Source organism: Thalassophryne amazonica, chromosome 8 (genome assembly GCF_902500255.1).
Source record: "Thalassophryne amazonica chromosome 8, fThaAma1.1, whole genome shotgun sequence".
Lineage (NCBI taxonomy): Eukaryota > Metazoa > Chordata > Actinopteri > Batrachoidiformes > Batrachoididae > Thalassophryne > Thalassophryne amazonica.
Window position 1 is genome coordinate 853723 of NC_047110.1, and position 238403 is coordinate 1092125.

At 42.9% G+C, this 238403-nt stretch overlaps 3 protein-coding genes and 2 long non-coding RNA genes across 5 annotated transcripts; 4 read left to right on the forward strand and 1 right to left on the reverse strand.

Moving 5' to 3' along the window:
- Positions 1-817: 817 nt before the first annotated feature.
- Positions 818-36653, forward strand: chmp1a (charged multivesicular body protein 1A). The gene is made up of 7 exons (XM_034175662.1): positions 818-957; positions 6721-6740; positions 6850-6927; positions 24295-24441; positions 24528-24656; positions 31477-31670; positions 35953-36653. Exons 1-7 carry the CDS (start codon positions 951-953, stop codon positions 35972-35974), a joined length of 597 nt encoding a protein of 198 aa, XP_034031553.1. The 5' UTR covers positions 818-950; the 3' UTR covers positions 35975-36653.
- A 4985-nt stretch (positions 36654-41638) lies between these two features.
- slc10a3 (solute carrier family 10 member 3) lies at positions 41639-45272 on the forward strand. The gene has a single exon (XM_034175661.1). It carries the CDS (start codon positions 41913-41915, stop codon positions 43296-43298), a length of 1386 nt encoding a protein of 461 aa, XP_034031552.1. The 5' UTR covers positions 41639-41912; the 3' UTR covers positions 43299-45272.
- A 20107-nt stretch (positions 45273-65379) lies between these two features.
- LOC117515193 lies at positions 65380-94302 on the forward strand. The gene is made up of 3 exons (XR_004562100.1): positions 65380-65595; positions 81380-81492; positions 94250-94302. It is a non-coding gene; the product is annotated as an uncharacterized LOC117515193 (long non-coding RNA).
- A 5589-nt stretch (positions 94303-99891) lies between these two features.
- Positions 99892-213936, forward strand: LOC117515192 (Fanconi anemia group A protein). The gene is made up of 39 exons (XM_034175663.1): positions 99892-100020; positions 100688-100783; positions 101175-101248; positions 102564-102673; positions 102756-102866; positions 103019-103082; positions 109269-109381; positions 109604-109680; positions 127944-128085; positions 128320-128453; positions 134299-134409; positions 135835-135930; positions 139703-139765; positions 143688-143764; positions 143928-143988; positions 145702-145751; positions 147208-147272; positions 163111-163209; positions 163831-163964; positions 164052-164122; positions 168719-168818; positions 169190-169377; positions 173140-173230; positions 176436-176621; positions 176709-176782; positions 179891-180019; positions 180503-180572; positions 180660-180811; positions 180885-180990; positions 181083-181142; positions 186289-186393; positions 187351-187466; positions 191517-191673; positions 200958-201020; positions 210535-210628; positions 211520-211595; positions 213371-213521; positions 213594-213692; positions 213769-213936. Exons 1-39 carry the CDS (start codon positions 99940-99942, stop codon positions 213850-213852), a joined length of 3930 nt encoding a protein of 1309 aa, XP_034031554.1. The 5' UTR covers positions 99892-99939; the 3' UTR covers positions 213853-213936.
- LOC117515194 lies at positions 194069-206459 on the reverse strand. Its single transcript, XR_004562101.1, has 4 exons — positions 206447-206459; positions 204948-204957; positions 197633-197637; positions 194069-194222 (listed from the first exon to the last, which is right to left on the reverse strand). It is a non-coding gene; the product is annotated as an uncharacterized LOC117515194 (long non-coding RNA).
- Positions 213937-238403: the final 24467 nt, after the last annotated feature.

Genomic DNA, 238403 nt, shown 5'->3' on the forward strand with positions numbered 1-238403 from the left:
ACAACTCAAGTGAATTTTCATTAATGCGGCAAAAGGAAGAGTGCATTTGTGCGCATTTCCATCCACTTGTTATGCGCTTTAGTTTGACAATTTTTTGGAACCGCGTGGTGTCTGTATTTGACAACGTAAGGCTGCACCACATCGCAAAATTAAATGACCTGGAACTTTATTTTCCTGGCCTCGAAAAAAATGTTAATTTTTGTGAAGCAAAAAAATCCACACAGTCTAAGTGCTCCCATGCAAAATAAAAATAAAAAAATCAGTAAAATAAAATATTTTATTAGGGGTGTCTAATAAAAGTTTTTATTTATTTATTTAGATTTTTTTGCTTTAATTTTGTCTCACCTTGATCCAACACGCTACTTTACACATCTTGGATGTGTGTCTTTTTGATTCATCTTTGTAACAAAACCAGGTGAGCGAAGCAGAGAAAATTAGTGGTGTGTGTGTGTGTGTGTGTGTGTGTGTGTGTGTGAGTGAGAGAGAGAGAGAAATTCAAATGAACAATCCAAACTTGTATCTTTATTAAATTATAAAATTAATTTAAACATTTATCTATGTGCCATCTTTGTTAAAGAGCATAAGACAAAGTCTTTCAGCATGAAAGTACGTATTTTTAATGTGTGACAGCGTCCTGTATCGTAACTGAATCTCTGCTGTTTCTAACAAACCAAACCGTAGTTGGAGACACACCTTCCTCAGTACAAATAAATGCACTGGGGGCGCAATAGGGACCCCTCCAAGATGGTGGCCACACTGATGCAGCGGCAGTCCATGAGGCGTCTACGTATATAATGTGTATGGGCGGAGCAGGCGGAGCCGAGCGTCTGAGGTCACGTGTCTGTCTGTGGACACGGAAATGCTTCGTCAGTTGCAGTGATCAATCAAAACAATCTCAAAGTGATTTTTTTTCCCCCTTCCTCATTATCTTGAGCTGCATTAGCATCGTCATGGACGGTATGTAGCCTTTAAACACACCGACTCACAGCTCTTTTCACCGTGTCAGTAAAATTAGCTTCCAGGACCGACGACTCGTCCGACCGTACGCCGAGTTTACAGACGAACCTGTCAAGTGGCTTAGAGTCGGTAGAAATTCAAATGACTTAAAACCAGCAAAACTGGAATACAAGATTAATCTAAACAGAACTTTGGTGGCGGCATCAAGCGCTCGCGGTCCACAAAGCTAACAAAAATATACTAATACAGAAAATATAAATGGGGGAAAAAACAGCAAGCCACGAAGAATATGGTAAATGCAACGATTCGAAATCAAGTAGTAATTTTAATAAAGAGAAAAACAATTAACACTGACCACCGCTGACAAATGAGGGGTTTGTGCTGTGCGCATGCGCACTAAGACGTTTGGACAGTCAGGATGAAGGTAGGATTTATGTAAACTTATGAGCACATCTATCTATCTAAATATATTATACACACACACAAATAATTAATGTTTTTGAGTTGAATGGTATGAATATTTAATGAGGTGAAAGATGGTGCCATTCAATGAGGCGAGGCAAAGTTTAATGGAACATTACATCTTTCACTGAATTAAATATTTGTTCCATTGAAAGAATGAAAAAAACATTCATTATTTGTTTCATATAATGGCTAAAATAGGTCCTTGTAATTTGTCATTTTATTAATTTATAAACAGTGGAAAAAGGACTTACATTTTGGTGTTCAGTCAAACATGAACTTTAAATTGGAGTCCAAAATTGCGATGATGTAGTCCGTGTTGCCGTGCACTGACTTTGTGTAGTTCCTCAGTCCAGAGAAAAATCACATCAACAATTTGTCCAGCTTTTCATCCAAACAGCTCTTCATGTCTCCAGATGTCTTACAGAATAGTGTATTTGTTTTTGTGTGTGTGTGTGTTAGGAGAATTATCAGCGTCAGTTAGCTCCTTCAAATCGTCGTCAGTCAGCAAAACAAACTCCACGCTGCCCCCGGTAGCACCAAAATTTCACGCTAAAAAAGAACTATTGCACGGTCAATGAAACACAACTGCAAATGGTATGAAAAATCCATGTCACGTGACATACAACCCACCAATCAAATGACAAGGATCCACTCAGCCGTTATGTAAATTATAATAGCCAAGTGGCCGCTGTATGGCTTCATTCACACAATATCTGACATTTGCTGTTTGGTATGCTTATGTATTTTAGGTCAGTGATAAATGCTGTGAAAACAGAAAGTTGATAGGACAAATATTTTTGAAGAAATTAGCAATTTTAGCTAAACAATAAACAATGGATGTGCTGCAATGCACCATGGGAGTTTGGGGTTTTAAATGTTATTGTGTTTCATGTTAGTTTAACAGTGTGTTGTTAGTGTTATTGATTATTGTGATTTTGTAGTTCATTTGGTTTAGTCACTTAAGTTATATTGCTGTTACCATGAATGAGTTCAGTCTCATGTTGCTGACAGCATGAGTGAAATGTATACTGTTTGATCTCTCTGTGTTTCAAATTAGAAGCACCTGCATGCAGTAAAGACCAACAGCTGTGCGTGTGTGTGTGTGTGTGTGTGCGCACGCGTGCGCACCTGCAACTTCGATCAAGGACAAACAGAGCACAGCTGACATTTGCTGTTTGGTGTGCTTATGTATTTTGGGTCAAGGATGAACACCGCTAAAATGGAACACCGATAGTTTAAGGCACAAATATTAGCTAACATTGCTAATTACATTACATGGAGAAATGTGGCGGGGGCAGTGGTAGACACAGTTCTGCTAATCCGCTAACTGATAATTATGTAAGCTAATGTTTTCATTATCGGATTAGCTTTTCAAATAACCTTGAAAACCAACAGTGGATTAATTATCTTCCGATAAATTTAAATAAATTTTAGACCGCTAACCTATTTTTGTAGGCGTGGTGAACAAAGCTTAACAGTTACAAACATTTATGAAGTTCAAAATCAAAGATTTGAGTACCTACCTGTTAAATGCTTTGTAGTAGATGTGCAGTTCTATCCTCTGCAAACAGAGGAGAGCTGGTTCCAGGGGAAACTGCTCTGACCTCTGCAGACAAAGGAGAACTGGTCACAGAAAAGAAAAGCTCATTTCTTTTGACCCCATATGGATGTGCCGGCAATATCGCCATCATCAGATGGTTGTCAAATCAACTTTTTGGCTTTGCAAATGGCTTTTTTTTGTTGTTGTTGTTTTACAAATAAAAAATGGCATATTTTATAAAAGCACATTTATATGTAAACACCAACACACACACCTCACATTAACGTGTTGGTTTTTACATAGAATGAATGAGTCATCCAATCAGTGTTAGCGGAGGCTCATTTACCCATAATCCCTTTAGCATCTGTCTGTGTTTGTTACAAAACTTCAGAATTAGTGCATTATTTAAAATGAAAAGAGATATGTACAAATTGTAGATTTGTACAAATGACAGAATTGACATTAATGGAGTTATTCTGTCTGTATTAATTTTATTTACACTTCAAAACTATAAGTCAGCACTGCTTTATTTTCCAAGACCTCCGCCTCACGGCGACACTGTTATTGCGCAGAGAGTTGAGCTTCGCTGCTCCTCTCAACTGCTTCTCTGCTACAAGTTATGTAGTAAACAGGAGCTTCCAGCAGGGGGCAGGGCACTCAAAGACAGAAGTGCTGACTCATTGTTTGGGTCTGTGGTCTCCTTTGACGGTACCAGAAGCGATTCAGCTTGTTAGTTGCAAGTGTGCCGGAGACAATACTGGAAGTTATCGTTTCGCTATAGCTTCCGATAATTTTTTTTGTGTGGTTTATCGGTTTAGCCTCATAAAAGATAACTTTTCAGTTAGCTGATTATCTGTTATCAAAGCTAACTTTTTGGTTAGCTGTGCCCACCACTGGGCGGGGGGATATGAACCGGGAACCTGCTGCACCAAAACCAAGTGCACTAACCTCTTGGTCACCACCCCTGCTATTCATATATATATATATAGACTTTTATTCATTTGCACTTTAACATAACAGAATCGTCATTCATAATCACCCACAGGCCTTGAGTCCAAAAATTAGATATTAATAAGCAGAAATAGGTCCAAGCTGGGTATTCATAAAACAATAAGGACTCCACTGTGATTCTAAGTCTTGCTTATTAGCTTAGCTATCTCGGGGCTAGACATTGACCACCTTTTTACCACTGGCACACAGGGCCAGCAGCTTTGAGAAGTTACTGGCCCCACCAAAATTCTACTAGCCCAGACGTACATGGGTGATGTGAACTATAGCTGCTGAAACTTTTGAATTTTGACGCAATTTTGTGCGTTCTGGTGCATTCTAAGGCTGAAATTAATGAACACTAAGACTGCACAAAATTGCCATTGGTTTACAGCTTTTTTGCATTTCAGTTTTTGTTTGAACATGTTTATCTTTGAACTTACTTTGTATGTAACTTTTTGTGTTACTTATTTCTATGTTATTTGTTGTTGAGCATATCAAATACACTTGAGCAGAATAACATTAAAAGTGTAAAATTGTTTTACTATTTAACCTGTTTGTTTAAAATTTTAATGATTTTTTTAAGTTGGAACTGACCTTACATGCACTTACTAATTTAAGTTATTTTACGTTTTAATTACCATTTAAGTGTTGTGAATGAATTTTTAAGTTGGAACTGACCTTTTTCTTGGCTGGTGACCGGGTGTGGGTGGTTGTAATTTAAACATATTAGAGTTTCATTCATTCAAAGCGTATATGTTGTTCTGTTTGAATTTAAAGATGCTCACGAAAATTGCAGAAGATCGGCAACGGAAAAGACCAAATGTACGCTCTACTTCTTCTTTTGAATTTATTGGTTGTTTGCAAACCAACACAGTGCAATACTGCCACCAACTGTTTGGGTGTGGAGCATTAATGGATTCTGACATTTGTTATATGCATTAATAAGGAATTGTGGAGCTCAGGGAGGGGAGGAAAAAAGTGGGAGAAATTACACTGAACTGTATTCTCTTCAGTAACCTGTTCAATGCACGCTCCACGCATCGACAGCATACATTTCTTTGACCTGAAATATCGTTTCCTCAGCGGAGCGTGCATGAGACTGTGGAAGCGTGGTGCGAGACAAAACCAAACATTGTGGACTCACTGAAGTTGATGACACAGAGATTTGAAGACATTTGACTTTGCCGCTGGAAAAAATGGTAAAGTAAATAGAATTTTGTGAATATTTGTAGTGGCCCAAGCGGGTCATCATTTTATCAATTGTAGTAGCCCAAACATGGGCCAAATCACCGCTGGACCAGGAGGGCTAAGGGTAATGTTTGCCCTGCATCTTATCATCCAAAGAATTAGTTTAAACTTGATGTTGAATAAAAAGAAAATGCATATTTAAGCTTGAGCTGTGATTAATGGGGAAGTCAGCTGGTGGCCTGACTGGCCTCTGATTGTCACATCCTGCTTCCATGTAGTAATGGCACGACAGATCAAACATGGCCTCTTTTACCATTCCACGCTTTCTGTTTTGATATCAGCAAGAAACACCTTTCAATACATGCACGCATTAGTAGGAAGGACCTTTCCATCAGAGCTTTGTGACATCATATAGTGAAAATGTTCAGGGAAAAAAATGGAAAATTTTGGCGCAGATACCCCCCACAGAGGCTCAAGACCACGTAATCTGTGTGTTCTGGACAGTTTATGGGAAACGAAGCCCAAAATGTGAATTCTGCAGATACAGTACAGCACTACAGCAAACGTTTGTGTATGCATGGGAGGAATTTCTACCACACATACAAAGTTTGATTGTGGCAGCACAAGAACAAACCCAAAGTACCAGATCCATAGAGGCAGGAGTCTACCACAGCCAACAGGACCCAAGCTGCAGGCTGTGCAAATGTGCCACCAGAGACAGTCCAGCACATACGTAGTAGGATGCAAGATGCAAGCTGGGACAGCGAACACTGAGAGGCACAACCGAGAGTCTGGAATTATGTACAGGAATATCTGTGCCACGTACAGATTAGAAGTCCCCGAGTCCTGATGGAAGATGCCACCAAAGGTGGTTGAGAACGACAGGGCTCAGGTCCTGTGGCACTTCAAATTCCAAACAGACAAGCAGCTGCTGGCCAACCAACCAGACATAGTGGTGGCTGACAAGGCAAAAAAAATCCACAGTTGTGATTGTTGTCAATTCCAGCTGACAGCAACATCAGAAAGAAGGAGCACAACAAAATCAATAAGTACCCAGGGCTGAAGGAGCAGCTGGAGCAGATGGTGAAGGTAAAGTCTAAAGTGGTCCCAGTGGTAAAAGGAGCACTTGGAGCTGTAAGAGTGGCTTCAGAAGATTCCAGGAACAGCATCAGAGGTCTCTGTGCAGAAACGTGCAGCCCTGTAAGATACGGTCCAGAGCCCTCAAACTCTCAGGCCTCTGAGAGGACCCGAGCTTAAGGAGCACACACACACACACACACACACACTTTCCCCCTGCCACTTCAGTGCATCATGTCCCGGGCTTACATTCTTTTTTTTTTTAGACTGATGGTGGTACATGCTGGTCCATGTTTGTTCACCTTGCCTCAGAGAAGTTGAGGTTCTCTGACTGATCAGTTGAATGTGGCCCCAAAACCCCACAAGTCAGGTCTGAATGTGAAAGTGTTTTTCAGAATAAGAATGTCAGCGTTGAAGCATTGATCAAGCTCTCTTGATCACTGGTGTTAAAGGAACAGTTTTAATCTCCATTCCAATTAATCTGTCTCTTTTTGTCTTCTCAGAAACAATCTTCCAGCTGAAGGTCTGTATCTGACATATAATTTATTCCATCTCAGCCACATGAAACCTCTCACAGGTGAGTCTTCTTTTTGCCATACCTGTGCATTTTTTTTTCCCTGTGTGGTTTGTAGTTTACTTCCAAGCAGCTCGAGAGACTGTCCAAGAAGGCGGAGAAGGACGCTGACAAGGAGCGGGCCAAAGTTAAGAAGGTGAGCTGACCACACAGATCATTTACTCTTGTGTCTTCACAAATGCATTACATTCAGATTCCCTATATGTGTTTGTTTGTATTTGGGGTAAGATGATCCAATCAAAGCTCGAGCAATTTTTCTCAGCCATGTAGGGACTGACTCGAGTGCTGCAGTCATTGATCAAGCACAGAAATTCAGTTGCCCTGTCTACATTCACGACAGTGAGTTATGGTGATTATTCACCATGCTGGTCAATTTTTAACAAAAGAAGACATTCTGCATTGTATTTTAATTTTAGCTTAAACTGTGGCTGCATCAGAATATCTTGTGTGCAGTTCTGGTTCTTTCCTGGGTGTCGCATACAGCCACACAGAGAAGTGATACCTCAAAATTTTGACATCATACCAGCAATGTTCAATCATTAACACCTTTTACTGGACTTTGTATGACTGTAAGGTATCACACAGAGAAAAACTTTTTTTTAAAACCTTTTCTTCTGCTTCCTCATCCTTCAGCTGCTCCCATTAGGGGGCGCCACAGCAGATCAATCGTTTCCATCTCACCCTGTCCTCTGTATCTTCCTCTGTCTCACCAACCACCTGCATGTCCTCCCTCAACACATCCATAAACCTCCTCTTTGGCCTCCCTCTTCTCGTCCTGCCTGGTGGCTCCATCCTCAGCATCTTTCTCCCTATATACCCTGGGTCCCTTCTCTGTACATGTACAAACCATCTCAGTCTCACCTCTCTGACTTTCTCTCCAAACCATCCTACCTGAGCTGTCCCTCTGATATGTTCATTACTAATCCTGTCCATCCTCATCACTCCCAAAGAGAATCGCAACATCTTCAGCTCTGCCACCTCCAGCTCTGCCTCCTGTCTTTTTGTTAGTGCCACTGTCTCTAAGCCATCCAACATAGCTGGTCTCACTACTGTTTTGTAAACTTTCTCCTTCACTCTTGCAGATATTCTTGTATCTCAAATCACTCCTGCCACCTTTCTCCACCCACTCCACCCTGCCTGCACTTTCTTCTTCACCTCTCTACACTCTCTATTACTTTGGACAGTTGACCCCAAATATTTAAACTCATCTTCTTTCACCACTTCTACTCCTTGTTAACTGCACTATTCCACTGGGCTCCCTCTCATTCAAACACATGGAGTCAGACTTGCTCCTACGGACTTTCGTTCACCTTCTCTCCAGAGCATATCTCCACCTCTCCAGGCGAGACCCAACCTGCTCTCTCTACTCTCACTACAGATTACAATGTCATCTGCAAACTTCATAGTCCATGGAGACTCCTGTCTGTTCTCATCAGTCAACCTGTCCGTTACCATTGTGAACAAGAAAGGACTCAGAGCTGATCCTTGGTGTAATCCCACCTCCACCTTGAATGAGTCTGTCATTCCTACTGTGCATCTCACTGCTGTCACAGCATCCTTGTGAATATCCTGCACCACCCTCACATACTTCCACTCCAGACTTCCTCAACAATACCACAACTCTTCTCTTGGCACCATGTCATAAGCTTTCTTTGAATCTTCAAACACACAGTGTAACTCCTTCTGGCCACCTCTACCTTCTCCATCAGTATTCTTATAGCAAATATTGCATCGTAGTGCTCATTCTTGGCATGAAACCATCTTGCTGCTCATAGATCTTCACCTGTTTTTTTAAGAATAGCTTTGACTACTCTTTCCCATAACTTCATGCTGTGGCTGATTAACTTTATGCCTCTGTAGTTACTGTAGCTCTGCACATCACCCTTGTTCTTAAAAATAGGAACCAGCACACTTCATCTCCACTCCTCAGGCATCCTTTCACTTTCCAAGATTTTATTAAATAATCTGGTTAGAAACTCCACTGGCAATGCTCCTAGACATGTCCATGCCTCCATTGGAATGTCATCTGGACCAGCTGCCTTTCCACTCTTCATCCTCTTCATAGCAGCCCACACTTTGTCCTTACTGATCTCTTCCACTGCCTGATTTATTTCATTCATTTCATTTAAAAGAAAAACAAAAAAAAACAAAAAACAAACAAAAAACAGAAAAGCAGAAATAAAGCATCTCCATTACCAGAATGAAAAGGAGCAGAGAGAAGAACAAGTCTTATATTTTCTGCCCCTTTTTACAATACAATCTTTCAATATCCAGTGTCATTTTTCAACATTATTTAACAGATTGTATTTCTTTAACTTGTCACATACCACTGACTTATTTCATAATTATGACCATTATTAAATAGATTACATCAGTGACAGGTTACATTTTTAACTTAAAACATTTTATACATTATTAACAAATTACATTTTTTTTAACTTCCTTACAGCCCACTAACTTATTTTATAGTTTCATACTTACTTAATACATCTAGTTTAATATGTTTTTAAAATAATTTAAGCGACCTTAATTCTTTAATTTCTTTGTTGAGATTGTTCCATAATTTTACATTTACTGCAATACTCCGTTCTTTTACTCTGGTTCTGTATCTTGGTTTTCTAAAGACTTCTATTCCTTTCAGTTTATAACTACTTACTCTTTTCTCAAACATATTTTGAATGTTTGTTGGTAAAGTATTTTTATTTGCTTGGTACATTGTTTGTAATATTTTCAAATCGACCAAATCACGAAATTTAAGTACCCTGTACTTAATGAACAATGGATTAGATGGATCTCTAAAACCACTGTTGCTAATCACCCTTAAAGCCCTTTTCTGCAGAATAAACAAAGGTTGTATATAAGTTGTATATGTTGATCCCCAGATTTCTACACAATAAGTTAAATATGGGAAAATCAATGAATTGTACAATGTTAATAAACCATAACTATTTAATGAATATTTTACTTTATGCAAAACAGCAATGGCTTTCGCTATTTTTCCTTTTATGTAATTTATGTGTGACTTCCATGTAAGATCTTCATCAATTATGACTCCTAAAAATTTCATTTCTTTTACCCTTTGTATATCCATTCCATCTATTTGTAATGACATGTTTTTTTTTTTTGCTCTGTCATTAAACAATATGAAATTTGTCTTATTAATATTTAGTGACAGTCTGTTTATATCAAACCAATGCTTAACCTTTTCCAATTCTGTTTTTATCACTTGTGCTACTTCCTGTATATCTGATCCAGAGTAAAACAGCGTTGTATCATCAGCAAATAAAATGCTACCAAGCACATTAGATACATTCACAAAATCATTGATATACAAAATAAACAGTTTGGGTCCAAGTACTGATCCTTGTGGTACTCCATAAGCAATATTACACAATTCTGATTTGATATTATTTATCTGAACAAACTGTTTTCTGTTTTCTAAGTAGCTTTTTACCCACTGATGTGCAATCCCTCTTATTCCATATTGTTGTAACTTGTGAAGCAATCTTGAGTGGTCAATAACATCAAAATCTTTTTTCAAGTCAATAAAAATACTTACAAAATAATCCTTATTTTCTATTGTTGTTGATATTTTCTCTATTAATTCCATAATTGCCATAGCTGTCGAATGTTTTGTTCTGAATCCATACTGAGCATTATTTAAAATATGATGTTTCTCAGTGAATTTATCCAACCTTGTCACAAAAACGTTTTCCATAATTTTAGAAAACTGTGGAAGCAATGATACTGGCCTGTAATTAGAGAATTTATGTTTGTCTCCATTTTTATATAATGGGACTACCTTGGCAATTTTCATTTCATCTGGAAAAATCCCTGTTGACAGAGACAGATTGCAAATATAAGTAAATGGTTCAATAACAGTTTCTGTTATACTTTTTACAGTCATCATGTCTAAATTTTCATGGTCAGTTGATCTTTTGCTTACACAGTTTTTTACAATATTTCTTATTTCATCTTTTTCCACATTGTCCAGGAAAATACTATTGACCGTATTTACAAGTGTATGTAATGTATCTTCAACTATTGGTTTATTTCCCACCAGACTTGATCCTACATTTGAAAAATAATCATTAAACCCATTTGCCACTTCTTTTATGTCATATATCGCTTTATTTTCTTTGACAAAGTAATTTGGAAAAGTTGCTTTCGCTCCATCACTTTCAATCACACTTTTTATAATTCCCCATGTTGCCCTCATATTATCTTTACTCTTATTTAATTGTTCACTATAATAATCTTTTTTTTTGTTTCCTAATTATTGTCAATAGTTTATTTTTATATTTTTTGTATCTGTGTTCTGTTTCCTTTGTTTGCATTTTTAAAAAGCACCTGTATAAATAGTTTTTCTTTGCACAAGCATTTTTTATTCCCTTTGTCAGCCATGGTTTATTTACTCTTTTCTTACTAATTTCTATTAATTTACAGTTTTTATTATATGATTTCATCAATATTTTCATAAATGAGTTATATGCTACATTAACATCACTGACATAAACTTCTTCCCAATTTTGATTTTTAAGATCATATTTTAATGCCTCTAAGGCTTTTACTGACTTATCTCTTTTAAAGTTTATAACAGTTTTTTTCTTGTACCTATTTTTATATTTAAATATTGAAAAGACTGGTAAATGATCACTAACATCTGTCATCAAGATCCCATTCCTGATAATTTCATCTGTTCTATTTGTAAATATATTGTCGATTACCGTTGCACTTTGCGATGTGATTCTGGTTGGTTTTGTTATCAAGTGGAATAACCCCAAACTATACATTGAATTCACAAAATCACTTATTCTTTGGCAACTGGAGCTCTCTATGTTAATGTTAAAGTCTCCACATATAAAAAGCGTTTTGTTTTTAATTTGATGGAATAGCTCTATTATTCTATCTGTAAATTTCACAACACAAGTGTCTGGTGCTCTGTATACACAACTGATTAAAATATTTTTAGATGTTTCATGTACAAGTTCCACTGTTACAATTTCTATGATGTCATCCACAGTTGTCATTTCTTCTACAATTGTACATATCAGATCTGCCTTTATGTACAGAGCAACACCACCGCCCCTTTTATCTCTTCTGTTCACAAAATACAGCTCATATCCCTCTATTTGAACATCAGTCATGAGATCATCATTAAGCCAAGATTCAGTGATTGCAACAATATTAAATTTATTTTTAAACTGATTTAAATAATCTTTTATTTGCGACATTTTACAATACAAGCTTCGACTGTTTATATGTAAGAGTGACAGGGTATCTTCTGCAATTTTTTCACTATTTAGCTGTTCTACCGTATAATACTCGCAACCAATCGTTTTTAAGTCAAATATACTTTCATCAATATTAGTGTCTATGTCATATATTTTATCATCTGTTTCCATGTTTGATCAGATTTTTTTTTTTGTTGGTCCAATTACCAACAGACGTCATATTTGATTGTCTATTCAGGTCTGTATTTTGTAAGGTCCTCCATGTTTTTGATTTGTATACCGACATCATCCAGCCTTTTCTTTCTCTCATTTTCTTCATTCATTAGCTCCTCAAAATATTCCCCTCCACCTTCTCAACACATTCTTCTCACTTGTCAGCACATTACCATCTGCATCTTTTACCACCCTAACCTGCTGCACATCCTTTTCAGCTCTGTCCCTTTGTCTGGCCAATCAGTACAAGTCCTTTTCTCCTTCCTTACTGTTCAACTTCTTGTACAGCTCACAATATGCCTTTTCCTTTGCTTTTGCCACTTCTCTTTTTGCCTTATGCTGCATCTCCTTTTACTCCTCTCTACTTTCTTCATCTCTCTGACGATCTCAACTCTTTTTTGCCTTCTTCTTTCTCCTTATGCTTTCCTGGACATCTTCTTTCCATCACTAAGTCTTCTTGCCTTCCTTCCTCTGTCCAGATGTCACACCCATTACCTGCCTGTCTGTCTCCGTCACCACATCTGCAGTACTTTTTCAGTTGTCCAAAACGTCTTCCCCTCCATCCAGTGTCTCTCTCACCTGCTCACAGAAGTTTACACAACAGTCTTCCTCCTTCAGTTTCCACCATCTGATCCTTCCCACTGTAGCCAAGTGCTTGCTCACAGGGGGTCGTTTTGACCGTTGGGGTTTTACATAATTATTGTATGGCCTTGCCTTGCAATATAAAGCGCCTTGGGGCAACTGTTTGTTGTGATTTGGCGCTATATAAAAAAAATTGATTGATTGAATTGATTGTTGAGCTCTCACTCTCTTCTTCACCTCTAAAGTCAAACCACCATCCTATGCTGTCTAGCTACACTCTCTCCTGCCACCACCTGACAGTCTCTAATTTCTTTTAGTTTGCATCTCCTACACAGAATGCAGTCTACCTGTATGGACCTTCCTCCACTCTTATATCTCACCCTGTGCTCCTCCCTTTTCTTAAAGTAGGTATTCACCACAGCCATTTCCATCCTTTTTGCAAAATCAACTACCATCTGTCATTCCACATTCCTGTCCTTGATACCATATCTACCCATTACTTCCTCATCACCTCTGTTCCCTTCACCAACATGCCTAGTGAACCACCTCATCTAACTCATTCCAGAAATCTTTCTCTGTCATCTTGCAACCTACCTGTGGGGCATATGCACTGATGATATTCATCATCACTCCTTCAATTTACAACTTCACACTCTTCACCCTGTCAGACACTCGCTTAACCTCCAACACACTCTTCTTTTAAAATGACCCCAACACCATTTCTCTTCCTGTCCACACCATGATACAACTTGAACCCCCTCCCCCATGATCCTGCTCTTACTTCCCTTCCACTTGGTCTCTTGCACACACAATATGTCTACCTTTCTCCTGTCCATCATATCAGCCAGCTCTCTCCCTTTACCAGTCATACTGCATTCAAAGTCCTGACTCTCACTTCCACCCTTTTAGTTTTCCTCTTCTTGCTGTCTCTGGGCATGTTTTCTTCTTCTTCGCCTAGCAGTAGCCCAATTTCTACCAGCACCCTGTTGGGTAATAGCAGTTGTTGATAATCTTTGGCTTGACCAATCTGGTATGAAATTCGATTTGTACTCTGCATGGTTATGATGGCTTGTTAAATGCCGGATGCCCTTCCTGAGACAACCGTGCTTATTTTTTGGCTTGGGATCAATGCAGCCAGTGCATTTAGAGTGTACACTGCATCATGAAAGTATTCACAGCGCTTCACTTTCTCCACATATTTTTCTGTTACAACCTTATTCCAAACTGGATGAAATATTTTTTTCCTCAAAATTCTACACACAATACTCCATAATGCCATTATTGATTCCGCTTATCCATCCGATTCCTTATCGATTCCCTTATCAATACCTCCTGTGAATTTTCTGTGTATTATAGTAGGCTTTACAGGTTTTCTGTGTGTTCAACAACATTTTATTGAGTATTAAAGTAAATAAATATACACACACACATTTTTCATATCATCCAAACTTTTCTGATTTGGATGATATGAAAACCAAACAAAAAGAACAATTTTAAAATATATACACAGTTGAACTGTATATAGAAAAGCTTTGTAAGCTGTGTTATCTTTATTCATTCATTTTAAAGGTCAAACTTATTTGTGGAAGACAGGACAAAAATGGCTCTTTTGACAGTAAAGGTTGCAGACCACTGACCCAGACTGACTCCAAATATTAGTAAATTAAGTACTTTTATTTATTTATTTATTTTGGTGGTTTTCATGGCATTTTAGAAACGCTCTCTGACTTTAAAATGGTACATGTACTCAGGGCAGGTCTGCTGTCTGGTGTTCAGTCACTCACCCAACAACGGCATAGTTTATGTGTACATAAACATAAATGCCATTTTGTTCTTTTACGTTTGTACGTTTCAGCATTCTAAAGAGCTAACTTCTTGGAGAGAGGGGTGGGGGAGGGACAGAGAGAGAGAGAATAAAAACTTTTTCAGAATCTACATAGATGCAAAGTTTAGGGGTACAGAAAGAAGCAATGTGTAAGCAACAGGGGGTTTAGACAAACACATGCAGTGAGTTGGAATGAGTCGAGTCAGGCACAGGACAGGTACAAATTCATGAAAAGCACTAGAATGCATCTTTTAGGGTCTCTTTTTCCAAAATTTCATGGGGGAGCGCTAATTGTTTTATTTCTGTTCATGTCCAGAGATCAAGGATCCAGTGACTAATTTCATATTTATTTACTTTAAGACTCAATAAAATGTTGACATAGAAAACCTGTAAAGCCTGCTTTTAGTACACAGAAAATTCACAGGAGGTATTGATAAGCGGAATCGATAATGGCATCGATATTGATCAAATCAATACCCATCCCTCCCGATAAAACACTCTCAAAAACAACGGCCACTCTGAAGGACTGATAAGGGAATCATTAAGCAAAAAGGCTATTGATGGCGGTGGATTGAATCATTTCTTAACGATACTCGAAAAGAACTGGTTCTCAATACCTAACCCAAGAAGTATTCACAACCTTTGTCATGATGCTCAAAATTGAACTCAGGTGCCTCCTGTTTCCACTGATCCTTGAGATGTTTCTACAGCTTAATTGGAGCCCACCTGGGATAAATTCAGTTGATTGGATATCAAATCAATTTTATTTATATAGCGCCAAATCACAACAAACAGTTGCCCCAAGGCGCTTTATATTGTAAGGCAAAAGCCATACAATAATTACGGAAAAACCCCAACGGTCAAAACGACCCCCTGTGAGCAAGCACTTGGCGACAGTGGGAAGGAAAAACTCCATTTTAACAGGAAGAAACCTCCAGCAGAACCAGGCTCAGGGAGGGGCAGTCTTCTGCTGGGACTGGTTGGGGCTGAGGGAGAGAACCAGGAAAAAGACATGCTGTGGAAGAGAGCAGAGATCAATCACTAATGATTAAATGCAGAGTGGTGCATACAGAGCAAAAAGAGAAAGAAACACTCAGTGCATCATGGGAACCCCCCAGCAGTCTAAGTCTAAAGCAGCATAACTAAGGGATGGTTCAGGGTCACCTGATCCAGCCCTAACTATAAGCTTTACCAAAAAGGAAAGTTTTAAGCCTAATCTTAAAAGTAGAGAGGGTGTCTGTCTCCCTGATCCGAATTGGGAGCTGGTTCCACAGGAGAGGAGCCTGAAAGCTGAAGGCTCTGCCTCCCATTCTACCCTTACAAACCCTAGGAACTACAAGTAAGCCTGCAGTCTGAGAGCAAAGTGCTCTATTGGGGTGATATGGTACTATGAGGTCCCTAAGATAAGATGGGACTTGATTATTCAAAACCTTATAAGTAAGAAGAAGAATTTTAAATTCTATTCTAGAATTAACAGGAAGCCAATGAAGAGAGGCCAATATGGGTGAGATATTGCGCAAATGCAAAAAAGCAGTCCTACATATTTGTTTAATATGCGCATTGATTGACATATCCTGACATATCCCCTATAACTCAGCCACATGGGGTGTGCAGCCAGTACATTCTGAGTGCCGGTCCCAAGCCCGGATAAATGAGGAGGGTTGCATCCGGCGTAAAACAAGCCAACCCAACTATGCAGACTCAGAATCGAATTCCCATACCGGATCGGCCGCGGCCTGGGTTAACAATGTCCGCCACCGGTGCTATTGCCCAACAGGGTGCCGGTGGAAATTGGGCTACTGCTGGGCGAAGACGACGAAGAAGAGGAGGAAAACGTTGCCACGAACAGCAGGAGAAGAAGAAAACTAGAAGGGTGGAAATGAGAGTGGGGACTTTGAATGTTGGTAGTATGACTGGTAAAGGGAGAGAGCTGGCTGATATGATGGAGAGGAGAAAGGTAGACATATTGTGTGTGCAAGAGACCAAGTGGAAGGGAAGTAAGAGCAGGCGCATCAGCGGTGGGTACAAGTTGTTGTACCATGGTGAGGACAGGAAGAGAAATGGTGTTGGGGTCATTTTAAAGGAAGAGTATGTTAAAAGTGTGTTGGAGGTTAAGCGAGTGTCTGACAGGGTGATGAGTGTGAAGTTGGAAATTGAAGGGGTGATGATGAATATCATCAGTGCATATGCCCCACAGGTAGGTTGTGAGATGAAGGAGAAAGAAGATTTCTGGAGTGTGTTAGAGGAGGTGGTGGAGAGTGAGCCCAAGCATGAAAGAGTGGTGATAGGAGCAGACTTCAATGGGCATGTTGGTGAAGGGAACAGAGGTGATGAGGAAGTAATGGGTAGATATGGTATCAAGGATAGGAATGGGGAAGGACAGATGGTAGTTGATTTTGCAAAAAGGATGGAAATAACTGTGGTGAATACCTACTTTAAGAAAAGGGAGGAGCACAGGGTAACATATAAGAGTGGAGGAAGGTGCACACAGGTGGACTACATTCTTTATAGGAGATGCAAGCTAAAAGAAATCACAGACTGTAAGGTGGTAGCAGGAGAGAGTGTCACTAGACAGCATAGGATGGTTGTTTGTAGGATGACTTTAGAGGTAAAGAAGAAGAAGAGAGTGAGAACTCAACAAAGGATCAGATGGTGGAAGCTGAAGGAGGAAGACTGTTGTGTGAAATTTAGCGAGCAGGTGAGAGAAGCACTAGTTGGAGGGGAAGCAATTTTGGACAACTGGAAAAGTACTGCAGATGTGGTGAGGGAGACAGCTAGGGCAGTACTGGGTATGACATCTGGACAGTGGAAGGAAGACAAGGAGACTTGGTGGTGGAATGAAGAGGTCCAGGAAAGCATAAGGAGAAAGAGTTTGGCGAAAAAGTTTTAGGATAGTCGGAGAGATGAAGAAAGTAGACAGGAGTACAAGGAGATGCGGCGTAAGGCGAGAAGAGAAGTGGCAAAAGCAAAGGAAAAGGCATATTGCGAGCTGTACAAGAAGTTGAATAGTAAGGAAGGAGAAAAGGACTTGTACCGATTGGCCAGGCAAAGGGACAGAGCTGGAAAGGATGTGCAGCAGGTTAGGGTGGTAAAAGATGCACATGATAATGTGCTGACAAGTGAGGAGTGTGTGCTGAGAAGGTGGAGGGAATATTTTGAAGAGTTGATGAATAAAGAAAATGAGCGAGAGAAAAGGCTGGATTATGTGGTGAGAGTAAATCAGGAAGTAAAAGAGATTAGCAAGGACGAAGTGAGGGCTGCTACGAAGAGGATGAAGAGTGGAAAGGCAGTTGGTCCAGATGACATTCCAATGGAGGCATGGAAATGTCTAGGAGAGATGGCAGTAGAGTTTCTAACCAGATTGTTTAATAAAATCTTGGAAAGTGAGAGGATGCCTGAGGAGTGGAGACGAAGTGTGCTGGTTCCTATTTTCAAGAACAAGGGTGATGTGCAGAGCTGCAGTAACTACAGAGGCATAAAGCTGATCAGCCACGGCATGAAGTTATGGGAAAGAGTAGTAGAAGCTAGGCTTAGAAAACAGGTGAAGATCTATGAGCAGCAATATGGTTTCATGCCGAGAAAGAGCACTACAGATGCAATGTTTGCTCTGAGAATACTGTTGGAAAAGTACAGAGAAGGACAGAAAGTTACATTGTGTGTTTGTGGACTTAGAAAAAGCTTATGATAGGGTGCCAAGAGAAGAGTTGTGGCATTGTATGAGGAAGTCTGGAGTGGCAGAGAAGTACGTTAGGGTAGTGCAGGACATGTACAAGAATAGTGTGACAGCGGTGAGATGCGCAGTCGGAATAACACTCATTCAAGGTGGAGGTGGGATTACACCAAGGATCAGCTCTGAGTCCTTTCTTGTTTGCAGTGGTGATGGACAGGTTGACAGATGAGATCAGACAGGAGTCCCCATGGACTATGATGTTTGCAGATGACATTGTGATCTGTAGTGAGAGTAGAGAGCAAGTTGAGTCTAGTCTGGAGAAGTGGAGATATGCTTTGGAGAGAAGGGGAATGAAAGTCAGTAGAAGCAAGACTGAGTACATGTGTGTGAAAGAGAGGGAGCCCAGTGGAATTGTGCAGTTACAAGGAGTAGAAGTGGTGAAAGTAGATGAGTTTAAATATTTGGGGTCAACTGTTCAAAGTAATGGAGAGTGTGGTAGAGAGGTGAAGAAGAGAGTGCAGGCAGGGTGGAGTGGGTGGAGAAAGGTGGCAGGAGTGATTTGTGACCGAAGAATATCAGCAAGAGTGAAGGGGAAAGTTTACAAAACAGTAGTGAGACCAGCTATGTTGTATGGTTTAGAGACAGTGGCACTAACAAAAAGACAGGAGGCAGAGCTGGAGGTGGCAGAGCTGAAGATGTTGATATTCTCTTTGGGAGTGACAAGAATGGACAAGATTAGGAATGAACATATCAGAGGGACAGCTCAGGTGGGACGGTTTGGAGACAAAGTCAGAGGCGAGATTGAGATGGTTTGGACATGTGCAGAGGAGGGACCCAGGGTATATAGGGAGAAGGATGCTGAGGATGGAGCCACCAGGCAGGAGGAGAAGAGGGAGACCAAAGAGGAGGTTCATGGATGTGCTGAGAGAGGACATGCAGGTGGTTGGTGTGACAGAGGAAGCTACAGAGGACAGGGTGAGATGGAAACGATTGATCTGCTGTGTTGACCCCTAACAGGAACAGCCGAAAGACAAAGAAGAAGAAGAAGATTGACATATCCTGATCAAAAATGACTCCAAGGTTTCTCACAGTATTACTAGAGGTCAGGGTAATGCCATCCAGAGTAAGGATCTGGTTAGGCACCATGTTTCTAAGATTTGTGGGGCCAAGTACAATAACTTCAGTTTTATCTGAGTTTAAAAGCAGGAAATTAGAGGTCATCCATGTCTTTGTCTGTAAGACAATCCTGCAGTTTAGCTAATTGATGTGTGTCCTCTGGCTTCATGGATAGATAAAGCTGGATATCATCTGCGTAACAATGAAAATTTAAGCAATGCTGTCTAATAATACTGCCTAAGGGAAACATGTATAAAGTGAATAAAATTGGTCCTAGCACAGAATCTTGTGGAACTCCATAATTAACCTTAGTCTGTGAAGAAGATTCCCCATTTACATGAACAAATTGTAATCTATTAGATAAATATGATTCAAACCACCGCAGCGCAATGCCTTTAATACCTATGGCATGCTCTAATCTCTGTAATAAAATTTTATGGTCAACAGTATCAAAAGCAGCACTGAGGTCTAACAGAACAAGCACAGAGATGAGTCCACTGTCTGAGGCCATAAGAAGATCATTTGTAACCTTCACTAATGCTGTTTCTGTACTATGATGAATTCTAAAACCTGACTGAAACTCTTCAAATAGACCCTTCCTCTGCAGATGATCAGTTAGCTGTTTTACAACTACCCTTTCAAGAATTTTTGAGAGAAAAGGAAGGTTGGAGATTGGCCTATAATTAGCTAAGATAGCTGGGTCAAGTGATGGCTTTTTAAGTAATGGTTTAATTACTGCCACCTTAAAAGCCTGTGGTACATAGCCAACTAATAAAGATAGATTGATCATATTTAAGATCGAAGCATTAATTAATGGTAGGGCTTCCTTGAGCAGCCTGGTAGGAATGGGGTCTAATAGACATGTTGATGGTTTGGAGGAAGTAACTAATGAAAATAACTCAGACAGAACAATCTGAGAGAAAGAGTCTAACCAAATACCGGCATCACTGAAAGCAGCCAAAGATAACGATATGTCTTTGGGATGGTTATGACTAATTTTTTCTCTAATAGTTAAAATTTTATTAGCAAAGAAAGTCATGAAGTCATTACTAGTTAAAGTTAAAGGAATACTCGGCTCAATAGAGCTCTGACTCTTTGTCAGCCTGGCTACAGTGCTGAAAAGAAACCTGGGGTTCTTATTTTCTTCAATTAGTGATGAGTAGTAAGATGTCCTAGCTTTACGGAGGGCTTTTTTATAGAGCAACAGACTCTTTTTCCAGGCTAAGTGAAGATCTTCTAAATTAGTGAGACGCCATTTCCTCTCCAACGTACGGGTTATCTGCTTTAAGCTGCGAGTTTGTGAGTTATACTACGGAGTCAGGCACTTCTGATTTAAGGCTCTCTTTTTCAGAGGAGCTACAGCATCCAAAGTCCTCTTCAGTGAGGATGCAAAACTATTGACGAGATAATCTATCTCACTCACAGAGTTTAGGTAGCTACTCTGCACTGTGTTGGTATATGGCATTAGAGAACATAAAGAAGGAATCATATCCTTAAACCTAGTTACAGCGCTTTCTGAAAGACTTCTAGTGTAATGAAACTTGTTCCCCACTGCTGGGTAGTCCATCAGAGTAAATGTAAATCTTATTAAGAAATGATCAGACAGAAGGGGGTTTTCAGGGAATACTGTTAAGTCTTCAATTTCCATACCATAAGTCAGAACAAGATCTAAGATATAATTAAAGTGGTGGGTGGACTCATTTACACTTTGAGCAAAGCCACTTGAGTCTAACAGTAGATTAAATGCAGTGTTGAGGCTGTCATTCTCAGCATCTGTGTGGATGTTAAAATCGCCCACTATAATTATCTTATCTGAACTAAGCATTAAGTCAGACAAAAGGTCCGAAAATTCACAGAGAAACTCACAGTAACGACCAGGTGGACAATAGATAACAACAAATAAAACTGGTTTTTGGGACTTCCAATTTGGATGGACAAGACTAAGAGTCAAGCTTTCAAATGAATTAAAGCTCTGTCTGGGTTTTTGATTAATTAATAAGCTGGAATGGAAGATTGCTGCTAATCCTCCGCCTCGGCCCATGCTACGAGCGTTCTGGCAGTTAGTGTGACTCGGGAGTGTTGACTCATTTAAACTAACATATTCATCCTGCTGTAACCAGGTTTCTGTAAGGCAGAATAAATCAATATGTTGATCAATTATTATATAATTTACTAACAGGGACTTAGAAGAGAGAGACCTAATGTTTAATAGACCGCATTTAACTGTTTTAGTCTGTGGTGCAGTTGAAGGTGCTATATTATATTTTCTTTTTGAATTTTTATGCTTAAATAGATTTTTACTGGTTATTGGTGGTCTGGGAGCAGGCACCGTCTCTACGGGGATGGGGTAATGAGGGGATGGCAGGGGGAGAGAAGCTGCAGAGAGGTGTGCAAGACTACAACTCTGCTTCCTGGTCCCAACCCTGGATAGTCACAGTTTGGAGGATTTAAGAAAATTGGCCAGATTTCTAGAAATGAGAGCTGCTCCATCCAAAGTGGGATGGATGCCGTCTCTCCTAACAAGACCAGGTTTTCCCCAGAAGCTTTACCAATTATCTATGAAGCCCACCTCATTTTTTGGACACCACTCAGACAGCCAGCAATTCAAGGAGAACATGTGGCTAAACATGTCACTCCCGGTCCGTTTGGGGAGGGGCCCAGAGAAAACTACAGAGTCCGACATTGTTTTTGCAAAGTTACACACCGATTCAATGTTAATTTTAGTGACCTCCGATTGGCGTAACCTGGTGTCATTACTGCCGACGTGAATTACAATCTTACCAAATTTACGCTTAGCCTTAGCCAGCAGTTTCAAATTTCCTTCAATGTCGCCTGCTCTGGCCCCCGGAAGACAATTGACTATGGTTGATGGTGTCACTAACTTCACATTTCTCAAAACAGAGTCGCCAATAACCAGAGTTTGATCCTCGGCGGGTGTGTCGCCGAGTGGGGGAAAAACGGTTAGAAATGTGAACGGGTTGGCGGTGTACAGGGGGCTTCTGTTTAGGGCTATGCTTCCTCCTCACAGTCACCCAGTCGGCCTGCTTTCCCGGCTGCTCGGGATCTGCTGGAGGGGAACTAACGGCGGCTATGCTACCTTGGTCTGCACCAACTACAGGGGCCTGGCTAGCTGTAGAATTTTCCACGGTGTGGAGCCCAGTCTCCAGTTCGCCCAGCCTGGCCTCCAAAGCTACGAATAAGATACACTTATTACAAGTACCATTACTGCTAAAGGAGGCCGCGGAATAACTAAACATTTCACACCCAGAGCAGAAAAGTGCGGGAGAGACAGGAGAAGCCGCCATGCTAAACCGGCTAAGAGCTAGTAGCTGCGCTAAGCTAACGGATTCCTAAAAACACACAAAGTGAATAATGTGTAAATAATTTAGAGGTGATTCAGCAGAGGGAGTGCTTTAGTTAAGGCACGTGAAGATTACACCGTGAAACAAATCGTTATCTAGATCAATCTAACTGTGCAGATTAAACAGCTAACAGATACAGCAAAACACCGCTGTGCTCCGGAACAGGAAGTGATACAATACCACAGTGAGAGCCAACCCCCAGTAGAGGCAAGCAAGAGTCAGCCAGATATGTTTTGGAAAGACACACACCTGTCTACATATAAGGTCCCACAGTTGACAGTCAGAGCACAAACCAAGCATGAAGTCAAAGGATTTGCCTGTAGACCTCTGAGACAGGATTGTCTGGAGACACAAATCTGTGGAAGGGTACAGAAATATTTCTGCTGCTTTGAAGGTCCCAATGAGCACAGTGACCTCCATCATCTGTAAATGGGTGAAGTTCAGATCCACCAGGACTCTTCCTAGAGCTGGCCGCCCGTCTAAACTGATTGATCGGGGGAGAAGGACCTTAGTCAGGAAGGTGACCAAGAACCCGATGGTTACTCTGTCAGAGCTCCAGCATTCCTCTGTGGAGAGAGGAGAACCTTCTAGAAGGACAACCATCTCTGGAGCAATCCACCACTCAGGCCTGTATGGTAGAGTGTCCAGACGGAAGCCACTCCTTAGTAAAAGACACATGGCAGCCTGCCTGGGGTTTGACAAAATGCACCTGAAGGACTCTCAGTCCAGGAGAAACAAAATTCTCTGGTCTGATGAGACAAAGATTGAAGTCTTTGGAGGAAACCAGGCACCATCCCTACAGTGAAGCATGGTGGTGGCAACATCATGCTGTGGGGATGTTTTTCAGCAACAGGAACTAGGAGACTAGTCAGGATTGAGGGAAAGATTAATGCAGCAATGTACAGAGACATCCTGGATGAAAACCTGCTCCAGAGCGCTCTTGACCTCCGACTGGAGTGACGGTTCACCTTTCAGCAGGATAATGACCCTAAACACACAGCCAAGATATCAAACGAGTGGTTTCAGGACAACTCTGTGAATGTCCTTGAGTGGTCCAGCCAGAGCCCTGACCTGAATCTGACTGAACATCTCTAGAGAGATCTGAAAATGGCTGTGCACCGACGCTCCCCATCCAACCTGATGGAGCTTGAGAGGTGCTGCAAAGAGGAATGGACCAAACTGCCCAAAGATTGGTGCACCAAGCTTGAGGAATCATATTCAAGAAGTCTTGAGCCTGGAATTGCTGCCAAAGGTGCATCAACAAAGTATTAAGCAAACAGTGTGAATACTTATGGACACGATTCTTAGTTAGTTTCTTAGGGTTTTTTTGTTTGTTTGTTTTTATAAATTTGCAAAAATTAAAAAAAACTTCATGTTGTCATTATGGGGGGGGATTTGGTCCATGTAATTTTTTGTTTGATGTTCTAGAGATGTTTCTGCATTGAAACAGTGTAAAGGTTGAGATGTTGTTTTGCTACCACTGTCTCTGTGTGGTCACCAGGCGCTCCAGCAGAAAAACACAGAAACTGCTCGCGTTTATGCAGAGAACGCCATTCGGAAGAAGAACGAGAGTCTTAACTGGCTGCGTTTGTCATGTCGTGTGGATGCTGTGGCCTCAAAAGTCCAGACTGCTGTCACCATGAAGGGAGTGAGTTTCTGCTGTACCACAACAGGCTGTTGCCATGTCAACAGCATGCGATGTCATCTGACAGAAATGTTTCTCTTTTTAATCAGGTGACCAAAAACATGGCCCAGGTGACCAAGGCCCTGGACAAAGCTCTGGGCTCCATGGACCTCCAGAAGGTCTCTGCAATCATGGACAAGTTTGAAGGCCAGGTCCAGAACCTTGATGTCCATACCTCAGTGAGTACCTGCTGACTGTGATTTTGGAAATGTAGATGTTGCAGAGGTTTTAGTGATAATTGCCATGTTTAAGATGGGGTCTGACCTTTCAGTGGTACAAGGAATTGTGCAAAAAGTAAGGCAGAGGAGATGTACAAATGAAAGGCAAGATGAATAAAAGAGAATAAAAGTTGCCAAATGTTACATACAGGATGTAAACAGTTGTGCACATAGCTGGTGCTCATGCATGCTTAAAATAAATGATACATAGCAGAAACTGTCATCATCGCTTACCTCCTGAGAAGTGCTTCCCTCCATGTTCTGCTGTATGTCCTTTATTTTTAGCATGCACAAGCACCATGAGCACCAGTTATATGCATCCCTGGATATAAATAATATACACAGTAGGGGTAGACTGATTTTCGGCCGGGTCAGTTATCGCCACCGATATTCAATATTTTTGCAAATATCTGTATTGGCCATTTATACTGGCAGTGCATCATGTAGTGACTCACTACATGATGGTCTGCAAAAACAAACTGTCATATCGGCCAGTATAAATGGCCTATATATGTGCAGATGATAATTCTGCTGACAAGTGAGGTGTGAGTGTGCGGAGAAGGTGGAGGGAATATTTTGAGGAGCTGATCAATGAAGAAAATGAGAGAGAGAAAAGGCTGGATGATGTGGAGAGATTAAATCAGGCAGTGGACGAGATTAGTAAGGATGAAGTGAGGGCAGCTATGAAGAGTGAAAAGGCAGTTGGTCCAGATGACATTCCAGTGGAGGCATGGCAATGGAGTTTCTAACCAGATTGTTTAATAAAATCTTGGAAAGTGATAAGATGCCTGAGGAGTGGAGAAGAAGTGTGCTGGTTTCTACAACCCCAATTCCAATGAAGTTGGGGCATTGTGTGAAATGTAAATAAAAACAGAATGCAATGATTTGCAAATCCTCTTCAACTTGTATTCAATTGAATACACCACAAAGACAAGATATTTAATGTTTAAACTGATAAACTTTATTGTTTTTATGCAAATATTTGCTCATTTTGAAATGGATGTCTGCAACACATTTCAAAAAAGTTGGGACAGGGGCAACAAAAGACTAGGGAAGTTGATGAGTGTTCAAAGAACACCTGTTTGGAACATTCCACAGATGAACAGGTTAATTGGAAACAGGTGAGTGTCATGATTGGGTATAAAAGCAGCCTCCCCAAAAGGCGCAGCCCTTCACAAACAAAGATGGGGTGAGGATCACCACTTTGTGAACAACTGCATGAAAAAATAGTCCAACAGTTTAAGAACAATGTTTCTCAACATTCAGCTGCAAGGAATTTTGACATTCCATCATCTACAGTCTGTGAAATGGTTAATTCTGTATCAGAATCCACATCAGTACTTTTGTATGGTATTTTAAATTCACCCATTTCGGCATCATCATCGGTACGCAACTTTCTCCCGCTCTCAACTAACAGTGCCATCTGCATAGCAGTGCGCGGCTGGTCAGGGCGTGGAGTAATGCATCCAAATGTGTAACGGTCAAATATTTTGCCACTGTTATCCCAATATTATACAGTCTGAAATCTCACACGATTGACCAATCAGATTTGTGAAAAAAAATGTAATTGGATTAAAATGAGAGATTAATAATTTCCAGCACAGTTGGCCCAAGAGTGGCCCACTGGTGCTTAAATAATTTTGTTGGTATTGTTGAATACGCAGGTTGTGCTTTTTAGCGATGTTACAAGTTTCATCAGCATGCCTAGTGAGATACTATCAAATTCTGTAAATCTAGGTAATACCTCAGTAATGGTGCCCACCTCAATAGCAGGGTGTAGTGGCTGGGTTAAGGCATGCTGGGATATGTTTAACCTAATGTCTTCTATTTTTTTCTTGAAGTAATCTAAAAAATCTTGTGCTGTAAAAGGAGAGCGACTTACAGGTGGTTGTCCATGAATGTGTTGCCACCGTGTGGAACAAGAACTTTAAATTATGCTTGTTTTTCTTGATCAAATCAGATTAATAGGTCCACTTTGTAGCCAGTAGTGCATGTTTATAGTCTAAGCATAAGAAAATGCAGGCATCAGACTAAAAGCATAAGAGAAGTGCACCATTTCCATTCTAGACCTCTTGCCTTTTGCTTGAGGCCACGCAAGTAATTATGGAACTAAGGTGACTGTGTTTTTGGGGGGCATGGTTTTAATATACAGTGAGGAAAATAAGTATTTGAACACCCTGCTGTTTTGCAAGTTCTCCCACTTATAAATCATGGAGGGGTCTGAAATTTTCATCTTAGGTGCATGTCCACTGTGAGAGACATAATCAAAAAAAAAAAAAAAAAAAATCCGGAAATCACGATGTATGATTTTTTTTTTTTAATAATTTATTTGTATGTTACTGCTGCAAATAAGTATTTGATCACCTACCAACCAGCAAAGACACCTGTTCACACACTCAATCAATCACACTCCAACCTGTCCACCATAGCCAAGACCAAAGAGCTGTCTAAGGACACCAGGGACAAAAATGTAGACCTGCACAAGGCTGGGATGGACTACAGGACAACAGGCACGCAGCTTGGTAGAAGACAACAACTGTTATGATTATTTATTAGAGAGTGGAAGAAACACAAGATGACTGTCAGTCTCCCTCGGTCTGGGATTCCATGCAAGATCTCACTTTGTGGGGTAAGGATGATTCTGAGAAAGCTCAGAACTACACAGGAGGACCTGGTCAATGACCTGAAGAGAGCTGGGACCACAGTCACAAAGATTACATTAGTAACACATGATGCTGTCATGGTTTAAAATCCTGCAGGGCAGCAAGGTTCCCCTGCTCAAGCCGGCACATGTCCAGACCCGTTTGAAGTTCACCAGTGACCATCTGGATGATCCAGAGGAGGCATGGGAGAAGGTCATGTGGTGAGATGAGACCAGAATAGAGCTTTTTGGAATCAACTCCACTTACCATGTTTAGAGGCTGAGACCAACCCCAAGAAAACCATCCCAACTGTGAAGCATGGGGGTGGAAACATCATACTCTGGGGGTGCTCTTCTGCAAAGGGGACAGGACGACTGCACAATATTGAAGGGAGGATGGATGGGGTCATGTATTGCGAGATTTTGGCAAACAACCTCCTTCCCTCAGTAAGAGCATTGAAGATGGGTCATGGCTGGGTCTTCCAGCATGACAATGACCCCAAACACACAGCCATGGGAAGTAAGGAGGGGCTCCGTAAGAAGCATTTCAAGGTCCTGGAGTGGCCTGGCCAGTCTCCAGACCTGAACCCAATAGAAAATCTTTGGAGGGAGCTGAAACTCCAAACCTGAAAGATCTAGAGAAGATCTGTATGGAGGAGTGGACCATATGGATGATATGACTTAAAATTTATATCACGATATAAATTGAATCCCTTTACGGTAACGCAATATATCACAATATAAACTTAAGTGTAAAAGTTATAATGGAAGTAGGTCTGAAACGATTAGTCAAGTAACTCGAATAATTCGATTACAAAAAATGTTCGAGGCAAATTCTGTGCCTTGAAGCTTTGTTTAATGTTGTAGTACATATGCCAGGCCTGTGTGTGGCGCTGCAATGTCCCCAGAAAAAAAAAACAGAAGACTAAAGCATAACAGCTAATCAAATTAGCAACGATAGCTGCCGCTTTCCAATGCGATACCCAGAGAAAGAGGGTCTACGCTGATCATCTGAAATAGACTTACTGTGCATTTAAAGCAAAGCAGAGTGTTTGTCTGTTTTTAAAAAAACACACGGTCCGCTCGACATGGGGAGTGATTATTGACACGGCAGCTGGCCTGCTGTCTCTGTCTGCCCGGTGTGAGGGGCTGTCAGACCGGGCGAGTCACAGCTCCGTCCCCGGCTACACTGACAAACAGCAGAAGTCCACTCTTTCTTCTGTGTTTCTATCAGACTCACTGGACAACACGCAACACTTCACAAACATGGTAACTTAAATTAAATTTAAAAAACTGACTGCAAAGCTTGCAGCTGAAATGCATCTGCTGAATTGCAGAGAAAGGGATAAAAAATTCACGCAGGGACCCAGTCCACCAACCTTTGTTTAAAAAAAAAAAAAAAAAAAAAGGCCACATTCCATCACTATTTCAGCAAAATGTCAACACTTTGGTGCGGCGACGTTGTACCATTGCTTAAAAATGTTTAAAAACGTAAAAGTACTTTTTATCCAATTACTCAATTAATCGATAGAATACTCGATTACTAAAATAATTGATAGCTGCAGCCCTAAATGGAAGTGTTTTTGAATGGGTCATATAGTCCCTTTGTAAAGCTTAATTGATTAAAATAAATAAGTAAAAAAACAACAGGAAAAAACAAATATAAATAATTTTGAGCACCTGATTCTCTGAGTTGTGTTTTTGTACATTGAAATGATCTCATGTCGCCATGCCTGCTTCTGTCCAGCAGGAGGCAATGTTAGTTTGTCTGCTTTTGGTGGCGTTTTGTCCAGAAAGACCTCAGAGACACCGCCACGTGGGTTGATGATTCTGATTGGCTTATATCATGGGGTTCCACCAGTGATAGAGCTGAAGGCGTGGTTTTTTTTTTTCTGCTCTCCTGGGTGAGATGGAGCTCAGCGCAGTTGAATGAGGAAATGTGAGGCTGTTTACTGAAACTTTCTGCAAATACGCTGACCAAATATGACCATACAATTCACAAAATAAAACACTGCGGAAATTATTAATCATAATTTAGGTTATAGGAGGCCTGTTCACATAATTTAAAAAATCACATAAAGCTTGAAGTGTGCACTTTTAAAACACACTGACACAGAGACTGAGTCTGGTGAATTCGCAGCTGCACAAAGGATTCTGGGACAACTATAATGATCAATAATTGGCCAGATATTCTGTTAATTGTAAAGTTTCATGCTAGTTCTTGTGGGGACCTTTAGCTCAGGTTTTGGGGGCTGGATACAAACTGTCATGTGGCTTGGTGTGTGCCCTGGTCAAGGATGTCATTACTTGCTAATTCCTTTGACACTTGAATTATGTTGTTCTTTGTTGTTTATTATAACCACCAGCGAGTCTCAGACGTGTGTCGCATCGCATGTACCCAAAGCGTCTTTTCCACAAATGGCTAATGTAAAAAAAAAACAGATGGAGGGCAGGTTTGACTCCTGCAGTGGCGGTCTGGCAGATATTTCATGTTTTTGTGGTCAACTATATGTCATTCAATGCGCATATTAAACAAATATGTAGGACTGCTTTTTTTGCATTTACGCAATATCTCTAAAATTAGAAAGGTCTTGTCTCAGAGTGATGCTGAAAAACTAATTCATGCATTTATTTCCTCTAGGCTGGACTATTGTAATTCATTATTATCAGGTTGTCCTAAAAGTTCCCTGAAAAGCCTTCAGTTAATTCAAAATGCTGCAGCTAGAGTACTGACAGGGACTAGAAGGAGAGAGCATATTTCATCCATATTGGCCTCTCTTCATTGGCTTCCTGTTAATTCTAGAATAGAATTTAAAATTCTTCTTCTTACTTATAAGGTTTTGAATAATCAGGTCCCATCTTATCTTAGGGACCTCATAGTACCATATCACCCCAATAGAGCGCTTCGCTCTCAGACTGCAGGCTTACTTGTAGTTCCTAGGGTTTGTAAGAGTAGAATGGGAGGCAGAGCCTTCAGCTTTCAGGCTCCTCTCCTGTGGAACCAGCTCCCAATTCAGATCAGGGAGACAGACACCCTCTCTACTTTTAAGATTAGGCTTAAAACTTTCCTTTTTGCTAAAGCTTATAGTTAGGGCTGGATCAGGTGACCCTGAACCATCCCTTAGTTATGCTGCTATAGACTTAGACTGCTGGGGGGTTCCCATGATGCACTGAGTGTTTCTTTCTCTTTTTGCTCTGTATGCACCACTCTGCATTTAATCATTAGTGATTGATCTCTGCTCCCCTCCACAGCATGTCTTTTTCCTGGTTCTCTCCCTCAGCCCCAACCAGTTCCAGCAGAAGACTGCCCCTCCCTGAGCCTGGTTCTGCTGGAGGTTTCTTCCTGTTAAAAGGGAGTTTTTCCTTCCCACTGTCGCCAAGTGCTTGCTCACAGGGGGTCGTTTTGACCGTTGTTTTTTACATAATTATTGTATGGCCTTGCCTTACAATATAAAGTTCCTTGGGGCAACTGTTTGTTGTGATTTGGCGCTATATAAATAAAATTGAAATTGAAACTTAATGTAATTTGTTGGGGGGGGGGGCTGATCCAGATGAAGTACTGTGTGCTTCTACATCTTTTGCATTCTCAGAAACAAATATTTGCCCCCCTTCTTTTTCTGGATCAGGGTAGAAACTTCCCAATTGTCCCCTGTAATACACATTCATTCCTGCGTTTCAGGCCTGAAATACACTCCAAAAAAAGTTGGGCGTGAGGCAATTTATTCTCAATATGACTCTCAATATAATAATCACTTTTACAGGCAGTTTTCTTGAGACAAGTCAGGGGATGAACACATGAACATTTCCAGGTCACTGAATGTGTCTGTGACTTTATTTTCATGAGTCATGAAGTCGTACACACGGTGTGGTGCTGTGAGTCTGTGTTCAGACGTCCAGACAGCTCTTCATCGTCCAACTTCTTCTGATTTGGGGTTCTATAAAAATGGTTGGACATTTGAAGTTTGAGTTTCTGTTGAGCTACTGGCTGTGAAAATCATTCTTCAAAATGTTGGGTGCCTGAAACACTTTTTTGGGGCATTTCTTTTTTTGGGAATAAGCTGTAGTGCAGCAAAGGGAGCGCGGCCGGGGGGGAAGTTCATGTTGAGTCTTACTTGATCTGCCTCCGTTGTCCAACATCAGGTCATGGAGGACTCCATGAGCTCAGCTATGACGCTGACCACTCCCCAGAACCAGGTGGATGACCTGATCCAGCAGATAGCTGAGGAAAGCGGCCTGGAAGTCATGGACCAGCTCAGCCAGCTGCCTGCAGGAGCCACCTCCATTGGTGCAGAGAGCTCGCGGAGCCAGGAGAAGGAGGAGCAGCTGTCCCGAAGGTGAGGACCCTCCTCAGCACTGGGTGTCCCACATGCTTGTGGGTCTTTGAGGACCTGTGGGTCTGACACACTACAGGTCCATACAGTAGGTTTGTCTGAAAACCTATAAAGTCAGACATGTAAGATAACATGTAACCATTTCTCAAAGTGTGGGGCACCATGGGCGGCCCATGAGAGATCATTAAAAATACATACATTTTTAAAACATCCTTGATTTCCTGTTTACTAATGAAGTTTAAAATGACCCAAAAATTGATTATTTTTAAAATGTAATCAAACAAAGCCATGAGATTGAGATTTTTATTCTTCATTCGGGGATTAAAGTTCCCCGTCGCCGTGACAGATTTCCACCAGTTGGACTCGAGAATGGTCATATTATCAGATCAGTGCAGAAAAGTGGGAACGGGCTTTTAAGTCTGCACAATTAACAGTAATAATGCCAGACTGTGCGATTAGAATTGAAAAATCACTTTATTTCCACAAACCATAAAGTTTAACCCAGAAATGTGAACTCTGTTTTTCCAGTGGATAAACTGGGAAGCAAGTAGGAGTTCAACATTTGTGTTTCTGTAGTCATAAATTCCACTGGAGGGTATTTGAGTGTGGGTGGTCCTTACTGGCATTTTTGGAAAAGTGGAGACTGAAGCTGGTAGAAAGAAGGAGGGTCTGGCAACGCCAAAATGTAGCCATGAAGCCAACAAACATCACCGGAGTTAGTGACCAACCTTCAGGGCATTAAAGCAAGGTTTTATTGACGGAAGGCAAAATACAACTCCTGAATCCAGCAAAAATGGATTCAAAGTAGTGAATGAGTGTGAAAGAAAAGTGACTTTTCACAGAACACACTGATTTTAACTACCTTGACATGTTGCTAATAATGTTCAGTAATTAAAATTGAACTTGTGTATTGTGTGTGTGTAATTGTCACACAGTTTATGTTGACATTGCCGTAGTTTTTGTTGATGGATGAGGTCTGCCTGGAGGCACGGAGAACATCTCCACAAGTTAATCATTAGACCCCATAAAAAAACAAACATTAGTTTATCATCCTTGACATCAGAATAAAGGAGGGTGGATTTTTTTTATTATTATTTTTTATTTTTTTGTCTTAGAAACAGAACAAACAATACAGTCAAATTTTGAAGTTGGAAAATGAAACTTCCCCTTGTAATATGAATTAACATGTTTATGGCGCTCAGTTCATTTCATTCTGGAGGACGAGGAAAAACTCATCTGGCAACTTGTACTGAGCGTACAAGCTGCCTCCATTGTGCAGCGTGCCACATGCATACTGGCTGTAGATATCACTCCTGGTCACCACGGGTGGGGGGGACACTCGCCCTGTACCATGGCGTTAGCTTCTTGGCCTTATCAATAAACTGTATCACAATAAACAGCATCGTCCTCGTGTGTGTGGTTGTCAGTGACAAGTGGTAACTTCCGGGTCCAACTCGGTAAACTCCGGCCATCTTTGTCCCCACCACCAAGCCAGCGTGCCAGCTTTTGCACCAGCTATACCGCTGTTAATGAAATTCACAAACAAACAAGTGATGTGGGCTGATTTCTGCATGCAGGTGGTGATGATGATATATATATATTTTTTGTAATGGGACCTTAAAGGATGTGTATGGTGGTAGGGCTGCTTGGACTTCTGCCACCACAACCTGAATTAATGGCAGAAAATGAATGAATGAATTTGCTGTGTTTTAAATAGAAGTTGACCATAAGGTCAGGGGCACAACTCTGAGTTGATTTCTGGCCGTCAGCTTATCTTATTTTCACCTAAAGTTAACTTCTCAAATGAATAAACGTTCCAGACCCTGCCACACATTTGACCAGCTTTTGTTGCCATCTAGTGGCTGATGTCAGCATTAAAAAAAGCATTTATTAGAATTGAGTTAGAATTGTTTTTTGTTTTTTTTGGCAGGCAGAGTTTTGCTGGAAGGACAGAATTCCTCCTGACAAGCACAACTTACAGTTGTGAATAAGCAGTAAATGTATAAATGTCAGTAGTAATTAGAGCTGATAGCATTAATAAATATAGTATGAAACAGTCATAAGAACAGAGGTGCAAATCTTTAAAGGCTTAAATGAGACCGTCATCAGCACCATTCCCACACAGTGTAACAACTGTGGGCACATGTACCCAACTGGTCATGAAAATCTGGCATGTAGTGGATATTTCGGGTGTACAGCAAAATAATAAATAAATTTTATAAAATAATCTCAACTCACCAAAAAATCTTATAATTGCTAGTATGCATCTGTGTGTCTGTCCATCATGCTTAGGTTTCTAAACTACTTTTTAGTGGTCGTTGGGGCGATCTGCTCAAACCTTCCGCTGGGGGCAGAACAGTGCGTACTTCATTATCATCAGGATTGACCTGCAACCCTAAAGGTTATGTCTGAAATAACCCACTGTTCCCATTGCATGTAGTGAAGCGGATAACTGTAGCAGTCGTTTATTTCTGGAAACGAGCACAAAATTTGGCAGAAATACTCCTTAGACATTACTCTTGAAAAAACAGCAACAAAAAAAAAAAACAATTGGCCACTTGAATTTTCAATATGCAGTCAGGGACTGGTCAGTTAAAGAATAACACAGGGGTCAAAATTAAAAGATGCTCCAATCATATTAAAAACTATACCACATTATTTATTTGACCACAAAGATTCCAAAAGGTATAGTTTGGACAATCTGTGACTGAATGTTATGAAGTTATGGGGTAAAAACAGCAAAAAGATAGTCAATTTCAGTTTGTACAGGGGTCAAAGTTCAAATTGCCATAATTTTGGTAAATTGTGGTACAAATTATTGGTTAATAGGGTTTTAAAAAGGAATAGTTTGCATCATGTGTCATGCTTAGTTATCATGTTACACGGAAACATATGTCACATGTCACAGAATCCAATGGACGTCGACCTTGTTGGACCTTCAACACGGTCCTAACTATTCCATTTACTCCTATTCTCACAAACGTGCCTCTCAGTGCATTTATTGGACATGTCCAGAATACACTTTGTGACTAATCTTCAGCCTGTGCACCATAGGACCATGAATTGGAATGCTGTAACAGGTCTGTTCTTCTCCTTCTTAAGGTGCCTTGACACTTGCATGAATTTGATCCGCGCACCGGCACGCGGATCACCAGTGAGTAAACTCGTAAACTGCACGGCTTCGTGCAAGTGCGCAAAGAAAATTTTTAGATGTTCAAAATCTGTCGGGCATTAATTATGCAAACTTCACGTGAACATTGCACCAACATTTAAAACTATTGTGAGTGCATGTCACTGTGTCAGCACATCACAGCGCAGCTCATCTGAACAATTTGATGAGATGTTAAATCTATCATAAACATACTTTTACAGATACTCATGAGAAGGAATGAACATGCAACTGTTTTACCAAGCCATTACAACTGGCGTGCCCAACCACTCCATTGTGGGTCGATCACATGAAGAAATAAAAAAAATCTGGAGTCATTGAGAGGATTAAGAGCTGCTGTAATGGACTGATGCAGAAGGTGGCTGCAATGCACCAATAAGGATGCTGGCTGCCGTTAAATGCCGAAGAAGAGCGACCCCTTTTTTTTTTTTTTTTTTTTTTTTTTTCTCTCTCAAAAAAGTGATTGCTGAGAAATCTAGTGACTTTTCCTGGTGTTATTAGACACTTTTGGATACTGATGTGAAAACATATATTTTTTTCCTCAATGAGCAGCGAGTGTTGACGCCCCAAATTTCAGAGGAGACCAACCGCCTCCTCCACTTGCACGGAAAAGGAACCAGACAGCCAGCAGGGAGTTAAAACATAAACAAAAGGAAAAAACTACACGAAAACCAAGTGACTCCGCCAGAGTGTCTCTTTTGGTTCAGTTTTGTTAGTTCAAAGTCCAAGAATCAACAGAAGAAAGTTAATTTATATATCGAAGCATATGTAGGTTGTTTTTTTTTTTTACTCACTTTTTGTCCTTCTCACAGTGTTATTCCTCTTTCCTACAGCGTCAATAATGAGTGCCTGCAAATTCTTTATTGATACTGTAGTAAACCACATGCCGACCTGAAAGGTCTGGAGAAGAAAAGAAAAATAAACAGAAAATTTAACAGAATGAAAGAGATGTGCAAATTAAGGGGGTGTCACTGTGACAAGGGGCGGAACTTCCTCACTTTCAGAAGTGTGAAAACAGGATGGAAATGGAAGTCGCCCCTCCCACAGTAAAGTCCCACCTACTTATTTTATTTATTTGGTGTACTGTACCTTTAAGACCATTTTCTTCTCTTCCAGGTTGGCTGCTTTGAGGCATTGAGAGCAGCTGCAGTAACCATGACGACAGGAGCCACGGCGACGGGAGCTGTTTTTTTTTATTGAACTGTTGCTGCAGCTCATCCCCAGCTTCACCTTCCTGTTGTGTCTTTTACTTCCTGTTGTTTTTTTTGTTTTGTTTTTTTTAAATAAAGCTCTTGGACATGTTTGCTGTAAGCCACTGACAAAACAGGGGTGTGATAATCAGATCAGGTTGTGGGCTGATGGTTCTGTGGGCGGAGCCTGTTTCAGTCCAGGCGTTAGGGCTTCACTGCGTGCACACACTATCCTCAGATTTTCTTCTTTTGTAAATTGTTTCCTACTTTAGGTTTTGTGGATGCTGTTTTGTTTTTGTTTATCTTCGTTTGCCTTATTTGGTGGTGTCGCAGCGTCCTGTCTGTACTGTCTGACAACCAGCTGAAGCTGAACGTCATCGCCAGACCGTCACTTACTGCTGATGAGACCACGCCTCCAAACGAGAGAAGCCAAAACAGCGCCATCACTCCCAGTGGCTGCTTTCAGTACTGCATGAGCTCCGCCTCCTCCAGGTCAGTCAGGGACATGCTAGAACTCTCAACTCTGAAGAGGGGTGGAGCTTAGGTGATGACCCTGTTTGACAAAATGTTATGGACAGATTTATGAAGACTGTCGGGAGACGTCAAATAAACTTTGGTTGCGGTTCAGCTTGACTTCTAATTTTGATGTTTGTTTATTATTCAACAGTTGTTTTATGACATCATAAAGGTGAGTCAGGAAGAGTTCTGACACTGCCCTCGGCTGGTTTGTTAACAAAGTTGTGTCATGCACTCAGACTGCAAAAAGTATTTGTCCCCATGGGAGCAGGTGCTGGCATCGCATGTCACCGCAGGCTCCTCGCCATGGAACCACTGTGGAGTCACTCCAGCACCTGGATGGCAACCACCCAGACAGACAGCTGGTTGCTCCCAAGCAGTGAGCATCAGATGTCCAACATAATAGTCGAACCTCTGATTGAAGAGGAACAACCAACCTGCTCTTCACTCTCACAAGGACCCTGCAGGGTGCCTGGGAGGATGACCATCCAGTCTACATGCGTTTTGTGGACTTGGAGAAGGTGTATGATTGGATACCCTTGGAGTTACTGTGGGAGGTGCTGCGGGAGTATGGAGCGAGGGGGGTCCCTTTTCAGGGCCATCCAATCTCCTTACAAAGTGAGAGCTGTGTTTGGGTTTTTGGCAGTAAGCCGGACTTGTTTCCAGTGGGGGTCGGCCTCCGCCAGGGCTGCGCCTTGTCACCAATCCTGTTTGTGATATTCATGGACAGGATATCGAGGTGTAGTCAAGGGGAGGAGGGTTTCCAGTTTGGTGGGCTCAGGGTCTCATCACTGCTTTTTGCAGATGATGTGGTCCTGTTAGCTTCATCGGCTGGTGACCTCAAACACTCACTGGATCAGTTCACAGGCAAGTGTGAAGCGGCTGGAATGAGGATCAGCGCCTCTAAATCTGAGGTCATGGTTCTCAGCAGGAAACAAATGGAATTAGGTCTTACCCCAAGTGAAGGAGTTCATGTACCTCGGGGTCTTGTTCACCAGTGAGGGGACAATGGAACGTGAGATTGGCCGGAGAATCGGCGCAGCGGGCGGTATTGCATTTGCTCTACGGCACTGTTGTGACGAAAAGGGAGCTAAGCCAAAAGGTGAAGCTCTTGATCTACTGGTCAATCTTCATTCCTATGGTCATGAGTCTTGGGTCATGACTGAAAGAACTAGATCGTGGGTACAAGCGCCCGAAATGGGCTTCCTTAGGAGGGTGGCTGGTGTCTCCCATAGAGATGAGGTGAGAAGTTCGGTCATCCGTGGGACCTTGGAGTAGAGTTGCTGCTCCTTCACATTGAAAGGAGCCAGCTGAGGTGGTTCGGGCAACTGGTAAGGATGCCTCCTGGGAAAGGGTTCCAGGCACGTCCATCTGGGAGGAGACCCCGGGGAAGAGCCAGGACTAGGTGGACAGATTATATCTCCACACTGGCCTGGGAACTCCTCGGGATCCCGGGGTCAGAGGTGGTCAGTGTGACCCGGGAAACGGAAGTCTGGGGTCCTCTGCTGGAGCTGTTGCCCCGCGACCCGATCCAGAATAAGCGGTTGAAAATGAGTGAGTGTCCAACATGAAGCCACCTGGAAGAGAAAAAAAGTTCTTTGACTGGGTGCTTGAGGCTGGCACCAGAAATAATAATGTCCTTTATTTGTCATTGAATATACAACCCCTGGCAAAAATTATGGAATCACCGGCCTCAGAGGATGTTCATTCAGTTGTTTTTGTAGAAAAAAGCAGATCACAGACATGACACAAAACTAAAGTCATTTCAAATGGCAACTTTCTGGCTTTAAGAAACACTATAAGAAATCAGGAAAAAAAAATTGTGGCAGTCAGTAACGGTTACTTTTTTAGACCAAGCAGAGGGAAAAAAAATATGGAATCACTCAATTCTGAGGAAAAAATTATGGAATCACCCTGTAAATTTCCATCCCCAAAACTAACACCTGCATCAAATCAGATCTGCTCGTTAGTCTGCATCTAAAAAGGAGTGATCACACCTTGGAGAGCTGTTGCACCAAGTGGACTGACATGAATCATGGCTCCAACACGAGAGATGTCAATTGAAACAAAGGAGAGGATTATCAAACTCTTAAAAGAGGGTAAATCATCACGCAATGTTGCAAAAGATGTTGGTTGTTCACAGTCAGCTGTGTCTAAACTCTGGACCAAATACAAACAACATGGGAAGGTTGTTAAAGGCAAACATACTGGTAGACCAAGGAAGACATCAAAGCGTCAAGACAGAAAATTTAAAGCAATATGTCTCAAAAATCGAAAATGCACAACAAAACAAATGAGGAACGAATGGGAGGAAACTGGAGTCAACGTCTGTGACCGAACTGTAAGAAACTGCCTAAAGGAAATGGGATTTACATACAGAAAAGCTAAGCGAAAGCCATCATTAACACCTAAACAGAAAAAAACAAGGTTACAATGGGCTAAGGAAAAGCAATCGTGGACTGTGGATGACTGGATGAAAGTCATATTCAGTGATGAATCTCAAATCTGCATTGGGCAAGGCGATGATGCTGGAACTTTTGTTTGGTGCCGTTCCAATGAGATTTAAAAGGTGACTGCCTGAAGAGAACATGTAAATTTCCACAGTCATTGATGATATGGGGCTGCATGTCAGGTAAAGGCACTGGGGAGATGGCTGTCATTACATCATCAATAAATGCACAAGTTTACGCTGATATTTTGGACACTTTTCTTATCCCAGCAATTGAAAGGATGTTTGGGGATGATGAAAACATTTTTCAAGATGATAATGCATCTTGCCATAGAGCAAAAACTGTGAAAACATTCCTTGCAAAAAGACACATAGGGTCAATGTCATGGCCTGCAAATAGTCCGGATCTTAATCCAATTGAAAATCTTTGGTGGAAGTTAAAGAAAATGGTCCATGACAAGGCTCCAACCTGCAAAGCTGATCTGGCAACAGCAATCAGAGAAAGTTGGAGCCAGATTGATGAAGAGTACTGTTTGTCACTCATTAAGTCCATGCCTCAGAGACTGCAAGCTGTTAGAAAAGCCAGAGGTGGTGCAACAAAATACTAGTGATGTGTTGGAGCGTTCTTTTGTTTTTCATGATTCCATATTTTTTTCCTCAGAATTGAGTGATTCCATATTTTTTTCCCTCTGCTTGGTCTAAAAAAGTAACAGTTACTGACTGCCACAATTTTTTTTCCTGATTTCTTATAGTGTTTCTTAAAGCCATAAAGTTGCCATTTGAAATGACTTTAGTTTTGTGTCATGTCTGTGATCTGCTTTTTTTCTACAAAATTAAACAACTGAATGAACATCCTCCGAGGCCGGTGATTCCATAATTTTTGCCAGGGGTTGTACATACAAGGTTTGTCCTCTGCATTTAACCATCCTAATTACAGTTAGACACAATCCAACCACTAGGAGCAGTGAGCAGCCACAGTCCAGGGACCAAGTCCAGATGTAGAGATGCTGCCTCAGTCAGGAACAGAAAGGAAAGGAGCGGGTTCTCATAGCAGTCCATGTTAAAATGTCCAACTTCAGAGCAGAACTAAACATATTTACAGCCTGGTACAAAATGTGGTTTTGGTCTCTATACATAGTTTACTTATCCATGGCCAGTGTTGCCACAGTTACTAGAAAAATTACTTTTTACAGTTACTTCATTACCAGTTGCTGACAACTTTTTAAGATTGAGTACTCCGCAAAGTAACTATTAGTTACTTTCAATTCAATTTACTGAACTTAATAGAGCACCAAATCACGACTGTCACCTCAAGGCGCTTCACAGAAAAGAACAAATTAAACCAAAAGATCAAAGAGTGTAATTAAAAGATTAAAGGCATAATAAAAAAAGTAAAGACGATAAAAAGCATAGTAAAACAATATGTTAATCATGTAAAATAGAAAACAAATGTCTTCAATCGTGACTTAAAAGTCTCAACAGAGCCCAACTGCCTCACTAACGCAGGGAGATCATTCCACGGGACAGGGGCACGATAAGAGAAGGCTCTATTTCCCGCAGACTTTTTAATTCACCCTAGGGACACAAAGTAAGCCTGCGTCCTGTGAACGCAAAGCCCGGGCCGGTACGTAGGGTTTAAGTAGAAGAAGAATAAAGAAGAAACAAATGCATGAATCCGGGTCTCAGCATCAGCCATAGACAGGATGGGACAAATCTACACTATATTTTGCAGGTGGAAGAAAGCAGTTCTCATAATATCTCTAAGGTGGAGGTCAAAGGACAATGTAGGCTCAAAAATCACCCCAAGGTTCCTCACTTTGTCAGTGTGATGTATGACACACGAGCCGAGGCTAAGTGTTAACTGGTTAAATTGATGCCGATGTCTCACTGGACCAAGAACCATCATTTCAGTCTGATCAGAGTTTAAAAGTAGGAAGTTACTCGACATCCAACTTCTCACTGATACAAGGCAATCTTCTAAGGATTTTATGTGTGAGTGAGATTACCAGCAATTATGGGCATGTTTGCGGAGTACTCAGTCTTAAAAATAATCAAGTTAGATCACTAGTTACCGTATTAGTGACACGGTTTATTAGTTACAAGTTGTTGGCAGCTCCAAATGAAGTAACTGCATAAAGTAACTATAAAGGTAACTAATACCAAGCAACTGTGGCAACAATGTTTATGACATTTTTAAAAAGTCAGCAAATTTAAATGTCACACTCTTAAGACTTAATAATAATAATCTCGGAACATAGTGTCTGATAAATATAAAAATATATTATATATTAATATTATATTAAAATATTATATAAATATATATAGCATGAGGTGCAGACGTGTTTAAGCTCCTCCCACCAGAGCAGGTGGTGCAGAGGTTATGTGTTTGTCTTGTGAACAGATGGTGTTTGGTTCTTTGGTCCATGCCTGTCTGACTCTGCAGTGTCGGTGGCTGTGATTGGACACTTTACTCTCTGCTTCATTTGGGAACACAGACTTTTTTAAGAGCACAGTGAAATACAGAGCAGATTTTTGTCCTTCTGTCGTGATTTGTTTTTCCTTTTATCGTTTTAAATGCCTTCTTTAAATGAGGGGTGTATTTGTTGTGACCCTGGCTGAGGTTTTCACTCTGAGTGCTCTTTTTGTTCGATTCCGGAAGATGACTCGATTTGGCTGCTTGTTTCCGCACACGGATCTGGCAACACGGCGCAGTGAGCGGGTTTGGTCGTTTCGCTTCGCAGACAGAAGAAAGAGTTCCGAGCGAGCGGCGCTGCCATGGTTCCGGGTTCCTTCTGCCTGGACCAGGGACACGGCAGACCGGGACCACGGCTGATCGGAGCGTAGAGAGCAGCGAGGTTCGGGATGCGGAGCCGGCGGCCGAGCTGCGGAGCCTGACCGGCGGCCCGCGCGGCCTCGGGACCATGAGGACCCTGCTGACCGTCTGCCTCCTCCTTCTTCTTGTGGGGCCGGCGGGGGCCGCCGCAAACCGAACCACCGGTACCGAGCCGACCACCCGAAGCAGCGGAACCTTCATTCGAATCGGGGACGGATCTTCGCAGCAGTTTGACTTCCCGGAAAAGACCGACGGCGTGATCGTCGCCAGCAGCCGGTACCGGAGCGCCGCCAGCATCCGGAAGGGCCGCCGGAGCTGCACGCAGACGGTGCGGGTCTGGTCCCTGGACCCGGACGTCCTGACCATCCTGAACGTCACGGACGGCGGCCACGTGGGCCCCGCCCGGACTTACGTCATCAGCATCCGGTCCGGGGTCCCAGGCACGGCTCGGCTGCACATCCAGCTGCTGGATCTGGATAAGGACTCTGCTCCGGTTGTGATCGAGGAGAGGACAGACTACTCCATCCGGGTGAGTCCTGGGACCGAGGACCCGTCCGGGGGGTCGGGCCGGGCCGGCGGCCTGGCCCACTTCTCGGAGCACCCGGTGCTGTTTGCCTTGCTGCCCCTCATCTTCCTCAACAAGTGTGCCTTCGGCTGCAAGGTGGAGGTGGAGGTCCTGCGCGGCCTCCTGCGGAGCCCCGTGCCCCTGCTGCTCGGGGTCACCGCTCAGTTCCTGGTCATGCCGCTCTACGCCTACAGCGTGTCTCGGCTGGCCTCGCTGCACAGGACGCTGTCCCTGGGCCTGGTCATCACCTGCTCGGCGCCGGGCGGGGGCGGCGGCTACCTGTACAGCCTGCTGCTGGGGGGCGACGTCACCTTGGCCATCTCCATGACCCTGGTGTCCACGGTGGTGGCGGCGGCGGCCATGCCTCTGTCGTCGGCGCTGTATGGACGCCTGCTGGGCGTGCACGCCGCCCTGCACGTGCCCTTTGTCAAGATCCTCGGCACCCTCCTCTTCATCGCCATCCCCATCTCTCTGGGCATGCTGGTTAAGCTCCGCCTCCCGGGCCTCACCCGGGTCTTGCTGGCGCTCATACGACCCATCAGCCTCGTGCTCATCGTGGGGGGCGTTTTCATGGCCTACCAGATGGGCGCGTCCATCCTGGCCGACGTGAGGCCGCCCATCGTGGCGGTCGGGGTGTCGGTCCCCGCCCTGGGGCTGATGGTGGGCGGGGCGCTGGCCCGGCTGACTGGACTGGCGGCGCCGCAGAGGAAGACTGTCAGCATCGAGGTGGGCGTCCAGAACAGCCTGCTGGCGCTCGCCGTCATGCAGCTGTCCTTCCAGCGTGCCGAGGCCGACTTCGCGTCACAGGCCCCCTTCATTGTGGCGCTGAGCGGTACGTCGGAGATGCTGCTGGTCGTCCTGGGCCACGTGGCGCTGCGGCGGCTGTGCGGCAGTGGCGGCGACACCTGAGCGGAACCACACGGATCAACCTGTGCAGATGACGGAGGACGGGCTGCGTCTTAAGGAAACCAAAGGCCTTTTTCCTGTCCGAGACATTTCCACCTTCTTTTTCACTTTGTCCTTTTTCAAATGTGTCAGCTACTTCCTGTTTAAAAAAAAAACAAACCTGCCAGATATTTTTCTACCAGGAAAAATGTTTACAAACACTCCACGTGTCTTAGCGGCAGCATTCAGGGGTCAACGTTTTTCTCTTTGCTTTTTCAAACTCATTGATTATTTTTCTGCATCTTTGAATCCTTGTACTTGAATATTCTATAATTAAAAAAAAAAGTCAATAAAAAGATGAATCAAGGCAAACGGGATTCCTCCTTACAGTGAGGTGACAGGAAGTTCCCCTACGGACAAAAAGCACCCTAACCCACCAGAATATCTGACAGGAACCGTGCGAGTCCTCCGAGGACTTAGGAAACGTGCTCTGATGCTTCCTTAGTTAGATGTGATCAAGACCATAGAGATTAATAGACCAGAGTGGACATTGTGCCGCAGAAATGTCTGTAGGGGGCGCTCCTGTCTGAATTTTTGGCACTATTTAATATTGGGATGTTTTTCTGTTAAACAGAAACACGTTTATTGGAGGTAAACAGCAGGTGGCGCTAAGTTCACCGCTAAAAAAAATAATTTGGCGCAATTCGGTTGCAGCTGAAAATGAGCAAGAAAATCACTGTTCGAGTAAACGCGCATGTTTGATTTATTTCTATTTATTTAATATTTAATCCCAAGTATATTTTTTCCAGGTGAAAACTGGAAGAATGAGCTTAAAATTGATTTTATTTAGGTTAAAAAACATGGAAGCAGCTGAAGATGAAAGATTCGTGTCTGTGCCTGATGTGACATAAAACAGTAAATGTAATTCAGTTTTAATGTAATCAACTCCAACCATCGCCAGTCTAAACGCTGTTTACACACACACACAGTTATTTAAACAGGCTGATGAACTCCAACAAGGCGGTTGACGGACTGAAAGCTGCTCTTCACAGGACGATGCAGATGAATAAATGAATGACAAAGTGAAATTGCTGTGTAGGAGGGAGGAGCCTGAGAGGAACTCGAGGCTTATTGGAGGAAACCGGTTGTGGGACACGGTTACCATGGTGCTGAGGTTTCTGAAGCGGGCTCGGTTCCCCTTCCTCCTTGGGTTTGATTAACTTCCCTTTCTGAAGGTTTCACAGAGTTTCCCTCATTTCAAACAAAACAAACTGAGTTTTCACGAAGCTGAAGCGGTCAGTTGTGTCTCTGCAGAGTGAGGCTGCGACAGACGGCCTGCCGCCCTCAGCCTGGTCCGTGGCTGGGGCCATAAAAACTGAAATAATTAATATTTATGTGACACTTTTCACCCGTAAATACAAAGTGCCTCCTTCAAACTCTTAAGTCTTTTGGGTAAATGGCGGCTGAATGAATGTCTGTCTGTGGTTTGGATACTTGTAGTATTTGTGACAGCCACCAGGTGGCAGGTTTTACGTAATAAATGTTTCTGACGGGCGTTGCGGATCTTGGCGTTTGTTGTCGTTGGGTCACAAACTGGTGACGATCCTTCTTCGGAGACGGCGGACGGAAATCCAGCAGGAAGGAGCTCAGTGTGCGCGACGTGACTCCGTCTGCAGCAGAAACACAGTTTGTTCTGCTCGCATGTGAAAACCCGCTTACATCCTGCAAAGTGCTCCGTCCACACAAGTTCCAGGATTTAATTAGCATTTTTGTATTCATAAACAATGTTTATTTGACCTAATTAAATAAATACATATTTTGCTTATTTTTCGAAAGTATGATGAATTAAGGTTTGGGATTATCTTCATGAGAAGCATTTTTAAATCTGTTTTGGTTTTTTAAAAAAGTCATAATGGCACTAATTTTGTCTAATGTGAAAAGAAATTAAAAGCTAAAAAAATGTATTTATTGCTTGAATAAAATCATTGTTGATGAACTAAATGACCTTTATTAATCAATTATTTAAAAGAACACAGAGAGAGAGAGATTTGTACGCTGGTGATCAAGTTGGACCTGCGGTCAGTTAAAACCCGCCGCTTCTACTGATCGAATTGTAAAAGTCACTCCAATCATCTGCATATTTATCACCATAAAGTGACTTTAATTAAAGCTTAACAATTGTCTGAATTTAAGAAAAACACAATTAACTGCAACACAATAAAACCTTTCAGCAAATATGTTGTGTAGATTTGTACCAGAAATTATTTTTCAACCGTGACACAAAATGTCAAGAACATGTAAACATATTTACAGCCTGCTACAAAATCTGGTTTTCTATGACAAAATTCATGTGCTACAAGAACAAAAGAACAATAAGATAAAAATCATATTTACCCAACATATTGACAAGAGGACACACACACATTCTTGGCGTGTGTGTGTGTGTGTGTGTGGGGGGGGGGGGGGGGGTAACTCTTACCAAGTGATATCATCTGATCCTGATTATTTCCTCTCAAAAAAACACAATCTGGTGCAGTTTTGAAAGATGGCACACTGACAACCAGACCTTGACCTTGACCGTGACCTTTGGTCTGAATCACAAGTATCAGGAAAACATTTGTTGTTCTGCAGCCAGAACACTTTCCCAATATTTGTATTTGAATTTGGACTTAAGACAGTTTTTGATGTTGATTTGCTTGGTTTTTGATTTGGTTTTTAAATATGAATACGAAGTTAGAACTAAACATCTGAACTAAAAATCAGTTTTAGAACTGTTTAAAGCACAAAAAATTCATTTTGAACCTGTTTTAAATGTTTTTAAAAGGTGGGCGTAGATGTTTTTTATAACATTGTTTGAACAGAAAAATGCTCACTGGGAGCTGGGGAGGCTTATAGACACGCCCCTTTATGATAATTGGTCCCGAGAGCCGCCTGTGACGAGCCTTATAGACACACCCCTTTATGATAATTAACCCTGAGAGTCATATGTGACATACTGGAGGATTATAGACACACCCCTTTATGATAATTAACCCTGAGAGTCATATGTGACATACTGGAGGATTATAGACACACCCCTTTATGATAATTAACCCTGAGAGTCATATGTGACATACTGGAGGATTATAGACACACCCCTTTATGACAATTAACCCTGAGAGTCATATGTGACATACTGGAGGATTATAGACACACCCCTTTATGATCATTAACCCTGAGAGTCATATGTGACATACTGGAGGATTATAGACACACCCCTTTATGACAATTAACCCTGAGAGTCATATGTGACATACTGGAGGATTATAGACACGCCCCTTTATGATAATTGGTCCCGAGAGCCGCCTGTGACGAGCCTTATAGACACACCCCTTTATGATAATTAACCCTGAGAGTCATATGTGACATACTGGAGGATTATAGACACACCCCTTTATGACAATTAACCCTGAGAGTCATATGTGACATACTGGAGGATTATAGACACACCCCTTTATGATAATTAACCCTGAGAGTCATATGTGACATACTGGAGGATTATAGACACACCCCTTTATGATAATTAACCCTGAGAGTCATATGTGACATACTGGAGGATTATAGACACACCCCTTTATGACAATTAACCCTGAGAGTCATATGTGACATACTGGAGGATTATAGACACACCCCTTTATGATAATTAACCCTGAGAGTCATATGTGACATACTGGAGGATTATAGACACACCCCTTTATGACAATTAACCCTGAGAGTCATATGTGACATACTGGAGGATTATAGACACACCCCTTTATGACAATTAACCCTGAGAGTCATATGTGACATACTGGAGGATTATAGACACACCCCTTTATGACAATTAACCCTGAGAGTCATATGTGACATACTGGAGGATTATAGACACACCCCTTTATGATAATTAACCCTGAGAGTCATATGTGACATACTGGAGGATTATAGACACACCCCTTTATGACAATTAACCCTGAGAGTCATATGTGACATACTGGAGGATTATAGACACACCCCTTTATGACAATTAACCCTGAGAGTCATATGTGACATACTGGAGGATTATAGACACACCCCTTTATGACAATTAACCCTGAGAGTCATATGTGACATACTGGAGGATTATAGACACACCCCTTTATGATAATTAACCCTGAGAGTCATATGTGACATACTGGAGGATTATAGACACACCCCTTTATGACAATTAACCCTGAGAGTCATATGTGACATACTGGAGGATTATAGACACACCCCTTTATGACAATTAACCCTGAGAGTCATATGTGACATACTGGAGGATTATAGACACACCCCTTTATGACAATTAACCCTGAGAGTCATATGTGACATACTGGAGGATTATAGACACACCCCTTTATGATCATTAACCCTGAGAGTCATATGTGACATACTGGAGGATTATAGACACACCCCTTTATGATCATTAACCCTGAGAGTCATATGTGACATACTGGAGGATTATAGACACACCCCTTTATGACAATTAACCCTGAGAGTCATATGTGACATACTGGAGGATTATAGACACACCCCTTTATGACAATTAACCCTGAGAGTCATATGTGACATACTGGAGGATTATAGACACACCCCTTTATGACAATTAACCCTGAGAGTCATATGTGACATACTGGAGGATTATAGACACACCCCTTTATGATCATTAACCCTGAGAGTCATATGTGACATACTGGAGGATTTGTTGTGTGTGGGCCGCTGAAGAGGAGGTACTGCTGGCCCATCACCACCAGAGGGCGCCCTGCCTGGAGTGCGGGCTCCAGGCACCAGAGGGCGCCGCCGCCTGATGAGAGCAGCCAGGGTGACAGCTGTCACCCATTACTGGACACAGCTGACTTCACTCAGTACGGAGGTATATCAGCAGGACAGCGTCTCCACCTCAGTGCCGAGATATCACCTTGAGTTTCAGGTAATCACCTCTGCAACATATATCTGTGTTCAGATAAGTACTCACCTTTCCTGCTTCAGTGTGACAAGAGGTGGAGGCGGCTTTGCCCCTCTCATCTACCGGGTGCGGTCGCATCCCACCCTGTGTGTTTGTGTTCTTTCCCGCCAGCAGTACCGGATCCGACGAGCGGAGGCAGTGGCCACCTGGGAATTCGGGACTTGGCGGTTCCAGTACTTCTGGGTTTCGGTGGCAGAGGAGATCTGGGTGGTTCCGGTTCAACTAGGACGGACGTCTCCTACCTTCGGGCCTGCCCACAAGACACCAGCAGATTTCGGCTTACATCTCCAAATTGCTAATTGTTGTATCAGTTGTGCTATTTTCACAACAGTAAAACTTGTTCTTACTTTTCTCCATTGTCCGTTCATTGCGCCCCCTGTTGTGGGTCCGTGTACCTACACTTTCACAACAGGATTATAGACACACCCCTTTATGACAATTAACCCTGAGAGTCATATGTGACATACTGGAGGATTATAGACACACCCCTTTATGATCATTAACCCTGAGAGCCATATGTGACATACTGGAGGATTATAGACACACCCCTTTATGATCATTAACCCTGAGAGCCATATGTGACATACTGGAGGATTATAGACACACCCCTTTATGATCATTAACCCTGAGAGTCATATGTGACATACTGGAGGATTATAGACACACCCCTTTATGATCATTAACCCTGAGAGTCATATGTGACATACTGGAGGATTATAGACACACCCCTTTATGACAATTAACCCTGAGAGTCATATGTGACATACTGGAGGATTATAGACACACCCCTTTATGATAATTAACCCTGAGAGTCATATGTGACATACTGGAGGATTATAGACACACCCCTTTATGATCATTAACCCTGAGAGCCATATGTGACATACTGGAGGATTATAGACACACCCCTTTATGACAATTAACCCTGAGAGTCATATGTGACATACTGGAGGATTATAGACACACCCCTTTATGATCATTAACCCTGAGAGTCATATGTGACATACTGGAGGATTATAGACACACCCCTTTATGATCATTAACCCTGAGAGCCATATGTGACATACTGGAGGATTATAGACACACCCCTTTATGATCATTAACCCTGAGAGTCATATGTGACATACTGGAGGATTATAGACACACCCCTTTATGATCATTAACCCTGAGAGCCATATGTGACATACTGGAGGATTATAGACACACCCCTTTATGACAATTAACCCTGAGAGTCATATGTGACATACTGGAGGATTATAGACACACCCCTTTATGACAATTAACCCTGAGAGTCATATGTGACATACTGGAGGATTATAGACACACCCCTTTATGATAATTAACCCTGAGAGTCATATGTGACATACTGGAGGATTATAGACACACCCCTTTATGACAATTAACCCTGAGAGTCATATGTGACATACTGGAGGATTATAGACACACCCCTTTATGACAATTAACCCTGAGAGTCATATGTGACATACTGGAGGATTATAGACACACCCCTTTATGACAATTAACCCTGAGAGTCATATGTGACATACTGGAGGATTATAGACACACCCCTTTATGATCATTAACCCTGAGAGTCATATGTGACATACTGGAGGATTATAGACACACCCCTTTATGATCATTAACCCTGAGAGTCATATGTGACATACTGGAGGATTATAGACACACCCCTTTATGATCATTAACCCTGAGAGTCATATGTGACATACTGGAGGATTATAGACACACCCCTTTATGATAATTAACCCTGAGAGTCATATGTGACATACTGGAGGATTATAGACACACCCCTTTATGATCATTAACCCTGAGAGTCATATGTGACATACTGGAGGATTATAGACACACCCCTTTATGATAATTAACCCTGAGAGTCATATGTGACATACTGGAGGATTATAGACACACCCCTTTATGATCATTAACCCTGAGAGTCATATGTGACATACTGGAGGATTATAGACACACCCCTTTATGATCATTAACCCTGAGAGTCATATGTGACATACTGGAGGATTATAGACACACCCCTTTATGATCATTAACCCTGAGAGTCATATGTGACATACTGGAGGATTATAGACACACCCCTTTATGACAGTTAACCCTGAGAGTCATATGTGACATACTGGAGGATTATAGACACACCCCTTTATGACAATTAACCCTGAGAGTCATATGTGACATACTGGAGGATTATAGACACACCCCTTTATGACAGTTAACCCTGAGAGTCATATGTGACATACTGGAGGATTATAGACACACCCCTTTATGATCATTAACCCTGAGAGTCATATGTGACATACTGGAGGATTATAGACACACCCCTTTATGATCATTAACCCTGAGAGTCATATGTGACATACTGGAGGATTATAGACACACCCCTTTATGACAGTTAACCCTGAGAGTCATATGTGACATACTGGAGGATTATAGACACACCCCTTTATGACAGTTAACCCTGAGAGTCATATGTGACATACTGGAGGATTATAGACACACCCCTTTATGATCATTAACCCTGAGAGTCATATGTGACATACTGGAGGATTATAGACACACCCCTTTATGACAATTAACCCTGAGAGTCATATGTGACATACTGGAGGATTATAGACACACCCCTTTATGACAATTAACCCTGAGAGTCATATGTGACATACTGAAGGATTATAGACACACCCCTTTATGACAGTTAACCCTGAGAGCCATATGTGACATACTGGAGGATTATAGACACACCCCTTTATGACAATTAACCCTGAGAGTCATATGTGACATACTGAAGGATTATAGACACACCCCTTTATGACAGTTAACCCTGAGAGTCATATGTGACATACTGGAGGATTATAGACACACCCCTTTATGACAATTAACCCTGAGAGTCATATGTGACATACTGGAGGATTATAGACACACCCCTTTATGACAATTAACCCTGAGAGTCATATGTGACATACTGGAGGATTATAGACACACCCCTTTATGACAGTTAACCCTGAGAGTCATATGTGACATACTGGAGGATTATAGACACACCCCTTTATGATAATTAACCCTGAGAGTCATATGTGACATACTGGAGGATTATAGACACACCCCTTTATGACAATTAACCCTGAGAGTCATATGTGACATACTGGAGGATTATAGACACACCCCTTTATGATCATTAACCCTGAGAGTCATATGTGACATACTGGAGGATTATAGACACACCCCTTTATGATCATTAACCCTGAGAGTCATATGTGACATACTGGAGGATTATAGACACACCCCTTTATGATAATTAACCCTGAGAGTCATATGTGACATACTGGAGGATTATAGACACACCCCTTTATGACAGTTAACCCTGAGAGTCATATGTGACATACTGGAGGATTATAGACACACCCCTTTATGACAATTAACCTTGAGAGTCATGTGTGACATACTGGAGGATTATAGACACACCCCTTTATGACAATTAACCCTGAGAGTCATGTGTGACATACTGGAGGATTATAGACACACCCCTTTATGACAATTAACCCTGAGAGTCATATGTGACATACTGGAGGATTATAGACACACCCCTTTATGACAGTTAACCCTGAGAGTCATATGTGACATACTGGAGGATTATAGACACACCCCTTTATGACAATTAACCCTGAGAGTCATGTGTGACATACTGGAGGATTATAGACACACCCCTTTATGACAATTAACCCTGAGAGTCATATGTGACATACTGGAGGATTATAGACACACCCCTTTATGATCATTAACCCTGAGAGTCATATGTGACATACTGGAGGATTATAGACACACCCCTTTATGACAGTTAACCCTGAGAGTCATATGTGACATACTGGAGGATTATAGACACACCCCTTTATGATCATTAACCCTGAGAGTCATATGTGACATACTGAAGGATTATAGACACACCCCTTTATGACAATTAACCCTGAGAGTCATGTGTGACATACTGGAGGATTATAGACACACCCCTTTATGACAATTAACCCTGAGAGTCATATGTGACATACTGGAGGATTATAGACACACCCCTTTATGATCATTAACCCTGAGAGTCATATGTGACATACTGGAGGATTATAGACACACCCCTTTATGATCATTAACCCTGAGAGTCATATGTGACATACTGGAGGATTATAGACACACCCCTTTATGATCATTAACCCTGAGAGTCATATGTGACATACTGAAGGATTATAGACACACCCCTTTATGACAATTAACCCTGAGAGTCATGTGTGACATACTGGAGGATTATAGACACACCCCTTTATGACAATTAACCCTGAGAGTCATATGTGACATACTGGAGGATTATAGACACACCCCTTTATGACAATTAACCCTGAGAGTCATATGTGACATACTGGAGGATTATAGACACACCCCTTTATGATCATTAACCCTGAGAGCCATATGTGACATACTGGAGGATTATAGACACACCCCTTTATGACAATTAACCCTGAGAGTCATATGTGACATACTGGAGGATTATAGACACACCCCTTTATGATCATTAACCCTGAGAGTCATATGTGACATACTGGAGGATTATAGACACACCCCTTTATGATCATTAACCCTGAGAGTCATATGTGACATACTGGAGGATTATAGACACACCCCTTTATGATCATTAACCCTGAGAGCCATATGTGACATACTGGAGGATTATAGACACACCCCTTTATGACAATTAACCCTGAGAGTCATATGTGACATACTGGAGGATTATAGACACACCCCTTTATGATCATTAACCCTGAGAGTCATATGTGACATACTGGAGGATTATAGACACACCCCTTTATGATCATTAACCCTGAGAGCCATATGTGACATACTGGAGGATTATAGACACACCCCTTTATGATCATTAACCCTGAGAGCCATATGTGACATACTGGAGGATTATAGACACACCCCTTTATGACAATTAACCCTGAGAGTCATATGTGACATACTGGAGGATTATAGACACACCCCTTTATGATCATTAACCCTGAGAGCCATATGTGACATACTGGAGGATTATAGACACACCCCTTTATGATCATTAACCCTGAGAGTCATATGTGACATACTGGAGGATTATAGACACACCCCTTTATGACAATTAACCCTGAGAGTCATATGTGACATACTGGAGGATTATAGACACACCCCTTTATGACAATTAACCCTGAGAGTCATATGTGACATACTGGAGGATTATAGACACACCCCTTTATGATCATTAACCCTGAGAGTCATATGTGACATACTGGAGGATTATAGACACACCCCTTTATGATCATTAACCCTGAGAGCCATATGTGACATACTGGAGGATTATAGACACACCCCTTTATGATCATTAACCCTGAGAGCCATATGTGACATACTGGAGGATTATAGACACACCCCTTTATGATCATTAACCCTGAGAGTCATATGTGACATACTGGAGGATTATAGACACACCCCTTTATGATCATTAACCCTGAGAGCCATATGTGACATACTGGAGGATTATAGACACACCCCTTTATGATCATTAACCCTGAGAGTCATATGTGACATACTGGAGGATTATAGACACACCCCTTTATGACAATTAACCTTGAGAGTCATGTGTGACATACTGGAGGATTATAGACACACCCCTTTATGACAATTAACCCTGAGAGTCATGTGTGACATACTGGAGGATTATAGACACACCCCTTTATGACAATTAACCCTGAGAGTCATATGTGACATACTGGAGGATTATAGACACACCCCTTTATGACAGTTAACCCTGAGAGTCATATGTGACATACTGGAGGATTATAGACACACCCCTTTATGACAATTAACCCTGAGAGTCATGTGTGACATACTGGAGGATTATAGACACACCCCTTTATGACAATTAACCCTGAGAGTCATATGTGACATACTGGAGGATTATAGACACACCCCTTTATGATCATTAACCCTGAGAGTCATATGTGACATACTGGAGGATTATAGACACACCCCTTTATGACAGTTAACCCTGAGAGTCATATGTGACATACTGGAGGATTATAGACACACCCCTTTATGATCATTAACCCTGAGAGTCATATGTGACATACTGAAGGATTATAGACACACCCCTTTATGACAATTAACCCTGAGAGTCATGTGTGACATACTGGAGGATTATAGACACACCCCTTTATGACAATTAACCCTGAGAGTCATATGTGACATACTGGAGGATTATAGACACACCCCTTTATGATCATTAACCCTGAGAGTCATATGTGACATACTGGAGGATTATAGACACACCCCTTTATGATCATTAACCCTGAGAGTCATATGTGACATACTGGAGGATTATAGACACACCCCTTTATGATCATTAACCCTGAGAGTCATATGTGACATACTGAAGGATTATAGACACACCCCTTTATGACAATTAACCCTGAGAGTCATGTGTGACATACTGGAGGATTATAGACACACCCCTTTATGACAATTAACCCTGAGAGTCATATGTGACATACTGGAGGATTATAGACACACCCCTTTATGACAATTAACCCTGAGAGTCATATGTGACATACTGGAGGATTATAGACACACCCCTTTATGATCATTAACCCTGAGAGCCATATGTGACATACTGGAGGATTATAGACACACCCCTTTATGACAATTAACCCTGAGAGTCATATGTGACATACTGGAGGATTATAGACACACCCCTTTATGATCATTAACCCTGAGAGTCATATGTGACATACTGGAGGATTATAGACACACCCCTTTATGATCATTAACCCTGAGAGTCATATGTGACATACTGGAGGATTATAGACACACCCCTTTATGATCATTAACCCTGAGAGCCATATGTGACATACTGGAGGATTATAGACACACCCCTTTATGACAATTAACCCTGAGAGTCATATGTGACATACTGGAGGATTATAGACACACCCCTTTATGATCATTAACCCTGAGAGTCATATGTGACATACTGGAGGATTATAGACACACCCCTTTATGATCATTAACCCTGAGAGCCATATGTGACATACTGGAGGATTATAGACACACCCCTTTATGATCATTAACCCTGAGAGCCATATGTGACATACTGGAGGATTATAGACACACCCCTTTATGACAATTAACCCTGAGAGTCATATGTGACATACTGGAGGATTATAGACACACCCCTTTATGATCATTAACCCTGAGAGCCATATGTGACATACTGGAGGATTATAGACACACCCCTTTATGATCATTAACCCTGAGAGTCATATGTGACATACTGGAGGATTATAGACACACCCCTTTATGACAATTAACCCTGAGAGTCATATGTGACATACTGGAGGATTATAGACACACCCCTTTATGACAATTAACCCTGAGAGTCATATGTGACATACTGGAGGATTATAGACACACCCCTTTATGATCATTAACCCTGAGAGTCATATGTGACATACTGGAGGATTATAGACACACCCCTTTATGATCATTAACCCTGAGAGCCATATGTGACATACTGGAGGATTATAGACACACCCCTTTATGATCATTAACCCTGAGAGCCATATGTGACATACTGGAGGATTACAGACACACCCCTTTATGATCATTAACCCTGAGAGTCATATGTGACATACTGGAGGATTATAGACACACCCCTTTATGATCATTAACCCTGAGAGCCATATGTGACATACTGGAGGATTATAGACACACCCCTTTATGATCATTAACCCTGAGAGTCATATGTGACATACTGGAGGATTATAGACACACCCCTTTATGACAATTAACCCTGAGAGTCATATGTGACATACTGGAGGATTATAGACACACCCCTTTATGACAATTAACCCTGAGAGTCATATGTGACATACTGGAGGATTATAGACACACCCCTTTATGACAATTAACCCTGAGAGTCATATGTGACATACTGGAGGATTATAGACACACCCCTTTATGACAATTAACCCTGAGAGTCATATGTGACATACTGGAGGATTATAGACACACCCCTTTATGACAGTTAACCCTGAGAGTCATATGTGACATACTGGAGGATTATAGACACACCCCTTTATGATCATTAACCCTGAGAGTCATATGTGACATACTGGAGGATTATAGACACACCCCTTTATGACAGTTAACCCTGAGAGTCATATGTGACATACTGGAGGATTATAGACACACCCCTTTATGATCATTAACCCTGAGAGTCATATGTGACATACTGGAGGATTATAGACACACCCCTTTATGACAGTTAACCCTGAGAGTCATATGTGACATACTGGAGGATTATAGACACACCCCTTTATGATCATTAACCCTGAGAGTCATATGTGACATACTGGAGGATTATAGACACACCCCTTTATGATCATTAACCCTGAGAGTCATATGTGACATACTGGAGGATTATAGACACACCCCTTTATGACAATTAACCCTGAGAGTCATATGTGACATACTGGAGGATTATAGACACACCCCTTTATGACAGTTAACCCTGAGAGTCATATGTGACATACTGGAGGATTATAGACACACCCCTTTATGATCATTAACCCTGAGAGTCATATGTGACATACTGGAGGATTATAGACACACCCCTTTATGATCATTAACCCTGAGAGTCATATGTGACATACTGGAGGATTATAGACACACCCCTTTATGATCATTAACCCTGAGAGTCATATGTGACATACTGGAGGATTATAGACACACCCCTTTATGATCATTAACCCTGAGAGTCATATGTGACATACTGGAGGATTATAGACACACCCCTTTATGACAGTTAACCCTGAGAGTCATATGTGACATACTGGAGGATTATAGACACACCCCTTTATGATAATTAACCCTGAGAGTCATATGTGACATACTGGAGGATTATAGACACACCCCTTTATGACAGTTAACCCTGAGAGTCATATGTGACATACTGGAGGATTATAGACACACCCCTTTATGACAATTAACCTTGAGAGTCATGTGTGACATACTGGAGGATTATAGACACACCCCTTTATGATCATTAACCCTGAGAGTCATATGTGACATACTGGAGGATTATAGACACACCCCTTTATGATCATTAACCCTGAGAGTCATATGTGACATACTGGAGGATTATAGACACACCCCTTTATGATAATTAACCCTGAGAGTCATATGTGACATACTGGAGGATTATAGACACACCCCTTTATGATCATTAACCCTGAGAGTCATATGTGACATACTGGAGGATTATAGACACACCCCTTTATGATAATTAACCCTGAGAGTCATATGTGACATACTGGAGGATTATAGACACACCCCTTTATGACAATTAACCCTGAGAGCCATATGTGACATACTGGAGGATTATAGACACACCCCTTTATGATCATTAACCCTGAGAGTCATATGTGACATACTGGAGGATTATAGACACACCCCTTTATGACAATTAACCCTGAGAGTCATATGTGACATACTGGAGGATTATAGACACACCCCTTTATGATAATTAACCCTGAGAGTCATATGTGACATACTGGAGGATTATAGACACACCCCTTTATGATCATTAACCCTGAGAGTAATATGTGACATACTGGAGGATTATAGACACACCCCTTTATGATCATTAACCCTGAGAGTCATATGTGACATACTGGAGGATTATAGACACACCCCTTTATGATCATTAACCCTGAGAGTCATATGTGACATACTGGAGGATTATAGACACACCCCTTTATGACAGTTAACCCTGAGAGTCATATGTGACATACTGGAGGATTATAGACACACCCCTTTATGATAATTAACCCTGAGAGTCATATGTGACATACTGGAGGATTATAGACACACCCCTTTATGACAGTTAACCCTGAGAGTCATATGTGACATACTGGAGGATTATAGACACACCCCTTTATGATAATTAACCCTGAGAGTCATATGTGACATACTGGAGGATTATAGACACACCCCTTTATGACAGTTAACCCTGAGAGTCATATGTGACATACTGGAGGATTATAGACACACCCCTTTATGACAATTAACCTTGAGAGTCATGTGTGACATACTGGAGGATTATAGACACACCCCTTTATGATCATTAACCTTGAGAGTCATGTGTGACATACTGGAGGATTATAGACACACCCCTTTATGATAATTAACCCTGAGAGTCATATGTGACATACTGGAGGATTATAGACACACCCCTTTATGACAATTAACCCTGAGAGCCATATGTGACATACTGGAGGATTATAGACACACCCCTTTATGATCATTAACCCTGAGAGTCATATGTGACATACTGGAGGATTATAGACACACCCCTTTATGACAATTAACCCTGAGAGTCATATGTGACATACTGGAGGATTATAGACACACCCCTTTATGATAATTAACCCTGAGAGTCATATGTGACATACTGGAGGATTATAGACACACCCCTTTATGATCATTAACCCTGAGAGTCATATGTGACATACTGGAGGATTATAGACACACCCCTTTATGATCATTAACCCTGAGAGTCATATGTGACATACTGGAGGATTATAGACACACCCCTTTATGATCATTAACCCTGAGAGTCATATGTGACATACTGGAGGATTATAGACACACCCCTTTATGACAGTTAACCCTGAGAGTCATATGTGACATACTGGAGGATTATAGACACACCCCTTTATGATAATTAACCCTGAGAGTCATATGTGACATACTGGAGGATTATAGACACACCCCTTTATGACAGTTAACCCTGAGAGTCATATGTGACATACTGGAGGATTATAGACACACCCCTTTATGACAATTAACCTTGAGAGTCATGTGTGACATACTGGAGGATTATAGACACACCCCTTTATGATCATTAACCCTGAGAGTCATATGTGACATACTGGAGGATTATAGACACACCCCTTTATGATCATTAACCCTGAGAGTCATATGTGACATACTGGAGGATTATAGACACACCCCTTTATGATAATTAACCCTGAGAGTCATATGTGACATACTGGAGGATTATAGACACACCCCTTTATGATCATTAACCCTGAGAGTCATATGTGACATACTGGAGGATTATAGACACACCCCTTTATGATAATTAACCCTGAGAGTCATATGTGACATACTGGAGGATTATAGACACACCCCTTTATGACAATTAACCCTGAGAGCCATATGTGACATACTGGAGGATTATAGACACACCCCTTTATGATCATTAACCCTGAGAGTCATATGTGACATACTGGAGGATTATAGACACACCCCTTTATGACAATTAACCCTGAGAGTCATATGTGACATACTGGAGGATTATAGACACACCCCTTTATGATAATTAACCCTGAGAGTCATATGTGACATACTGGAGGATTATAGACACACCCCTTTATGATCATTAACCCTGAGAGTCATATGTGATATACTGGAGGATTATAGACACACCCCTTTATGATAATTAACCCTGAGAGTCATATGTGACATACTGGAGGATTATAGACACACCCCTTTATGACAATTAACCTTGAGAGTCATATGTGACATACTGGAGGATTATAGACACACCCCTTTATGATCATTAACCCTGAGAGTCATATGTGACATACTGGAGGATTATAGACACACCCCTTTATGACAATTAACCCTGAGAGCCATAAGTGACATACTGGAGGCTTATAGACACGCCCCTTTATGATAATTATTCGGAGAGCCGTCTGTGACGATAATGGTGACTTATAGACACGCCCCTTTATGATAATTAACCCTGAGAGCCGTCTGTGAGGATACAAGAGACACACCCCTTTATGATAATTAACCCTGAGAGCCATATGTGACATACTGGAGGCTTATAGACACACCCCTTTATGATAATTATTCGGAGAGCCGTCTGTGACGATACGAGGCTTATAGACACGCCCCTTTATGATAATTTGCCCTGAGTGCCATCTGTGACATACGCCATCTGTAATTCGCCTGTGAGCACGCCTTGTGGAAGGAGTGGTCCAGCCCCCTTGTCGGAATTCCTTTGTCTAACAACTTGCTGAGAGACTGGCGCTGTGCTTGATCAAAATTTTTTCAAAAACTGTGAGGCACATCCAAGTGGACACCATTCGAGAAATTCAGCTGGTTTTCAGTGAAAATTTTAACGGCTGATGAGAGATTTTGGATTGTTTCTATTGCTTTAAGGACTTCCCACGGAGCGGGACATCGCACAGCGCTCCGAGGCGACGTCGTCATCCTGTTTCAAGCTGAAAACCTCCAAATTTAAGCCTCTGTTGACCCAGGACATCATGAGAGAACAGAGAACTTTCAGAAGAGGTCGAAATCAGCAGTTTATCCGGACATTCCACTGTTAAAGGAGAATTTTTTAATGAAAGACGTGCGGACGGATTGGCGCATTGGCTCGCAGCCGGCGCGGCGCGCCCGCCACAGGAAAAACACCTCCGTGTTGATAACCATTTGTAAAATCCAGGCGGCTTTTGGTGGCTTTCAGTTGAGTGAGTATCTGAGAAATTGTTTAACAGCAGCGCATGTTCCAACTTGTCCTTAAGGTTTCCAATGGAGGTGTTTTACCTGTGGCAGGCGCGCCGCGCTGGCTGCAAGCCGACGTGCCAATCCGTCCACACGTCTTTCATTAAAAAAATCTCCTTTAACAGTGGTCCGACGAGGGGGCTGGACCACTCCTTCCACAAGGCGTGCTCACAGGTGAATGATGTCACCGACAGGCGTGAAAAAACTCTTGCATGCCCACGAGGGTTCATGCTTGGCTGATGTAATCACACGTGATTCAAATCCATATGGTTTTAAAAAAAATAATAAGGTCGGATACTTTTCTCACAGACCTCGTATAAGAACATACACAAATGAGATTAATTTCTCTAATCTTCTCTGATATACTGAACACTCCAACACCCTGTGGAGTTTTCAGATTTCTTTCAACTTGGTCCAGAAATTACTGAATAACTTTAGTTTTTCCCTGGCTGGTGTTGCTGTTTCATTTTATGTATTTTAATTAAAATTTTGGCAGAGAAGCGCTGTGTAAAAGCAGAGCTGCAGGTGGGTTAAGAGCAGCCTCATTATATAAACACTCTAATCCTCTTTTGTTAAATAGCAGCTGTACAAATGTGGGACTGAGTTTGAATAAACATAACAGTAACAGCACGGAAAATGCAGATTTATCCTGAAACTCTCTTCATGGGTGCAATTTGGTGGGGATAGGGGGGACATGTCCCCCCCACCTTTTCAACCGGGGGGGGCAGAATATGGTATGTCCCCCCACCTTCTGACATATATGTGTGTACTTGAAACATACTGTGTCAGTCTTATGTGCAAAACCATGTCAGAATAGTATCTTTGTTTCTGCAAGTTTGTATTTTTAGCAGCATTGACTTGTTTACACTTGTTTCTTGTTTGTCACATTCTGAATTTTCTGGGACTGTATTTGCCCAGATTTGAAACCAAAAATAGTTGCCTCTAGGGACTAGTGTCTACACATAACTATCAATGGACCATATGCTAATTTACTAAATTCTGAAAGTTAGAAAAGGAAATCAGAAAAGCTATCTGGGACCTCAGAAAGCCCATCTGCAATTATTGCTTTATCTCCAAAATCAGTCTATGCAAGTGAAATTATGTTCAGTATGAGTGTTGTTATTAGTGACACTTTGAAAATTTAATTCATGATAAGTAATTTATCTTAAACTTATGATCTGTTGTTTTTTCAAACTTATGCAAAAACAAATCTTGAGGAAAAAATACAGTATGTGATAGTTAATAATTATTAAGAGCCTGTTCGTTCATATTTATAAATACATTTTACCACATTGCAGTTGTTTTTTTTAATGAAAGCTCAACCTATCATTCTTTTTGAGTTCTACACATGTGGTGATACCTTATTTACACCAGGATGTTAATAAAATCAGTGCTGGCTATTCTCAGAATAAAGTACTTATATCCACAGTTTCAAGTTGCATAAGTCAAATGGTGACCACTTTATGGTCTTCACAAAACATTAAAATTACTGTTCTGGATGCTCAGAATGCATCTGAGCTTATCTAGAAACCGTTGGCTTCTGGGGCCTAAAGCGGCCCCCAGAACCCGGCCTATGGGCTTCGGCCCTGCGGGCCTCACACTTTGTCCCCCCCAATTTCTAGTTCTAAATTGCGCCCTTGACTCTCTTAAAAACATTGATCATGTTCACACTGATTTCTATTCATGTCTGGTTGTCAGATGCTAACCATGATGGCGGAGCTCTGGCAGCGGCCAGCAAATGAGTGGATCAGTCCGGACCTCCTTCTAGTGAGTAATAGTGCAGTAGATAACTGAAACAATCGTGCAAATACTGATAGAAGCAACAGATTAAGCACAAATACTCCTTAGGCATGAACTCTTTTGAAAAATCGATTGGCCACTTGAATTTTCAATAGGCAGCCAGGTAGGGGTCAGTTGAAGATTTACACAGGGGTCAAAATTAAAAGATGCTCAAATTATATTGAAAACTATACTCTAATATTTGTCTGGTCATAAATATTTCAAAAAGGTATAGTTTGGACAATCTATGATGGAATGTTATGGAGTAAAAACAGCAAGAATGGTGACAAAGGTCAAGTTCAGTTTGTACAAGTTAAAACTGGGGGTGATCTCTCTGAAGCTGTTGATGTCATTAATGGAACTCCACAAGGGTCAGTTATTAGTCCTGTTCTCTTCAACATAATGATCAATGATATATTTTTGAAAGTGCCAACTCACTTTGGGAAGTCTCAGTTTCAATCAATCAATCAATTTTTTTATATAGCGCCAAATCACAACAAACAGTTGCCCCAAGGCGCTTTATATTGTAAGGCAAGGCCATACAATAATTATGTAAAACCCCAACGATCAAAACGACCCCCTGTGAGCAAGCACTTGGCTACAGTGGGAAGGAAAAACTCCCTTTTAACAGGAAGAAACCTCCAGCAGAACCAGGCTCAGGGAGGGGCAGTCTTCTGCTGGGACTGGTTGGGGCTGAGGGAGAGAACCAGGAAAAAGACATGCTGTGGAGGGGAGCAGAGATCAATCACTAATGATTAAATGCAGAGTGGTGCATACAGAGCAAAAAGAGAAAGAAACAGTGCATCATGGGAACCCCCCAGCAGTCTACGTCTATAGCAGCATAACTAAGGGATGGTTCAGGGTCACCTGATCCAGCCCTAACTATAAGCCTTAGCGAAAAGGAAAGTTTTAAGCCTAATCTTAAAAGTAGAGAGGGTATCTGTCTCCCTGATCTGAATTGGGAGCTGGTTCCACAGGAGAGGAGCCTGAAAGCTGAAGGCTCTGCCTCCCATTCTACTCTTACAAACCCTAGGAACTACAAGTAAGCCTGCAGTCTGAGAGCGAAGCGCTCTATTGGGGTGATATGGTACTATGAGGTCCCTAAGATAAGATGGGACCTGATTATTCAAAACCTTATAAGTAAGAAGAAGAATTTTAAATTCTATTCTAGAATTAACAGGAAGCCAATGAAGAGAGGCCAATATGGATGAGATATGCTCTCTCCTTCTAGTCCCCGTCAGTACTCTAGCTGCAGCATTTTGAATTAACTGAAGGCTTTTCAGGGAACTTTTAGGACAACCTGATAATAATGAATTACAATAGTCCAGCCTAGAGGAAATAAATGCATCAATTAGTTTTTCAGCATCACTCTGAGACAAGACCTTTCTGATTTTAGAGATATTGCGATGATGGAGCTCTCTGGAAGAGGGGGAGAAATGTGCAGGTTCTTTTCTGTCAAATGCAAAAGGCTCTGGATCAGGTTGTTCAGTGTGCAAATGACTGGGGTTTTAGAATTTCCTCTGCCAAAAGTAAATTTATGATCCTTGGGAATAAAAGGAAAATACCTGCATTAAATCTTCTGTTGTACGATTGCCCTGTAGAAAGAGTCAATGTATTTAAGTTCCTCCGACTGTGGGTGGATGAAAGGCTTACATGGAAAGGTCATATAGGAAAACTTGTGGATACGTGTGAAAAGGTGATTGTTATTTGTAGTCTGGCTGGGAGTGACTGGGGCGCTGATAGAGGCGCTGTACGTTGGACCGTGTTCAGGCTAAGACTTTGACCCTTCAAAATGATTCGTATTCCAGCTTTACTTATCAAAATGGGGGAAACATCTTTGGACATCAGGAGTAAAAAAACTGGGGCTTCATTACTGGGCTAAGCTATGTGGCACTAGCAATAGCTCTGCCTCAAAGTGCCTTTTAGATAGTTCTTGGGAGTTTTCAGGTAATGGAAAGAAGACAAATTTTTTGCATCATATAAAGCAGTTGGCGGGGGGATTTTGGGTTGGAGCATGGCAACGTGGCTGGGTCTTTGTGGTCCCCTGTCCCACCTTGGTTTCTCCCTGAGCCTGAGGTTCTGCTGTCTCTCCTTGAGGAAGGTTGAAATAGTCATCGTAAAGATGTGAGGATGCTTTTGCATGAATTTAGCGGATCCATTAAAATATTCACTGATGGCTCAAAAGATCCTGTTTCTGTGAAAACTGGAATTGGGGGTTTTTGTTGCAGATGAGAAACTTTCTTTCAGTGCAAATGGGTTAGGGACAGTGCTTTAGCATATGCAATGAAAGGCTTCAGGATCATTGGCAGCATGAGTGGGACCAGGAGCAGAAAGACGTCATTATTTTTCTTTGCAACCAACGGTAAAGCGAAAAGTGGTGTACAGCCTCCCGGAATTTCAGAAGAAGGAAAAGGAGAAGAAGAAGAGGAAGACGAAGAAGAAAAGTCTGTAAGCTTTGTTTGTTGTTATAAAAAAGAAGAAAAAAAGACTCCATTTGTGCTACACACACAAACCGTGGGAGGCGATAATGCACCGTGTCGGATTGTAAACCGCCAATGAACTCGACAGAAGAAGAAGAATAAGGTTTGCCTGATTGGCTACAGTGTGGTCAGATGGACCAATCAGAGGGAAGAGCGCGAGGCGAGGAAAAGGAAGGCGAAGATTTTTCTGACATTTCGGACATAAACATTATAATGTGTATAGTTTCGGACTCAAACAGAATTATAAGGTTATTTTCCGCACGAAATGTATCAACGTTCTGACAGTGTGTTAGTTTAACAGTAGGTGGCGTTGTTGCCGGTTTGTTTGTCAGCAGCATGACGTCCTGTGATTCAGCATCTCAGAAAAGGACTCTGTCCAACCTTTTTGGTGAGTTAACAGCCGGATCTGCTTAAAATGTGCAGTTTGTCGACTGGACCCCCCCTTAAAAATACCTGAGTAGCCGTGGCCGCCGCCATATTGTGTAGGTACAAACGCGATGTGACCGCTGGGAACCCGATTCGTTCTGCGCATGTGTGCACTGCTACAATATGTTTTGTTTTAGTCGTTATTAAATAGATTAGGTTTATATTATTAAGTAAATACCCGCTTTGCTTATTTTTGTAGAGTATGTCTAAAATATGACACTAATATCACAGATGGCATTTTTCTTTACAAAATTTCATATTTCACCTGTTTGGGTTAAAGGTCAAAAGTCTGATTTTGTCATAAGCTGATATAATGTTTGCATTTCGCCAATGAAATTATTGAAAAACTAAATTACATTAGTTGCCGACTTTTACATTTATGGTAAAGTTTAATATGCATTGAATCATTTAATTTCTGTCATATTTAAGTAGACCAATGCATTTATGAGTATTTTAAAAGTCACACAAATCAGCCGTATGTATTTTTAAGGATATATATATATATATATATATATATATATATATATATATATGTGGAAAAAGATCTTTGAGTTCATCTCATACAAAATGGGTGCAAAACCAAAAGTGTTGCGTTTATGTTTTTGTTGAGTGTATATATAAAAGGATAAAGTATGACTTAAATATCTGAATTTAAGATAAAAAAAATTAAGTGCAATAGAATAAAAGCTAACCTTATGAGAAACTTTTTTGCAATTAAAGGACATGTCGCAACAAAATCATAACAATTTAGATTTAGGCTGTTAGTGAGCATCCGATGACCCACCAGGATTAGTTTGTGCACTCCTGTGACCGGTTTCAAAGTATACGGCATTCGCAACAAACAGCTACGGAGATGTCTGAAAACAAAGTACTCGTGTTTCCGGTAAGTGACGTCGCAACTAGAAACGTCCCAGCATGCACTTCAATGGAATGTAGCTGATAACGTTAAGAGCTGAGGCACAGATTAATTCCAAAGTTGACATAAGTGTGATGTCGTGTTATGACAACTTGTTTTTAAGTGATAACTGTTCATTTTGCTGCAGCCACGGTAAAAGCTGCAGCTCCAAGTAGGTTGATGTGCACCTGCAGCAACGAGTCATAAATGCAGCCTGCCAGTAACTATCTCTGCTCAAGGATCAGTTTTCTGCACCATTAATTATGAGAGTTGTTATCAATACAATCTAAAATAAAATACATCTGCTGCCAGGGGAAACGAGCATCTTGTCGCGTGCACACACACACACACACACACACACACACACACACACACACACACAGCAAACTTTGCGGCACACATACACACATTCCAGCTCCAAATTTACACTCTCTCAAAGTTAAAAAAAAAATAGCAATCTAGCCACAAAACACAAAAGGGGTGAAATGCTGAACATGCCAGACTCACTGTCGTGTTGTGGATTAATTTCCAAATGTAAACTTCATGCGATCAAAGAAGCACATGCACACGTGAGATTGCTGCGGCTGCAGCTCTGCTTCTCTCTCGATCGTGGCACGTAAAATAACGTCCATGAACCCCTGGAAATAATGTATTCTGACTTTTTACAATGTATCAAATCCATCTCCGTGTCCAAGCAGTCTCTTAAAAACAGTGTCAGATGTCCTGAAGTCCATGTACACAGCTTCAGTAACCAGCATCCACACAAACAGCGCATCACCACACTTTAGGCTCCAAAATCCAACACTCTGAAAATGTTAAGAGTTTCAGGGTGCATGTCGTCTCCTCTCTGTAAATCCGAGCCATCATTTTCAAACAGCAGCTCAGAAGCTTTGTTTTCAGATGTAGCAGGTTCGTGTGGGATGTTTGTTTTGCTAATAAGGAAGCCACACACTGAAAAATGCAGAGAATTGCTGTGTGAAACGTTATCCGGAAATGCACCTGCTAACGTGCAGAGTGAGAGGAATAAAATACATCAGAGATCACTAATTATGAGCACGTGTGCAGAGACACTTACAATCATGTGTACTTATATGTTGTCTTACTAACTGGGATGTTAAAAAACGTGAGACATGTCCTTTAACATTTTAGATTTGTAAGAGTATGACGAAAATTAAGGAATTTTTCAACCATCACAAACAAAAATCTCTAAGTACAACATTAAGAGCCAATTTTTTTAAGGATCAGGCTGGCCATAATTCAGGCCGACTCGGATTTCAATGAAACATGGCCCAGAGGTGGAACCTACTAAGAAACGAAACCCAAACGGTGACCTTGCCAGATGTCATCAAAGTTCAAGGCAAAAATGTGCAAAAACTGATATTTCATTTCCCATCTTTCAAGTGGTGGAACATTCAGCTCCATCATGTTCCCAAGCCAGTTTAACTACCAAATGACTTATGGAGGCAAACTCTTTCATCTTGCATACATATCATGTAAATGGGGAATCTTCTTCACAGACTAAAGTTAATTATGGAGTTCCTCAAGGTTCTGTGCTAGGACCAATTTTATTCACTTTATACATGCTTCCCTTAGGCAGTATTATTAGACGGTATTGCTTAAATTTTTATTGTTACGCAGATGATACCCAGCTTTATCTATCCATGAAGCCAGAGGACACACACCAATTAGCTAAACTGCAGGATTGTCTTACAGACATAAAGACATGGATGACCTCTAATTTCCTGCTTTTAAACTCAGATAAAACTGAAGTTATTGTACTTGGCCCCACAAATCTTAGAAGCATGGTGTCTAACCAGATCGTTACTCTGGATGGCATTTCCCTGATCTCTAGTAATACTGTGAGAAATCTTGGAGTCATTTTTGATCAGGATATGTCATTCAAAGCGCATATTAAACAAATATGTAGGACTGCCTTTTTGCATTTGCGCAATATCTCTAAAATCAGAAAGGTCTTGTCTCAGAGTGATGCTGAAAAACTAATTCATGCATTTATTTCCTCTAGGCTGGACTATTGTAATTCATTATTATCAGGTTGTCCTAAAAGATCCCTAAAAAGCCTTCAGTTGGTTCAGAATGCTGCAGCTAGAGTACTGACGGGGACTAGCAGGAGAGAGCATATCTCACCCGTGTTGGCCTCTCTTCATTGGCTTCCTGTTAATTCTAGAATAGAATTTAAAATTCTTCTTCTTACTTATAAGGTTTTGAATAATCAGGTCCCATCTTATCTTAGGGACCTCGTAGTACCATATTACCCCATTAGAGCGCTTCGCTCTCAGACTGCAGGCTTACTTGTAGTTCCTAGGGTTTGTAAGAGTAGAATGGGAGGCAGAGCCTTCAGCTTTCAGGCTCCTCTCCTGTGGAACCAGCTCCCAATTCAGATCAGGGAGACAGATACCCTCTCTACTTTTAAGATTAGGCTTAAAACTTTCCTTTTCGCTAAGGCTTATAGTTAGGGCTGGATCAGGTGACCCTGGACCATCCCTTGGTTATGCTGCTTTAGACGTAGACTGTGGGGGGGTTCCCATGATGCACTGTTTCTTTCTCTTTTTGCTCCGTATGCATCACTCTGCATTTAATCATTAGTGATCGATCTCTGCCCCCCTTCACAGCATGTCTTTTTCCTGGTTCTTTCCCTCAGCCCCAACCAGTCTCAGCAGAAGACTGCCCCTCCCTGAGCCTGGTTCTGCTGGAGGTTTCTTCCTGTTAAAAGGGAGTTTTTCCTTCCCACTGTAGCCAAGTGCTTGCTCATAGGGGGTCGTTTTGACCGTTGGGGTTTTTCATAATTATTGTATGGCCTTGCCTTACAGTATGGAGCGCCTTGGGGCAACTGTTTGTTGTGATTTGGCGCTATATAAGAAAAAAAGTTGAGTTGAAGTTGATTAGGTTGGGGGATCAATGGCACTGAATATAGGGAGCGCTCAAAATCTGGTCATTTTGCAAAATTCGCTGTATTTAAAGGCCCATAACCCTCTGTGCCATCAAGACCAACCAGAATTCAATGTTATCGACAAATATAGGCCCTACTCTATCAAACGCAACTTAAAAAAACATTGGGGTCTTGATGGCACTGGCCACCAGGGAGCGCCAAAGTACTCGATTTGCCCAATTTTGAGGAAGTTTTAGCGCCACCTGGTGGCCTGCATCAATGGCCTTTTTTAAACAAAATTTTCAGGAGTGGTTAAACCAACATCTATACTTTATAGAACAGTTTGCAGAATTTTGGGGACTCCTCTTATACTGGTTTGATGCCCCTTTTTAATCAGGTCATTGAACACATGCTTGCTAACCCAATTACATGAATTACCACATGAATGCATGTATGATCTGATGATATTTTATTTTGATACTTCTTCCCTTATGTAGTCAATCCAGTACATGTGTATTGGTATCAGCTGCTATGGCAACAAGCTTGTGAACATGTCCTGTTCATTAGAACATAAGAATTTTCCTGAAGTTATTTTTCCCATACCTAAATCCTCGAGTCTGCCAAGTGAAAAGGCAAAGTGAGGCACATCCAAGTAAGTCATGCATGAACTCTTGTACTGCAGATGACGCAGATCGAGAGACAAATGTCCGACCAATGACCTAATTTTAAAGGGGTATCAAATGAATATAAGAGGAGTCCCCAAAATTCTGCCAACTGTTACATAAAGTAGAGATGTTGGCTTGAATCACACCCTAATGTAAACCTGCCTGAACTTTTAAAAATGCTGGCTCTTAAAATGACTCGTGTTTGTTTGTTTATTCTAGAATTAACAGGAAGCCAATGAAGAGAGGCCAATATGGATGAGATATGCTCTCTCCTTCTAGTCCCTGTCAGTACTCTAGCTGCAGCATTTTGAATTAACTGAAGGCTTTTCAGGGAACTTTTAGGACAACCTGGTAATAATGAATTACAATAGTCCAGCCTAGAGGAAATAAATGCATGAATTAGTTTTTCAGCATCACTCTGAGACAAGACCTTTCTGATTTTAGAGATATTGCGCAAATGCAAAAAAGCAGTCCTACATATTTGTTTAATATGCGCTTTGAATGACATATCCTGATCAAAAATGACTCCAAGATTTCTCACAGTATTACTAGAGGTCAGGGTAATGCCATCCAGAGTAAGGATCTGGTTAGACACCATGTTTCTAAGATTTGTGGGGCCAAGTACAATAACTTCAGTTTTATCTGAGTTTAAAAGCAGGAAATTAGAGGTCATCCATGTCTTTATGACTGTAAGACAATCCTGCAGTTTAGCTAATTGGTGTGTGTCCTCTGGCTTCATGGATAGATAAAGCTGGGTATCATCTGCGTAACAATGAAAATTTAAGCAATGCAAAGTGAATAAAATTGGTTCTAGCACAGAACCTTGTGGAACTCCATAACTAACCTTAGTCTGTGACGAAGACTCCCCATTTACATGAACAAATTGTAATCTATTAGATAAATATGATTCAAACCACCGCAGCGCAGTGCCTTTAATACCTATGGCATGCTCTAATCTCTGTAATAAAATTTTATGGTCAATAGTATCAAAAGCAGCACTGAGGTCTAACAGGACAAGCACAGAGATGAGTCCACTGTCTGAGGCCATAAGAAGATCATTTGTAACCTTCACTAATGCTGTTTCTGTTTCTGTAATAAGGAGTGATATCACCAAATTCACTCCACACATCAGTGGGGTCCTGCTGATTATACTACAGAGCTCAGTTTGGGAAAATGCCATTATGAAAAACTTTGCAGAATTTTTTAGTTTTTAAATTTTTTGTGTAGTGACACAAAATTCACTGCACACAACAGTGGTGTCCTGTTGATTATACTACAGCAATCAGTTTGGGAAAAAGTAATTTCGGGTCCATACCCCTCCCAGTCCACCAGATACTGAAACCCCCGGCCCTTACGACGGACGTCCAGGAGCCGACGCACGGTCCATGCTGGCTCCCCGTCGATGATCCGGGCAGGAGGCGGTGCAGGGCCAGGGGTGCAGAGTGGTGAGGTGTGATGAGGTTTGAGACGTAACACATGGAAAACCGGGTGGATCCGCAGTGAAGCTGGCAGCTTTAGCTTCACTGCGGCCGGACTGAGGACTTTGAGGATAGGAAATGGTCCAATAAACCTGTCCTTGAGTTTCTGTGATTCCACTTGAAGTGGGATGTCCTTTGTCGACAACCACACCTCCTGCCCGGGCTGGTATGTAGGGGCCGGGGAACGCCGGCGGTCTGCATGGGCCTTGGCCCTCGTCCGGGCCTTCAACAGGGCAGAACGGGCAGTCCGCCACACCCGGCGGCACCTCCTGAGGTGGGCCTGGACCGAGGGCACACCGACCTCCCCCTCCACGAGTGGGAACAATGGGGGCTGGTACCCCAAACACACCTCAAACGGGGAGAGGCCGGTGGCAGACGACACTTGGCTGTTGTGGGCATACTCGATCCAGGCCAGATGGTTGCTCCAGGCCGTCGGGTGCGCGGAGGTCACGCAGCGGAGGGCTGCTCCAGCTCCTGGTTAGCCCGCTCTGCCTGTCCGTTTGTCTGAGGGTGATACCCGGACGAGAGACTCACGGTGGCCCCCAGTTCCCTGCAGAAACTCCTCCAGACTTGGGAAGAGAACTGAGGACCACGATCCGAGACGATGTCCGCTGGTATCCCATGCAGACGCACGACGTGGTGGACCAGGAGGTCTGCCGTCTCCTGGGCCGTCGGGAGCTTCGGGAGGGCCACGAAGTGGGTCGCCTTGGAGAACCGGTCCACTATCGTGAGGATGGTGGTGTTGCCCTGGGACGGCGGGAGGCCTGTGATAAAATCCAGGCCGATGTGGGACCAGGGGCGGTGAGGCACGGGTAGGGGCTGGAGGAGTCCCGAAGTCCTCTTGTGGTCGGCCTTGCCCCTGGCACAGGTGGTACAGGCCTGGACGTAATCCCGGACGTCGGCCTCCATAGACGCCCACCAGAAGCGCTGCTGGACCACTGCCATGGTTCTGCGCACCCCAGGATGACAGGAGAGCTTGGAACCATGACAGAAGTCCAAAACCGCAGCTCTGGCCTCTGGTGGGACGTACAATTTGTTCCTCAGGCTGGTCCCCGGGTCCGGGTTCCGTGTCAGGGCCTCCCGGACAGTCTTCTCCACGTCCCAGGTGAGGGTGGCCACGACAGTGGACTCGGGGATGATGGTCTCTGTTGGGTCCGACAACTCGGCCTTGGCTTCCTCTTCGTGCACCCGGGACAGGGCATCCGATCGTTGGTTCTTCGTCCCGGGGCGGTATGTAATCTGGAAGTCAAAGCGCCCGAAGAACAGTGACCAGCGGGCTTGCCTGGGGTTCATCCGCTTGGCGGTCTGGATGTACTCCAGGTTCCGATGGTCCGTGAAAACCGTGAAGGGCACCGTCGCTCCCTCCAACAGGTGTCTCCACTCTTCAAGAGCCTCCTTCACCGCCATGAGTTCCCGATTGCCGACATCATAATTCCTCTCAGCTGGGGTCAACCTGCGGGACAAATAGGTACAAGGGTGGAGAACCTTATCGGACTCCCTGCTCTGGGACAGCACGGCTCCTATCCCTGAGTCAGAGGCATCCACTTCAACTATGAACTGGCGATTAGGATCAGGCTGTACCAGAACTGGTGCAGACAAGAACCGGCGTTTCAACTCCCTAAACGCGGCTTCGCACCGATCCTACCAGGTGAAGGGGACTTTAGTGGAGGTCAGGGCAGTCAGGGGGCTCGCTACCTGACTGTAACCCTTAATGAACCTTCTGTAGAAATTCGCAAAACCGAGGAACTGTTGCAGCTTCCTACGGCTTGTTGGTTGGGGCCAATCTCTCACCGCCGCATCCTTGGCCGGATCATGGGCGACGGAGTTGGAGGAGATGATGAACCCAAGGAAGGACAAAGAAGTACGGTGGAACTCGCACTTCTTGCCCTTCACAAACAGCCGGTTCTCCAATAACCGCTGCAGGACCTGACGTACATGCTGGACATGAGTCTCAGGGTCCGGAGAAAAGATGAGTATATCGTCTAGATATACGAAGACAAACCGGTGCAGGAAGTCCCGCAAGACGTCATTAACCAATGCTTGGAACGTCGCGGGGGCGTTAGTGAGGCCGAACGGCATGACCAGGTACTCAAAGTGACCCAAGGGGGTGTTAAATGCCGTCTTCCACTCGTCTCCCTTCCGAATCCGAACCAGGTGGTACGAATTCCTAAGATCTAGTTTGGTGAATACTTGGGCTCCATGCAGGGGCGTGAACACCGACTCCAACAGAGGTAATGGGTATCGATTACGAACCGTAATCTCGTTCAGCCCTCTGTAATCGATGCATGGACGGAGTCCACCGTCCTTCTTACCCACAAAAAAGAAACCTGCACCCATCGGAGAGGTGGAGTTCCGGATCAACCCGGCAGCTAAGGAGTCCCGGATGTAGGTCTCCATTGATTCTCGTTCCGGACGTGAGAGGTTGTACAGCCTGCTGGACGGGTACTCAGCGCCCGGGATCAAATCGATGGCGCAATCGTACGGTCGGTGCGGGGGAAGAGTGAGTGCCAGATCTTTGCTGAAGATGTCAGCAAGATCATGGTACTCCTCCGGCACCGCCGTCAGATTGGGGGGGACTTTGACCTCCTCATTAGCTGTCACACCGGGTGGAACCGAGGAGCCTAAACATTTCCGGTGGCAGGTTTCGCTCCACTGCGTCACAACCCCAGACGGCCAATCAATCCGGGGATTGTGCTTCACCATCCATGGAAACCCTGAAATCACTCGGGAGGTAGAAGGTGTTACATAAAACACGATCTCCTCCCTGTGATTCCCAGACACAACCAATGTCACGGGCTGTGTCTGGTGTGTGATTAATGGAAGAAGGGTGCCATCTAGTGCCCGTACCTTCAAAGGTGAAGGCAGAGCCACCAGAGGGAGACCTACTTCCTTTGCCCATCTGCTGTCCAGCAGATTCCCTTCCGACCTCGTGTCTACTAGTGCTGGGGCGTGAAAGGTTAAATTCTCACTTAGGATCGTTACTGGGATTCGTGCAGATTTACTGAGTTTCCCCGTGTGGGTATTGTGACCCACCCTTAGTCCAGTTTCTAAGGACGGGTGCTGCTGTTTTGACCGTTTGGGGCAGTTTTTCTGCGTGTGCTCAGTTGAGCTGCAGAGAAAACACTCCCCACGGACCAGCCTCCTCTGTCTCTGATCTGATCGCCTTTTGGCCCTGCTCGTCTCCATAGCAACGGCAGCAGGGGGAGCTGTCATCACGTGGAGTGCCCTGGCTGTGGAGCGTGGGGAAGACGGCTCCCTTTCGGACCCGGGAGGAAGATGGACGGCTTGTGCCTGACCACGCCCTTCGTCTCGCTCCCGTCGGTGTTCTGTTAATCGGTTGTCCAACCGTATAACCAGGTCGATAAGCCTGTCTAAATCCCGTGGCTCTTCCTTCGTCACCAGGTGCTCCTTAAGGACCAGAGACAGTCCGTTTACAAAGGCGGCGTGGAGCGCAACAGCATTCCAGCCGGCTCGCGCTGCCGCAATGTGGAAGTCAACTGCATACTTAGCTGCGCTCCGGCACCCCTGTCTTATCGACAGCAGCACGCTTGAAGCGGTCTCGCCTCTATGAGGGTGGTCGAACACTTGTCTGAACTCCCTCACAAACCCAGCGTATGACGTTAGGAGCCGTGAATTCTGCTCCCAGAGCGCTGTAGCCCAGGCGCGTGCCTCTCTCGAAGCAAATTTATAACGTAAGCCACCCGGCTAGCGTCTGACGCATACATGACGGGACGCTGTGAAAAGATGAGTGAGCACTGCATTAAGAAGTCCGTGCACGTCTCGACACAGCCTCCGTACGGCTCCGGAGGGCTTATGTATGCTTCAGTCGACGGTGGGGGGGTTCGTTGAACGACCAGCGGAATGTCTGTTTCAGGCCTCCGGTCAGCAGGGGGAGGTGCTGCAGCAGCGCACTGAGCCTGCGCTTCCACCCGGGCGGTGAGAGCCTCCATCCTCCGATTGAGAATCACATTCCGCTCGGTGATTAAGTCCAACCGAGCAGTGAAAGCGGTTAAGATTTGCTGCAGCTCACCTAACATGCCTCCTGCTGACGCCTGTTCACCTCGCTCTTCCAGTGGCTGTTCAAGCGATGGTTGATGCCCCTCGGGATCCATGACGCTGGCCGAGAAATCCTGTTGGGAAGGTGTCGTGACACGGACCTACAACAGGGGGCGTTAATGAACGGACAATGGATAAGCCAAAAGTAACAATTTAATGTTGTGAATCGCACAACGAAATACAGACAATAACAATAATGTGGATTGTCAATTATACACAAGGTGACGTGTGGGCAGGCTCGAAGATAGAAGACGTCTGGCGAGAGAAGAGCCGGATCCCACACAGCTTCCACCACCAACGGATCTGAAGAACACCGGAGCCGCCAAGCCCTGCGCCCCAGGTGGCCACTGTCTTCAGCAGTCAGACCCGGTACTGCTGGTAGAAAACAGAAACAGTTAATGGTGGGTGTGTGAATACACACCCAGCAATCGTGTAAAGCTTAGTTCCTCTGGGAGGGAGAACCTCCACCTCCAGACACAGAATCACCCGTGCAGCTCCTGTCAGTCACTCTCCCTGGAAGGAGTGTGAGGCGAAGACGTCGCAAGTCACACTATCCGCCAATCCAGTTACAGACCGAGTCCACAGGATAAACGGCTGCACACAGAACAATGTTTAAACACTCAGAAAATCACAGCAGAGAAAGATTACCTGGAACGGTAGCTGATTTCTCGGCGAGGAGGAGGAGTTGCAGTCCGGCTTATATGGTGATGAGTTGAACGAGTGACAGCTGGTGCTGATAAGTGACAGCTGTCACTCCCAGCGGCTCCTACGCCCTCTCGTGCTTGAAGCCCGCACTCCAAGCAGGGCGCCATCTGGTGGTAGTGGGCCAGCAGTACCTCCTCTTCAGCGGCCCACACAACATTTTTGATTGTTTATATTTTCAGTAGCATCAAAGTCATAAGATGTGGTGTCACCAAAACTCACTTTGGGGAAAAAGTAATTTAAAACATTTTTGGAGAATTTTTTATTGTTTATATTTTTCAATAGTATCAAAGTCATAATATGTAGTAACACAAAATTTACTGCACACAACAGGGGTGTCCTGCTGATTATACTACAACACTCACTTTGGAAAAAAGTTGTTTAAAAAAAATTTGGAGAATTTTTTATTGTTAAATTTTCAATAGCATCAAAATCATAAGGGGTAGTGACACAAAATTCACTGCAGACAACAGCCATGTCCTGTTGATTATACTACAGCACTCAGTTTGGGAAAAAGTCATTTAAAAAAAATTTTGAGAATTTTTTATTGTTTATATTTTCAATAGCATCAAAGTCATAAGGTGTCGTGACACAAAATTTACTGCACACAACAGGGGTGTCCTGCAGATTATACTACAACACTCACTTTGGGAGAAAAGTCATTTAAAAAAAAAAATTGGAGAATTTTTGATTGTTTATATTTTCAATAGCATCAAAGTCATAAGGTGTAGTGACACAAAATTCACTGCACACAACAGCCATGTCCTGTTGATTATACTACAAGACTCAGTTTGGGGAAAAAGTCATTTTAAAAAAATTTTGGAGAATTTTTTATTGTTTAAATTTTCAATAGCATCAAAATCATAAGGTGTAGTGACACAAAATTTACTGCAATCAACAGGACACAGCTGCTGTGTGCAGTAAATTTTGTGTTACTACACCTTATGACTTTGATACTATTGAATATTTAAAAAATGAAAAATCCCCCAAAATGTTTTTAAAATGACTTTTCCCAAAGTGAGTGTTGCAGTATAATCTGCAGGACACCACTGTTGTGTACAGTAAATTTTGTGTCACTACACCTTATGACTTTGATGCTATTGAAAATTGAATCAATAAAAAATTCTCCAAAATTTTTAAAGTTACTTTTTTTCCAACCTGAGTGTTGTCGTATAATCAGCAGGACACCACTGTTGTGTGTAGTAAATTTTGTGTTACTACACCTTATGACTTTGATACTATTGAAAATTGAATAAATGAAAAATCCCCCCAATTTTTTTTAAATGACTTTTTCCAAAAGTGAGTGTTGTAGTATAATCAGCAGGACACCACTGTTGTGTACAGTGAATTTGGTGACACCACATATTATGACATTGATGCTATTGAAAATTTAAACAATGAAAAATTCTCCAAATTTTTTTAAATTACTTTTTTCAAAGCGAATTCTGTTGTATAATCAGCAGGACACCACTGTTGTGTGCAGTTAATTTTGTGTCACTACACCTTATGACTTTGATGCTATTGAAAATTTAAACAATAAAAAATTCTCCAAAATTTTTTAAAATGACTTTTTCCAAACTGTGTGCTGTAGTATAATCTACAGGACATGGCTGTTGTGTGCAGTGAATTTGGTAACACCACATCATATGACTTTGATGCTATTGAAAATATAAACAATCAAAAATTCTCCAAATATTTTTTAAAATGACTTATTCCCAAATTGAGTCCTGTAGTATAATCAACAGGACACGGCTGTTGTGTGCAGTGAATTTTGTGTCACTACACCTTATGAATTTGAGGCTATTGAAAATTTAACGATCAAAAACTCTCCAAAATTTTATAAAGTTACTTTTTTCCAAACTGAGTGCTGTAGTATAATCAGCAGGACACCACTGTTGTCTGCAGTAAATGTTGTCACTACACCTTATGATTTTGATGCTACTGAAAATTTAAACAATAAAAAATTCTCCAAATTTTTTTTAAAATGACTTTTTCCCAATGTGAGTGTTGTAGTATAATCTGCAGGACACCCCTGTTGTGTGCAGTAAATTTTGTGTCACTACACCTTATGACTTTGATGCTATGGAAAATTTAATCAATAAAAAATTCTCCAGAATTTTTTTAAATTACTTTTTTCCAAATTGAGCCCTGTAGTATAATCAACACGACACTGCTGTTGTGTGCAGTGAATTTGGTGACACTACATCTTGTGACTTTGATGCTGCTGAAATATAAACAATCAAAAATTCTCCAAAATGTTTTAAAATTACTTTTTTCCAAACTGAGTGCTGTAGTATAATCTACAGGACATGGCTGTTTTGTGCAGTGAATCTGGTGACACCACATCTTGTGACTTTGATGCTATTGAAAATTTAAAAAATAAAAAATTCTGCAAAGTTTTTCATAATGGCATTTTCCCAAACTGAGCTCTGTAGTACAACCCCTGGCAATAATTATGGAATCACCGGCCTCGGAGCATGTTCATTCAGTTGTTTAATTTTGTAGAAAAAAATCAGATCACAGACATGACACAAAACTAAAGTAATTTCAAATGGCAACTTTCTGGCTTTAAGAAACACTATAAGAAATCAGGAAAAAAAATTGTGGTAGTCAGTAACGGTTACTTTTTTAGACCAAGCAGAGGGAAAAAAAATATGGACTCACTCAATTCTGAGGAATAAATTATGGAATCACCCTGTAAATTTTCATCCCCAAAACTAACACCTGCATCAGATCAGATCTGCTCCTTAGTCTGCATCTAAAAAGGAGTGATCACACCTTGGAGAGCTGTTGCACCAAGTGGACTGACATGAATCATGGCTCCAACACAAGAGATGTCAATTGAAACAAAGGAGAGGATTATCAAACTCTTAAAAGAGGGTAAATCATCACACACTGTTGCAAAAGATGTTGGTTGTTCACAGTCAGTTGTGTCTAAACTCTGGACCAAATACAAACAACATGGGAAGGTTGTTAAAGGCAAACATACTGGTAGACCAAGGAAGACATCAAAGCGTCAAGACAGAAAACTTAAAGCAATATGTCTCAAAAATCGAAAATGCACAACAAAACAAATGAGGAACGAATGGGAGGAAACTGGAGTCAACGTCTGTGACCGAACTGTAAGAAACCGCCTAAAGGAAATGGGATTTACATACAGAAAAGCTAAACGAAAGCCATCATTAACACCTAAACAGAAAAAAACAAGGTTACAATGGGCTAAAGAAAAGCAATCGTGGACTGTGGATGACTGCATGAAAGTCATATTCAGTGATGAATCTCGAATCTGCATTGGGCAAGGCGATGATGCTGCAACTTTTGTTTGGTGCTGTTCCAATGAGATTTATAAAGATGACTGCCTGAAGAGAACATGTAAATTTCCACAGTCATTGATGATATGGGGCTGCATGTCAGGTAAAGGCACTGGGGAGATGGCTGTCATTACATCATCAATAAATGCACAAGTTTACGTTGATATTTTGGACACTTTTCTTATCCCATCAATTGAAAGGATGTTTGGGGATGATGAAATCATTTTTCAAGATGATAATGCATCTTGCCATAGAGCAAAAACTGTGAAAACATTCCTTGCAAAAAGACACATAGGGTCAATGTCATGGCCTGCAAATAGTCCGGATCTTAATCCAATTGAAAATCTTTGGTGGAAGTTGAAGAAAATGGTCCATGACAAGGCTACAACCTGCAAAGCTGATCTGGCAACAGCAGTCAGAGAAAGTTGGAGCCAGATTGATGAAGAGTACTGTTTGTCACTCATTAAGTCCATGCCTCAGAGACTGCAAGCTGTTATAAAAGCCAGAGGTGGTGCAACAAAATACTAGTGATGTGTTGGAGCGTTCTTTTGTTTTTCATGATTCCATAATTTTTTCCTCAGAATTGAGTGATTCCATATTTTTTCCCTCTGCTTGGTCTAAAAAGTAACTGTTACTGACTGCCACAATGGTTTTTTGCTGATTTCTTATAGTGTTTCTTAAAGCCAGAAAGTTGCCATTTGAAATGACTTTAGTTTTATGTCATGTCTGTGATCTGCTTTTTTTCTACAAAATTAAACAACTGAATGAACATCCTCCGAGGCCGGTGATTCCATAATTTTTGCCAGGGGTTGTACAATCAGTAGGACCCCACTGTTGTGTGGAGTGAATTTGGTGATATCACTCCTTATTACAATGATTTAGTCAATAATTTTCTGGTGTCTTTTTTTCTGTGCACTTTGTAGACGGTCCCTAAGCTTCCGTTTCTCTGCCGCCTGCCCGTTTAGATCAGTGTTATTTTTTCAGCTCAGAGGACGGCTCATATGGATAAAAATAAGGCTGTAGCTTGTTGTCTACCTTCCTGAGGTTATAAACTAGTGGTGTTTGTCTTTCTACAATGTTACTTTTAAGATCTATTGAGCCGTGAACTTCGAATCTGTGAATATCTTTCTGACTTTACCGAAGTGTGACTGGGCCATTAGCCTCCGCCTGGACATACATCTGGAAGTAATGAAATGACACGGATTACTGTTCTTCCTTTTATGTTTCACATTAATTACCTGATGTGTTCATCTCATGAAGAGCTGGGCTCTTGCGTTGTGAACACATCAGCCAGTGTTCTATCGAGACGTGCTGTCGGAACACCGGTGTCGCAGACTGAACGGTTCCCCCGCCTAAAAATCGGTCCGCTTCTGTTAGTCTTTTATTTATTTTGTTGATCTGAACTGCGAGTTTTGGTATCCGTGACACCCCTTATTCCAGTGTAGTATTATTGGAAGATTGCCCTGACAATTAAGATTTCAGCTGTAAACGTATGTGACCCCAGTGTGACCTTTGACACTATTTGTCACTGCACGTTGATCAGTTTGGAAAATATTTTAGCCTTTTCCAGTCTCGTGGTTGAGAGCAGACGTAGAATGAAGAGTGTGTTGTAATATCAGTCTGCAGTCAGATATGGTGTACCACAGGGCTCTGTTCCTGGCTTCTTATTTAATCTTTAAAAATTTTATTTTATTTTTTAAAGAAACACCAAAAAAAACAACAAAAAAAAAACTATTTTCTTGCTGTTTTCAGCCAGTCGTATGGTAAAGAGGAAGAAGCAGGTGGATGCTCAGGAGCTACAGGAGGCAGTGATCCAGCTCTTGGACCAGTACCAGAACCCGAGTAGCCTGCTAGCTGAGGTTCAGGTGAGTTCATCATAGTAGAAAATCATAGTCATATGTTTCATGTGAATTTAACAAACATTCAAACCATGTGCTGACTGTAGTGGTAATTGTGAAATTCAAGTGTATTATGATTATGAATGCATGAACAGTTTGAAAGGTGGCTGTTTCAGATGTTTGGGAACAGTGTTTTGAGTTGGCTGTGGCTAATTTGGAGTCCGGAAGTAAAAGTTTATCCCCGTTCACATGTGCGATAATTCGGTTTAACTTGTGTTGGATGTTTCCTGTGTGGCACTATGATTCCTCTGAGGCTGCAAGCTTATGTTTGAAGGTTGACTTTTTGATTCATCTGCTGCATCAAAGTTCTCTTGATTTTAATGACTTAGTCCCTATTTTATGTCCTTTTGTTGGTGCGCTAAAAATTAATAACTGGTCTTGGTTTTTGAGTTATTGTCTATGCAAGCTGGCTGGGACTCACTTACTTACTCACTCAACAGTATTTCTGTTACCAGGGAATAAGACACACAGTTATTAGAGTTTTTTTTAATTATTTCAGTTCTAAAGTCAAACTGTTGAAGGAGTTTATCTCCTACTGTTACTGTTCAAACAAACGTCAGGAATGCGCCTTCAGATAACTGATAATTTTAAACTCTGGGAGTATCTGCTGGTGTCTGCACAGTACAGCACCATGACCAAACCACCCTGGGTCCCAGATGGAAACCACCAAAGCAGAAATTCACTCCTTTGACACAAACTCACTCCAGTGGAGCAGTGGTGTCCAAAGTATTCCAGAAAGGGCCAAGAGGGGGCAGGTTTTCTTTACAGCCACTGACTCCATCAGATGATTTCACTGATGAGCTCATCCCACCTGCTCAAAGTGATGTTAATGGCTGTTAAAGCAGTTTCTCCAATGTTCCGCACTTTGTCAGTGACGTATGACACACAAGCCTAGGCTAAGCGTAAGATGGTCACATTGATTCCGATGTCTCACTGGACCAAGAATCATCATTTCAGTCTGATCAGAGTTTAAAAGTAGGAAATTGCTGGACATTCAGCTTTTCACTGATGCAAGGCAATCTTCTAAAGATGAGATTACCAGCAGTCGGCATGTATAACTGAGTATCATCAGCATAGCAATAAAAGACGAACTCCTGTGGAACCCCAAATTTTGTGTCACTAAGGTTGAAGGTAGTGTTACTGTACAAGACACAGTGAGAACGACTGATCAGGTATGGTGTCAGCCATGCAAGAGCACTCCCAGTAATCCCAAAATGATTCTCCAGCCTATCGAGTAGAATGTGATGATTCACGGTATCAAATGCAGCACTAAGATCTAACAGCAACAGAACCGTAGTGGTGTCCGAATCCATTGTAAGCAGAAGATCATTCACCACTTTAGTGAGAGCTGTCTCTGTGGAATGATATTTTCTAAAAGCAGACTGCAGTGGCTCAAAGAGATTATTCTCAGTAAGATAGTCCACGAGCTGCTGTGACACCACTTTTTCCAGAATTTGAGAGCAAAATGATAATTTGATATCGGCCGATAGTTTTTCAATACACTGGGGTCAGGATTAGGTTTCTTAAGTAATGGTTTAATCACTGCAGATTTGAAACATTTAGGAACAGATCCAGAGGTTAAAGAGAGATAATTTCCAGCACAGTCGGCCCAAGAGTCGGCCACAGGTCCTTAAACAGTTTTGTTGGTTTCGGATCAAATAAGCAGGTTGTGCTTTTTATAAACGTTACGAGGTTCGTCAGCATGCCTAGTGAGAGACTATCAAATTCTGTAAATCTAGGTAATACCTCAGTAATAGTGCCCACCTCAGTAGCAGGGTGTAGTGGCTGGGTTAAGGCATGCTGGGATATGTTTAACCTAATGTCTTCTATTTTCTTTTCAAAGTAATCCAGGAAATCTTGTGCTGTAAAAGGAGAGCGAACTACAGGTGGTTGTCCATGAATAAGTGTTGCCACCGTGTCGAACAAAAACTTTGAGTTATGTTTGTTTTTGTTGATCAAATCAGAGTAATAGGTCCACTTTGTAGCCAGTAATGCATGCTTATAGTCTTAGATAGCATCACGCCACGCAAGATGGAATATTTCTAATTTGAACTACGCCATTTCCATTCTAGACCTCTAGCCTTATGCTTGAGGTCACGCAAGTAATCATTGAACCAAGGTGACTGTGTTTTGGTGGGGGTGTGGTTTTAGTAAAGGTGGCGCAATCATGTCGAGTGTAGTTTTGAGTGCTAAGTTTAAACTGTCCACAATTCTGTCTACTGATTGGGCATTTTCCAGATGTGAAGCTAAAACATCAGGCAGTCTCACTTTGAGTTCAGTTGTAGTTGAGTTGATGCATGGCCACAGTGATAAATAAGATTGTTGTTCCACTAAACACGCCAGTGAAACTGTAAACTTTTAAGTGAGTGATCAGAGACCACTGATGTAAGAGGCATGATGTCAATATTCGTGATAGCAATATCACGTGCGAGAACCAGATCCAGGGTATTTCCACTAATGTGTGTCGAATCCTGAATGCATTGCCGAAATCCTAATGCGTCCACAATTTCCATAATTGATTTGCAGAGGGTGTTGTGAAAGTGTAGGAACACGGACCCACAACAGGGGGCGCAAATGAACGGACAATGGAGGAAGTCAAATAGCACTTTTACTGTTGTGAAATAAGCACAACAAGCACGACAGATTACAATAGAAAATAATAAAGTCAATTCACAAAGGTGTCATGTGGGCAGGCTCGAAGATAGAAGACGTCTGTCCAAAGCAGAACCGGAACCACACGATTTCCTCCGCCACCGAACCCCGGGAATACTGGAGCCGCCAAGTCCCGAACTCCCAGGTGGCCACTGCCTCCGCTTGTCGGATCTGGTACTGCTGGCGAGGAACAAAAACAGTTAGATGTGGGTGCGTTTGCACCCATCAACATGGATGGTGAAAAAACCACCTCCACCTCTTGTCAGGAAAATGTGAGTACTTATCAAAAAGGGTTCAATACAGTCTCCAGCTGCAAGTACTCACCAACCACTGTCAAAACACAAGCAACAAAGTCACTGTCTGAAAGACAACACAACGGCTGAGTTCGTTACCTCCTCGGTAGAACGATATCTCGGCAAAGAGGTGGAGATGACGTCTTGCTGATATACCGATGCAGATCAGATGAGTGGTGACAGCTGTCATAGGCGATGAGTGTCAGCTGTCACCCCGGCTGCTCCTGTGAGGCGGCAGCGCCCTCTGGTGCCTGGAGCCCGCACTCCAGACAGGGTGCCCTCTGGTGGTGATGGGCCAGCAGTACCTCCTCTTCAGCGGCCCACACAACAGGACCCCCCCCTCAACGGGCGCCTCCTGGCGCCCGACCAGGCTTGTCCGGGTGGCGGCGGTAGAAATCGGCCAGGAGGGCCGGGTCCAGGATGAAGCTCCTCTTCACCCAGGAGCGTTCTTCGGGTCCGTACCCCTCCCAGTCCACCAAATACTGGAAGCCCCGGCCCATCCTACGGACATCTAAGAGCCGGCGCACAGTCCAAGCCGGCTCGCCATCGATGATCCGGGCAGGAGGTGGTGCCGGACCCGGAGTACAGAGGGGTGAGGTGTGATGTGGCTTAATCCGGGACACATGGAAAACGGGATGGATCCGCAGTGAGGCCGGAAGCTAAAGCCTCACCGCGGCTGGACTGATGACCTTGAGGATTTTAAATGGACCGATGTACCGATCCTGCAGTTTTGGTGAGACCACTTGGAGGGGGATGTCCTTTGTTGACAACCACACTTCCTGCCCTGGCCGATACGCAGGGGCCGGGGTCTGCCGACATTCTGCATGGGCTTTCGTCCTCATCCGGGCCCTCAGCAAAGCAGAACGGGTGGCACGCCACACCCGACGGCACTTCTGCAGGTGGGCCTGGACCGAGGGCACACCGACCTCTCCCTCAACCACCGGAAACAAGGGAGGCTGGTACCCCAGACACACCTCAAAAGGGGAGAGGCCGGTGGCTGACGACACCTGGCTGTTATGGGCATACTCGATCCAGGCCAAATGGGTACTCCAGGCCGCCGGGTGCGCGGCCGTCACGCAACGCAGGGCCTGTTCCACCTCCTGATTGGCCCGTTCTGCTTGCCCGTTGGTCTGGGGATGATACCCGGATGAGAGACTCACCGTGGCCCCCAGTTCCCGGCAGAAGCTCCTCCAGACTTGCGAGGAGAACTGGGGACCGCGATCGGAGACGATGTCTGTTGGAATCCCATGCAGCCGGACGACGTGGTGGACCAGGAGGTCCGCTGTCTCCTGGGCAGTCGGGAGCTTCGGGAGGGCCACGAAGAATCGGTCCACTATCGTGAGGATGGTGGTGTTGCCCTGGGACGGTGGGAGGCCCGTGACAAAATCCAGGCCGATGTGGGAGCAGGGGCGATGAGGCACGGGCAGCGGCTGGAGCAGTCCCGAAGCCCTGCGATGATCAGCCTTGCCCCTGGCGCAGGTAGTGCAGGCCTGGATATAATCCCGGACGTCGGCCTCTAGGGACGCCCACCAGAAGCGCTGCCGGACAACTGCCACGGTTCTTCGCACCCCTGGATGACAGGAGAGCTTGGAGCCGTGACAGAAGTCCAGCACTGCAGCCCTAGCCTCTGGTGGGACGTAGAGTCTGTTCTTAGGCCCAGTTCCGGGGTCCGGGCTTCGTGCCAGGGCCTCCCGGACGGTTCTCTCTACGTCCCAGGTGAGGGTGGCCACGATAGTGGACTCCGGGATGATGGGTTCCGGTGGATCCGACAACTCCGTTTTGACTTCATCTTCATGTACCCGGGACAAGGCATCCGATCTCTGGTTTTTGGTCCCGGGACGGTAGGTGATCCGGAAGTCAAAACGGCCGAAGAACAGTGACCAGCGGGCTTGCCTGGGGTTCAGCCGCTTGGCGGTCCTGATATACTCCAGGTTCCGGTGGTCAGTGAAAACCGTGAATGGCACGGACGTTCCCTCCAACAGATGTCTCCACTCTTCAAGAGCCTCTTTCACCGCAAGGAGTTCTCAATTGCCGACGTCATAGTTTCGTTCGGCCGGGGTCAACCTGCGGGAAAAATAGGCACACGGGTGAAGGACCTTATCGGTCCTCCCGCTCTGGGAAAGCACAGCTCCTATCCCTGAGTCCGAGGCGTCCACTTCAACCTCTAACTGGCGACTAGGATCGGGCTGCACCAGAACGGGTGCAGACGAGAAGCGCTGTTTCAACTCCTTGAACGCGGCATCGCAACGATCCGACCAGGTGAAGGGGACTTTTGGTGAGGTCAGGGCTGTCAGGGGGCTAACTACCTGACTGTAGCCCTTAATGAACCTCCTGTAGAAATTAGCAAAGCCGAGGAACTGTTGCAGCTTCCTACGGCTGGTGGGTTGGGGCCAGTCTCTCACCGCCGCGACCTTGGCCGGATCAGGAGCGACGGAGTTAGGGGAGATGATAAACCCCAGGAAGGACAAAGAAGTGCGGTGGAACCCGCACTTCTCGCCCTTCACAAACAACCGGTTCTCCAACAACCGCTGCAGGACCTGACGTACATGCCGGACATGGGTCTCAGGATCCGGAGAAAAGATGAGTATATCGTCCAGATATACGAAGACGAATCGGTGCAGGAAATCCCGCAAGACATCATTAACTAATGCTTGGAACGTCGCGGGGGCGTTTGTAAGACCGAACGGCATGACCAGGTACTCAAAGTGACCTAAGGGGGTTTTAAATGCCGTCTTCCACTTGTCTCCCTTCCGGATCCGAACCAGGTGATACGCATTTCTAAGATCTAGCTTGGTGAATATTTGGGCTCCATGCAGGGGCGTGAACACTGAATCCAACAAGGGCAATGGGTATCGGTTACGAACCGTGATTTCGTTCAGCCCCCTGTAATCAATGCATGGACGTAGTCCGCCATCCTTTTTCCCCACAAAAAAGAAACCTGCACCCATCGGGGAGGTGGAATTCCGGATCAACCCGGCAGCTAAAGAGTCCCGGATGTAGGTCTCCATTGATTCGCGCTCAGGTCGTGAGAGGTTGTACAGCCTACTGGACGGAAACTCAACGCCTGGAACCAAATCAATGGCACAATCGTACGGGTGGTGCGGGGGAAGGGTGAGCGCCAGATCCTTGCTGAACACATCCACAAGGTCATGGTACTCCACCGGCACTGTCCCGAGATTGGGCGGGACTCTGACCTCCTCCTTAGCCTGGGAACCGGGAGGAACCGAGGAACCTAAACATACCCGATGGCAGGTCTCGCTCCACTGAACCACTACCCCGGACGGCCAATCGATCCGGGGATTGTGTTTTAACATCCAGGGGAACCCGAGAATCACGCAGGAGGTGGCAGGAGTCACAAAAAACTCGATCTCCTCCCGGTGGTTTCCTGACACCACCAGAGTTACTGGAGGTGTCTTATGTGTGATTAAAGGGAGTAGGGAGCCATCTAGTGCCCGTACTTGCACAGGTGAAGTAAGTGCCACCAGAGGGAGCCCTGCCTCCCTAGCCCATTTGCTGTCTAGCAAATTCCCTTCAGAGCCCGTGTCCACCAGTGCTGGGGCCTGAAGGGTTAAATCCTCATAAAGGATTGTAACCGGGAGTCGTGTGGCAATATGGGTGTGTCCCACGTGAATGTCTTGGCCCACCCCTAGCCCAGTTTCTAGGGGCGGGTGTTGGTGTTTAACCGCTCGGGGCAGTCCCTCACCTGATGCTCTATCGAGCCACAAACAAAGCACGCTTTGCGGACCAGCCTCCTCTGTCTATCCGGTGGTCTAAATGTGGCCCTGCTTGTGTCCATAGCTTCATCAGCAGGGGGAGCTGTAACCACACGGAGCGTAGGGGCCGTCGAGCGTGGGGAGGGCGGAGCTCGGTCGGAGCTGGAAGGGAGAGGGACGGCGCGTGCCCGGCCACGCCCTTCGTCTCGTTCCCGACGGCGTTCTTCTAACCGATTGTCTAATCGTATAACGAGATCAATAAGCCCATCTAAATCCCGCGGTTCGTCCTTAGCCACCAGGTGCTCCTTTAGGACCAACGACAGTCCGTTTACGAAGGCGGCGCGGAGGGCAGTGCTATTCCAGCCGGACCTCGCAGCCGCGATGCGGAAGTCGACTGCATAAGCAGCTGCGCTCCGGCGCCCCTGTCTCATTGACAGCAGCACGGCTGAAGCGGTCTCTCCTCTATTTGGGTGATCGAACACTGTTCTGAACTCCCTCACAAACCCATCATATGTCTGAAGGAGCCGTGAATTCTGCTCCCAGAGCGCTGTAGCCCAAGCGCGTGCCTCACCGCGAAGCAGATTTATCACATAAGCTATTTTGCTGGCATCAGTCGCGTACATGACGGGACGTTGTGCGAAGACGAGCGAACACTGCATAATAAAGTCCGCGCACGTCTCCACACAACCCCCGTACGGCTCTGGAGGGCTTATGTATGCTTCCGGGGAAGGTGGGAGGGGTCGTTGAACGACCTGTGGAACGTCACTGTTACGCACAGGGTCGACAGGAGGGAGAGCCGCAGCAGCGCCCTGAGGGCGCGCTTCCACCTGCGCGGCGAGAGCCTCCACCCTGCGGTTAAGGAGGACGTTCTGCTCGGTCATTAAATCCAACCGAGCCGTGAAAGCGGTGAGGATTCGCTGCAACTCTCCGATCATTCCTCCTGCGGACGCCTGTGCGCCCTGTTCTTCCATTGGCTGTTCAACAGCCGGTTGACGCCCCTCGGGATCCATGACCTTGGCCGAGATATCCTGTTGTGAAAGAGTAGGAACACGGACCCACAACAGGGTGCGCAAATGAACGGACAATGGAGGAAGTCAAATAGCACTTTTACTGTTGTGAAATAAGCACAACAAGCACGACAGATTACAATAGAAAATAATAAAGTCAGTTCACAAAGGTGTCATGTGGGCAGGCTCGAAGATAGAAGACGTCTGTCCAAAGCAGAACCGGAACCACACGATTTCCTCCGCCACCGAACCCCGGGAATACTGGAGCCGCCAAGTCCCGAACTCCCAGGTGGCCACTGCCTCCGCTTGTCGGATCTGGTACTGCTGGCGAGGAACAAAAACAGTTAGATGTGGGTGCGTTTGCACCCAGCAACACGGATGGTGAAAAAACCACCTCCACCTCTTGTCAGGAAAATGTGAGTACTTATCAAAAAGGGTTCAATACAGTCTCCAGCTGCAAGTACTCACCAACCACTGTCAAAACACAAGCAACAAAGTCACTGTCTGAAAGACAACACAACGGCTGAGTTCGTTACCTCCTCGGTAGAACGATATCTTGGCAAAGAGGTGGAGATGACGTCTTGCTGATATACCGATGCAGATCAGATGAGTGGTGACAGCTGTCATAGGCGATGAGTGTCAGCTGTCACCCCGGCTGCTCCTGTGAGGCGGCAGCGCCCTCTGGTGCCTGGAGCCCGCACTCCAAACAGGGTGCCCTCTGGTGGTGATGGGCCAGCAGTACCTCCTCTTCAGCGGCCCACACAACAGAGGGGATCAGAAGGCTTATTTATATGAATGTTGAAATCACCAAAAATCAGGATGTTTTCTGCAACTAGTCGATGACACGTTAGAGATGAACTCACCAAATTCATCTAAGAATTCAGAATATGGGCCAGGAGGCCTATATACAGTGACAAAGTAATACGGCTGATTTTTATTCTTCTGACCTTGGCAATGTGTAATATCCTGAGCAGAGCGGAGAATCAGATGCTCAAACGAGTGATATTTGTGACCCCCAACAGCTAATAAGCTAAACCGAGATTTATAAATAAGAGCAACACCCCCGCATTGCTTCGCATCACGAGGGACGTGACTAAATGTATATGCTGGTGGGCAGGCCTCATTTAAGGGGAGGACAGCTGTAGGTTTAAGCCAGGTTTCACATAACCCAATCATATCTAAGTGATGATCAATAATTAGATCATTAATTAACAATGATTTTGAGGATAGTCTTCCTTTTCTTCTTTGTCTTTCGGCTGTTCCCATTAGGGGTCGCCACAGCAGATCAATTATTTCCATCTCACCCTGTCCTCTGTATCTTCCTCTGTCACATCAACCACCTGCATGTCCTCCCTCAGCACATCCATAAACGTCCTCTTTGGCCTCCCTCTTCTCCTCCTGCCTGGTGGCTCCATCCTCAGCATCCTTCTCCCTATATACCCTGGGTCCCTCCTCTGCACATGTCCAAACCATCTCAATCTCAGCTCTCTGACTTTGTCTCCAAACCGTCCCACCTGAGCTGTCCCTCTGATAATCTTGTCCATTCTTGTCACTCCCAAAGAGAATCTCAACATCTTCAGTTCTGCCACCTGTCTTTTTATTAGTCCCACTGTCTCTAAACCATACAACATAGCTGGTCTCACTACTGGCTTGTAAACTTTCCCCTTCACTCTTGCTGATATTCTTCGGTCACAAATCACTCCTGCCACCTTTCTCCATCCACTCCACCCTACCTGCACTCTCTTCTTCACCTCTTTACCACACTCTTCATTACTTTGGATAGTTGACCCCAAATATTTAAACTCATCTACTTTCACCACTTCTACTCCTTGTAACTGCACTATTCCACTGGGCTCCCTCCCATTCACACACATATACTCAGTCTTGCTTCTATGACTTTCATTCACCTTCTTTCCAAAGCATATCTCCACCTCTCCAGACTAGACTCAACTTGCTCTCTACTCTCACTACAGATCACAATGTCATCTGCAAACATCATAGTCCATGGGAACTCCTGTCTCATCTCATCCATCAACCTGTCCATCACCACTGCAAACAAGAAAGGACTCAGAACTGATCCTTGGTGTAATCCCCCCTCCACCTTGAATGAGTCTGTCATTCCAACTGCGCATCTCACCGCTGTCACACTATTCTTGTACATGTCCTGCACTACCCTAACATACTTCTCTGCCACTCCAGACTTCCTCATACAATACCACAGCTCTTCTCTTGGCACCCTATCATAAGCTTTTTCTAAGTCCACAAACACACAATGTAACTCTTTCTGACCTTCTCTGTACTTCTCCAACAGTATTCTCAGAGCAAACATTGCATCTGTAGTGCTCTTTCTCGGCATGAAACCATATTGCTGCTCACAGATCTTCACCTGTTTTCTAAGCCTAGCTTGTACTACTCTTTCCCATAACTTCATGCTGTGGCTGATCAACTTTATGCCTCTGTAGATACTGCAGCTCTGCACGTCACCCTTGTCCTTGAAAATAGCAACCAGCACACTTCGTCTCCACTCCTCAGGCATCCTCTCACTTTCCAAGATTTTATTAAACAATCTGGTTAGAAACTCTACTGCCATCTCTCCTAGACATTTCCATGCCTCCACTGGAATGTCATCTGGACCAACTGCCTTTCCACTCTTCATCCTCTTCATAGCAACCCTCACTTTTTCCTTACTAATCTCTTGTACTTCCTGATTTACTCTCACCACATAATCCAGCCTTTTCTCTCGCTCATTTTCTTTATTCATCAGCTCTTCAAAACATTCCCTCCACCTTCTCAGCACACACTCCTCACTTGTCAGCACATTACTATGTGCATCGTTTACCACCCTAACCTGCTGCACATCCTTTCCAGCTCTGTCCCTTTGTCTGGCCAATCGGTACAAGTCTTTTTCTCCTTCCTTACTATTCAACTTCTTGTACAGCTCGCAATATGCCTTTTCCTTCGCTTTTTCCACTTCTCTTTTCGCCTTACGCCACATCTCCTTGTACTCCTGTCTACTTTCTTTATCTCTCCGACTATCCCAAAATTTTTTCGTCAACCTCTTTCTCCTTATGCTTTCCTAGACCTCTTCATTCCACCACCAAGTCTCTTTGTCTTCCTTCCACTGTCCAGATGTCATACCCAATACTATCCTAGCTGTCTCCCTCACCACATCTGCAGTACTTTTCCAGTTGTCCAAAATTGCTTCCTCTCCAACCAGTGCATCTCTCACCTGCTCGCTAAATTTCACACAGCAGTCTTCCTCCTTCAGCCTCCACCATCTGATCCTTTGTTGAGCTCTCATTCTCTCTCTCACTCACTCACTCTCTCTCTTCTTCTTCTTTACCTCTAAAGTCATCGTACAAACAACCATCCTATGCTGTCTAACGACACTCTCTCCCGCTACCACCTTACAGTCTCTGATTTCTTTTAGCTTACATCTCCTATAAAGAATGTAGTCCACCTGTGTGCACCTTCCTCCACTCTGTCACCCTGTGATTCTCCCTTTTCTTAAAGTAGGTATTCACCACAGCCATTTCCATCCTTTTTGCAAAATCAACTACCATCTGTCCTTCCCCATTCCTATCCTTGATACCATATCTACCCATTACTTCCTCATCACCTCTGTTCCTTTTACCAACATGCCCATTGAAGTCTGCTCCTATCACCACTCTTTCATGCTTGGGCACACTCTCCACCACCTCATCTAACACATTCCAGAAATCTTCTTTCTCCTTCATCTCACAACCTACCTGTGGGGCATATGCACTGATGATATTCATCATCACCCCTTCAATTTCCAACTTCACACTCATCACCCTGTCAGACACACTTTTAACATACTCTTCCTTTAAAATGACCCCAACACCATTTCTCTTCCTGTCCTCACCATGGTACAACAACTTGTACCCACCGCCGATGCTCCTGCTCTTACTTCCCTTCCGCTTGGTCTCTTGCACACACAATATGTCTACCTTTCTCCTCTCCATCATATCAGCCAGTTCTCTCCCTTTACCAGTCAGACTGCCAACATTCAAAGTCCTGATTCTCACTTCCACCCTTCTAGTTTTCCTCTTCTCCCACTGTCTCTGGACAGGTTCTCCTCTTCTTTTTTGCCCAGCAGTAGCCAATTTCTGCCGGCCCTCTGTTGGGCAATGGCACTGGTGGCAGTTGTTGTTGCCCTCGTCCTCAACCGATCTGGTATGGAAATTTGATTTGTACTCTGCATGTTTTTTGGGGGGGGCGGGGCTTGTTTTACGCCAGATGCCCTTCCTGATGCAACCCTCCTCATTTATTCAGGCTTGGGATGGCACTCGGAGTGTACTGGCTGCACACCACATGTGGCTGAGTTATAAACGTCAGCCTCCCCTAACCTTAATAAGTGAATAATGAATGGACTGTGTCATTGGTAGTAGGGGATGGTGTGAACCTCTAGAGCTGGTTTTCAAACAGTGATAAACCCAAAGAAGCATTTTATTCCTAACTTCTAAGTGTAGAGTTTAGTCTCAGACTGGCTGATGGTGTAACCATGATGGCGTCAATTCAAGATTGATTTAACCATTCATGTGTGTTGAGAACGCTGCCTTCTTTCACATAGCCTGATACTCGTGTTAATATGTGTGAGTGGCTCCTTGTGTGCGTTTTATTACAAATGCCTGTGATAATGTGACTTGTTGTTCTGAACTGGCGAACGATCACGTGTAAGAAACATGTGTTGCAGTTTTCCATTGAGTGAGTTGGCGGCTTCCGCGGGAACCGCCGTGTAGAGTCACAGAACCAAGGCGCTTTAAACAGAGGATGACTTTTCACATTTTGCCTCATTTTCAGAAAACTGACAAAGAAATAACAAAATGGCAAAGATATTTTCTTTGCACCAAAGCAGTTTTTCTGCTCACTGTACCACAGAAGAGTTGTAGATCTGACGCTCAGAGTATAGAAACATTTTCTTTAACTGTCATCTATCTGTTATTTTTTTTCAAACTATATATGTTTCCTCAGGCTGGGTTCTCCTCTGGAGTACACCTGCTGACTCTTTGTATTGCGTCTTCACTGATTTGTGTAGAATGCAGATCCATGCTGTGTTTTGTCCATGAAGAAAAACGCGTCTGATGGAATCCCAGCAGCTGTTGGAGGTTCACTCTTAGGTGAGTATTTGAACATTTCTCATAACTTTTTTTTTTTTTTGGTCTTTATAAGTTGGATCTTTTTTTCTAAGTCCTACATTGGCGGTGCTTACTCTGGGATGGGACGCCAGTCTGATGCAGGTTACTTCCCTGATGGAGGCCAGTACCCATCTGTGGACTGGGATGATGCAGATGTCCAAGGACACAGACCATGAGTGGGGTTTGAACCCAGCTCCTTTATCCACTCATCCACCTGCTGTGTAAAGTTGGAAAGAATTGGTATCATTCAAAGGGAAAAAAGTACAGTTTTTATAAAAATGCATTCAGAATTTTTATTTATTTATTTATTTATTTTTGGGCGATATTTGACATGCTGATATTTTTAAACTCATTTTGGCTAATATGACCCGTCAGTGTTGGATTTTTGTTTTAATTTTTTCGAAGAAAACGACAGCAGTCGACCATCGACCAAAGTGCTGTACATAATTACAAAATGGGCACTAAGTTACCCCCAATCATAATTAAATAAATTAAAAATAACAAGAAAACAGGCAATAAAACAAATAAAAGACAAAGTAAAATTAATAGTAAAAAGTAGTAGGAAATAAATTAATTTAGTTCATCTCATTTATGTAGTGCCAAATCACAACAAAGCTGCTTCAAGGCACATCGCATAACTAAGGTCTAACCTGACCAACGACCAGAGGAAACACAGGCAACAGTGGTCAGGAAAAAAACTCAAGCAGACCAGACTCAAAGGGGCGACCCTCTGCTTGTGCCATGCTACCAACACACTAGACAAATATACAGGAAATTCTGGGAGTCTGTGCTGGTGTCCAGGTCGGCAGGCCTGCAGAAAAAGACACCACTCCCACCTCTCGATGGAGCTGCACCTCAAACAGAGATAAATACAAAACGAATACAGTATAATTTGTCAGCATTAAGCAACAAGAAAAACAGAAGAAATACTAAGGTGAAACAGAGATGTAATTGCTCATTTAGGAAACGCCAGAGAAAAGAAATAGGTTTTTAAAGAGGCTTTAAAAGTCTCTATGGACAGGGATGATCTAATATTAAAGGGGAGACTATTCCAGCGCCTGGGGGCAGCCGCTGCAAAGGCTCTGGCACCTCTCGTCTTTAATCTGGTTTTAGGCACCTCCAGCAACAGTTGGTCAAAATACCTTAAGGCTCATCTGGTTGGGGTGTAAGGAAAAAGAAGCTCCAAAAGATACACTGGGGGAGGCCATTGAGGGCTTTAAAAACAATTAAAAGAAGTTTAAAGTCAACCTGGTAACGGAAGAGTAGCCAAGACCGGCGTAATGTGGTCAGACTTTTTCTTTCCCAAAAGAAGATGAGCAGCAGTGTTCTGAATAAGCTGGAGGTGGTTTAGATCTGATCCAAGCCAACATCCAGTGAGTTACAATAATCTAGTCTACTTGTGACAAAGGCGTGGATAACCTTCTCAGGGTCCATCCTAGAGAAATATGGCTTGGACATGGGTAGGAGACGGAGTTGGAAGAAACTTGTAGGATACAAACGTGATTTGACCTTGAATGCACCTTATCATTTCATTGGCTGTGTTCGATTACATATTTTTGAGATTACATATCTACTGTACAGGCAGTAGATGACGTGTGTGAGTCCTGATCATTTAAGACAGAATCAAATTTATTGCCGAGTAAACAACAATAAAAAGAAAAGGAAAAAATACTTCTGTAAGAAATAAAGGAGTCAAATAGACAAATCTATGTTCAGTGTCAAATAAATATAACAGTGGAATGGGGCTGTGCAGGCCTGCAGATGAACAGTACAGGGATGATCAGCCTGTATTATCTGGGAGTGGGGGGGCAGGGTAAGTGGGGATCTCTGGTATTGTTTATAAGTCTAGCTGTGGATGGAAAGAAGCTGTTTTTGTGTCTTTCGGTTTTAGTCCTGATGGACCTCAGCCATCTGCCATAGGGGAGGGTGACAAAAAGTTTGTGTCCTGGGTGAGAGGGATTGGACAATATCTTCCTTGCTCCCCTCAGGGGCCCTGGGGGTGTACAGGTCCTGTAGGGATGCAGGTTGCAATCGATCACCTTCTCTGCTGTGTGGATGATACGCTGCACTGCTCCTGTCCTTAGCAGTGGCAGCAGCATACCAGACAGTGATGGAGGAGGAGATGATGGACTCAGTGCCACTGAAAGTACATCCTCTACATCGTCTACAGACCTGTTAGCTCTGTAGGTGAATTGCAGGGGATGCAGGTGGGGGTCAGAGATGGCCTTGAGGTATGTGAGGACAAGGCCCTTGAAGGTCTTCATCACCACAGAGGTCAGGGTGATGAGTCTGTAGTCATTAAGTCTTGAAGTTCTTTGTTTTTTGAGGATCGGGATGGTGGAGGCCTTGAAGCATGCTGGGACCTTGTTGTTTAGGGGAGGTGACCGTCTAGTGGTTAAGCGTTGGGCTTTAGACCAGAGGATCCTCGGTTCAAATCCCAGCCTGACCTGAAAATCACTAAGGGCCCTCGGGCAAGGTCTTTAATCCCCTAGTTGCTCCCGGTGTGTAGTGGGCACCTTGCATGGCAGCAGCCTGACATTGGGGTGAATGTGAGGCATTATTGTAAAGCGCTTTGAGCATCTGATGCAGATGGAAAAGCGCTATATAAATGCAGTCCTTTTTTTGCTACTCAGCTGGTTGTTTCACCGGGTCTCTGCTCCTCGCCGTTTTCTGAGCTGCATCACATCATCTGATTCACAGAGCTGGGAGATGAGATTTTTATTAGGAATATCACTGCACTAAGAGGCAGCAGGAACTGTTTTTTTTTTTTTTTTTTTTGCTGCTGTGGATTATGACCTCATTTCATCAACACTGGTTTTGTCTGAAGTAAAAGACCAGACTGAGTTCACTTCATTGTCTGTGAGTGAGACTGCTGACCCCAGAACACCTCCTCTGTTTCTGTCCACTCGGGTCCTGCCGTTTCAACAGTTGTAGATGAGCTTCAGTTTATAAGGTCCATGAACACACTCTGATTGGTCCGTTCCTAAGTGCAGGTGAATGTCTGATTAGTAGCTTCCTTCAGAGCAGCAGTAAAACCCTCCGGCTTCAGTCTGACCCTGTGCTGCTTCTGAAACCAGTGATTTCACTGATGAGCTTGTCTACCTGCCTGATTAGAATCAGCTGGTTTAGTGGGAGGATGGAACAGATATGTGGCAGGACCTTTGCTCACTGAAACCGGGGTTACCTGTCTCTGCTTGTGTGCATATGTGGATGACATCATGATGACCAGGAAACGACATTAAACACCCAGAAGCTGCGCGCAGCATGCTCCCAGAGAGGACAGTTTCAGCCTGATGGGGTCTGTTGGACGGTCGTGTCAGGGTTCTCTTCTTGGGCCTATTCTATTTCCTTTGTACATTTTGCCACTGGGGTCAGTTATAGCTCAGCATAACCTGTCCTTTCATTACTATGCAGATGATCTGCAAATCTATCTGCCTATGAGGACTAATGGGAGTGATGCTTTGTCGTCATTACTGAATTGCATCCGTGATGTAAAGCAGTGGCTGTCCCAAAACATCCTTTACCTGAATGATGGTAAAACTGAGATCATTGTGTTTGGACGTTCTGGCATACTGAATGCAGTAACACCAAACTTTGATGCTCTGGCTAATTATATAAAAACAGCTGTCAAGAATTTGTTTGTGATATTTGACAGCTGTTTGAGGTTCGATCAAAAGATAAACTCTGTTGTAAAAGCAAGTATTTTCCAGCTTCATTTTCTGGCTAAAGTAAAGCACTTCCTCAGTAGATGTTATCTCCAGACAGCCATTCATGCTTTCATCAGGTCCAGACTTGATTATTGTAATATACTTTATTTTGGCATTAATCAGTCGTTTCTTGCACGTCTCCGGTTGGTGCAGAATGCTGCCGCTCGTCTTTTAACAAACACTTTTAGAAGTGAGCATATTACGCCCGTCCTGTACTCACTCCACTGGCTTCCAGTTCATTTTAGAATTGATTTTAAGGTTTTAATATTTGTTTTTAAAGCTATTTATGGCCTCGCTCCTCCTTACCTGTCTGAAATTTTTACAGTAGGACATTAGAGGTGTCTGGTCGGCTTTACTTAGATGCTCAGAGGTCTAAATATAAAGTCTGGGTTGATGGTGCTTTTGTGGTAACTGGCCCCAGACTGTGGAACAAGCTACCTCTCCACTTACGCACTATTCCTGGTTAAGCACTTTATAAATCTAAGTTAAAGGCTTATTTATTTATTTAAGATGGCTTTTAACACCTAGTGGGTAGGTGACATGTTCTGTTTTTATGTGCTGCTTTTACTTTATTTTATGTGTGTTTTATTTTTGTGAATCTATGTTTTTGTTGTTGTGAATATGTAATGTGATCACTAGTGTTGGGAATTGGACATGTTCCTTGTTTGAGTGCTCGGCGGGTTTTTTTTGTTTTGTTTTTTTGTTTTGTTTTTTTGTTCTTCAAAGAAGTTATCAAGCCAACTTGAGCAATGAATGCATTGACAGCAGTGGACAAGCTGACAGTCTGGAGTTTGTATGAATTGTTGGGTGTCATGTCAGATTGTAGGGAATGCAACGTCTGATACTAGTAACAAATATAATCCTATAATCGGTCACGTTTCTTACCTCTTCTTATTAATTGGACTTGCTTGTAGCTAATGGAGCCATCAGCTTGGGGTGTGGTGAGATCTTGTAATATGAAAACATGACCATATTTTGGAGCTTGGCCAAGGTCGGTGTCACAGTCCAACATGTTACGCAACCACCTCCCTGCGTGTGACCATTCATTATACGATTAGTTCCTAATACAGGAGTTCTCAAGCCTCTGTCACCTCCTGATGGCACATTTTCCATCTCTCCTGCTCTGCCCCAAAAGTGATGAGCTCATTCAGGTGTCTGTTAGTGCTTGATTTATTTATATGGAGCCACTGTGTGGAAAAATGTCTCTAATTCTTAAATATTTAATGCTTTTTTTTTTGTTCAACCTTCTGAATTGAAGCTAAAAATCTACGCTTCAAGAACATCTGGAAGGTCTCATTTTAACTTTATTGTGGTGGTGAATAGAAACAAAATGACAAAAACTGTCCCTGCCCAAATACTTATGGACCTGAGTGGAACCAGTGAAGTGTGAAGAGCGGCAGTTTACACTGGGTCAGGTCTGAGATCATGCTTCACGGTGCCGCATTCACCGCATCGTGGAACCACTCTGATTCCTGATTGGCTGCCTTCTGAATGGTTGCATCTATCCTCTGCAGCCAGGTGAAGCGTGGGCGTGTCCCTGTCCTCCTCCAGCCGCTGGAGTCCTCAGCGCTGAATCAGCATCATGCGCCACATGGCCAAAATGTTCCCTCAATGCAAGTGAGCCTCCTCGTCTGAGTCTCCCTCAGGCAACATGTGTGTGACACCAAGTCATTCCAGCTGTACCCAAGGATCTTCAGGACGTACCTGCTACCGAAGACATCTAGTGAGCTGTCATTAGCATGAGCAGAAGAAGGCGCACGTCGGGCCTCATGTCTTCTGTGATAGCGTGATGGAGGCTGACGTGTGTGTGTTTGTTCCCAGTGAGCGAGCTGAGACGTCAGGCTGCACTCCTGGGCGTCCCGGTGGTGGCGCTGTCGGTCAAGATGGTTCTGGAGAGGCTGTTGGAAATGCACGGACCCGAGGATGAAACTGACAGGAGAGAGCTGCTCATCTCCTCTGACAGAGTAAGTCTGTGACTCATTCACTCATTTATTTTCTTGTGCGGCTCACGATCAAACTAAATAACTGTCCTTTGTCACTGACTGGTTGTATAAATTCTGCTGCAGAGACTTTTTGCATCCTGAATGGAAAAGCGTTGAGGAAAAATAAAGATATTAACTTTAAATGGCTTTTAAGCGGTCACGTGGCCGTTGATCCTGTAATCCAGCTGACTACGGACGCGACCAGACATCCACTTTATTCACCAGGAGTAGCCAGCTGGGCTCCGTCATCGCCCGCCTGGAGGAGGTCACGGGGTCACTCGTGTTGCATCTGGCTGCAGTAGATTGATGGCTGCTGAAATTTCAAGAGATGGGGATGGACTGATTGTCTGTCTGGTTGGTTGCCATCCAGAATCCACTGCAGTTCCATAGCATGGTAGATGGGTTAGCGTGCCGCACCAGTGCGTCCTGCCGGACTGGATCTGTACATCCACAGTGCAGGAGTTTAACAGGAACCTCTGCACCTATTGATTCATACTGACTGAATGTAATCAGGGCTTCCTGGACAAAACCTCCCTCTGAAATCTGTCCACCCCAGTTTGTGATACTTAACTGACACGTGAGACTTGTTTGTTTTACCGCCAGCAGACGGTCCAGTGTGAACAAGCGATTCCTCTCTGGTCTTCTTCAGGTCCGGCTGCATGTCCTGCTGGACTCCTGTGGAGAACTGCTGTCCCAGGGGGCGCTGTGTCCCAAGCTGCTCTGGCAGGAATACAGAAAAGCTCAGGTGGGTATGTGAGACTTCATGTATGACGGGGGACAGGTTTATGGACCTGGCAGCAGACAGTCAGAGTCTGCAGACTGTTCCCATCACTCTGAGCTAAACTGGATTAACCTTTGTGTCAGTGTAGCAGAGTATTGTTGTCGTGGTAACACTTTGGGGCTGTGGTTGTTGGTACAAATCTTGGGACACTGCATGTCTTTGATCTCTTCCCATTCAAGCAGTTTTTGACTGAACACTGTTTGTGGTGGTATGAAGTGTACTGGATTTTCAGTGCTGTGGTATCATATCAGTTATTGGACAATACATCGAGCATTCATCCATTTATATACACACACACACACACACACACACACACACATATATATTAATTTTTTTTTTTTCTCATTTTTTACAGAGACTGCCGAACCTTGAGGTGGTTTATGGTCTACACTGCTCCAACCTTCTCACTCACAAGTACATTTTCGAGAGGTAAGAGGAAAAAAAAAAACCAAACAGCTTTTGCTTTGTTTATTAAAGTTTTCATTTTTGACTTCACGCTGGTATCAGGCTGGATGGTCAGGAATTGCAGGACACAAATGCACGGTTCGAACAGACAGCTCTAGTTGTAAAAAGCTTTACTGAGGTGGATAGCAGAGGTCAGTACACGTGTAGGCAGTCCAGAACAAGCAGCAGTACAAGAATCATCAGGCAGACGGCAACAGGCTGGAGGTCAGGAACACACAATGAGGCAGGCAGGACTATGGAACACAGGAACAGAGCTGGAATGAAGACACAACAAACTGGTGAGGGACAAACACACCCACTGAGCTTATGTAACCCCAGGTGACAATTAGCAAATCAGGAACAGGTGTGCATGGAAAGCACCAGTACAAGGGCGTGACCAGAGAGAGAGAGAGAAACACCCATCACCAAGAACCAAGAGACGGACAAGAGAGATAGTGACAGACAGACCCAAGCAGAAAAACCCAGCAAGAGAATAAACAAACCAAAACCAATGAAACACAGAAAATAACCAAAGGTTATAATCAAACAAAACTCGAACCCTGGCAACTGGGTCTGTAAGCTGTGTTTTGTTCAGCAATAGAAGTCATTAAACATCGTCTTTATCTCAGTACAGACGGCGCCATCAGAGGTGTGTCTGTGCGCTGAAAGTGTTGAACTTGCAGAGACTTTCACGTATCTCAGCAGTGACCTTCATGTCTCTGGGTCCTTGGAGGTCCAGAGGTGCTTTTGAAGTTCTTACTGACTCCCTGGACAGACATGTTTGATGCTGTTGATGTCTTGGTAGGACAACAAAGGATCAAGAAGTCTCTTGGGTCCTTTCATTCTTACATGCATCGTGATGCTGAACAATTGTGAATCGATTCACAAATGTCAGAAAATGGTGCAGCCTGTCGGTCAGTGTTTTCCAGAGCCTGATGCCCAGAGATACGTGGTCTATTGCCAGAGAGGACTGAATAAATGCACAACAGACCAGAAAATATTCATGTTTAAGAGGATGAAATCAGAGAATTTGGTTTCAACAAAATACTCAGAATGATGACTCGATGATCAATTAATTTGATAGTTGAAGAGAAATAGGTTAATTATTGGCTCAGTAGTCTGTGTGGGTGGTTCCTGTCCAGGACCACAGATGGTTCCATAGTCTGGAGGCTGCTGTTGATTTGGGCAGATGTTTGTGGAAGAAGATCCATCAAAAGCATGGCTGTTTTATTGAGTTGTTATTTTGAGGACTTGCTCACTCGTCTATGGTTATTTCTGACTCGGACTCGTGTTGTTCCAGTGATGAAGATGCTGGCATGTGGTTGGTGTCACGGATGCAGGCTCTATGTGAGTGGACGCCTCCACAGGGGGACGAGGAGAGCCGACAAGTCCAGTACAGAGTGCTGTCCAGTAAGACACCGACGGAAGGCCGTCGTCTCACCAGAACGTGTGGCGGGCTGACGGCTGACTCCAACTTCTCTCTGTCTTACAGCTTTGTTTGGGGTCTTGGTGGATACTGGTTTTGAAGAAAGCCACGATTCGGCAGGTCCCGGCCGGAGGGTCTCCCTGCTGTGCCGCTCAGTCCTGGACAAAATGCTTTTCTGTGAGCTCGCCACATTCATCCATTCACTCTCCTTCATTTCTTCTTAAACTAAATTATTAAATGGACTTTTTGGGAATAACATCCTCAGAGCTCTGAGAGGACTGAACGTGCTGTGTTTTTTTTTTTTTTTTTTTTTTTTTTGTCGTTTGCAGGGCTTCTGGACATCGTGGACAGGAATGTGAACGTGCACACAGTTGGAACAGCAGCTGATCTATGGTGTGGTTTTATTTTCACAACCTTTTTGTATCTCAGAATAGAAATTATTCCTTGTGAATTTGGTCTGAGGACTGGGTGACTTGTTGACATCACGACTTGTTGCAGCTCGTGTCAGTGTGCTCTTCATGACTGTACACCAACAAATACCTCCAGAGTCCTGCATTGAACGGTTACACACGTGAATTTCTTTGTCATTTATTGGACCTTTGATTGGTTCCATCTCTGTTGCAGACAGAGAATATTTGGTTTGGAAGTATTTTAGCCTATAATTAAGTTACAGACGGTCTTTAGTTCAGTGGTCTCTCTTCAGCTCCAGAAAGAACCAAGTGCGCAAGTTTTAATTTCTACCAATCACACCAGCAGGTGATGTTGCTGATAAGCTCCTCCCCTACACTCAGTGACCCTAATCATTGAAACCAACAGGTGGCACCTTGTGGACCCTGTAATTAAAGTGTTGGTAACATGTTATGCCATGTTTTATTGAATATTTGAGACTAAAATTAAACAACAGTTTGAAATCTGTCCTTTCTTGGTGCGTGTTTTCTGAAGAGATAAATATTCAGATTTTGAACCATGCACCACTAAAAACCAGGGTACTGACAGCCCCGTTTCCACTGAGTGGTTTGGGTTGGAGCTGCACAGTTATTCTTGGCAGCAGAATCCTTTTGATTGGCAGGTGAAAACACTTTACGTTGACGAGCGCGGACTTGCATGATGTCCGCGGCACGGAGGCAAAACTGATTTTTTTTTTTTTACTGTTTTATAAGATAGTTTTGTCGCGTGCAGACTGAGAAGTTAGAAGCAGATGAGGAACTGGCAGTCTTTCAACTTGCAGCGCAAAACGGCTCGTTAACAACAGAGACTCAATCATCAATCCATCAGCCGCAATAATGGATTACAGCCGGCGCTGCTGGCACCGAACTCCTGTGTGAATAATGGACTTTTTTTCAACCAGGACAGAAGGAATTAAATTACTTTCAGACATTGTTTTGTAAAGGTGGATAAGTTTTCAGAAGATCTCACTGAAACGGCCAGGTAAGACTTTATCATGTACTCCTTCTGTGAATGGTTTTAATATTTAATAATAACGTGTTAAGCTACTAACATACAGTACATTAACTGTATTCAAAAAGGAAACGATATTTATTTTAAAAATAACTGATATTTTCAGTCTCTCGTGTCATTTTTCAGATTTGAAATGAGTGCACGTTTTTCTAAGAAAAAAAAACTAAATAAAAAATCCATGTTTCCTCATCACTTTTTTCTGTTCTCAAGGATGTTAAAACAAACTTTAAAATTTTTTTTTATTAGTTGAATGTGACCACAGAGCTGGGGAAAAAAGTTTATCATCTGCTGCATTCCAAAATCACCTGCATTATTTATTAGGGCCCGAGTGATGACGAAGTCGTCCTACGTGGACTCTAATATAATTGCGCTGTTTATTATTATTTTTCTTTACACATTTCAAGCCACAATTTCGCCCCTTTCCCATGCTCAAAAACTCACCAAAGTTTGCAAAGTCGTTCAGCCGTATCTGAAATTTGATATTTTTGGGGTTGCACACATGCTTGCAGCGAAATGGCGCCCCCTACAAATTTGCAGAAGACCCTTCCAGTTGTGTGTGTGTATTTTTTTTTGTCATAGCCTCACGAAATTCAGTACACATATTTACCATGCTGGTACACACAAAAAAGTCTCAACGTGGTAAAATGTCGACAAGAAGTCAGCCATTTTGATTCGAAGTTTTGATTTTGAGGTCATTTTGGCCTTTTCCACAACTTACATTTGAACAAACTCATTCTAGGGACTCCATCCAATCATCTTCAAATCTGGTACACATCATCATGTCCTCATGCTGATCAAAAGGCTCCGTCCTGAACATCCCCATATATTAACTTTCCACCTAACTCATAGCGCCCTGGTGGTAACAGGAAATGTCCTATTTATACTTTAACAGATACGGATGTCACATAGTCAACCCCATCAACTTCTTTCCACTTCTAAAACATGCAGAACAAGCTGGTGAATATACATGATGATCGCCGTGAAGCTACAAGTAATGGTGCCCATATGGCGGTGTGCCAAATATCAATCCTTCACCATGAAATTATGATCTTTCTTTTGATCAGACTCAGATTCAGACTCACTTTATTGTCACTCGACCCTTACAGGCAGAACGAAATGCAGTTTCTTCAGGTCTTGGTGTAGTTAACTGGGATAATTTAACCTAATCTTTGTAAAATTTTGCAATGTACAATATGAGCACCCCTGTGGCCATAGAATATATATACAAGGCACAGGGTCAGCAACAGCAGCAGAGTATTAAGAAGGTGACAATGTGCATGTTAGTCCAGTGTTCACAGGTGTTGGTGGTGGATGTTGAACTGTTCAACACTCTGACAGCATTCGGGTAGACGCTGTTTTTCAGTCTGGATGTTTTTCCCGGATGCTGCACAGCCTCCTTCCAGAGGGAAGGGGTGTGAACAGACTGTGCGCAGGGTGGGTGGAGTCTCAGAGGATGCAGGTGGCTTTGTCTCTACTTCTGGAGATGTAGATGTCCCCAGTGTGTGGTAAGCTGCATCCGATAGTCCTCTGTGCAGACTTCACCACCCGCTGCAGCACTTTCTTCTCCGCCACCGTGCAGCCACCATACCACACAGGGAGGCAGCAGGACAGGACACACTCCACTGCACAGCTGTAGAAGACCCTGAGGACCTCTGTGTTCAGTCCGGCCCTTCCCAATTTCCTCAAAGGATAGAGGCGTTGGTGGGTTTTCTTGATGACAGCTGTGGTGTTGGTGTGCCAGGTGAGAGTGTTGGAGAGGTGGACTCCAAGATACCTGATGGAGGAGACGATCTCCTCCGCTGCTCCGTTGATGTAGAGGGGGGAGGGGTGGTGGGGGCTGACCTGCAGAAGTCAACAACTATCTCCTTGGTCTTCTGGGTGTTGAGGATGAGGTTGTTGTCTCCACACCACCGTGTCAGGTTCTCCACTTCTTGCCTGTACGCTGTCTCGTCCCCTTGGCTAATGAGCCCGATCACTGCTGTATCATCTGCAAACATAACAACAAGATTATTCTTGTGTTGGGCTCTGCAGTCGAAGGTCATCAATGTGTACAGCAGTGGACTGAGCACACAACCCTGGGGTGAGCCAGTGTTCAGGATGATGGTGGAGGATGAGGTGGTGTTGATCCTGACACTCCTAGTTCAGCCAGCTTGGACACCATTTTCTGCGGAATGATGGTGTTGAACGCAGAGGTGAAGTACAGGAACAGCAGTCTCACATAGGAGTCCTTGTTCTCTGTGTGGGAGAGAGCCTGATGCACCACGGTGGAGACGGCATCACCTGTGGACCGGTTTTGCCTGTACGCGTACTGGTGCTCATCTACAGTCACATCGATGGTCTGCTTCAGGCGCCTCATCACCAGCCTCTCAAAGCACTTTGTGGTGATGGGGGTGAGTACAGTTGGCCTCTAGTTGTTGACGTAGGATGGTGCAGAGGTCACAGGGATGATCCTTGATGTCTTGAGGCACGGCGGAACTCTGGCCTGGGACAGAGATGTTGAATATATCTGCCAGAACCTCATCTTTAATGATGGCTTGACGGCTTTAATTTTGTCATATCATCATGAAAATTCTTGATACACAGATCAAGAATGACAACCTCTTAACAGGTCATAGGGGCGTCGCCCATGGGCGGGGCAAAATGCCTCTATAGCGCCCCCTTGCAACTTTTTTGGAGTAGGGAGATGAAAATTGGTACACATGTGTGACTTGCACAGATGTACAAAAAAGTCTCTTGCACCATTGGACTACTCCAAACAGGAAGTCAGCCATTTTGAATTTTCGTGTAAATTTGGCATGATTTCCACACGTTGTATTTGAACGAACTCCTCCTAGGGATTTTGGCCAATGCACTTCAGATATCTTTCAGATCATCCAGAGACAATACTGATCAAAAGTTATCGAAAGCTTTTCTCTATGTCAAAGGGTGTGGCTGCTATGATGCCGCCATTTTGACCCTTCGCCATGGAACATCAAGTCATGATAACTCCTTCATGCTTTGTCTGATTGACTTGAAACTTCACATGTGTGATGAGGGTCGGCCCCTGAACAGAAATAGTGCTGGCCCAGGGACGGGGTGGGGTGGGGACATGAGGGTCCATCCATGACTGCTTGCAGTCCTAGTTTATTTTATAATCACCATTCTGTGTTCTGAACTCTGCCAATAAATATCGTCACTGTTGTCAGACTGAATGTTTTCCTCCAAAGTTTTGTCTCTCTCATTGTCATTTAAATAAGGCTCAAAACCATAAGGCTGTGTCCTGCACAGCTGCTTCAGAAAAACCTTCAGACTGGACTTAAAAAAAAAGCCAGCGCCACACTAGAAAAAAAAATCTTACAAAAACAGCTCGACCTTCGCTGTTTACAATTGATTTGGGCTTGAATCAGCAGGTCCCGTTCCATTGATGACATAGCAACAATATGGCCACGGCTGAGGGCTGAAATAGAGTGCAGGCTTCAGACAGCTGTTGTTTATCCTTCACCCACGCACCTATCGACTTTTATTGTTCAGGATTTTTTTAAATATCAACATTTCATCATTTTTAGTGATTATTTGTGCACATTTTTAATAGCGCAGTATTGCAGAAAATCGAACTGAAGACTGGAGCTTAGATCAAACGTACCTTCTGGGGACTTTGGTCAGTGGAGTGTTAAATTGTTCCATTCACAGAGGAAAACACAGATGTCTGTTCTGATGACTGTTTGACTTTGGAGGAGTGTATATAGATGTAGAGCTGGACTCCTTTGGTTTAGTTTTGTGGTTGGCTTTTGTTTGTATGTATGTAGTTTTCTTTTTCCTTTAATAAAACATTAGGGTAAAAAGATGTAGAGCTGCCACTCTGTGTTACATGTTGCCATGATTGTTTTAGTGTCAATATGTTTGTACACTATAGCTGTGGATGTTGTGAATAGATATTGTATCATATACATTCATTAATTATTCATTTTCTGCCACTTATCCAGTTCCAGGTTGAGGTGATCATTAATTATCTTATTAAATCTTGTACTGTGTCTCACGCCACGCTGGGACTGGCTTCAGCCCCGCCGTGACCCTGAAAATAGATAAATTAATCTTGTTCCGCCATACTCCATTTGGGGGTCGTGAGAGTGACTGTGGGAGCAGTTGTAAGAAAATGGATCTCCCTCGATCTGGGGCTCCACGCAAGATCTCATCACGTGGGGTCAAAATGATCATGAGAACGGTGAACAAAAATCCCGGAACTACACGGAGGGACCTGATGAATGACCTGCAGAGAGCTGGGACCAAAGTAACAAAGGCTACACACTACGCAGAGAGGGACTCAAATCCTGCAGTGCCAGGCGTGTCCCCCTACTTTAGACAGTACGTGTCCAGACCCGTCTGAAGTTTGCCAGAGAGCATATGGATGATCCAGAAGAGTACTGGGAGAATATCATGTGGTCAGATGAAACCAAAATAAAACATTTTGGTAAAAACTCAACTCGTCGTGTGTGGAGGAAGAAGAATGCTGGGTTGCATTCCAAGAACACCATATCTACTGTGAAGCATGGGGGTGGAAACATCATGCTTTGGGGCTGTTTTTCTGCAAAGGGGACAGGACGACTGATCTGGGTTAAGGGAAGAATGAATGTGGCCATGTATCCTAGCCAGTCTTCAGACCTCAACCCCATTGAAAATTTATTGAGGAGTTGAAAGTCCGTGTTGCCCAGTGACAGCCCCAAAACATCACTGCTCTAGAGGAGATCTGCATGGAGGAATGGACCAAAATACCAGCTGCAGTGTGTGCAAACCTGGTGAAGACTTACAGGAAATGTTTGACCTCTGTTATTGCCAACAAAGATTATGTTACAAAGTACTGAGTTGAACTTTTGTTATTGACCAAATACTTATTTTCCATCATAATTTACAAATAAATTCTTTAAAAATCCTACAGTGTGATTTCCTGCAATTTTTTCTCAGTTTGTCTCTCATAGTTGAAGTGTACCTATGATGAAAATTACAGACCTCTCTCATCTTTCTAAGTAGGAGAACTTGCACAATCATGGGCTGACTTAATACTTTTTTTGCCCCACTGTATGTTTGTGGATGTTATTTTGGTCATTGAGGTGTGTGTGTGTGTGTGTGTGTGTGTTTCTCCTGCAGGATTCGGCTCTTTGATCCTTCTCTGTGTGGCGTCTGCGTGTCAGCACGAGGCCTTCAGTGTTTCTTTACTCTCTCGCTCACACAGGCGCTCACCTACAAACCTCAGTTTACAGGTAAACACAAATGCTCCTCTTGTCCATGTTTACTCACAGATAGACTTACAGTATGAAGTGCTGTAAGTCTGCAGTAAGTGCTTCAGCTTACTTACTGAACTGATCATGTCTTCTGTGATGAGACTTGAACATTCTCTGTTTGTATTGCCTGTTTGAGTTAGTGAGGGACAGAAAGAGAGTTTGCTTATGAATGTGCTGCTTTAACTGTCTGTGTGTCCTTAGTGTCCGATGCCATCAGTCTGCAGAGCCAGTGGACGTTTGCGAGATCCAGTGGTGTGTTGACCTTTCTGTTTCGTAAGGTACGTATTTAACCCTGACTATGCTGCCAAAGTCAAAATAACAGGAAACTTGTAAAGGGGTTCTGAGAAAATAACTTCACTTCTGTCTCACTCAGTAACTTTTAGAATTATAAATTATTTTGATCTGCTGCTGTACCTTTCTTTTGGACATAGAACCTCTTCTTTCAACTGCTCCCATTAGGGGGCACCACTGCAGATCAGTTCAGACTGAGGCTGGTAATTCCAAAGGAGCTGGATTAGTCTGGATTGCTTTCTAGCTGGATAGTATTCAGAGTTGTTTTTCAAATCCGGCTTGTCGTACACACGTCCAAACTCAGTCTGGCTTAAGCTGAAAGACATGTATCTGTAAGTGAGAATCCAGGAGCGTGCGCATGTGGATCTGGATGTCTGAGTGCGGCTGTGTGTGAGATGTGGAAGGGAACACATCTGGCAGGTTTTCCTGGCGACAAGGCGATGCAGAGAAAGATGTTTGTTTGGTGTCCTCACGCAGTGGGGAGGACGCTGTGCGTGCATCATGGACAGAATGAGGACGTTTGACATCATGATGCCAGAGCAAGCTGGATTCAAGCCACATTTGTATTCAGACCTCAGCAAATCTTACTCAAATTTGACTCAAAACAATCTGGTTTAAATTTGATTTGTACTGTTCAGATTCAGGAAAAAAATCCATCTTGAGTCAGATTGTGGTCTTGGTGTGCACTTGGGAGTTTTCCATGAGGGACCTGTGATGTCATGAAGTGCGCCTCAAAGCACAGAGGCGAACACGGTCAGGAGGAAACACATCTTTGATTTTCACTGTAGAAATACTTTTTTACAAGTACAAGTCCTTCATTGAAAATGTTAAAGGCCATATCTCACTCCAGTCAACACTATCTTTAAAAAAAATTCTAAACCAGATTATGAATCATTTCTTTCAAGTCTTTAACTTGTGTGGGCCCTGATGAAAATAAAATAGCCAGAGTGCGTCAGAAAAATACAAGACAGATTGACGGCCATTTTGATTCATAAACATGATGTAACATGTGGAACAGACTTTTACACTGCATCCACAAAGTCTTCACAGCACTTCACTTTTTTCCACATTTTATGTTACAGCTTCATTCCAAAATCGAGTAAATTAATTTTTCCATTCAAAATTCTACCCACAACACACCATAATGACAACATCAAAAATATATTTTTTTTAATTTTTGCAGATTTATTAAAAATAGACTCAGAAATCATACGTACATAAGTATTCACAGCCTTTGCTCAATACTTTGTTGATGCACCTTTGGCAGCAATTACAGCCTCAAGTCTTCTTGAATATGATGCCACACGCTTGGTGCACCTGTCTTTGGGTAGTTTGGTTCATTCCTCTTTGCGGCACCTCTCAAGTTCCATCAGGTTGGATGGGGAGCGTCGGTGCACAGACATTTTCAGATCTCTCCAGAGATGTTCAGTCTGATTCAGGTCTGGGCTCTGACTGGACCACTCAAGGACATTCACAGAGTTGTCCTGAAGCCACTGCTTTGTTTTCTTGGCTGTGTGCTTCGGGTCATTGTCCTGCTGAAAGATGAACCGTCGCCCCAGTATGAGGTCAAGAGCGCTCTGGAGCAGGTTTTCATCCAGGATGTCTCTGTACATTGCTGCATTCATCTTTCCCTCAATCCTGACTAGTCTCCCAGTTCCTGCTGCTGAAAAACATCCCCACAGCATGATGCTGCCACCACCATGCTTCACTGTAGGGATGGTGCCTGGTTTCCTCCAAACATGACACCAAAGAGTTCAATCTTTGTCTCATCAGACCAGAGAATTTTGTTTCTCCTGGTCTGAGAGTCCTTCAGGTGCCTTTTGTGAAACTCCAGGTGGGCTGCCATGTGCCTTTTACTAAGGAGTGGCTTCTGTCTGGCCACTCTACCATACAGGCCTGATTGGTGGATTGCTGCAGAGATGGTTGTCCTTCTAGAAGGTTCTCCTCTCTCCACAGAGGAATGCTGGAGCTCTGACAGGATGACCAGCGGGTTCTTGGTCACCTCCCTGACTAAGGCCCTTCTCCCCCGATCTCTCAGTTTAGATGGGCGGCCAGCTCTAGAAAGAGTCCTGGTGGATCTGAACTTTTTCCATTTACAGATGATGGAGGCCACTGTGCTCATTGGGACCTTTAAAGCAGTAGAAATGTTTCTGTACCCTTCCCCAGATTTGTGCCTCCAGACAATCCTGTCTCAGAGGTCTACAGACAAATCCTTTGACTTCATGCTTGGTTTGTGTTCTGACTGTCAGCTGTGGGACCTTATATGTAGACAGGTGTGTGTCTTTCCTAATCATGTCCAATCAACTGAATTTACCCCAGGTGGACTCCAATTAAACTGTAGAAACATCTCAATAATGATCAGTGGAAACAGGAGGCACCTGAGTTCAATTTTGAGTTTCATGGCAAAGACTGTGAATACTTATGTACGTGTGATTTCTTAGTTTTTTATTCTTAATAAATTTGCAAGAATCAAAAAAAGAACCTTTTTTGGGTATATTTTGAGGGAAAAATAAATTTCATCCATTTTGGAAAAAGGCTGTAACACAAAATGCGGAGAAAGTGAAGCGCTGTGAATACTTTCCAGATGCTCTGTATCTGTGTCCAGCTGCAGTTGTATGCTTGGACTTATGCCAGTATGTCAGTCCAGGTTGTTTTTGTTATTCAGAAAAAAAATCTAAACTGAAATAAGCAAATTAAATTCAATTTATTTCATGTATCTAGCACAAAATCACAATAAAGCTGCCTCAAGGTGCTTCACACAAGTAAGGTCTAACCTTACCAACCCCCAGAGCAAGAACACAGGTGACAGTGGTAAGAAAAAATTCCCTTTGATAATGTTGAAGAAGAAACCTCAAGCAGATCAGACTCAAAGGGGCGACCCTCTGCTGAGGCCATTCTAACAGTTACAAGGTTGTTACAAAGTTTTACAAAGCCAAAGAAACAAACAGGAAATCAAACAACATGAAAACCTATGTGCAACTGTTGATATGACCGCGCAAGAAATTGTTCTGCTGGCAGGGGTCATCTAACACACTGGAATGCAGGGCCAGCGCCCATCAGTGGGCCTGTCCTCCTGGTAGAATTTGTTCCAAAAGCAGACTGCAGTGTGCTGTGTCAGCTTCAGCCATGGCATCTCGTAGTGAGTCCATCGCCCTGTGGAAAAAACTCATAATCAGTCAGCTGGAAAAACTACACTTAAGGTATGGTTCACTAGCAATAAATTGACAGGGAAACGGAGAGAATACTAAGATGACCGCCAGCCACTAGCCCTAAGCTTCACTAACAGACTCAGAATTTAGATGAAGTTGAGGCAGAGACCTGTTCCATTACTAATAAAATTAATTTAAAAGGATAGGAAGCATAGTAACATACTATGCCAGTATGCTATCCATATGAGAGGGAGAACAGATGTCTTAAGTCTGGACTTGAAAGTCTCCACAGAATCTGCCTGTTTTATTGATGCAGGGAGATCATTCTACAGAACAGGGGCACGATAAGAGAAAACTCTGTGACCCGCAGACTTCTTATTCACTCTAGGGACACAAAGTAGTCCTGCACCCTGAGAACGCAAAGCCCAGGCCGGTACGTAGGGTTTAAGCAGATCAGCTAAATACGGAGGTGCTAGTCCATGAACAATTTTATAGGTCAGTAACAGAACCTCAAAATCTGACCTCACAGAGACAGGAAGCCAGTGAAGAGAGCCATCACATACTTCCTGCCACCTTATGCAGTCTTATCTACAAGTTTGATAGATGTAGGCACAAATGACTTTTTTTAAACAGTTCACCTTTCATTGAGGAACTCTATATCACCAACCAGAAGGTCAAAATTCATATTCTTTATAGAGGATATGTGAGGAGTCGGTCAGTATCCTCTGAGCTCGCCTGAGAACAGCCTGGTCATATAAAGACTGCAGGTCCTGGTTCTCCATCTGTCTCATCACCTTCATAGCAGAGTGGATCAGATGGCTGAGTTTGGTTTTTAGTTGCACAGTGAGGTTACCAAACCACACTGATATTCTAACCTTATCAAACTCTCCAGGACAGCCTGGTAGAATATAAACATGATTCTTTGGTCCACACCAAAACTCTGAGTCTGTGTAAAAAATACAGTTTCTGCTGAATTTGAGGACACAGGCTATCCACATGGACCTTCCAGCTAAAAGTATTATCTAAATGAATTCTTAGCTACTAGTATAAGCAAACCTGGCTTATGTATGTGTTGTGTATGACCACCAGACTGTGGTCTCCTACAGACCTAGGGTCCAGAACCATCTCCTTAGTCTTAGAGACATTTAAGATGAGATGGTTGGTGTCACACCACTGAACAAAGTTCTCGATTTCTGAGCGATAAGCTGATGTACATGTGGCTTTGTGCAATATGCTAAGGATCATCTGAAAATTAAAGATAAACACAATTTCCTGGATGAAAGTGTGAGCATTTGTTTGTGTACAGTGTGAAGAGAAGTGGTGCGCTAACACAGCCCTGTGGAGCACCTGTGCTGATGGTTCTCACCTCCGGGAGAGTGTTATGCACTCTAACACACTGACTGCGGTTATTTAAAAAAGAAAAATGCCATTTGATTAAAAAGGATTCACATTCAACTGCTTCAGTCTCTCAATCAGCAGATGAGGCTGCAGTGTGTTAAAAGTTGAACTAAAATCAATAAATAAAATCTGTGCATACGTTTGGGAGTCCTCTCAGTGTTTGATGATGAGGTCGGTAATACTGGCGATGGCATCATCAGTCGCTCTACTGTGCCTGGAGGCAAACTGATATGGGTCAGTTGCCAAATTGACCCCTAACTTCAGCACAGCCACCATGTACTTTTCAAGACTATTGAAGTCAAAGCCACAGGTCTAAAGTCATTATTTTCTTTTGGGCAGTCCTTTTTGGCTATTGGCAATATAATTGATTTTGTCCAGATGGTGGAGACTGTGTGTGAGTCCACTGACATCTGAAAAATGGGGCACCACACCGGTGTAAGCTCTTCTGCACGTCTTTTAACAGCATAGCAGAGATACTATGTGGGCCTGAGACTTTTTTGCTGCATGTATGTTTGAAAATGAACTGAATCCACTGAGGATTAATTACAATCCTACACTCAGGCTCAGTAGGGATATTATTCATAATCCCTTCACTTTCCTCAATAAAATTAGCTGTTTCAAACCTTGAAGAAAAAAACCCCATTCAGTTTATTTGCTTTATCCACATCATTATTAGTAACCGTGCATTTCCTTGTTGTACTCATGTTGGTTATTCTCTCAAAATCTCTTAAAATTATGTTCTAAATTCTCCTTGTGGCATCTTTGAGCATCTGATTAAGCTCCTTTTGTATTACGTTTACACCAACTTTGTCCTTATTCATGAAAGCTATCTTATTCCTGTTAATACAGTCCTTTACATCCTTGGTTATATACAGCTTGTTGTTGGGGCTAAACTGCAGAGTTCTATTTGGTGACCACACAATCAACGCAAAACTGTATGTAATCAGTTATTGTTTCTGTGGCCACCTCCAGTTCCATCTAATGGAAAAAGATATCAGTCTGTACAAAGGAGGGATCCTTTAAGTGTCTCTATACTGTCACTGTCCCATGCAGCCCCCCATTTGGTTTCAGCCTTATTCCTTTTCAAAGCAGTTTTGTAAATTGGAATAAGCTGGACTGTATTGTGGTCAGAGTTTGACAAAAGGGGTTTTGATTTTGCAATGTAAGCACATTTAAATTTCAGTAGCACTTATTTAAGTCTCTGTTATCCTGTGTGTCACGTGTTACATGTTGTTCAAAGCCGGGTAAACATAGTTCTAATTTACAATGGTTAAAATCCCCAAGAATAAAAAGGGAGCTCCAGGTGACCGTTGCAATTGCTGATGAACACAGTTCGCAATTATACTCGCAGCTCTGGGCTCCTGAGGGAACACACACTGCACAAATATAAATATTACCAACCTCAGAAGATAGAAGGGTCTCCGTGACATGCATAACAGTTCCATCAGCAGGACACACAGTCTTACGCATGGTGTAGTTCCTGGAATATCCCGATGGAGCCAAGTCTCAGTGAACACCATCACGCTCAATTCCCTGTACTCATTCATAACATACCGTGGTGTTAAGGTGAAGATCATCTGTTTTGTTTCTCAGTGACCTTACGTTGCTGAGTAACATACCAGGTAGAGGTGGTCCACTCCCCCTATGGTGGAGATGCTGCCGAGTCCCCCCTCTTTTACCCTTCTTCCTTCGTCTGGCTCGTGCTGGTTGAACCTTCACGACTTTGAGGAGATCAGCAGGTGGAGTAAATGCCATGTTGCAGAGGGACAACAGTGTGTCTCTGCTGTAGCACAGTAGCGGCCCCGCCTCTGCGTGACGAGTTGTTTGGCATGTTAAAATCACTTTCCAAATAATTAGCACAAGGAACAGTCCTTGTACAAAGGTTGCCATAGTACTCCCCTGACAAATAATGCAAATTGCATTTAAAGTCACAACACAAGTCAGCAAACATGCAACATAAAACAACAAACATTAAAAGCATCAAAGCAGTAGCAGAGTCCGAGTCGCCAGCACAGCCGCGCCACCTGTTCACCATTTTGACATCATTCACCATCAAAGTCCACAAAAAACATCGATTTCAATCTGCAAAACGTTCCAGTTTTCAGGGGCGGTTCCAATAGTGATCTCTCCCGAAGTCGGCGTTTCTCACAGGCTGACATTTCTGAGCGTTTAATCAGTGGCAGGGAAAATCAAGCAAATTCCCCCATGTGTACATGACTTAATTTCTCAGGCCATGTCAATCAATCAATCAATCAACTTTTTTTTTATATAGCGCCAGATCACAACAGACAGTTGCCCCAAGGCGCTCAAAAGTTGCCCATGTGGCACCAAAAGTGAAACAATACATCAATATTTTCATAAATATCTCCAATCCTCAATTTTCCTGAGAGCGTTTTCCCAAGGGATCAATAAAGTTCTGTCTAATCTAATCTAATCAATATCAAGTTGGAGGAGGTTATGTTTTTGCCCCAGTTTGTTTGTTTGTTTGTTTGTGAACAGCCTGGAGGCCACGTTTCTTCATATATCATTATAAAACTTTTACTGAAGACTCATTTCCTGATAGGCAAGAACTGATTCAATTTTCAAGATCATTGGTCAAAGGTCACCATCAGGAAACATCTTGGAAAATTGGAAATTGGAATGTCTTTAACATTGTTCAAATTTTCAAAAATTCATAACTGTCAAAAAAGATCAAATCTCTTTAAGTTTTGAAAGCGTTATGTACGATGGTGTCTTTTATTGACTGACAAAGATTGATCCAGATCTCATCCAGACTGTGGATTTTGTGGACATTTGAATTTAATATTGAAAAGCCCCATTTTCCATTATATCTCAGTCAAAAGTGCCTTAGTCACACTCATTTTTCTGTTCTGGATTTACCTACACCACCAAAATTGGATGGAGGTTCCAATTTCATGCCTGTTTGTCTTTGTACTTGGCCCCACAAATCTTAGAAGCATGGTGTCTAACCAGATCTTTACTCTGGATGGCATTTCCATGACCTCTAGTAATACTGTGAGAAATCTTGGAGTCATTTTTGATCAGGATATGTCATTCAAAGCGCATATTAAACAAATATGTAGGACTGCCTTTTTGCATTTACGCAATATCTCTAAAATCAGAAAGGTCTTGTCTCAGAGTGATGCTGAAAAACTGATTCATGCATTTATTTCCTCTAGGCTGGACTATTGTAATTCTTTATTATCAGGTTGTCCTAAAAGTTCCCTAAAAAGCCTTCAGTTGATTCAAAATGCTGCAGCTAGAGTACTGACGGGGACTGGCAGGAGAGAGCATATCTCACCCGTGTTGGCCTCTCTTCATTGGCTTCCTGTTAATTCTAGAATAGAATTTAAAATTCTTCTTCTTACTTATAAGGTTTTGAATAATCAGGTCCCATCTTATCTTAGGGACCTCGTAGTACCATATCACCCCAATAGAGCGCTTCGCTCTCAGACTGCAGGCTTACTTGTAGTTCCTAGGGTTTGTAAGAGTAGAATGGGAGGCAGAGCCTTCAGCTTTCAGGCTCCTCTCCTGTGGAACCAGCTCCCAATTCAGATCAGGGAGACAGATACCCTCTCTACTTTTAAGATTAGGCTTAAAACTTTCCTTTTCGCTAAGGCTTATAGTTAGGGCTGGATCGGGTGACCCTGGACTATCCCTTGGTTATGCTGCTTTAGACGTAGACTGTGGGGGGGTTCCCATGATGCACTGTTTCTTTCTCTTTTTGCTCTGTATGCATCACTCCGCATTTAATCATTAGTGATCGATCTCTGCTCCCCTCCACAGCATGTCTTTTTCCTGGTTCTTTCCCTCAGCCCCAACCAGTCTCAGCAGAAGACTGCCCCTCCCTGAGCCTGGTTCTGCTGGAGGTTTCTTCCTGTTAAGAGGGAGTTTTTCCTTCCCACTGTTGCCACGTGCTTGCTCACAGGGGGTCGTTTTGACCGTTGGGGTTTTTCATAATTATTGTATGGCCTTGCCTTACAATATAAAGCGCCTTGGGGCAACTGTTTGTTGTGATTTGGCGCTATATAAAAAAAAAGTTGATTGATTGATTTGTCTTTCAGTTATCAGTCGGAAACCAAGTGCCAATGACAAATTGTGCACAGCAGAGATAACCAATGTTCTGGGAAAATTTTCTGAAAAAGAATTCAAAAACCAAAAAATGTAAAAAAAAATTTAAACCTCACAACACCAAAAAAAACAACAAAAAAACCCCCTTTGATTGAAGTATATGAACTAAATACATAATCATATCTATTTTATCTTATGAAAAGTCACTTCTAACAGCACTCACTCACTCACTCATCTTCAATGCTTATTCGGAACAGTTCCAGTAGGGGACCCCAAACTTCCCTTTCCCAGCACACATTGAGCACCTTTGACTGGGGGATACTGAGGTGTTCCCAAGCCACTGTGGCGATATAATCTCTCCACCTAGTGCTGGGTCTTTCCCAGGGTCTCCTTCTAGCCTTACATGCCTGGAACACCTCCCTTACCAGATGTCCAAAACACCTAAGCTGGCTTCTCAATGCAACGCAATGGAGCAGCGGCTCCACTCTGAGCTCCTCATGGATGTCGGAGCGTCTCACCTTATCTTTCAGGGAGAAACCAGCTACCTTCCTAAGGAAACCAATTTTGGCTGCTTGTACCCGTGACCCATTTCTTTCGGTCATGACCCAACCCTCATAGATCCCCTGCAGTTCGCCTACAGAGCCAACAGGTCAGTAGATGGCTCTGTCAGCATGGAGGATGACGTGGCCCTCAGCTTGACGTACTCGACTCCACCTGCAGGTGGATCTCTGACTTCCTGTCCAACAGGAGACAGTATGTGAAGCTGGAAGGGCCACATCTCCAACACACGGTCTATCAGTACCGGATCCCCCCAAGGCTGTGTTCTTTCTCCTCTACTCTTCTCCCTGTACACCAACAGCTGCACCTCCATTCACCAGTCTGTAAAGCTCCTGAACTACTCTGCTTACAGACAGGAGATCCATCACCTGGTGTCCTGGTGCAGACAGAACAATATGGAGCTCAATGCCCTCAAGACAGTGGAGATGGTTGTTGACTTCAGAAAGAACCTAGTCCTGGCCAACCCCATCACCCTGTGTGACTCCCCGGTTGCCATTGTGGAGTCCTGCCATTACCTGAGGATCACCATCACCCAGGACCTCAAATGGGACCTGAACGTCAGCTCTGTCATCAAGAGAGCACAATAGATGATGTACTTTCTACGGCAGATAAGGACGTTCAACCTGCCAAAAGCAATGATGGTGAACTTCTACACTGCCATCATTGAGTCCATCATCTCCTCCTCCATCACAATCTGGTACACTGCTGCCACTGCTAAGGACAGAAGCAGACTGTAGCGTATCATCCACGCAACAGAGAAGGTGATCGACTGCAATCTGCCATCCCTACAGGACCTGTACACCTCCAGGGCCCTGAGGTGAGTAAGGAAGATAGTGGCCGATCCCTCTCAACCAGAACACAAAGTTTTTGTCACGCTCTCTTCTGGAAGGCGACTGAGGTCCATCAGGACTAAAACCTGAAGACACAAAACAGCTTCTTTCCATCCACAGCTGGACTAATAAATAATGCCAGAGACCCCCACTTATCCTGCCTCCCCCCTCCCCCAAAATACAGATTGACCATCCCTGCACTGAAAGGTACTGTACATCTGCATGCCTTTGCACATCCCCATTCCACTGTTATATTTATTTGACAGTGAACATAATTTTGTCTGTCTAACTCTTTAACTTCTTACATAATTTTTTCCTTTTCTTTTTATTGTTGTTTATGCACCAATGACACCAGATCATATTCCTTATATGTGAGAATCAGTGGTGGGCACAGTTCCGTTAATCCGATAATTATCAAAGATAATGTTTTCATTTTTGGATTATCTTTTTAGATAACTTTAAAAAACATTATCGGACTAATTATCTTGCGATAAATTTTTGTACGATAATTTTTAGACTGATAACATGGTAAATAAAGTTGAACAGCTACAAATATTTATAAAACTTAAAATCAGTTGAGCACCTACCTGTTAAATGTTTCGTAGCTGATGTGTACTTCTACCCTATGCAGAACAGAGATGAGCTGCTTTAAGAAGAAACCGCTCCATCCTCTGTAGACAAAGGAGAACTGCCCCCCCCCCCCAAAAAAAAACTAATTTCTCTTAACCCCATACTGATACGCGGGCAATATCACCCAAGTCATCCAGAGGCATACATTTTTAACTTATGGTTCAACTTTTAACCAAACTAATGTCGGACAGGTTATTTAAATGAATGTCATGTCTGAAGTTTTATAAAGTGAAAATATCAGATATATGTTTTAGTTTTAAAGTAATGCGCTAATTTTTAAGGTTTTAGTGTGGATCTATGCTGTGTCCAGCAGTGCATTATGGGTAGGATAGGGTAATCTCAGTACATTCACAACACGAGAAATGCATTTCAGACACTCTGATCAGGCTCTACGGACAACAGCATTAAACTCTAGTGCAGGGGTGGCCAAGTTCGGTCCTCAAGAGCCACATTCCTGACACTCTTAGTTGTCTCCCTGCTCCAACACACCTGAATCCAATGAAAGACTCGTTAGCAGACTTTTAATGAGCCTTTCATTGGATTCAGGTGTGTTGGAGCAGGGAGACAACTAAGAGTGTCAGGAATGTGGCTCTCGAGGACCGAACTTGGCCACCCCTGCTCTAGTGCCTAAAAACTCTCCTGAATATATTCTCTGGGTTTATAGATGTTATTGTGTCTGCGTTTGTTAAATTCAACACATCTTAAATGTAGCAGACACGGATTATCTGGAATTTTGTTTTGGCAAGTTTTCAAGGTCTCTACTGCCATCTACTGGCCAGTAGGTTCATTCCCCCTATTGACGTATCCCATAATCCCTTGCGTGCCAGAGAGTCAATGCAGTTGACAACAACATATAGAGAATCAACACGATGACAGTTGTAAATTAATATTATACTACAAAAATGTATTTTTTATGCTTTTCATCACGTTAATAAGAGACTGCTGCATGATACCCTGAAAACTTGCTAAAACAATTATAACAAATAATCCGTGTCGGCTACGTTTAATCTGAGTGGAATTTAATGAATGCAAACTGAATTTCAGACATATCATATATATATTAGTCTGGAACAAAGAGGACAAACAGTGTTGTAAAGAACAATAATCAAGACGTTAAAGAGCAAACTTCACACACACCCAGAACATGATCAGGAAGCGAGCGTAGCTCACAGCAGCTCCCATTGAAAATAACGGAGGGACAGCCTGTGATTCTCGCATGTTTACATAAAATAAATGCAAAAACAACGTCTATAAACCCAGAGAATACGAGGTCTGTTAGAAAAGTATCCGACCTTATTATTTTTTTCAAAAACCATATGGATTTGAATCACGTGTGATTACATCAGACATGCTTGAACCCTCGTGGGCATGCGAGAGTTTTTTTCACGCCTGTCAGTTACGTCATTCGCCTGTGGGCAGTCTTTGAGTGAGGAGTCACCCACCCTCTCGTCGTTTTTTCATTGTTTAGGAATGGCTCAGAGACTGCTGCTTTGTTTGATAAAAAAATTTTTCAAAAACTGTAAGGCACAACTGAGTGGACACCAGTCGATAAATTCAGCTGGTTTTCGGTAAAAATGTTAACGGCTGATGAGAGATTTTGGTCTGGTAGTGTTGCTTTAAGGACGGCCCACGGCGCCTGACGGCGATCTGCGCTTCAAGGCGGCAGCGTCTTGCCGTTTCAAGTTGAAAACTTCCACATTTCAGGCTCTGTTGACCCAGTAAGTCATCAGAGAACAGAGAACTTTCAGAAGAAGTCGGCATGAGGAGTTTATTTGGACATTCCATTGTTAACGGACATTTTGTAATGAAAGAATGTGCGGGCAGAGTCGCATGTCGGGCCGGACCCGACCGCGGGGGGTCGCGACAGGAAAAACACCTCCGTTGGAAACCTTAACGGGCAAGTTGGAACATGCCCAGCTGTTAAACAATTTCTCAGTTACTCACTTGTTGAAAGCCATCAAAAGCCGCCTGAATTTTACAAATGGTTTTCAACACGGAGGTGTTTTTCCTGTCGCGGCACACACAGATTTGCCGAGTCGTCACGGAAACGACTCGGCGAATTTGCGCGCACGTCTTTCATTACAAGATGTCCTTAAACAGTGGAATGTCCGCATAAAGTCCTCATGCCGGCCTCTTCTAAATCTTCTCTGTTCTCTCACGACGTCCTGGGTGAACTAAGCCTTAAATTAGGATGTTTTCAGGTCGAAACAGGCCGACGACGGCGCCTGGAAGCGCTGCGCAACGTCACGTTCCGTGGGAAGTCCTTACAGCGACAGAAACACCCCATAATCTCTCATCAGCCGTTAAACTTTTCACCGAAAACCAGCTAAATTTCTCGAATAGTGTCCACTCGGATATTCCTCACAGGTCCAGAAAAAATTTTGATAAAGCAACGCGCGCCGTCTGGAGCAGCGTGTGAAACAAAGGAATTCAGCCGAGAGGGCTGGACCACATCTCACTCAAGGCTTGCCCACAGGGAAATGACATCACCGACACGCGTGAAAAAACTCACGCATGTGCACGAGGGTTCAAGCATGATTGGTGTAATCACACGTCATTCAAATCCATATAGTTAAAAAAAATAAATAAAAGTGTCTGTTTCTTATCTAATACACCTTGTATATTCACGAGAGTTTTAGGCACAATATAAGAATAGTTTTATGTTGCGATGTTAATGGTGTTGTCTGTGTGCAGTGGATAGTTAAAGTGCAGCGTGATCAGAGCGTATCAATGCAGTTCTCAATGTTACTGAGATCTCGCAGCGCGGTGAACTCTCCGAGGTTTTGTGGGATTTGAAATGTCAATAGGGCGAATAGCCAACATTTATGTGTCAAGACAATATTGAGTGCACGTTTTACAATATCATAAAATGAGCGCACATTCTCTCCACATGCAAAACATTTTGCTATGATGCTTCCAGGGCTCCATAAAAATGCCTGTTTTTACAAATAAAAAAATGGAATATTTTACAAAAGCACATTTATCTGTAAACACCAACACACGACACACGTCACATTAACGTGTTTACATAATGAATGACTGAACCAATCAGTGTTTAGCAGAGGCACATTTTACCCAGAATCCTTTGCAATCTGTCTGTGTTTGTTACAAAACCTCACAAATTAGTGCATTATTCAACATCAAAAGATATATGTTATGTTTTAACTTTGTACAAATGACAGAATTAACATTAATGGAGTTATTCTATCGGTATTAATGTTATTCATAAATCAAAACCATGTCAGCATGACTTTATTTTCCAAGACCTCCGCCTGACCGGAGCGTTGTGATTGGGTAGAGAGCTGAGGTTTGTGGCTGCTCTTAGCTTGCCTCTGTGCTAGAAACCATGTAGTAAACAAGAGCTTCCAGCAGGGGACAGGATGTTCAAAGACAGAAGTGTGAGCTCATTGTTTGAGTTTGTTGTTGCTTTTGATGCTACCAGAAGTGATCGTGGTGTTAAATCTCAAATTCAATTTATTAGTAGTTGCAAATGTACCAGAGACAATACTGGAATTTATCTGTTATCTGTAACTTCCGATACATTTTTGGGTGGTTTATCGTTTTATCTTTATCAAAGATAACTTTTCAGTTATCTGATTATCTGTTATCGAAGTTAATTTTTTGGTTATCTGTGCCCACCACTGATGAGAACTTACTTGGCAATAAATTTGATTCTGATTCTGATGACCATAGGTGAGAGTAGAAATGAAGATTGACCAGTAGATCGAGAGCTTCGCCTTTTGGCTCAGCTCCCTTTTCATCACAACAGTACGGTAGAGCGAATGCAACACCATCCCTATATTCAGCCGCTCTATGCAGGGCTGGTGGCCAAGTGGTTAGTGCGCTTGGTTTCAGTATGGAAGGTTCCTGGTTCAAACCCCACCCCTGCCACATTTTTCCATGCGATGTGGAGTTACGTTAGAAGGGCATCTCGTGTAAAACCTGTGCCAAATCAACACACAGACCCACTTGGGATCTGCTGCGGTGACCACGAGTGAAAACCAGGGAGCAGCTGAAGGGACTTACTTTTAATGAAGCTGTTCAATCAGCTGACAGAGTGTATATAATTTCTTAAGATGCTGACGGCCCTGTTCTTTTGTCATTTTTTGCTTTGTGTTCCACATCTGGCTCGTTTCTTTCTGTTTTGGTCTCACAGTAGCAAAACCAGTTAGTTTTCCCTCCTCACTGTTTTATCTTCAGTTCAGCTGACTGGTTTCTCCTCTGTTCTGTCCTCTTTTCTGTGTTGTTTCTCTGTAGAACAGCCTATTAGTTTCTCTTCCACATTCCTTCGTTTGTATTGATTGCTCACCAGAGTGCACCTGTATGGTGTCTCTCTGCTGATGTTTCCTTTTTAGACCTTGTTTTGTTTCACCCAAACCTTTGGGTGTTGTGCTTTTTCCTTCTTTTGTGTCAGTGATACATTCATGTTCCCCAGTTATTCTCAGTTTCCCTCTTCATGGCTCTTCTTAGAAATTTAGAGCTGTGCACTGACTTCAGACTTCCATTAAAAAAAAAACAGACTTTGTGTAGTTCCTCGGTCCAGCCAAAAATCACATCAGCGTTTCATGTGAACACGTCCCTCAGTGCAGTGAAAAAAAAAATCACGGCAGAAATGAGTCCAGGTTTTCTTTCTCTCTTCCTGCTCACAGCCTCCAAACAGCACAGTGGATTTGTTTTGTGTGTGTGTGTGTGTGTGTCTTACAAGAATTAGCAGCATCAGTTAGCTCAATCAAATTATGTTGTTGTCCCCTGCGCGCGTGCACACCTGCAACCTGGTCGGCATTTGTGCATGCATGTACTCCCAAAGAAAGACTTTGTATGTCCTCAATGCAGCGAAAAAAAATCACGTCAGAAATGAGTCCAGCTTTTCTTCTCTCTTCCTACTAACAGCCTCCAGACAGCACAGTGGATTTGTTTTGTGTGCGTGCACCAATCAAATGACAAGGATCCACTCAGCCGTTATATAAAAGGAGCTAATCCATGTAGGAGGAGACGCTACAGCTTTACAAAGCGGCACACTGAGTAAAATAAAGTCTTTTAAGAGAAAGAGGGTTTGCTGGCTGTTTTTATCAACTCTGCACTATCAAACAGCAAGACAGACACTAAATGGACTTATTGCGTATTTAAAGCGATGTAGTGAAGCAGTGTATTTGTATGTTTGTTTTGTTCTTTAAACACATAGCGCTGCGTGTTGATCCACTGGCTGCTCTCCACCTCACAGATGAATTGAAAGGTTGTGCACTTTAACTGAATCAAGTTGAACTATTCCAAAAAATGCCTTTATCGTGCTGATTCTTATGGGATTCGATCAGTTTTCATTTATTCATAACGGGGAGCGCAGAATAATTTATCAGTGTCGCTTTTGGCGAAAAGCTGCACTCCACAGCCCAGTTTTTCGCAGGCTGCGTTCATGTGCACGTGCAGCCACTGACTGAGGATGCACACCGTACATTTGAAAATCTACATGATGGCCCTGACCTTATAACTTGATGGTGCAGCGCCATTATTCTCTTTATTCAGTCACTTACACCTGTGTTGGGTTAATTACTCACACCTTGTCATTAATTTTGTTCATTGTCTTCTGGTGGCGTTAAAAGAACAGAACCTGCTCTCTGTCATCAGCTTTCTGCTTCCACTCTGGTGTCGTGGCATTTCTTGTTTCCTCATGTATCCAGATACTATGCTACGTGTTATGGTCCTAAGCTGCTCTCTGATGTTTGGTGACCCTTGGCAAGCCCTAGCCCACATGTAACATAAGATCTCTCACGTGGGAGTGACCTGTTCTTTTTCTCCATGTGTGGGTCTCACCTACAGTGGGAAAATAAGGATTTGATCCACTGTCGAGTTTTGCCACCTACAAAGAATGTAGAGGTCTGTAATTTTTATCGTAGGTACACTTCAACTGTGAGAGACAGAATCTAAAAACAAAATCCAGAAAATCACATTATATAAGTTTTAAATAATTCATTAGCATTTTATTGCATGAAATAAGTACTTGATCACCTACCAACCAGCAAGAATTCTTTCTCACACAGACCTGTTAATTTTTCTTTAAGAAGCCCTTATTCTGCACTCTTTACCTGTATTAATTGCACCTGTTTGAACTTGTTACCTGTATAAAAGACAACTGTTGACACACTCAGTCAGTCACACTCCAACCTGTCCACCATAGCCAAGACTGAAGAGCTGTCTAAGGACACCAGGGACAAAACTGTAGACCTGAAAGTGGAAGAAACACAAGATGACTGTCAATCTCCCTCGGTCTGGGATTCCATGCAAGATCTCACTTTGTGGGGTAAGGATGATTCTGAGAAAGCTCAGAACTACACAGGAGGACCTGGTCAATGACCTGAAGAGAGCTGGGACCACAGTCACAAAGATTACATTAGTAACACATGATGCTGTCATGGTTTAAAATCCTGCAGGGCAGCAAGGTCCCCCTGCTCAAGCCAGCACATGTCCAGGCCCGTTTGAAGTTCACCAGTGACCATCTGGATGATCCAGAGGAGGCATGGGAGAAGGTCATGTGGTCAGATGAGACCAAAATAGAGCTTTTTGGAATCAACTCCACTTACCATGTTTGGAGGATGAGAACAACCCCAAGAAAACCATCCCAACCGTGAAGCATGGGGGTGGCAACATCATACTCTGGGGGTGCTCTTCTGCAAAGGGGACAGGACGACTGCACCGTATTGAAGGGAGGATGGATGGGGTCATGTATGGTGAGATTTTGTCAAACAACCTCCTTCCTTCAGTAAGAGCATTGAAGATGGGTCATGGCTGGGTCTTCATCATGACAATGACCCCAAACACACAGCAAGGGCAACTAAGGAGGGGCTCCGTAAGAAGCAATTCAAGGTCCTGGAGTGGCCTGGCCAGTCTCCAGACCTGAACTCAATAGAAAATCTTTGGAGGGAGCTGAAACTCCAAACCTGAACGATCTCGAGAAGATCTGTATGGAGGAGTGGACCAAAATCCCTGTTGCAGTGTGCAACCTTGGTCAAGAACTACAGGAAATGTCTGACCTCTGGAACTGCAAACAAAGGTTTCTGTACCAAATATTAAGGTCTATTTTTCTATTGGATCAAATACTTATTTCATGTAATAAAATGCAAATTCTTTGTAGGTGTGAAAACTTGCCAAATTGACAATGGATCAAATCCTTATTTTCCCCACTGTAACTGTTGGTGGGGACCTGTGTGCTTGAGGCTGGCTCAGTGCTTGCGTCATGTGGTGTCTTCACGACTAACACACTCGCTCCACCCAGACATGCTTTCCACAGCAGCTTCACAAGCGAAGCTGCCAAAACCACCCTCACACTTGTCACACACATATGTCTCTTTACAGGCTGGTGAGTCAGCCTGCCACACCCCCAGTCAGTGCACGACCCTGCCTAAAGCCCACCTACTGCTGCACACAAACACCAAACTTAAGTTCTTCACACACACACACACACACACGCAAACATATACATAATGTTTTTGACCACCGTTGTTACTTGCAACTTTTTTATGTGTTGGAGAAACTTTTGTGTCTGATTTGATGATCCAATTGAATGCGCTCTGAAAACCTGGTCCTGGACTAATCCTGCCTGTTTTCTCTTTTCCGATGAAGTTGGCGGTAATCTTCAGTGTGGAGCAGCTGTTGTGTCACCTGCAGCAAGTTTTGGAAACCCATGAGGTCAACTGGAAACATGTCCTGTGTTTCCTGTCCACTCTGCTGGTTTATAACCCCTGCGCTCAGACCAGCCTCCGAGGTGTGTTTGACTGACGTCACTGTCACAGCAGGAACATGGCTCATTTTGGTGCTCACCACAAACTTGATCACTGTCATGTATTTTAAAAAAAAAAAAATTTTGTCTGTTTTTAAAGATATTTCTGCCATTCCTCTTACACTGACAGATTCTGCACTTTATTTTCTTTCACTTTAAAGATATTTTTTTTTAATAAATTTTTATTGTAACATTAGCATTTTGTTTTCTATTTCTTAGAGCTTCTGGCTAAAATGCTGAGGTCTGCATTTGAAGGCTACGACTTGGAGAGGATAATCACTGCCTTTCTTTTGGCTCGACAGGGGGCACTGGAGGGTCCCAACATCTTCTACTCTTATAGCAACTGGTTCAAGGTTTGTTATCCCCTTAATATCACAACGGTTTTCTCAGGCTCCACCCACAACAGCTAAAATATTGTTTGTGCTGATGTACGAGTGCAGCTCAGTGTCTTTTGGCTCAGCTCCCTTTTCGTCACAACAGTATTGTAGAGCGAATGCAACACCGCCCCTGCTATACCAATTCTTCAGCCAATCTCAAGCTCCATTGTTCCCTGACTTGTGGAAAAGACCCCGAGGTATTTCATTTCGTTTCAGTTTATTTCATTCATATTGCACCAAATCACAACAAAGTTCCCTCAAAGGTACATCAACTACACTTGGGGCAAGACCTCATTCTCTCCCTGGAGTAGGCAATCCATCAGTTTCCTGCTGAGAACCATGGCCTCAGATTTACAGGTGCTGATCCTCATCCCACCCGCTTCACAATCAGCTGTGAACCGATCCAGTGAGTGTTGGAGGTCACAGGTTGATGAAGCCCACAGGACCACATCATCTGCAAAAAGCACTGATGAGACCCTGAGCCCACCAAACTGGAAACCCTCCTCCCCCGACTACGCCTCGATATCCTGTCTGTGAATATCACAAACAGGATGACAAGGCACAGCCCTGGCGGAGGCCAATCCCCACCGGAAACAACTCTGACTTACTGCCGAGCACCTGAACACCGCTCTCGCTTTGTGACTACAGAGATTGGATGGCCCTGAGAAGGGACCCCCTCACTCCATACCCTCACGGTACCTCCCACAGTATCTCCCAGGGTACCCGATCATACACCTTCTCCAAGTCCACAAAACACATGTAGACTGGGTGGGCATACTCCCAGACACCCTGCAGGATCCTTGAGAGAGTGAAGAGCTGCTCAGTTGTTCCACGACCAGAACGAGTGTCATGTTGCCGTTACTATGAGTGACAAAGTGTAGTGTGTTTGATGCCTTACCTACATTAGCTAACAACACTGAAAAATGAACATTAATATTTACATTCTGGACTCGCACACCAATCCAGCAGGGGGCGGTAAATCATCTATATATTTAAAGCATGAGTGTGTGTGATTTTTATTTAGTAAGTTCAATGTAAGTACATAATAAAATTGTAAATACATTAAAAGTACATGGATGACACAAGAAAGTGAAAACACTTATTTCCATTGTGGTCCATTTAAAAATCAAATGACAAAATAGGAGTAATAATAATATAATAATAATAATGATGATGATACTGATCATGATAATAAAAATAATATTGACAATAATAGTGTGTGTATAATACCAAGAACCTAAACAATTTATAAATACATTAGACAGTAAATTGACTTTAAACAATTGCATAATTAACAGTAAATAAAAGGGTTGAGTTCCTCTCCTAAAAACTGTTGCGGTCTAAGGTTCTAAAACATTCTGCCCGCACACACCATTCTATATATATATATATATATATATATATAAATGGCTGAGTGGATCCTTGTCATTTGATTGGTACTTTGTATGTCACATGACATGTATTAATTTGTCCCATTTGTATTGCATTGTATTTAGAGTGCAGTTTGATTCCATTTAGAGTGCAAATTTGGTTCCATACGTTTGGTACCATTGCACTCTGCACACACACACACACGTACACACGTGCTTGCGCACGCACGTGCCAGATGTGTGGAAGTACCGGCTGTCTCTCTGAGTGGTTGGTATCCAGGGCACAAGGTGGTTCCACAGTGTTGTGAGTGTGTCAGCGCATGTTTCCAGAGTGGACTTGGCACCCAAAGTCATGATGAAACAAACCATGTGCTTATGAAGACAACGGCAAGGATGCTAACAGAGTAAAGAGAAAAGGAGACTGGTAGGACAGCCGGACTGAAGACGGACCACGCTTAACGGAGGAGGTGATCAGGGTAGTAGCAGAAATCATAGAAATATATGTGATTGGTTAATCGTGTGAGATTTCACACCGTATAATATCGGGGGTAACAGTGGGAAAATAAGTATTTTTGTGTTTCTGTGAAGGCTCTCAGTTGTCCAGGTGGTTTCCATAGTAGAGAAGCTTGAATCTTCGACTGGACTGGGTTGCTTGACGCGAGGACGTTTCGCTTCAAATCGCAGAAGCTTCCTCAGCTAAAATTCTTGCTCTGGTAGTGTGACTTCTGTCTTGACTCATGTAGAGAAGAATAAACAGAAGCCACAAAAGCTGGAGTTTTAAACCTAACCAGACCCCTCCTACCGAGAGGCAGACTACTATAGGCTAGTGACTAAACAATAGCTCTAATTAGCACCTGTTGTGCTCTAGTTAGCACCCTCCTAATGACAGGGCAGCTGTCCCTCCTAATGATGGGACGGACGCCTCTCCTGATGGCTCCCTTGACGACTCTCCTGATGACGTGAATGACTCATTACCATGAACAAAAGACTGAAACTGCTTTGACCTGAGTACCTCATTGTAAACAGGGGATAAAGCGTGTCTCAGACCCCCTCCCCTGTTAAGGCTGGGTTTCAACTGTTTCACATAAAATGCCTCCTTCACCCCTCTCTCAAACCATTTCTTCTCTCTGGCTAAGATTTTAACTTCCTTGTCCTCAAACGTGTGGTTAGTGTTTTTAAGGTGGAGATGAACTGCAGACTGAGGTCCACTGGCACCCTCTCTGCGGTGCTGGTATAGCCTTTTGTGTAACGGCTGCTTAGTCTCACCTATGTAGTGTTCGTTACAGTTTTCCTGACATCTGATAGAATACACTACATTGCTCTGTTTGTAACTAGGGATCCTGTCCTTAGGGTGAACTAATTTCTGTCTCAAGGTGTTAACAGGTTTAAAGTAAACTGGGATTTTGTACTGTCTGAAGATCCTCTGTAGTTTTTCCCCTACTCCTGCTAAATAAGGGAGAGACACTCCTCTTCTTCTCGTCTCAGTCTCCTGTCTGTCTGGTCTCTTTGTTCTCTGGGACTTCTGCATTTTATCCAGGGAGCATCGTCGGTACCCACATACTGTGAGGGCTTTCCATACAAGTTGTTGTTCTTTAGCCCTTCCCTCTGCAGTTGTGGGCACCTGTAGGGCTCTGTGTTGAAGTGTCCTGATCACCCCGAGCTTGTGTTCAAGGGGGTGGTTTGAGCCAAAGAGCAGATATTGGTCAGTGTGAGTGGGTTTTCTGTAAACCCCTGTCTGGAACTGCCTGTTCTCTCCAATCGTAACATCACAGTCCAAGAAGGCTAAATGGTTGTTTCTGGCATCCTCACGTGTGAACTTGATATTGGAGTCCACCGAGTTGATGTGTTCTGTAAAGGCCTCCACTTCCTGTTGCTTGATTTTAACCCATGTGTCATCGACATATCTGAACCAGTGACGGAGCTATGCCCGTGAATGACTCCAAGGCTCTCTTCTCCACTTTGATGGATTTTCACATTTGGTGGATTACTCCGCGCCCTGACTGCTGTTGGAGCTATGCTGGCTCACGGTAAGCCTCGCGGATGGAATGACCTACAGAAAAGTAAACTGTGCAAATGATGAAATTGGATTAGAAATGGAATAACCCCCTTGTGTCGGATGATTTTCGGACATTCATGCTGGTTATACGGTCCCAAATAGCTCTATTTGCGACCATATAACCAGCATGAACGTCCAAAAATCATCAGACACAAGGGGGTTATTCCCTAAAAGTACATGCAGAGGGTGAAAGATTTTTTTTTTTAAGGTGTGAAATAACGTGACTGATTGCAGAGCGCTGCATTAGGTCCACACAGCCCTAAAACCTGGACACATTCCCCACGGCTACACACAGTTCCGCATCCACAGCAAACACCAAACATGCACAGGACCAGTACCCCACACCACCTGAGGGACACCCACTTAGCGAGCAGGACAATGCCCCACCTGTACTACAGTGCTGTGTGTCTTCTGCCTTGCAGACTTCTGTTTAAAGACAGCTGTGCTCTGATTGGTTGATGATGTGCTTTAAAAATGGCCAAAACACACCCTTGACTAATGTGGAGTCTTAATCAGAATCAGATTTATTGCCAGCTAAGTTTGCACATATAAGGAATTTGCTCTGGTGCGTAAACAATAAGAAAATAAATCACTTCTGTAAAATGTAAAGAGTCAAATAGACAAAACTGTATTCATTGTTAAATAAATAAAACGTAATGGAATGGGACTGTGCAAAACCAGGTGATTGGAGTTCAGATGTACAGTATCCTTCAGTGCAGCGACAACCAATCAGTGCTTTATGTTAGTGGGGGGACAGCGTAAGTGGGGATCTCTGGCACTGTTTATGAGTCCAGCTGCTGATGGAAAGAAGCTGTTTTTGTGTCTTGAGGTTTTAGTCCTGATGGACCTCAGCCATCTGCCAGAAGGGAGGGTAAAAATAAGTTTGTGTCCTGGGTGAGAGGGATTGGCCACTATGTTCCTTGCTGGCGTCAGGGCCCTGGAGGTGTACAGGTCCTGTAGGGATAGCAGACTGCAGTCAATCACCTTCTCTGCTGCGTGAATGATATGCTGCAGTTGGCTCATGTCCTTAGCAGTGGCAGCAGCGTACCAGATGGTGATGGAGGAGGAGATGATGGACTCGATGATGGCAATATAGATGTTTGCCATCATTGTTTTTGGCAGGTTGAACTTCTTCAGCTGCTGCAGAAAGTACATCCTCTGTTGTGCTCTCTTGATGAGAGAGCTGACGTTCAGCTCCTACTTGAAGTCCTGAGTGATAGTGATCCCCAGGGATCAGAAGGACTCCAAAATGTCGAATGGGGAGTCACACGGGGTGATTGGGGGGGGGGGCCGTGTTCTGAGTTGATGCTGCTCTATCTTGGTTATGACGGCTGGACACAAATGCAGGACACAAACTCACAGCTCTGTAGGCTTAAATCTTTTACTGGGTTCGTTAGCCTGGGTCGGAACATGGTAAGGCAGTCAGACAGGAGCTAAAGTACAATAATCATCAGGCTGGAGGCGTGGTCAAGGAAGGCAAGCAGGTGGTCAAAAACACCATGAGGCAAAATAAAGCAAAGCAAAAATACAGAAAAGAGCTGGAAAGAAGGCACAAGGCGCACCGATCTGGCGAAGGACCAGAGCACACTGTGAGTCTTAAATACACCAGGTGATGAGCTGCAAATCAAGAACAGGCGTGAGGAGAAGCTTCCACAACCAGGGTGTGGTTAGACAGAGGGAAACACTCACCACTGAGCATCAAGAGAGAGACAAGAGACAGAGAAAACCCAAGCAGAAAGAAACAGCCCGAGAACAGACAAATAAAACAGAACACATACCAAACGACATACCAAATCCTGACACACTCTCTCTGTCTAGGTACACTGGGGGATCCTTAGTGTGTGTGTGTGTGTGCGTGCGTGCCTGCATGCGTGTGTGTGGTGATCTGGTGATGGTATTAGGACTGTCTCATTCCAGCTGCTTTGCACTCGGTCCTCTTTCGCTGCCTGTTGTAACTGGATTTACAGTGTCGATGATCAGTGGAGCTCATATTCAGAGTGACAACATATTTACATGATAAAATTATGTGAAGACTTTTTTGTGTATGTAAATCTTGAAAGTAAGATTGTATTGAATCACATAAAATCTTATTGAATATAAAATACTGAAGTTCAGAGCTTTCTTCAGGATGTGAGTCAGTTGATATTTGGCGGAAGTTCACTCAGAATTTAATTTCTGGTAAGATGGCACTTTGTTGAAATAACTTGGAAGGAAAAAACCTCTTCCAGACTATTTTGATTTTAATAATTGATTCTCTACTTTTGCATGTTCTTTATGAATTATCAGCACAGCCGTCAGTGGGCAAACCGGTTTTTCAGCCACTTGGTATCAGAACGTGTCCAATAGATGACTGTAGTTTTTTTTTTGCAAATAATCCACTTTTCTGTCTTTGCAGATGTGTTTTGGTGGCAGCAGTGGAAACCATGTGACCAGTAAAAAGTCTCTTGTGTTTCTTCTGAAGTTCCTGTCTGACCTGGTGCCCTTTGAACCCGCACAGTACCTCAAGGTGACACTTTACAAGGGTTTGATTTAGAATGAGGGTGGAGGTGATCACACACCTTTTTTCCAGTGGAGCAAAAAAGTATTTAGTCAGTCCCTGATTGTGCAAGTTCTCCTACTTAGAAAGATGAGAGAGGTCTGTAATTTTCATCATAGGTACACTTCAACTAAGAGACAAAATGAGAAAAAAAAAATCCAGGAAATCACATTGTAGGATTTTTAAAGAATTTATTTGTAAATTATGGTGGAAAATAAGTATTTAGTCACCCACAAACAAGCAAGATTTCTGGCTCTCTCAGACCTGTAACTTCTTTAAGAAGCTCTTCTGTCCTCCACCTGTTACCTGTATTAATAGCACCTGTTGGAACTCATTATCTGTATAAAGACACCTGTCCACAGCCTCAAACAGTCAGCCTCCTGCTTAAGACAGTACATGTCCAGGCCCATCTGAAGTTTGCCAGAGAGCATATGGATGATCCAGAAGAGGATTGGGAGAATATCATGTGGTCAGATGAAACCAAAATAAAACATTTTGGTAAAAACTCAACTCGTCGTGTTTGGAGGAAGAAGAATGCTGGGTTGCATTCCAAGAACACCATATCTACTGTGAAGCATGGGGGTGGAAACATCATGCTTTGGGGCTGTTTTTCTGCAAAGGGGACAGGACAACTGATCCGGGTTAAGAGAAGAATGAACGTGGCTGTGTATCGTGAGATTTTAAGCCAAAATCTCCTTCCATCAGTGAAAGCATTGAAGATGCAACGTGGCTGGGTCTTCCAGCATGACAATGATCCCAAACACACCGCTCAGGCAACGAAGGAGTGGCTCCATAAAAAGCATTTCAAGGTCCTGGAGTGGCCAAGCCAGTCTCCAGACCTCAACCCCATAGAAAATTTGTTGAGGGAGTTGAAAGTCCATGTTGCCCAGCAACAGCCCCAAAACATCACTGCTCTAGAGGAGATCTGCATGGAGGAATGGACCAAAATGCCAGCTGCAGTGTGTGCAAACCTGGTGAAGACTTACAGGAAACGTTTGACCTCTGTCATTGCCAACAAAGATTATGTTACAAAGTATTGAGTTGAACTTTTGTTATTGACCAAATACTTATTTTCCACCATAATTTACAAATAAATTCTTTAAAAATCCTACAATGTGATTGCCTGGATTTTTTTTCTCATTTTGTCTCTCATAGTTGAAGTGTACCTATGATGAAAATTACAGACCTCTCTCATCTTTCTAAGGAGGACTGTAAGGAGGACAAACACACTGTATGTTTGTCTGTGTGTGTGTGTCTCTTCTATCTGTGGACAGCTGTGCAGTAGTGGATGAATTCTTCTTCTTTGTCTCTCAGTATTCTCTGCTTCGGTGTTCAGTGGGGATGGGTATCGTTAAGATTTTACCGGTACTAGTACTCTTTAGGTTTCTCCTTTAGGTTCACATCCTACATCCTCCGTATGTCCCTGTGAAACACCGGGGCCTGCTGATGGACTATATCTCCCTTGTGAAGACCAGGCTGGTTGATCTCAAGGTGAGGACAAGATAACTGTTTGTGGACAAGGTGACCAGCACATCTTTTACAAAACACCATTTGGGCAGTTGGGGTGTTCACATAGTTGGAACTTGGAAGAGAAGACGTGTTTTTTGCTCAGCATGGTTGAAACTGTTTGAGAGCAATAAGGACTGTGTCTCTGGAGGACAGTGATTGGTGCGTTACTGAGGTCTCCAGTTTGTCTCCTTGTTTGTTGGGAGACTTTTTGGTGTCTCCACAGTGACTGCATGACTGCGTCATGGTGATCAATCGATTAAATCACTTGTCCTGGAGGCTAGTACTTGGAGAAGGATATGAATTTTGCAGTGCTGTAATCACATTTGATGGGTCACAGTCTTGGGATCCTTGACCCCACCAGGACAAGGAACTGTGTAACCTTGACTAGGAGTAACCGCTTGTTCCTACCTGGTGCCTGCCCACATTTGGTGGTGGGAGACCTGTAACCGTCGATGGGCTTTGGCAAAGAGGGGGTACTAATTAGCAGTTCCACCCAGTACGTCAGTGTGCTGCAAGGTGGTACCAGGCTCCAACAGCTGAGGAACCATAGACCCATGCCAACTACCTGGCATGATAGAATCTTATGAGTTAAAACACTTAAACTGGTCGTGTTTTTGACATGTGAACATTGAAAGGGGGGGCTTTCTGGAGTGGGAACATTGAAACTGAAGTTTTTTTGACATGTGAACATTGAAACTGAAGTTTTTTTGACATGTGAACATTGAAACTGGAGGTGATTTTGGGATGTGAACATTGAAACGAGAGCTGTTTTTGGGGTGTGTACATTGAAACGGGAGATGTTTTGGGGTTGGAAACGTTGAAACTGGAAGTGTTTTAGCATGGTGTCAGATCAGTGGCAAAACCCACTCGCGTAAAAAATGCGTTCACGTGTAGATATTAACTGCGCGCGTGCAAATGATCACTCCGCGCTCGCAAATTATCTCTGGGCGTGCGTGCTGAGCGTGAGGACCACCGCTCCCCCCACCCGCTCAAACTTGATTTCTGCTCATGTGTTGTTTATTTCTGCTGGTGGCGTCATGGTTTGCACGTGATTTAAGAGGTTTTAATTTGTCATCTGATGGTTAATAATCACATTATTCTCTTTGATGGGTTTGGGTGGACAGACTCAGTCTGCAGACGAGTGTCAGGAGGTGATTTTTAGGACTTTCTGTAATTTGTTATGAAATAATGCTGAATTTATGTGGAAGTGATTGTTGTACAGAAGCTTCAGAGATCTGTCGCTGAGACAGATGATGACTGAAGTTTTAAGCAGAAACGAGGTGATAATCAGTTAACGCCATTGTCTCCGACTGACTTCTGCGTCTTTGAGGAGGGCTGTCAATCAAACCTCGCTCTCCAGAGACGGCCAATCACAGCAGAGCCAGTGCCGACCTGGTTCCCTCCCCCATAGTGCCATAATCCCGCCCCCAAAATGCCATAAGTTTCAAGCAAGCCAGCAGAAATCAACTTTGAGCGGGTATGGCAAGCCAAGAGTGCCACAAATACGCCACTTTCAGACACGTTTCACCAAAAATACGCCATAAAAAAGGTCGTTTTGTCAGTTCTTACGATGCTTTTTACGCCACGTATGTCAAAAAAAAACGCACAATGGAGCCCTTAAAAAACACCGTAAAAACGCCATTCAGATTTCCACAATGCGTGGAAAATACGCATAACTGTGCACTTCATGACACGCGGAAAAAAAATGGTGTTTGTGCGGTATGATAATTATCTCCAGCCTCCTTTTCTGTCAGCCACTAAACTTGAAATGTTTGAGCCCAATCACTGTTACTTGTTGTGTCATTAATTAACATCGGCTAAAATTTAGGCAGGAAAATGTCTTATAAATTAATACTCTCTTTCATACATCGTTTCATTGTTTTTTTTTTTTTAAATCAAATACATTTTCCTTCTTATTTATTTGAGGTATTTTACGCTTTTGTTGTCTAACTGTGGCTGTAGTGAGTGGTAAGACTCCTGTTTACTGTTCAGGTCTTTTCAGGTTCGAATCCCGCGAGTGGCGTGTGTTTTTGTTGTTGTTTTTATTTAACCAGAAAAACTCCCTTTGAGATTAAGAACATCTTTTCCAAAGGAGTCCTGGCCAAGATAAACAGCAGCAAATACAAAGCACATTTAGACAAATAAAAAGATGATAAAAATTTAAATTACAAGCATACTATAAAAAAACAAGTGCATATTATGGAGTTGGCCTCAAGTGCTCTCAATTTGGATTTAAAAGTGCTCAGTGAAATTAATACTCCTCTTGCAATTTATTCCAGGCAAAAGCTGTGGAGTGGACAAAAGCCCTCTTCTGTCCGGACACATGGAACAGAGTTGAACCACAGCAATAAATAACTGTGCCATCAGCATAAAAATGCAAATTAGCATCTGACACATTAGAGCCCAAAAAGTTGGTATGATTAATTAATAAAAGGAGACCCAAAACAGAACCCTGTGGCACCCCCTTGTGGACATAAACAAATTCAGAACACATACCATCAGATTTAATAATAATAACCATTATTTAACCAGGTAGAATTCCATTGAGATTGAAGCCTCTTTTACAAGGACAACCAGGCCAAGAAAGGCAGCAGCACACATCATCGTGGACAGTTTAACATCAACAGGAGAACGATGGTGATCAATAAAATACAATCTCGTGGTCATAGTAACATTGCATATGGTGTAAAGTATCAGGCAAATTTAGTTTTAGAAACATAGGCACTGCACAAAGAATCCCATCTCTGATCTCATTAAATAAACTGGAAGGAGTTCAAGGAAGTCAGTCTGGACAGTTTCAGTTCAGATGGAGAACGTTCCAATCAGAGGGAGCTGAAAAACTAAAGGCACTCTTTCCTGTTTCAGTGAAGACATGAGGTACACGGAAACATAACATGTCATTGAGAGCTTTTCCTTGTAGACTCAGAGATTTAGTAACTTTCCAAAATTTCTGTGGCTGTTTAGGTTATTAGTGGTGACAGACAAAGATGATGGACTCATTGATGACAGTGTAGAAGTTCACCATCATTGTTTGTGGCAGGTTGAACTTCCTCAGCTGCCATAAAAAGTACATCTTCTGTTTTGCTCTCTTGATGAGAGAGCTGACGTTCAGCTCCTACTTGAGGTCCTGGTGATGGTGATCCACAGGTAGCAGAAGGACTCTACAATGGCAACTGGGGAGTCACACAGGACTGGGTTCTTTCTGAAGTCAACAACCATCTCCACTTTCTTGAGGGTGTTGAGCTCCAGCTTGTTCTGTTTGCACCTGGACATGTTTTTACGGAGTTTTTTTTGGTGAAAAGTGCCTGAAAGTGCCATATTTGTGGCACTCTTGGCTTACCATAAGTGGGCGGGGTTTTGTCACTGATCTGATGCCATATTTTTGGGGTGGGAACGTTGAAACCGGAGGTGTTTTTGGGTTATGGCTCATGGTCTGTTTCCTGCAGTCATCAAGCGGAGAACTGCAGCCCTTTGCAATAAACAGCCAGTTAAACCTTTGTGAGTTGGTTTTGTCCCAAGTGGAATCTTTTACATCCCGTCCGAGTCCACACTATGTTGATATTTGGTGTCTGCAGTAAGTCTAAATTAAAGTGTTGATATATAAAAAGTTGGTGCTGACTTCTACTTCACTGATCTGACTCTTTATGTGTGTGTGTGTGTGTGTGTGTGTGTGTGTGTGTGTGTGTGTGTGTGTGTGTGTGTGTGTGTGTGTGTGTGTGTGTGTGTGTGTGTGTGTGTGTGTGTGCATGCGCAGGAGTCTGTAGAGGACATGGGTTTGTTTGAGGATGTGTGTGGGGCCACCACTGCACCTGAACAGGTACGTAACAGTACCACCTAGTGGTGGTGGCTTCAGTAATGGCGACAGTTGAAGTCAATTTCTGATATGTTTCCCTCTGCTCTGTTGTTTACTGTCTTCCGGTTCATCTTTTCACTCAGAGCAAAAATTGTTTTATCATTCATTCATTCTCTGTCACTTATCTGAGTCTGGGTCATGCTAACAGCAGACCAAGCAGCTCATTCCACACTTCCCTATCCTCAGACAAGTCCTCTAACACATTCAGAGGGACATTACCAAGCCAGCTGGGAGATACAGTCTTTCCAGTGTGACCTGGGTCTTCCCCAGTGTCTCCTAAAGCGTTGAGATCAACGTCAGGTTCGGTTTTGTTTAGTTCGTCTTTCGTCCCTCTTGCGCTCTTGGTTCGCAGGCTGTTCGGTAATAAAACTCATTCATCCACCTTTTCTGAACGATTTGTGACTTTTTTCCTTTTGTTCAGGAATCATCGTATGCTGTGTGACTGGGCCATTAGTCGTTGCACAAAGTGGTTGCACTTAGTCGGTTAAGTTTTTGGCCTGGTACAGAGGAGACTAATCTTATTTTAGTTGACAAAACTTCAGTGTCTTACCTCAAAAAAGGTGGCTATCATGCACCACCTATTGATGGAAGAGGGAAGGAAGGAAAGACTTGTGGTGGGAGCAGATGTTCCAGGAACAGAATAATCCATTGGAGATGTTTACGGACACCGAGGTCAGGAGCGCTTCTCCTCTGCTGTGGCGGACTCGTCCAGGTTGGTAGCAGATGGACCAACCCGGAATTAAACAAAACTGTCGAACAATGGAGGCATTTCTCGCAAAGCTGCTATGATTGTGAAAATTATTGACTATTGTAAGACGGCTAATCTACACGTTTAGCCGTCAATTTAATAAATTTAATTTGTTTCATTTATATAGCACCAAATCACAACAAAGTTGCCTCAAGGCGCTTCACACAAGTAAGGTCTAACATTACTAACCCCCAGAGCAAGAACACAGGCGACAGTGGTAAGAAAAAACTCCCTCTGATGATTTGAGGAAGAAACCTCAAGCAGACCAGAATCAAGGGGTGACCCTCTGCTTGGGCCATGATACAGACACAATTGACAAAACAGTTTGCAACCACAATTCCAGTGAAGTAGGGACGTTGTGTAAAATGTAAATTAAAAACTGATAAACTTTATTGTTTTTGTGCAAATATTTGCTCATTTTGAAATGGATGCCTGCAACACGTTTCAAAAAAGCTGGGACGGGGCAACAAAAGACTGGGAAAGTTGATGAATGTTCAAAGAACACCTGTTTGGAAACAGGTGAGTGTCATGATTGGGTATAAAAGGAGCATCCCCAAAAGTCTCAGCTGTTCACAAGCAAAGATGGGGTGAGGATCACCACTTTGTGAACAACTGTGTGAAAAAATAGTCCAACAGTTTAAGAACAATGTTTCTCAACGTTCAGTTGCAAGGAATTTAGGGATTCTATCATCTACAGTCCATAATGTAATCAGAAGATTCAGAGAATCTGAAGAACTTTCTACACGTAAGCGGCAAGGTCAAAAACCAACATTGAATGCCCGTGACCTTTGATCCCTCAGACGGCACTGCATTAAAAATCGACAGGATCTTACCGTGTGGCCTCAGGAACACTTCATAAAACCATTGTCAGTTAACACAGTTCATCGCTACATCTACAAGTGCAAGTTAAAACTCTACCATGCAAAGTGAAAGCCAAACATCAACAACATCTGGAAACACCGCCGCCTTCTCTGGGCCCGAGCTCATTTGAAATGGACAGACGCAAAGTGGAAAAGTGTGCTGTGGTCTGATGAGTCCACATTTTGTTTTTTGGAAATCATGGACATCATGTCCTCTGGACAAAAGATGAAAAAGACCATCCAGATTGTTACCAGTGCAAAGTTCAAAAGCCAGCATCTGTGATGGTATGGGGGTGTGTTAGTGCCCATGGCATGGACAACTTACACATCTGTGATGGTTTGGGGGTGTGTTAGTGCCCATGGCATGGACAACTTACACATCTGTGATGGCACCATCAATGCTGAAAGGTACATCCAGGTTTTGGAGCAACACATGCTGCCATCCAGCAACGTCTTTTTCAGGGACGTCCCTGTTTATTTCAGCAAGACAATGCCAAACCACATTCTGCACGTGTTACAACAGCGTGGCTTCGTAGTAAAAGAGTGCGGGTAGTAGACTGGTCTGCCTGCAGTCCAGACCTGTCGCCCTTTGAAAATGTGTGGTGCATTATGAAGCACAAAATACGACAACGGTGACCCCGGACTGTTGAAGAACTGAAGTCGTACATCCAGCAAGAATGGGAAAGAATTCCACCTACAAAGCTTCAACAATTAGTGTCCTCAGTTCCCAAACGCTTATTGAGTGTTGTTAGAAGGAAAGGTGATGTAACACAGTGGGAAACATACCACTGTCCCAGCTTTTTAGAAACGTGTTACAGGCATCCATTTCAAAATGAGCAAATATTTAAACAAAAACAATAAAGTTTATCCTTTTGGACATTAAATATCTTGTCTTTGTGGTGTATTCAATTGAATATAGGTTGAAGAGGATTTGAAAATTATTGTATTCTGTTTTTATATACATTTTACAAAATTGTACAAAACATACATACATTGTACAAAACGAATATACAGGAAATTTTGTCAGTGCACAGGATGGGAGGGTTGCAGAAGAAGACACTGCTCCCATCTCTGGATGGTGCTGCACCTCAAACAGAGAGGAAAAACAGAATCAAGCAGCAGAAAGACAAGAAATACAGTATAATTTGTCAGCATTAAGCAAAAGGGAAAAAAACAAAAACAGAAGAAATACTAAAGTGATCGTCGGCTACTAGCTCTAAGCTTCACTAAAAGACCCAGACTTTAGATAATGTTGAGGCCGCGGCACGTTCCGTTTCCTAACAAAATTAATTTAAACGAGTGAAAAGCATAGTAACATATAATGTCAGTATGCTAGCCATACAAAAGGGAAAATAAGTGCATTTTAAGTCTGGACTTGAAATTCTCTACAGAATCTGACTGTTTTATTGATGCAGGGAGATCATTCCACAGAACAGGGGCACGATAAGAGAAAGCTCTGTGACCCGCAGACTTTTTATTCACCCTACGGACACAAAGTAGTCCTGCACCCTGAGAATACAAGAGTCCAGGCTGGTACGTAGGGTTTAATTAGGTCAGCTAGGTAGGGAGGTGCCAGTCCATGAAGGATTTTAGACTAGTAGCAGAACCTTAAAATCTGATCTCACAGGGACAGGAAGTCAGTGAAGAGACGCCGAACTTTCTGCTTTCTGCTTCCTGTCAAAAGTCTGGCAGCAGCATTTTGGACCAGTTGGAGAGCCCTAATGTTGGACTGCAGTAAACCAGAAAATAGAACATTGCAGTAGTCCAATCTTGAAGAGACAAACGCATAGATCAGGGTCATTTCTGATACTTGTATCCACAACCGTGTTCTTTTATGAAGTTCACGAATGGAGGTGGGGATCAGAGTGTAAACTGACTGTCTTGTGGCTCAGCTCCTTCTTCACCACGACAGTCTGGTACAGCGTCCGTGAAACATGAGGCACAGCCGCAGTCCATCTCTCAATCTCATGCTCCAACTTACCCCCACTCAAGAGCAAGAACCCAAGATACTTGAACAACAAATGAATTTATTTGCAATAATATGCTGATAAAATCCTCAACTCCTGAATGAAAAGATAAACTGCAAAACATCTAAAAATAGTGACTAGGTTGACAAATGTTAGTTCTTAAGGCCTTAAGAGTTCTGACTCATGATGATCAGTTGCTGAACTGCAGCAGTTCAGCAACTGAACTGCTACCAGAACTAGAGGGAACGTTGACAGGGTGAATGTCAGTTGGTGTTTCCAGCATGTTTGTGTGTCTGCAGTCCCAATGTCAGGCTGTCCAGGACGTGGAAAAGGCGGTGTCTCTGTTTGAGGGCACAGGACGGATCTCTGCCACCGTCATGGAGGCCAGGTACTCTTCCACCCTTGAACATGAAGGTTCTTAGTCTCTGGACCTTTCACCACTCATCTGTGTGTTACTATATACTACCTCACTTGGACTGGTTTTGATGTTGGGTTTATGTGTATAAAATGGATCTGTGCTGAGATATTGACAGATGATTCTCTGCTCACAGTATTTTCCGGAGACCGTACTTCCTGACACAGTTCCTGCCTGCTCTACTGACACCGAGAGTCGTGAGTATCTTCACCTCACCATTTACCTTTATGGCTGTGAATCACCGAGGCAGGATGTCAAAAAACATTCATACCAGGGCCCAAAGTCCAAGGGATCAGGCTGGACTCACAAGACCAAGTAAGACAGCAAAAAGTCGGTAACTAGAAAACACCGACGCTTTAGCAGCAGTGGAACGCCAAAATTTAAGTCCCGTTTCTGTTGTTTATAAATTAATAAAATATCAAATGACAAGGATCTATTTTAGCCGTTATATAAAACAAATAATGAATGTTTTTACATTCTTTCAGTGGAACGAATATTTAATTTGGTGAAAGCTGGAACAAACCATTCAACTCTGCTTCACCTCGTTGAATGGTTTGTTCCAGCTTTCACCTCATGAAATATTTGTACCATTGAACTCATAAACATTCATTATTTGTATAGTGATCACCTTTGTATGCATTTGATCAAGTGATGAAAGAATAGTTTGTCAAACAGTAAAATGGAAAACAGCACAACCGTGTGCACAAAGTAAAGGGACGGCTGTGTTTTACGTGCGTTATGATGTGCACAGATGCACATATTCATGCCACTTTTTTAAGGGCTCCATTACAGCACTGTCTTTAATTATGGTGAAAAAAGTGCCACAATTGAGGAAACCAGACCAACTTCACAAGTATTTTTCCTGTTTTCCTGTTGTAATGACGCGGAAACAGTGATTATTAACAAAATGCTCCTTGTCGCTTGCAGTGGAAGATGGTGTTAAGTTTCACACCGATCCCTGGGTGTTACGAAACAAAAAGAACCGCTTTAGATCAGAGCCCCTCTGCCTGCATTTCCGATGTTTGCCACCAGGTGGCTTTTTGTTTTTTGTTCACAAAATTTGTTAAGTTTCACTCAATTATCAGTGGTAAATATTATTGGAGCCACTCCAGAAACACAAAAATACTCCAAGTTTAAGTGGAGCACGTAAACAAACCAATAGACAGACCAACATAGTCTTGTCAAAGTGACTTCGACAAGACTGATAAAATGTGAACGTCAAGTATCGTAAGCAATGGGACCAGGCATTCATCTGATGGGGGGGGGATGTTGACAGAGCAGTGCATTCTGGGTAGATTTTTTTTCTTTTCTTATATGCTGTCTGGAGAATTAAATAATTTCAGCTTTAAATCACCGTCCTCGTTAAGTGTATCATTGCTTTTAATGTTGTAATCACAACACAGTATTTAATAAAATGGGAATTTGTCTGTTTCATGTCAAATTGATCATGATTGGACTCATCATGTCCTGGTACCACCAACTGAGAAAACTTCTTGCACCAGTGAAAACGTTAGTCTGGAGTCCTGCCAGGACATCAGAACTGTCCTACAGTTTATGGGTGTTTCCTTCTTCCTGGTTTGTTCTGGGGTTTCTCTGATCTTGTACGTGATGTGTACGTGTTCCTGGATGGTGCCTTTTAGCCAACTTCACGCTGCAGATATCTGTTCTGTTTTACTGATGGTTTGGTTGAATAGGGATTTATCAATTTTGTAACTACCAGGGAATATTGTTTCACACCGATCCTAGTTTATACTTAATCCTGTAAATTTTATTTTAAAACTGCATTTTGTGTTTATTTGGGGTGGTTTTGTATTGTGTCTCTACCTCACTTCTCCACAACTTCCTGTTGTCATCCCCTCACACTTCCCCCAATTCCCTCACAATTCAATGACACTTTGTTTCATTTACAGCTGCCTGTGAAAGCCGATGCTCGGATGACTTTTATAGAAGTTCTGAAAAAGTGAGTAGTTGGACACTGCTTACTCACAGCTAACGTAACCCTTCGGACTAGTCACAGCTAATGTAACCCGTCGGGATACTGCCTAGTCACAGCTAACGTAACCCGTCGGACACTGCCTACTCGCAGCTAACGTAACCTGTCGGATACTGCCTACTCGCAGCTAACGTAACCTGTCGGATACTGCCTAGTCACAGCTAACGTAACCTGTCGGATACTGCCTAGTCACAGCTAACGTAACCTGTCAGATACTGCCTACTCGCAGCTAACGTAACCCTTTGGATACTGCCTAGTCGCAGCTAACGTAACCCTTTGGATACTGCCTAGTCACAGCTAACGTAACCTGTCGGATACTGCCTAGTCACAGCTAACGTAACCTGTCGGATACTGCCTAGTCACAGCTAACGTAACCTGTCGGATACTGCCTAGTCACAGCTAACGTAACCTGTCGGATACTGCCTACTCGCAGCTAACGTAACCTGTCGGATACTGCCTAGTCACAGCTAACGTAACCCGTCGGACACTGCCTACTCGCAGCTAACGTAACCTGTCAGATACTGCCTACTCGCAGCTAACGTAACCCTTTGGATACTGCCTAGTCGCAGCTAACGTAACCCGTCGGACACTGCCTGCTCGATGCTAACGTAACCCGTCGGACACTGCCTACTCGCAGCTAACGTAACCTGTCGGATACTGCCTACTCGCAGCTAACGTAACCCTTCGGACACTGCCTACTCGCAGCTAACGTAACCCTTCGGACACTGCCTACTCACAGCTAACGTAACCCGTCGGACACTGCCTACTCGCAGCTAACGTAACCCTTCGGACACTGCCTACTCGCAGCTAACGTAACCCTTCGGACACTGCCTACTCACAGCTAACGTAACCCGTCGGACACTGCCTACTCGCAGCTAACGTAACCTGTCGGATACTGCCTACTCGCAGCTAACGTAACCCTTCGGATACTGCCTAGTCACAGCTAACGTAACCCGTCGGACACTGCCTACTCGCAGCTAACGTAACCCTTCGGACACTGCCTACTCGCAGCTAACGTAACCCTTCGGACACTGCCTACTCGCAGCTAACGTAACCCTTCGGACACTGCCTACTCGCAGCTAACGTAACCCGTTGGACACTGCCTGCTCGATGCTAACGTAACCCTTCGGACACTGCCTGCTCGATGCTAACGTAACCCTTCGGACACTGCCTGCTCGCAGCTAACGTAACCCTTCGGACACTGCCTGCTCGCAGCTAACGTAACCCGTTGGACACTGCCTGCTCGATGCTAACGTAACCCTTCGGACACTGCCTGCTCGCAGCTAACGTAACCCGTTGGATATTGCTGTGTCATAGCTAACGTAACCCAGATCATGTCTTTGATAATGGCTATTTAGGTGAATTTTGAGATTGTGATATTTTATGAAGAGTTTTGTGTGTGTGTGTGCGCGTGTGCTTTCAGTGCTGATAAGATTCCTGCGGCTCAGTTTTCATCCTACGTGGAGTCCTGCCAGCGACAGCGACACAGTGAGTATCAGTGAGACAAACACGTTTGTGTCCTTCACTGCGATCATCACAAACGCATCAAACACTTTGTTGTTGTAGGTTTTATGTATTTTGGTGGAAAAAGCAGGAAAACCAAACAGCAGACACACGATCCAAATGAGGTCTTTTTTCCCCGACTTTAAGATTCAGGGAGTGGGTGTCAACGGGTGGACAGCGCTAAGCGTGATGGATTCATCTCTGTAGTCACTTTTTGTGATTTACCTCCAAGCTGTTGATCAGCTGAACCCTTTTTTATTATAATAATTTTTTTTATAAATTGGCTGTATGAGCTGTATGTGGTGTGTGCTCCCCTTTCACTGGCTGATTTTAGGTGTTGTTTATCTGTACGCAGAGCCTTAAGTTTCTCAACAGAGCAGTTAAATGGACTGCATTTATATAGTGCTTTTCCATCTGCATCAGACATTCAAAGCGCTTTACAATAATGCCTCACATTCACCCTGATGTCAGGCTGCTCCCATGCAAGACACCCACTACACACTGGGAGCAACTAGGGGATTAAGGACCTTGCCCAAGGCCCCTTAGTGATTTTCTGGCCAGGCTGGGATTTGAACCGAGGATCCTCTGGTCTCAAGCCCAACCCTTAACCACTAGACCATCACCTCCCCTAATAGTTGCTGTGATGATTAGGTGGGTCGGTGCAGGTGGATGATTTACTTTTAGCAACAGGTTTGGATGATGTCAAAGTTTGCATCTCCACGCTGTTGTCTGTGACAAAGAGGGTTAGTGAACATGATGTCACTCTGGCATTTGTGCTCGGTCTCTGCAGCATTCCCACTACTTGTGATAATTGTGGGTACCTGACCCCAATGGTCATGAAAACTAGGGAGTACAGTGGTTATTTTGGGAACAAAAAACAATCTCAAATTACTAAAAATGTAAACTTTTCTCTGATTTACATCTCCACACCTGATAACCTGATGTCATTTTTATGGTTTGTTCTTTTTAGAAGGTAAAAGATGCACAGCTACGACAGCAGGTAGTGTGAGTACAGTGACTGGAGTATCAGCGTATATTTTGAACATGTCCAGAATACACTCTGTGAGTGATTTTTCACCCCACGCCGTATCGTCAATGCCCTTTTTTCAGTGACACTTGAGCAAATTTGTCTACAATGGATCAGTTTTGTGCAGGACTTTCACTTTTTGAATGGAATGACTGAAATAAATCCACTTTTTCGTGATATTCTAATTATATGATCAGCACCTGTATGTATGTTTTGGGCTGCATCTAGTTCTGTTAACCTTATATTTCTTTTTCAAATTCTCCCATTTTTTGGATCCAGTCCTATTTCCTTTAGAAATTTCCTTGACAAATGATATCAGTCTGTCAGGACGTCAGGTTATGTGTTACACATGTACATGTGTGTGTAGATATTTTACAACTTACTCCCATTGATGAAACTTCTCATTTTCTGCCTGATTTTCTTATTAGGGGTCGAGTGTGTTCAGGGCTCCTGTTTGTTTACTAAATACACACACGTGTTACAGACCTTGAAATCCAACAGCAGGGGGCGCTATTATCCAAAGATTTATGAACATACAAATTAACCTGCTTATTCTTTATCATGATTTTCTCTATTGTGAGATATAAAAGTGTGTTATCTTAGCGTTCGTGTGTATGTGTATTATAACGCCTCAGTGCACGAGCGAAGTTACGATATTCTTCAGAACGACAATATACGCAACATGCATCCAGCAGCAGACACACTGCTGTCATAGACAACTGCCTATAAGGTTTTTTGGCAAGTTATAACTTTCTAAACAGCGTAATTTGTAATGAAAGCCGCTTCATTTGTGCGGCTCTGGGCGCCATGTTTGTTTCTATGGAAACAGCGGTAAGCTCCTCATACCCCTCCAAATGGAGTGTGCATCCAGATTCACTCCATTTAGAGGGGTTTGAAGCCCTTCAACTACCCCTCCGCCTTGCTCCTAAAAGAGAATTGAGACACCCCTCTGTCTCTCGTGCCCACGCAAAGCAGAGGGGACGGGGTAAGGGGAAGGGCCGAGGGGTAGAATTGAGATTCAGCCTAAGTTTCCAGAAGACACATAGGACACATTAGCCTAGATTTCAGCTGTGTTCTTGTATGAAGCTCGAACCTGGAGAGGTGCAGATACCCTCTGAAAAGAAAGGGAATGAAAGCCAGGAGGAGAAAGACTGTGGAATTGTACAGTTACAAGGAGTAGAGGTGGTGAAAGTAGATGAGTATAACCCTCTGGAGTCCAGGGTATATAATTGGCCGTTTTGACTTTTTGGTTTTACCTTTATAATTTACCTTTAAAAAGTGTTTACCTGGCCTTGTTTGGTGTCATTTTTTTTTCAACACAATCTCACCTGTGTGACCTTACAGTTTTTCATTCATTCTGACCGACTGTGTTAACACAGTGAACCTAAAATCACACAAAAAACATAAAATCCGAGTAGAAAAAAGTTTGTTTTTTTATTGTGAAAACCACAAACTTGTTTAACGAACCATTTTCATAACTTCAAATGTAAATATAAATTGTAAATTTCAAAAACATCTGTACAAATGTAACAAAAAAGTTAAATACAACTATTTACATAAATGCAGGAAATGCTTCAGGCTTGGTTTTTTTTTTGTTTTGTTTTTTTTTTTGGGACAATTATTTACAAAAAAAAGTCAGATTTTACAATGAAATTTAGAATTTCAAAAACGTCCAAATATAGTGCAGGAAATGCTAATGCTAAACTATTTAGAAAACAATCAGATGTCAAAATAAGATCCATCCATCCATTTTCTTCCGCTTTATCCAGAGTCGGGTCGCGGGGCCAGCAGCTCAAGCAAAGCCGCCCAGACCTCCCGATCCACACACACCTCCCCCAGCTCCTAAACTATGTGTGAAATAGTCAGATATCACAATAAGATTTAGAATGTAAATATAAAATGTACATTTCAAAAACATATAGTGTAGGAAATGCTATTGTTAAACTATTTAGAAAATAATCAGATGTCAAAATAATGGCCCAGTCACATGGCACACAACGATTCCTGAATGAAGGGAAAAAAGTAAAAAATGTCAGTTTGTTGAGAAAAGGTGGATGAAAGAGCATTATCACTGAACAGCCTACGACGCAAGAGAGCAAAAGACAAAAAGGAAACTAAACAAACCGAAGCTAACGATCTCAACGCTTGAAATGAAACGCGCCTGGAGCCACAGCTGGAGCAGTGTGTGTCTGCGTCTCTGAGTTCCAGGACTCGGCGCTGGGATGGAGCTCATAGCCCCTGAGTCCTGGAGAAACTGCAAACAGAACCTGTGGAGATCTGTGTGCATGTCAGTGGACCACCTGCCCTGGTTCCTCGTCCAGAACAAAAGAGGGATCATCTCCATCATCATCAGAACCCACACTGTCTGTCGACAAGCTGCGCGCTCCGTCTTACTCCAATTAAAACAAAAAAAAAACTCTCTCTGGTGTTCCGTGGTCACTGCTGTATCACTGTATTATGTTCTAAGCCATATATATTGATTTATAACAGAAAACTGTCAAAGGGGAGAATAAATATGTGTAAAGATGATTGAATATATCAGAGCAGTAAATTGATCAGTGCGTGTGAACGCGCATTGACTCACATGTGCGGTTATTTCCACCAGCTGCAGCTGATCCACAATGTGAATTCTGCCACATGTACAGAAGGGCTGGATTGTCATTCATATGCTCATATTGTTATATTTAATAATAATAAGCGCACGCAGCAGCTCCTGCTGCCGCTGACACTCCGTTCAAGTACCGTCGGAAATTACACAACTTTTTTGTTGTTTCAAATTCAGCAGTTGCTTGTGGCAAAATAATTAATTGTACGTGTATCCACACAAAAGATTAATTCTGGCTTATATAAGGTGCCTGAGCCCAGTGAAGCTGACCCCCCACCCAGATAAAAAAAAAAATCCAAGCAAGCAGGCTGAGTTTGCTGTTGTGAAAGTGTAGGAACACGGACCCACAACAGGGGGCGTAAATCAACGGGCAATGGATAAGCCAAAACAGTAACAATTTAATGTTATGACGTGCACAACGGAATACAGACAAAACAGGTTTGGAAAAACAGTCAATTATACGTTGAGTGACGTGTGGGCAGGCTCGAGGATAGGAGACGTCCGTCCAGAAACGAGCCGGATCCCACACGGCTTCCACCACCAACAGATCTGAAGAACACCGGAGCCGCTAAGTCCTGGGTCCCCAGGTGGCCACCGTTTCCAGCTGTCAGACCTAGTACTGCTGGCAGAGAGAACAGAAACAGTGCAGGTGAGTGTGAGTTCACACACTCAGTAATCCTTCAGTCTGTGTTCCATAAAGAGGGAGAACCTCCACCTCCAATAACACACTCGTACAGCTCCTGTGAAACCACTTATCTGGTTGGGGTGTGAGGCGAAGCCGTCGCAGTCCACACCAAACGCCAATACAGCAGATAAGGACACCGTCACAGGAAAACGGCTGTAAATGAGATCAGGCTATTATTTGTTGTAGATACAGCAGAGAAATTACCTTTAGGGTAGCTGATTTCTCGGCGGGGAGGTGGAGTTGCAGTCCGGCCTTTATGGTGATGGTGATGAGTAGTGGATGAGTGACAGCTGGTACTGATGATGAGTGACAGCTGTCACTCCCGGTCGCTCCGACGCCCTCTCGTGCTTGAAGCCCGCACTTCAAGCAGGGCGCCATCTTATGGTGGTGGGCCAGCAGTGCCTCCTCTTCAGTGGCCCACACAACATTTGCCCTGTAATTTCCAATGGTACATGAACGCAGCAGCAGCCTCAGCACTCACAAACGACTTCTGCACTGTGTGAAAACATTCAGCTGGTCGAATGAAGTTAAACTGAACAATAACGTTACAAAAACTAAAGAAATGATTAAAAAAACGTCAAGAACGACAGCAAAACTAAACACGGACGAATTGAGGTTTTCATTGCCCTTCATTCAAATTTTTCAACAGTTTAAAAATCCTGATGAAGCGCCAGCTGCAGGAACGAAGCTGAGCGAAGGTTAAACGATGCCAACGAAAGTCAACGAAAAGTCCAGATTTCTTGTTTCGTTTGGGCTTCGTTGCCCTTCGTTAATTGCCATGTGAATTTACCATAGGATTTAGGGTGTAAATATAAAATGTGCATTTCAAAAACATATAGTGTAGGACATGCTAATGCTAAACTATTTAGAAAACAATCATGTCAAAATAAGATTTAGAATGTAAATATCAATGGTAAATTTCAAAAACATATGTACAGTGTAGTGCAGGACATGCTAAACTATTTGTGCCACTCAAAAAAAAACAAAAAACAATTCCTGTCCAGCACAACACAGAGGGGCACATCGCAAGCCTGACACTTCCACAGTGTGTCACTCCTCTTGTTGTCCACCTGAAGGCGCCGTTGGCACCTCAATCTCCTTTTGTGGCTTTTTGGTGAGGATCTGTGCCTGTCACAGTTGTCACAGGAATGTGGTTCTGACTCCTGTTCTGTGGGACACTTGTTTTGTCTATCCCTCACAGTTGACACACCAGCTCCACCATAAAGTCCTTGTGTGTCATGGCTGTACTTGCTTGACACTGCTGATCTCACGCTACAAGATGAATGCATTTGTGGTTGCAGTGTCAAGGAAGTGCAGCAACACTGTCCTGTACCAGCGTGCAGTTTTCTGATGGGTGGAGTAGTACTGGGTGAGCTGGTCAGATAGGTCGACTCCACCCATGTTTTTATTATAAGCCAACACTGGGGTAGGACAGGGAATGTCTTTTACCGTCCAGCGTCCATCCTTCACATTCTTCACCCTTCTCCACACTGTCTCACCTGAAAATGCATGATGGATGGTGGAGCACACAGACACCTCCCCTGTGTCCATCCACTTGACAAACACCAGAGGCCCCTCTCTTATCCATCTTATAGATCCTCTTTCAGATTTTTTTGCATTTGCCCTCCTTCTGGGGCATCCTCGTCTGTTCTACCTGTATGTGCCACATGTCCCAAACTTCATGTTAGCCAGGTCCATGAACAGTTTGGGACTTGTGTAAAAATTGTCCATGTAAATGTGGTACCCAGTACCACGAGAGGATGGCTGGATCAGGTTCATGACCACATCGTACGACAGCCCGTGCTCACTTGTGGTCACAGTCTTGCCAGTGTAAATGGTGAACTTGAGTTTGTAACCATTACTTGAAACAGCCAACACAAAAGTTTCATGCCCCATTTTGTTGGCTTGTCCTTCAAATATTGAGTCATTCCAGTTTTTGCCGTCGTTGCCATCATCCTTTCATCTACTGCCAGCTCCCTCCTCGGGTGGTAATAAGCCTGGCAGGCACTGAGGATGTCATCATAAAGAGGACTGACTTGAAACAGTTTGTCATGACCTGCTGCTCCTTTTTATCTATCATTTTCTACATCCTCATCTGGATCACTTAGGTGGATGTTTCATTATATCAAATAATTAGGTGGCTGTTCCAGAATATCTAAATATGTCTCTGGACATTACTTTTGCTGGAAAGGACACAGACAAAATAGGACTTTGTTTCCAGTAGTCCTAGAGACTTGGCAGTGACACAAACGACATGTATATCAGAAGTGCAAAAAGTTTGTATAGCTCCTCCATTTCAATGTCTGTCCAGTTCTGTTTTTTCCCTAATGCCTTGTTTTTTCAGCAGTTTTATTGGTGTTGGCACAAATTGTTCTAATTGTGTCAGTGGCAAAAAAACAAAGAAACAAAACAAGAAAAAGGTGTTTTGGACTTTGGTTGGAAAGTGTATCAACGTGGACTCCTGGTGATCTCCGAGGCTGAAATCTGCTTACTGCTTTACCGGTGTCTGCATCCTCCTCCATGTTCCAGCAGTCAGAAGCGTGTGCTCCGGCCCCCTCTTCAGATCTCCGTGCGCACATTGGTGGATCCACCTGCTTTGGTTGCTCCTCGAGAACACAAGAGGGATCATCTCTTTCATGACCAGAATGCTCACTGTCTGTTTCAGATGCTGACAATGCGCTGCACACTCTGTCTTCCTCCAGTTCAAAAAATAACTGAAGTGCTTGCTCCACATTCCTAAAACACCTCATTTTTACAAAAAAAAGAACCCAAACAACAACAAAACACTGTCCACACATGCTTTCCACGAGTAACAAAGAGAAAATGCAAACACAGTCAGATCCACGTGGGGTGGGTGGGCTGTGATCAAACACACATGGGGTTAGTGACTTCTGATTGGTGGAAAATTTCAAGAGCCAACCAGTGAGGAAGGAGTCATATTTCTTTCCACCGCTGTTGCTTCTGCAGTAGAGAAAGAAATGATCCTTTTGGCTGCGTGTGTGTATATAAACATGCAGTGAAAAATGACAGTAGTATTCTTGAAAACGCATGGCGTAAAAATACTCATAAGTCAAGTTATACTAGGCCTATTAAAAAAAACATAAAAAGTGCTTTGAAGGTTGAAGTCTCCACATTCAACACGCATTTAAAGGAAGCCTCAGAGTGCAGCAGATTGTGTGTATGTCCGCTTAATTATGTCATGTGACACACGTCAATCGACTCCAAAGGGTTAAATACTTGGGGTCAACTGTCCAAAGTAATGGAGAGTGTGGCAGAGAGGTGAAGAAGAGAGTGCAGGCAGGGTGGAGAAAGGTGGCAGGAGGGATTTGTGACTGAAGAATATCAGCAAGAGTGAAGGAGAAAGTGTTTTTGAACTTGAACTTGAGCTTATTTATTTGGCACACAATTCGTCAATAACAAAGACTGATATACAAGACAATTCCACAGTGACATGTGTGACCAAAAAGGTGTGAGCAGAAGCAAGGTTTATAAATGCCCACCCCTTATATCCATACATACATACATATATACACATTACCTACCCCCAAAGCAAGCACACAGGCGACAGTGGTAAAGAAAAACTCCCTCTGATGTATTGAGGAAGAAACCTCAAGCAGACCAGACTCTAAGGGGTGACCCTCTGCTTAGGCCATGCTACAAATACATTTAACAACACAAACTCAAATCCCATTATCATAAACATATCAAGTGAACACCGTGTCTTCTTCTACATACATATACAGTTTACACACACCAACATACACCTTCACATACATACATAATTACACACACACATACATATATATACACATATACAACCCCTGGCAATAATGATGGAATCACCGGCCTCGGAGGATGTTCAGTCAGTTGTTTAATTTTGTAGACAAAAAAGCAGATCACAGACATGACACAAAACTAAAGTCATTTCAAATGGCAACTTTCTGGCTTTAAGAAACACTATAAGAAATCAGGAAAAAAATTGTGGCAGTCAGTAACTGTTACTTTTTTAGACCAAGCAGAGGGAAAAAATATGGAATCACTCAATTCTGAGGAATAAATTATGGAATCATGAAAAACAAAAGAACGCTCCAACACATCACTAGTATTTTGTTGCACCACCTCTGACTTTTATAACAGCTTGCAGTCTGTGAGGCATGGACTTAATGAGTGACAAACAGTACTCTTCATCAATCTGGCTCCAACTTTCTCTGATTGCTGTTGCCAGATCAGCTTTGCAGGTTGGAGCCTTGTCATGGACCATTTTCTTCAACTTCCACCAAAGATTTTCAATTGGATTAAGATCCGGACTATTTGCAGGCCATGACATTGACCCTATGTGTCTTTTTGCAAGGAATGTTTTCACAGTTTTTGCTCTATGGCAAGATGCATTATCATGTTGAAAAATGATTTCATCATCCCCAAACATCCTTTCAATTGATGGGATAAGAAAACTTGTGCATTTATTGATGATGTAATGACAGCCATCTCCCCAGTGCCTTTACCTGACATGCAGCCCCATATCATCAATGACTGTGGAAATGTACATGTTCTCTTCAGGCAGTCATCTTTATAAATCTCATTGGCACGGCACCAAACAAAAGTTCCAGCATCATCACCTTGCTCAATGCAGATTCGAGATTCATCACTGAATATGACTTTCATCCAGTCATCCACAGTCCACAATTGCTTTTCCTTAGCCCATTGTAACCTTGTTTTTTCTGTTTAGGTGTTAATGATGGCTTTCGTTTAGCTTTTCTGTATGTAAATCCCATTTCCTTTAGGCGGTTTCTTACAGTTTGGTCACAGACGTTGACTCCAGTTTCTTCCCATTCGTTCCCCATTTGTTTTGTTGTGCATTTTCGATTTTTGAGACATATTGCTTTAAGTTTTCTGTCTTGATGCTTTGATGTCTTCCTTGGTCTACCAGTATGTTTGCCTTTAACAACCTTCCCATGTTGTTTGTATTTGGTCCAGAGTTTAGACACAGCTGACTGTGAACAACCAACATCTTTTGCAACATTGCGTGATGATTTACCCTCCTTTAAGAGTTTGATAATCCTCTCCTTTGTTTCAATTGACATCTCTCATGTTGGAGCCATGATTCATGTCAGTCCATTTGGTGCAACAGCTCTCCAAGGTGTGATCACTCCTTTTTAGATGCAGACTAATGAGCAGATCTGATATGATGCAGGTGTTAGTTTTGGGGATGAAAATTTACAGGGTGATTCCATAATTTTTTCCTCAGAATTGAGTGATTCCATATTTTTTCCCTCTGCTTGGTCTAAAAAAGTAACCGTTACTGACTACCACAATTTTTTTTCCTGATTTCTTATAGTGTTTCTTAAAGCCAGAAAGTTGCCATTTGAAATTACTTTAGTTTTGTGTCATGTCTGTGATCTGCTTTTTTTCTACAAAATTAAACAACTGAATGAACATCCTCCGAGGCCGGTGATTCCATAATTTTTGCCAGGGGTTGTACATACACAAATGAATGTTACTGATTTCACAATTACAACTGACAACACAAAACTCACCGTACTTCATTAGATTCATATCTTGAATACATAATTTTTTTATACCGATTTTTAAACTGATTGATATTTGGACATCGTTTGAGGTCATCCGTCAGGTTATTCCATAATCTGGGCCACACATGGAGACACAGAAACCTTTCCTGGTCGTCCGAGCACCAGCAATTTTAAAATGATAGAAGCCCTGTAAATTATATTTTCCTTCTCTCTCAGTAAAATATTCTTGAATTCTAAATGGCACTTCTTTATTTTTCACTTTGTGCATTAATTGAACAGTCTTGAACAAAATCATATCATTACGTTTTAGTATTTGAGATTTAATGAACAGTGGGTTGGTGTGGTCTCGATAACCTGCATTATGAATTGTCCTTAATGCTCTTTTTTGAAGAATGAATAATGGTTGCAATGTAGTTTTGTAATTGTTGCCCCAAACGTCAGCACAATAAGTCAAGTAGGGTGCAACCAAAGAACAATAGAGAGTATGTAGTGCTCTGCAATCAAGAACATGCTTTACTTTATTTAATACTGCAATACTTTTTGATACCTTCATTTGAATATGCTGAATATGAGCTTTCCAATTAATTTTTCATCAATAATGACACCTAAAAACTTATTCTCTTTGACACGTTCTATGTTTACCCCATGTATATTTAACTGAATTTGTATGTCTTTTTTATAATTTCCAAATAACATCAATTTAGTTTTAGACAAATTTAATGATAATTTGTTAATATCAAACCATCTCTTTAACTTTAACATTTCTGTTCCTAAATCAGATAATAGTTGTTGCAGATTTTCCCCTGAGCAAAACAGGTTTGTGTCATCTGCAAACAGCACAGTTTTAATCATATCTGAGACTTTGCATAAATCATTAATGTATAAAATAAATAATTTTGGGCCCAACACAGAACCTTGTGGTAGCCCACAAACGATGTCCAGCTATGAAGAACAGTATTCCCCGAGTTTAACAAACTGCTTTCGGTTTTGTAAATAGCTTTTAATCCAACTCAGAGCAACTCCTCTGATCCCATACAGTTCCAACTTTTGAAATAGTATATTGTGATCAATTGTATCAAAAGCCTTTAAGTCAATAAATAAACCTGCAGCTATTACCCTTTGGTCCACATGTTTATTGATCTCTTCTATGGAATCTAGCAGTGCCAGTGTCGTGGACCTTTTTGCTCTGAAACCATGTTGACTTTCATCAAGCAAGTTGTGTCAATCTATAAATTTATCCAGTCTGCTGTTATAAAGTTTTTCCAGTATCTTTGAAAATTGTGACAGTAGAGACACAGGCCTGTAGTTAGTAAAAAGATGCTTGCTGCCAGATTTGAATAAAGGTATCACTTTTGCCACTTTCATACTGTTAGGAACAATCCCAGTTTGAAATTTGTTAAAAATATATGATAATGGTTTTGCAATTTCCGTAATTATTCGCTTTACTAAGAACATATGTACCTCATTATGATCCATTGACTTTTTACTTTTACATGTACTAACTATGTTAATAATTTCCCTTTCTTCTACTGGGCTGAGAAACATTGTGTGTGGATTTCTAGCAATTAACTGCTGATTTTCCCATGTACTGTGTGGGATTTCAGCTGCCAGATCTGGCCCAACATTAGCAAAAAATTTATTGAAACTATTCACTACTTGGCTCATGTTATATTCGTCTTTGTTGTCATAAGTAAAGTATGTTGGATAGTTATTTGATTTGAGTTTATTTGCTATAATACTATTCAATATTTTCCATGTTTCCTTTATATTGTTTTTATTATCGTTTAGTATTTTTCCAAAGTATGATTTTTTTACAGTTCCGCATAATAGTTGTTAGTTTATTTTTATAGCCCTTATATTTCACCTCTGCCTCTCTTGATTTACTTTTAATGAATTCTCTGTATAGCATATTTTTCTTTATACACACCTTTTGAAGACCTTTTTTATCCATGGGTTAGCTTTATAGTTATACTTTTTATTAAACTGTATAATTGGACAATTTTTGTTATATATATTGAGAAATCTGTTTTCAGATTCGGAATATGCTAAATTTGCATCTTGCTGATTGTAAATGGAATTCCAATCCTGTAAAAGTAAATCATTTTTTAAGGCAGTGATAGCTTCTTCAGATTGCAAGCGCTTGCAATATTGTTTTTTCTCAGAACGTTTTTTATTAAACTTCAAATCAGTTACTATAAAAATTGGTAGATGGTCACTAATATCATTAATTAATAAGCCACTTAGTGTTTTGGTATCTATCATTAGTAAATATATTATCAATGAGAGTAGCTGAATGTGAAGTGATTCTTGAAGGCCTAGTAATTTTTGGATATAGATTTAGACTGTACATAGTGTTAATGAAATCCTCAGTTACTTTATGCTGATGTGGGTTTAAGAGATCAATGTTTATATCTCCACAAACAAATACTCGCTTATTACCCATCTGTGAAAACATTTTCTCTGTCCAGTTTTGAAATTCTTCAGTTTTAGAGCCTGGAGCTCTATACATGCAGCTAATAATTATATTTTTGCCTTTTTCCATACCTGTTTCAATTGTGATGGATTCCAAAAGATTTTCCACAGCCACAGTCATTTGATTTTTAATTTTGTAGTTAAGCCTTTTGTCAACATACAAAGCCCCTCCTCCTCCTCTATTTCGTCTATTCAAATGATTAAATTCATAACCCTCCAGCTCATAATTTGTATCATCACCCTCTGTGAGCCATGTTTCTGTTATGGCAATTATACTGAATGGTTGACAAAATTGTTTTAAATAGTCTTTGATACTCCAAAAACTTTTGTACAGACTCCTGCTGTTAAAGTGGATTATTGACAATTTTCCCATCACTTTGCAGGTAGTATTGTTCTTCTGTGTAATACTGACAGTTACTATCTATGAAGGAAAAGAAATGATTGTCCGGATCTATCTCATATTCTGGATCCTGTTTATGATGCTCAGTATACTGAAAAGGTTGTAATTCCACATTCTCATAACCATGCATGATCTCAGTTATACTATTACTGTTCAGAAGCACTGATGAATGGTCTGTATGTTTGTCAGTCATTATGAAAGTTGGTTGCGTTCACTTACCATGTTTATTCATATTTTTCCAATTCCTCCATGCTTCTGATCAGCAACACTTTAGCTTCTTCTGGGGACCCGTTCAGTTTGATGAATACTTTACAGTTTGATGTCCATGTGTTTTGAATTTTTTGTTTTCTCAAGTTATCTTGCCTTTTTTTTTGCTATGTCTGCATTGTGTTTAGTGAGATGTTCATTTATGTAAACATTGGATCCTTTAAGTTTATATCCTTGTTTGAGCAGAGTTTTGTCTTTCCTGTTAATAAACCTCATGATGACTGTAGGTTTGTCGGATGAATTCTTCTTGGGTAACGGATGACATGCTTCAATAGTGTTTATATCCAGATTAATCCCCTTAGTTTGCAGAAAAGCAGGAACTTGTTGCTCTGTGGAGCGTTGGTCTTGTTCAAAGTCTACAAGACAGTAGTGAGACCAGCTATGGCTTAGAGTCGGTGGCGCTAACAAAAACACAGGAGGCAGAACTGAAGATTTTGAGATTCTCTTTGGGAATGACGAGGATGGACAGGACATATCAGAGGGACAGCTCAGGTGGAATGATTTAGAGACAAAATCAGAGAGGAGAGACTGGGATGATTTTGGCATGTGCAGAGGAGGGACCCATGGTATATAGGGAGAAGGATGCTGAGGATGGAGCCACCAGGCAGGTGGAGAAGAGGGAGACCAAAGAGGAGGTTTATGGATGTGCTGAGGGACGACATGCAGGTGGTTGGTGAGACAGAGGAAGATACAGAGGACAGGGTGAGATGGAAATGATTGATCTGCTGTGGTGCCCCCTAACGGGAACAGCCGAATCTCAATTCTACCCCTCGGCCCTTCCCCTTACCCCGTCCCCTGCACTTTGCGTGGGCACGAGAGACAGAGGGGTGTCTCAGTTCTCTTTTTGGAGCGAGGCCGAGGGGTAGGTGAAGGGCTTCAGACCCCTCTAAATGGAGTGAATCTGGATGCACACTCCATTTGGAGGGGTATGAGGAGCTTACCGCTGTCTCCATAGAAACAAACATGGCACCCAGAGCCACACAAATGCAGCGGCTTTCATTACAAATTAGGCTGTTTAGAAAGTTATAACTTGCCTAAAACCTTTACAGGCAGTTGTCTATGACAGCAATGTGTATGCTGCTGGATGCATGTTGCGTATATTGTCGTTCTGTTTGAGGTTCGATCAACAGATAAATTCTGTTGTCAAAGCTAGTTTTTTCCAACTTCGCCTTTTGGCTAAAATAAAGCACTTTCTCAGTAGACATTATCTTGAGACGCCATTCATGCTTCATCAGCTCCAGACTTGATTATTGTAATGACCTTTATTCGGGCATTAATCAGTTGTCTGTTGCACGTCTCCAGTTGGTGCAGAAAGCTGCTGCTCGTCTTTTAACAAACACTTTTAGACGTGAGCATATTACACCCATCCTGTACTCACTCCACTGGCTTCCAGTTCGTTTTAGAATTTATTTTAACATGTTAATGTTTGTTTTTAAAGCTATTTATGGCCTTGCACCTCCCTACTTGTCTGAAATTTTAACTTTGCGCACCTACAGTAGAACATTAAGGGCGTCTGGCCAGCTTTACTTAGATGTTCCAAGGTCAAGATGTAAACGCTGGGGTGATCATGCTTTCGCAGTAGCTGGCCCCAGACTGTGGAATGAGCTACCTCTTGAGTTACGTACTATTCCTGACCTAGCACTTTTTAAATCTAAGTTAAAGACTTATTTATTTAAACTGGCTTAACACTTAGTGGGGAGGTGACGTGTTCTGTTATTTTTATGTTCTTTTTTATGTGTTGTTTTAAAATTTTATTTTATATGTGTTTTGTGTTTTTAATGTTAAGCACTTTGGACACCAGTCGGTGCTGTAAAGCGCTTTATAAATAAATGTTGATTGATTGATTGGTTCTGAAGAATATCGTAACTTTGCTCGTGCACTGAGGCGTTATAATGCACATACACACAAACGCTACGATAAGACACTTTTATATCTCACAACGGAAAAAATCATGATAAAGGATAAGCTCGTCAATTTGTATGTTCATAAATCTTTGGATAATAGCGCCCCCTGCTGTTGGATTTCAAGGTCTGTAACACGTGTATATTTAGTAAACAAACAGGATCGACTCCTAATAAGAAAATCAGGCAGAAAATGAGAAGTTTCATCAATGGGAGTAAGTTGTAAAATATCTACACACACATGTACATGTGTAACACATAACCTGACGTCCTAACAGACAGATATCATTTGTCAAGGAAATTTCTAAAGGAAATAGGGCTGGATCCAAAAAATGGGAGAATTTGAAAAAGAAATATAAGGTTAACAGAACTAGATGCAGCCCAAAACACACATACAGGTGCTGGTCATATAATTAGAATATCACGAAAAAGTGGATTTATTTCAGTCATTCCATTCAAAAAGTCAAACTTGTATAATGTATACATTCATTCCACACAGACTGATATATTTCAAGTGTTTATTTATTTTAATTACTAATTAATTATTAATACTATTAATTAATTATTATTATTATAAATTACAAATTAATTACATTAATTATCATGACATGATTGCGATGCGTCGAAGAAATCTGTGACTTCTATTTCTTTGCATTTACACAGAAAGGAGAAAATAAAAAGAGCAAACAGGCTACTGCAACAAGTTGTGTTTCGGTTACCATGTTAACAAACAGTAAAGACGGCAGTTTGAGATGGGCAGTTTTTTTTTCTCCTAAGGCGGAGGGGTGTCTCAATTCATAGGGCTAGAGGCATACCCCTTAGCCTTACCCCTTGTTTTAAAGGGTAGGGGTAGCGCCAAGGGGAAGGGGTACAAAAGAGACTTGAGATTGGGGGCAAGTAACAACAATGGTTATGAATGTGTAAAATGTTGTTTTCAGGTAAAGCCGTGCATGTGGACAGCCCTGATGCTCCCGTGGAGGTCCTGGAAGTTCAGCTGCAGCAGTTCAGGGAGCTGGTCAGCGCTGGAAGTGATGGAGGTAGACAACAGGCAACAGGCTGGTCTGTGTGGGCGGAGGGTTTATTCACGGTGGTGTACACCTGAAGACTGGAACAAAAAAAAAACCTGACATACAGACCTCCGGGTCAACTTTCTCTGAGTATACAGATGACCTTTTGTTGTCCAGCACGGTCAGAGCTCTGTGTCTCTGTGAACATTACACACCTCTGTGGCCTGTGACTGCTTTCATAAAACCGACACAACAAGAGCATGATTTTAAAAATGGAGAAAGGAAAAGACCATCTCCAGATGTTATCCTGGCAGGTAGACATCAGCAGTGAGAGGACAGATTTGACCGTGTCCTGAAGATGACAACTACGGTCTGAGTCCCAGTGACCTCACTGTGGACAAGAAGGCTAATAGACTGGCACAATGATGAACTGAGAATACATTTGTAGAATAAACTCTTAATGGTGCTCAAAGAAACAAAAGCATGCCGTTAATGATGGAATCCTCTTCTGCTGCATGGAAGCTCTGTCACCAAAACCATGTGTGGTGCCACAGACTGATCTCATACCTGCTGCCGGCGTGAAGTTAGAGGGTAAAGTTTGAAGACAGGGAGCGAGCCATCGTTTTCACTCGTGCTGTCGTGTGTCCTCAGAGATGTCGGCCCAGCTGTCTAGAGTCTCCCACACTCTGAGCATCGTTTTCCCGGGTGTTCCTGAGCGGCTGCTGGAGCCGAGCGTGGTCAGGCTGCACACTGACACAGCCACCCTCCCTCAGCTCCACGGCGCAGTACGCACACATCATCTCACTGTCGTCCTACTGTTGCTGACTGTGTCGGTGTCCTGGTAACTCGTGTTTGTTCACTCATACTTATAGGTTGTCAACTTGATGTTGAGGAACTTCTGTCAGTGTGCGCTCGACTCAACGCGAGCAAACCCGCCTAACAAGTGAGTTGTTTTTGTTGCACTAGTGCAGTGGTTAATGTTCAAGTCATGTAGTGATGGCCACATGATTTGTGGTGATGGCCAAATCATGGATCAGGTGGTTGATATGACTGAAAATGAATATCACAGCATTTCTCACTGTTTGGGTGGTGATAGTATGTTATCACATATTACAACAAAAATCTGCCGTATACTGTATCTGTGTGCCCCGGGGCATGATCCTGGGCGTGATACATAAACAGACATGTGATAAGGTATACATATCACAGGATTACCCATTTTGCACTGTATGACCCTTTAAATGAAGTTTCTTAAGCAAGAGCTTAACCTGGACCCCCCTCCCCCCGAAATATGCTGCTTCGGAGTTAAAATCTGAACGAAAAAAAAGCTTAAGGAATAAGTTGGACTTGACTCTCACTGAAACAAATGGGCTTTGGTGATATGGCCCAGGCTGAAGAATCAGTCATGTTAAGAATACCCGGGTCCAGCAACTAAACCAAGTATGAGTTTTCTGAAGTTTCTTTGAAGATGCCTTTGGGAGACATGTTTGTAATCCAAAGGTGTAACACCTTAGGATTAGTGGTGTAAAGCATCATAGTTGAACAGAGTTCTGTCTGGACTGCCCCTCATGGTTTGGCCAGTTTCCTGGTTTGTGTTTGTGTCTTTGCAGCTCGATCAGTTTCCTGGTTTGTGTTTTGTCTTTGCAGAGCGATCAGTTTCCTGGTTTGTGTTTTTGTCTTTGCAGAGCGATCAGTTTCCTGGTTTGTGTTTTGTCTTTGCAGGCCGATTAGGGTCAATCTACAGAAATTGACGTTTTTTGATAAAGCAACTCAACACAGATCTGTAACTATGTAATTGCAGTCCTAAATGAAATAATATGATTGGCCAAACAGTATAACATGGAATTCATGGAATTTTGCCAGCATATATGTCATTAATTCTAGATTTTTGTCATTGGTGTCACAGTACAGAGCAAGGTTGAATACAATATCAGGTTTTCATAGCAAGGAGAAGTTCAATGCATCAAAATATTTTGTTTTGGTCCAACTCCTAATAAGTTAAAATGAAACATGGATGGAACCCTAAAAAAGGAATCTAATCATACTTCAGGTCATATCGTCAGAACTTCTTCGCATGTGTAGCTGAAAGATTCCACCGACTGGCTGAAAGGAGGCATTGAACAAAAATGTTCTCATGTACTATTTAGCTAATAATATTGCTGATATTATCCAATGGTGGTTTTATTTGAAGTATCAATTACTAGTCTGCAAGCTTTGGATCATACAAATGACATACACGTTACACCAATGACAGGAAAATAAAATATTTTAGAAATATCAGCAAATGTGAGCACCATCAACCTTCTCAACCAATCCAACATAGTTGTAGGATTTGGTTTTGCCTGCAAAGTTCACAATAACAAAGTCCCCAGCAGACAGATCACGGCATTTAATGGGACTTAGACCATGAAACATCGCTGCTAGGGCCTCTATATGTTCTGTCAGCTCTTTCTCCATATGTTAGTTAAAGACTTGATTGGCAAGTCCAGTTCTTTTATATCCTGGCCTTATTTCTTTTCCATCTATCTTTTTCTTCTCCATGTATTGTTTTAATGTCATCCTGCATATGTTCATCTGCCTTGCCACCTTACGAATGGGCTCCCCTTTCTCCACCTCTTGCATTGCTCTGTCCATGACCTCTAGAGGAGTGGAAGCTGTCTCTGTCTTCCTCTTATAATTTCATGGCATGATGGTTTATTTCTGTTTTTACCCTAAAATTAGGAATGTCACACAGTTTTAGTGATAAAATATAAGAATATAATGTAAAATTACTTACCAAAGCACTGCAACATGTGTGAATTGTTTTTAAACTTGTCTATAACCGTTCAGATGCAACAATAAAAAACCTTGATCATAGAAATTTTACTTTGAAGGGCGAAAAACAGTTTTTGCACTTAAATATGCTTACCTCTCATGCAATGATGCTCCCTTCTTTACAGGATGAGTAAAATGTCTGACTCTTCAAAAATGAGTGGTCACATGACCAATTGCTTATATGGTTCCTGAGAAACAGGTGCTGGCACAACTTACCTGCGGCACAAATCACTCTCCCTATATAAATATTTTTCCACACAATCTTGAGACTTTGAGGAAATGTCCAACAGGAGACAAGGCTCGTGTGCTTCAGGGTGCAGATAAGTTCAATCAAAATCATTGTATGTATGCAGATTCACATCAAATGATGTCATATAAAGGGAGAAACCCAGGATGATGAACTAAAATCAACAACTTCCTGATAATGATACAATATTTTTCACTAATGTTTCCAGAATTGCAGAAACAGATTTGTCCGTCATTGGTGTTACATCTGGTCATTGGTGTAACACTGACATGGCAATACTACTGTTACACCAATGACCTGTGTTACACCATTGACAAAAAATAAAAAAAATAATTTATGCTCCCCATCCATTAACCAGCAGCTCTCTTGCATTTTGCATGGGGAAATGATGGCTTGGTTACTACAAAACTATGCATTAACTGGATTAATCCTCCTACCGCTCTGCCTCACCACCACATAACACCAATGACACAGAATTAAGGTACTTCACAAAATTTTTGAAATTTGATGAAAATCTGATGAAAAACTACTCACCAAGTTTAAAATGGCCTCCACTTCTAGCATGTGTGGCACTAATGCTGCCATCTGGTATAGAAAATCATAACTTAGGGCATTTATTATTTATTCCCCCACCAAATTGGTTCCATATTACACCAATGACACATAAAGAATGGACAAAACATAAAGTCTGTGAAAAAAAAATTAATGGCAGATATTAAGTATATTTATTTGTTGCTGAGAATCTAAGCTACTGTACATTCCAGTTGACAAATGATTTTGGGAGTTTGTCCCCTGGGACAATCTCCTGCATGGATTATTTCATTGTCTCCTAGCATAAGGACATTTTACACCAATGACATTTTAGTCTTATTTCGTTGCGGCATTCCCTCACATATGAATATACTATGGTGGAGTACTTGTTTAAAGAATGCTAATAGATTGACATATATTTCAGTCAAAATAACAGTCACATTTGTGATATGTGCAACAAAAGAGGGGCTGGACTTAAAAATGTCACTTTCTGTAGATTGACCCATTAGTTTCCTGGTTTGTGTTTTTGTTTTTTGCAGACCGATGCATTTCATGCTTTGTGTTTTTGTCTTTGCAGACCGATGAGTTTCATGCTTTGTGTTTTTGTCTTTGCAGGCTGATGAGTTTCCTGGTTTGTGTTTTTGTCTTTGCAGACTGATGACTTTCATGCTTTGTGTTTTTGTTTTTGCAGACCAATGAGTTTCATGCTTTGTGTTTTTGTCTTTGCAGGCTGATGAGTTTCCTGGTTTGTGTTTTTGTCTTTGCAGACTGATGACTTTCATGCTGTGTATTTTTGTATTTTGCAGACCGATGCGTTTCATGCTTTGTGTTTTTGTCTTTGCAGACCGATGAGTGTCATGCTTTGTGTTTTTGCCTTTGCAGGCTGATGAGTTTCATGCTTTGTGTTTTTGTCTTTGCAGACTGATGACTTTCATGCTTTGTGTTTTTGTCTTTGCAGACCAATGAGTTTCATGCTTTGTGTTTTTGCCTTTGCAGACTGAAGAGTTTCATGCTTTGCGTTTTTGTCTTTGCAGACTGATGACTTTCATGCTTTGCGTTTTTGTCTTTGCAGACTGATGACTTTCATGCTTTGTGTTTTTGTCTTTGCAGACCGATGAGTTTCATGCTTTGTGTTTTTGTCTTTGCAGGCTGATGAGTTTCCTGGTTTGTGTTTTTGTCTTTGCAGACTGATGACTTTCATGCTTTGTGTTTTTGTTTTTGCAGACCAATGAGTTTCATGCTTTGTGTTTTTGTCTTTGCAGGCTGATGAGTTTCCTGGTTTGTGTTTTTGTCTTTGCAGACTGATGACTTTCATGCTGTGTATTTTTGTATTTTGCAGACCGATGCGTTTCATGCTTTGTGTTTTTGTCTTTGCAGACCGATGAGTGTCATGCTTTGTGTTTTTGCCTTTGCAGGCTGATGAGTTTCATGCTTTGTGTTTTTGTCTTTGCAGACTGATGACTTTCATGCTTTGTGTTTTTGTCTTTGCAGACCAATGAGTTTCATGCTTTGTGTTTTTGTCTTTGCAGACTGAAGAGTTTCATGCTTTGCGTTTTTGTCTTTGCAGACTGATGACTTTCATGCTTTGCGTTTTTGTCTTTGCAGACTGATGACTTTCATGCTTTGTGTTTTTGTCTTTGCAGACCGATGAGTTTCCTGGTTTGTGTTTTTGTCTTTCCAGACCGATGAGTTTCCTGGTTTGTGTTTTTGTCTTTCCAGACCGATGAGTTTCCTGGTTTGTGTTTTTGTCTTTCCAGACCGATGAGTTTCCTGGTTTGTGTTTTTGTCTTTGCAGACTGATGACTTTCCTGGTTTGTGTTGTTGTCTTTGCAGACTGATGACTTTCATGCTTTGTGTTTTTGTCTTTGCAGACTGATGAGTTTCATGCTTTGTGTTTTTGTCTTTGCAGACTGATACGTTTCATGCTTTGTGTTTTTGTCTTTGCAGACAGAGTCTGTGGGCATCTGGGTTTGTTGCTGTGATCCGTGGCAGCTCACAGCTGCTCTCCAGTCTTCTGCACCGACTCTTTCACCTCTTTCGTCAGCAGGTTCATCAGCACCACTCTGGACTTCAGACACTTGAACATGAATCAGATTAAAGTGTAGATGTCAGATTTTAGTTTCACCACCACTGTGACTCTGCTCCAGATAAACAGCAGAAAAGGAGTGAATGAATGTTCAGAACCAGAAATATGTATTTGCCTTACAAAGTAAAACAGATTTATTAACGTGATTCAGTTTATCAATCAGAAAGTGAGCTCATTGACTGTTTGTAACTTTCTCTTGTCCAATCAGAGCTTGTTGTTGTGATGTCATCTTGATATTGTTAATAGTGTTGGAAATGCTACCAAATGTTTCCTTTGATCATCATGTCTTCACTTTGACTCCGTGTCATTCATTTGACATCCTGTGTCCGCAGGAGGCGCTGCTGAGCAGTGCCCACTTGCTTGGCCTGGCAGTGTTGGTGGCCCACCTTCACGTTTCCCTCTCCCACAGTCACGTGGTTGAGGTTCTGCCCCCCGCTCTGCCCAGACCCGTTCCTGTTGGAGAAGCTCTCAGCTTGGCGCTGGTCTGCAGCACTCGTGCTCACATGCACATCTGCGTCAGGTGACCATCTTCTCTGCCACACACCAGAAGTTACTGACATCATCTGCACACTGACAGGGGTGGGCGGAGCTTATCAGATCAGATTCCACCTGTCTGTCTGTAGACACTAAAATCAAAGTGGTTCATGGGGACAGAAAATCAAGAGGATCCACACTGGGCTCAAAATGTTCCGTTTCTTTTACAGTCTGGCAGATTCTCCTTTGATCTCTTTTATTTTTTTGACATCTCAAAAATGGATGGTGAAATGCCAGGGTTGCCGACTGAGCGTTCCCCCTCTAAAAATCGGTCCGCCCTGTCTTCATTGCACGAGTCATCAGCCGCGGTTCACCAGTTATCACCTTGTTTCTGCTTCAAACTGCCTCCAGTCATCATCTGTCTCAGCGACAGATATCTGAAGCTTTGGTACAACAATCATTTCCACATAAATTCAGCTTTATTTCATCATAAAAAAAACAGAGGAAGCGATCAGAGTGCCACATCCATGACGAGCTGCTAGCTGCTGCGTTCACTGCACGTCGGTCATTTCAGAGTGTCACCGATTATCACCTCGTTTCTGCTTCAATCACCTCGTTTCTGCTTCAAACTGACTTTCAAATGATTTAAGTGGTTTTACTTTGTCATCTGATCATTAGTGATCCCATTAAACCATTTGATCGCTTTGGGTGAAGAGAGTCAGACTCAGAGGAGCTGCTGAGGTCTGAAATGAAGCATGCACATAGTGCAGCAGATGAGAAAAATACTTCAGTTATACAAAGAAACATAACATTTGGCACACTTGCTCACTAGGACCAACTCTTTTGAAAAGTTTGGATAGCCACGCAAAATTTCAATATGGCCACCATTTTTCCAAGATGGCCACCAGTTGTACCGATTTCTGTAATTTTTTGGGTATACATATAAAAAAATACACATTCAAGTGTTCCATTCCTGTTCCACTTTGCAGAACAGTTAATTTAATAAGTCAGAAGTAATACGAGTATATTTTTCATTATGATGAATTATATTTAACAAAATGACCATCGAGGGACCCTTTTGCTATGAGAAAAATCTCTAAAATCCCTTTTGCAATAGAAAACTTTCTTTTTTGTTTGTCAGGTAAGACGACTTGGTTCTAGGATTTGTATTGCTATATATGATGCACAAACGTATGGTGGTAATAAAGAAGATAGAAGCAAATCACAACAAAGCATTGAAAACTCCAAATTATAAGGCTGGAATTTTAGTTTCGTTACGGCGTTGACATATCCTAAATTATTTTGAATGCAAGAGTTGTGAGATACCTATAGATGCAATCTCTGCCTGTCATGAAATATTTTCAGAATTCATGAATGAAAAGCTGGACTATAGATATCTAGGGAAAATAGAACTGATCCAGATGTGCATCATTGTGACACTGACTCAATTTTGCAGCTATAAGCTGGTAAATATGCACTGTATGAGTGGCAGTCTTGCCAGACAATGATTTGATTTAGTGCACCTTTTGGAAGAAAAATATATTTACCACTTTCACTTTGTGCTTTTTTTAATTGTATTCTGTAAGTATAAGCAAATGAAGATCAATAAAAAAAGTATGAGCTCATTTATGTGGCTTGTGGGTTTGCAGCTGAAAAAAAAAACTTCAGGCCAGATAGGAAGAAGATGTGTCCTTTTCCAAAAGACATTAGGCCGACTAACTCAGCAAACACATACAAAAATCATAAGCTCATTCAGGAGACAGCTTACAGGTCACATTTGCAACTGCACAAAGCTGTACAAGCTAGTCCGAGCCTGTAGCATTTGCACCTGCCACAGCAGCCAGAGTTGCAGCCACATTTGGTGAGTTGTTCACAACTCTTTGCCATTGATGAGTTGGCTGTCCAGTAGACCTTCCACTCATCACCTGCTTTCTCCCAGCCCCAATCAGATGGACTCTCTGCTTCTGGCTGATGTCGTATTGCCTGAGCCCATATGCATCCTGCCTGGTATGCTGCACGTTTGGTGTGTTGAAGCAGAGCTGCACTGGTAGGAGGGATGGCTTCATACGACCTCTGCTTCCTGGCAAACAGGTCAAGTCTGGCTTTATCTACACTGTCAACATTGCTGGATCTGTCATACATGAGAACCACAAACTTCTCCAGAATCTCCATGTCTGCATCCTCAATGGACGGAGGGTACTTGCTCAGTTTAGAAAATACTGGGGTAGCCTCTGGGAACATATCCCAAGTTTGCCAAGCTGTCTTCTTCCCTTTGTTTCTTAAGGCTGAGACCACATCACAGCCAGTGAAGGCATGGAAGAATGGCATTCCTCTGGCCCTCTCTTGGCCTACATATTCTGACAGGTTGTGGATGGGAATCCAGCAAAGGCTCAAACCTTGACCGAATGCCAACCACAACTGCTGCACACCCATACTATGTAGAGTTGAGAAGACACTCAAGCCAATGACCAGCACATCTGTATCATTGGCTTTGATCATGACAGACTTGCTGCCATGGCTCTATAAAACCAACAAAGAAACTCAAATACATGGCCAGGAGGGCATAATTGACGTGGTCAAAACGTCATGGCGGCCATCTTGAAATTCTGAGTGGCCATCCAGTGAAAATGATGACTTAACCCATGAAGAAGATGTGTAGAAAATTTCATGTTTCTTTGTATAAATGAAGTATTTCACTGAAAAAATGAATTTATCTGCTGCACTAACAGTGGAGGCACAGCGGACCAGTTTCTGGGGTGGACCCTAAAAATTGTCTGCAACACCAGCTTAGTCCACTATCTGTATAGTCCACTGGACTTTACATGTCAGTCATGTAACAGCAATTAAGGCTGTTTTGAAGCCCAGATTGTGACCTCACTAAAACCTTCAAAGACAGGACATAAATGTGTGTTCCATTTGGACTGGCAGACTTCACCTTTAGCCTCAAACACTGCTTCATGTTCATTAGAGGTTTAAACCAAATCGGCGCGAGCAGACGGACACATCTTTCAGGGTTACCTGGATTCTGTGCCACAGCACAGCAGTTGCTCAAATATGTCCAGAGTTTAAACTTTTCCAGATATTCTTGGATGTCTGGTTTATTGGCCAGCACCCATTCATGAATCACCAAATAAGCGTGCACACATTGCACTGTAAACGATGCACATCTCGCTCTGTTTCATAAGCACAGAGTGGACAAGTTTAAAAACTCAACACTTCATAGACTCACCTGTTTCTGATGATCAGCGTGTGTGATATTACCTTCCTCCCAGTCAAGCAGCTCACAATTTCCACAAAATTATAAATGAGATTTTCCACACAGTCATCTGTTTAACTCACTATAAAGGCACTCACTATACACAGATACAAAGCTGTAGACAGTGAGTGAGGCCGCGACACGTGCGCTCATAAACAGCTAATCGCTTTCCTGCCTGTGCACCCGCGCCAAACAGCTGAGAGAGGTCACCCGCATTCGACCAGCACTTTGGGTAGTCGACCTGGATTTGGGAGCTGCTTCACTCCGAATGAATCATTCGAGGTGGCTTTGACACACATTCTGGGTATTCGTACTCGGCTCTGTGAACGTCTGTCCCGTACGAATGCTGCTTTAATTTGGGCTGTTTTCCCCATCCGGGCTGATTTGGCCTCACTCGTGCTCCAGTGTGACGTGGCCCTTAAGCAGATCTTAAAAAGTGTTAAGCTGTGTGTTAAACTGTGTCTGGACCCTGGTGGTTTGGAGTTTGGTGACCAGCGCTAAAGATGGTGATGCGTGACTGGTTGATGATGTTAATTGTTGCTTGTCGTGCAGGTTGTGTTTGGCAGTTGTGAGCTACGGGTTGTGCAGAGGAGACTCACTGCCTCGGCGGGACGATTACATCATCAGCAGCTTCTATAAGAAGGTATCTCATCACGTGCACTCACTTGTCATCACGACGGCAGCTTGTTTTCATGTTGCATCAGTGTGACCCTGTGAGTGATGTTGATCCATAAACGTCAACACTGTCTTGTTGTTTATGTCTTTATAAAAAGAAAGGAGCTCAGGAAGGGAACAAAAGGCTCTGAAGGTTTTCTTTTTTCTTTTCTGCCACTAATTTGGGTCTGATTCACTATGGAAGTAGACCAAGCAGCTTATCCCTCACTTCCCTATCCTCAGCCAAGTCCCCTAACTTTTCCTGCACTACTCTGGGGTGTTTCCAAGCCAGCTGGGAAATATAATTCCTTCATTCCTGTGTCTTCCCTGAGGTCCTCCTCCCAGTTGGTTTTGCCTGGAAGACCTCCAGGAGAGGACCAGGAGACATTCTTACAAGATGCCCAAAGCTGGCTCCTTTCAGTGTGAAGCAGCAGTGGCTCTACTCAGAGTCCCTACTGGATAGTTGATCCTCTCATCCTGTCCCTAAGTGTACTGTCAAGAACTGTGTATTTGTTGCCATGCATTGACATTCCCACATTAAACAAACCGAGGCACGGGCATCTCTAGATTTTCTACACTGCACTGGACACCAAAGTCTTTGGGCAATCAGCAAGGAGTGATGGGCAGGAATCAATCAAGAGACCATCATCTTTGCCACACAGGGATCGCCACGAGTACTTCCACAGACTTTTAGCGCTGCAGAGGCTTCTGAGTAAATTCATTGTAGTGCCTGTGTCTTTAAACACCCTGTGGTCTGCTGCAAAGACATCTCGCTTACCTTTCACAGTGGCAGTGTAGATCAAACACAAGGCACTTTCACTCATGGATTCAACTATAAACAGACTAATTCCGGACAGTTTATCAACACATTAACAGCAACTCTGTCATTTACACACTTTTAAAGTAATGAAGAAGAAAGATTAAAGAAGGTTTGAGTATTAAACCAACACAAGTGCCAAAAAGCATTATGGGTAATCATACTCGCCCCCATCAAAACGCATAGAACACTGGCATCTAATGGATGGGTGTGAAAAGTGGCCAATGTGCTGAGTTACACTTCACAAACAGAATTTTCAGTTTTGCAAATGCTTTTTGTTTTGTTTTTTGTTTTTTACAAATGGAAAAAAATGACGTATTTGCGAAATACACATCTGTTTGTAAAAACCACCATGCAAGTTACAAATCAGAAATTTGCGTTTGTGGATCACAAAACATGTGCAAATCAAGGACTGTTTGTAAATCACTCTCTGTGCATTTGCAGGTATCAATGAGACATATTTAACTCCATAAATAAGTGTGTTTTCACTTAAAAAAAAAAAAAAGTAAAAGTTTGCATGTACACACTGTGTTTTAAAGCAGACACACTGTCGATCATAATGCATTGAGTTTGGGTGTGGTTGTTATGCCCCACGAGGTGCTTGCGCCGTGAGGCGGGGCATATAGCATACGGGTTGTCCGTCCTTCCGTCCGTCTGTCCGTCCGGCCGCAATTCGTTCACCACAACGTAGTTCGGCACCTATTGCTCGCAGAAACTTCATATTTGGTGGGTACATGCCTTGGAGGAGTACTTTGCATGGGTTCAAAGGCCGGTGACCTTGACCTCTGTTTCAAGGTCACCAGTGGTTGCATTTGTTTTGAAGGCTGGTGACCGTAACAAACTTTTTATGGTCACTGTTTGTCATGTCCTCTAAATAAATATTATGCCAATCTCCAATTTTTTCGTTGTATATCCCAGTTTACATCAAACACATAAGGCTTCAACCAAATACCCATCCCATACAAGTACATAATACTGCACTTTGCATGGAAATTTATACAGCGCGTGGGGCATTTCGTGATGAATGTCTCTAGTTTTTATTATTATTGTTATTGTAGTACATGTTAATTTAGGAGTGTTGTCAGTGTTATAGATTTGTTGACTTTTTATAGTTCAAGGAATGTAGTTAGTTTGGTTAAGAGTTATGTTGTGACCATGAGTGAAAACGATTTTTTGATTGACCTCTTGTGCTCTTCTCTTGAGCTGCTGTATATTGAAAGAAAATGTTTTTTTTTCTCCTGGATTACTGGAACTGTGCCCACCACTGAGAATAATCAAATGAACACGCTGAAGCTCTGTTGTTCGAACAGAAGTGTTATGTGTCGGACGCAGCTCGGAGAACCGACCAGCGTTTGAAGGACCCAGTATGAAATAAGCAGAGCACAGTACAAAGGCTAACTGAATTTAATACATAACAGTGATACATAAAAATACAAAACAAAGTGCGGTCTGGCGTGGTGCGCTCCCAGCAGCGCTAACGGTCCGGAGCCAGAAGCTGTTCGGACCCAAGGACCCCGCCGACACCCCCCAGGTGGCCGCAACAAACCAAGTCTGTGAAAGAAGGAACCATTATGTGAGTCCACACTCTACACACAGAGAGAACACTTAAAGGTGTACAAACAGCAAACACTTCCTGGCTTGATTACTAATCAGCTTCCCAACCTGCAGGCATGGAACATCCAGTTCACAAAACTCCACTGCAGTGGAAGCCGATACATGACTAACATACAGCTCAATATAATAAGGTGTGAGGGACACCACATTTACTGACTGTATAAATGTTAGTCACAAAATCTAACGTACCTCAGGAAGTGTGCTGACGAGCGTGAGACCTCACCCCCTCCTCTTTCACAGACCGTGCATCAAACCCTGGACGTTCTCTGCATCCACTGATGATGAGATGGCTCCCGAGACGACGATCTCACCCGTCTGGTCACAAGGTCGAGTCTCTGGCAAATACACACTGTATACTCCAGTCTTAAATACCACCATGTTCCAATCCATATAGATGCACCTCAGCTGTGAGTCCTGACGAGCCGCAGGTGATCAGGGTGAGGTCCTGATAACCTCAGCAACACAGCCACTCAGTCCCAAATGCAAGCCACCTGGAAGGAAAAACAAAAGACAGAAACAAAAAGGCAGCCAGGCCCCCCAGCCATACAACAAGAAGATTACAAACTTTTTGCCACATTGAAGTCATTGTCAAGCAACCTGCATCACATACACACTTTCTGTCCTTACCTTTCACAATGAAGTGATTGTTTTGAACTATGAGATAGTAATTCTGAACAATACCACTGGAGGTTAAGGTGCTGGACGTCCTTATAGGTTTCCACCTCAGTCATCATGGAAACATCGTATCTGTGCGTGTGTTTAGCTTCTTTACCTCATCCCGAGGCTGCTGCCTGAAGCCAGACGGACTCCAGCTCCAGCTGCAGAGTCCACTGAGCTGTCTGACCTCTGGACAACCACCTCAGAACCCAACACAACCTGGAGGAAAGCTGCTCTGCATTTATGGAGGCACTCTGCTTTCTGTCAGCTTGGGCAGACACCACAGTATCAGGTCAGATGTTTCTGTGATCAGATTAATCCAGAGTCTGTGCATGTGTCCTGGAGCTGAAACATCAGCAGGCTGTGTTTGTCTCTTAAGTTGTTCTTCACAGATTGGCTAACCAGTGAGCTCAGCGTGCAGCGGAGTGAAGACGCCCTTTCTGATGCCGAGCGGTAAGACAGGAAATACACGCCCACACAGACAAATCTGCCACAGAGCAACTGCAGCTGATTGGAGGTCAGTAGGCAGCCAGTCTGATGAATAAGAGGTGATTCCCTGCTGGTGAATCTGCCATTGCATTAACCTGTGAGCTGCTGGGTGAGATCAGCCAACCAGAACGTCAACACTGATGATTCCTGAACCTGTGATGAATGTCAAGGTGCCGTGGTAAACGCTGTCAATGGTTTCAAACACTAATCTAAAGCTTGTGTGATGGTGGCCAGCAGAAGGCGCTCTGCATGTGGTAGTCAGTAGGCCTCACTCTCCCGACAGCCACAGGATACTCAGGCCTCTCAGGCCAGAGCTCGGGTTTTAGCAGACTGGTCAGAGTGTCACCTCCCATGCTGCAGATGATGAGTTTGCACCCCGAGGGGAGCGAGTGGGAGGAGCCACAACAGAAACACAACACAGAGCAAGGTGCTACACATGCATAGAAATAACTTCCCCTAATCCATCACTCGTAGAAATGTTGCAGAGATGAATTTCATCCTGGGCTGATATGAAAAACAAATTTCCTTTCTATAATAAAAAATAATAATAATACTAAAATGTGACATAATATCTGGCTCACACAATCAGGTTCAGAATCTAACAAAGTCCACACTTTGTGCCAGGGATTATCCTTAAGAGAGTACAGTTCCAAGTACTTGTTGGTCTGTGACCAGAGCAGTGTGGCTTCAGACCCAAGAAGTCAGCCATCAGTCACATCCTAGCTGTGTGAGTACTCATTGTACGCGTGTGAATATCAGCACTGCTTCCTTGCAGCCTATGTTGATTTTTGTGTTTCAATCATTTGATAGCAGACAATGTCTTCGTACTGTGATAAGACATCAGAACACACGAACAGGCTGGTGCCCGGCTGTGGTGCCCAGTGGAGTCACCATTACTGACTATGAACCATTTTCCTGCCCTTTCGAGGCCTACTGACAGCCCTCCTGGATTACTGACAACTTCTACCCCCAACTCAAGGCCAAAACGTTGTACATTAGTGACAGGGGACTGAATCACCCACAAAGTTAGATGGGGTCACCAGCCAGTGTTAAAGGTGAACTAAGTAACATTTTTTAATCTTAATTTTAGATGTTTTGAAGTAATTCTGATGGTTAAATGACTTGGTTTGGGGAGAATGGGGGCTCTCTACCCCACCAGGGTTCTCATAACAGAAAACCAGCATTGCAACTTCAGAGAAACTGACCTGGAGTCGTCGGTATGAGAGTCTCGTCTGGTGAGAGGCTCTTGTAAGAAACACAAACTGCTTTGCGACACTACAACAACAACACATACACGCCCCCCTGCCGAAGCACCGGTGAGCTAGCAGCTATAAGGAGAACGCTTTATTTCTTACATGTTGATAATAATAATAATGTAAGGTAATGATAATAATGTAAGAAATCAGAAATGACAGAGTGAGGGGTCACACACAGGTCACCCTTGGTCGGACTTTCTTGGAATAGCAGAGCTGAAAGATGAAGTGTGAAAAACACTTGCAGACCTGCTTTGCTGTTTCTGGGGGCAGCTTTGGAGCAGAGTTCACTGTGAAAGGACGACGTAATGTTCCCTTACTGATCACGCATATCCTCACACACACACACACACACACACACACACACACACACACACACACACACACACACACACACACACACACACAGGTGGAGAGGAGAGAGAGATAGAGGCAAGAGGGACAGAGAGAGTAAAAAAGACAGCGAAAGAGAGATCTGCCTGAGCTAAATTATGTTCTCTGTGTATTTTTGGATTGTCGCTTCCTTGACACAGTTCCACAGATTAAGTAAAAACAGATGGGGGGGTTGGCAATGAGTTTTTGCGACATATGTACTCCCGAGCTGTACGGGGAACTCTGTAGAGAAGAATGTGACCAATAAAGAGATGAAACAGCAAAAAACTGACCAACTTACCTAGTTCTCCTTTAAGTGTTTACTTGGGGCAGGAACAGCCAACATTGCTTCTCACGTCCGGGTGCTGACATCACATGAGGTCAGATGGCCGACTCAGGAGCATGACACAGTTATATTATCACTGTAATTCAAGTCAGCTCCAATGGTATTAGGATGCAACAATCTAAGCTCACAAAGATGGACACAGACAGGACTTGTGACGTTGCCAGAATGATGTGTCAGCCTTGACTAATACTCTCTGGTCCTCTCTCTCCCCTTCTGGGAGATGATGTACATACAGCAGGCTGATATCATTAAACTGGTGGCTGGCAAAGGTCTGTAGAGATCAGGGATTTACTTTTGTCAATAAGTGGCATGCTTTCTGGGGTGGCTGTGGCTTGCTGATTGCCAGATGGCCTTCACCAGTTGTAGTCAATCATAATCACGAAGGTGGAGCTCATAGGCCTTGGTCTTCTCATGTTAAGACTTTGTAGAAGCTTCAGCACCATTTATTAATGTACGTATCTGAGCCTGTGTGGGTTAGAGAGGATCTAAAATAAATTCAAACTTGTGCACCAAGTTCTTGTTTGTTAAAGTCCCCTCCCCTCCCCTCAGCCCCAACCAGTCCCAGCAGAAGACTGCCCCTCCCTGAGCCTGGTTCTGCTGGAGGTTTCTTCCTGTTAAAAGGGGGTTTTCCTTCCCACTGTCACCAAGTGCTTGCTCATAGGGGGTCGTTTTGACCGTTGGGGTTTTTCTGTAATTATTGTATGGCTTTTGCCTTACAATATAAAGCGCCTTGGGGTAACTGTTGTGATTTGGCGCTATATAAATAAAATTGATTTGATTTAAAGTCATTAATGATGTTTGCTGTACATTCATTTCAGCCTGACAGAAGAACAGTTCAAAGACATCATTAAAAACCAAAATGAGCATGAGAGACCACAAATGTTACAACTGCCACCAGCGTGATGCTGCAGATCTGAATACTAACCTGGCTTTAGAGCTCTCCATACCTGCAGCCATCTGTGACTGTTGTTACCTCTAAATCTCAAGTGACTGAAATCACGTGTTGCCTCAGTGACAAGAAAACACATGATGATTCTCCACAAATCTGAACAATGGCAGTAAAGTGTGGAATGGCCAACGTGGCGGTGCGTCTGTCTGCAGGCTGGAGTACCAGCAGTGGGCGTGTCTGGAGTTGTACCTGCACCTCCCTGTGGAGCGTGGAGGCTGCGGAGGCGACATGAAGAACCTCTGCTCTCAACTTGTCAGCGCCATCATGGACAAGCAGTTAAGGTCGGTGCCAGTGTCTCTCATGAAACCATTTTGGAAAATAATAACATTTGTCCAAAGTCATTGTCCAAGATTCATCCAGAAGCACTTGGATGTACCACCAAAAAGAGCCACGATTCTTACGTTGACTTTGACTTTTATTTCATTGCAGACAGTATGAACCCGATATTTCATGTTTTTTCACAAAATGTTTACGAATGCTGAGTCATCTGGCATGTGAGATGGTCCATCCCAGACACCTCCGAGTCCAGAGGAGTCAACTCCACTTCTGGACAATGTCAACATAAAAGTTCTTTTTGGACACACAAAGACAATTTGATGTGGAAAAAAAAAGATTCAGATCCACACTGGTGCAGAAACACGACTGAAAGAAGTGGAGCTTTTATAGTTCAAAGTTATCGGTGCATTCAAACCACACCCGGTGCTGTGTGTTTGTACGTGTTTCTGGCCTTAAAACTAAACTTGGTGTGTTTTTGGTTCCCACAGCGACGGCAGACTGGGCGGGGGCGTGTCATCCACAGGAAGCTGTCTTCCAGACATCCTGTCCAAATTACAGGTGACTTTCACTGAACATTCTGAAGTGTTTACACCTGAGTCTCAGAAAAATTACACTGTGTGTGTGTGTATGTGTGTGTGTGTGTAGGAAGTCATCTGCGAGATGACTGTGAGCAGTCCTAACGCCCGACGTGATGTTTGTGAGGTTCTCTTTAAGCTGTTGTCACAAAGGTGCTTGGTAACGTCAGCAGCCGTCAGCGCTGATCTGAGTGTGCAGCGCACGCTGCACGTGTGGAACAGGTACGCACACAGCAGCACACCGCGGCGAGCCGGTGGCCATGGCGCCGCTGACAGCTTCCTGTTTGTTTCACAGAGTGTTACTGGCACTCCCAGCAGTGTCACTGGTCAAAGTGACAAGTGAACGCGTTACCACAACTCTGGACTGTCACGGCATGATGGAGCACGTTAACCAGCAGCAGGTGAGCTGCTGGACGTCCGGCGCCTTATGACAACATACAGACTCTGGCATATTGTGTGGCATTTTTATAACGGTGTTGTGTTTGTTGATCAGAGGAACGCCTGTTCTCCAGCCGGCCTGCTGTCCCGTCACGTAACCACACACTTGGTTAAAGTAAGTACCATATCGCTGTGTTTATCTGCTGCATTTTTTTTTCCACAGTGAGTTCTTGTGTTCCTCAGGGATGTGTACTGGCTCCTCCACTGTTCAGTGCTTGGATGGACTGGGTGTTGGGTCAGGTGGCAGAAACCACCGACTTACGGTAGTGTTCAGAATAATAGTAGTGCTATGTGACTAAAAAGTTTAATCCAGGTTTTGAGTATATTTCTTATTGTTACATGGGAAACAAGGTACCAGTAGATTCAGTAGATTATCACAAATCCAACAAGACCAAGCATTCATGATATGCACACTCTTAAGGCTATGAAATTGGGCTATTAGTAAAAAAAAAAAGTAGAAAAGGGGTTGTTCACAATAATAGTAGTGTGGCATTCAGTCAGTGAGTTTGTCAGTTTTGTGGAACAAACAGGTGTGAATCAGGTGTCCCCTATTTAAGGATGAAGCCAGCACCTGTTGAACATGCTTTTCTCTTTGAAAGCCTGAGGAAAATGGGACGTTCAAGACATTGTTCATAAGAACAGTGTAGTTTGATTAAAAAGTTGATTGGAGAGGGGAAAACTTATACGCAGGTGCAAAAAATTATAGGCTGTTCATCTACAATGATCTCCAATGCTTTAAAATGGACAACAAAAAAACAGAGACGCGTGGAAGAAAACGGAAAACAAAATGTCAAAATACTTGAAGAGGTCATGTTGCCTTATGCTGAAGAGGACATGCCCTTGAAATGGGTGTTTCAACAAGACAATGACCCCAAGCACACTAGTAAACCAGCAAAATCTTGGTTCCAAACCAACAAAATTAATGCCTCGCAGATGTGAAGAAATCATGAAAAACTGTGGTTATACAGCTAAATACTAGTTTAGTGATTCACAGGATTGTTAAAAAAGCAGTTTGAACATAATAGTTTTGAGTTTGTAGCGTCAATAGCAGATGCTACTATTATTTTGAACACCCCCTTTTCTACTTTTTTTTACTAATAGCCCAATTTCATAGTCTTAAGACTGTGCATATCATGAATGCTTGGTCTTGTTGGATTTGTGAGAATCTACTGAATCTACTGGTACCTTGTTTCCCATGTAACAATAAGAAATATACTCAAAACCTGGATTAATCTTTTTACTCACATAGCACTACTATTATTCTGAACACTACTGTAGGTGCTTTTGTTGCTGAGGAAGAGTTTACTAACCCGGACTCCACAGCAGAAAAGTGATTTCTATCCTGATATCGGTCATGTGACTATTTTCAATAGCTGAAATATTTTTTTGAGAATTGTTTTTATGTTTACATGTCTGTTAGTTTGTTTTCCATCATAAAAAGTCCAGTAACAATGTTAAATATTTAATGTTACCGGTGTCATGTCAAATTTCTTCAGATCGTTTCTCATTGGGCTGTGTCGCGTGAATGAGCCCACAGCCACATGGCGCTGACAGTGTTGCCAGATGCAGATGGTTTCCAGCCCAACAGCTGTTTACAAGCCACCACCATGCGCACAAACCACCTAAAATATAAATATAAAGTGGCAGCCACGGCTTTTGTCGAGCACAGCGTTGAACTGTCTGAAGGAGAGAGACGGTGCTGCGTCATATTTTACAAATCACATTTGTGAAAGGAGCAAGAAGTTGGCAACAATGCCTGCTGTCAATGTCGCGTTCAGGGCAATTATTAGAGTGATGACTGCTGCCCATATGCTAATGGAAATTATGTTTAAAAATCCATTCGGCACATGTTCCGTGGAGGATAATCAACTTACTATTTTGAGGTAAATGTTCTGCCATGATAATCTCCCTTTTATTAGGTTATATGATATAACCCGGGATGGTCCGGCGTCCTGTCTGGGGTGAACTCCACCTCTCGACCAGTGACCCCCACGACCCTGAACTATAACTATGGTTATTATAGTTACCTGTGCTTATTATAATAAGCAGGTATAGGAAATCAAATAGGGTAAAATAGATATTTAATAAGTCACCATTTTGCTCAGTAAATATTTTTCTAAAGGTGCTATTGCCATGAAATTTTCACCAAAGGTCGGTAATGCACACATACAAATAAATCAAACCATATATGTTTGTAAATTGAGTTGTGTAATAATGTGAAATGACACATGGAAAAAATATTGAACACCTGAAGAAAGGGAGGTGCAAAAAGACATGGAAAGTCAAGACACCATCTGAAATCTACCAGTAATTAGAACAGAGTCCTGCCCCTTGTCAGTTATTATTTAACCTTTATTTAACCAGATAAAAAACCTGTCGAGATCGAGGCCTCTTTTACAAGGACGACCTGGCCAAGAAAGGCAGCAGCACGTCATAATAGACAAATAAACAACATCAAGTTAAAGATTTAAAATATATAAAATACAAGCAGTTTACAAATAAAACACAATCATTTCTGTCACAGTATAAATATATAAGTTAAAACAGTTTAAAATTTAAAAACACAGGCACTGTTCAAAAGATTTCCATTCTCCATTTCTTAAAATAGATCAGAAAGTGTTCAGAGCAATCAATGCTGACAGTTTCAGTTCAGTTTGGAGGACATTCCAAGCAGCGACAGCAGAATCACTAAAGCCTTCTTTCCCGTTTCAGTCTGAACACGAGGTACACAAAAGCATAACATGCCATTCGAGCATAAAGCATAGCAGCTTTTAGATCTCCAAAGGAAATTAGATAAATAAGTCAGAACCAACCCAATAATAGCGCCTTGTAAGCCAGAATCATCCAATGTGTATATCACCATACATTCAAAGAAGGCATGCCAGCATTATCATACAACTCACAGTGGTGGGTGAGGCATCAAGAACCAGTGATGAATCTCAAAGCACAATTGTTCGCCGGAGTCAAGGGTTATAGACAGCTGCATGAAGCACATCACCACCATAATCCAGTACAGGCTAGAAAGTTGTAGTTATCAGAAGCTTCCGAACTCCAAGGGAGAAACATGACTTGTTTCTATAATATAACCCAAGCGTCATCCTTAATTTGAAGATCAAGTGTTTAAGACTTAAGTTTAAAAGAAAGCTCTGTATCAGTAATTAGTCCCAGATTTTGTAGCTGGTGACTAGCTCAAAGGTTTTACCTCAGGCAGTTTTAATTAATGGTATATTCTCCAAGGAAAACAGTCACATTGAGAAAAACATTATTTTGGATTTTTCAGCATTTAAGACCAGTTTGAATTTCTCCAGATTGCTCTGCACTACATCAAAGGTGGACTGCAAAAATTCCAATGCATGTGTAATTGAGTTTGGACAAGAATAAATTGCAGTGTCATCTGCATAAAGATGCTACAATCCATTTGATAGGTTTGCACACAGATCAGGAATATGATCTGTGTGCTCTTGTTAGATCTGTGTGATCTAACAAGAGTCTGTGATCCACAGTATCAAATGCCTTTGAAAGATCAAAAAACAGTGCGACACAAAACCTTTTGGAATTCAGTGCCTTAAACACATCATTTAAAATGTTTAAACTAGCAGTAACAGTGCTGTGTTGCTTCCTAAAACCAGACTAGAAAGGATTTAATATGTTGATTCTTCAGTTGATCACAGACCAATTTTTAAAATATTTTTTGCCAAAATACATAATTTTGAACTAGGTCTGTAATTATTCACATTTGGAGGTTCACCTCCTTTTAGCACGGGGATGACAAAAGCAGGTTTCCAAACTGTAGGGAGTTTGTTTGTGCTTAGGCGCAAATTAAAAATGCGGGTTAGAGGCTCAGCAATCAGATCTGCAGCCAACTTAAAAAATGTATCTAAACCATCGGGACCAGCAGCTTTTTTTTTTTTTTTTTGAATCCAGCATCTTAAACACCCTACAGACCTCAAACACACACAGGTTTAAACTGAAATGAACAATCAACAGGAGGACATCTTTCTCCAGCAGATTCACTATTTCAAACACTTTTTTAAGATCACCATTGAGGGAATCAAACAAATGCCCTACTTTCATAAAATGTTCATTAAAATAATTTAACATGGCACATTTATCAGTCAGGAAGGGCATCAAGCATGAATGCTGTGCCAACAACCAATGCAGATCTGGCTATATCCGCTGTGGTGACCCCGAACACAAAACTGGAGCAGCCAAATGGACAACAACAACATTTATCAGTCAGATTTGTAGAATCTTTGACCAAAAATTTAAGTGATTCACTAGAAGACATATGACCAGAAACATATCTTGCAACCTTCCAAAACATCTTGGGATCTTTTTAAATTTTCATTGATTTTAGATAAATCTTCTGGGCCCTTGGGCAAGGTTCTTAATCTCCCTTAGTTGCTCCCAGGGTGTAGTGAGCACCTTGTGTGGCAGCACCCAGACATCAGGATGAATGTGAGGCATTATTGTAAAGCGCTTTGAGCGACTGATGCAGATGGAAAAGTGCGATATAAATGCAGTCCATTTACCATTTATTTACAATTCATGATGCTCACTCATCTTCAACCGCTTAGTCCAATTAAGGGTCATGGGGGAGCCTATCCCAGCAGTCACAGGGCATGAGGCGGGTTTCACTCTGGACAGGATGCCAGTCTGTCACAGGGACACACAGACAAACAAACACATCCACAGTTTAAAGTTTCCAGTCCATCTAACCTGCATGTCCTTGGATGTGGGAGGAAGCCGGAGCCCCTGGAGGAAACCCACACAAACACGGAGAGAACACGCAAACACCACACAGGAAGGACACAGGCGGGAATCGATCCCATGACCTTCTTGCTGTGAGGCAACGGTGCTAACCACTTAAGCACAGTGTTGCCCCAATTTATGATACTAAATACTGCAAAATACTAATAATTACAGGAATGGTACAAACTGTGGAATTAAGATTGAAGAGCAAAATATTTTGACTGAAGTAAGTTAGTAACATCAGGAATACTTAACTTTTAAGAATAAATCAAATGACTCATAAATGAATCAGATTCCTTCAGTAAAGCGTTTGACATGAAATGGGACTTTACTTTTTTCCTAAATCTGGTCTGATTTCTGCTGAAACACTGTGTGTGTGTGTGTGTGTGTGTGTGTGTGTGTGTGTGTGTGTGTGTGTGTGTGTGTGTGTGTGTGTGTGTGTGTGTGTGTGTGTGTGTGTGTGTGTGTGTGTGTGTGTGTGTGTGTGTGTGTGTGTCCATCCTCTGCAGGGCTTGTTATGTGCCAGCGCGCAGTGCACGAACTCGTGCCGAGAGTTTGACCAGGCCTGGTGTGAGATCAGTGTCCACTGTCCTCTGCTCCTCGTCTCCACTGCAGTACGTCCTCTTCTCCTTACAACCAGAATCCATCTACAATTGGTTTTAGGTCTCAGCAAAACCTGATTTCATTGGTTTCTTTGATCGCGTGTTCAGAGCTTCACACCACACATCTCACATTATTAGTCTGCAGCTTTTACATAAAAGGCTTGTGGTCTCAGTCAGGAGCACATCATCTCCACACGTTCAGGTTCTCATCTTCACATTTTCATGGTCTGACCATCACACATTCAGGCGCACACGTTTTCACGTTTACACATGTAGGTCCTCGTGTTCAGACTTTCCGGAGCTCACGCTCAGTCAGATTCTCAGCTTCACATGTTGTGAATCTCACTTTCACACTTTCAGGTCTTCACATGCTCAGGTCCAGATGTTAAGGTCCTCATGTTCATGCTTTCATGTCTACCCATTCTGCTTCTTACAAGTTCAAGTTCTTACATTCACACATTCAGGGCCTCATACTCCCCTTCAAGTCCTCTTACGTAATGGTCCTCATGTTCACACGTTCAGGATTTGACTTTCATGCATTTAGGTTCTCATGTTCAGCTTCTGAAGTTCACACGTTCAGTGCAGCTGGTGAAGTTTCTGAGGTACACTTTCTCTGTAGCTAATGTTAACTGTCAGACGATTTTTGATTTCATGTTAAAATTGTGTTTTGTTTTGTTTTTTAGTCCTGTACTGAGATGTGGATTTTGTGGATTGTTGGATGTAAGAGATTCTAGACTCTATAACGTCTCTGTCAGAAGTGAAGCTTCAGTGGTAACAGACGATTTTATTACAATTCTGACGTCTCTGATGGTGAAGGCCAGGTTTTGATGGCATCACTTCCTGTACACGTGTACACCAGTGACTCGTGTGTGTGTGTGTGTGTGTGTGTGTGTGTGTGTGTGTGTGTGTGTGTGTGTGTGTGTGTGTGTGTGTGTGTGTGTGTGTGTGTGTGTGTGTGTGTGTGTGAAGCACTGGTGGAAGTGTGTATCTCCAGCTCTGCTGTCACTGTGGCATCGTTTGACTGGTGGAGGAGCTGTGCCGGACCAGCTGCAGCTTCTCGCCTGCTGTCAGCGCTGGGCCTGCAGGTAGCAAGCTGCCGCCCACTTCCACAATCAGGTCTTAGTCCTTTTACAAATAAATGTGCCATGTTAAATACAAATACATCATCTTGCCGGTTCCTTGGAGGATGCCGTCACATCAGGTCTGAGAGCATGCACTGGTGCCACGTCACCACATATACAACATCACGGAACTGATAAAGGTCGTGGATGGCAACCACCTAGACAGACAACCGATCCATCCCCACCTCTCCAAAGTAACAGCCTGTCTGACATAAACAGGGAGGATAAACTGTACAGTGGAGGACAACGTGGTGTGCAACAAATCTAACCAGGACAGAAACATCTCATTTCAATAGGAAGGGAAATTGGCTTGCTACTGGCTGCTGGACACTAGAGGGCGATAGAGCAGCAAATCTCTGGGAAACATAAACATGAATCCATGTAAACAACAACAATCATACACATTTCTTTCAGACCAAAACCTTAAAATGTGCAATTATCAAAACATTAACACATCAAATCAACAGAATAAAAGAAACACAGAACCAACTCAGGTCCTCAGTGACAACCATGGAGAGGGAAAACCATCTCCATCCATCCATCCATCCAACCCTTCACTGCCTGTGTGCTTCCACATCGAATTCCTTTTGTGAAATACTTAATAAAAAGTCAAGTGTTTTCCAGTGGCTGAAAGAGCTTTTCTTTCTATTTTTTTTTAGTTTTTAAGCACTTCTTCCAGTGTTCTGTCAGTAAAAAATGAGCAGTGTCTCTCACACACACTGAGCACCATCAGTCTGCTGATAGGATGAGCAGACACACCCTTCTGATGTTCTCCAGCCTCTAGGATCAACTAGTGGGAGGCTCCATTTTACAGCTGACAGTTTGTAGTTTCAGGGAGTTTTTTTCTCTGATGTTCGATTACATGACATTGATGTGATGTACTTTTTTTTTTTTTTTTTTTTTGGGTCGGCATTTTATTATTGCTTTATTTTGTTTAGTGCTTCAATTCCCTGGAAAGTCCTACATAAATAGTCAGTGTAATTATTGTTATGAATAACAAATGTCTACATTTTTTGGTGTATACAAGTTGCACATGTGTATAATTTGCAGGACCTCACAAACTAGTAAAAAATTAAAAGCGACTTATACTCCAGAAAATACAGTATTATCATCTTGTTGTGAAGTACAGCCCCATTAAAAAACTTGGGTTGATGTGTAAAATGCAAATAAAAACAGAATGCAATGATTTTCAAATCTCATAAACCCATATTTTATTCCCAACAGAACACAAACAACATACCAGATGTTGAAACTTGAACATTTTACCATTTCATTGAAAATATGAGCTCATTTTGAATTTGATGGTAGCAACACATCTCAAAAGTTGTAATAACAAAAGCAACAAAAGGCTGGAAAAGTAACTATTACAAATCAAAAATAACTGGAGGAGCATTTGACAAGTAATTAAGTTAATTGGCAACACAGCGGTAACATGACTGAGTATAACAGGAGCATTTCAGAGAGGCTGAGCTTCTCAAATGTAAAGATGGGCAGAGGTTCAACAGTTTGTGACAAACTGAGTTGAAAAATTATGGAACAATTTCAGAAAAATATTCCTCAACGTAAAATTGTGAAGACTTTGAAGATCCCACCATCTACAGTGTAAACATCTGGAAAGTATCCACAGCTCTTCACTTTTTACACATTTTGTTCCAGTCTTATTACAGAATGGATGAAATTCATTTGTTTCCTCAAAATTCTACACACAATACCCCATAATGACAATGTGAAAAATCACATGTACTTAAGTATTCACAGTACAGAAGCATTTCTGCTGCTTTGAAGGTCCCAATGAGCACAGTGGCCTCCATCATCTGTAAATGGAAGAAGTTCAGGTCCACCAGAACTCTTCCTAGAGTTGGACGCCCATCTAAACTGAGCAATCAGGAGAGAAGGGCCTTAGTCAGGGAGGTGACCAAGAACCCGATGGTCACTCTGTCAAAGCTCCAGCATTCCTCTGTGGAGAGATGAGAACCTTTCCAGAAGGACAACCATCTCTGCAGCAATCCACCAATCAGGCCTGTATGGTAGGGTGGCCAGACGGAAGCCACTCCTTAGTTAAAGACACATGACAGCCCACCTGGAGTTAGACAAAAGGCACCTGAAGGACTCTCAGACCAGGAGAAACAAAGTGCAGCAATGTACAGAGACATCCTGGATGAAAACCTGCTCCAGAGCGCTCTTGACCTCAGACTGGGGCGACGGTTCATCTTTCAGCAGGACAATGACCCTAAACACACAGCCAAGAAAACAAAGGAGTGTCTTCAGGACAACTCTGAATGTCCTTGAGTGGTCCAGCCAGAGCCCAGACCTGAATCTGACTGAACATCTCTGGAGAGATCTAAAAATGTCTGTGCACCGACGCTCCCCATCCAACCTGATGGAGCTTGAGAGGTGCTGCAAAGAGGAATGAACCAAACTGCCCAAAGATAGGTGCACCAAGCTTGTGACATCATATTCAAGAAGACTTGAGGCTGGAATTGCTGCCAAAGGTGCATCAACAAAGTATAGAGCAAAGGCTGTTGTGAAAGTGTCGTGTCACGGACCCATAACAGGGGGCGTTAATGAACGGACAATGGATAAGCCAAAAAGTAACAATTTAATGTTGTGAATCACACAACGATGTACAGACAATAACAATACAGTGACTGTCAATCATACACCAGGTGACGTGTGGCCAGGCTCGACGATAGAAGACGCCTGGCGAGAGAAAAGCCGGATCCACACAGCTTCCACCGCCAACGGAGCTGAAGAACACCGGAGCCGCCAAGCCCTGCGCCCCAGGTGGCCGCTGTCTTCAGCAGTCAGACCCGGTACTGCTGGCAGAGAACAGAGACAGTCCAGATGAGTGTGAGGTCGCACACTCAGTAATCCCACAGTCTGTATTCAGTAAAGGAGGGAGAACCTCCACCTCCAATCACACACTCGTGCAGCTCCTGAGTTAACCACTTATCTGAGTGGGGTGTGAGGCGAATCCGTCGCAGTCCACACCAAACGCCAACTCTGCAGATAAGGCACACCACAGGAAAACGGCTGCAAAAAGAGATCAGACTAATACTCAAAGTTTAAGTCAGCAGAGAAAATTACCTGATTGGTAGTTGATTTCTCGGCGGGGAGGTGGAGTTGCAGTCCGGCCTTTATGGTGGTGGTGATGAGTAACAGCTGGTACGGATGATGAGTGACAGCTGTCACTCCTGGTCGCTCCGACGCCCTCTCGTGCTTGAAGCCCGCGCTTCAAGCAGGGCGCCATCTTGTGGTGGTGGGCCAGCAGTACCTCCTCTTCAGCGGCCCACACAACAAAGGCTGCAATATAGAATGTGTAAAAAGTGAAGTGCTGTGAATACTGATGCTGTGTGTGTGTGTGTGTGTGTGTGTGTGTGTGTGTGTGTGTGTGTGTGTGTGTGTTATGAAATGAGGTCATTGTTGAATCAAGGTTACTGTTAAGTGTACTGGCAGGTGTGATGGAGTGTAACGACAGCCCACCGTGGTTAAGGGGTGGTGCTGCCCCTCTGGTGTTTCTGGGACCTTACTTGCGTTTCATATGAAGAAAATGTGATGTTTATTTGTGCAGTTCTTGTGCTACTCATAGAATCGAATCAAATCAAATCAATTTTTTTATATAGCGCCAGATCACAACAAACAGTTGCCCCAAGGCGCTTTATATTGTAAGGCAAAGCCATACAATAATTACAGAATAACCCCAACGGTCAAAACGGCCCCCTGTGAGCAAGCACTTGGTGACAGTGGGAAGGAAAAACTCCCTTTTAACAGGAAAAAACCTCCAGCAGAACCAGGCTCAGGGAGGGGCAGTCTTCTGCTGGGACTGGTTGGGGCTGAGGGGAGAGAACCAGGAAAAAGACATGCTGTGGAAGAGAGCAGAGATCAATCACCAATGATTCAATCAATCAATCAATCACCATAGAAGTAATACACTCATTCAACACAACTTTTATTTCCACGTCATTGTCTTCTTCAAATGACTTGGTAACAGTTATTTCTCTTCCTGATCTCCAGCATGGACGACGACCTCGACGCACCGATGCCTCTAGCTCCGCCCCTGCTTCTGGCGGCCTGCCTGCATCGTGCGTGCCAGCGGCGTAAAGTGGAACAGCAGAAAATTGGAACCAGCCTGGAAATGATGAAATTGGAGAGGACAGGGCAGCGGCAGCAGGTGAGGGACACACAGCACTGTGAGCGTCCGGTTTAACCTCAGAGCAGTATTTGGATTTTGACCCTGGCTCCCTCTTCCACCATGTTAAAGAAAGGCTCCGAGGTACAAACAAGACACCTGAAGTCCAACTGTAGACGGGGTTGTTGATGTTCAGGGCAACACACACACCGACACACACACAGAGTGGAACCAGTGGAGGGTGGCTCCATCAAAAGGGTCCACAGAGCAAATGTCAGTGTAGCTCCAGTTCCCACCACCAGGAAACAGGCGGGTCGTGTCCCTGCTGCTGTAGCTGCACAGATTCAGATCCACAGTTTGTAGTTCTGGAAGAGGCCATGAACCCAAGTCCAGCACTAATAGAGGTGCGACAGATAGATGATGTTCCTGTCAGGACACTGGGGTTGCAGAGCCGGACCACGTGTCAGAGCCAGAACCACCTGCCCCTGTGACCCGCAGTAGATCTGCTGTGGACAATAATTTGGGTGCTGTTGAAGTCAAATGTGTGCTCTAAGTCACTGAGGACATTACCTTTATTGCAGGAAGCAATAGGAAAACCTTGATAAATCCCATTACGGTCACTAGATGGTGCTGTCGTGAGTGCAACAGACTTGGAAAGAACCACAGAAGTGAAACCCCATCATGCTTTGCTACACATTGATCCTTCAGACACTGGACTGTTTTTGAAGATTTGCTGGCCACACGGTGAAGTTGGTCTCGGTTTGATGTAATGGCATAGTGCTTGTGAAGATCGTTGGTGATGGGATGGGTATTGATAAGATTCCATCAATATTGATTCCACTTATCGATCCAATTCCTTAATGAGTCCCTTATCAATACCTCTTGTGAATTTTCTGTGTACTAAAAGTTGGCTTGACAGGTTTTCTATGTCAACAACATTTTATTGAGTCTTAAAGTAAATAAATATGAAATTGGTCACTGGATCCTTGATCTCTGGACATAAATAAAAATAAATAAAATCTGTACATGGTCACTGGATCAAAGATCAGTGTAATACCCCGCCACCCATACGCTGATTGAGGCTGACCAAACTGCGTCAGAATGACACATCCAGCCACAATCAGGAAATATTGAGGTCTGAAGACCAATGGACAGCAGTCTGTGAGCATCTACATATTTGGTCCCATTCACTCGGCTCCCCTGAGTGTGTTGCACATGTTCAAAACACTCTTTGCACCATCGAGATGGAACACACATCTGACGGTGGTCTATGTCCGTTTTCTGTGCCACCTGATCTCAATCTACATATTCTGACAGCATCATAACAGCATCTGAAGCAATCTGATCACGGTTGATTGAGCTCTGAGATTGATCGGTCACATCAAAGCCTGCCGGCATGTTGTGCCACATATGTCCACCTCCACTGGACCCCGGCCAGGGAGGGAGAAGGAAATGTTGATATGCAATAACATGTATGTGGCACACATTCATCATGTGCAGCAGGTGTGAACAGCACACTATCAGGCCAAAAGTGCCGCGTGCCGTTGTGCCTCTCCGTGGTCTCATGTGCAGTAATGCATCTTTGCACGGGTCAGAGCTGAACGAACCTCACTGCTGTAATATACATATTATTACCTGATCACCATCTAAACTCTGTAGGAGCAGTGATGTGGAACTGTATTGACAAGATTATTAAACATGAAACTCACCTCCAGCACGGAACCAGGACAGTGCAGAGCCCACAGGATCCAAACCGCAGCCTGTGGTGAAAAGCCTCTCACCAGGCGTGCACTGAGCTGTGTTGTGCTCCAGAAGTGAGCAAAAAAGAAATTAACGTTTGCTGGAAAGGCTGCGTCTGATGCACAGTGTGACTGTTTGACCCACTGCCAGCAAACTTTCAGCAAACTTTGCTGAAAGTTTGACCACGCCTCTTTCCCTCCTTGACTGCGTCCAATTATGGCAATTTTTGCTGTTCCGGCCTGGTTCCTGCACATTCTTGCTGTGTGTGACGGGGGCTTAATTCATAAAGAATGGAGGACGTCTCATTTGGGGTGGGGGGAACTGGTTTTGGTTGATTGTAGTTTGTTGTCTGTATTGCAACATTTGGTGTCATTTGATTTAAAACGGCGTTTCACTTTGAAGTTAATTCCAACCGAAAACTATCTTTCCAACTTTACTCGGCAGAGAGCCGCGCATCATTTGGAGCTGTGCACTTAATCCCACAAAACAGAGGAACAGCACGGAGGACAAGTCTCGTTTCTTGCCCACGAGTCCCAGTTAGTGACTTTAGCCCGCAAAAAGGTGACTCATGATTGACATCTTTAAATGGCTTTGAGGGGGTTAATGAAGAACAGACAGACAGGTCTGTCTGTTCTTCATTTGCAGCTTCACAGAAACAGCGGGTCTGCAGTCAGCTTAGAGAAATTATCACTTTCCCGATACACACCCTCACAAACAATGGAAGCTGTGGTGTAATGTGCACTGAAAACAGATAAGGGAATCATTAAACAAAAAGGCTATTGATGTCTGTGGATCAAATCATTTCTTATCAGTTCTTAACAGGAATCGGTTTTTGATATTCATCCCTATTGCTTTAGGTTTTTTTTATTTAATTTTATGCACTACTTGTAATAGTTAAAGTACTTTTGGACATAAGTATTAAGTAGTCTGACTGATATGGATTTTTTTTTTGGGGGGGGGCAATAAAGATATTGAGGAGTAATAAATGAAAGATCCTGACTTATCTGCTGAAATATATATATTATATAAGAGAACAAATGCAAAACATATCTGATTTATACAGAAATACAGCTGCTGGGAGTGTGTTGCACCATCTTGGGTTATTTTATTCAAGCAACCAACCAATGTGCATTATGCTGCCTTCACTCCGTTTGGCAGCTGCGGTGTTGCATCACTCAGCATTTGCATAAAATAGACATCTCGTGTATTTTGACTCCGCCTAGCTGGCAGTGTAGCACCAACTGGTCTCTTGTCGCTATAAAGCTCCCACACTGTTTGAAAATGAAGAGCAGTTGGTCGCTTTGCCTCTGTCTCTTTTAGCGAATGTGACTTAGGAGTAATGAGGGTCCCAGCCATGCTTGACAGCACTGTAAACAAAGGCATCAGAGCATCCTCTGTTGGACAAACTACGTAATGACACCATTTCCAACAGTCAGAGTCTTTTTCTGCATTGTTTTTTTGGTAAAATTTAGTTTTCATTTGGGAAAAATAACACTGACGCAGATATGTTTGTGAAGGGCTCATGTTGGGCTCTAATGCTGAGAGCGGAGGAGGAGTTTAGTGCCATAAGTCCATGGGTGTTGACAACAGTGAAGATTTCTGAAGCAGACAGGAAAAGTCTGGAGATAGGAGAGTTTGTAGAAGAGTCCTTTGCTGGTTACTAGGGATGTGAATCGTTCAACAACTCAAGATTCAATTTGATTCCATTCTTGGGTTGACGCTTTGATTCAGAATCGATTTTCGATTCAAACAGCTCTGAGAAATAGTTATATTACTTAAAAAATGTTTATGTTTAAGAAAATGCAGCTTTACAAGGTTAATCAAGTGATTCTAGATATAAATTTACTTATCTGCTTTGCTCGTTCAGAGTTGGCTGGCAGTTTAGCGAAGCGCTGGTCAGTAGTTGGCAGAGACTGCTGCTCCGCTCTTTTAGCTCCGGGTGATGACGTAGCATGTGGGCTTGCGGATTTGAAGTGTTTCCGAAGTACATGACTTTCATTTTGCAGATTTTGCACACTGCATAAGTCATGTCAAGCTCCTTCTTATGCAGCAAATAATAAAATCCAAAATGCGCCCAGACATTTGCCTTCAGCAAAGATAGTGCTGGCTGAATTAGCTCTTCGTCCGCCATGCTAAGCTACAGCCACTGAACTCTGCAGCTCACGAGTGTTTGAAGCACGCCGGACCCCCCCCACTCGCGGGGACGCTGTAGTACGGAAGCCGTTGCCTGACAAACAGTACACGCAGCGAGTAAGCAAGAAAATGTTTTAAAAAATGCTTTTTAAAAATCTATTCTTGGACATTTTGGATCGATTCAGAATCGTAATAAATAAGAATCACGATTTGGACGTGAATCAATTTTTTCCGACACCCCTACTGGTTACTGTGTAATATAATGTTTTTAACAACCCCAAAAAGATATTTGTGCATCCTGTGGCATTTAATGTTGTCAGGCTTCATGTATTTAATGCATCAATCATCAGTTTGATGATAATAACTGAATTCATGACCCGAACATAAATAAACACTACCGTTATTTCCAAAGCTTCCAACAGCGGTGTTACACCTGTCGAGGGCAGAGCTGTGGTTGTCCACGATTTTAAAACCTGATTAATCCAAGTCCTCATAACATATGGTTTGCAGATTAGAAAATATGCATGTAGATCAATAACACTGTGAAAAAATGATACAACGTGCTGCAGTCGAATGCAGGACAGCGATACAAAACGTTCCTGATGGTCTCGTCGTGTCTTTGATTTGATTTGGTCATTTATTTAGTCCCCATGGGGGCAATTCAGGTGCAGTCAACAGTAAAAATTGCATTCATAAAAACACATCATACAAGTTCACAAAAACAGCAGAATAAATATACAAAACAAAAACCAAGAAATGAAGTGCAAGTCAGTGTAGACTTAAGTGCAACAGTGAGTCCTTAGGTGTTATTTAGGAGAGCAATGGCTGTGGGAATAAAAGAGTTTTTTAGTCTGTTGGTTCTGCATCTGGGCATTACCAGGCGTCTGCCCGAGGGGCAGATACTTAAATTGTGAGTGCAGAGGGTGTGCCCAATCCGCCATAATTTTCCTGGCTTTTGACACAACCCTTGTTTTAAAAAGGTCCATGATGTCCGTGCACTGAGTTCCCATAATTTTACCACATTCCTTGACAATATTACAAAGACGGTTGCGATTCTTAAGGTTCAGTAAGTTGAGCCAACACAGGAAGGAAAAGGTTAACACAGACTGCACAAAGCAACTGTAATACATTTTCATGAAGACACCATCTACGTTATAATTCCTATGTTTTCACAGAAAGTGTATTCTTTGATGCGCCTTACTGCACACTGCATTAACCTGCAATTCAAAGGATAATTTATTGTCAGTTTGGGTGCCCAGATACTTATAATTCTCAACAACATCTATGGGCTTCCCATCAATGGACATTTGATTCAGAACAGGTGGTGTTTTCCTGAAATCAGTGTGCATTTCTTTAGTTTTGTCCACATTTATATATAAAAAGGATGAATGGCACCACTCTAAAAAGTCCAGCAAGACCAAACTATGGTCTGTGGAGTCATCACCGTGCAGAAGGGACAGGATAACTGAATCATCTGCATATTTTATGATGTGATGATTATCATGTTGGCTTTGACAGAGATCAGTATAAAGAACAAACAACAAAGGAGATAAAATGCAGCCCTGAGGGACTCCAGTGGATGATACAACAGCATCGGAGAGAGTTTCATTAACTCTGACTCTCTGCAATCTGTTTGTTAAAAAGTCAATAATCCATAGAATTAGGCCAACATCAGTGTTCATGTCTCTTAATCGCTCTGCCAATACATGTGGTTGTATGCAGTTAAAAGCAGAGGAGAAATCAATAAACAACATCCAAATAAAGGTATTTACACCTTCAAGATGCTGCAAAGCCAGATTGAGTAGAGTGGAAAACGCATCATCCACGCCCCTTCCAGATTTGTTTGCGAACTGGAGTGGGTCTAACACTCCCTGTGTTTGTCTTAAAAGCTCCTCTTTCACAATTTTCTCAAAACTCTTCATAACAAGAGATGTTAGTGCTATAGGCCTGTAGTCGTTCGGTTCTTTAGGTGACTTGTTTTTTGGTATTGGAACAATTGTTGAGGATTTCCAAAGGGAGGGTACTGTGCGGAGTTCCATCGAACAAGAAAAGATGTGGCAGAATATATCAGCCAATTGCTCTGCACAGTTTTTAAGTACCCTTCCCCCAATACCATCAGGCCCTGGACTTGTCCTTTCCTTAACACTTTTAAGGTGCTTAAGGACCACACCTCTATCAATGGATAAGTTAATGTTACTGGGCTCATCATTCTGAAGGACACACAAATTGTGATTAAAATTTAGGACAATTAAATCGATTATAAAAGTATTCAATTCATTTGCAAAGATCACATCTGAAGGAAACAAGTTAGTGCTCAGAACACCAGAGCTTGATTTTGATTCCATTCCTAACATAGATTTCATTCCCTTCCAAGATGAATGTAGATTTCCAGAAGTAAAAAGGCTTTGCACTTTGTTCTTATGGTCATTTCTAGCTCTTTTAATATTTCTTTTGACTTCTTTCTGCAATCTGTGATACATAGACATATCCCCTCCTTCAAAGCATTTATTTCTCTGTATTATTGAGTCTCTAACATCTTTAGAGAACCAGAATTTGTTGTTTGAGAAGGAACGAAATGATCTGCGAGGGATAGTTATGTTTTCACAAAACGAGATGTAGGCAGACACAGTTTCTGTAAGTTTGTCAAGATCTGTGCAATTGTCTTTAAAAACATCCCAATCTGTGCAATCAAGGCACTCCTGGAGGCACTGAATGGAATCTGCGTTCCACACAGACGCTGTGCGTCTCTCTGCTTTGACTCTCTTAAAGAGAGGTTGGTAATAGGGCACAAGGTGAATGACATTACGGTCGGACGACCCTAGTGGCGCTCTGCGATTGACCTTTGATTGACCCAACACACAGATCGAGATATTTTGTGCGTCGTGTGGGGCAAGTTACATATTGTTCAAACCCTGGAAGTAATTTAGCAGGGTTACAATTGTTAAAATCTCCCATGATTAAATTAGGCACATCTGGGGAGATACCCTGGAGTTTGCGCACAGTGCGTGTAATCATCCGCGCAGCTATGTCAGCATTCGCCTTTGGATGAATGTAAACAATAGTCACAAACAGCAGAGGGAATTCCCTCGGGAGGTGGAACGGGCGCAAAGACACTGACAGGAGTTTGATGTCCTCCGTACACACAGACTCCCTCACAATTTCGGTCTTGCACCAAGACCAAAATTGTGAGGGAGTTGTGAGGGAAATTGTGTGTCTGTCCCTGTATTTAGCTGTTAGCATTTAGCATGAAACTGCGGAGCAGAGAACTCCAGCAGAATGAATGAAGAAAAGCAACACTTTACCATAATGTTGTAACTTCTTTCTTTCATGCTATCTGGCAAAAAGTTAATTTCAACTTTTCACATGATCAGAATGTTTGTGGTTCCCTCCCTTGCTGGAATGATTTTTAGTTCATCAGAGAAGTATGGCGTCATTGATGCTAATGGAATGGCATTGATTTTTTTCCCTGGCACGTGTTTTTGTCGACAGGTAATCTTTCATCTCGGGATTGTGACATCACTTCTCCTGTCTGAGCACTATCAAACAACACACAGTATTGTGAAATGATTTAGCCATATTTAATGTATAAAAGCTATGAAATATGGTGTACCATAGGGTTCTGTTCTGGGTCCATTATTCTCTCTCTATGAAAGTAAAGTAATAGCATGTTTAAGAAAGTGAGTGAAGCTCAAAATTCTTGTAATAGCTTTTATTTCCATACACACATTGCATTTGTGTGTATTGTGAAATAAACAATGCATTTGACTCGTGTAAATCTTGCTTTCATTAGTCCACAATTTTTTTGAACAACCTAATATTCCTTTTTGTTCAGTTTCTGTAAAATAATACATTTGATAAATTTTTCTAAATGTTTTGACTTAGAATAGAATGTGCAGTGTTCCCAATGCATTTGCATGTGTGGAAATTAAAGCTATTATAGGGATTTTGAGCTTTACTCACTTTTATAACTCACTATTATTTTGAACACAACTATAGCACCTCCTGGTCAGATTATACAGGAGTCATGGAATTATTTTTCAAGATTATGCAAATGTTTTAGGCATGTTTAATGTGAAATCTATGAAATGTGGGGTTCCTCAGGGTTCTGTTCTGGGTCCATTATTCTCTCTTTATGTAGCAGGTCTTGTTCGGATGGTAAATATCTACATTTTGCAAATAAATATGAACTAGCATGTTGCCCGTGGGGATCCATGGGCTGTAGATTGGGTAGTGTTTATAAAATAGGTAGCTGACATTTTTCAAGGGTAGTAATAAATAAAGCAATGAGTTAGAATGGCATGTGAGTCCAGAATGTTTTTAGAACCTTAGACCTAAACAGCTTTTTGAAGAGGAACTCAATCCTTTTATTTCCTGTAAACTGTATAATTTTTTGTTAATTTACTGTCTTAATGCATTTCTAAATTGTTTAGGTTGTTGCTGTCATATACACACTTATTATTATTATTATTATTATTGTTTCTATTTTGTCATTTGATTTTAAATGGACCACAATGGAAATAAGTGTTTTCATTTTCTTGCACTTACACTCATGCTTTTAATATAAAGATGATTTACTGCCCCCTGCTGGAAAGGCATCTGAGTCCAAAATGTAATTAGCAATGTTAACTAATATTCATAGCTTCTCCAAAACTATTAGTCCTATCAGTGTTCCGTTTTGGCATCGTTCATCCTTGACCCAATATACATAAGCACACCAAGCAGCAAATGTGAGCTGTGCTTTGTTTGTCCCTGATCGAAGTTGCACACACACACAGCAGGTGGTTTTAATTCAACAAAGATAGTGGCTGAAGACATTAAAACCAGCAAACATTTCACTCATGGCACCAACATGAAATTAAAGTCACTCATGGTGACAGCAACATGAGACTTATCTAAACTGACCAATTGGGCTACAAAAACACAATCAATAACTAATAACACTGCTAAAATAACATAAACCACAATAACAGCATTTAAAACCTCAAAAGCGACAACTCCCATGGTGCATTGCAGCACAGCATCCATTGTTTATTGGTTAGTTAAATTGCTAAATTCTCAAAAACATTAGTCCTATCAACTTTTTGTTTTCGCAGCGTTCATCCTCAACCCAAAATACATAAGTATAGCAAACGGCAAATGTCAGCTCTCCCCGGTTTTTGCGTGATCAAAGCCATGCACACACACACACATACAGGCCACTTGGCTATTATAATAAAGATAAGAGGTGATGCTGCTTTATTGTTGGTAACTACATCATTTGTTTTGGTGGTCCCGTGACCACTTTGAGTTGGTGACAGATGTATCTGTCTGTTGTGACTTTCTCCTGAGCGTTACCAGTCATTGGGTTGAAGTAAAAAGGTTTTCTTTATTTATTTTTCTCCTCGTTGACTCCTTGAAATGTTTCTTGGTGTTTGTTCTGGTTGACACTACCTCTGTGTGATGTCTAATTCCAGGTGCTGGTTTTTATGCTCTTCCTGTGTGTAAATACCCACCTGTCCTCGCTGCTGGACCCTCAGGTGATTTCTACATGCACACATGCTTAAGTAGGTTCAGACGTGGCACCTTTTTTGAGATTATGGCCCACACAAGATTCACGTGACACTTTGACACCTTATATGCTCCCTCTGAGGATGAATAAATCTTTCTTCTCAGGCACCTGAGGATAATTATGTAATGGTTTCTTATGGTCATGTATCTGGGTGATCTGTTGAGGACAGTGTAGTGGTTTCTCTCTTGTTCTCCACCTACTGAAGCCTCTAACAGCCAGTTAGCATCATCTTCCTGGGATAAATTGTGAGCTGAGACACAGCTTCTGCTGTGTCAAAAACGCGATGCATCTTATTAAAAATAATGCTTTTCAGAACAATTCGCGCCAGTTCTGCCACGGCTGATGCTTCTGGTGTGAAAACCCCTTAACACTTTCAAGATTATATGCAAATCAATCTAGTGACAGGGGATACTGGCATCCTATAACAGTGTATATAAAGAAAATCTGCAGACAAGAGACAACACAAATCTAATCTAATGCTACTAAGTATAATATATTATACTACAAAACCAGTACCACAAGACTGGAACTTGTCCACAAAAACCAACACACTAGAACATGAACATGCACATATATAGATGAACAAAGTATCAACATGAGTGTGAAAGGATGAACTTCACAAATATATCAGGGAACAATGCAGTTTGATTGACCATGTCTATGCTGTGGCTGCTGCTGCTACTGTTGAGTCACTGTGGCACCAAGTCAGCTGCCTTTGACACAGTCGACCACGTGATTCTGCTGCATCGTCTCGAGCAGTGTGTGAGCATTACAGGCTCTGCTCTCACCTGGTTTAGTTCTTGCCTCACAGAGCGGAGCTTTTACCTGCAGTTGGGCCACTTTTCTTCAGATGTGGCCCCACTGACCTGTGGAGTCCCTCAAGGCTCCATTCTAGGTCCTATTCTTTTCCCTTTGTACATGTTGCCTCTCTGCAGTATCTTTCAAAAATGCCAAATATCTTTCCATTGCTTTTCCGATGATGTCCAAATTTACCTGCCACTAAGGTCATTAGGCAGTGACCCAATGCAGCCATTATTGGATTGTTTGAGTGAGGTCAAATCTTGGATGAGTGTTTACCTATTAAATCTTAATGAATCCAAGATGGAGGTTATCCTGTTTGGGGGTAGCACTTCCACAGCCTGCTCTGCTCATGTCCTGGGTCCCCTGAGCTCCAACATTCACTCCTGTGTGAGGAACCATGTGGTGATTTTTGACAGCCATTTGATAAGCAGATCAGTGCTGTTGTTATAATAAGGTTCTTTCAACTCTGTCTGCAAGCAAAGTCCAAGAAATATTTCTCTAGGATTGACCTTGAGAAGGTTATCCAAGCCTTTGTCACAAGTAGACTAGATTATTGTAACTCTCTGTACGTTGGTTTGGATCAGACCTCTCTAAACCGCCTTCAGCTTATTTACAACGTTGCTGCTTGTCTTCTTTTGGGAAAGAAAAAGTCTGACCACATTCCGGCGGTCTTGGCTACCGGACCATTACCGGGTTGATTTTAAACTTCATTTAATTGTTTTTAAAGCCCTCAATGGCCCCAGTGTATCTTTCAGAGCTTCGTTTTTCTTAAACCCCAACCAGAGCCTTAAGGTCTTCTGACCAACTGTTGCTGGAGGTGCGTAAAACCAGATTAAAGATGAGAGGTGACAGAGCCTTTGAACAAATGCCCCCAGGCTCTGGAATAGTCTCCCCTTTAATATTAGATCATCCCTGTCCCTAGAGACATTTAAATCCTCTTTAAAAACCTATTTCTTTTCTCTGGCATTTCCTAACTGAGCGATTACGTCTCTGTTTCACCTTAGTATTTCTTCTGTTTTTCTTGTTGCTTAATGCTGACAAATTATACCTTATTTGTAGTCTTTCGGTATCATGGCTCAAGCAGAGGGTCGCCCCTTTGAGTCTGGTCTGCTTGAGGTTTCTTTCTCAAATCTTCAGAGGGAGTTTTTTCTTACCGCTGTCACCTGTGTTCTTGCTCTGGGGACTGGTAAGGTTAGACCTTACTTCTGCCTGATGCAGCTTTGTTGTGATTTGGCACTATATAAATAAAGTAAATTAAATCAAACTAAATTATTTCAAAATTATTTTAAATTACTTTTACTCTTTATTTAGCTTTGTCTTTTATTTGTTTTATTGCCTGTTGTAATTTTATTGTTATTTTTATTCCATTTATTTGTGATTTGGGGTAACTTGGTGCCCATTTTTTAAATTATGTGCAGCACTTTGGTCGACTGCTGTCGATTTAAATGTACTTTAGAAATAAAGGTTGAGTTGAGCCTGTGCGCCACCTGAAACCACTCCGCTGGTAACATCAGGCTCTTTAGATGGTGCACTCTCTCTCTCACACACACACACACACACACCCCTTTGGTGTCTGGTTTTGACCACTGCTGACGTTTGACCTTGTTTGAGCCCCACATCTTGCCAACTTTTGCGTACAGAGTGTTTTGGAACTTCTAACCGTTGTTGGATATTTATTTCAATCAATCAATCAATCAACTTTTTTTTTTATATAGCACCAAATCACAACAAACAGTTGCCCCAAGGCGCTCTATATTGTAAGGCAAGGCCATACAATAATTATGAAAAACCCCAACGGTCAAAACGACCCCCTATGAGCAAGCACTTGGCTACAGTGGGAAGGAAAAACTCCCTTTTAACAGGAAGAAACCTCCAGCAGAACCAGGCTCAGGGAGGGGCAGTCTTCTGCTGAGACTGGTTGGGGCTGAGGGAAAGAACCAGGAAAAAGACATGCTGTGGAGGGGGGCAGAGATCGATCACTAATGATTAAATGCAGAGTGATGCATACGGAGCAAAAAGAGAAAGAAACAGTGCATCATGGGAACCCCCCCACAGTCTACGTCTAAAGCAGCATAACCAAGGGATGGTCCAGGGTCACCTGATCCAGCCCTAACTATAAGCCTTAGCGAAAAGGAAAGTTTTAAGCCTAATCTTAAAAGTAGAGAGGGTGTCTGTCTCCCTGATCTGAATTGGGAGCTGGTTCCACAGGAGAGGAGCCTGAAAGCTGAAGGCTCTGCCTCCCATTCTACTCTTACAAACCCTAGGAACTACAAGTAAGCCTGCAGTCTGAGAGCGAAGCGCTCTATTGGGGTGATATGGTACTACGAGGTCCCTAAGATAAGATGGGACCTGATTATTCAAAACCTTATAAGTAAGAAGAAGAATTTTAAATTCTATTCTAGAATTAACAGGAAGCCAATGAAGAGAGGCCAACACGGGTGAGATATGCTCTCTCCTGCTAGTCCCCGTCAGTACTCTAGCTGCAGCATTCTGAACCAACTGAAGGCTTTTTAGGGAACTTTTAGGACAACCTGATAATAATGAATTACAATAGTCCAGCCTAGAGGAAATAAATGCATGAATTAGTTTTTCAGCATCACTCTGAGACAAGACCTTTCTGATTTTAGAGATATTGCGTAAATGCAAAAAGGCAGTCCTACATATTTGTTTAATATGCGCTTTGAATGACATCCTGATCAAAAATGACTCCAAGATTTCTCACAGTATTACTAGAGGTCAGGGAAATGCCATCCAGAGTAAAGATCTGGTTAGACACCATGCTTCTAAGATTTGTGGGGCCAAGTACAATAACTTCAGTTTTATCTGAGTTTAAAAGCAGGAAATTAGAGGTCATCCATGTCTTTATGTCTGTAAGACAATCCTGCAGTTTAGCTAATTGGTGTGTATCCTCTGGCTTCATGGATAGATAAAGCTGGGTATCATCTGCGTAACAATGAAAATTTAAGCAATACCGTCTAATAATACTGCCTAAGGGAAGCATGTATAAAGTGAATAAAATTGGTCCTAGCACAGAACCTTGTGGAACTCCATAATTAACTTTAGTCTGTGAAGAAGATTCCCCATTTACATGAACAAACTGTAATCTATTAGACAAATATGATTCAAACCACCGCAGTGCAGTGCCTTTAATACCTATGGCATGCTCTAATCTCTGTAATAAAATTTTATGGTCAACAGTATCAAAAGCAGCACTGAGGTCCAACAGAACAAGCACAGAGATAAGTCCACTGTCCGAAGCCATAAGAAGATCATTTGTAACCTTCACTAATGCTGTTTCTGTACTATGATGAATTCTAAAATCTGACTGAAACTCTTCAAATAGACCATTCCTCTGCAGGTGATCAGTTAGCTGTTTTACAACTACCCTCTCAAGAATCTTTGAGAGAAAAGGAAGGTTGGAGATTGGCCTATAATTAGCTAAGATAGCTGGGTCAAGTGATGGCTTTTTAAGTAATGGTTTAATTACTGCCACCTTAAAAGCCTGTGGTACATAGCCAACTAACAAAGATAGATTGATCATATTTAAGATTGAAGCATTAAATAATGGTAGGACTTCCTTGAGCAGCCTGGCAGGAATGGGGTCTAATAAACATGTTGATGGTTTGGATGAAGTAACTAATGAAAATAACTCAGACAGAACAATCGGAGAGAAAGAGTCTAACCAAATACCGGCATCACTGAAAGCAGCCAAAGATAACGATACATCTTTGGGATGGTTATGAGTAATTTTTTCTCTAATAGTCAAAATTTTGTTAGCAAAGAAAGTCATGAAGTCATTACTAGTTAAAGTTAATGGAATACTCAGCTCAATAGAGCTCTGACTCTTTGTCAGCCTGGCTACAGTGCTGAAAAGAAACCTGGGGTTGTTCTTATTTTCTTCAATTAGTGATGAGTAGAAAGATGTCCTAGCTTTACGGAGGGCTTTTTTATAGAGCAACAAACTCTTTTTCCAGGCTAAGTGAAGATCTTCTAAATTAGTGAGACGCCATTTCCTCTCCAACTTACGGGTTATCTGCTTTAATCTACGAGTTTGTGAGTTATACCACGGAGTCAGACACTACTGATTTAAAGCTCTCTTTTTCAGAGGAGCTACAGCATCCAAAGTTGTCTTTGATGATGAGTGGTTAGCACTGTTGCCTCACAGCAAGAAGGTCATTGAATTTGGTTCCCACCTGTGGCCTTTCTGTGTGGAGTTTGCATGGGTTTCCTCTGGGTGCTCCGGTTTCCTCCCACATTTAAAGACATGCAGGTTAGCTGAATTGGAAACTTTATAATTGCACAGGTCTCCCTTGCAAAAGAGGTCTCTATCTCAATGGGACTAACCTGGCAAATAAAGGTTAAATTAAATTAAAATCTGAAAAGACAGCAAGTAGTTAAAATCCAAGATGGCACACATGGAGGGACACAGCAGACGCCAGAATATTCGGATTGTTGATTGAAACTGATGCTATTGAGGGCCCGCCCCCTTCTGATTTTTTTCTCCCAACTCCTCGACAATGTTTCTGGAATGGAGGTGCTCGCTTCACATCGGGATTGGACAGAACGTACTGGAGCTTAAAGGACATGTCCCACCAAAATCATAACAATTTAGATTTAGGCTGTTAGTGAGCACCTGCTGATCCACCGGGATTACTTTGTGCACTTCCGTGACCAGTTTGAAAGTATACAGCATTCACAACAAACAGCTACGGAGATGTCTGAAAACAGAGTACTCATGAGTACTCGGGTGTTTCTGACAGGTGACGTAGTTAATGGAAGCGTCCCAGTGTGTGCTTAATGGAATGTAGCTGATAACATTAAGAACTGAAGCACAGATTAATTCCAAACTTTACATAAGTGTGATGTCGTGTTATGACGATTTTTGTGATAAGTGATCATTTTGATGTGGTCACGGTAAAAGCTGTGGCTCAAAGAAGCACACACACACACCAAGCTTTGTAGCACAAATACACGCATTCCAGCTCCAAATTTCCCCCCCCCCCCCCCCCAAAAAAACAAAATAAAAATCTAGCCACAAAAAACAAAAGGAGTAAAATCAGAACATGCCAGACTCACCATCATGTTATGGATTAATTTCCAAATGTAAGCTCCATGCAGTCAAAGAAGCGCACACGTGAGATTGCCAGCTGCAATTCTGCCTCTCTCTCGATCGTGGCACGTAAAATAATGTCCATGACCTCCTGGAAATAATGTATTCTGACTTTTTCCAATGTAACAAATCCATCTCCATGTCCAAGCAGTCTGTTAAAAACAATGTCCTACAATGTCCAGACACTTCATCGGGTGCATCTCTGGTCAAATCTCGTTGACTCCTGGTGACTTGCAAATGAGGAGTTTTTTGGCTACCTCAGTGACTTCCATTGGGGAGATGGCACCAGATCTGCCCAAGCCTTTCATCCCTGCCTCCTTTGTAGAAGGTAATGTCAGGAGGATTGAGGAGATCCTCAAAGTGTTCCTTCCACTTGCTGACTATATCCCCAGTCCAAGTAAACAGCTCTCCAACTTAAATAACTCAGGAAAGGGAGGCAGTTCTATATCCAGGCTGTTTTTAGCAGTTTTCCAGAACTGCTTTGAACCCGACCAAAAGTCATTCTGCATGGTTTCTCCAAACTCCTCCCACATGAGTTTGTGGTTGCGGAACCACTGGCTGCAGTCCTTCTGGCCTGCAGGTAAATGTCTGCTGATTATGGAGACAACCAAACACAAAAGGCCCCCTCCTTCAGCCTGATGGCTTCCCTCATTGCAGGTCTCCACTCTGGGTTCTTGGGTTGCCACTGCAAGAAGCATCAACCACCATCTGGCCACTGGTTTGACCATGGACCAGTCTGACTCCATTCCCCTGACCTCTTATGTATGCAGGAGATGTTCTTTGGGGGTGCAAGTTAAATGTCTTTTGGACAGGTTCATTCACCAAAAGTTTCCATAGAACCCTCATGACTCATTTAGGTTTTCCTGATCAGTTTTCAATGGCTGACCCTACTCATTACCTGGTGGTGATCAGTTGACAGCCCACCCCTCTGTTAGTGTCCCTGTCTGTGTCAGTCTGTCATAACATGATTATCAAATTGATCTTTGACCAAGTGTGGTTTGGTATCCCGTGTACTCATGAACACTCTTGTGCTGGAAGAAGGTGCCTGTAATGAGAGCCCATGACCATCACAAAGGTTCAGCAACAATACACCAATCAGACTCAAATTAGGGGGGCCATTCCTTCCAATCACTATCTCCAGGTTTCTCCATCCCCTTCCTGAATCGGCACCTTGACGGGGTAAGGGGCTTTGAGCTCCACTGGTCCTGGAGGCTGCGTAGTCTGGAGCATCAGCTCCTGATGGAGCATCTCATGGAAAATTGGTAATTGTGTGGAGATAGACTCCAGGCAACTAGAAATGACCCTTCCATGAGTGGGACAATAAGGGAGTTACCTCGCCTGGGTTAGAGAGACCAGGGCCTCCTCCTGGAGCCAGCCTTAAGGGGAAGCTTGAAGCTGAGCACCTGGTGGCCGGGCCTATAAGTTTGGGTCTTGGTCTCACCAGTGACGTGTGGTGAGGTTGATGGCTGGTGAAGCCACTGACTTCATCACAATCAGATTTAAATACATATGAAGTTCACAGAGTAGCTTATTCACCATTTGATTGGCAGCAGTTAACGGTTATATTTAAAATCTCATATCAGCATTCTTTACACATACAAACTGTAGCACACAAAAAGCACATTTAATTAAAAAATTATTATGGGCTTACCTTTACTTATAAATGAAGTCCATGTGCCGCTCCTTCTGAACAAAAGCATCAATCAATCAATTCAATCAATCAATCAATTTTTTTATATAGCGCCAAATCACAACAAACAGTTGCCCCAAGGCGCTTTATATTGTAAGGCAGTGCCATACAATAATTATGTAAAACCCCAACGGTCAAAACGACCCCCTGTGAGCAAGCACTTGGCTACAGTGGGAAGGAAAAACTCCCTTTTAACAGGAAGAAACCTCCAGCAGAACCAGGCTCAGGGAGGGGCAGTCTTCTGCTGGGACTGGTTGGGGCTGAGGGAGAGAACCAGGAAAAAGACATGCTGTGGAGGGGAGCAGAGATCGATCACTAATGATTAAATGCAGAGTGGTGCATACAGAGCAAAAAGAGAAAGAAACAGTGCATCATGGGAACCCCCCAGCAGTCTAAGTCTATAGCAGCATAACTAAGGGATGGTTCAGGGTCACCTGATCCAGCCCTAACTATAAGCTTTAGCAAAAAGGAAAGTTTTAAGCCTAATCTTAAAAGTAGAGAGGGTGTCTGTCTCCCTGATCTGAATTGGGAGCTGGTTCCACAGGAGAGGAGCCTGAAAGCTGAAGGCTCTGCCTCCCATTCTACTCTTACAAACCCTAGGAACTACAAGTAAGCCTGCAGTCTGAGAGCGAAGCGCTCTATTGGATGACTCTATCAATGACTTGTTTGTAAGTTTTCCTGATCTTCCTTCAGTTTTAAAAGTCTCTCTGTCTCAGTGGAGATCACTGTCAGGGAAGAAAGTCGTCCTTTATGAGTCCGAGTCCGACTCTGTGTTTGGAGCCTTTTCTGGCTTTGAATCTGAGTGGTTGACTGCTCGTCTGTAATGAGAAAAGTCTTCAGGTCACAATATCTCATCTGAGTCCAGACATTGTCACAAGTTGAGAAAATAAGGAAGAAATGGCAGTTTCTTGCTGGACGTCCACACAGTCAGACTTTATGTGTGTCTTCTGTTGTCTGAAACAAACCTTTCAGCTCCGGTCTTTGGTCGTCCTTTTATTATTACCCCCTGCTTCGATTGAAAGTCCAGTTTAGAAAATTGTTTGTTTGGATATGTAATCCTTCATTCTTAAAGTCCAGACGAGAGGAAAAAATAAATGAACGGCTGCACTTGTAGTTTGCTGTCACTTATTCTGCAGCTGAGGAGTTGCTGCAAGAAGAATCCCTGGGATCACTAGTGCCCCCTACCATGAGGCAGGAGAACTGCGTGCCTCACCTGGTGCCTTTTTGCAGCTGTTTTGTGATCGCTCAGCACACGAAACACATTACACACACATACAGCTGTTGAGAAAAAACACTGTACATTATGTACATCAGCTAAACTATGGAATTTAAGTTCATACAGCCAAAGTTCTGTCCAAGGTGAGGCTCGGCTGGCTGCTGCCTCACCGCACGTCTCTGCTCAGTATTTGAACAGCAAATGTGAAAATTCAGAGATTTTGAATTTAAAAAAATAATCTAAAACTGATGAAGTTAAAAGGAAAATAACATAGTAGTAGTAGTATTATAGTACAAATCACTGGATAAATCACTGGATAAATAAAACCATTTAATTTATTTTTTTTCTTTCCATGATAGCAGGTGAGGCACAGACTCACCTGACTGTATGTCACTGGGTCTCACCACCCACAAGGAGACAGGGAGGCACCTGGTGTGCTGCTTCATGGTGAACAGGGGTGTAAACCCACACAGACCGATCCTTGGCAGATGTTACACATCCAATCTGAAGATGCTTTGTGTGCAATTTACTTTCTTCTGTTGCCACGGTGACTGAAAAACACAAATGAGTCAGAGTAGTTCTCCAGGAATGTGCACACTTCCACACTGCTGGGAAGACATTGTGTGCTGATGGCAGCCACTAACGCGTTCTTCTGCTTTCTGCAGGATCAAGACCAGCAGAGGTCCAGAACCATGTGCACATATCTGCTGACGGTGCTGGTGGACTCGCCTGATTGGCTTGTCATCTTTCAGTTAAAGGGTACAAAAGCCATTTCTGCAGAGAGAACTAATAGGGCAGTACAGTCTCATTTGGGAGCGGGTGCGAAAGGGGTAAAATATGATGCATATGATGTAATTTCTCTACTTCCGGTGTACGAACCACAGCATTTTAAATGGGGTTTTGGGCAAATTACATGCAAAGAAAGTGAGAATGCAAAGAAAAAGTGACAATGTGGTGGGAAAGTGGACATGTGTTGCTGTTCGTTTTTGATCTGGAGCACAGACGTGTCGAGGCGGTTTTGCAGGCGAGAGAACGGAGCTACTTTGGTTAGCTGTGGAGGCTAACACTTACCGACATGACGTCTCCCACCTCCTCGCCTTTTCTTCTCCACCGGGAACTGAAAAAAGAAATACTTTTCACTACCGCTTCTGTGATTGTAGCCAAAAACAAAACCGTACACCATTTATCTGTGTGAAGTTATGCTGTGTATATATTAAATGGAGGTCCCCGTAAGTGCAGATCCCGCAATATCACGGAGGGTTCAAATGAGACTACGGTCTCCTGCAAAATCAGGTTCCAGCCTCAACATGATTGCGTGGGTGTGCCCAGACACTCGTGGTGATACTGCATGTTCTCGTCTCTTGGACCAGTCACAATGCAGAATGATGAGTGGCTTTTTCTCAGTCTGGACATCTAAACAGCATCTGTGCACGTGTCTCCAGAGACAGACAGCATCTGAAGCTGCTGCCTTTATTTTGAAAACCAAATCTATCAAATGTTATTGTAGCAAAATAACTTATTCTCATGAAGATGTTTTTACCAAACGAAGCTGCTTTAGCGACACGAGGTTTTCAGGTAGACAGACTTTATGTTGACACTGTTTAGGAACTCTGAGTCTCCTCATGAAGAATTTGTTTCTCTTGACACCAGAACACGCTAAGCTGCCATCACTCAGCATGATGACGTCAGACGCTTCCTGCCGACTGCTGCCGTTTGTCTTTTACAGGTTAGTCTGTGACAGAAGAATGCTCACAAATACCCATCAAGCTGTCCATCAGAAGGACACTGTAGTTTTTGTCCTAATGTTGTTTGTATTTCTGACCAGAGGAAACTTTTATCTCTGACTGGGATGTGACCCTAACACTCTGAGGACGTAACGCTAACATTCTGGGGACATGACTGTAACACTCTGGGGATGTGACTCTAACACTCTGAGGACATAACGCTAACATTTTGGGGACATGACTGTAACACTCTGGGGATGTGACTCTGACACTCTGAGGACATAACGCTAACATTCTGGGGACATGACTGTAACACTCTGGGGATGTGACTCTGACACTCTGAGGACGTAACGCTAACATTCTGGGGACATGACTGTAACACTCTGGGGATGTGACTCTGACACTCTGAGGACGTAACGCTAACATTCTGGGGACATGACTGTAACACTCTGGGGATGTGACTCTGACACTCTGAGGACATAACGCTAACATTCTGGGGACATGACTGTAACACTCTGGGGATGTGACTCTGACACTCTGAGGACATAACGCTAACATTTTGGGGACATGACTGTAACACTCTGGGGATGTGACTCTGACACTCTGAGGACATAACGCTAACATTCTGGGGACATGACTGTAACACTCTGGGGATGTGACTCTAACACTCTGAGGACATAACGCTAACATTTTGGGGACATGACTGTAACACTCTGGGGATGTGACTCTGACACTCTGAGGACATAACGCTAACATTCTGGGGACATGACTGTAACACTCTGGGGATGTGACTCTGACACTCTGAGGACGTAACGCTAACATTCTGGGGACATGACTGTAACACTCTGGGGATGTGACTCTGACACTCTGAGGACATAACGCTAACATTCTGGGGACATGACTGTAACACTCTGGGGATGTGACTCTGACACTCTGAGGACGTAACGCTAACATTCTGGGGACATGACTGTAACACTCTGGGGATGTGACTCTGACACTCTGAGGACGTAACGCTAACATTCTGGGGACATGACTGTAACACTCTGGGGATGTGACTCTGACACTCTGAGGACGTAACGCTAACATTCTGGGGACATGACTGTAACACTCTGGGGATGTGACTCTGACACTCTGAGGACGTAACGCTAACATTCTGGGGACATGACTGTAACACTCTGGGGATGTGACTCTGACACTCTGAGGACGTAACGCTAACATTCTGGGGACATGACTGTAACACTCTGGGGATGTGACTCTGACACTCTGAGGACGTAACGCTAACATTCTGGGGACATGACTGTAACACTCTGGGGATGTGACTCTGACACTCTGAGGATGTAACGCTAACATTCTGGGGACATGACTGTAACACTCTGGGGATGTGACTCTGACACTCTGAGGACGTAACGCTAACATTCTGGGGACATGACTGTAACACTCTGGGGATGTGACTCTGACACTCTGAGGACGTAACGCTAACATTCTGGGGACATGACTGTAACACTCTGGGGATGTGACTCTGACACTCTGAGGACGTAACGCTAACATTCTGGGGACATGACTGTAACACTCTGGGGATGTGACTCTGACACTCTGAGGACGTAACGCTAACATTCTGGGGACATGACTGTAACACTCTGGGGATGTGACTCTGACACTCTGAGGACGTAACGCTAACATTCTGGGGACATGACTGTAACACTCCGGGGACGTGACTCTGACACTGTGGGGACAGACGGTCACTGGCTTCCTGTGACTGGAGATGTTTTGTTCTCAGACTGATGCTGCAGCAGAGTGCTGAGCTCCAGCACAGAGCCGTCGCTTGTCCAGGATTTGTCCATACGGCTGTCCTTTGCTACATCGAGCTGCTGCAGCTTTTCCTGGATGGACAAATGCCTCAAACACAGACTGACGCTGCAGCCAATGAGGTGACAGAGAACTTGATGTCACAGAGGCAGAAAGCAAACACAGATCCTGAACAATGTTCTGATTTCAAACAGATGGAGGTGCTACAGATTCAGAGCCGCAGTAAAGAGTTTGTGCTGAGGACCATTGCTGAGGCTCCGCCCACTGCTCTCCGCTGTAGTCAGCTGACACAGGTCTCTCTCTCTCACACACACACACACACACAGAGTCATGTCTTTTGTTTTTACTGTGATGTTGCTGCGTTTCCAGCTGGAGTCCCTGTGTGCACATTTGGACCCAGAAGTGGCAGCAGCTCTGTCTCAACACGTCGGCCCAGAGATGGACTTCCTGTGAACGTGTGATGTCACACTGACCAGCAGGAAGTGGTGCTCACATTGACAGAAGAAATGTGATGACAGACTCGACTTGACTCTTAATCAAATTAAATAAGAATAAAGATCTGACTTCAAGTGTTGTAAAATATTTAAAATAACTGTTATTATACACATATCTATGTTGTGCACACTGCAGTAACACACACACACTGTTCCTCAGATGTTTGAAAAATTTGTACATGATGTGCACACACTGCTGTGTTCTGAAGATGTTTTGGATGGAAAATATTCATGTGTTGAACTTTCTTGTTCCAGTACTTTCAGGTACACACACAGTTTAACACCACGTGTCCTAAAGAACCACTCAGTGGTTCCAGCAGCGGCGGGTCCTGAAAAACCTCTCAGGAAGGCAATTTTTTTGCTGATAATGATTAATCAATCAATCAATCAATCAATTTTTTTTTTATATAGCGCCAAATCACAACAAACAGTTGCCCCAAGGCGCTTTATATTGTAAGGCAAAGCCATACAATAATTATGTAAAACCCCAACGGTCAAAACGACCCCCTGTGAGCAAGCACTTGGCTACAGTGGGAAGGAAAAACTCCCTTTTAACAGGAAGAAACCTCCAGCAGAACCAGGCTCAGGGAGGGGCAGTCTTCTGCTGGGACTGGTTGGGGCTGAGGGAGAGAACCAGGAAAAAGACATGCTGTGGAGGGGAGCAGAGATCAATCACTAATGATTAAATGCAGAGTGGTGCATACAGAGCAAAAAGAGAAAGAAACAGTGCATCATGGGAACCCCCCAGCAGTCTAAGTCTATAGCAGCATAACTAAGGGACGGTTCAGGGTCACCTGATCCAGCCCTAACTATAAGCTTTAGCAAAAAGGAAAGTTTTAAGCCTAATCTTAAAAGTAGAGAGGGTGTCTGTCTGCCTGATCTGAATTGGGAGCTGGTTCCACAGGAGAGGAGCCTGAAAGCTGAAGGCTCTGCCTCCCATTCTACTCTTACAAACCCTAGGAACTACAAGTAAGCCTGCAGTCTGAGAGCGAAGCGCTCTATTGGGGTGATATGGTACTACGAGGTCCCTAAGATAAGATGGGACCTGATTATTCAAAACCTTATAAGTAAGAAGAAGAATTTTAAATTCTATTCTAGAATTAACAGGAAGCCAATGAAGAGAGGCCAATATGGGTGAGATATGCTCTCTCCTTCTAGTCCCCGTCAGTACTCTAGCTGCAGCATTTTGAATTAACTGAAGGCTTTTTAGGGAACTTTTAGGACAACCTGATAATAATGAATTACAATAGTCCAGCCTAGAGGAAATAAATGCATGAATTAGTTTTTCAGCATCACTCTGAGACAAGACCTTTCTGATTTTAGAGATATTGCGTAAATGCAAAAAGGCAGTCCTACATATTTGTTTAATATGCGCTTTGAATGACATATCCTGATCAAAAATGACTCCAAGATTTCTCACAGTATTACTAGAGGTCAGGGTAATGCCATCCAGAGTAAGGATCTGGTTAGACACCATGCTTCTAAGATTTGTGGGGCCAAGTACAATAACTTCAGTTTTATCTGAGTTTAAAAGCAGGAAATTAGAGGTCATCCATGTCTTTATGTCTGTAAGACAATCCTGCAGTTTAGCTAATTGGTGTGTATCCTCTGGCTTCATGGATAGATAAAGCTGGGTATCATCTGCGTAACAATGAAAATTTAAGCAATACCGTCTAATAATACTGCCTAAGGGAAGCATGTATAAAGTGAATAAAATTGGTCCTAGCACAGAACCTTGTGGAACTCCATAATTAACTTTAGTCTGTGAAGAAGATTCCCCATTTACATGAACAAACTGTAATCTATTAGACAAATATGATTCAAACCACCGCAGTGCAGTGCCTTTAATACCTATGGCATGCTCTAATCTCTGTAATAAAATTTTATGGTCAACAGTATCAAAAGCAGCACTGAGGTCCAACAGAACAAGCACAGAGATAAGTCCACTGTCCGAAGCCATAAGAAGATCATTTGTAACCTTCACTAATGCTGTTTCTGTACTATGATGAATTCTAAAATCTGACTGAAACTCTTCAAATAGACCATTCCTCTGCAGGTGATCAGTTAGCTGTTTTACAACTACCCTGTCAAGAATCTTTGAGAGAAAAGGAAGGTTGGAGATTGGCCTATAATTAGCTAAGATAGCTGGGTCAAGTGATGGCTTTTTAAGTAATGGTTTAATTACTGCCACCTTAAAAGCCTGTGGTACATAGCCAACTAACAAAGATAGATTGATCATATTTAAGATTGAAGCATTAAATAATGGTAGGACTTCCTTGAGCAGCCTGGCAGGAATGGGGTCTAATAAACATGTTGATGGTTTGGATGAAGTAACTAATGAAAATAACTCAGACAGAACAATCGGAGAGAAAGAGTCTAACCAAATACCGGCATCACTGAAAGCAGCCAAAGATAACGATACATCTTTGGGATGGTTATGAGTAATTTTTTCTCTAATAGTCAAAATTTTGTTAGCAAAGAAAGTCATGAAGTCATTACTAGTTAAAGTTAATGGAATACTCAGCTCAATAGAGCTCTGACTCTTTGTCAGCCTGGCTACAGTGCTGAAAAGAAACCTGGGGTTGTTCTTATTTTCTTCAATTAGTGATGAGTAGAAAGATGTCCTAGCTTTACGGAGGGCTTTTTTATAGAGCAACAAACTCTTTTTCCAGGCTAAGTGAAGATCTTCTAAATTAGTGAGACGCCATTTCCTCTCCAACTTACGGGTTATCTGCTTTAATCTACGAGTTTGTGAGTTATACCACGGAGTCAGACACTACTGATTTAAAGCTCTCTTTTTCAGAGGAGCTACAGCATCCAAAGTTGTCTTTGATGATGAGTGGTTAGCACTGTTGCCTCACAGCAAGAAGGTCATTGAATTTGGTTCCCACCTGTGGCCTTTCTGTGTGGAGTTTGCATGGGTTTCCTCTGGGTGCTCCGGTTTCCTCCCACATTTAAAGACATGCAGGTTAGCTGAATTGGAAACTTTATAATTGCACAGGTCTCCCTTGCAAAAGAGGTCTCTATCTCAATGGGACTAACCTGGCAAATAAAGGTTAAATTAAATTAAAATCTGAAAAGACAGCAAGTAGTTAAAATCCAAGATGGCACACATGGAGGGACACAGCAGACGCCAGAATATTCGGATTGTTGATTGAAACTGATGCTATTGAGGGCCCGCCCCCTTCTGATTTTTTTCTCCCAACTCCTCGACAATGTTTCTGGAATGGAGGTGCTCGCTTCACATCGGGATTGGACAGAACGTACTGGAGCTTAAAGGACATGTCCCACCAAAATCATAACAATTTAGATTTAGGCTGTTAGTGAGCACCTGCTGATCCACCGGGATTACTTTGTGCACTTCCGTGACCAGTTTGAAAGTATACAGCATTCACAACAAACAGCTACGGAGATGTCTGAAAACAGAGTACTCATGAGTACTCGGGTGTTTCTGACAGGTGACGTAGTTAATGGAAGCGTCCCAGTGTGTGCTTAATGGAATGTAGCTGATAACATTAAGAACTGAAGCACAGATTAATTCCAAACTTTACATAAGTGTGATGTCGTGTTATGACGATTTTTGTGATAAGTGATCATTTTGATGTGGTCACGGTAAAAGCTGTGGCTCAAAGAAGCACACACACACACCAAGCTTTGTAGCACAAATACACGCATTCCAGCTCCAAATTCCCCCCCCCCCCCCCCCCAAAAAAAACAAAATAAAAATCTAGCCACAAAAAACAAAAGGAGTAAAATCAGAACATGCCAGACTCACCATCATGTTATGGATTAATTTCCAAATGTAAGCTCCATGCAGTCAAAGAAGCGCACACGTGAGATTGCCAGCTGCAATTCTGCCTCTCTCTCGATCGTGGCACGTAAAATAATGTCCATGACCTCCTGGAAATAATGTATTCTGACTTTTTCCAATGTAACAAATCCATCTCCATGTCCAAGCAGTCTGTTAAAAACAATGTCCTACAATGTCCAGACACTTCATCGGGTGCATCTCTGGTCAAATCTCGTTGACTCCTGGTGACTTGCAAATGAGGAGTTTTTTGGCTACCTCAGTGACTTCCATTGGGGAGATGGCACCAGATCTGCCCAAGCCTTTCATCCCTGCCTCCTTTGTAGAAGGTAATGTCAGGAGGATTGAGGAGATCCTCAAAGTGTTCCTTCCACTTGCTGACTATATCCCCAGTCCAAGTAAACAGCTCTCCAACTTAAATAACTCAGGAAAGGGAGGCAGTTCTATATCCAGGCTGTTTTTAGCAGTTTTCCAGAACTGCTTTGAACCCGACCAAAAGTCATTCTGCATGGTTTCTCCAAACTCCTCCCACATGAGTTTGTGGTTGCGGAACCACTGGCTGCAGTCCTTCTGGCCTGCAGGTAAATGTCTGCTGATTATGGAGACAACCAAACACAAAAGGCCCCCTCCTTCAGCCTGATGGCTTCCCTCATTGCAGGTCTCCACTCTGGGTTCTTGGGTTGCCACTGCAAGAAGCATCAACCACCATCTGGCCACTGGTTTGACCATGGACCAGTCTGACTCCATTCCCCTGACCTCTTATGTATGCAGGAGATGTTCTTTGGGGGTGCAAGTTAAATGTCTTTTGGACAGGTTCATTCACCAAAAGTTTCCATAGAACCCTCATGACTCATTTAGGTTTTCCTGATCAGTTTTCAATGGCTGACCCTACTCATTACCTGGTGGTGATCAGTTGACAGCCCACCCCTCTGTTAGTGTCCCTGTCTGTGTCAGTCTGTCATAACATGATTATCAAATTGATCTTTGACCAAGTGTGGTTTGGTATCCCATGTACTCATGAACACTCTTGTGCTGGAAGAAGGTGCCTGTAATGAGAGCCCATGACCATCACAAAGGTTCAGCAACAATACACCAATCAGACTCAAATCAGGGGGGCCATTCCTTCCAATCACTATCTCCAGGTTTCTCCATCCCCTTCCTGAATCGGCACCTTGACGGGGTAAGGGGCTTTGAGCTCCACTGGTCCTGGAGGCTGCGTAGTCTGGAGCATCAGCTCCTGATGGAGCATCTCATGGAAAATTGGTAATTGTGTGGAGACAGACTCCAGGCAACTAGAAATGACCCTTCCATGAGTGGGACAATAAGGGAGTTACCTCGCCTGGGTTAGAGAGACCAGGGCCTCCTCCTGGAGCCAGCCTTAAGGGGAAGCTTGAAGCTGAGCACCTGGTGGCCGGGCCTATAAGTTTGGGTCTTGGTCTCACCAGTGACGTGTGGTGAGGTTGATGGCTGGTGAAGCCACTGACTTCATCACAATCAGATTTAAATACATATGAAGTTCACAGAGTAGCTTATTCACCATTTGATTGGCAGCAGTTAACGGTTATATTTAAAATCTCATATCAGCATTCTTTACACATACAAACTGTAGCACACAAAAAGCACATTTAATTAAAAAATTATTATGGGCTTACCTTTACTTATAAATGAAGTCCATGTGCCGCTCCTTCTGAACAAAAGCATCAATCAATCAATCAATTTTTTTTATATAGCGCCAAATCACAACAAACAGTTGCCCCAAGGCGCTTTATATTGTAAGGCAGTGCCATACAATAATTATGTAAAACCCCAACGGTCAAAACGACCCCCTGTGAGCAAGCACTTGGCTACAGTGGGAAGGAAAAACTCCCTTTTAACAGGAAGAAACCTCCAGCAGAACCAGGCTCAGGGAGGGGCAGTCTTCTGCTGGGACTGGTTGGGGCTGAGGGAGAGAACCAGGAAAAAGACATGCTGTGGAGGGGAGCAGAGATCAATCACTAATGATTAAATGCAGAGTTGTGCATACAGAGCAAAAAGAGAAAGAAACAGTGCATCATGGGAACCCCCCAGCAGTCTACGTCTATAGCAGCATAACTAAGGGATGGTTCAGGGTCACCTGATCCAGCCCTAACTATAAGCTTTAGCAAAAAGGAAAGTTTTAAGCCTAATCTTAAAAGGGGTGATATGGTACTATGAGGTCCCTAAGATAAGATGGGACCGGATTATTCAAAACCTTATAAGTAAGAAGAAGAATTTTAAATTCTATTCTAGAATTAACAGGAAGCCAATGAAGAGAGGCCAACACGGGTGAGATATGCTCTCTCCTTCTAGTCCCCGTCAGTACTCTAGCTGCAGCATTTTGAATTAACTGAAGGCTTTTTAGGGAACTTTTAGGACAACCTGATAATAATGAATTACAATAGTCCAGCCTAGAGGAAATAAATGCATGAATTAGTTTTTCAGCATCACTCTGAGACAAGACCTTTCTAATTTTAGAGATATTGCGTAAATGCAAAAAAGCAGTCCTACATATTTGTTTAATATGCACTTTGAATGACATATCCTGATCAAAAATGACTCCAAGATTTCTCACAGTATTACTAGAGGTCAGGGTAATGCCATCCAGAGTAAGGATCTGGTTAGACACCATGTTTCTAAGATTTGTGGGGCCAAGTACAATAACTTCAGTTTTATCTGAGTTTAAAAGCAGGAAATTAGAGGTCATCCATGTCTTTATGTCTGTAAGACAATCCTGCAGTTTAGCTAATTGGTGTGTGTCCTCTGGCTTCAATGAAAATTTAAACAATACCGTCTAATAATACTGCCTAAGGGAAGCATGTATAAAGTGAATAAAATTGGTCCTAGCACAGAACCTTGTGGAACTCCATAATTAACTTTAGTCTGTGAAGAAGATTCCCCATTTACATGAACAAATTGTAATCTATTAGACAAATATGATTCAAACCACCGCAGCGCAGTGCCTTTAATACCTATGGCATGCTCTAATCTCTGTAATAAAATTTTATGGTCAACAGTATCAAAAGCAGCACTGAGGTCTAACAGAACAAGCACAGAGATGAGTCCACTGTCCGAGGCCATAAGAAGATCATTTGTAACCTTCACTAATGCTGTTTCTGTACTATGATGAATTCTAAAACCTGACTGAAACTCTTCAAATAGACCATTCCTCTGCAGATGATCAGTTAGCTGTTTTACAACTACCCTTTCAAGAATTTTTGAGAGAAAAGGAAGGTTGGAGATTGGCCTATAATTAGCTAAGATAGCTGGGTCAAGTGATGGCTTTTTAAGTAATGGTTTAATTACTGCCACCTTAAAAGCCTGTGGTACATAGCCAACTAACAAAGATGGATTGATCATATTTAAGATCGAAGCATTAAATAATGGTAGGGCTTCCTTGAGCAGCCTGGTAGGAATGGGGTCTAATAAACATGTTGATGGTTTGGATGAAGTAACTAATGAAAATAACTCAGACAGAACAATTGGAGAGAAAGAGTCTAACCAAATACCGGCATCACTGAAAGCAGCCAAAGATAACGATACGTCTTTGGGATGGTTATGAGTAATTTTTTCTCTAATAGTTAAAATTTTGTTAGCAAAGAAAGTCATGAAGTCATTACTAGTTAAAATTAATGGAATACTCAGCTCAATAGAGCTCTGACTCTTTGTCAGCCTGGCTACAGTGCTGAAAAGAAACCTGGGGTTGTTCTTATTTTCTTCAATTAGTGATGAGTAGAAAGATGTCCTAGCTTTATGGAGGGCTTTTTTATAGAGCAACAGACTCTTTTTCCAGGCTAAGTGAAGATCATCTAAATTAGTGAGACGCCATTTCCTCTCCAACTTACGGGTTATCTGCTTTAAGCTACGAGTTTGTGAGTTATACCACGGAGTCAGACACTTCTGATTTAAAGCTCTCTTTTTCAGAGGAGCTACAGCATCCAAAGTTGTCTTCAATGAGGATGTAAAACTATTGACGAGATCCTCTATCTCACTTACAGAGTTTAGGTAGCTACTCTGCTCTGTGTTGGTATATGGCATTAGAGAACATAAAGAAGGAATCATATCCTTAAACCTAGTTACAGCACTTTCTGAAAGACTTCTAGTGTAATGAAACTTATTCCCCACTGCTGGGTAGTCCATCAAAGTAAATGTAAATGTTATTAAGAAATGATCAGACAGAAGGGAGTTTTCAGGGAATACTGTTAAGTCTTCTATTTCCATACCTTAAGTCATTAAGGTGACACATTCAGTAAATACTAAGCAAGACAATCGTATCAATTTGTTGTTCGCTGATTAACTCATACAGCGGTACCTCCACTAGATGGCAGCATACAACAGAAAGACTTCCCTTCAAGCTACATAAATTACAGATGGAAAGCTTTGGAAGAAAGTTACATCTAAGAACGTTCACAAGCAAAATGAAGTGGCCCCGCAATAAACGAGTCTACTTATTCACACTGGGAGCAGCTGAGGATTAGGGACCTTGGCCAAGGGCCCTTAGTGATCTTCAGATGGAAAAGTACCAAGAGAATTTTGAAGCAACTGAAAAACCCTCTAGCCCAAGTAATGTGGCTGAGTTAAGATCATTTCTCTGTTGACCTGCTGTGGAAAGTTCAGACCAAATTTGTCAACACTGATCGCACCAATGTTGTTGCGTAAAGATGTTCGGTGGGACAGAATCGTGTAAAACGGCTTCTGAGGAAGTGAAAAAGGAGCTGACGTCAAACAAAGTGTGAGTACACCTTAACCCGGATCTGCCACTATTATTGTCATGTGATGCTTCACTGTAAAGTGAGTATCAGAACATTAAAAAGTGAAAGTCGGTAGTGTTTGAGAGTATGAGGAAAGGAGAGATGGGGAGGATGGAGGCAACTGTTTATCCAAGGCTTTACAAGATGGACAAACTATCTGCATGTGCCAGAAACGTCTGTGCCATGTGAGAGGAGCGTCTTCCCCAAAACTGGAGAACCTTTATCATTAAGCATGTGTAACAGTACTTCAGTGTTTTATGACATCTTGCCCTTTGTTCTTCCATGGAAATGCTATGTTGAAGATTGGCCAGTAGATGTCGCCATATTTGATCATAGCTACTTCCGTAATTGTATCAAATGCTTCAACACAACTGCTTCATATTGATTCTGTGGTTCAAAAAGTAACGGTTTCCCCTTCACTAGCGTTACCCATGATGTCATCAATGTCCAGTTTTCTGAGAGGTTCATGTTTTTGGGCGTTTATCCGCAGCAGGTGAAATCAGGCTAAATTCCCCACATTAATGACTTAAATTCTCAGAGCACACGGCACTAAAAATAAAATGAAATGCATCAATATTTTCATAACTCTTGATTTATTTAGAATAAGGCAGTGCAGTCTCATTTGATCCCTGCATGATATCTCGGGATTTGACCACTTATGGGGACAGCCGCTGTGGTTGTGCAATATACACACCGTATAACTTCACACGGAAAAATGGTGTAGTTTTGTTTTCGACTGCAATCACTGAAGCAGTTGTGAAAAGTGCTTTTTTTTTCAGTTGCCAGTGGTGAAGGGAAGACGAAGCAGAAGAAAGCGGTCGTATTGGTAAGTCTTAGCCTACACAGCTAACCACAGTAGCTGTGTAGGCTGAGCGTAATATGCGTCATATTTTACCTCTTTTGTGCCCTCCCTCAAACATACTGTGGTGCCCAAAAGTCACCTCATTTTATTTACGAGTGATATGCACTTTAACGATGGTCCTATTTGAACAAGAGCTGAACCTGGACTGATTTCATTGTCAAAGCTGCTCTTTAAAGAATAAAACATGGATGAAAGTCTTTCTGAATCCTGTTTTTTTTTTTCTCATTTTCCTGTTTCACTACGTAAGGCTGTGTGCTGAAGACAGATCAGTAAACAGTTTGTACAGTTTGTGAACCGTTACATAAAAACTAAATTTTAGCTGCAAAGAGACACAGACTCCTGTTTTCTCTGAGGAAGAAGCTTTTTGGAAACAGAGGCTTTAATGTGTAAAATAAACTGTTAATTTCTGAATGTATCAGCAGACACCGACACAGGAGGAAGTCTGGAGGATTCAATGAAGGATTTTGTTGAAGTTGGTTCTTTCTGCGAGTCTGAACTGAAAAGCTTGACAAGAGTCCTGCAGTGGGGCTGTTTAGACAGTGAGAGACCCTGCAACCCGCTGTGTGCTGCAGCAGAGAGAAAACTGAGCTGCCGTACACAGCGCTTGGCCTCACAGAAAATTCATGTCACCGACTACAACCTGTTTTCAAAAAATGGAGATGTGAAGGCAGAACTTGGTGACCAGTGAATCGCGACATTGAGCTCTGCAAAGTTAAACGGTCATGTTGGCGCATATAAAAGGCTGTTACCAATATCTGCAAAAATGCACATCAGCACCGATAATAGTTGACCTCGAGCAAGTATACGGGTGAAGGTGCAGCACCTGTTTGAGGTGCACGCTTTTGGCAACCGGCTGCGCCACCTGCTTTTGTGTTTGATATTCCCTGATGATTTTGCCATTCTCTGTAGCAAAAAAAAAGCAACAACCTCAAACTGTCATGATTGGTGTCTGTGGGATATTGCGGTTCGTTAGATTTAGGTAATTTATTATCTCTCTGTTGTCATTATTTATGCTTGGTGTTGGGCGTTTCCCTCCTGTCCTCTCTCTGTGCTTGCCACGCCCCGTTACTGTTCTCTCCTCCACACCTGTTCACTTTTTCATCCTAATCACTGCCTCTTTATAAGCTGGACTGTTCCCTTCACCTGGTGTGAGGTTGTTGTGCTCTGAGCCACTTTCAAGCCTTTTTGTCTTCAGAATATTTGCCCAGTTTTTGCTCGTCTGTTTACTGACCTGTTTGCCTGTTTTTTCAGATCCTGTCTCAGCCTAATGATACAGACTCTGTTGCTTATTTCTGCCTCCCTTTTTGTGTGCTGAACCAGACATTTAACTCTGAAGCTAAACCTCCTGAATCCAGCATTTATGTCCGACCGCCTCAAGCCTTTGTGACTGACACAAACTGCAAAATTAAACATTCATTGCTGTATATATGTACGAGGTCTGTTAGAAAAGTATCCGACCTTATTATTTTTTTCAAAAACCATATGGATTTGATTCACGTGATTACATCAGACATGCTTGAACCCTCGTGGGCATGCTAGAGTTTTTTCACGCCTGTCGGTTACGTCATTCGCCTGTGGGCAGGCTTTGAGTGAGGAGTGGCCCACCCTCTCGTCGATTTTTTTCATTGTTTAGGAATGGCTCAGAGACTGCTGCTTTGTTTGATCAAAATTTTTTCAAAAACTGTAAGGTACAACTGAGTGGACACCATTCGATAAATTCAGCTGGTTTTCGGTAAAAATTTTAACGGCTGATGAGAGATTTTGGTCTGGTAGTGTCGCCGTAAGGACGGCCCACGGCGCCTGATGGCGATCTGCGCTTCGAGGCGGCAGCGTCTCGCCGTTTCAAGTTGAAAACTTCCACATTTCAGGCTCTGTTGACCCAGTAAGTCGTCAGAGAACTTTCAGAAGAAGTCGGCATGAGGAGTTTATTCGGACATTCCATTGTTAACGGACATTTTGTAATGAAAACATGCGGGCAGAGTCGCATGTCGGGCCGGACCCGACCGCAGGGGGGTTGCGACAGGAAAAACACCTCCGTTGGAAACCTTAACGGGCAAGTTGGAACATGCCCAAGCTGTTAAACAATTTCTCAGATACTCACTTGTTGAAAGCCATCAAAAGCCGCCTGAATTTTACAAATGGTTTTCAACACGGAGGTGTTTTTCCTGTCGCGGCGCACACAGATTTGCCGGGTCGTCACGGAAACGACTCGGCGAATTTGCGCGCACGTCTTTCATTACAAAATGTCCTTAAACAGTGGAATGACTGCATAAAGTCCTCTTCTGAATCTTCTCTGTTCTCTCACGACGTCCTGGGTGAATTAAGCCTTAAATTAGGATGTTTTCTGGTCGAAACAGGCCGACGACGGCGCCTGGAAGCGCTGCGTGACGTCCCGCTCCATGGGAAGTCCTTACAGCGACAGAAACACCCCATAATCTCTCATCAGCCGTTAAACGTTTCACCGAAAACCAGCTAAATTTCTCGAATAGTTTCCACTCGGATATTCCTCACAGGTCCAGAAAAAATTTTGATAAAGCAACGCGCGCCGTCTGGAGCAGCGTGTGAAACAAAGGAATTCAGCCGAGAGGGCGGGACCACATCCCACTCAAGGCCTGCCCACAGGGAAATGACGTCACCGACACACGTGAAAAAACTCACGCATGCGCACGAGGGTTCAAGCATGATTGGTGTAATCGTACGTCATTCAAATCCATATAGTTAAAATAAAAATAAAAGTGTCGGTTTCTTATCTAATAGACCTCGTATGTATGTGTGTGTGTATATATATATATATATATATATATATATATATACACGAGGGCTGTTTAGAAAACTATCCGACCTTTTTATTTTTTTAAAAACTACATGGATTTGAATCATGTACGCTTGCATCAGCCAAGCTGACCCTCTGTGCGCCTGTTGGTTGCGTCATTCGCCTGTGGGCAGGCTTTGAGTGAGCACTGGTCCAGCCCCCTCGTCAGATTTTCATTGTCAGGGAAATGTCTGAGCGATTGGAGCAGCGCTGAATCAAATTTTTCCAGAAACTGTGAGAGACAGCCAGGTGGAAACCATTCGGAAGATTCAGACGGCTTTCGGTGAGGATACTCTGGGCGTCACACAGATTAAGGAGCATTACAACTGGATTAAAGACGGCCCACAGCGGCGGAGGGCGCACCGCACTCTGAGCCACCATCGACAGGCTGAAACAACCAGATTATTTCCAAAGTGAAGGCTGTGTTGATCCGGGACATCGTCTGACTACCAGAGAAATTGCAGAAGAGTTGGACATCACTTTTGCGGCACATTTCACTGTTACAGGAGATTTTGTAATGAAAGACGTGTGGAGGAATTCGCGCGTCGGCACTTAACCGCAATGGCGCACAACAAAAAGCACGTCCGTGTTGGAAGTCTCACAGGACAAGCTGTGACATGCCCAGCTGTTACACAATTTCTCGGATACTCACTCGACTGAAAAGCCACCGAAAGCCGTCTGAATCTTCCAAATGGTTTCCAACACGGACCAATTAAGAACAGGGGTACCATTGTCCTTAAACCAGGGACTGGTAGCTTTGGCACTTTGTACAGGTGCCAAGTCCTGTTGGAAAATGAAATCTGCATCTCCATAAAGTTGGTCAGCAGCAGGAAGCATGAAGTGCTCTACAACTTCCTGGTAGATGGCTGCGTTGACCTCAGACCTCAGAAAACACAGTGGACCAACACCAGCAGATGACATGGCACCCCAATTTTGCTTTTGTCCGGTGAGTGTGAATATCTGGTTTATACGATGATGGTTTAGGCGTGTTTTACTGTATAAATATCTATATTATACAACCCCTGGCAAAAATTATGGAATCACCGGCCTCGGAGGATGTTTAATTTTGTAGAAAAAAAGCAGATCACAGACATGACACAAAACTAAAGTCATTTCAAATGGCAACTTTCTGGCTTTAAGAAACACTATAAGAAATCAAGAAAAAAAGATTGTGGTAGTCAGTAACGGTTACTTTTTTAGACCAAGCAGAGGAAAAAAAATATGGACTCACTCAATTCTGAGGAATAAATTATGGAATCACCCTGTAAATTTTCATCCCCAAAACTAACACCTGCATCAAATCACATCTGCTTGTTAGTCTGCATCTAAAAAGGAGTGATCACACCTTGGAGAGCTGTTGCACCAAGTGGACTGACATGACATGGCTCCAACACGAGAGATGTCAGTTGAAACAAAGGAGAGGATTATCAAACTCTTAAAAGAGGGTAAATCATCATGCAATGTTGCAAAAGATGTTGGTTGTTCACAGTCAGCTGTGTCTAAACTCTGGACCAAATACAAACAACATGGGAAGGTTGTTAAAGGCAAACATACTGGTAGACCAAGGAAGACATCAAAGCGTCAAGACAGAAAACTTAAAGCAATATGTCTCAAAAATCGAAAATGCACAACAAAACAAATGAGGAACGAATGGGAGGAAACTGGAGTCAACGTCTGTGACCGAACTGTAAGAAACCGCCTAAAGGAAATGGGATTTACATACAGAAAAGCTAAACGAAAGCCATCATTAACACCTAAACAGAAAAAAATAAGGTTACAATGGGCTAAAGAAAAGCAATCGTGGACTGTGGATGACTGGATGAAAGTCATATTCAGTGATGAATCTCGAATCTGCATTGGGCAAGGTGATGATGCTGGAACTTTTGTTTGGTGCCGTTCCAATGAGATTTATAAAGATGACTGCCTGAAGACAACATGTAAATTTCCACAGTCATTGATGATATGGGGCTGCATATCAGGTAAAGGCACTGGGGAGATGGCTGTCATTACATCATCAATAAATGCACAAGTTTACGTTGATATTTTGGACACTTTTCTGATGTTTAAGGATTATGAAATCATTTTTCAAGAAGATAATGCATCTTGCCATAGAGCAAAAACTGTGAAAACATTCCTTGCAAAAAGACACATAGGGTCAATTTCATGACATAGGGTTAATGTCCACGAGCAGATGTGATTTGATGAAGGTGTTAGTTTTGGGGATGGAAATTTACAGGGTGATTCCATAATTTATTCCTCAGAATTGAGTGAGTCCATATTTTTTTCCTCTGCTTGGTCTAAAGAAGTAACCGTTACTGACTGCCACAATCTTTTTTTCTTGATTTCTTATAGTGTTTCTTAAAGCCAGAAAGTTGCCATTTGAAATGACTTTAGTTTTGTGTCATGTCTGTGATCTGCTTTTTTTCTACAAAATTAAACAACTGAATGAACATCCTCCGAGGCCGGTGATTCCATAATTTTTGCCAGGGGTTGTAGTAGCCAAACTGGCCCCTGTGTGCATGTGTGCGTGTCTTCGGCTTCGATCACAGAGAAACTGGGAAGAGCTAACGTGCTTCTGTATTTTGGGTCAAGGATGAATGCTGTGAAAATAGAAAGCTGATAGGACAAACATCCATCCAGCCTGCTTGCGCCTCCTGAGGCGTTGGATGGTTTGCCAGAATTTCTTCAAGGCTGACTGAAAGCCCTCCTCCATGGCCTCCCCGAACTCCTCCCAGACTTGAGTTTTTGCCTCTGCGACCACATGGGCTGCCGCACGCTTGGCCTGCCGGTACCTGTCACCTGCCTCCGGGGTCCCACTTACCAACAAAGACAAGTAGGACTCCTTCAGCTTGACGGCATCCCTTATTTCCGGGATTGCCACCACGACAGGCACCAGAGACCCTGCAACCACAGCTGCGAGCAGCTGCATCAACAATGGAGGTGGAGAACATGGTCCACTCGGACTCCATGTCTCCAACTTACCCCGGGATCTGGGAGAAGCTCTCCCGGAGGTGGGAGGTGAAGACCTCGCTGACAGAGGGTTCCGCCAGTCGTTCCAAGCAGACCCTCATGATATGTTTGGGCCTGCCAGGTCTGACCACTTCCCCCCCAGCAGATCCAACTCACCACCAGGTGGTGATCGGTTGACAGCTCAGCCCCTCTCTTCACCCGAGTGTCCGAGACACATGGCCGAAGGTCAGATGATATGACTACAAAGTCGATCATCGACCTCCAGCTCAGGGTGTCCTGGTGCCATGTGCACTTGTTGACACCCTTGTGCTCGAACATGGTGTTCATGATGGACAAACTGTGCCTAGCACAGAAGTCCAACAACTGAATACCACTCGGGTTCAGATCGGGGAGGCTGTGCTTCCCGATCACTCCCCTCCAGGTCTCACTGTCGCCGCCCACGTGGGCGTTGAAATCCCCCAGGAGAACAATGGAGTCCCCAGTCAGAGCACTATCTAGTACCACTCCCAGGGACTCCAAGAAGGTCGGGTACTCTGCACTGCCGCTTGGCCTGTAGGCCAAGACAACAGTGGGAGATCTGTCCCCGACCCGAAGGCGTAGGGACGCAACCCTCTCGTTCACCGGAGTGAACTCCAACACATGGTGACTGAGCTGAGGAGCAATAAGCAATGCTACCCCAGCTCTCCGCCTCTCCCCGTGGGCAATGGCAGAAAAGTGGAGCGTCCAGCCCCTCTCCAGGAGTTGGGTACCAGAGCCTAAGCTGTGCGTGGAGGTGAGCCCGACTACCTCTAGTCGGTATCTCTCAACCTCCCGCACAAGCTCAGGCTCCTTCCCCCACAGCGAGGTGACATTCCACATCCCAACAGCCGGGGACTGTGAGCCCGTGGGCTAAGGCCCGACCACAGGATTGTTTTGTAATTTGTGTCTGTAGAGATGTCGGGTTGTGTCAGCTTGGGACTCTGGCAAGGACGGTCGCATTCCTCCCCTCTCCTCCTTTCTGTTCTCTATCTCTGCTCCAATCTTCAAAGTCCCAGCTTCACCAGACTGTGAATTCTTCACGTTAATATTTGGATTAACCATGGAATTGATCAGCTGGTCTCTCAGCGCTATTGACACCATTTTTTTCGACAAGGAAATCAGGGCTGTGTGCCTGCATGGACCCTACGTGCCCTGATGGAACCTACCCAGCGGGCTATGCTCTCGACACCTGAGAGAAATGGAGTGTGGCGTGCTTGGCTCCACTCTCTGTGCAAGACTTGAGGATTCATTTCTATTCACTTTTATGGTGGGAGGTTTGGTGGTGATTGGTTTGTGTGCTGCCCTGACCCACAGGAATATTAGCAAGACGGCTGCTACCAGAATCTCGTCCCCTCATCTGTCCGTTGAAGGAATATATCCTAAATGTGCTTAAACTATGCATTAACCTTTTGTGCTTTTTTCCCCATTCAGTATCATCATAATATTATTTATCTTTTATTTAGCCAAGAATATATTGCTACATGAGTGTGTTTTAATGTTTAGAAGTCATCATTTATATATTACTAGAGCTTGTTGCTGAAGAATATATTCCTTATATGCTCATAGTGATCAATATTTATCAATGCTTATTAAACATGTAAACAATAGTTAAGGTTAATTACATGATATCTGTATATTCAAATACTCTTGGGTTATATGTTTGAATGCTGTTTTTGAAATGTGCAAACATTCTTGTGATGTAACTTGCTGACAGTTTTTCAGTTAGTAGTTGTTGCCTGAAAACCTTATCAGAAGACTTCACAGCACGTGTGGGTAGGACCGTGCCACAAAAAAGAAGGATCAAGACAACCTGTTGTGAAAGTGTAGGAACACGGACCCACAACAGGGGGCGCAAATGAACGGACAATGGAGGAGTCAAATAACACTGTTTTTACTGTTGTGAAATAGGCACAACAAACACAACCGATTACAATATTGAGATTGAGTCCAATTACAGCGGTGTCGTGTGGGCAGGCTCGACGATAGGAGACGTCTGTCCAAGTCGAACCGGAACCAACCCGATTTCCTCTGCCACCGAACCCCGGGAATACTGGAGCCGCCAAGTCCCGAACTCCCAGGTGGCCACTGCCTCCGCTCGTCGGATCCGGTACTGCTGGCGAGGAACAGAAACAGTCAGGTGTGGGTGCGGCTGCACCCAGCAACACGGAGGGTGGAGACTCCACCTCCACCTCTCGTCAAAAACAATATGGAAATGTAGGAAGGTGAGTACTTATCCAAATATGTCCAGTCCAGTAGTCAGCTGTCCTACAAACAAGCAACAAGTATTACGGCTTCAGTTAATAGCACGTTTGGCTGAGATCGTTACCTCTTTGATAGAGCGATATCTCGGCAATGAGGTGGAGATGCCGTCCAGCTGATATACCCCTCCGCTGATGGATGTCAGCTGTTTTGGTTGATGGGTGACAGCTGTCACCTTGGCTGCTCCTGTGAGGCGGCAGCGCCCTCTGGTGCCTGGAGCCCGCACTCCAGGCAGGGCGCCCTCTGGTGGTGGTGGGCCAGCAGTACCTCCTCTTCAGCGGCCCACACAACACAACCCAGGTGAAGGACAACGCCCAAGATTAGCAGAAAGATGTTGTACTAGCTTAGGGTATAAATTTAAATGCCATCCCACTGTTCAGGGTTCCTCCTTGCTGTCAGCTTGCTGGGACACCAGATTGCTGGTTGGAAGCTCACAGCTCCTGGGACCCTCAGAACCTCTGGGTATGTTTTGGTTTATCTCACTCATTCTGTAAAACTTAAATTCTGTCAAAATTTGTGACATTTAAATCCTGTTCAATAAATCTCTGAGTGGTGGACTAGCCCTCAGAGTAATTGTGTTCAAATTTAAATAACTGGTTAATCCTTCTTTCAAATCAATGAATGCACGGGATAAGAGGAGGTCACAGGGGACCCTCAAAATATCCCAGTACCGTCATGATTAATGAGCTGAGCAATGCTGTGTAATCTCAGACTGCGTGAACTCTTGAACTCAAACTTAAAATGGATACCATCTTGGAGCATATCACTGCATTGCAAAGGACTGTGCTGCTGAGGACCGGAGAATATTCTTCATAAATTTGAACTCTCGACGGTCAGAGGTGCAGTAAACTGCACTCCTGCTCTTCCCCCAGAAGGATCTACGGCCTTGTTGAAGGAATTCAGCTCTCCCTTCTCATCTATCTACCCCCCCCCCCCCCAGCCTGTTGTTGCCTAGCAACGTAAGACTTTACGCACACACGGACAGAAACTGACAGAAACTTAATTCATCTGCACACTATGCATGTCTCCCTCCCTCCATCCCTATTACCCCCCTTGTGTCTCTCCGCTCCCCTCATCCTGGCTTCCTTCCTGCCACCTCGAAGGCAGCACGGTTTTTACTGCTGCAGCCTTCAACTCCTCAAACTGGGCGGTGCAGACCCCTCCTGCTGCAACCTTCACCCACTTTTCCTCAATTCGGATGACCGACTGCTTCAAGTTTAGCGCACATAAACAATGTCAAATGTATATGTGTTGTCTTTAATTCTGATGTGTGCCATTATTACGTTCAACTTGTTGGGAAAGTGTAGGTACACGGACCCACAACAGGGGGCGCAAATGAACGGACAATGGAGGAAGTCAAATAACAACACTTTACTGTTGTGAATGGGCACAACAAATACAACAGATTACAATAATGGACAAAAGGTGTCGTGTGGGCAGGCTCGAAGATAGGAGACGTCCGTCCAAAGCAGAACCGGAACCACACGATTTCCTCCGCCACCAGACCCGGGGAATACTGGAGCCGCCAAGTCCCGAATTCCCAGGTGGCCACTGCCTCCGCGTGTCGGACCTGGTACTGCTGGCGAGGAACAAAGAAACAATTAAATGACGGCGCATTTGCATCCAGCAATCCGCACGGCAGGAAAACTACCTCCACCTCTCGTTGGAAAAGAAGTCTGTTATACAACGCACAAAGTCACAAAAAGGTTTACTGTCACACAGTTAGCTGAGTACGTTACCTTCCAGGTAGAACGATATCTCGGCAAAGAGATGGAGACGTCGTCCTGCTGATATACCCCTGCTGATCAGATGATTGGTAACAGCTGTTGCAGGTGATGCATGACAGCTGTCACCCTGGCTGCTCCTGTGAGGCGGCTGCGCCCTCTGGTGCCTGGAGCCCGCACTCCAGACAGGGCGCCCTCTGGTGGTGGGCCAGCAGTACCTCCTCTTCTGGCGGCCCACACAACACAACTAGTAATAACTGTGGATTAATTGCTGTATTTTGTCTGAGGTAATTGGAGTGTAAACGTAATTTCATTGTTGTTGCACTCGTGTAATGACAATAACAATAAATCTCATGTCATCTCACCTGTATCATGGCCGAAGCAGAGGGTCACCCCTTTGAGTCTGGTCTGCTTGAGGTTTCTTCCTCAGGGGGAGTTTTTTCTTACCATTGTCACCTGTGTTCTTGCTCTGGCAGTTAGTATGGTTAGACCTTACTTGTGTGAAGCGCCTTGAGGCAACTGTGTTGTGATTTGGCGCTATATAAATGAAAATAAATTGAAAATTGAAATTGAAGTGTTAGTCTCAAGTCTGTGCCTCTTCTCTCAAGTTTTGGAGAGAAGACTAACACAGCACAGAAGTTGCTGTCATATGAAGATAGATTTTGTCCAGCTTGTAAAGAGTTGGATGAACCGCTGCCTCCATCAATCATGATCTTATGGCAGTAATTATGGATACTTATCCATATGTTTGGATTTGTATCCATTTCTGTGTTCTGAGCCCCTGTGTGATTATTCATGTCTTGTTATCATGGTCTTGCATCCCTTATGAACGGTTTTGTTTCATTTATCTTCTGTATATTATTTGCTGCTCACGTATATAGTTTTGCTTTATTATTTATTGTTTGCTTTTACTCTTGGTCCCTTATGTTGCTTTAGTCTTAGTTTAATTCTGTTTATCACATTAATGGTATTATGCTTTAGTCACAGGTTTTGGTTATTATTTATCTTGAAGTGTTTCTTCTGATTATGTTCCATTTGTCACTTTCTGCTCATCAGTTAGTTCTTTTTATTTATTGCACTATTCTGTAGTCACCGGTTTTGTTTATCTGCTGTTTAACCAATAGTTTGTTTTGCCACCTGGTTGTCTTTCATTTCTTCCTTCAGCCAGGATTAGTTTCCATTCTAGTTTTGTTTTTATTTTGATGATTCACTTTTCAGTTCATTCCTGGTCATAGTTCTATTGTATTCTGTCCATGGTTTCTGTTATTGTCTCGTCCTCTTTGATTGCACCAGCTGTTGTGTCTTTGTCTCTGTGTTTTCCTGCCTTCACTCTCTTGCACTTACCTTTGTCTTCCCTGGTCACGCCTCCTTCCAGAACCTTCACTGACACCTGTGTCTTGTTCCACTAATTACACCACCAGTTATTTAAGCCCTCACAGTCTCACAGCTCATTGCCAGATTGTTGAATGTTTTCACTTTCCAGCCGTTCCTTGTCTTGTTTTGCTTTATTGTTAGCCTGCTAGTGTTTGACCTTGCTTTGCCTGAGACCTTGTACTTGTCTTTGCCTCTGAACACCTCCACACCGTGCTTTTTGACCTCAGCCTGTGTTTTGGACCACGCTTCAGCCTCACGCTTCAGTCTGTACCTTTGCTTCGCTGCTGGATCTCCTGTGTACCGAATCGCTGCTTGTTTAATTAAACCTTTTTCTTACACCAGTCTGCTTGTGAGAGTTTTTATATTTGTGTCCTGCTCTGTTTGTGCCATACATGACACCATTCTCCCTAACTCTCCTTGCAAATGGTTCTGGGGAGCATTAGCATCGCTAAAACCCTTCAGCTTCAGCTTCCCCCCCCCCCCCCCCAACCAGGGCCCTCTTTACCTCCAGTCATTTTAATCATTTTTCTTTATTTGTCTCTCACATGCCTTTACATAAGCTTGCTGAAATATTATTTGTTTGTTTTTTCTTTAAATTATACAGAAGTATATTGCATTCACTGGATTAAAAAAAATTTGACCGCTGATCTTGTAATTACGAGAAAATATCTCATAATTACAAGATCAGGATCTCGTAATCATGACAAAAGATCAGGTGTCTAAATTGTTTTATATATATACTTGTGTACTTCCAGTCCCTCACTAAAGAAGTGTGCTGAGGTTAGCTGATGATAACACACTGTAATCAAACACAAAGTGTGGATTTTCCCCTCAGGTGCTCCTGGATGAATGTCCAGGGAGGAGCACCGGGCGTCTCATCAAAATGAGACGCGTCTCGCTCCCCTCCAGACTTCCAGCTTTGACTCACAGACCCGACACCCGAGGGACAAAGAGGGTCTCATTCCCAGCCGGGCACATGCCAGTCTGGGTGAGTTTCATTCAACCAGGAATAGTTTAGGGGAAAATCCACACTTTGTGTGCATGCAGAAGTGGTGTGTGATCGCAGTGCAGTGTTGGAGGTTACAAATTAGCTGATTTTTTTATTAAGACTCTGGAATTCTCAGGCTTGTCTTTACTGAAGGAAATACGGACACCCATTGTAGAGAAGTGATTACAAAAAAAAAAAATTAGCCTGATCTTGTAATTATGAGCTCTTTTCTCGTAATTACAAGATCAACGGCCTAATTTATTTATTTTTAATCCAGTGAATGCAATACGCTTCTGTAAAATTAGGGTTACCAAAAATTTTCTCACTACAGCCAAAGTCCAAAAGCTGGCAACTGTGGTGGACAGGCCTATTGACGGCACAGACGACCCCTGCCTGTGGTGCTGACGTCTTTGTGGGCTTCTCAACTTCTTTATATTGTTGTTTGATTTTCTATTTTCTGTTTCTTCAGTTTTGTAAAACTGTAAAAACCTTGTAACTGGAGTCACGTGAGGTTCTACCTGGAAAATAGCTGCACCTTAGATATGCTCTCGGTCCTCGTCGATTCGTATTTACAACTAAATTACAATAACTCTGTAAATAGTTTATGGCTGCTACCAACAGTTAGTGTTTTTACCTCGTCATCGGCGAAACAGAAAATAAAGCGTTCGGAGTTTATGATGAATCAACCAAAACGAAGTGTGCAGACCCGTCTGAAAACTCCTGCTATTTATGGAAGCTAGCCCTGCTAGCCCAGAGGCAAGTCAGAAAAACATCGAAGACCTTCTTTCAGAGATTACGAAAATTGGGGCTACTTTAAATCAAGTCACGACTGACGTGTCAATAATAAAGTCGGACACTGCAGAGCTGAAAAACACAGTGAGTGACCCCCAGACATGAACGGAAGAAGCAGAAACTCATTTCTAATGTGGAGGATAGCACTGCTAATGTAGCTAATGAAAACAAGTGGCTAGCACAGCGAGTGGAGCAAATTTGGAACCGGTTAGAAGAGCAGGAAAATCGAAGCAGACGGAAAAACATCAGGTTAAAGAAGATTGAAAGAAGGCAAAGAAGCAGGAACCACCCTGAATGACTACGTCAGGAAGATACCCCGGGATGAATTTAAACTGAAGGGAGATGAGTATGAGATTGAGAGGAGTCACAGAAGCAGAGGGCCGCGACCGGATGACGATCAACCACCACATATGATACTGGTGAAATTTCTGCGTTACACAGCTCAACAGAAAGTTCTTGCAGCTGCAAAGAAAGAAAGGGGTCTGAAATGGGAAGGCTACACTCTCTCAATCTACGAAGATATGACCAAGGAGCGTTCTGACAGGTGGAGGCAGTTCTCCCAGATTATGAAAATGTTGTGGCAGCACCAGGTGAAACACACATTGGCACATCCTGCTAATCTAAAATTCACGTGGGAAGAGATGGAGCTTCACTGATCCAAAGAAAGCAGAACGCTTTATCCTGGGAAACATTACAACCACGGAGGGAGATGACTGACTGATGCACACATCATGGAGAGCAGAACTTTGTTTTGAACTTTGTTTTGGCAGAGGTTTGGTACTCACTTGTCACACTGAACCAGGAACCAATCAAAGATGGGCAAATGTGACACTGGTAACGTCAATTGGTAGTGGGTACATTAATATAGTAACATGGAACATTAATGGTTGTGGTACTCCGGCCAAAAGGAAAAAGATATTTACCTTATAAAGCTAAAGGTACAGATGTTGCGTTTATCCAAGAAACGCATTTCAGTAATGAAACTGAAGCCCTGAAAATGAAACGGGTTTGGGTAGGAAAGATGTTTCATAATTCTGTATCCAGCAAGAGATGTGGGCTTGTTATCCTAGTTAACAGAAGGCTCAGTTTTATCCTTTTAAAGCAATTTAAAGACCATGATGGATGCATCTAGGGAGTGGAAGCTCTAATTAATGGAACCAGAGTTGTATTATGTAATATGTATGCCCCAAACAATGAAACCCGGCTTTCCCCATGAAGTCAACAAAATGCTGGGTGGCACAGACGGCCAAATCATTTTAGGAAGAGACTTTAACCAAGTATTAGATGATCGCCTAGATTGTAGCAAAGATAGACCCAGCCTGACCTCTAGAGATAGAACTGCTTTACATAGTCTTCAGAAGGACCCGGGCCTAACTGATATTTGGAGACTTACTAACGCACAAGAAAGGGGATACACATTCTACTCCCAGAACATACTCACAAATAGATTTCTTTCATTTCTTATTTACTTGTTGTCTAATAGATTACAATTTGTTCATGTAAATGGGGAATCTTCTTCACAGACTAAAGTTAATTATGGAGTTCCACAAGGTTCTGTGCTAGGACCAATTTTATTCACTTTATATATGCTTCCCTTAGGCAGTATTATTAGATGGTATTGCTTAAATTTTCATTGTTACGCAGATGATACCCAGCTTTATCTATCCATGAAGCCAGAGGACACACACCAATTAGCTAAACTGCAGGATTGTCTTACAGACATAAAGACATGGATGACCTCTAATTTCCTGCTTTTAAACTCAGATAAAACTGAAGTTATTGTACTTGGCCCCACAAATCTTAGAAACATGGTGTCTAACCAGATCCTTACTCTGGATGGCATTACCCTGACCTCTAGTAATACTGTGAGAAATCTTGGAGTCATTTTTGATCAGGATATGTCATTCAAAGCGCATATTAAACAAATATGTAGGACTGCTTTTTTGCATTTACGCAATATCTCTAAAATCAGAAAGGTCTTGTCTCAGAGTGATGCTGAAAAACTAATTCATGCATTTATTTCCTCTAGGCTGGACTATTGTAATTCATTATTATCAGGTTGTCCTAAAAGTTCCCTAAAAAGCCTTCAGTTAATTCAAAATGCTGCAGCTAGAGTACTGACGGGGACTAGAAGGAG

Excerpts from the sequence above, each read along its gene's own strand:
- chmp1a (XM_034175662.1), top strand. Across the intron at positions 6,741-6,849 it reads AAACAATCTTCCAGCTGAAG|TTTACTTCCAAGCAGCTCGA; the intron begins GTCTGTATCTGA and ends TGTGGTTTGTAG. Across the intron at positions 6,928-24,294 it reads AGCGGGCCAAAGTTAAGAAG|GCGCTCCAGCAGAAAAACAC; the intron begins GTGAGCTGACCA and ends TGTGGTCACCAG.
- slc10a3 (XM_034175661.1), top strand. The coding sequence starts at position 41,913 with ATGAGGACCCTGCTGACCGTCTGCCTCCTCCTTCTTCTTGTGGGGCCG.
- LOC117515192 (XM_034175663.1), top strand. The coding sequence starts at position 99,940 with ATGGTTCTGGAGAGGCTGTTGGAAATGCACGGACCCGAGGATGAAACT. Across the intron at positions 164,123-168,718 it reads CGAGCAAACCCGCCTAACAA|ACAGAGTCTGTGGGCATCTG; the intron begins GTGAGTTGTTTT and ends TTGTCTTTGCAG. Across the intron at positions 201,021-210,534 it reads CCTCGCTGCTGGACCCTCAG|GATCAAGACCAGCAGAGGTC; the intron begins GTGATTTCTACA and ends TGCTTTCTGCAG.